Below are 288358 nucleotides of genomic sequence, written 5' to 3'. Positions count from 1 at the left end.
TCATATCCTGTCTGTAGAAGGTAAGAGGTTAACTTTACGCTGGACTTACTTGGGCTGGACCTCATCAAGGTGGGTGAGAGATATTGGGTATATTAATCCCATTTGTAGGTTAGTGGTTCTCAACCCTGTCCTCGGGACCCCCTTGTCCTGCTTGTTTTAGATGTTTCCCTGCTCCAACACACCTGATTCAAATGCATGTTCGTTACCAGGCTTCTAAAGAGCGAGATAACGCCCCCTCTATTTGAATCAGGTGTGTTGGAGCAGGGAAACATCTAAAACATGCAGGACAGGGGGTCTCTGAGGACAGGGTTGAGAGCGTACAGTACAACATTGCATTTGCCCCCTATGTGCCTATTTACATCACATCATACTACTCTCTTTTCCCCTATGTATATTTATTAGTGCTCTCAGTTTAACGCGTTATTAACGGCGTTAACGCAAACCCAAATTAACGGCGTCAATTTTGTTTATCGCGCGATTAACGCTCTTTTTGGCCTAGCAAACTTCGTAGTTTTTTTCACATGCTGTTGCAACAACTACCGACGTTAGAAAAACTACAACACCACACCGGATCTAGCTAGACTGGAAACAAAACAACAGGCACGCCACACACACTTGTTTGGCTTGCGAGCCGGCTAAAGAGTAGTAGCAGAGGCCGTTTACGGATATTAGACATTCTCTGGTAGTAGGCCAACGTTAAGTTGAGTGGGTGGCGAGCGCAAGACGCCGAAATGGATGCCAATAAGATTCTGAATGGAAAGTTTACTTTTAAAAAGTTGCCAAATGGTTCCATTGACAAGACCAAAGTGATCTGTGTGTTTTGTGGTTGTAAACTGAGCTATCATCGCAGCACGTCCAGTCTGAAATACCACTTGATGGCCAAGCACACAGCTGATGCGAATTCTCCGCCCCCTCATCAAAGCCAGGCATTTGCAATGTTGTTTTCAATAAAAAAAATATTTACATGAAGCAATCCGAACCACTTTTCCAAAAAGAACAAAAAGAAATCAATGGACAAAAAGAAATCAAGGGACATTTAGAATAGATAAAAATGTGTGATTAATTGATTAATCGCGAGTTAACAATGACATTAATGCGAGTAATTGCAATATTTTAATCGTTTGACAGCAATACTTAGATATCGTTTCCTATCAGCTTAACGCGCTAGCTACCTTGGAGACATATGCTACATGTGTTTGGTGATGTTCTCTAAATTAAGTTGGGAGTGGGGTCTCCCACAGTGTTTTATCCACCGCCGGCACCTTCCCTGTTGAGTCTTTGGCTTTGCGAATGGAAAAAATACCACACCTCCCTCTAAACTTTTGGGATATTTAGTGTCAGATCGAGTCAAAGCTTGACGGACCTTCTTCTCTTAGTAGCGGTTGCTAAGGTACGATTGGACAAGGGCCGTTCTTGGAAGGAGTTTCGGGAACGGTCAATTGCTAAGACACATTTCTTGAATGTGTACTGTGTTTTCCCCAAACTCTAAACACACATCTTCATACCTACACTGTTTTGGCCAAACCCTTGACTTTTGACCCAAAACACTGTAGTCAACACCATAGTATCCGTCGTATAAACCTAACTTTGCATTCAAAAGACACACAAAGCCCTCAAATAAATTCAACGTTCTGAATACCCTTTACACACTGCTGGGAGGAATTGAAAACACTATTATAAAAAGGTTTTCAAGAACCATTGACTATAACATGTACCTGAATTTTTGAATGTTTCACCTCATGAGTTTGACATGATGTAAATCATAAAACTCACAATTACTGCAATTGTCCTTACAGGCTGTTTTTTTGTTTGTTTTTTTTTTCTATTTTATTTACAGCAATTGCATTTTGAGCTCTTGTTACTGTAGTGGTCACAAGATGCAGATAGTAGTACTGCACAAATGTATTGCTGTAAATTGTAATTTGGGGAACAAAGGCTAAGAAAACAAGGAAACAAACAAATAATTTTTACCTGGGTGAGAGCTTGAGTACGCAACAGTACTGTTCTTTCTGGGTCAGCATCCTATCTCTGACCAGGGTCAGGCCAGAGATTTTCCTCAACATCACAGGCAATGTTTTCTCAAGTCAAACAGCAGGGAAAAGGCACTTGAATGCCTGAGCCATCCCTGACAAGACTCCATAGCACTGTCCCACAAGCTTCTTCCATGGCTTGGAGAAGGTTGTTCTGTCATAGGGATTTCTGTCATAATGTGGCATGGATCTCATTTGAGATTATTGTTCCTCTTCATCTCCCTTGTCCACCTCCTCTCATTCTGACAATTCTGCCTCTTCCTCTGATATTTGCATCCATGATTTCAAAGGACAGATGCGTTACCTTTGTATTCATTCCAAACCCCTGATTGCTTGTTGAGTATATTTGCTTGTTAGTGGTTACACATGGATTTGTATGTGACACCGGCTTACTAGTTTTTCGACTCACCATGCTGCCTGCCTTTTGCCATAGGGCAACTTCAACTTCATCGAATGACAACAAGAGGGGCATTTAATTGATTTTGAAAGAAGGCCTTCTTTCATTAACCACCTGTTGAACTTTTGGTTTTCTTGGGAGCACTTTCTAAAATGTATTCGGCTCAAAAACTTGTTATGTGACATCCTCATTTTTAGATTCAAAGCTACCTTGCCTGAGCGCATAAACTGTTGCTATGCTATTATGTTACATTATCATCCAATAATAAAAAAGGAGTAATGTGCTCCTTCATAGTCTTCCGGCTTTGCTTTGGCGCTTTGGAAGTGATGAAAAGCACGTTGGAAACACGTTGAAAAGTTTGTGCATCAAAAATGGTGAGTTAAGTGCAAGCCGTTGTTAACTAACTGATATTGTAGCTTAAAGTTAACACACTTTTTACAGCCCAAAGCTAAGAAGAAGGTTACTAAAGATGAGACAATTGAGTTGACCAAAAATAATCAAGATGGTAAAGTTTAGTTTCTGTCCATTTTTTTTATCATAACCGAAATAATTCATTCGATTATCCTACTTGATTTAAACATATCCTCTGTTCATGTGTTTTGAGTTTGCTGTGATTGTCCTGTTAGGTCATGAAGATAAAGGAAGCTTGACCCCAAGTTGCAGTGGTGGCAGCAGCAGACTAGGATCAGGTAATACTTGTTCTTGATGTGTTGCTTTGTGGTAGTAGTTTTTAAGGATCGTGAGCAAAAACTGGCATTCTTACTTGAGCAAATCATGGGGGGAAAGAAGAAATCAAGTGAGTAATTAGCATTTGCAAAATGTAACCTTGTTTATTTGTAAGGATGTGTCTCTTCATAACTTCTTAAATGTATCATCTGTCCTCTATTTAATTAAAGCTTGGCCAAAAATATTTACCGTGGATAAGGAGTAAGGACAGTGAGTTAGATGGCAACATGGATATAGGTGACATTTCCCCAAGTTCTCCAAACATCACTGAGTCCTCAGACAGTGATGTTCCCATGCAAAGACCAAAGAAGCCACATCACGCAGGGTCACCTGCAACTGTGGCTGTTCCTGTGCTAGAGGTAGGTAAAAGAATTGGCACAGTTGTTTAAACTAAACTCTGAAGAAAGGATAAAGTAGTCTAATTGTCAGTTCTTGATTGTGAAAATAGAAGTGATGGTAACAAATTTTTATGTGACAAAATGTGTCTTGGGTCAGAAAAAAAGAATGACGAAATGAGCTCCATTTGGTCCTGATGTAGTAATCACTAGCTCCATCCAAATATTATATTATGTTATTTGCACTTTGATTACATGTTTTACTTAAGGTTTTAAGTAAGTGGTATTGCGAGAAAGCATGAGAATGTAGGTACCAAAGCCACTTTGAAGAACTGGCATCACCAGCTGCATCACAGGCAATTCACTATCTATCTATATTCAATCTATGGCGCAATTACTGAACTTGTGAAATGGATTTGGATTAACTAAAGTTCAGGAGGAAGATAGCGCACCAAGACTCCTTCTTCACTCCAATCAACTAATACGTATCAGCCCAGCGTAAGCACGGAGGAATGCAACCAAACTCCCCGTTTTCAATTACGATTTCTGTATAAAGTCTGTAGTGGACCGTACTTTTGTACAGGATGGGGGAGAGGTGAATCGGACAATGCACACACTGGCTCGTAAGAAATATATATTTTTATTAATTTAAATATAATTGTAGTAAACACCAACCCGACAGCCTAGCGCTGTCCTTCGAAGAACCCAACGCCCTATGCGCCCAGCCCCGTATTAAAATAATGTCCACAGCCCAATGAACCCAGTCCCCAAAGTTGCTGGCTCCAAACGTGGAGTAGTAGTGCGTACTGGTGACCACTTAACTTGCAGCGAGCGACAGGAAGGTCCGAAATAGCAGCGTGCACGAGTAGCGTCACGCTGGGGTACGCCGTACTCAGTATTCCACTCCGTCCGTCGAGGTAACGTGAAACTGGTCCCGTTGTTGGCCACTGTTCGTCCCTGGATCCGTGTTCTCCGACTCCGCGCACCCCTGGCTCCCGCTCGCATCAGAGTCTGGTTCTGACTCTGGTCACCCCGATCGGCCACACACAGCCTGCTCTTTCTCTGGCCCACACACAGTCCTGTCCTTCTCTCCCTTCCTCACGCTCTTTATATACACCATAACCAGTTTTTTTCCAAGTCAGGAAGCCATGCCCTTCCCTGCAGCACACTATTTGTCACGGAATCAGGACATGTCGCTTCCCGTTTCTGGTTCCACCTCATCCTCGTAAAATCAAGTATCGACCCTTCACTTTACTCGGCACATTCTTTCAGGATCAGTGCGGCCTCCTCGGCTTCCAGTCAAGGTGTCGCCGACTACACATCTCGCTCCCGGGTCGCTGGTTCTCCCAGGAATACCGCTTGTACATCAGGACCAACCTCCCTGACCTTCACCACACTCAGGCTCGCATCAGCCTCACCGCAGCCCATAGTTGAGTCTGTTCTTTTTTGGGATCTGCTCGAGCTGCTGCTCGGCCGTGACCCACAAGGACTCTCCGCCACACCCCGAGTTTATGCCGGGTAACTATGCATGCACCCTTCACATCACCACCACCATTAATTCTGTGCATCCCGTAATCACATTCTTGTCCTCCCAGGACCGGCTCTGCTATCAGCCTCCTCCATCTGCTACAGGCTTGGCTCTGCTACCAGCCTCGACCAACCGCATCAGGTTTGGCTCTGCTACCAGCCTCCACCAAACTGCATTAGGCTTGGCTCTGCTACCAGTCTCTACCAAACTGCATCATGCTTGGCTCTGCTACCAGCCCTGCTTCAATAAAAGCATATCTATTCAATCACTGGTGTGTTACTGAACTCGTGAAAAGAGCATACATGAGTGCATATGTATTCCTATATTTACCTCTCTGTCTGCTTCATCTTATCCCCTTCTTTCCTTCTAATGCTTCTGAATAATGGAGAGGTAGCACACAGTAGTACTGCTGTCACTCAACCAGTGAGGAGCAGGAACAGCAGTGAAAATATATGTGTGTGGCTCATCTCCATCGTAATACTTCTCTCCTACTCTTTCGTACACACAATACATGCGCACACACACCCTAGGGATATGGAATCAGCCATAATACCAGCTTTGGCTATGTTCAATATCTGACTGCAGGCCACATTTGACAATAAACATTTGCTTCATATGCCTCTTTCACCTGCTTTTATACAGTGCCATCTTGACAAACACAAAATGTACCCATGAGTACATTAACAGACAGCATAAAGAGCCGAGGCAGAAATGAAATGAACATAAAAATAGGCGGTAGTAGTGGTAGAGTGAGCAAACAGACAGAGAGAGAGACAAAATAAACAGGATATCGAGGCAGGCATGCAATTACGTTGGATCCTGTAAACCCCCATCGTGGCTTGCCTAGGTCCCCCCTACTGTGAGAAAGAGCTACATAAGCAGGCCAATGGTGTCCAATCGCTGTATTTAAATTGACAGACTGGTGCGAATGCACATGTCAAAAAGGATGCAGCTCCCGGATAGCTCTCTCAATTAGAACACGCAAATCACAAAGTGGAAGATTTTCTCTCCAGACATCACTTTAATTCATCCAATGAAGCACCAGCAACATCTGGGATTTCTTTGACAGAGGTGATAAAAAGAAAGAAAAAAGGAATGGACAGAAGGTTGAAGGGGGGATACAAATGGTATTGATCCGACTCATGCAATGGATGGATGGGAAAGAGAATTTCTTTTTCCGCTCTCGTTCCCTTCTCTCGCTCCAGTTCAGTGCTCATCTCAGCTGGGGAAGAGATTTTGCTCGCCCCTGGCCCAATTAGTCAGAGCTTAAGAGCAAAAGTGTGTTAGGCAGGGCAGGCTTGGTTCACTAAAGTTCAGCTTGGCTTGGCTCAACTTGTGCTCTTTACTTTGTGCGGCAGAAGTCTAATTAATGTGGTCTACTGACAGACACACAAGGGCCTGCGGATGTGCACATTATATCTCACCACACACATATGCTATATAAAGCTCATACTTCTACAAAGATTGAGGGAACACAGAGGGGTAGATACTATTAAGTACACACTTACACAAAGACTAAGGTACTCACAGAGGGTCAAAAGCTTGTGAGCTCACACATACAGACACGCTCTCTCACAACCCAGATTCACAAACAGTCCATGATTTGGCTGAGTAGTATACTGGCATATCTTTGCAAAGGGACAAAAAAATTCCCACAAGGACAGGGAACAATAGCATTTTATCATTCTCTTTAATAACCCTTGCCTTTGCCTCTTTTTTTCTCACTCTTTCTCTTGCCTCTTTTTAACCACTTTTTCTAATCTTCGTTGTTTGTTCTGTGCATTTACATTTACATATATAAATATGTACAGCAAGTACAGTAGTTTTAAGTCAGTTACAACTAACCAACAAGAGCAACAAGTCTCTCAATAAGTCCAGTGATCCTGGAGGAAACATCAAGTCCAGCCAATCATTCCCTAAGTACCGCATTCCTTAAACCTATTTTTCTCAGCTAGTGTAATGGATCACTGGTGGCCATCAGTTCCATTTCCCAACATTCATTGTCCCATGTGGCCATTTCCATAAGATGACTACACTCCCCTCATCAAAACACTAAACTAAATCTTAAGCACATTATAAACACTGTTGACTGATTACATCCCTAATGTAATCAGTTACATTAATTTACCATTAAAGAACCAATCACAGTTGAATTGCAGGTGTTTTGGTATAAACACAGCTTTAGGGGGCAACTACTGTTAATCATTTGTAAAATGTCTTCACATTTGACACTCACCCGGTTCCACAACGGCTTTGTTTAAAATCAAACTGCCGGAGGTGTCACAGAAGAGTAGGATTCTTCAGGGGTAGTCTCTGTAAGAATCTTCATATCACAAACTGAATAAAACAAAAAAAGTAAGTAAGTGACCATTTGAATCATAGCACACTGGTACAACACATTTTAAAAGCTATCATTTTATGTAATAAATAGACCCTGCTCACTCATACAATAAGCCTATGTGAAAACTGTTCAATATCTCCTCAGATATGAGCAGTACAAACAGATAGGTGAGAATACCGGGTAGCGATTAGAAAAACAGCTTGTGAATGCATGAATAGCCACGGACAGGTCATCATTTGTGCTTGAGGTGAGATGAACAACAAATTGGTCTCTGTCTTTGCATCTCCACTCATCACTACGCCACACAAACATGCACACACTTCTCCTTTCATCTACTCATTGTTGTACACACACTTCACACATGGGTCAGATAATTGGTAATAAAAGGAAAAAAGTATAGATTTAAATTCAGCCCAGTTATCCAAAGCATGTCATGTATAATGAAAAATGGTCAAGGAAAACAAAAAACGCCTTGATGACTAATCGCCAGAGCTCCGGCCAAGGAGAGAGAAATATTTGCCGGGGAAGCGACGTGGTGCCTAATGAAAATAGATGCCTGTGCAGTGGGAGTACGGGCTTTCAGGGCATGCTGTTGGTCTCCATTTAAAATCGATTCCAAGTGTCGTACGTTATTTTGACAGGGAGCTAGAGGTACTTCAGGAAACACTAGTATTTTACCTGCCGGTAATTGACCTCTGAATCGACAGCAAAAAAAGTAAGAAAAGTCCGGGGAAGACGATTCTTAATTATTTTAAATTGTGGCTGTTCCCATATATCATCTCGGATCAGACCCAGGTCAGCACAAACTGAAACATTTTTCTTTGGATAAAAAATTTAAAGCAGCGTCACAGTAGTTGTAGATTGAGCGCAGGACTGAGAAAAAGATGTGCATGGTTGGATTTATTTAGAGCGAATATTGCTGCCTTGTCTTTTTATGCTTTACAAGGCTAATGTTAAAAAGACACACTTTCCAATGTTACCAACAGAATAAGAAGGGGAAAAAGAGGGCTCGACTGTATGACTACATTTGTGGTAATATTTACTCTACAGACATGGATAGTTCTACTACTATAAAAGCCTCTGGATCCAGGAGCTCTCCGGCAACTACAGGCCAATTTAAATCTTCCCTTTCATTCTCAAAAACTGTGGCCCAACAGCTCCCTGGACACCTCTCCTGAAGTCAACTGTTTGAATCCCTCCAATCTGGATTTTGTTCTCACCACAGTAATGAAACAACACTCACCAAGACCTGCAGCAAGGCTTTGACGCAAGTTCCATCTCTGTCCTGGTTCTTCTGGACCTGAGTGCAGTATTTGACAGTGTTGATCAACACATGTAAGCATATTGACATCTCTGCCATGGTACTCCAATGGTTTAACTTGTATTTATTTGACAGATTACAATTTGTGCACTATGATGGTCATCCTCCAGTATGCTCTATTGTCATCACTTTCTCTGCTATATGGAGTGGTACAAAAACAACATAATTATTCATGAGTATGCAGTGGCATAGCTACATCTCTGACGTATATAACAAACCAAACCGTAAAAAAATCGGTTGAAAATTGAGCAAGTTATGGTCATTGAAAAAGTACATGTAGCACCAACCCAATGTTATGGGTGAGCAAGATGGAAGCCATGTGCTGACGTTCTAGACTCCGCCGTAAGACATCTAGGGCCCTATTTTGACAATCTGAAATTCAAGTATCAAAATGCAAAGCGCAAGTAACTTTGTGGGTGTGACTTCAGCTTGGTTGTTATTTTGCCGGCGGGAAAAATGACTTTGCGCGTGGCGCAAATCTAAAAAGGATTGGTCTGAAGTAGCGACATTACTAATGGGTGTGGTTTGGGCATAACGTGCAATAAACCAATCAGAGCATCATCTCACATTCTCTTAAGAGCAGCACTTGTTCCATGGCAAATTGCTATTATAACGGAGGATTTGCCAGACGCAGGACAGCGTTCACAGCCGAGGAGACCGACGTTCTCGTCAGGGCTGTAAAAGATAGAGAAGTGACAGTGTATGGGAAAGGCAGAGCAGTTTTCTCATTGCACTAAGTTGCCCACTCATGCTGCTCATTCAAATTATTATTCTTATTTTTACATATATTGTATTTTTTTAATTGTTATATTTTTTAAATTGTTTAGTTTTTTGAATTAGTTTAATTAATGTACTATTGTACTTAATTTATACCCGTATATGTTTATTGTTTGCTTTGATATTGTTTGCTATTGTTTACTTTTGACGGCTAAAACTCTAGTCAGCTGCGATAGAGGGTTTTCACCAACGTCACGTTCTGGGCGGTAACCCGGATGCGCGGCCTTTGTGGAGGCACTCGGTGTAAAAAACTGAACGGAGTACAATGGAGTATTGTGTGCTTTGGATACTTTAAGTGAATGTAGCCATGTCTAAACAACCGAAAAGCTCATCAAAATGCATCCAAGATGCAAAGGCATATAGGAAAGGTCTTGGACCACAAGAAAAGGCACGATATTTTGAGAAATTATGATTTATTGGCGGTGCAGATCCCCACAAGTTAGTTCCCTCTTCTTGGATTAGTGACGACCCGGTGATTCTTCCTTCAGTTGCATATTCCGATATAGTCAACTACCTGGTTTTCTCGCCGAGCCCATACACAACTGAAGACCTTAAATCCTACAAAGGTTTGGAGGCCTATAACCAGATAGTGTGTGGATCGGTGAGGGAGATGCAGTACCAAGTTATCAACGACTGTTGTGTTGTGAAGGCCAAAGTAAGTAATGCAATAACTTCTTTAACCAACCTAACCTTAACTGTATGATATAATTAGTCTCTACGAAGACAATAAGCATATTATCATGGCTTAAACACCGCTACCGCAGTGACCCTGCCAGAGCAAGACAGTCAGCATGGCAAAAAATTGTCGATAAGCTAAATGCGTATCTTGGTAAATGTAGGCTATAGGCTCATCTTAAGTGCCTTATTACCCCAATCAATCAGATCACATTTCTTTAAATGTGCCTGCTGGCAGTAGGCTTAGTGGAAATTAATCATCGAATGAGATCTTGCTAGCGAAAATAATGATATAAACTCTTTCAGAATACGTAGGCCTAGTATAAAATTAAGGCCAAAGAGTATCTAATTGATATGAATTCATAGACACTTATGAGTATATATGTAGGCCTACTTAAAGCACTTATATCATGTACTATATATGTGTAGGCTATATGCATGTAGGTCTATGTTAAATCAATCTTTGATTTCATTGACTGGGACATGGCCAGGGAATATGATGAATTGATGCATCTGCTGGTTAAGCGCCAATAGTCTACATGTTTTCTGTAGGTTATAAAAATGTACCTGACGCAAAAAACCTCAAGGCTATGCAGAGTCTGAAGCACAGTAAAAGTTTCAAGTAGCTTTATTGTCAATTTCTTCACGTCAAGACATAAAAAGGAATCAATATAATGTTTCCCACTCTCCCACAGTGAAACAAAAAGCACAGGCACAATAGACAAGACAACACATTTCTTAAAACATAGCTTTACATATTCACATACATAAGCTTGCTTCATAAGCATAAGCTCATAAAGCATAAAGCTTGCTGCGGCGCGTGATATTTGCAATGTACGGCCCGAGAAGGTCTTGCAAATAAATGAGTCATTTTCGGCTGAATCGATATCGCTCAAACAAGAAATAAAGTGTGAAATAAAGGATCTTGGCTATTACGAAGAACTCTATTGGTATGGAAAGTTAATCGAACTAGAATATATCTCGTTGGTCGACTGGGTCTCTCAAAAGGGAGCTGCCAATTATTTTCCGGGGGTGTGGCAAGCTTATCCAGCTACACTTACGTTAGACTGCTCTGGAGCAGGTTAATGCTAATTGATATGTTACTATGGTGATATATCGAAAGTTGCTTCCACAAAACAAAAAGAGGGGCGTTGTTTATCTTAGCCTGAAAATTAGCTTGCTAAACCACTTAGCGAGCTACAATGAATACCCCCCCGGGGCAGAATAGGACAAGTCTTCACAGAATGTGGGTGGGATGATTTGCATGGGATGCTGCATTGAAGACAACTCGGAAAATACGGGACAAATCCCGTCCCCTATTGATCAAAACGGGATGCGCCATTTTATTCTCAAATCCGTATTTTAAGGGACGGGTGGCAACTAGGGTTGCCACCTCCAATGTGGTCAAATAAGGGACACCTTGGCAGTGGCCAGTGTTGGGGGGAAATATTTTAGCGGGGGTCTGGGGGTTGTCCTCCAGAAGATTTTGGGTGTTAAATACTTCATTTCCTGCATTCTGGTGATTGATTTCTTAACCAAATTGTGCTTTTTATGCAACTTAAATTCCTCTGCCACTCTAAACATAAAATTAATGCAGAGCTGCATCTATTATATTAAAGATGCTAAATAGATATTAAATATTCGCTAACAAATGTCAACATAAAACGCCGATGCAGTTTTAAATGAAAGTCATAAATATACGTTATTGCAACAAACGTGCTCACAAACTTACCTTTAACCATCCGTAAAATAATTAGTGATTTAGTAGTTTTGACCCTCTGAATTTACCATTGGACAGCTTGGGCATGAGACGGGAGGGCTTGAGACGGGAGCCTGCAGGCTGCAGCCATACCCATCTCCCCGAGTAGGCCTAAGTAAGGTGAAGTGCTTTGCCTAAGGACACAATGTCAATTTGCACGGCCTGGAATCGAACCAACGACCTTCTGAAAAATAGCCCAACGCCCTAATCGCTCAGCCATCTAAACTGGCATCTGTGCAGTTTGAAGAGTTTTCTTTCACAATCCTATACTGAATCCTATACTGGAAGTCTACTGTTGAACAAAATATGAATCAGAGTAAAGTATTTTGTCGATTTTTGTGGGGACTTTAAGGATTAAAACATCAGATCCTGGACATGTGCAATATGTTTGGTATGTCAAAATTAACTATTTAGTTTGGAAGAAGCAAGAAACCATTGATAAACTCATTGATAAATAGCAAATGACCTATACCACTATAATGGTTATTTGATTTATTTGTGAAATTAAATTAACAATACAATTAGTTGTGAAGATAAATGCATTAAGTTCAGAATATGTTTTGCTGTCAAGCTGATCATAACAACTGTTAAATGAGCAGGGCTCCTTTAAGAGATCGGGGCAGGAACTTGATTATTAGAATTAGGCCATAAGGTGAACCCTGTTTTCGCTTCATCACGTGTCGAACCGTGCCACCAAAATCCTATTACGATCTTAAGAAACTAGTTCTATATAAAACATAGACGCATCGACTGGAATTTCAGCGGCAAACTTTTTTTGGTAGGTTAGCACGACTCGTTCTTTTTTATGAGCTAAAGATTGTGTACATGCCAGACTGCAGAGCGGGAATCATTTTCTAAAACACTTTTCGTGGTTCACCTTGTGGCCTAGTAAAGGCCAAGTCATTATAATCATCATCGACCGTGCTACACATGGTTTACCGTATTCAAATGTGTTTCGTTTAGTTAAATGTTTGCGTGCCTCCAATCAGTAAGTTAAATGTTATGTAGATTAAGTTTTCTTAGTAGCTATATGCCACATTGACTTTTAAAAATACTGTGTTGCATACTGTTGGAATTAATGGTTAGCTAGTTATCTGATTCATCAGATGGGGTTTGTAACTGCACTGGACGTTTACGTTCGCGTTAAATATGGGTTTATATACGAATGCCAAGTTGTAATAGTGCAAGTATGTTTCGTTTTTTGTACAGAAACACAAGAACACATTTTTGTACATTACATATCAGTAGGCTATGTAAGTATTGTAGTGTGCGGGGGAAACAGACAGAACTCAGGACAAAAGAGGCAAGGGATCACATTGTCAGTTTGATAGCTCAAGAGCCGAGATATATTTCCTTGTGCGGACAGGACAGCTACCCTGGGGTTGAGATGTCCGCCAAAACAAATAACCAGGTTGGTGAGACCCGTTCAGAACCAAACCCAACTGTCTACCTACTCGTCAGGTTCAAAGGCCTGCGTAGTTTAACCCTCCCCTCCCTTTCCTATCCCTTGGTCCCGCCCCTTTCAATATTTCCACCTATTCCCAAACCAGGCTAGACATCTCCCCCAATTAACCAATAACACTCGAACTTCTGTAAATCATTCCCGTTCTACCCCCAGCGTTTCTGTATCATTATGTTGGTGTAAATACTAGTTCTAACCATAATCTACCCTATCCCCCACCCTCTCTACCTTTTCTTCCATGCGTACTTGTTGTTGCTCCTTGCTGCCTGAAGCAATGCCTTGTCCTTTAAAACCACTGTGTGGAATTTGTTGCAGGACAGGTCGAAGTTCACTGAGACGAGTAGCTCACACTTCATGAGATCCACCGAGCACCGGTTCCGTGCGTCACTCCACTTGCTGTTCATCTTGGAAAATATTTTCTCCACAAACCCTGTGGAGGCTGGTATGCTCAGAACATATGAGACTATTTTGAGCATATTTGGGAGATCAGCTGCCTGAAATACAGCCATCCACTTGCCTACCAAACATTTATTGTTCCATTGATCCCCCTCAAGGAACTTCTCCACAACGATGTTCAGTGTGGTGCACTCATCGTAGAGGTCGTCCATGTTCACTCTGGCCAAGAGTCGAAGCTTCTCACAGATCTTCTCAAGGTCATTGAAGGTGAGCTTGCCATGGAGAGAGAGGGGTAGAAGACAGTGAAGCCAATTGCTGTCAGAGAAGTCAAACCATTTCTCGATGTAGCTGAGGGCAGTGTTGATGAATGCAGTGAACTCCTCCCTTGCCTTGCCTGCATCAACTGGAGAGAGACGTTGCATCTTTGTTTTAGTGAGGTAACCGTAGAACTGGTCATCCCGCCTCTGCCTTAGTTTGGCATTGAATGAATGCATAATTGGATACAGCTCTACACATGTAGTAGCACTGGTCTCAAGCTTCTTGACAACCTCTTCAAAGAGAGAGAGAATGTTGTTGCAGAAGAGGAGATATACCTCCACAACATCGCCATCATTCTCCTGTACTCCGGACTCAGTGGTGAGCTTCAACAAAGTCCTGATTTGTTTGGGGCACTTATCTCCAAGGCTCATGAAGAAGGACTTCAATGCCGACCAGCTTTGCAGGAGTCGTGAGATGGCAGGGTTGAGGGACAGCCATCTGGTAGTGACATGCCGCAGGACTTCTCTGAACTCAAGGTCACAGAACTCACAAAACTCCTTTAAAGTCTCCCTTCTTTTTGCAGATATGGAGAAGAAGCTGTAAACTTTAAGAACCACATTTTCTACATCTAGACTTAGGTTGTCAAGAGCATGCTTGAGCATATTGTGGACAATGTGTGCATGGCAGTTACCCTGAAGTAAGTGGTTATTTTGTTGTTTCAACATTGTATAGACAGAGTTGTGGACCCCAAAGTTCCCATTCGCGTTGTCTGCGCTGAAAGCAGAAACTTGCTCTATTTTCAAGCCAACAACTTCCAACGAGTCCAGCAGACACCCCACGATCCCCACTGCTGATTCATCTGGATTTTCGACAAAGTCGATCATCTTATTCACCACACCACATTCTGGTGTGAAGAATTGGACTGCCACTGGGAACATCTTTCTGTTGCCTTTGTTGGAGGCATCTGTCTGGATGGAGAAAGGTATAGGTGTTTCATCCTTCTTCAACATCCTGACTATGTCTTCCACTGCCTTTGGTGCCAGCACATCCTTTACCAATGACTCTGCCTTGATTCTCCCACAGGAGATTTTTTTGGCAACCTTTGAGTCTGGCAAAATCTTTGAAGTGAGCTTCTGTGCACAATCACTACTATTGTAGCTCAGGTTGTGCTTTACAGTGTGGTAAACCTGAGTCAGCTCTGCAGCTGTTACCTGGGAGGAAGGAAGTATGAAAGAAACAATTAAATATAAAATATATATATATTTTTATAATTGTTTGTACTTATATATGATCATATTAAGGCACAGACTGGAAATTAGGCCATCCTATACTTTAAAATCCTCAAAGTTGACAGCATTAAAAAGTGAATGTACAAAAAATGTATGCTCATAATATTCAGAGATGTATGGCTATTGCTGTAACAATATAGGCTTTATTCTAAGACTTAAATATACAGCCAGTTTTAATAAATAGCTAATAATGGCCGGGTTTCCCAGATTCGTTAAGAAGCTCTTAACGCTAAGAGCTTCTTAAGAACGTTCTAAGAGCGCTCTAGAACGCTCTTAGAACGCTCTTAAGAAGCTCTTAGCGTTAAGAGCTTCTTAACGAATCTGGGAAACCCGGACAATAACTGTTTGTGACTCCTCTCCATCGTCTGCTATCCTCTGCTTTCCTTGTTCTCTTGTTGCAGAATTGTGGGTAGAGGTGAGGAGGACGGTGTTACTCTTAAGAGAATGCTGGTCACAGACATCTGACAGACCCTTCTCCACACAACATGTTTTTAGTTGTTATGTTGCTGTACTTTCTTCAGTTGTGATTTAATAAATTATTTTTGTCAAGTGTTGACTCACCATCCTTCAAATATGAACAACTTTAGGTCCAGCCAGGTGCCCTCTGCTAGCTAGGCCAGTATACTAAAGTAATCGTGTTATTTGTATGCTAGCTTTACAAATTAAATAGAATTTAACTAATGTTATTACATGATGACTAACTAATGTATCTAATAACAGTACACACATTTGCCCACAACTTACCATATCCATCTCTGGGGAAGTCTGAGGTATCATAAATTGAGCGATTCCACTCTGCATCCTTCGTCCTTGCGCTGCCCTAACGTGATAGTCCCCTTCTGAGTGCTGTTTCAGGACTGACAGGCCACCATGGGCGACAGAAAATATCCTGTGGCAAACTTTACAGTTTGCTTTGAATTTGTTTCCCATGACGGGACTCACCCACTCATTCTCTGTCTGCCATTCGCTTCTATATTTTGAAAGCCTCTTTCGTTTGACAGGCGGACATGGGCCGAAGGTAGGGTTATTACCTGACATTTTTAAAAGCCCCGCGTCCGAGTCTACGTAACCATGGTAACAATGACGTTTTGCGTGACTGACTGCCTGTCATTCTGATTCAAGAGTTTCACGAGACAGACGTATCAGAATGACAGGCAGTCACTGTCACTTAACGTCATTGTAAACATGTCTCGTGAAACTCATAGTTTTATAATTTCTCATGTAGGAGCATGTGAAAACGTAACGTAAGCATTAGAGTAGGTTTAGCACGAAAATACGGGACATATTGCATATTGTACAATACAATTTACCGTCCCGTACTGAGTCAATACGGGACGGTAAATTGTATTGTTCAATACGGGACGGTCCCGTATTATACGGGATGGGTGGCAACCCTAGTGGCAACCCTACACAGAGGTTAGGACCATTTTTACACCGGATTGCCCAATATCTTCGTTTGATCCAACATTTCAACTGAGGTTGCTATAGCTTACATCAACCGTTTCATTCTACACTTCACTTTTTGTATTTGAATTGTAAATTAGCACCCACAAATGTATGCTTTTAAATCTATGCAATCTACATAAATAATAAGTATGAATTTTTATATGAAAAAAATAGAAATATCAGTTGTAAAAATTACAGTTAATAAAAGGACCCATCTGCAAGCAAGCACACCCTACAATTTCCCCCAAAATTGTACCTTCTTTAGTTACACTGGCGAGTCTATCCACTCTGTGGATTAGCCCCATTTCAACTAATGGATCTCCTCACAACCTATTACCCTATAAAGAAAAACCACAATTCTAAGACAATGAATACCTGTTTAATCTCATCATCAAGGTGAAAACGGCGGGGGACGGTGCGTTTTCAGAACTCCTCGACTCTGGAACAGACTTCCTGTTTCAATCAGGGATGCTGACACCATCTCGACATTCAAGGCCACATTAATAACCTTTCATTTTAGTCAGTCTTATAGCTGTTGAAATGTGTGTATGTGTGCAGCATGGTTGGGTAGCATCAAGTGCCTGTGGGGCACAACATGTATTACTGATTGTATTGTACTGCATACGTTGAAAGGACAAATAAAGCACATTTTAAATTGAGGTGTGTATGTGTGTATTCCTCTATAGGGTATTCCTCTACAGAGCGTGTCTCCCCTGGAACAAACTTCCTGGGCAACATTAATAACCTTTTCTTTCAGTCAATCTTAAGACTGAACCGCCTCAAAAAAGCTTAAAAAATATGAAATGTGCCTTTTTTGTATTCCAGTATTCTATAAAAACATGTGAAAACATTTTCCTCAAATACTGAACCAGCAAACTTTTCAAAACACAACATTTCTCATTGCCAAAACTTATGGCCACGACTGTAATTTATTATCCCCCCCCACTGGTGTCAACATCAACATCTGCCAGGTCACCAGTGTGCATGTTGGACCTAGTTGACAGCATGGTCATTGTCTCCTATATTGGACTATGCAGAGTTCCTGGTTCCTTCCTGTCCATCTACCCGTTCGTCCTGTGGTGTTGTGCTTCCAAGCCATGTGACTGATCATTGCCAGATGCTCTCCTGATTCGTAACTCTGAAAATCTGTGTTTCACCATCCATCTTGCACCAAGCTTACTACCAGACAATCAGCCAGCAAAGCAGCTAACCCCCTCCCAAATTCCCCAAGTCTCCTAACCCCACATTATTGTTCTACCCTGGCCAGGATAAAAGAGGCAGCCATAATATATATGACAACGTGTCATTGACTTTTAATATAACACAGGGGAGGAGGAGGAGGTACAGGGCTGTATTGGTGTATAGCAAAAGGTGTTTGCATAACATCATCATGCTAGTGCGTGGAGCTGTCTAAAGGAATTACAGGAGTGGGGAGAGGTGGAAGACGGGGAACGGAAGAATATGGAAGAGGAGGAGATGAGCCAGTGCCCATACGCTTCTGGGATGGAGAAAAGTCCAAATTGAATTTTCACCTTGGCAAAGTGGGTGTAGTCACAGGATGACAGCCAAGGTTGCAGGTTGGTGAGTTGTGTTATGGGTGCGGAGGCATGGGAGAGATGGGGAAAAGAGAAACGGCGATGGAGATAAAGATATAATGAAAGAGGAATGGAGAGAGATCAAAAAACAGACAGAAGAAAATACAGACAAACATACAGAAAAAGAATGACCGAGAAATTAAAAGAGATCATTATTTACTTACCACAATGTGGACCATAATGTACTGTATATATATATTTCACACTATTCTGTGGTAATGTACTGTTCTTTGTGGTGGTTCATGGCATCTTGTATATATAAACTTATGACTTAATATGTCAACTAAAATGACATTTAGATGCACGAGGTACTGGCTTCTTAAACCTCCTGACATTCACACAAACACACTTGACATTTTCCCCTACAGTACGTGTGCATACCCCTTACACAAACAGCATTGTTGTTGTTCAACAACTCAGTAAGGGTCGAAGTAAGCTTTTGACCCTATCTGAGATGAGGTCCAGTAGATGATGAAAATACGGATGAAAAGAGGCACTTCAAAAGATAAATAAAAACATATCAATACCGTCAGCACAACAACATAGGTCCTGTCTGTATGGACAAACAGATCAGAGCCAGACAAAGGTCTAAAATTCATGTCAACATTTACTTCATTTTGAGGGAAAGTCCAAATTTATACATAACTCTAAAAATCGAAACCATTTGTGAGAACAAAAAAATGCTCCCCTTTTTGTCACTTCAATAGGCTGGTTGTATTACAGTGTGGTATGGAAGCTGCACAGACCGGGACCGCAAGGCCCTACGAAGTGTGATCCGTTCTGCTGAGTTCATCATCGGCAGGAAGCTCCCAGCCCTACAGGACACCTAAGAGACTGTTCCCACCCATCCTTCAATCTTTTTACCCCGTTGCCTTCTGGCAGGCGTTACCGCAGGATCCGGTCGCGCACACGCAGACTGGACAACAATTTCTACCCAAGGGCCATCAGGCTTCTGAATGGACACTGATATGGACATTGATTTACTGCACACTAGTCACTTATACATTGTCACTTTCAGCTACTGGTTGCTCTTCAGTTACATTGCACTACTGTACCTCACTGTACCTCGCCACCAGGCTCCAGTATGGTCATTGACATAGTCACTGATCTGCAAATTTGCACTATTGCACTGTACTCCACTTAGGTTAGAATAGGTTATAGGGTTGAAACAAGTTTTTTGTGCATTTAGGGTTAGCATAGTGTACTATTTATAGTTATCTGTAATTTAGGAAGTTTTAGTATTAGGGTTAGTATAGTTGATTATTTATTGTTCTGTATATTTAGGAAGTTTCACTTATTTAAGCTCAGCATAGATGTAAATTATGTTCCGTGTACTTATATGTTATGTTATGCCAGGTGCTTGCGTTGTCTTGTCTTAAGAATTTCAGTGCCCAGTCTAACCTTGTGTTGTTCTGTGTACCTGACAAAAGACTTGAACCTGGTTTCATGTCATGGAGTTTTATCCCATAGGGGTCGCTTTGTCCCTCGTGGTATACCAATTTGGTCAAGGCTACTCAGCATGATAACTTTTATGAACTGTAAGCTTCCAGTCAACCAAGGGGGACCCTATCCAATATGAGGAAGATGTCCAATATGGCCCCTCACTCTCCCCTTAGACAGTAAGGGGTTGCAGTGACTAAAGGGGTAGGGGCTTTGCCGCACTCATGTAAATGGAGTGGTATAACTCCAAAGTTAATGACAGGCATACAATGTTGGGACACTGCTCCAATATAATTTGTTATATTTATGAACAATATTCACATTGCAATGAATTCACATTCTATCTGCCCTGCTTTTGTGGTCATCACTTATTTAACTTGCAAGAAAGTGAAAACCTTGGTCAGGGAAGAAAGTGTAAATAAAGGACACATTCTTTGTGTTTGCAAACATATATAGCATAGATTGGATGGATGGGGGAGGGATAGGTTTTATGGAATGTACAAGGCCGCACACCCAAATTCCAAATGCAAATGCTCCTCCTAACAACCATTGTGTCCGACTGCAACGTAACGCACCGCCTGGCATAGTATAAACACAGTTGTCCTGTCAAACGCTGTCCAGAAGGGATAACACAAGACAGGTGGCAGCTACATGTGATTCATTGTCCTTGTAAGAAAGCACAAGTCCCTCTCGTCGCCAATCACTCCTCTTCTGTCCTCACTCTGTTTCTCAGATTAGGTGCGAAGAATAATTAGTGGGTAGTGAGGAAGCCCCCTTGTGGACTGAAACACTCGCAGGAGTACAGTCACTCTCCATCAGCACCAAATGTCCCTGGCAAGAGTGGTCCACACTGCATTAATGTGCATGGTGTATGTTTGTATCTGGTCACTAAAAAGAAACAGGTTTTTGTCCAGACTCTGGGGTGTTCCCTACACTACCGTGGGGGAAAACAACATGCAAAAGTAAAATTACAATGGGGTATTTAACACACACACCCTTTGAAGTAAAACATCTATTGGATTTGATCACCTCGTCCTCAGAGGAAAAGCAGTTGATAAGTAGAGACAATTAGCACTATGAAAAAGGACAGACATCATGATACAGTCAATTAGCTTGTACTTAATGTTGAAGGCCTCTAACAAACTTCATGATGTTGGAAGTAATTAATTATGATGCCTGAGTCAAAGCAAAGGACTGATTAATACGTCATATTCAAGATGGCTTCAAGGAGTTTAAAGCATCTGGTTTAAGCATCTGGTTAAAGCATCTGTGGTCTCACCTCAGGAATACCCAAACTGAGCATTGTTGGTGCTAGTGTCAGAAGACGATTCAATGTTGCAGTGCAGCATTGCAGCAAAAATGCTGATGGATACACATTAACACAATCATTAAGTATATTTGCTCATACAATTAATCCGGAAGTCGGAGAGATGGCCATCATGATGTGGGTGGATTAATTGCATTATTGAATAAGGGGCTAGTACTAATAACCAATCAGTTGTCCAACAGTTCAAAATGTGGGATTGTTTGTGGAAAGATGTGAGTAGACAAGTAGCAGAGATTTAAGACCAAATTCACAAGGCTTAGATGGAAGTTATATTTCCTTGAGATGTGTCTGAACTTGATTGGAGTCCACTTATTGGCACCTAGTGTGCCCCTGCTCAGTGGCGCCTTAATGCACGGGCTTACCTGGGCTTAAGCCCGGGGCCTCGACCAATCAGGGGCCTCTTAATAATAATACAAAAATATAGCTGCAAGCAGCGATGCGGGTTCCTCCGCAAAATGGCAAAATATGATAAAAATGTACAATGTAGAAGTAAAACAACTTAATGTTTGGCCAACAACAATAGGCTGAATGGGGATTTGAACTCATGAGCGTAAGGTTACAAGTCAGTCTCAGAATCCTCTCTGCTACACACCAACTGTTGAGGTTTTATGAATAGAAAGGGCAGAGTATTAGCTTTGGTCAGCTTTGGGACAAAGGTTAAGAAACTGTCTAAATTTCAATGTCAAATTGCATGAAATTGCACATGGTACTACTTCAGAATGATGTCATCTCAAAGCCAATAAGGTTTGAAAAGCCATCAGTCAAAATGACATTTGACTTATTGACACAAAGATATTGAGGCAATGTGGACATTTACATAAATACAACCCTTTCAGACATTTTGTATTGCATTTCTTATTCCATTTCACCCTATTTTAAGACACATCTGCCCACACACAACTTCCATCCATGCTGTTTCCCTCTCTCCCAGCACAGGTCATGCCAAAGGAGAAATGCTGCGGCGGCCACATGAGCTTTAAGGGTAGTCCAAAAACATGCCTCCCACAATTGACACATTTTACTCAAGATGGCTGAAAAACAGCAGATATTTTTTAACTCTTCTTGAGTTGATCTCTTTCCAGAATCTCACTCAATGCACATTTAACAATAGTCATGTGGGCAACCGGGCTAGGGCAGAGCTCATGTTCAGCTCCTAGCGAGAATAGGTTATGGCAGTACAGTAGCCGACTGTCTGGTCCATTTAAAATACACAACATGCACATCAGGGTGACCAACAAGATTATATTAACTGATAAACAATAACAGTACAAACATCTAACTGAACAAACACAACAACTAAAATCCCTTGCACGGCTGTTGTAACCGCTCAATTTTTCACAAGTCTTTGCCTATTTTACATACCACACTGCATGCTGGGTACCCAAGGGGCGCTGACGCTGATTGACTGATTAGGGTTCCTCCGGTAGGAAGGAACCTATTGTTTTTGTTAGTATTCTTACTATTATTATTAGGGTTACTCCGGTAGAAGGAATCCTATTGTTTTTGTTAGTATTCTTATGATTAGGGTTCCTCCAGTAGGAGGAAACCTATTGTTTTTGTTAGTATTCTTATTATTATATTTCTCCGCTAAATGGCCCAATAGCTCAAAAAGTCCTGGACCCGATTTTTCCTATTTGGCCCAATGATTCAACAGGTCACTCATTACTCCCAGACGGCTAGTGGCCCATGTACGCCCATAGGTGGCCCTATAAAACACGCCCAAAGTCTACGTGATTTCCCCAGCGCCTTATTACTCCAAAATGCCTGAAAATTGGTATACATGCCTCATTTCTCATGGGGAACATAAAAGCCTCAAGGACCCATATTGTCAGACTTTTGAATTTTCTTGTGCTGTCCCAATTTGGTACAACCTTCAAAACCCTTCTACTCATAAACCATAGACCCAATCGACTTGAATTTAGTTACAGATGTGTAGAATACATGCCTTTACATAGGGTGACATGTAATAAGAAATGCAATACAAAATGGCTGAAAGAAGTGTATTTATGTAAATGTCCAAATTGCCTCAATAATTTTGTTAATAAATCAAATATAATTTTGACTGATTGTTTTTCAAAACTAATAGGGTTCAAGACGACATCAATCTCTAGTACCATAAACAATTTCACCTTGGTATGTCAATATATGATTGAATTCAACTGAATTGCTCCACAGTGCGCGCGCTCCAAATTCTCACAGACTCAACCTGCCCCTTGACACTAGGGTGACCACCTGTCCCGCTTTGCATTGTGTCGCACAGCATTTTCACCCCTTGTTCCGCACGTCGCATATTGAAAATGCTGTGCTATACAACTCAAAGAGGGACAGGTGGTCAACGTACTTGACACACGCGCGAGCTTGGCGAGACGCACACACATCCTTTCTGGAAATGGTGTGCTGACCAAGCCCCACCCTCACCCTCATTTTGCTTCCAATCGCAGCTCGCCGTTGGGAATATAAATTATTTTTTGGCGGCCATTGTTGTTTTCAACTGGAATCACCTGAAAGCCATGTTGGAGGCAGCCACGTTCGGTAAGTCCTATTTTTACAAATTTTAAGCTAGAATCAATGATTGGGTTCGTGAAAGTACACTACTCTTAAATTATTGTGAAGGTTTGAGCACCTTGAGACCTTTAGATCGTGAGTTTGAAGTGACGGAAAACCGAACTCGAAAAGTAGCTAGCTTTTTCCCTCTGTGTAATTACAGTGCTGAATCATGTAGGTTAGCATCTCGGCGAATTCATCAAAAAGCTAGAGGAGGGCAGCTTTTAGGAGAACAAGCGATTCCCCACAGACCCGTCGGCTCAGAATTTTGATTAGGCTTGTGAAAGTCTTTGTAATAAGCCTATGCGCCAGGGAGACCGCATATGCTTAGGCGCCAGCCATGTTTTGGTCGCGTCATGTTCATAAGTTCACCATTTCACAGTTCGGTCAACACCAAAAATGTCGTGGAGGGCAGCCTTTAGGAGTGGGAATTGTGCTTTTAGCCAGATGCTCCGATTATTTTTGTGATTTGTGGAACGTGAGACTGCGTCCCGGGGGTACATTGTTTTGACTTGGCCTCAGTGACAGACTCGGCTCGCTCACTCACTCACTCACTGGCAGTGTAAACAATATCGTAATTCACTCAATTCTAGTCCTAAAACGTCAGGGAGGGCTGCTATTTGTAGACAATAGTCTGCTAAAGATAGCCAGTATATAGGATCTTTCAAAACAAGCCTATTTCATTTGTCATTTTCCTGAGAAAGCAACCTATGTTAGCCAGGCTAGTTTCACTTGGTCTGTGTATTTAAAGGTCTCTGTCAGAATCACTGTTAACAGGCAAAGGGCGAGTTGTTGGTCTTTGGTCAGATGTGTATATTGACCAGTTTAGAGCTAAATACTCTTGCCAGAGCCTGGAATCGAGCCAAATGTTTGGAGTGACTTTGCATGGCCGGGTCTCCATCAGTTCAACACATTTGGATTTAAGTTCAAGTAATGCCATTGCATTTCACAGTCAAAACTGTAGTTTATGTCAAGTGTAGATGTAAAAAGCTTCATTTTTCACAACTGACATGGATCTTTTCTTCACTTTTACAGGTCTGGAGGGTCATGCAGAGGCCTGTTCAACAAAAAATACGGAGTGTAACAGAGATGCCCCGCAGCCTTCACCCCCACCAGTTTGCCTACAGAGCGAACAGATCCACAGGAGACGCAGTGGCGGCAGCACTCCATGCCGCTCTGTCACACCTGGAGCAGCAGGGGAGCTATGTGCGAATGCTCTTTGTGGATTACAGCTCTGCATTCAACACCATCCTCCCACACAAGCTAGTGATTAAGCTGGGGGACCTCGGGCTCCCTTATACCACATGCAGGTGGATCAGCGGCTTCCTCTCTGGCCGCAGACAGTCAGAGTGGGCCATCACACATCCACAGCCCTTAGCCTCAGCACTGGCTCCCCCCAGGGCTGTGTGCTCAGTCCCCTGCTCTACTTCCTCTACACACACGACTGCACCCCTGTCCATCACAGTAACACCATTGTAAAGTTTGCAGATGACACCACAGTGGCGGGGTTTATCTCTGGGGGGGATGAGCCCGCCTACAGAGAAGAAGTGGAGCGGCTATTGAATTGGAGCACGGCCAACAACCTTCTCCTTAACACTGCAAAGTCAAAATAACTCTTAATAGACTACAGGAGAAAGAAGACCTAGATCACACCATTGACCATCAGCCGGATCAGTGTGGAGAGGGTGGCAGACTTTTGCTTCCTGGGGGTCCACATACAGGACAGCCTATCCTGGAGTGTGGACACCTCTGAGCTGCTGAAAAAGGCCCAACAGTGACTGTCCTTCCTGAGAATACTCAGGAATTGAGGAGTAACATCACACAAAGACTGCTGGTGTTCTTTTGCCGAGCCTCCATTGAAAGTATACTCACATACTGCATAGGCATTTGGTATACCAGCTGTACAGTGGCTCAGAGGAAAATGCTCCAGAGGGTCATCAACACCGCTCAAAAGATTGTTGGCTGCCCTCTCCCCGCACTGGGAGACCTACACAGATCCCGTTGTCTCAAAACAGCCCAGAACATCATAAAAGACACTTCACATCCTTCGGCACTCCCTGTTTGAAATGTTGCCGTCAGGCAGACGGTACAGATCAATCAAGGCAAGGACAAACAGACTCAAACTAAGTTTTTATCCAACTGCAATAACCACTGTCAATGCTGCCAAAAAATAATGTGCACAATTTCATGTTATGTTTTATGTGATGACTGTGGATGTATGACATGGGTGTGTTGTTTATGGTACTGTCTCAGGTATATTTATTCTGATTTATTAGTTTTTGTTGTTTATTTTAGTACTTAGTAATTTGATCCTTTTATTGATTTTTAGGCCAATGAATGTTGCACTGACTGGAAGCACTTTAATTGCGTTGTACCTGTGACAATGACAAATAAAGATCTATCTTCAGGATGCAACAGAGGATGCTGTGAGCAACACAGACCCCTTGCTGGACTACCGCTCTCTAGATGGACAGCTTCTCTTCAGCCCTGACCCCAGGATGGCTTCATCCAGCTGGCCTGCTCTGCCTGCAGGCTCTGCTTACCACTGCCTGCCAGCCCTCCAGAGACAGACAGTACAATACAAAATGGCTGAAAGGGTTGTATTTATGTAAATGTCCACATTGCCTCAAATCTTTGTGATACTGATTATTTATTTAGTTAAACAGGTGTCCAGGTACACCACAGTATGACTAGCTGTATAGTCAAAATAGTAACGGTAATGTTTCATTCTGAAGAGATTCCTACACAATAGCTAAATCTGGCTCTTTTTTCATTTAACTGGCAAGTTTTCCTTTTACATGGTAGTTGCTATGGCTCAGGGGTATTGACAATGCGGTGGACATTTGAGAATGAATACACCCAAAGCTGCTAGAATGTATTAAGTATTTATTGAATATAGCTTTTTGCAGAAAGGACCTGACACACAGCGTACATTGGGTAGTCTGTCGGCATCTGATGAAACATTCTCCAGAGACAGGGTTTTTATACATGGAGATACAGCTGTAGCCACCTGCACACATCAGTGTCTTGTTCATATTATTAGCACAAAGTATCAAAACACAAGGCTACAGTTTTCTCAGAAACTTTCTAGAAAGTCACTAAATTATATATATTCACTACAACAGCTTGATTGATGGAAAGATTAACATTTCTTGTTTAGAACAGACAATAAGTCAGTCTTTTCAAAGGTATGCAATTTACTTAAATGTTTAGTTTAATTGTTTATTTTATAGTTAATATAAAGGTGAATTGCCTTTAGTAATTAACAACTATAAAAGTCATGATTTGCTTGCTCTATAGAAAGTCAACACAATTGATCGTTGGTTTCACTTGTTGCTTGTCTACCCTTTTGGTTTGCCATTTACTATATAGTCTACTGTTGGTATTATAGGCTTGTGTGCTGTCAGTTATGTGTTTACTGCCTTTTTTCTTACTGTGCTGCCACATGCCAAAGACAAATTTAATGTATGCATTTGATGAATAATAAAGTTTTGTTGTTTTATCATGTCTGGCCATTAAATCCATAGACATAATAAAGAATGTCTATGATTAAATCATTAAGTGACCTAAAAACAGGTGTGAAGCCTGGTAATTTCCGGTTATTTTCTGCCACGAGGTATGAAGGCAAACAAGCATCTAAGAGAAGCAACTACTAAATCAAAGTAAGTCATCACAAATTATGCATACAACTTAAATATATTATATATATATAGTCAACAGTGAATGAGTTTGTTAGGCTACTAGCGTAAAATTAAGTTTGGTAATAATTTCAGTAGACCCTAACCGTTGTTTGACGAGAACGAGAACTGAACGTTATGAGCTAGCCTAGCTGTTGTTAGGTTCAGTTTTTCATGTTTTTTTCCGAAAGATAATACAATCTCAACGTTTCATATGTTAAAGATATAATTGAAAGAGGCACATAGAAGTACTATACAAATGTATTCGAAGGGTAGTGAGTGAGGTAGTCTGCGTTAGTCATTAAACTGAGTAGGATACCTGTTTAGTAGGCTTTGCATACACATGTGCCATCAAAACCTTGAAACCACAGAGCCCCCCGATATATCAAACCCCAATTTACCCCCTGATTGTAACTTATGTCATAGAGTTATATCCGTGATTCAGACTGTAGCCTGTTGCAACATTTCTTAAACGGTCTTGACAGCAGAGGCATTGTAGTCGAAAGGGAATGGGTCTCAATTGTTGCGTTACCTGGGCTTGCATGATTAAGTTAATGACTCGTGTATTATATAGCGTTAGCTAGCTTGTAGCCGTGGAGTGCATTTCATTAACACAGTGAATGAACTAGTTAGTACTGTTTAACCAACACGGTTGAATATAGTAAGTTTAGTTTGATTTGTTGCCAATGTGGGACAACTGCACAAGAATTCTCAGACATCACTCATGGTTCCCACCAGTTGATGTGTAGCAGAGAGGATAGAGAGACTGACTTGTAACCTAACGCTCATGAGTTCAAATCCCCATTCAGCCTATTGTTGTTGGCCAAACATGAAATCGTTTTGCTTCTGCATTGTACATATTTATAATATTTTGCCATTTTGAGGAGGAACCCGCATCGCTGCTTGCAGCTATATTTATTATTATTATTATATTTCTCCGCTAAATGGCCCAATAGCTCAAAAAGTCCTGGACCCGATTTTTTCCAATTTGGCCCAATGATTCAACAGGTCACTTGTTACTCCCAGACGGCTAGTGGCCCATGTACGCCCATAGGTGGCGCTATAAAACACGCCCAAAGTCTACGTGATTTCCCCAGCGCCCCATTATTCCAAAATGCCTGAAAATTGGTATACATGCCTTATTTCTCATGGGGAACAAAAAAGCCTCAAGGACCCATATTGTCAGATTGTCAGATCAATTTTCTTGTACTATTCAGATTTGGTACAAACTTCAAAACCCTTCTTCTCATGAACCATAGATCCAATCGACTTGAAATTTGTTCCAGATGTGTAGAATACATGTTTTTATAAATGGTCAAATTGAATAAGAAATGCAATACCAAATGGCTGAAAGGGGTATATTTATGTAAATGTCCACATTGCCTCAATATCTTTGTGTCAATAAATCTAATATAATTTTGACTCATGGTTTTCCAACCTAATAGGGTTCAAGATGACATTACTCTGAAGTACCATAAACAATTTCACCTTGGTATGTCTATATATGATGGAATTCAATTGAATTGCTCCACAGCGCGCGCTCCAAATTCTCACAGGCTCATCCAGCTCCTTGACACTAGGGTGACCACCTGTCTCGCTTTGCATTGCACAGTATTTTCACCCCTTGTTCCGCATGTTGCATATTGAAAATACAACCCAAAGAGGGACAGGTTGTCAACTTACTTGACACACGAGCGAGCTTGTCGAGACAGACACGCATTCTTTCTGGAAATGGTGTGCTGACCAAGCCCCCACTCTTTAGCTCCTGTTTCATTTCGCTTCCAATCGCAGCTCGCCGTTACGAATATAAATTCTTTTTCGGCGGCCATTGTTGTTTTCAACTGGAATCGCATGATAGCCGGTTTGGAGGCAGCCACGTTCTGTAAGTCCTATTTTTATACATTTTAACCTAGAATAAATGATTGGGTTCGTGAAAGTACACTACTCTAGAATTATGGTGAAGGTTTGAGCACTTTGAGACCTTTAGATTGTGAGTTTGAAGTGACAGAAAACTGAACTCGAAAAATAGCTAGCTTTTCCCCTCTGTGTAATTACTGAATCATGCAAAGTCATCAAAAAGGTAGAGGAGGGCAGCTTTTAGGAGAACAAGCGATTCCCCACAGACCTGTCGGCTCAGAATTGACTCATGAAAGTCGACTCATTGACTCATGAAAGTCTTTGTAATAAGCCTATGCGCGAGGGAGACCGCATAAGCTTAGGCGGCATCCATGTTTTGGTCGTGTCATGTTCTTAAGTTCACCATTTTACAGTTCGGTCGACACCAAAAATGTGTTTGTTACCAAACCTCGAGGAGGGAAGCCTTTAGGAGATGTAGGAATTGTGCTTGTAGCCAGATGCTCCGATTATTTTTGTGATTTGTGGAAAACTTGCAAGTGGAGTGAGACTGTGTCCCGAGGGTACATTGTTCATTGTTCATACACTTAGCCTCAATGACAGACTCGCCTCGCTCACTCACTGGCAGTGTGTAAACAATATCGTAATTCACTAAATTCTAGTCCTAAAATGTCAGCTTTTTGTAGACAAGTGTCTACTGAAGATAGCTAGTTTCACTCGGTCAGCCGATTCAAAAGTCTCTGACAGTCAGAATCACTGTTTACAGGCAAAGGTCGAGCTGGTCTTTGGTCAGATGTGTATATTGACCAGTTTAGAGCTAAATACTCTTGCCAGAGCCTGGAATCGAGCCAAATGTTTTGAGTGACTTTGCATGGCCGGGTCTCCATCAGTTCAACACATTTGGATTCAAGCTCAAGTAATGCCACTGCATTTCACAGTCAAAACTGTAGTTTATGTCAAGTGTAGATGTAAAAAGCTTCATTTTTCACAACTGACATGGATCCTTTCTTCACTTTTACAGGTCTGGAGGATCATGCAGAGGCCTGCTCAACCGAGGATGCTGAGAGAGAAACTGATCCCTTGCTGGACTACCCCTCTCTAGCTGGACAGCTTTTCGTCAGCCCTGACCCCAGGACAGCTTCATCTAGCTGGCCTGCCCTGACTGCCTGCCTGCAGGCCCTGCTTGCCCCTTCCTGCCAGCCCTCCAGAGACAGTCACCCCACAGACAGACTGCTTTTTTGAGGACATTGATGAAAAAGGAAAAAACAGCATTTTTTACTTTGATGAAAGTCTAAATGTTTAAGCCTTTCCATGTCCCAGCATGCCAAGCTGCTGACTTTTAGTGTCTTAAGTAATTAAACTAGTTTGAGTTATAGACTTTTGACCTGAATCCAATGATTACATTGACTTGTTAGATTCAGCCAAAGTTTAAACTACTCAAATTCAATAATATTTGACATACCAAGGTGAAATTGTTTATGGTACTTCAGAGTGATGTCGTCTTGAACCCTATTAGGTTTGAAAAACCAGTCAAAATTATATTAGATTTGTTGACACAAAGATATTGAGGCAATGTAGACATTTACATAAATACACCCCTTTCAGCCATTTTGTATTACATTTCTTATTCAATTTTAACCTTCATAAAAACATGTATTCTACACATTTCAAGTCAATTGGATCTATGGTTCATGAGGAGAAGGGTTTTGAAGGTTGTACCAAATTTGGACAGTACAATACAATTCTGTCAATATGGGTCCTGGAGGCCTTTTTGTTCCCCATGAGGAATAAGGCATGTATACCAATTTTCAGGCATTTTGGAGTAATGGGTCGCTGAGGAAATCACAGACTTTGGGCGTGTTTTATAGCGCCACCTATGGGCGCACATGGGCCACTAGGCGTCTGGGAGTAATGAGCAAACCCAAATGGAATCTGCTGAGTTTTTTCACTTTTTCTTTTTCTGCGGTAATTCAGACCGAAGATCTGCGGAATTAGTATAACTTTAGAGATTCAACTTTTTTGATATTTTTATTGAAAGATTCCTCATGGGGAAATAAACAGTTAATAAATATGTAATACAACTCTACACCTACTGAGGTAGTGAGGAGGCAAAGATGGATGGCTGCTATGTTTGCTAAGACAGCTCACTGCAGGTCAGCCTGTCTTCCTCTGGCAGCTCCTGCAGCAGCTCTTTGGTATGAGGGTGCCAGTCGTCTGCTCCTGCTGTTCTGCCATATTCTAACTGCATTTGCAGGTCCTCCAGCTTGCTGGCGATGGTTTGTGCCATGGGGACAGAGGTCTTCTGCAGCTTGGTCAGCAGAGAAATGATTTCACTGCTGTGTTCCACAATGAACACTTCCTGGGCCTTCAGCTGGGCCTTTTGTTCCTCCAGCAGTTTGCAAAGGTCCTCTACACACTTCGCTGTTTTTGGTAGCGTAGCAGTGAAGTCGCTGAGCACATCCATGTACTCAGCCAAGTACTCTACAGCATGTACCCAGGAGCCCCACCTTGTCTGGACAGCATAAACAGGCATTACAGAAGAGTGTCCCTTCTCTAGCATGAATGCTCTAAGCTGCAGACGACACTGAGGTGCCTGACAGAACACCTTCTTCACCAGAGCACAGAGCCTGTTTACCTCACCAAACACATCCGGAAAAACCTCCAGCACCAGGTTAATGAGGTGGGCAAAGCAGGTTATATGTCTGGAGTTTGGAAAGAGACCTTCGAGGATGCAAGTTAAGGCCTTCTTCATGTAGCTAGCTGAGTCACTCACAAAAGTCCAAAGTCGACTGCAAAGTTGTTGAGACAGGAAATGACAGCCTGGGACACAGTGGTGAAGTTAACTTTAAAAAAAAAAAAACAGGTCTGCTACAACAGCTCACTCACCCACTGGATCAAGCAGGATGGCCAGTGCACATCTACCACAAGCATCTGTGGTCTCATCATGGACAATGTAGATGTCCTTTCCTGTTACGGCATCTTTGATGTCCTGCTCATATTGCGGATAAAGCTCTGGCAGGTACTCTGTGCGCAGGTGGGAGGGTGGTGGAATAGACCCACCCTGCTTGCAGTGTTTTTGCAGAAACGTTGACAATTTTGGGGCCTTTTCAAGTGGTATGTCTGCCTCAATTAAGGTTCTGGTAAGGTCCAAGATGAATTATTTTCTCTCTGCTGTAGAGGGGGCCTTAGCCAGACAAGAAGCCAGTGTTTGTGTTCTTGTTTGAACTAAAAAATTAAAGAGAAAATCAAAGTTATTAGAATGTCCATAATTTGAGCTCATCAACATGCTTATGAAGTCTCTGAGCAGTGAGGACCCAAAAACACACACACACACACACACACACACACACAGGCTACTAGTCTACAGACCTTTATATATGGGGTGGCCAAGGTGTGGCCAGGGCTACTTCAGGGGATCCACAGACCAAGACCGGAACATGTGCGTGTAACCTTAGCCTGGCATCTAAGCAGTTATTATTAGGAATTATTCATATGATCACATCGGAGTTCCCTGTGTCCATCTCTGTGAAAACGGAGTAATATAATTCGGCCTAAATTCGGCCTTTATACTACTCCGTTTTCACGGAGACGGAGTGTGGTTAATAAACGTCAATTCGGGAACTTCATCTTATGCCTGGACGATTGTTCCTCTCTGACCTAGTCAGGCCATTACAATAGATTTCAAATGGCTAAATGATAATGTCCATGGTGCTGAAATAATGCGGAGCCCATCGTTGTATTTATGATAAGTTCAGTTCAGTGTCAGTCAGACAATTTTTCTTCTTTGCTTTTGTTAAATAATTCAAGTTGAGGGACTGTTTTCTAGCCAATATAATAGATCAATAGTGAATACATTAAATCTGTAAGACACCACACTGAATTGTAAAAAAAAAAAAATACTTTAGTACTGTATAGCTACATCCATTATTTAGTTGCAGCCTACATACTCTTGACGTTCTCTTAAATAGGCCTACATTTTTGGGACTTGTAGGATGCTCTTAATGAACTCCGCTAAATCAAATAAAATAAAAAGCTGATTTAATAGATATACAGTAGCCTAGGCTACTACTCAAATAAATAGTTATGCTTACCTGGTCCGCTAGCCTTCTTGTTTTTGTGTCGGAGCGACCGAAGATGTTCCACAATTATATTCCATTGAGTGCTGACAGTAGGGTTGCCAACTTCCTCAACCCCAAATGCGGGACACTTTCCCTCCTACCGGAGGAACCCTAATAATGATTATAAACGTCCGTATTCGCTGTGTCATTACTCTGCTCTACAGCACATCTGGTGGTGGATTTGGAGGGAGGCCCCCCTCCCCCTCATCTAAACAAAAAGAAAAACTAGAGAGGGTACAATTTTGGTGTGCTTGCTTGCATTGGTTGCAGATTTAATATGAAACAAGTTGAACCCCCTTTGAGACAAGCTATTCTAACAACTTTGTCACTGGCAGTATTTTTCAGATGGAATCGCGATTCTAAAAGTAGCTACCATTTGCTAACTGAAAATATTACCCCAAACGCGACTTTTTGGTCTCAGTCAAGAGCCCTGTGTGGAGAAGCTGAATTGTATGGAGCTAGAAAGCTGACAAAAGTATCTGAATTTGAATATGAAAGATCTGAAATATTTGTGTGTCGAATTTCATAAAACTGAAATATTTTGCTGTTGAATATATAATATCTGAATTATTTGTATGCCGAATTTAATAAAACTTAATTATTTTGATCCAAAAATACAAATTTCTAAAATTCAGATTGCAGGAATTCAGATTCTTGAAATTCAGATTGCTGAAATTCAGATTGCGGAAATTCAGATTGCGGAAATTCAGATTTTGTCTGAACTAGGCCATCTGAAATAGTATATGCTGGTGCACATGTCATGCACTAACCTACATGAGAATATGATACATGTTTGCAGTGGACGTTTACACCCCCCCCCCCCCCCCCCCCCCCCGTTGAAATGAACGAATGACTCGAAAAAGATTCGTTCATTTTATTGAACGAGATTCAAAGAACCGAATCAGTAAAATGAACCAAACTTCCCATCACTACTGGCTGCCAGCCTAACTTAGCCCCGCCCACACAAAAATGTGGTTGGGAAGTTGGGTCTGGGGGTGCACGTTTGGGGGAAAGTATGTCCAAACAGGAGCCGTTCGGACCGATGAAATTGTCAGGGCAGGCATTATACGAGGATGGACAGATGATAAACAGTAACGTAATCAACCACGTCACCAAAGAGCGAAACATATTACGTTGCTCTGATTGGTTGTAGGTCTATCCAATTGAGCAAAGAGGCATTTGTTTTACGAGTTTGGTTGAAACTGTGGAAGAAATTTAGATTTCCTGTGTGCTTACATTATTCACTAATCAAGAGAACTAGTCATTGGATACTAGTTAGTATGTTCTCATGTAAGCTTGCTATTAATAAGAGTAGATTGTGTCTATGTGTCAGGGTTAATAGATGTTTGAGATCAGGAGAAAGTACTGGCTAAATGGTCCTTGTCATGACTACAAGGAGAGCTCCAACTATGTGTTGGGAGCTGTGAATCTCTTTCTCTGAGACTGTTGTAACGTCATTTCTGCCTGACTGTCACTATCTATGTTTACATTCTTGTGCCCTATAAAAGATGGTCCTCTGTCCTTCAGAGCGGAGAGAGACTTGATTGAGACCTAAGCCTGGTGTTGTGTTGTCATTTATTGTCAGCGGTCTGGTTTTCTCTCCCAATCTGCAGATTTATAAATACTTATTAAAATCCAGAACTCAACTGAACTTAGTCACTCCGTTTATGAAAAGACGGACAAAACACTTTCTTCATCAAAACACGCCCCATACTCACAGCCCAACGGAGAGTTCTCAGACTCATATTCTGACTAGAATTATGAGTATGACAACGTCAGGCTACATGTTCGTAGGTACCTAGTAAAAGTAGCCTCAACTTTACTAGACTTTTAGCTATGGTAATAATGCTGAGGGCTCGTGGATATCGCTGTCTGTCTTACTAGACCAGCGTATCTATGCGTCGTTGCTAACATGTGATGACGTTGTGACATTAAGCTAGCACTGAGTTCCCTTGTGCCACACAAGGCACTTTTTGTCTCAAAAACTTAAGCCTAAACCGTCAAATGTAACGTTTGTGTTTATACAAGAAACTCAATCGGGACCAAGACAAAAATTTGGACAAAAAGTTTGGGAAGCCAACACCAAACTGTTGATAAAACTTGAGAGCCCTGGTAGAGGTATTGTGCAAAACTCATTGGACAGATTTGGACACAGATTTTGTATTAAAATAACCAAAACTGCAGACATACTCTTAGTCTTTCTCTTTCTCTCATGCCAAAGCCGGAGCTAAGATTCAAGAAATTAGGTAGGCCTACGTTGTACCTTGCAACCAAAAGAACAACTTTTTAACTGATAAACCAAATGTAATGGTAAGTGTTAAAGAAGTGAGACAGATGATAGTCATTTAAATGAATACAGGGATTTAAGTATGTTGTCATGTTCAAGTTCATTACATTTGAATATATTATTTTTTACCAGTTACAATGTAGGAACGCATCACATTTTCAATTAGTTATAACTTTATCGGCTTCCACAATCTAGCCATCCGCCTCCTCTGAGGGGCTCAGGCCCTTTTCATTTCCCAGGGTGTCCTCTGGAAGACGCCTGTCATGCTGCCCGACAAGGCCATGAATTACAGAGGAGCGTTATCTGTTACGACTGCAGCAAGGAAATAAATATGGATGTGGACAAGCATCAATAAAAGACTGAAAGACTTTTGGGAAGTGACAGAGGTGAAACAAGCTCTTAAACAGTAGAGAATCAGAAGATAGAATCACTGAGGGTTTAAAACTATGGTCATGGTCATCATGCACAACCACAATGTAAAATATGAGCTTTAGTGCAGAAGTACTCATCCATCAGTACAATAGTGTAACTTGATTGAGGATGGATGTAAAACATATTTGCAAATGATACAAGTCACAACAAAGTCCAATTGTTATTGAAGCCCAATTGCTATAGTGATACAAGCATGTGCATAGCCAGCTCATCCATCCTGAATGAGGTTATTCTGTCAGGCCTCTCTTCTTAATGAACCGTATGGGGACTGTGACTCAACTGGTCGGCAGAGACTTCCATTACTGTTGAGCAAGTGCCCTGACTCTTACTGCTATGTCCCCAGCTAAAGATGACACTGTACACACAAACACATTGACCGCATGACGGTCTGTGTACTTAGAGCGGAACATGCCTAGAACAGATGTGTGTGCCAACTTGCACCCCCCCTCCTCCACACACACACACAGAGGTAATTGCCCATCCAGTGACACCAGAATCCCTCAACACTCATGGTGATCAATCTTAAAGAAGAAGGTAAACAAAAATGTCCTTCTGTCCTTTATAGCAGTCTATCTGCCATTGTTTAAAAAGGTCCTTTAAATGGGGTAGGAGGAAAACAAGGCAAACATATTGGGTATTATCTACTATTGATCAAAGAGATAACTTTTTCCCCTTCCTTTTTACTGCAGAGTCGACATACACAATTACAACAACACATGGTAGATCAAGCCTATCATATTATACTCTGCTGATTGCTTGTTACAGATATGATGAAGAGCTGAAGTGTACTGAGATTAATTAGGCCCTCATCACTGGCAAATGCTGCAGAGAAAATCAGTTATCTGCTAGTGTGAGCATGTGTGTGTGTGCTTACGTTTCCGTTCATGGAATAATTTGCATCTTTTTATGCACGAATGTATGTGTGTTGTCTATATGGGATGGATGAATGTTCAGTCTATATTTCTGTGTGTGTGTGTGGAAGGAGGGAGAACCAGCTATGTAAACACACCATTGAGAGCTCATTAGAGCCGTCCTCCTCTCTCCCTCATTGCACTACTCAAGTGATGCGGCTTTCGCTTCGACCCAAATCTGGCAACAAGCTACAAGCTAATTAACGCCTCAAGCTCATTACAGCCAGGGAACCTAGCAGGGCCCATTTCCAAACACGCTAGATAGCACATCATCTGCAGCATGACAGAAACACAGCATGTGTATAAAGAGCAAATGCCACTGACACATACAGTATTTGTAGAGGCTAAGCAAAGCATTTAACAAAATTTGCAACATTGGTCTCTGATTACTAGAACTGGAAGATTGATGTGTTTAGATTTGTTATGTTGAAGTTTAAAAATTAGAGCTTAATAAGAAATTGGTTTGGCGAGTATGGGGCCTGGGGGTGTTGGCGAGTATGGGGCCTGGGGGTGTTAGGTTGGCCTTGCATCATTTGGAAAAAACATAGAATACAGTAATCTTTGCAGATCATTCACATCCCTTTCTCACTTTCCCTTCATCTCATTCCTATTCAGTTTTTAGAGTTTTTTTCTAAATCGTGTGTGTATAGTTAGCAGCCTTGTGTTTTATATACACTTTTGTACCTCGCAGAGCTTTGACCGGACACAGGTCATGGATTGAACACCTAGCTTCAGTCAAACCTTAAGTAAGAAGAATGGGATGCAAAGTCATTGAGAACATAAGCCCTCATTCTCCTAATCCAAACATAGGTTTGCCATAATTGGGTATTTTATGTCAAATGTTTCACAAAGGACCTCGAAGCCCACATAAGATCTTTGAGAGACAGATGGGAAGGCTTCACTTATTTGTCAGACACACATGGCTCCAAGATGCTGTTAACATAAATTCTTTATCAAGTAATGCACAGAGTCGTCGGGTTCAAACAAAGTACAATAGTTAAATGCTTGCCAGCAAGGAGACAAAGTCTGATCGCAATACAAAGTGTCTGGTTCACAAATTGTCATGTAAGACCATTTAATGGAAAGAAGTCCCCTCCTCTGCATATCAGCTGTCAATATGATCGATCCCAGAGGTAGAGTGCGCGTGCACGTACAAACTTACAGAGTTCTCTGACCCTAGGCTTCATCATATGATTCACTCAACACAGATAAGGTTAACACATTTATTACACCTCTAGTATGATAATGAAACATTGTCTCAGTGAAGGATGAGCTGGAATGAAGCACTTGATGGCTTTCTCGGTCTCCTACAATAGGTTGAAGAGTGATAAGTATGAGTAAATACTTCAGATTTCACATAAACGTTTTTGTGTTACTTACTGTACCACCTAGTTTCGTTTTTTCTAAAGTAATTTACCTCTACCAATCATAAACCGCTGTTGGTGTAAGTAGTCAACTGAACTGTTACTTGGTACTAGTCATTTATTCCTGTTGGTGTTGAGGGAAAAGACACACGTTCCCAAGATAATTTGATCTTGGAGAGTGGACTTATTAAATCTTAAAGATTTTCCATTGCATTTCAATGTTCCGACACTTTTAGAATAATGGAATACCGTGACTTAAAACCTATGTCCATTACCAAACATACAATTGTTCATGATCTTTGCATTTCAAAAGAGTGTTAAATATGGCCTTCAAACTGTTATGACTCGGGGTGCATGTGGGGGCAGGTAATGACTAATACATTACTTTTCAAATCATTTTTGTTTCTATGCCTACATCCAGTCTTGAGATTATAAAAAAATGAATAATACTTTTCCTTATTTTTCTTACCATTTAAACCTCTAACTTTGTTATTGTATAATGGTCCACTGTGCTTAGAACTGTACATAACCTGTTTAAACACAACATTATTGGTGCTTGGTATCAACACAAATAAATAATGCTGTCTATTTTAGTCTAAGGAGAATACTACACAAAACTAAAAGGTGAACAAAGCAGTAAATCAAATCAAATTAAAAGTGAACTTTCTTGCCAATCAGACCATGCAACATGTAATTACACAGATGATCGAAATTGCATTTCCCCATACTCCAAATGTGCATATAACATAAAACGCACATTGCTATCAGGAGCTGAAGTAGCTGCTGCCATACATTGCGCTGCCATGACCGGGCTACTACACCACAATGATACCAAAGTGCCTATCCATACGTTGAGCAAAACTCATGCATGTTAGATCAAAAAAGCTATTTATCACACACCTATATATACAATAACAATGTGCATAGATTGGCAGATAATAAGGTAAATGAGAAGGAGAGTCTAAATGATACGGTGGCTTGCATGGTTCACGCACATGTGATGAATGATATAGGGGTTTCTCTCCCCCCTCCTTTTTATCCTATTGTCTTGTATGTCCTCTTTGCCATGTTGTCTCTGTGTGGTTATTTTATCTTCTGTTAGACCTGAATAAGAAAACTCGTAAAATTGTGAAATGCAGGCCTTTGGACACAATTTTAGACGCATGAAAATAAAGCAAATTCCATGATTTGCTTCTCAGTACATTATATTTGTGTGAAATGAGTTGCTGAAAGCATGTGCAAAGTGCATAAACTTTGCACTGAAATGTGGAGTTAGACCTTTGAACAATTTCTCACCCGTTTTCAGCTCAGGTTTTGTATAGGCGGGCCAAAACCCAAATTATCTACGTCACAGCCACCTAGCTAAGTCAGCTCACAGACGGTTTATATAGAGTGCATTCTGTTACTCAGCTGGTACGTTGCAAAGACAAAGTAATTCACACATAAAACACTCACAGACTTCAGGTAGGTCTGTTCTGAAATCTGCAATTGATTTGGCTAGTGTTTTTGATAAATTCAATCAATTTGAGGGGGTGGACACGCTCCCCCCCTCCCCCCCAGTATCAAGCTGAGAAGACTGCAGATTTTCTCACGACTTCAAAGCCTAATTTAACATACTTGTCTGGGTTTTTTTCATTCAAATTTGTATGGGTAGTTAACAACACATTCTTCTGTCATGTGATGATCCTAAAACTCATTTTCAGTTCTGCTTTACAGCCACTTTAATCTTTGCTACTGATCACATTAACAGTGTCAACAGTGTCATAATTTCTGTCAAAATCATGCATAACTAGTAGTAAACTAATTTAAACTAATGATTTAAACTAAACAATGTTCGTAGGGCTGCTCCTACAGCTGGTTGTGGGGCTGCTCCTATGGTTGGTTGTGGGGCTGTTTGTCATGGCTGGCTGTGGAGCTGCTTTTATGGCTAGCAGTGGGGCTGTGCCTCACTCTCTTCCTATATTAGCTCCAAGGCCCTCTGAGCAGTGAATATTTTGCTCAAATTGCTGGCGGAGGATTGTGGTGTAAGTGAGCTATACACTGATATAGAGTTATTTATCTGTCTTGTCACTCCCCCAATGTGCAGGTGTAAGGCATACAGTGCTAATTTTTTTTAGAATATTATAATATATAATTAGAAAAACATTGTTCAGGTTCCCTACACTACAAAGGGTAAAGAAAGCGGTTAGTGGGAGACAGCTTCTTGGCGCTTGGATTTTAACAATGTAGCAAGTGTATGTACGTGTACATCTCTCTCTCACTGTGTGTGGGTGTGCGTGTGTGCATGTTTCAGTGTGTCGGTCTGTGTGTATGCGGATCAAATTGACCCGAACATCAAATGAAGGACATAAATGTGTTGAGGAAATCTAGCATGTGTACTCTTTTCTTTCATATGTTCTTCACATAAAATAAGCCAAGGCCATGGAATTTCAGGTTGGAAATGTTATCCTTGAATATTTTTTCTTTAAGTAAAAAATTTGAAATGGGTCAATTTGACCCAAACACTAGCCTGGGTGCCAGCCAAACTTAGTCACGCCCACACAAAAATCTGGTCGGGAAGTTGGGTCTGTGGTCGTTCGGTTAGGGAAAAACTATGTCCAAACAAGAGCTGTTTGGACCAATCAAATTGTCAGGGCAGGCTTTATACAATGATGGACAGATGATCAACAGTAACGTAATCAACCACGTCACCAAAGAGCGCTTGGGTTTAATTCGTTTTCAACAAACAATATACTACGTTGCTCTGATTGGTTGTAGGTCTATCCAATTGAGCGAAGAGGCATTTTTTTTACGGGTTCGGTTGAAACACCCCCCATACTCACAGCCCAACGGAACGGACTAGAATTATGAGTATGACAACGTCAGGCTACCCAAACACCACACAAAGGTTAATCGCATATGATAAATGAAATAATTGAATGCTTTTTGGCATGTACGTCTCCGGTGTTTTGCATACCTATCAAAGTTTCACCAAATAAACAGGTCTGTGCATGTACTGTATGGCATGACATTATCAAAGCCCTTGAACAAGATAAATAGCTAATGTAGATTGCCCATCTGCCCAATTTTAAGGGTGACCTAAAAGAAAAAATCATGGCCTTTAAAATGTTATTTTGATGACATATGTATTACCCATTACACAGTAATTTCATTAACTAGCCTTCATAACACTGCTGTGTTTTTAATAATTGCTGTAGTGTAGCCTGTAAACAGTAATATATTATTTAGTTGTTATTTGGTTGCACAAAAAAATTGTAAAGGGGAGTCAGATGGCTGAGCGGTGAGGGAGTCAGGCTAGTAATCAGAAGGTTGCCGAATCGATTCCCTACTGAGCCAAAATGACTTTGTGTCCTTGGGCAAGGCACTTCACCCTACTTGCCTCGGGGGGAATGCCCCTGTACTTACTGTAAGTCGCTCTGGATAAGAGCGTCTGCTAAATGACTAACTGTAAATGTAAAGTTTAAAGATTTTACACAGAACACTTTAAAAAATGCACATGAAGTGTAGTTGCGGTAGAATACTTTTAATGTATTAGCTATTCAGAATTGTGATGTAATTTCCTATAATTTAAATGAATCAATTTTTCCAGAAATAATTTGTAAAAATACTTACAAGAGAGTATGGCATGAATGCTTGTCAATTTGTCCATGCATGGCATTGTATAGGTTATTCTGAATTCTCCAAGGTACCGCACAGAATAACTTTTACATTTCGTTGATAAAATGAGTTTGACATGAAGTTCAGGTAGCCTAAGTGATGAAGTTTTCTCGTCCCAAAAACATGGATTGCACCAAGAAAGAAATACAGATGACATTCAGATGTCATTTTACCATCTGAAATTAAGCTCAGTGCAGATGGTACTTTTTCTGCAGACAAAGTGAGAAAAATATAACAGCCAATTAGAACTGATTGTGAATCTGAGTGTCAAGACAGTTCATGGACACTTTTAGGTTATTAGGGGTTCCACAGGTGTGTGCTTCTTTACCTGCCTCTTTTGATTTGGCCTTGACTGGAAATGTTTTTAGATTTTGATCTGCAGCAAGTTAATCCATTAAATTGCTAGGCACACACATCTACCACGTGAAGAATCATACAGGCTAATATCACATGCTAATTTCACACGGCAAAAGAAGAAAGGAAGCAAGGAAGTAACACGCATGACACACTGTAACCTCCTGACATGCCTAATTAGACATGGTCTGTGTCTCATTACCTCACACACACACACACACACACAAATCAACCTCATTGCTTGAGGCAGACTAGATTCAGCACTCAAACATATTGTATGAGACACATCTTACCAAAATGAGAAGAGTATAAATTTTTTATGATTTTCCTGGTTGGAACCGTTACACATTCACATAAATGACGCTCAACACAAAGTCCGAACTATGCACTGTTGTAGAAAAAACATCACATTGTTGTAATTATGAAGATTGAGAATGATTATGGATTATATGATTGAAAATGAAACTCTTAATCACCTTTTTTACTTTTATATGCTATATTACTGAAAACCAGATGCAAAGCTGTTGACTCAGTAGTATTGCCACTAATATGTAGAAGATATTAAGCCCAAAGTGCAAATCTGGATAATTAGGGGCTGGCTGCGAGAAAAGGCTATGTGTATAGGCTTCTTCCATAAGAAAACTACAAAGCCCAGCTATCATGAGGCAAATTTATGGCCCTATGCCAAAGAACCCAATGCACCTGGCCTTCAAGGTCGGAGCAGGCCTAAAAAATTGTTTTTATGCATCTGTAACCTGAAGCACCTAGGGTGAGAGACCAATAGTATGGGAAATGCATAATGCATCTGTGACAAACAATATTGTACCAATAGCAAAATTACAGAAATGATAAGGTTTTGATATATAAGAGGAATGTCCGGAGAAAAATTCCAGTCTGATCCCGGGGTCTGCTCACGTTTGTTGGAATCACTCTGTTGCCTTGGATTCTAACACTTTGCATCAAACTCTGCTGAAGTTCCAGTGCTGTCTGTAAATTTTGATATTGGTTGGTATCAACTTAAACTTTATAAACCTTGAATAATATTCTTCATCAGCGTATATAGTAAAAGAACAACACACACCATTATGATCGCTGAAACATGTGGGTGCATACACACAAAACCCATTCCTCATGTTGGATTTAAAGAGCTGTCCTGCCCTTCTTCATGACCTTAAGCTTAAGTCAAGTGTTACCTTACCAAGGCACAACACACAATCTCTCTTTCATACATACACACCTTAGTCCAAAGCAAGACCTTCAAACTCACTGTATCCGGGCACACACACATGCATACTAACCAAGCTCACACAGGCAATTAGAGATTTGAGCCCATCATGTTGGCTGTACATCAAAGGTGCTTTCTTTGCCCCCTGTTTGCCCATTTCTCTTTATGGGTGCTTCTCTCACACATTCTTTCCTTTTGTTCTCTCCTTTGGACATTTTGTTCCATTGTTTTGCTTACGGCAATGTGTGTGTGTGTCTACTAGTTTGTGTGTACGCAGGGATTCAGATTCTAATGGTGCAAAAGTGCACGTGAACTTGTAAAGAATGTCATCTGTGTAGGAACTATTTGCACAACGGCACATCTCTGCATGCATAAATGTGTAGGCTTGTGTGTGTGCATGCTGGAAAGAAAGTGAAAGACAGCTAGAAAAAGACTATGAGAGCACAGAGACCAATTAAACATACGAGTGGCGTTTGATTTTGAGGGAGCGCGGGTGTGTGCCGCTGCAAGCATTTGATCTACACATTAGGTGGTATTCACATTCTCCTTTTAAAGTGATCATAACAAATATTGTGCCCCCCTTTCTCTCTAATGTTTCCTTTCATCATTGAGTAGCAGACTTCATAATCATTACTTACCACTTGTTTGCTTGGTATCATCCTCATTACAACTGATTAGTTCATAACATGATGTGCTGGATACAATATCAGAATATGCCATCGGGTGAAAAGAGTTCTTCTGAACGTTTAAGAGAAAATCCAGTAAACCTTTCCCTGATAGCCACAAGTGCGTAAAATCTATGTAAAATCCAGTAAACCTTTGCCTGATAGCCACAAGTGCGTAAAATCTATGTACTAAATGCATTAACAACATAGTAAGTACTACTATATAATTACTATGTAGTTACATGGTAAAATGGGTTGGGCAGCATTGGTAACTAGATGGGTTATGTATATCTGAGTCCACACATTTGTAGATTTAGCCCTACATTTCAACTATATGGAAACAGAGTATGAGATTGAACGGAATAAATGAGCGAAAAACGAGACACAACAATCTATCCATATGAGAAATGCCTATGGCAAGCTAACTATAGTGCTAGCGCAGGGCATGTTAGCTGTTTTCACAAACAGATAGACATAAAGTTTAGGCTGTGGCATTGAAGACAGCGACGCACCACACAAACTTGAGTTCAAATACATTATTTAATGTGACATTACTTACTGTACATGCAAGTCTTGAATTGCTTAAAGGTGACATGAAATGCTGTTTTTGGAAGAATTTATTATTTTTTATTTATCTTTACGTTAGCAACAGTAACTCAGCTGTTAGCTACAGAGCTAATGTTACAACCACATTCTAAGGGTAGCAAGCTAGGTAACCATATACAGTAAAGCAACAAAATGATATAGCTATAGTTAACTTACTTGTCCAAGGTTTGTAGCTTGACCAGTTTTGTGTTGGCTCAAGTTGAGGAAACAGTAGTGGCTGAAATGTTTGGCGCAGACATGCAAAACTTTGGGAAGTTGTGTCGGCGCATTTCCAGCGAAAATAAAATTGAGATATTGGTTGTGCAGAGGCTCGGATAAAGGAATTAAATAAAGATTTGTGCTTGCATTTGTACATCCAAGCACTGAGCAACTGTTGTGCTTCGTTTGTTTGCTCGCCATGATGTCTCTCCAGGAAAAAACAATATCGCACTTGCCCTTGCACGGTGTAGCTCAGTTTCTCATGGGCGGACCAGATGATCTGGGCGGGCAAAGCAGAGAGAGGAGAGGTAACCTTTCTCGTATCTACGTCACTTGAAGGAGATTTTCAAACAGAGCGTTTGAGCCTTCATTTTGTCAAAGGCGGAGAATAACACCCAGGGCTTTGTTTAGACCTTTCAAAAATTCTAGCCACTGGGGGACCAAAGGCAGGCTAGGGGAACTCATGTTAATGTTAAATAACCTCATAAAATGAAGTTTTCATGTCATGTCACCTTTAAATGTATAATGCTGCTAATACCACGGCACAATACGATACTTGCTGTGCAACAGTCTTACTAGCATATCTATGCGCATCGTATCTATGCGTCGTTGGAGAACTTTCTTTTCTTTCGCGAAGCCCAAAATTGGTGAGAGGTGTGCAGCGTTGCGTACCCCCCCCCCCCCCGCAAAGTCGGAGATCGAGGCCCCTCCCCTAAATCCACTCAAAATGTATCTCCATCTATTATCTTATACCACTGCTACTGGCAATATACTGATTGCTGTCTACCTTTAACTATAGCCTATATTCAGCAATGTGAGAGAAGAAAAAAAAAAGCATATTTGCCATCTGATGTTGAGCACCAGGATATTAGCACCGCGAAGTAACACACAATCAATGGTGGGAAAGGAAAACATGTATTCTTGACAATAAGTAAGCAAGTAGGGCCTATATTTATTGTAGACAAAAAGAATAGGCTAATGCTAGCAACTTATTGGTCCTTCACTCAGTGAACATTGTAATCTGCTTAAAAGTAAGGGCAAAACGTGCCAAATTATAATAATTATATTAAATAAATAATAAATAACAAAATTGGGTCATCTTGCTTAACAAAGACCCCGTAATTACATCTGATTAGTTCATATTTGAAATTAGGCTAACACAAAATACAACTACTGTAGCATCATTCCGGGAGTGTTATTTTAAAATGTTAAGCGATCACCGTGCATTTTCTTGTGCAAACTGTTTAACCACACCTTTTAGATCGAGGTTGCGGGCCCGTCTGTTTTTGATGCTGAGTAGGCTACTGCCAACCCTGACAGTCTTTCTTGAAACATATTGCTTCTTCGATAGTTCTTAATTATTTTCAGCTTAGAAAATGACCTCTCGGCAGAAGCCGCCGTCACAGGTACGGTCAAAAAGATATTTAGTGCTGTAGCAACTTCGGGGAAACTAGAAAGAAGAGAGTGGTGTTTCACATAAAGCAACTGAGTGATAGACGTGCTTGTGCTGCGTGTTTCGTCTGTGGAGATTCCAATAGCTTCCTCTTTGGCTGGTCTAAATAATTGTGTGATTTTCGGGTGTTTAGCTCAAGCTTTTTTTTTGCAATTTTTGCCATGAAATCTGTTACGTTGCCTACATTACCGTATTCCTTTACCTGGAAGTTGAAACTTTGGGGCTCTCAATGAGTGCCCTCAAAGTTTTTTCAATTTTCATAAATATACATATACATTTTATACAGGCCTACTTTGTTTTTTTTTTTCTATGCAGGGCGGGGCCCCTGGGGCGTGCCCCCCCACCTCGCTGGGGCTGCGAGGGCTTCCGAGCCGCCACTGGCTAAGCCCTGAATGTTTACAACGCCTGGCTCCGCGCCTGATTTACACTCGGATCGATAAGCAGTCTCAAAAATGGTAGCAATATAAAAAATAATACGATCCCTTTCCGTAATCATAATACCCCCCCAGGCATGTTCACTGCACCCCGAGTCAAAGCAGGCTGCATCCGTGCCAGCTAACATCACAAACCTCACCAAAGAGAAGCAGTTCCAGCCATCTCATTAGGGGTGAGTTAATTAAATGTTTGACCAAATAAAGCAGGCACATTTTTAAGTTGATCATTCTGTACAGCCCCCGAATGATTTTATAAATATCCAAATGGCCCTTTGCAGAAAAAAGGTTCCCCACCCCTGGCATAAGGGGATCCATTATTGACTGGCTAACTGTAGACACTTGTAGGAACATTACAAAAATATGGATATAATACCAGTAAAAAATTGTTTGGATGTCAAAACCCTGGACTTCAATATGTAGATACCCAATATTATGGGCACAACTATTCCGTATGTCTGTCTGTGTCCTTGCAGTTGGGTGTTGTGTCCATTTATACCTGTGTTCCCCTCTGTTTACCCCTTCACTCTCATTGCAACATTCAACTGTCCATCTGTAATTGGCTATCAACTAAATTTGTTGTCACAAATTAGCTGTTGTGGCAGTAAAGGAGGGAGACAAGGCTGGGGAACAAAAACAAGTCAGTGTGGAGGTGTTCCTCCTTTTACCATCCTCTCTTGGTGGAACCCTGGTTGGCTGTGTCAATAATGTGTGTGTGTGTGTGTGTGTGTGTGCTCAAGCTGCTATCATGTTAGTTGCATTGGATCTATCCATACTAGTTACCAGTCAGTTACATTTATGCATTTAGCAGACACTTTTATCCAAAGCGACTTCTAAGACAGCATACTTAGTCAGCTTTGTTCTCCCTACTGTCTTAATGCTGTTGCTCACAGTATAGTGGTGGGACTGATTGAATATTGAAGCAATATAATGACCATGAAAGGGGCATCAAATTATGATCATCAGTCATTGAGAGCAATCAATGTCATGGAATAGCACATATTTGTAATGGAACTTGTCATGGAAAGTATCTGAACGGTTGCTTCTAGTTAACAGACTACCCATAGATACAAGGTGCTAGTATACCATAGCGACAGAAAGCGAGGTCATAGTAACATAAAATCTCGGAGAGTTCACTTCTCGCTAGGTACCTTGGCATGAGTAAACTTGTTCAGTTCTTAGTTATTGTAATAGGCGACTTTAGCAAACGAAATCTCACCCAAAACTCCCCAAATACAGACAATTCATTAAATGCCCAACCAGAGAAGGGAACACTGCTACTCTACAATCAGTAAAACCTACCATGCGGTCGCCCGAGCAGCACTGGGTCACTCTGACCACGCCATGGTCCACCTGATTCCTGCATACAGGCAGAAGCTAAAGCGCTGTAAGCCTGCTGTGAGGACATCGAAACAGTGGAGGAGTGAGGCTATGGAGGATTTGTGGGCGTGCTTGGACTGTACTGCCTGGGATATGTTCACGACTGCCACCAGTAGTCTGGCTGAGCTCATGGAGATTGTGACATCATACATCAGCTTCTGTGAGGACTACTGTATACCAACACGCACCAGGGTGAGCTTCAACAACGACAAACCCTGTTTACAGCTAAACTCAGAATGCTGAGACTAGACAAAGAGGCCGTGTTTAGAAGTGGGTACAGAGACAGAAGGAGCAGACGTGGACGCTCTGGAAGGACGACATGGAGCAAGTCCTAGCATTGAAGCTGTTGCAAATCATCCCATCAATCGGCCCTTCTGCAGCAGGATGGGGAGGCCCCGGCGGTTTGTGCCTGCAGGGCCAGACATGAGGGGATGCGGAGTGAAGTCCATTTGTACTTAATTTTTGCAAATCTATTAAAGATACCAACCAAACTTTTCCACTTTGCTATTATGGGGTATTTTTTGTAGCATTTTTAGGGAAAGATAAATTGAATCAATTTGGGAATAATGCTGTAACAGCAAAATGTAGAAAAAGTGAAGCACTGTGAATACTTTCTGGATGCACTGTATGCTAAAGACTTTGCTTGATGGGTCTCACACCTCATTGTGTGACTTACTGTTACATTTGTAGAGGGTTGGAACGGTACAATTCTTCACCATGTATTCGTACCGAACAGTACGGTACGGGCGTCACAGTGCGGTGCATGAAATTACACTGAGAATACGCGGTATAAAAATAAATAAAACTTGCGTGCAAATTAATTAATGTAATGCGGAACTACTGTTAGATACTCGTGTTCTTTAGGGACATATAATCTGTAGCTCTGAAGCTCCAATCGGCGCCGCCGTGAGTCAGAGATAGGCTAGCTAGCAGCACTAAGGACGAGTATGGCGAGTGGTGGCGACCCACGAGAGATAGAGGACCCGCCGGCCTTTTTAAGATTGCAAGTTTGGGAAAACTTAGGTTTCCCATTCAGTTACAGTAGTACAGGCGAGCGAGTGGTGGATAAGACAAGCACTGCGTTGTTCAGAAGTTGTGGGCAGTGACGTGCAGTCTGGGTAGGCAAGGAAGGCACTGCCTACCTGCCAAAATTCAAACGTCAACATTTTGATTTACTCATTTTATTTAATAAACTTGTATTTGTATTTAGGGTTCCTCCGGTAGGAGGAAACCTATTGTTTTTGTTAGTATTCTTATTATTATTAGGGTTCCTCCGGTAGGAGGAATACAATATCATTTTGACTGATGGTTTTTCAGACCTTATTGGCTTTGAGATGACATAATTCTGAAGTAGTACCAAGTGCAATTTCATGCAATTTGACATTGAAATTTAGACAGTTTCTTAACCTTTGTCCCAAAGCTGACCAAAGGTAATACTCTGCCCTTTCTATTCATAAAATCTCAACAGTTGGTGTGTAGCAGAGAGGATAGAGAGACTGACTTGCAACCGTTTGCTCATGAGTTCAAATCCCCATTCAGCCTGTTGTTGTTGGACAAACTTCTACATTGTACATTTTTTAAGTATTTTGCCATTTTGCAGAGGAACCCGCATTGCTGCTTGCAGCTATATTTTTACAGTTTATTCTTGTTATTTATACATGCAATATGTGTGTTATTCCAATTGTTTAGACGTTACGATGATGTAACATCATGAATGTAGCAGTTACGCATAATCAAATACAAAAATGAATGTAGAATAAGTAGTGCTTTTACTGTCCGTTCACTGTGGACGACAAGCGAAAAACTTATTTGCGCACTTCGATCCTGTTTTCTTCAACATGTACAGTACCAGTCAAATGTTTGGACACATTTTCCCATTCAAGTGCCTAGCCTCTTACTGACATCACCGCACGTCACTGGTTGTGGGGTATGTGGGTGTAAATACATCTAACATGTTAACGCATATAACGCGTCTGGCGTGTGCTAAATGACTAAAAATATCCGACGCCATCACCCAGGTGTGCCAATCACTGGAATAAGACAAAAAGTTCAACTTCTCCCTACAGTGTTTAACCAGCCATTAGACACATACAAATTGGGCCCAAAAAATTACTGATGCAATCGGAATTTACATGTCATCTTCAATGCACCGTATTCACTCGTAAAGGGAACCTGGTTTGTTTTGCTTTTCCCTCCGAACTCGTACCGAACCGTGATGTCTGAACCGCGGTATGAATCGAGCCGTGACTTCAGTGTACCGTTCCACTACTAATTTGTAGTCATATGTTGATAAAAAAAGATGTTCAACAAGGGTCAGTAATGATTGGTAGATCTCCAGATAATAGTGAATTGTTAAGCATTGTTCTCTAGATTATTGATCTCCTGAGGGCTTCTCCTACTGCTTCTCCTTGCTCACATCTTTCTCTTTGATTTACAATAATCATGGTAGAGTAGGAAAAAACCTTCATTTTGAAACATGTTTGCCTTGACATTTATTTAACTTATTTGCAATGTTATTAAAAGAGACAGACACAGAAATTATTGCATCTCTGCACAGCCCTACTAACTTCAAAATGTTAACCAATGACAACATGTCAGACATGTCAAGTGAAACCAATAATCATTATCAACAACTTATCTGACATATTCTACCAGATTTATAAATAGATACTTTCTCTAGGTTATTTGGTGAATAGGGACACAAGAAATAAGGATAATTGAAAAATAATCTTCAAAAGCAATAAAAAGAAAAGTCATAATTATTCAGGACAACGTGTGTGAATTCTCAAGTGACCAAACTGATTAAGACCTGATTAACAATTAGCAAAACACCAAGCAAGGAATCTTGGGCCAATATATAATTGAAACGAACCTAGTGCCATTACAAAGGAAATTAGCAATTGGTAATGGGAAAAAAAAGTATATAAAGCATCTGTGTGGATTGGGGTGGTTATGCATTGAGGGAGAAAGTGATGATTGTTCTTCCCTCCCTGAATTCAGGCTGCATGCCTCAACATCTGCGCAGTGATGTTGTAATGGTACTGTAATACTAGGGGCTGATAGAGGAAATGATAGATTACAGTCATTGCACAAGTATTCATGCAAAACTAATGTGTATATAAGCAGGTGTTAACAGCTGCAGAGGGAGAAAGGAAATATGTTTTGTGTATATGTGGCAGTCTTATGTGGAAATTGTCACTCACAAAACTTGAGTTGGTTAAGTCTGAAAACAAATGGCAACAATTTGAAGAAAGTAGGACATATGTAGTTCACATATTACACTTGCAGGATAGATATGGTAGAATTAAGTGCCTTTCTAGAAGACTTAATAAATGGTCCAGCCCATGACACACACAAGATCAGTGAAAGGCAGGTCAAAGTTTGCACACTAAATTCTGTTGATGAAGATGAGGAGTCGCTTATCACGGAAAATGTATCTTGTTATAATGTCCTTGTGGTGTACATTTTTCTGAGAGTCGACCGTAAAATTGTTAAATGTCTTTCAAACACATATTTAGTGGTATAAGATAATAAATTAACAAATCCATAACATGTCAGGCTGATTGGGGTTAATGACCCTACAAGGACAGGTTGGGTGTTTTGGGACAGTTGGTCTAGAGTTAATGATTGTTGTATTCTGATTGTACTGTGGGATTGTTGCTTTAAAGGAGTCCTCCCAATGATTGATTGTATAAGATTGTATCTTATACATAATACATTTTTATCCAGTTTTCAATCTATCCAAATATATTCATTGTCACATGGAAGTGCCCAAATACAAGGTAGGCAGGATCAAAACTAAACAATATTTATTTACAAAACTCTAGAATACAGAAGGAATACTGATACGTAGACAAAGATGCAACAAGGACTGACAAAGAGAGCAAGCAAATATACACACACAAAGGACCAAACTAGACAGGTGAACCTAACCACAATAAACGTGCAAACTGAAAACTTCACACAGACCACAACGCAGGTACAAGTAATCCAGGAAGACAGACTGGAAAACACTAAGGACAGGAGAAAACATGTAGAACACACTAAGGAAAACCTGGGGCACGGCCGTGGCCATCTATACATATATACTGTAAACACTGTATATTTTATATAGTTTTATGAAGATGGTGAGATACCTGCTACATTTAAGGCCCTGTCTGTTTTCTATAATCATGTTTCCTTGCCATTAATATCTTCTGCGGAAAACACTGCATTGCATGTAATAAAAAAAAGTATCTTATTTGCTCAATCCCTCACCCTGGTGTAGGAGGAGAGGAATGTGGTTAGAAAACAAGAACCTCTCAGGCCTATGTTAATAGGACGGGAGGATATCTTAGCAAAATGGGACGTGAGTGGAGAACTAAAATGCCACTTCATTAGGCTAGTTCATCAGGGTATTGTTGGGGTGTTCAGGGTGTTCTTTTAAAACTTCCAGTTTGACTAGAGAATGAGATCAATCGTAAAGCAATGTGCTCAAACGTCCTCATCCCTTTCCACTTGATGTACAGTAAAGTGCTTTGCAGGGTTCTACAGAGCACAATGGATGGTGCCTACACATGAAGACATGTTCCTGATGCTAGTATCATTTCTCTACAGTACACTCAATCTTAAAAGTGATCCAGTGTTAGAGAATGTTGAATGAGGACAGCCTTTCATGAATTGTGTAATTCATCTTCTGTTCTCATCCTAGCCACAATCTGATTTGAAACCCCATGCTTTGTTTAAACTAGTACCAACCCTAATTTGGTTAGAGTAGTCAAACAGGGTGTTACGGCCTTGCAGTGGCGACTGCTGGTGTTGCAGTTTGTGTTGTCTCCCCCTGTTGTGTTTGCTCCTCCCTCTCGTTATCCTCCCTCTCATGTCTGTCTGCGATTGGCCTGGATCGTCATGCCCGCTTCGGCTCCCACCCAATCGTTCTCCCATCTGTCTACCCGCTGCCCTTCATTAGCCGGGCCTGTCTTCAGTTCGGGAGATGACTGTGTTCTGTATTGGCATGCTAGTATTGGCGTGTCAGTGTTTGTGTCGGCACGATAGTGTTTCTCATAAATAGTTACGATTTACAATCTTGTCTTTTGACTTTGTTTGTTTTCCTTCATCCGTGTTTTATTGTTTATTTTGTTTAACCCAATCATTCACAGGAGAGAGGGGACAGGTAAGCTGCCCATGGGCATACACCTACATCACGTAGCTTACTCCTTGTTACTACACTAGGCAAGGAATGGTGTCACCCCATATATTTTGGATGGAGAGGCATTATTTGGGGTTATGCAGGGTATGTAGCACTTTTGTTGTTTTCTTTTCTTTTAAGCTGTTCACAGTTCCCTTGTTCTCCTGTGACAACTTTTTGTTAAGAATAAAACACTTGGTTATGGACACACTTTCGTTTGTGTTGGTTGTGGCTGTGACACCCGGCCCTACAGTTGTTAGACCCTCATGTCCCCTAGACATCGACCGTAAACGTGCAAGTTCAGAGAGGGTCGAAACAAGGAAGCGTGGTGCTCGTCTTGACTTGAAGTTAATGTCCAATTTTGTGTTATTCTATAGCAGTGTTACTCGTTGCGCGGCCCGCGAGCCTCCTGAGGCTCGCCAAGCTTTAATTTGTGGCTCGCATGGCACTTAATAATATGGTCATTTGACCTAACGTGAAAATAGGCGGGGCAGCCAGATGGCTCTGAGAGCACGCTGCAGTTCAATTTTTCACCATGGATTGGGAAAGTTGTGAGGCGCTGTAGAGCTAGGGCTCAGAGACCAGCTCAACCTGGCACTTCATACGCACAGCAAACAACAACGCAAGCTTAGCTATGGTTATTTCCATCTTATATATATATAGTGTTATATACGCCTCACCAATGAACATCTTGCATGCCTCACAAGGATTGCAACGAAAAGCTACAAATATAACATGAAGAAAGTAAAGGAAATGCATGCATGCTTCCGCTCATCCCAGCAATAAGGTGATCCTGCTTTAAATTACAAGTCAGTTACACATTTGACTGGTAAATGGTAAAGAATGATACCGCCCCCCCTCCCGTTGTTCAGGGATTATAAGCAGACAGATATTCTATTCATGACTGGATGTAACTTTTGATACTTTGCAGAAAAATCTCTCCCATTGACTTTGTCCTATCATTGTGGCTGTCATGAAAAAATAGTGAAGACCACTGGTGTGTAAGGATACACAAAAAACATAGCTTCAAGGCTCCCATAAGCCTATGATTGCCTTATCATTCCACACTGCAAATTGTTATATTGCTATATTCTGCTTCAATTGTTGAGAGATCCGTAGGATCTTACCTTTGGTCTGTAATTAGGAAATGTGAATCAATCAATTATTCTCAGTGCCCACATAAAATATCAAAAGGACAAGGGCAACATTTTGAACAATGTTCAAGGGCCCTCAATTTCATTTGATCTTTAGACCTTTAACAATAACATAAATTGTTGGTATTGCAGGTACTTTTTTGTTCTGAGGCACTATGTTAATGAAGCAGAACAAACAACCAAAGTTCTTTGTCTATATCTGCCTTTTGATCTAACCAAGGCCACCAATTTCATTGATGGCAACAGCAGATGCACTGTAATCTGCTGTGAAGGGTGTTGCCGGTGGGTTAAAAGGGATTTAAAAGCCCCTTATTTTACCTTTGACCATAATTTACAGTAGATTAAAGACAAAGATTTCCAATTGGAGTTTGGAGAACAAACATCCTGAGGTACTAGGGACATGAAGACAAATTTTGACATAAAATGACAAGTAAATATGATACGTTAAAGAGAGAAAGCACCTGATATTTGTATTTAAAAAAACAATCCTGATTTACAGGTTAAAAAATGTTGACATCTTAAAGGGGTTCCACTGAACAGAGCAAGCTTGTCAATGCTGTTCTGTATTATAGAAGATGGATTGTAGGAATACATTATTTCAGCTAATCTTTTAAGAGAGTACACCAAAAACAAAAAAAGCAGAAATGACACTGTCGTCGTTGATCTTCCAAATTACACATTTGCATCCACAGATATTTGACACAATCCTCATCCTCTTATCTTAGAAAAAGGATGATCGTTTGCTACTAATTGCCTTGTCTGCCTGGTCCATTTGAGAGAGCAAAATAGAGAGAGCAGTCTTTCACAAGCTTGACACCAACCAGGGTTAAAATAATATGGAAAAAACATGGTCTCATACTAGCCACCTCTCTCTATCTCTTACTCCCTCACTCTCTGTTTCCCGTGGCTTTTATCCATCCTCAAACGTGTGAACAGACATCTTTTACACATCTAATTCTTTCACCCTTTGCCATCCTATCTTTTCCGTACTCATAGTTTGTCTCTCCTCTCATATTTTCTTGCCAACTCTCAATATCTTCCTCCATCTCAATCACCCACCTCTATCCCCCTACCTCTTACATCTGTTTGCAGTATTCCCCCAGGTTCCTGGGTGGCCAGAAGGGGCCATGAATAAGTCATAAACAATGCGCCAACACTGTGTGATCATCGCCAACCTGTTCAAAAGCTTGTCGCTTCACAACCTCCCCCCTTTCTTTCCGCATTCATAAGCAATGAAAATATGATAATAACACTTTAATCTTTAGGAACACTGCATGAGTTACCCCTAAAGTCTGACTAAAGTGTGACAAAATCCAATTGATATGGATCTCTATTGTGACATAATGGATAGGAGACATACTGTAGTTGCTACACAGTAATTTGCACACAAATTACAACTGAATTCTTATGTTTGTTCCACGGGTTGTACAGTATTACTTGACGACAAAGAGTAAGAAAGTTTTTACAAAGAAACTACATCATATATGTTTAATTTCTTATGTTAAACTTCCGAAGTCCGTAAGAACACATTTCAGAAGACACGTCAGAATTTCTTTTTGAAAAATCGGCATCATGAGTGTGAATACAGATCACGAGGAGCAGTATAAAGCTCAGTCAGTGATTCTAGACTACAAAAGGTCTTAGAGCAATTTATACGTGTTCAAGCTGTGACGTAAAATAATATAAGATGCTGGCGATGTCAGAGGGCCGGTTGGTAATGGAAGCGGGCCGGTATTTTGGACCATCCCAACTCCGTCGGCCCACCGGGGATTCTCCCGGTATCTTCAATGGACAATCCGCCCCTGCTTGACATCAGTAGGCCATGTGGCACCACAAGCACAAGCGCAAACCATACCCCCATTTTATCACTGGACCCCTTCTGCCTGCAAATTGTGGACACTTAATCACTTCTGTGGATATCAACTTCCTGCTGGACTGACCAATCACAATAATACAGTCTGCCATATGAATTGACAAAGGGGTTTGAGAGATTGAATCATCTTTATGTCAAATATGCCCTGACCAATCACTATTTAGGATATTACAAGCTAGGGCTTGTGGGAGATTGAGTCCTACAAATGTCACATTTCCCTGATGCCTTGGCCAGTCACCATTACAGCAGTCTAATAGAATGGGTAGAGCTGGGTTGTTTCTGCTGTCCATCTCTGTCAAACCACAATGGAACTAAAATGAGCTGATAAAACTAGGGCTGGATAGGTCCATTTCTCTTGAGTGACTTAGTGGGAAATTTATAGGGCTGACCATTCGGGCTGGGCTATTTCAAATCCTTCTTCAGGTCCTGACTGATTTGTGTTCAGTGCTAACCCTTTCTGGTAGAGAGACTGAGGTTTCATTTGAATTAAATTTATTCAGGGCCTCCGATAAAATAAGTTAAAAGCTATTCATCTTTTATCCGGTGAATATTAAAACAATTAAAATGACAGGACCTAAGGTCACTTGAAAGACTAAATAACCAAAACATTTCTCTCGCAGGAAGACTCTAAATAAATGTGATCAACACAACCTTTGTCATGAGTGCTTAGTGTTAATGAAGTAAACAGAACTGTTAAGGACATTTGTGTCAACAAGCTGTCTTGCTGTGTGGGAGGAATGTTATTGTGCCTTATTTAGAATGCAATAATCAGGGTATCCAAAAAATCCCTTGCTCAGCAAGCAGCCAAAGTACTCATGTTGCTGTTTAAATTGTTAATAATTAATTAGAAAAAGTTTAACTGAATCAATGTGCCAAGGTTAGTGTGGATTGCAATGATCAGTTTAAACTCAAAACTGTTGGTCCAGTCAGTGTCAGATTCTGTATCCCCAAAGTGTAAGAGAACTAGGGCTCCCATTGATGACTCCAAACCCTCTGATCCCACATTTCTCCTCCAGCATGTTTCATGCAGAGGTAACCATGTCACACGTACAGTATGTTAAACAGGGCCTGACATTACAATTTTTGCTTACCAGCGACTGTGGCTAGTGGTTTTCCAAAGTTACTAGCCACTCAGCAATTTCACAAGCCACAATTTTGTTGTTGGGAAATTAAGTTTCATTTGATTAAAGTTGACTACAGTTTTCTACAATTTTCTTGAAGAACTAGATTTACAATCCGTTCAAATGTAAATGACCATTGTAAACACCCAAAATGAAGACAACATAAAATGTATGTGTCGCCAGATCTTCAGCTCTTATAAGTGTGTAAAGCTCCTTTTGTATGAAAATATGCAAACGATTAAGACAAAGACAAAAAGAGTAGCTCATTGCATATAACGGGGTGTAAAGATGTATTGAAAATATATGAACTAAACAGAATTTATTTTTTGCCAGTTAAATATTTATAAACAACACAATTATTTTAGTCTCTTTACTTTCAATTATTTTAGTCTCTTTATTTTTGGTTTCACTTTCATCACCAGTTTTGTTATTTTTTTGTCTGCCCCCTGGCTTTTCCTAAACCTGTCTTGTAGCCTACCGCCACGCCCTTGCCTTGTACCAGAGCCTGTTTAAGGAGAGCCTTGCCACTCCCTATTAAACCCCATTGTACCGAATTTGGCTGCAGTTCCACCACAGTTCCACTAGGGGTGATCGCGAGCGAGTGCATGTTGAATGGGAGTCTATGGAGCTAAACGGCTAAATTTGTCTCTTTTGCCTGATTGCCGTTGAAAAATCTCCGATTTGATTGTAGTTTGTGCATGTTCAACATGGATTATAGGTCGAAAATTGAATGAACGAGTACTTATGTCCTTTTGATTTCTTACATGGTGAGTCGTTGTTGCCCATAACACGCTAGCATTCTGCTACTGAATGCTGATTGGTTAGTAAAGGACTGATACGACCAGAGCTCCCACTTGATGACATCCGAAGCGGAATCAGAATGTCGGAGCATTAGCAACATTAGCAACAACATTAGCAAGCCAAAACTCTTTCGAGCATGTGTATTGACAGAGAGAGCCTAACCTGTCAGCTGTGTTGTCGATGTTGAGAGAAAAAAGTAAGTGACCAGAGCTTGCCGTCAAGCAGTAGCTCTGGTCGTACGATGTGTATGACGTCAATGACATTTTCTAAAGCTTTTTAGAACAGAAAGGCGACTTTCAAAAAATCTAAGACCCGGCATTGTGTATTTTTTTGGCCTACCCTTTCGAATTCAGAATTCAAATTACTGGACAAAAAATTATATCCTGAGAAAAGTGGATTTTGAGGGGTACCGCTCCATAGACCTCCATTCATTCTGCACTCGCTCGTTAGCGCCCTCACATGGAATTTCAACCAGTTCAGAACCCGGAAGTTTCCTGAGAGTGGCAGTTCTCTCTATATTAGACATTCTCTGCTTGTACTGAGCAGGGTCCTCAAGTTTGATAAAAAGCCCCACAAGACGAGCTTTCGCATGTGTTTTTCTATGTTGCTTAGCAACGAAAGTACAATGGCCGAGACTTTAACACGGGGGTAAACGATACGTGCTGGTTGAAATGCGTTTCCCACTAAGTGACAAATGACGGCCGGGTTTCCCAGATTCGTTAAGAAGCTCTTAACGCTAAGAGCTTCTTAACAAATCTGGGAAACCCAGCCAACGTCAGTAGCAAGTAACACAAAAGGAAACATTTTGATAATCTATTTAAAACTAGAGACGGTACAATTTCTGGGGAAATTGTAGGGTGTGCTTGCTTGCGTTAAAATGCATAGCCTACTTATTATTTATAAAGATTACATAGATTTAAAAGCATATTTTTTCTGCTCATTTACAACTCAAAATACTAAGAGTGAAGAGTAGAATTAAATAGTCGTCTTCTAATTTCCCCTGCAAGAGGTGATCAGCAACCTCATAGTTGAACCTCATCTAAACTAATACATTTGGCAGACCTGTGTAAAAATTGACCTAATCTCTATGACTTAAACGTAATTGTAAGTTTTTCCCTTCTAGTGATATTTTCAGGCATTAAACGTAATTGTAAGTTTTTCCTTTCTAGTGATATTTTCAGGCATTTAGCCTACTCATATTGCATTCATTCATTAATAAAGAACCCTCTTTGAAGCTTATTTTAACAAGACGTTACCAGCAGTAGAGCTAGCTATCTCAGATGGAATCGCGAAAATAGTACGAAATTCAAATAGTATCATCTGCTAACTGAAAATATGCCCCCAAAAACGTAACATTTATCTAGGGTGGTAGCGATCATTGTCAGTAACAAGACAAAATAGCCATGCTGTGTGGAGAAGCTGCCCAGGTAAATTGAAGGCTACAACTACTACTAGACTGTCTTGGTAGCGATTGCGTTGGTTGAATTCGATTTAACGTTACTTCAGTTGTACGGTCTAGGCTGAAATGAATTATTTTCATGAACCGATTGAAGTTTAGGCTGTGGCAATGGAGTTCAGGTTAGTAGTCACTGGTCAGATAATTTCACTTATTGAAAGACTTTTGATTTAAGTAAGACCTTTACTAAGGATAGTGCCGCCGTATGACTTCCTACATAGGCTACTGTAAACAGTTGTCGAGATGTTTTTTTTAGCTACTATGCTACAGTACAGCGTTGCAGTTACCTACACTGGTTTGAAACCACAGGTAATGATAATTTCACCAACAAATCGTTTACTTGTAATCTAATGTCATAATAAATCCTACAACGAAAATTTATTTGTGAGGAATGTTTATTTTAACGGGCAACAGAGGCTAATGTCATGATGCTAATGCTTCAGTGAAATAGTAGACTACTGTTTCCGAAAGTAGATGTAACTACTTCCTTATATCAGCTTATATTGTACATTACACTTCACAATTGTGTTTCATATCACAAAGTAAAATGAGTAAATAGTTATCACCCTGGCCTCTTTGCTTGTGGTGTTTCTGCAGCTCCCTTGCAGTAAAGCAGTTAGCCTAGCCTAGCTATCTCCCAGAAGTTAACGAGCTGCTGAACTAATGTTCTGCTAGAGGTAGTCACGCGATATTTCGTGACGTCAGTAGCGTCAGTGACTGTGGCTAGCAAGTTAGCCACCGTTAGCTTCACTTTTGCCACAAAAACTTAATTAAAACCTAAACCGTGCAACGGAACATAAATCCCAATAGAACCAAAGCAATCGTGACCAAGTCGAACCTTTTGACATCGACGTTGTCTATGTAGTCAAAATATTGACTGAGCCTTAGGGGCGCGAAAATAAACAATAATAATAAACTAGAAAAGGCTGTTCCTGCGAAACAGCAGTGAGAATGCTGAAAACCTGAATGGGGATAGCTGACCATGCTAAAAAAGCTGAAAATAGTGAACATTTAGTAGAAAGTTATAAGCTGAATGTCTTGTGAACATTTTAAAGGTTGAATGGTGTCTCTATCTGAAAGTATGCTGAAGTAGTTAAGTTTGAAAGAGGAGGACTGAAAGTATGCTGAAATAGTTAAGTTTGAAAGAGGAAGCTTTTTTAATGATTTGAAAGGATTTACCATTACTTTTAAAGAGGCAATTGACTGCAAAACCAATTTTTACCTTGTCATAGTTGAATAACGACAGTTCGGTGGGTAAACTGAACATACCGTGAATATCAAAGTCCATTGACACCTCTTTCCTATTCAAATCTCAAAAAGAAAAAATGTGGCTGTAAAACGCTAGCTTTTCAACAAAGCTACCGGTCCTACGTAGGACCGGTGATCGCCCTCTTATTGGCTCTGGTCTGTATCTTTGTCACGCCCCAGAATTGACATCCAGACCAATCCCGAGGTAGCGTCTATCTCCGATACTAGTTTAGCTGCGCGCTGCTCTGTGCAGGCTACTTATAAGGAATTACAAAGAAGAACTTTTTGAATTATAACAAGGATATTGAATATCCATTGCAACCGCAAGCTATAAGGACAGTATGATGTTGTGCTAACAGTTATTAGCAATGCTAACGTTTCCTGTATATAGCATACTAGGTAGAATGCTAAATACGTTTCTACACACATCAAATGACTCTAGCTAGACTAGCTGTAGTCGGCATGAGAAGGCAAGCTTCCGAAAAATAGCCAGAAAACGAACAGCAGTCTGGCTTATTGCTAACGCCTGTCTAGATAATCTATTTGAAAGAACTGGAGAAAGGCAGGTTCTAGATACAGGATACGTTAGCATTGCTAGTAATTGTTACTAGTAACACCTAGACTGAAGGCATGTAAACAAGTTTAGCTTGCTAGTTAACACAAGAGCATAGGTAGAATGTGTGATAATTTAGCCTAGTTTATTGGCAATGGGGCTAACGTTGATTCATGTTCCTGACTGTGTTTCATTCAAATAAATAACCTGTGTCATTAAAATCTACAATTCACAATGCATGTTTGTTCAGATCTTTGTCATGTTATTTTACAGCAAGATATCTAGAGTTAGCCGAGCTAGCTAACTGAAGCCGAGTAGAATCACGATATGGTTTGGTTGCTAAGCTGTAGCCTAACGTTCTACCCACCTAAGTCAATCCAGTTTTCTTCAACAACAGAAGTGGAAACAAGTAATGTTATCATTTCAAATGATATATAGTCAATCTGTTGAAAACAGTGTTGTGTAGACACATTAGATTTATTTGCGCGTTTTTATTTCAAGTCTCCAACTTCGGTGTTTCAGCGAGTTCTGCTGTTGGCCGTGTTGCGTTTTTGCTCCCAGCTTCACTCGTTGATAACCAACCAATCAGCGCGCAGCTTATCTAAATATTAATGAGCATACCATAAAAGGAGAAAAGCTAGTGTTTTTTCCCGGGAACATTTCAGAGGATCTGTCAGTGGGCATAAAACAGCACCCGGGCCATTTTCAACCCAACCAATGTTACATACCCTATTCGGAGACCTTAAGGAACAGTGTGAAATACCCAAAAAACCCAGTCAATTGCTCCTTTAAAGGGAGAATAATTTGCACAAAAACCTTAAAAAAAAATTAAGTATAAAAGGGAGAAATACCAAAACACAGCACACATCTCCTGAAGGAGCTGAACGTTTTTTTGTATATATTTTTTTTATTATTGCTGAAAATACAGAAATGAGAATACCCGCAAGCTGAAATGAATTTCAAAAATGTGTGAGTCACACAAAAGAGGCAGTGTGGAAGCTGAACTGCATGATCTAACAAAGCTAAGAGCTAAAATAGCCTACAATGCGGGAGAAGCTGAAAGCTGAACTGTTAATCAGAGAAGAAGTAGGCTAGCTAGTCATAACAAGAATATTATCATTTTAACAGCTAAAATTATAGTTGGGATAGTAATAGCAGTCGCAGATGTAGCCTACCATTGAGTGCATTTACTCGGCTTTCTTAGTAGGATTCAAACATACAGCAGTAGGATACAAGAAGACACGGCGACACTTTGTTGCAGAAGGATGATGGTGCAAGTTTCGTCCGTGAAGCATACAACGATTAATAAAAAAGAATCATGTAGACGTGTTTATTGAGTAATCGCATAACTAATTACACATGTAAACGGAGTAATTGTATTATTGGCATAAACCGACAATTGCTAGTAATCGGGTTTGATGAATGATTAACTTTATTGGTTCGTCGAGAATAACAGAAATTTGCCTAGCGTCCATACCTCAAACAAGTTAACCTAGACGCAAAACTACACGTCCAATACAAAAAATACGGATATTTTCCGAGACCCAAGACTCCAAAACCATTGATATCCTTAATGTGTCTGTGCGGTCAGAAATACAACTCTTTTTGCAGTTTCCAAAACGTTACCCAATTCTGTTTTCATGGTGCGTGTCTGTTTGGTTGCCACTGCAATGGAGCAGCTGTACTCGCTAACGAGCTGGGCAGAGAGAATGACACATTTAGCTAGCATCCACACCTCAAACAAGTTAACCTAGACGCAAAACTATACGTCCAATCCAAAAAATGAGGATATTTTCCGAGACCCAAGACTCTCCCGAAACCAGACATGTCCTTTATATGTCTGTGCGGTCAGAAATACGACTCTACCGGCAGTTTAAAAACACGTCTACTTTCGAAATTCTTTGACGAATTTTACCCACCTCTCCATTGAAGTTAGTGAGAGAATTTGAAAGGCTGCTCTCGCTTCAAGGCTGAAAGCTGAAAATCTGTAAATGTGAGCTCTTTAGTAATTACATTGGCTGAAAGAGGACAAGTTTTCCTACATTTTAAGGTATAACTTGTTTCTGTAAGTTAAACTATATGAACGTCAGAGGAATTTGTTTGTAAATTTAGTTGAATATCAGAAAAAGAGCAGCCAGCAGTGTGCCACTCACAATCATAAAAATCAAGAAGGAGCTACATTTTTTATTTGCACAAAAACCTTAATTATTTAAAAAGTATAAAAGTGAGAAATACCAGAAGTCATAGCCATCATCTCCTGAAGGAGCTGAACGTTTTGATACAAAAATTGTAGGAATCGGTGAAAGTATACAGGACTAGTTAAAGGCCAAAAAAACGGCGGAAGAACTGAGAAGTTGAAAAACAATTGTGAGAATGCTGAACATAATGGTTTGTGCTTGCCTTCGGCGACTACAATCTAGTTATTCTCACTATTGCTTTTCAACTTCTCAGTTCTTCCGCTGTTGTTTGGCCTTTAACTAGTCCTGCATACTTTCACCGATTCATACAATTTTTGTATCAAAACGTTCAGCTCCTTCAGGAGATGATGGCTATTACTTTTGGTATTTCTCACTTTTATACTTTTTAAAGAATTAAGGTTTTTGTGCAAATTAAACATTTAGCTCCTTCTTGATTTTTATGATTGAGCAGCCAGCAGAGTGGCACACTGCTGGCTGCTCTTTTTCTGGTATTCAACTCAATTGTCAAACAAATTCCTCTGACGTTCATATAGTTTAACTTACAGAAACAAGTTATACCTTAAAATGTAGGAAAACGTGTCCTCTTTCAGCCAATGTAACTACTAAAGAGCTCACATGTACAGATTTTCAGCTTTGAGCCTTGAAGCGAGAGCAGCCTTTCAAATTCTCTCACTAACTTCAATGGAGAGGTGGGTAAAATTCGAATTTCGAAAGTAGACGTGTTTTTAAACTGCCGGTAGAGTCGTATTTCTGACCGCACAGACATATAAAGGACATGTCTGGTTTCGGGAGAGTCTTGGGTCTCGGAAAATATCCTAATCTTTTGGATTGGACGTATAGTTTTGCGTCTAGGTTAACTTGTTTGAGGTGTGGATTCCAGCTAAATTTGTGATTCTCTGCCCAGCTTGTTAGCGATCACAGCTGCGCCATCACCGTGGCAACCAAACAGACACGCACCATGAAAGCAGAATTGGGTGACGTTTTGGAAACTGCACAAAGAGTTGTATTTATGACCGCACAGACACATAAAGGATATCAATGGTTTCGGCAGAGTCTTGGGTCTCAGAATATATCCTTATTTTTGGGATTGGACGTACAGTTTTGCTCCCAGGTTAACTTGTTTGAGGTGTGGATGCTAGGTAAATGTTAGTTTTTCTCTTTTAATCGAGCTAGCGCGATATGGCTCTCCGTTCGACTTTTTCTTCAACTACAGTATCGACCAAATTGGCCAAACAAGGTATGTACATTGATCTTAAAGTGTACATAATCTAGCTATATCGTTTTTATTTTAGCAAGTTTTAGAGAAATATGCAAAAATCGAGGCGCGACTGTCATAGCTGACCGTCACGAACAGCCAAATCAGGGCTGGGGTAGCTTAGTGTTTGCTGCAGCTGGCGTTACTGTAATCCTACGAACAAACGCTTCGTAACTGGAAAGCTTTTACTTTTAATTGACGATATTGAACACAGATGTAAAGTAACTTGTCTTTACTCTAAATATCTTCTCCGTTTTCAATTTGAAGTTGTACATCTAGCTTATGTAGGAAATCTTCCATTGCATCCTCTAGCTTCACGCCTTCGGTTATTATTCAAGCCTACGGTGTTAAAACATACCACTTTGACACACTTGCAAGAACTGATCCGCTGGTTAGATGTAGCATGATCTTATTATTTACGTTTAAAAAACTCACCAGGGACAACGACAACATCGGCAACCCTGCACTATGAATTATCATTTTGATTTCATCTTAAATTAAGTCTGAACAGGACTGGGTGTGCAGGCACGCATGATTAGTTTCTCCTCCGTCTTGAACCTGAAACCTAGATTCTAGGTTAGAAATGTTGCCAGTCTGTTGCCAATGACCAACAGTTGCTACGTTTTTCCAGCAAGTTCAAGTCATTCCAGTGTTGTCCTTTTACCTTCAAATTCGTTCACCCAGACTTCAGCAACTGGTTTTCTGCTAAATTTTCACATTTTCCTGCATCTCATCTTTCTGAATTTTTCCCTTTTTTGTTTTTCTTTTTCTTTTCTTCCTTTTTCTGCTTTCATCTTGCACCAGGTCCTTTCAAAAATAACTTTCACAGTGGTACCTTCTAACTGCCAGTACTTTTGCATTTTTCTTATCTTTTCTGTATTTCTGCCGTCATCTTCCTGCAGGTCCTTTCTAACATACATTTCAGGCCTTTTGAAACTCCAGCAAATATTGTTTTGCTAAATGTTCACATTTTTATGCATTGTTTCTCTTCTTTCTGATTTGTTTCACTTTGTTTAGCGTTTTTCTTCTCTTTTCTGTCGTTTTATGCCTTCGTCCAGCTCCAGCCCCTATTTAAAATACCTTTCGGTCGCTTTGAAGCTTCAGCTTATAACTTTCTGAAAATGTTTAGAATTTTCAGCTTTTTTATCATGGTCAGCTATCCCCATTCAGGTTTTCAGCATTCTCGCTGCTGTTTCGCAGGAACAGCCTTTTCTAGTTCTGTTTCATTTTGTCCAGCAAATGCTATTTTTCCTGTCTTCACAACAACCTCACCACAACAAAAGCAGGTTAAAATGACATTAGCTGCATCCAATTGTTGCTAAATTGCTGAGAATTGATCAAGAGTAGGCTACCACTACAACCTATTCCTACACAACATTTGGCATCTAACAATGTTTCTATCGATTTTCAGTGTTAGTTTTTTACTGTAAAATGTAACATGACATTTCAATTAACCATTTGTAATTGAGTATCAGTGAAATTTACCTTTTAGTTTTTTTGAGATGTCTTGTACTACAGATTGCACCAGCAGAATTATATTTTGTAGTTGTACTAACTGTAGGCGATTTGAAATACTGTATGTTGTTATTGTACTATAAAGAGTAGGCCTAATGAAACAGACTGCTAATGCAAAACTATGCAATATTAATACATATGATGAATGTACGGTTTTACAAAAGTGCATAAGTCAACAACGAGATATCCCCAAACATTGTGGGTAGCCAAAACATGAAGCATACATTGTGAAAACGAAATAAGTAATACATAATAATAATAAGAAACATAAGAGCATGTAGTTGAACAAGTTACAATTTAACAACACAAACCTCAAAAGTGCATTTTAAACCTCTAACACCTAGCCTGGCTCTGCCCTCCTACGTACTTCCGCTCAATTTTGATTTTGCTTCTGTACTCCGTCTGGGAATGAGGTACGCAAGTCAGATGTCTCAGGTTAACTTTCTACCTGTCCAATCAGCGAACCGAGGGACCGGCTGAGAAGGAGGACGTTGATGTTGTGCGCTTGTTAGTGTTGTAGGTCTGTAATGGCGAAGGAGAAAGATGCGAGCGAAGCCATTCGGTCCGTTGTGGCAACGCTGCCAAATATCCATAAGCTAAAGCCAGAGCAAGAACAAGTTTTGCAGAGTTTTGTTGGTGGCCATGATGTTGTGGCCTTCCTCCCCACGGGGTTCGGGAACAGTTTGATTTTCCAGCTACGGGAGCTAGCTCTGTTACAGTAGTGGTGAAGGAATAGGCTAAGGCGAACGCTGGCAATCTGTTATGGCAGATCAGAGTGGCTCGAGGCACATCCAATAGTTTTAAACTTCACAGAGTATACGCCTACAAGGAAGTCAACACTTGTCAATGGAGCGAGCCCAGACTCTGTACAAATGAAATGTACGAGAGTCTGGTTAGGACCAGGCTATCTTACACCCGGAGTAAAGTGCAATCATTTAATAACTGACGTTTGAGGCCCATCAAGAGTTTCTCCTGGTAAACTCTTTGAGCCCCACCAAAATGGGGTTCCAGTTGTGAAACAAAGATGCTTGGTGGAGCAAGGCTGTTTGAGGATTTCGTTTCCCCAATGTCCCTTTGCAGCCTACCAGTAGAATACAATGACCATTTGGTTGATAATGAAGCAACACATTAAAGCAATAATTATGTCCAGTTCTCCAGCAATGCTCCATCTCTCACTGTCTAACATCTCTTTGCTATAATCTACCAATGAGAATGGAGAACTCCTATGCTGCCCTCTCAGTTGTTGGTCGATGGGCCTGCTGAGGTTTAGGAATACGCCCAAGAAAGCTGGTTAATTGGATGAGCCTCCAATGCGTCAACAACAATATAGCAATACTTACAGTATCAACATGGAAGGTATTTGTATATAAAAACTGTGATTTAAGTGTTAGGACTAAAGTGGGGAGGGCAGGGGTAAGCGGATGTTGTAAAGGGGCAGTTGAAGATTGTGTTATCAAAACATGATTCATGTAAACAAACCCCATTGGAAAGCCCAACCTCCCCAATATCAAGTTTGATTTGAGAATTAATTTGTACTGTTGAACTGTAATGAAGTTCCCAAGTAACTACAAAGTTCTTACTAAATGTATTGCTATACAGTTACATGGTAGACAATGTGACCATTTACATGTAAAGAAGTGGTCGTTTGTTACATTCCAAACTAGATTTTTTTTTCTTTCAAAATAACCCTCACCATTATGTGGCATCTGAAATATGATTTAGATCTGATTCAGTTGGAATGCATACTTTTCTTTTTTTGACTGGGCTAGGTGGCGCATTGATTTGGCGAGTATTTATTTGGTGATTCTGGCATCTTAGAAGACATGTTCTAATGGATGAGGCATGTTGCGCCAGCTGAGCCACAGACAAGTGTGTGTGCATGAGTCTTTGTAGAAAGGCAGCTGCCAGAAGGCTTGGCTGGACATCAAAAAGGTGGTGCTATAGAACGTCCATCATCCTATCCTACGTAATCAGTCTAATTTCTCTGCCATGTTTTCTCTTTCTTACTCACATCCTCATGATCACGCTATTCTATGTTCTTCCCACTTGCTGTCTCTTGCCTCTCGTGCATGATATACTGTATATGTATATGCTGCAGTATTCCCACCACTATCCTTAGGTCCCTGTTTTTTGTCCCGTCCTCCATCCTTTATAGCACAACCTTCAGCCTTCCATAATTATTATTTTAAACAATGTATAAAGGAGATGTCTGGCTCTAGTTTTGCTTAGATGACCTATGTATCAACATGTTGCCATACCATAGGTGTAATCTGAACAATGCATATCCTTCTTTTTATCTGAATGTTGAAATGCAGACCCAACCTCTTTCATAGTGAGAGTGCATACGTTTATAAACTATTTCCTTATCCTGTACATTACCTGTAAACATTGTTGTTGACACTATCTTTTCACACTCTCTCTTATTTAAACATCTTGTAGCATCTATACATATGTTGGCAACATGTTGCGTAGGTGGGTACATAAACATACCATCACATTCTTCATCTTTTCTGTGTGGTGTTGATTTTGTGCACCACTAAGAATAGCATAGAGTGCAAAAAGGACTCAAGAAGATTCAAATACTCATAGATGATGGCACACACCATGATGCATGAGGCATAATTTCCACATGGTAGAGATCCTAAAGACAACTAAGAGAGAGTAAATGATAGTCATGATTACGAAATGTAGTTTGCAAAGGTAGCTGCCGCAGGTAGATTGATTTGTGTAAGTGGAGGAAATTAGAAAGCAAGACAGAAAAAGGAGTAGTGGATGTGACGACCAAAAATGGACAGCAACACAGACAAAGAGGAACAGAGATGAAGAGAGAACGATGACAAATGAAAAGAAATGGAAAAGGTAAATACAAAGAGAGAGATGGAGAAAGAAACGAGAAGAGAGTTTTGACTTGAAAGCTGACGACCTGACCCCCCTCCTTTTGACACGTACAGGCCTCGGTGTCCGTCTTTCCTGCAGCGGATAGCGACAGAGGTGTTCTGGTTGTAGGAACAACCTATTTACTGAGTAAAAACACCCTATAATAGAACATTTACTGATGGAAGGAAATCCAATGACAAACACACAAAACATACATACTGTAGACACACACATGCACAAACGCTTGCACAGACATACCGGTACACAATAGAATGCATTCTATCAATAACCATCACAAATTTGAAGTTCTACAGAGAAATGTAATAATCAAAAAATTATATGGAGTTAACAAATTATGGTAACCTGTTACCTCTTCGATCCTATAAGATTTCATTTGAGAGTCCTTTTTACATTCTTGAGTAAATCCATGATCCCAGACCTACAACCCCCCCCACCCCCCACACACAAACACATTTCACCCCTTACGACTGCACGCCACGTCCCTCACTTCCCCCACACCATGGTAGACCCAAGATCCGCATCATGACAGTGGCACGGTGGTGTGGGTTGCCGTGACAACCTTTTTCTGACAGAGTGTCAATACAAAGCAATTTACAAACACATGAAAAATCGACCACTGATAACAGGCAATTGCTCTGCTTCGTTGGTTCGGGACGTGGCGATCCCCCTGAAAGATCCTACTGAAAAAGAAAGAGGGGAAAACAACAAAAGAAGATGAGGAGGGAAAGGGGGTAGAGGGGGATCAATGGTGGGATGACTGTGCTTACAGAGAAAGAGAGTGAGAGCAAGCGGAGGGGAGAGAAAGGGGGGAGGGGGCTGAAAGCAAAAGAGACAGAGACATTTAGAGAAAGAAACTAGGGGTAAGAGTTGACTGATTGGGCAACAGAGAGTCAGCAGGTGGAATAGAAATAGCAATGGGAGGAAGAGAGCAAACACAAGGGGGAGAAGGGGTTTGAACAAAGGCTTTATGAAAAAAATAGATCTTAACACAAAAGTGTAGCTTCTTAAATGAAATAATAAGGTTGTCCAGTTGAGACCAACATTTATTCATGAGTGGCAGAGTGGATATGTCTACAAACTATGGGATGCTCTAAAGCAAAGCAATGTGTGTATACAGAAAATCTTTCTTAAATTCCATAAAGGAACTTAAGTTTTGCTAACCATTCTATTTACAAGAATGTACAGTTATTCTAAAGACATTGCCTTCATCTCTTAGAATTGTGTCAATTACATCTTACTATAAAGGCAAGAATTTCTGTGTGAAGTTGAAAATCAGCTGGTGTATTGCTCAGGACCCAAGGTTGTGCAGTATTTTATGTGAAGTTGCTTGGATGAGTGATTTGCAACACAAAATAAACAAATATATACACCCAATTGCTGCTGGAGCCATGGAACTCATGAGCCACCAACGAACATTGCACAAGCATTCGCGGCCAATAGGTGCCACCAATGGGCACTGCACTAGTTTATTCCTGAAGGGAGTGAATAATCCTGACAACCCCATACCGCCCATCAATCATTTTCTGGGTAGGAGCAACAATCTTTGCAAAACAAGTCGCCCAAACTTTAGCGACTTGATCCAGATTTTCAAATATTACAATACGAATGATTGGATTTCATTGTATTGTGTGCTGATGATGCTCTTCTGATTCTGCTGAGCAACACTACCAATACAATAAAAATTGCAGGATGGCTAGTATTTCTTTCAGTATCTACCGTATCTGCAGGATACCAACTGTAGGTCGTCTGCATGTATAGTTGTAATGACTAAATGACTAAATGTCTCCCCATGGTACAGTTCTTACACTGTACCATGATGTACACTGTAGATGAAGATTACTTATTACTGTACAATTTCTTAACATTCATTTGGAATATCAAATAGGCTAAAATAAAGTCATCCAAGTTGAAACTGGGTTATAAATGTGTAGCCTATTGGTTAAGAATTTTAATATTGGTTATGATTATGCATCCACGAAATGAGTCAGACACAAGATATACAAAACACCTAGGAACAACAGTGGACCATCTAACATAACTTAGGCATCCCCTACACCTCTACCCAGTATAATTGTTATCTAAATTCTACTTATCTCTGAATGGATATATAAAAGACAAATGGAGAAGAGACAAGAAAGGGGTCTTGATAGAATGTTAGACAGTGTTTGTTTCCATCAAGGGGTTGTGGTGTGTGTGTGTGTGGACATGAGGCCAAAGGTGAGGGCACAGATAATGACCTCGTTGAAAAATAAACTTTTTATTGTTGCCACAACCCTCTTGTCCCCCTCCCTCCCCAAATCAACACACTGACAGGTGTTGGTAAGTAAGTGTTAAGAAGCAAGATGTGTTTTTTGAATGTTTTAGTTTAATGTTGTTTACTGTGGGAGATAGTGGGACTATGGGGTTAATCTGTGAAGTTAGGACACTTGTAGTTTTAACTGTGTAAAACTAGGGGGCACTGGACACTGGGAGAAAAAGAGGGAGAGAACAAAACCACAATTCTCCTCTAAGGAATTGTTATTCTATGAAGATAAATAGGAAAGGTCTGAGACCCTTCAGAGAGCTCTGTAAACAGAATACTTTTTTATGTTAACACTCTACACCTAGCGACCATATTACAGTTCACTTTAACGGCTGTTTCTGTATATCGTATCATTAGGCTTAGTAGATTGGAAACACACTTTGAATCAGTCAAATTATTTGATTAAAAACCCCAAAACATTTATTGAGTGCTATTATTAAGAAGCCAAAGTAAGATATAATTTGTGATTTCCATGAAAGTATAACCTGACTTTAAGATGGTTTGTTAAACATATCCAACTGGGAAGGTGTCCTTGGAAACTGTTTGTAAAGGGCACTTAAAAAAACTTGCCTGGTGATTGGATGAACCATGTGTCTATCACCATCTATCATGGGCTAACTCAAACCGTCCCCCTACCTGACGGTAGTTTCTCATAGGACGCTGACTGGTTAGAACCACTTGTTCGGGCACAAACAAATAGCTGTCTCAGAAGGTTATTGAAATGTTGTGCCATGGTACAGGTACTTATGTAGATGTTTTAATATAAGTAAGCCATGTATACTCTACCTTGTGCCCTACCTCGTAAGAATCATGTCTGTCCTGTAAAACTTTATTCAGAGCAAAGAATCAAGTTGGGACACATCTTTAAAAACACTTGGAGTAAGTATTTCCAAAGGTAATAGTATTTACATACAGCAAAACGGATGTGAAAAATAACGTTTTTTTCATTCAAAAAGCTACAAATCACTAATCTTACATAAAGTATACTGTAGAAAGAAGTGAGTATTAAATTATTAGAACCTAGAGGATAGTGTTGCCATTCTCAGTCATCTACATCTGCCATCTCACCTTTGTCCATTATTTATTTCTTACTCTGTCTTACTGGCTAATCTTTCTTTCTCTTGTCATTCTCTCTTCACGTCAATTGCCATCTTGCTCTCCGTTCCAACTCCCCTCTTGCTTCTGCATTTTGCATGTGCTTTCTCTCTTTTTTCCAGTTCCCCCTTTCTCTTCCCGTATCAAATGTTTCCTTGCCATTTCCCTCTTCCTCTTTTTCTCCATGTCAATATCTTGCACAACCACTGTGCTCCTTTCCTAGTTCTTTCTATTCTGTATTTCTGACAAATTATCATGTTCTCCATCTTTTCTTTCTCAGTCTCCCTCTTCATGCCCTTTCACATTTTCTTTGGTCTCCCTTTCTCTGTCATCTCTCTTCTTCCTCTCAGCACTCTCTGTGTGTCATTTCCATCCCCCTTTCTTTCTCTCATCTCTCTGTTTCCTTCCCTTCCCTCTCTCCCTCCAGTACATCTAAACAGTGTAACATGCAGCATCTTCTCCCTCTCCTAACATATTCATACCAGCTGTAAGTGACTGACCTGAATCTGTCTCCTTGTATTACAGCTCCTCCCTTCTTTAGCCGTGGCACACCATGGCAAGTGAATGACTGCCACATCACTTCAGATTCGAGTACGTACTAGTTTGAGTATATAAGTATGAGGTTTTCCCAGTCCCAGGTACTAGTTGTACCTGTGTGTAAGGATGCATTAGGGTACAAAGAAACAAGTGGCCACAAGTTCCACAAGTTGAACAATGGCATTATATAACTATATTGGAATGAGTTGAATCAATGTTCTGTGTCTCTGTTTCCAAAGCAGAACTTACAGTACATTAGCTGAAAAAATTGTGTGTGAGTTATATTTCTGATGTTCAAGATGCCTAGCCTGTCATATTATAATTGCTTAGGCCTGCCATTATATCTCAAGTTTGTTCTATTTTATTTAGTCTTTTATGTAGTTGTCAACTTTTCCTAGGAGGAGAAAAGCTAAAATTTTCAAAACAGCTCTGACACGAGTCCTGAATGAACGTGTGATAAACTTTTCAGTGACGGAGTGCGTGGGGATAAAACGCAAATAAATCTGTCAAATCAAAGCTACCAAGGTGGGTATTGTAGCTAGTGTCATGTTACCAACAATCCAAACGTTCCTAAAACACTGACATCTCAGCCAGAAAGAATGAGTTACATTCTCTACACACAAAACACAACACCTCCATATCCTTAGAAAACCTTAGTATTATATTTCCTTTTCAGACTACCTCTAACCCTAGGTACAAATGTCACCTTAATTTGCAATTGTTAGCCCTGTGGGATGCAGTTGTGCAAACTTTCTAGTAAATTATCTGTGTTCTTGCTATCTAATTGCTTTGCTCACTTCAAGTTTTAATGTGGTGCTACTGTTGGAATACTAAGCAGGAATGAAGGACAGCAAAACAGGAGGCAAAGTGAAACCAGCATAGCTGATTATCCACCTTTTAAAGGCTAACATTATCCATTTGAAAGCAATGAGCCTACCTTGTAACACCAAACTAAAACTGAATTGTGTGAACTCTGGACCATGTGCTGAATCAATGTCCAAAACAAAGATGGTCTAACTGGTATTCAGGAAATTTAATAGGATAACATTTCAAATTTGAGTGAACAACATGGACCATTCAAAATGGTTGCAAAAATGGCACACCAAAAAAGGCAAACAAAACATTATTAATGCATAATTATTTATAACATCTCACAATCAACATGGATAGTCTATATAACAGGACAGTTACATTTCTTAAAGTGAAATCATTAAAATGCATAACAGCTGTTGCTGTCTTGGGGTGGCAACAACTTGACTCACATAGGGATTAGTGAGTCCAAGTAAATTGGGGGTCAGCGATGCAAAGACTGCAAACTCATTTTCAAGAGCCAAAATGGCCAGAGCCCTAAATGTAATTCTAATGCCTGTCACAGGCCTAGATCCAGTTTTTACTTGTAATCATGATAAATTACCTTTCCACTCAGAGGCACAAATCTACTTTCCTTCTATTATATCAGCTTTGCACCTGCACATCACCTTCACATGGGTGTCAGAAGGGCCCCATTTTCTTTCCGTCTCCCTCTAACCATCATTAGACATTTGACTAGAAAAGGTGGTAAAGGTTGGATAAGGGTTGGTTGGTGTCCTAGTTGTAGGCTGGATGATGTATGACCCTTATCAAGGAAGCTGATGGTCGGGCCTCCACCTTGTGTTGCTAGTTTTCTCTGGACTCTGGTCTTCTCTGGTCAGTTGTCTTTAGCAGCGTACAATGCTCAGATATCTCATGTTATAGAGCACATCAGTTTTTAAAGAATTGTCCTGTACTGTACCATTTTGTAGTGCTACAATCAAATTCTAAACATGGACAATGTTAAAGAACTTGATTTAACCATTACATTTAATTCAAAAGACTATAATGTGTTACGTATCAGATATAAGATGAGAAGAAAGATGAAAAAAAGGAAAATCAAACTACCTACACTTCAGCCATGTAAACTGATTAATTTATAACAGTCACAGGCTGCAGAATGTCAAAGGCAATAGGAGATATTTTTTGTTCAATTTTCGTTCCCCAACGATCTATTAGCAATAGGTCTTTCCCAGGCTTCATCATCAGAAGTTTAATGCTTATTATTAATAATTAATTGGGCAGGTTAGGAATTAAATGATCACGTTATACACCACATCAATATAATCCCATTTTGGTGTGTTAGCATCGGAGGGTGTGAGTTGGTGAGGTGTCTGAAGGTCAGCTTGAATCCATTTAGCAGTTGGTCAGGGTCTTTTCTCCACCAATCAAATAATTCTTTGATGCCGTCTTTGATCCAGTTTTTGCTTGTGGCTATGTCCAGGATTGTTTTCTCCAGTGCCATAGGTCTTAAACATAATAATATTACCTACAATGAAAACAGGAAGATTACAATTTTGTGTCCGAACTCATGAGACAGTTGCATTATTTTACTGCTTATTGTGGTCCCACAGTGATATGAAACATTTTTTCAAATTCTCAGTCTGTGACTTTTTTTACTGCACCTACCCACCTATGAGTTCCAGAGTAAATCACTTGCCTGAAAGGTATAGTTGATGTTCCAAAAGAAACATCAACTATACCATTTGCATGACTATTGCCTCATATGTCAAGTCTAGTTATATTCAATTTTTTAAATGTCCTTCCAAATTTGACACCTGCTCTACCTACAAGAGTTATGTTTCAAGTTTCTGCTTGGCAGAACAAATTCTTATTGCTATAGCTATATAATTATTAAGGTAACTATTTACAAATACTATTGTAATTTCTTGTAGCTCAGGTAGTCCTGATAAGAGTCTTTCTTATTTGGAATGAAAAGAATAAGGCATTTGATGGCAGATTAAATTAGTTCCAAAACAGTTAAACTCTTTTTGGTCTGGGGTCCATACAGTAGGGTTACCTGCTGCAGAAATAACCATATAGAGCAGGGGTTCCCAATCCTGGTCCTCGGACCTCCCCGCCCTGCATGTTTTAGATGTTTCCCTGCTCCAACACACCTGATTCCAATGAATGGGTTGTTATCTAGTTATGCAGAAACATGCTAACGACCACTCATTTGAATCAGGTGTGTTGGAACAAGGAAACATCTAAAACATGCATGGCAGGGAGGCCCGAGGACCAGGATTGGGAACCCCTGATATAGAGTAGATGTAAATCCGCAATTCAAAGTAAGTCATTGGCTATATGATAATTTAGTTCCTGAGGTCTCATTTGAACGTTAAAACCTTCATTTTCTCACCCATTTTTTAAGTAACTGATTCTACAGTATGCATCTGAGTGATTAGATTTTTTTTATACCATTATGACACAATTTCTTCAAAGAATGAGTGGGTTGGTCCCCAAGTGAATTCTCAGTTCCATTCAGTTGCAGCACTCTGGGATTGCCCGAGGATCCCCACTGTGCCACAGATCAGACGCTGGCCCAGAGTTTGGGTTGGATGCCACAGTAATGTTGTTTATTATTGATCAGTCCGTCTCGTTGACGTACATATTACAAGCTTCCTAGCTTTTATCTTGGTGGATGATGCAGGCTCCAAATGCTAAAATATTTATAGGAGTTTCTTTAACAATTCCTTTTGAGTCAGTGCTGCTAAGTGTAGTTCTGGCAGTAGCCAGGGCACTGGCTGGCTGGCACAATTTTGGTCAACATGAATGTCTATCGTTGAGATGGACGGGAACCAGCAAGGTCTCTCCATAGGGAATAATGTATACTTAGTCAAGACATATGCCCCTTCCTACCAATAAAGAGCCTCTGCAGACACAGACTAACAGAAAGACACAAAGCATGAAAGATATAGTGGCAGATAAGAGTAATGAAGATATATAGGGAAAGTAAAAAATATGGTCAAATATGCACTATAGAAATATTATCAAAACATGACAGAAACATAAAACTACATCTGAGTTTTGATCAGCAAACTTGATTAAACTATTAATTGCTGACCATTAAATTGGTGACCAAAATACATTATCTATAGGATGGAAAACAAATACATATAACAACAAACAGAAGGTTCACCACAGGAGAAACAGTATGAAAGTGTGAGATTGGATACCTGACTAATGCATGTGCACACTGTATGTCAGTTTCCCTTACAGACACACATGCTTGCAAGCCACGATTCTAGAATCAGACCTTTAAGGGGTGCTCAGCCCCCATTGACATGTGACATGAATACAGGGCCGGCCCAAATTATATATATATATATATATATATATATATATATATATATATATATATATATATATATATATATATATATATAAAAACATTAAACTGTAATTTAAAGTGCTCTTGGGGGCCCTGTGGTGGCCACGGGGGCCGTAAGCAGTCGCTTAGCTTGCTTATGCCTTGGGCCGGCCCTGCTTGAGAGCCCTGTGTAACTTTAGTACTAAATTTAGTGGACACTATTTAGACTGTATGCATATGTACCGTATATTTCGAAAAATAACCGCACCCCACCAGAATAGGAGCTTTGTGTTCGTAAATCTGAGTATAAACCGCACTGGAAAATATGCCGCACTTGATAGGGGAACAATGCGCCTCATTCTCGAACATTTTCTGACGTTTCTTCTAAAATGTTTCTTCCGGGCTTCGGAAAAACAACATACAAAAAAGACATCCACTAAATTCATGAACGCTTGAAAATGTGTTCCTACGCAGCAGAAGTTTTCTGAGCTGTGCTCCCGTCGAAAAGTGTTCTTAAATTGAAAGCGTGTCCTCGTGCTCCTGAATTTGCATACATACACGCCCCGACAGCTCCTTATAAGGGCACCCGGCAGCAATGACGTATGCAGTCAGAATTGACACTAGTGATGGGAAGTTCGGATCATTTTACTGATTCGGTTCTTTGAATCTCATTCAGTAAAATGAACGAATCTTTTTTCGAATAATTTGTTCATTTCAATGAGGGGGGGGGCATTAAAATAATGTATCATGACAGTTTGTATAATTTGGTAATTTATTATCACACTAGCATTTAATTATCACAGCAAACAATTACACTGCACTAAACTAAGTGTAAATGTAAAGTTAAAATAACAAAACCAGTCAGTATGATGACTTGAGCGAATATCATTCACGTCTTAATAAACCAGCTGCCACGCAAAAGGGAATGAGGAAACTGTTTCCTCTACAAAAAAATACAATAAAGGTCATGTGAAAAATGATTCAAAGACTCGTAGAGTCGGGAAAAATGAACGAATCGTACGTTTCCTCTAGCTACCAGTACAGAGCCTATGCAGGTCACATGAAAAATGATCAAAACTTGTAGAAAGACCGAGCCTGGAAATGAACAAATCGTTCGTTTCCTCTAGTTACCAGTACAGAGCCTATGCAAGTCACGTGAAAAATGATCCAAAGACTCGTAGAAAGACAGAGTCGGGAAATGAACGAATCGTTTGTCAACTCTAGCTACCAGTACAGAACCTATGCAGGTCATGTGAAAAAATGATCCCAAGACTCGTAGAAAGACAGAGTCGGGAAATGAACAAATCGTTCGTTTCCTCTAGCTACCAGTACAGAGCGTGCACAGGTGCATCATCATGATCATACCAGTAAGATGAGCAGTGGAATTGTTCTCCACTGGATCTAACAGTGTGCACACTAAGCAAGGTAAATTATTATAATTATTTTAATACGAGGATGTCTGTAGAGTTGATGTGAACGCAATCACCAACAATTTCTCATAAATTAATTAACACTTCTAACACGAGTGAATGAATGGGTCGTTATCTAGTTATGCAGGAACATGCTAACGACCATTCATTTTAATCAGGTGTGTTGGAACAAGGAAACATCTAAAACATGAAAGGCAGGGAGGCCCGAGGACCAGGATTGGGAACCCCTGGATTACAGCAATGCAAGCACAAGAATCATAGCTTTCCAATGATGTATGGAATGTGTAGCAGTCTAAAAACATTTTATAACTTGGGCAGGAGGGGGAATTGGTTCTGGCCTGCGGGCGCGTTTGGACCGGAAACAGGCTTTAAATGGCATTTTAAAAAAAGTGTTTTCTACTGTTGTTTTGTTATCAAAACGGTATATAAGTCACTTCAAAATATAAACCGCGCCACAAGAAAAATATAAAATCGGGTTATAAACCGTGGTTCTTTTTCCCAAAAATACGGTACATGTTGTCTACATATCTTGGTGTTGTTTATGGGTAACTGCCAGCTCTGCTATCATTTGTTGTCTTTTGAGTCAGATGGATGGCCAGCATTAGTACATAGAGTGGATGAATTTGTGGGGAGATGAGGAATGCCTTGCGTATTTAGCAGGGGTGGTTCTACATGGGGGCCTTCAGGGGCCAGTGCCCCTGTAAAAATATCCTGGCCCCCATGAGCTGAGTAATAAAAAAAGTGAGAGAAACATATCAAGGTATTGAGAAGGCTGGAAGAGGGAGAGCCAAAGTCGTTTGTATGATTTTAATGTAAAGCAAAATTAAAGTATTTAATGTTTAAATATCATTTGTTTCCATTTTTTTTTTAAGTCCATTGAGATGGATATGCTACCCTTAAGTATTATTGAGGGCAAAGGTTTTTATGAAGCTTTGTTAATTAGCCGGGAAAAAAAACGAGGGTCAGTTGTGTTTGAGCACCGGCTTCTAGCTGTCGGATCCGCTTCTAGGAGTTACAGAAATAGTTGTTCTTCTTGTAATACAGATCTCAATGTGGAAACACGTTGTTTTTTTCTATTTTCACTGCATTTTGATATAGCCTATAAATAGTGAATATTAATGTAAAAATGTTAATGATTAATCGAAAATCAATCGTTAATTCTACCGACGATCGATTAAGACAATTTAATCAAATGCCCATCCCTAGTTTATTTATATATTTATATATATATATATATAAACATTAAACTGTAATTTAATTTGCTCTTGGGGGTCCTGTGGTGGCCACGGGGGCCCTTAGCAGTCGTTTAGTTCGCTTATGCCTTGGCCATTAGGAATAAGGCATGTATAACACACTTCTGAAAATGTTGACTCGTGGTGGAAATGCTATCACTTTGAAAATGGATAAACTGGGGCGATGCCTATAGTGCCACCTATGTGTGAATGTGGCCAATTTTTGGTTAGGGAGTCATGAGTGACCTGTTGTTTATGTGGGCAACATTTGGGAAATAATTTGAACAAGGACCTTTTGAGCTATTGGGCCGAGTCATGGAGAAGCTTTTTATAAATTACACAACTCACCATAACAATCTAGGCCAGAGAAATGGGTATTAGAAACACATGCAATCAACCTGGTCAGAGTGACTGCCACCACCACACTTGACTGATCAGGGGGCAGACCCCAAAGGTGAAAACAATGCTGCACGTTGGTGGGAAAAAAAATGCAGACTGCGCCTCAGTCAATCATGTTAAATACTGTCATACACTCTCTTACATGGCTGTATAATGGAAAACCTACGTTTAACCATGTGCTGATCTTGACTATGCCGCATCCAACTAGGGATGGAGATTTTAACTGATTTCACTATTCGAATAGTATCCGAAATTATTTTCAAATATCCGGATAATCTATTTTGTTAATGTGGTTCCGTTATGTAATTAGCCTGACGTGACGCAAAGCATACAGTAAACACATGAACCACCACACATTCTGGCAATAATTGGGACTGTTAAGCTATTAGATTAAATAAGGGTTGAATAAAGAAAACAAATGAAAGAACAATTTATTAACATGACGAAAAGACAATGAACTTGAAAAAACGCTGCGCCTTCAGACGTAGGCTCTTAATTTGGCGATGAAGCGATTAGCCTATTATTATGTGAAATAAAAAGTTGGCTACATTGGACTGAATTAAACACATTGGGTAGGCTATTCTCGATAAAAACAAAAGACACACATGGAGAACTATTGCATATTAACTTGGAACCGAATCCTATAGGATACGGTGTGCCACCACACAATGCAAACATAAAACAGCCGATTACGCTAGCTCTACATGGCTACTGGTAAGAAAAAAAATAAGCCACAACTGCATTAGCCATACGCATTTTTATTCAGGAGAATTAGCATGTAAACATGCTCAGGGGAGAGGCGAGTACGGAGTCGATTTACGAGCAGGCCGGCGTAGAAAAGACTGCAGGACCTGAGGTTGCTGCGAGGTACTGCTTAGCCAGGACACTATGCTTCTTGTAGCGCCAAATGAAATGAAAGGAGACTCGCAGCAGAACACCTTTTTTGATGGTTTTCATCATTTTCTTACGTCACAACTATTAGAATTCACAACACGACGGTTTTTCAATAAAATGTTTTTTTAAATTAAACTACGCTCATAAGTATTCGAAAAAAGTATTCAAATACTAACTTACTTTAGGATATCCGGATATTCGATTAACCACGCCCACCCCTACATCCAACACAAAAATTCAAGGTCTGTCCATGTTTCTGAAGCTATTAGTTCTATGGAGTCATAATACTGGCTCATGGTTGGAGCTCAGGTGGATAGGGTGATGGATGTTGATGGTGTTTGGGAGGGCGAAAAAATAGAGGAGGAGGGGGAATGTCTAGACTTGTTTTTTTCTCCTCTGTCTCTTTGCCTCCCTTTTCTGCTTGTGGTAGAAAGAGAGATGGAGGGAGACAAAGCACAACCGTCTCCACCAGGTATCGTCCACACACCTGGTTCCACTTTAACTCTTCCTCTCTCACTCCCTGTCCTCCCTTGTTCCATGTCTTGGCCATATCAAGTTCCATATCCTCACCAGACCTTCACAAAGAGGTATTTGTTTACATTGTGTGTGCTATGCAGATACAATACCAATTGCTTCAGACTATGACTTGAACCAGAGTCAAACTGCTCCAAACAACGTGGTGTTCCTGACTGAAATATGTTGCCATGACGACTGACTGTTTCTCCATCTAGTTCACTGCAGTGCAGTACTCAAAGCAACCTAGCCTTGTTCTCACCCTCTTTCTTGCCCTCTATCTCCTCCCACTCTGCAGAAATGCTATTCACTGAGTGAGAGAGAAGGTCAAGGCTGCTTGTGTTTTTTTTTTTTTGTAGGCTCGGCAGAGAAATGCCTGCTCCACAAAGAGAGGAAGGCAGCAAGCAACAGGCGCAATAAAAAATTCATGGCCAGTCAAAGAGAGATGAGCCAGGCGGCTATGTAGGAGAAGTACAAAGTGTGCTGTGAGGGGCCGAAAGGGAGTCTTCAGAACACACACACTTGTGCTGGAGCACTTTTATTACACTAGCTTTCCTAACTCCGTGGCCTTCAGAAACATATTGGTTTTTATTGTACAGGGTGGCCCTTCACAAAGCACTGAGGTTTATTTAACATCGCTTTTACAGAAGTGTATTTAGTATAGGGTATTTTCTAAATGTAGGATATGGTAATTCCACAGTAGATTTGAGCAAATTTTGAATTATGAGGCTTTCAACAGTCTTTAAGAGACAGAAAGTTTGACTTTAACATTAAGGGAAACAAAATCAGTAATTTAGTTGGCATGGTGTTGCCCTCAGGCAACAAACTGCTTTTTTGGACCTCACACTCACACCGCCCCAAAGATGTATATAATATAACCTGACATGCGTTCTGAACCTGTTTGTGTTCAATGAAATAAGGGGCTGAAGTGGGTGTGGCCTTTTGGACACAGTGCCACCAATTAGTAAGTATCACTTTTCAACGTGTTTAAATTGAAATAACATATTTCAAAAAATATGCATGTTTATGATTATCTAAAGCGGTATGTTTGATTATTTATAGACTTTTTGCCTAAGGGCAACATTGTGCAATACACAGTAACACACTACTGTCTATCTAATGTCAATACTGTATAATATGCTGTACAGTGCAGGTTCATACATCCAACTGCAATCTTCAATTATGAGTTCCCACTAGGAAATCTCATATATTTCCAAAGGGGAAAACAAAGGTGTCCGTTTTTCCAGTTGTCAGCAAATGTTGCATTGATTGCTGCAGGGTTGTTCATATAGTAAACCTTTATTTGGTCTCACCACTAGCTGAGGAGCCTGATGATAACCAGTAAATTGACAGTGCACGTTAAATGTTGGAGTCAGATATTGTTGACTACTTTTTTTCTGCCATCCTCCTATTAACAATGACAATTACTAACATTACTAACCAATAAGCTTCTGACATAACATTAGTTATTGCATAGTATGGTAGGTTTCTTCTGTGACTTAAAGACATAGGCTAAGTGTTTGATACTCCACATCCATGACCCCCACCTCACCAACTCCTGCGCCTCGTTAAGCAACCAATTAATTAAAGGCCAGTATGATGGTTACATTGCCAAGTCATGTCCACGGCTTATATCCTGTGCCACTTTAAACTTGATCACAAACTCCCATATGCAAAAAGGAAACTAAGACCTGATTAATTAATTAATGTGTGTGTATGACAAGCTCCCCTGTTGCTCTGGCATCAAAGTAACAGCTGGGGCAAACTGTCTCTTTAGGGAATCATTGTTGTGCCTGTATTCTGAAAGTGCTTATTCAGAATTATTTGTGTGTACCTATTTTTGCATACATTTGAAATTATATAGATTTGAAGTATTTGTATCAAGATCTTATAAAGTTTGCACTTCAGAAGATTGTCTGGTAACCATGTTTCATAGGGAAGTTGATTTTCGTGGTAATGATAATTGGTTGGGAACAGTATTTAAAGGTCACATGATATGCTGTTTTTGGATGCTTTTATATAGGCCTTAGTGGTCCCCTAATACTGTTTCTGAAGTCTCTTTTCCGAAATTCAGCCTAGGTGCATAACTACAGCCACTACGAGCAGTCCCACAATGAGCTTTCCTCAAGACGCCCTGTTTCTGTGTCTGTAGCTTTAAATGCTAATGAGGAGGAGAGAGGCAAGCACCATGCGCTAATGTTTACAATGGATGTATCCAGTGTTGGGTGTAACACGTTACTAAGTAACGCGTTACTGTAATTAAATTACTTATCCACTGAAAGTAAAGGGATTACTGTTCATTTTTAGGTAATTTAATTACAGTTACTTGTAATGTATTTGCGTTACATACTGTAAATTAGTCAAACAGTTCTGTATAAATCAATATTGAATTAAAATCTAAATGTATCGTATTAGGGTGCCTCTTTAAAATCGTTAGCTGTAGTGCAGTTGCACGGGAGACGCAAGTTTTTGCTGATTAAGCGCGGGCTGTTTGAAGTGGAAGATTTCGGACTTGGCTGCAGCAAGGTAGCTCTAGCTGTTTCACCAAATTAAATATTCCAAGTACTTTACCTTTTTGTCACAGGTTAACAAGAACATTAATGTAAAGTGCAAGCTATGTCCTGAGGAGAAAAAACGATATGCGGCTGCGGCTAGCACAAGTAACCTACTTAAGCACCTCACAAGGCAGCATTGACGAACAGTTTTGAGTGATCCATGTTCATCATGAAAGTTTGCACAGACTAGGAATTTACTTTGGCATCGACAGATAACACCTCAGCAACACCTGTTAAGCAGGCAAAACTTTATTTTACATCGCCAGTGCAGAAAGTGTCTGAAGGTGAGCTTAAAAAAAATATTGCAAACTAGATTGCAGGAAGAGATGCTACTGCTGCGTACTGTAGAATCTTGTGATGTCATGCATTGTGTTATGCACATATTGTTTGGTAACTAAAGATGAAAGAAGGTTACACGTGTTACTAGTATTAGTATTACTAGTATTACAAGTATAAGTAGGCTATGTTTTAAAAAGTTAAAAGGCTAAACTGTTCCAAGTTTGACTTGTATTTAATTATTGAAAGACTTTCCTTTCTGTTGTCTATCCAGCCAAGGTTTTTAGGGATTGTAAGAAGTAATGCATTACATTACTTATTGAGTAATTAAATTACTTTTCAGACAGTAATTACAAAAGTAATTTAACTACAATATTGATGAAGTAATTAGTAATGAATTACTTTTTTGAAGTAACTTACCCAACACTGGATGTATCGCAATGGCTTGTAGCCCCGTTGCTGTGAGATGCCTCTTGTTTGCAGAGGTGCACATTCAGTCATTTCAATGAGGGGAAAGGCGGGTTTCGCGCGCGCCTTAACAACAGCAGAATGGTTATCCAAATAACAAAGAAGTGTACAACACTGTGTGTATTCACACACATACTTGATGCTATCTACCTTTCCTTTACATTAGTGACAGTAACTCAGCTGTTAGCTGCAGAGCTAATGTTACAGCCACATTCTAAGGGTAGCATGCTCGGGAACCATATACAGCAAAGCAACAAAATTATATAGCGTTAGTTAACTTACTTGTCCGAGGTTTGTAGCTGGACCAAGGAGTTACTACTGATCCAGAATTTACTTTCAGCAAGGCCAACTTTGTATTAGCTCAAGTTGAGGAATCACTCGTTGCTGAAATGTTTGGCGCAGACGTACAAAACTTTGGGAAGTTGTGTCGCGAATTTCCAGAGAAAATAAAATTAAGACACTGGGTCTTCAGAGGCTCGGATGAAGGAACTGTAAAAATACTTTTGTTTTCCTTTGTAAATCAAAAATGAGTAAATGCAATGCTTCGTTTGTTTGCAAGCCATGATGTCTCTCGAGGATAAAACACTTGCACGGTCATAGCTCAGTTTCTCATGGGCGGACCAGATAATCTGGGTGGGCAAAGCAGAGAGAGGGGAGGTAACCTTCTGTCACAAGGAGAAGATTTTCAAACTAACGCTACTTCTACACCAAGTACGGACATTTTGCCGTGCGGAAATAAAACGTTGACGGAGCGGATGTTTTATTTAGCCGGCTACACTGGACGCGTCAAAGATTTACATTTAAGATGAACAGACTGTCCGTAAAAAGGGCCACGCAAACCTTGCGGAAAATAATAAAAATAGAAGCCAGTCTATTTATACATTTTCCGTACGGACATTTCCGTACGGAAATTTCGTTTCTGCGTCTGGTGTATCCACGCTCATTGCTTACAATGTATTAGAACTCTGCTAAGTCCACACCGCGTCCGCAAGGCAACATTTCCGTACTTGGTGTAGCCACGGTGTAAGCGTTTGAGCTTTCATTTTCTCAAAGACGGAGAAGAATACCTGGGGCTTGGTTACACCTACCAACATTTCCTACCTGGGGAACTCATATTAATGTTAAATAACCTCCTAAAGTAAAGTTTTCATGTCATGCGATCTTTAAGTGAAGTAAAAAAAATAGGATGTAGTTACATATGTTTTCAGAGAACAAGACTAAGAAAACTTTGCCAAACATTTGGAAATAATTTCCTTTGAGGGTTAATTTCAGTTTGACTTATTTGTTTAACAAAGACTAAGTTTAATTCAGGACTGTGCCAGATAAACATATTATTTTCTCTTTTGAGAAGCAACGTATTTTAAGTTCCTTGTCATTGTAGTTCAGAGTTGCACATAAACACTGCACACCAAGACACACAACTGGAGATCAAAGGAAGCTGTATTTTTATTTTTGACAAGGTGGAATTTAGCCTTTAGCAGTGATTCTATAACATCTGGGCCAGCCATCTAAAGATGAATTCAACCATAAAGGTCAGAGGATTGACCCCATGACACTTCCTCCCAAACATATACACTCACACAGACACACACACAGTTCCCTTGTCCTCACCAACCTGGAGTGGCAACGTGATGACTGTTTGGGGTAATTGGACTGACACCTCTTGTTCTGCAGGGAGCTGACCTCAACACCTGAAAAGGGAAGACAGACTTATACGAGAGCTTGGAAAAAAACAGACCACCATTGAGGAGCTGCAGTAGGTCTTCACAGAGAAGAACGGTGTGTGCGTGTTTACATGTGGATCTGGGGAGTATAGTGGTCTACAGAAGGGCTCAAGGTGAAATAAGAGGTGGTTACAGGTCAAGTGATTGCTGTACATCTCTATTAGTGTTTTCAGTGTCTGCCCAAACAGACTTGATAAACTGTTGAGGGACTGAAATAAGATGACAGAATTCACACTGAATGAGCAGATATGGACGCCCCTCCAGATTTATTTGTTGGTCTGTATTTTCAGGAACAACTCAATATATAGAACAAACAATCAAAAAAACAATACTCCATTAGGGATTTTTATGAATAACATTGCAATTGTAATTGTGTGGAGCAGACTTGGAAAGTTATTTTTTGACCACAATTCAAACTAATTTAATAGAGATTGCTAATCCAAGTGTATTCATGTGAAATACGGAAGGTTTAGGTCAGTGAAGCAGAGAATGGATTTTCTGTGGGCCTCCAATGGAGAAGTTGTCTTTTACGATAAGAGAACTACAGAGCAGAAGGAAATGTGTTAACAAGGCTTCACTTCAGATGTGATGAAAAGATAAGTGTGTCTTGTACTTCCTGGACTTTTACAAACAAAACTATTCCTAGACCCTTCTAGAATCAGAGTCAATATTGTACATAGTTAAAAGACATGCAGGCATGTGAAGTGCATTTGTAGATCTCCGGGACCATTTAATTATAATGCAACATATTGGCAAACTGACTTTGAAAGTAACTTTGAAAGAAGCCCTTTTTTGTACCCTTACTTGTACAACCTTACCCTTACCTTATTACCCTTGTGAATACAATAATTTTGATCAAATGATCTTTGAAGTTAGCCCTATAAATGTTTCCTGCTCCTATTGAGTTATTGGCCAAGGTTTACAGTATTGTATACTCTCACTGTCCCTCAATGAATGGACGAGGGACAGGAGAACAGATGAAACTGTAACTACTGTATTGTTCACTGAATACCTAATTGTTTCTTGAAGCCTTGCACAATCAAGACAGTTGATATAAATACAGTTCACCATCATTTACTGAATGGTAGATGAGGCTAAAATGATATATTCTTTAAACCTAATGTACTTTTTGATCTTTCTCATGACGAGTAAACCCCGGACATACCATACTTTGAAATTACTAAAGTATATTGTACTTTCATAAATGCCTCTTCTCAATGTAAACCTGAATACAAAATATTTGTATGTAATACAAATAGTGACTAAATGAATGAGTGTTTTCTTTGTTCTAACATCAGACTACAAAAGGCTTCAGAACGACATATGCTGGAGGGAACTTTTAAATAAAATCTAGGCTTTACTTACACAACAAAATGCAGACAGGATTACAGCCAGCCTGAAACTGCTTTTTGTTTTACTATAACTTTCTTAATTTAATATTTTCTCCAGCAACCAAAAGTAAATTGTTATTGTGGCTTAATGGTTCTATGTAGAACTACACTATGACTGCCTAGAGACATATTCACTGCCTGAGTACTTATGTACAAGCACATTGAAGGCAACATTCAGGATAGTTTGATGCAAAATAACACTTCCAGTAAAATATATAATTAAAGACAGTCTTTGTTTCACTACACTGCAGACAAACAGTAATTAAGAAACCAATTAATGTGCCTTGTCTAGATAAACATTACAAAAAACATGCAGATTTGATACAATCCAGTGAGGGTTTTCAAAAATTGGATTAGTTGTGTTTTCAATCGTTTGTAAATCCTAGTTCTTTAATATTTTGTTAGTGTATAAAACACATTAACTCATTCTTTTGATTTTCAATAAATTCTTCCCATGCTTATTTAGGCATAATTCCTACTTATAGAAAACACAGTAGACTGGTTATGAGGGTTACAATGTCTCAGTTTCCATAACATAAAATTGAGCAATTACTCCTGGTAGGGATTCAAGTGTGGGAAGGTAGGAGGAAGAAGATAAACTGAAGCCTAAGACAACCTGTTCTGTTAGCCACACACTACAATATACAGACACAGAAACATACATGATCACCCCTACTTTCTACACCTATGAGAACATTGACAGTAATCCTGCTTGTGGCACCCCCCGACTGGTCATGGCTGTCACCTTAGTCTCACACCGAACAACTGAACCATGCACAGGATTTAAGAGCCCCAGATACCAACGCTGGTGAGGGTTTTTTTGTTCCGCCTCTTCCTGTGCCTGACACAATCCACTTTGACAGATACCGAAAGACTCCTCAGCGAAAATAGAATTCCAATTTCATTTGGTTCAGTGTGATAAAACGGTGCTTGTAACTAAACAAGATTAGAAAAAAAGGAGAAAATGGATCATGGCTTTATTAACCAAAGGAACAGCATTTAATATGTAAGGAGGAGGTAGGGGGTGGGGGGTTCAATGAACATCTTGTGCTTTTCGGAGGAATTCATCATAATGTTAGCGCAGTGAAATGATTTGCCTCTTGACAGGATCATTACGAGATTCAGTGCTCCCATGACCATTACGCAATTTCAGCGTTCCTGCCTCGGATGGAATTTTAATTGAATTAGCCCGGCTGGTTACACATGGTGCAAACGATAACATTTTCTGTCTATCTGGGCTCATTGAATCCACTGGGAGAAAAGTGCTGACGTTTAAACTGGAGCATGTTAAGAAAAAAAAGTATGAGTACATGGTGGCTTTGGGTTGTTCCTAAATGCTAGTGCAGCACCTTACAGGATGCTTGCATTCAGAGATCTTCTCTTTATAAACTGGGCATTTAACACACTCCTCTAGAGCTACTCTTCCATGTGGCTGCCTATGTAACAGAAGGTATGAACACTGTTAGGAAGATGTATTGTTAGAGGGGAAACATGTGAGTGTATAAGTAATTCCAGGGAGCAAACGAGTAATGACTACACTGTGTGCTCATAAGAATGATTAATGACTGGTTATTCTGTAGGAGCAGCAAGAAGATAGAGTAAAGGGGGAGCTTTGTTAAGGCCAGAACAGACCCAGCCCATGTTGGGTTCAGTAAACAGCAGAGCAGCAATGGGAGGTTGGCGCTGGATTTTTGTGTCAACCAGGCCTTGCCCCTGTATTGTGCAAAACCACATATTTGGTGGTAGTATGGTGTATGGTGCAAGTATGGTGTTGACTCGACCAATCAAGGACATTCAGAGACTTTACACAGGGGTTATTTATGGGAAGTGTATTGGAGGAATATTGTACTTTGTATTGCACTTTTTTACGTCAAACTATGCAGTGTTTGAATGCTGTAAACAGAATTGTGTTGTTTTCTATGACAATGACAAATAAATATATAGAATTGAATTGCCAGGATCGTCTTGTCTAAGTGGGTCGGCTCACTGTCATGCTGGACAACTCAAAAGTGCTAACCCCCCTTGCTAATAAATCCCTAATTTCACTGGATAACAATTAATTCATTTATGTATTATTATGCAAAATATTGAATGAATGAATGAATGAAAAAACGAAGGATGTCCCTTTCTTCATGACTTACCAGCATGAAATGATAATAAACAATAATATATATATATATTTTTGAATTATTATTTTTAGGGGTGCTGAGATGAAATTTAGGGGCACCACTGCTACAGCATTATGTTTAAATCACAGTGCCTCGCTGTATGGACGGTATTTCAGATGCAGTTCTTGGCCAATAAGTGAAATTTGTCTCATTACACTAGATAACCTTTTTTTATTTACTCATACAAGAGCTGTTTGGTTGTCGTATTCAAAAGTGGCTTCCATCTAACCCCTGTAACGTAAGGTGTTACAGGGGTTAGCAGAGCGCTGCTGAGATGATTGTTGTTTTCGCAGCAGATTCTTTCAACTCTGAAGAAGAGCCCAGGAGCGGCTCTTGAGTTCATGGTCACCTTCCACACAGACTTCCTTGCTTGATTTCAACTTGGAAATGCACTGAACTATGGGACCTTAAACAAAAAGGTGTGTCTTTCAAAGTCATGCAAACTAAATATTTCTGTGGGGTGGGGATATTATTTGTTTTGTTATGTAAATAAGATATGTTGTTTGTTGTTGACGCATTTGATATAAAGTTCCATAGTTCAAAATACTAAAAACGATTTCAATTTAACATTATGGGGTGTTGGGTGTTGATGAAACCATTGTTTAATACATTTTAAAATGACCCAATTAAATGTTTAAAACGGTAAAGGGTCTGAATACTTACCGGCTACATTACTGTGTCCAACTGACTGATGTTCAATTAGAAACTTTGCCACAATCTGAGACTCAAAAGTTATCAGAATTTGAATGCACCATATTTGTGTCTTAAAAAAACAAAACATTTTACCTTGCCTGACACTCACATATGTTATGTTTTGTATTGGGATATCCTTGTTTCATTGTATGTGCTTTCATTAGGGTATTCTTTACTATTACAATACCTAAGGGACTTGAATGAATGTATAATCACCAGAACCTGTCTATCCACAAGCTATAATGAATATCTCCTGTTACACCATACTATTGTCAGTGTTTATTACTTTGTATATGGCTACTAGAATGAATACCTTTTGGATAACCTCTCAAATGTCTCAAATGTCTTTGTTGCATCAGACCTAAAATAAAGTCAGAAATACAGGTGATATTTAGCAAAAAATGTTTTATCTCCATGATGAGTGTTTATTTACAAGTAGTAAATCTGTAAAATAGTAAATAACTGAATATTTACACAATGAACGTTTCTCAAAACATGTGACGGTTGTTTCAAGTTGGAAACTATTTAAAAACGTATCAGAATTGTTGTACTATATTAAAACGTATTTGCTATTTTTGTTGGAAAATGATTAGTTTTTACTTTCTTGGATCCGCTGCAGTTTAATGGAGAAAAGCTACTAAATCTTCCATAACTGAAAGACATAACAGAATAATGCTAGAACTAAAACAGATTAAAAAAAGGGCTTGTATGATTCAGCAGGATTGGATATTCTATTTTAATTTGGGGGGGATTTGGCACCCTAATATGGAAGATAGAGATGATATGTAGTGGACTAGAAAAGACACAAAGAGGATATCTGCTCTTTTCTCCTCTGGCAGACACATTTCAGCATGTTTGACAGGGGATTGTCCACCAAATTTAAATATTTTTAAAAAAGTCTTCATAACAGTGTGCGGTTGAAATTTGAACAGACACTAACCAATTTTGAACGGGTACTATGCTGTTCCTTTGATGGACTAGGCTAAATGTTCATGTTTTCCTGATCACAACAAATGGCTGTCATGACACCCAATTTGACATGCTGTACATTGTACCACTTCAAACACAATAAACACAAGTCAATCACTATATATTAAACGTGACAAATCAAAAGATATTGGGGGGGAAGGAAACCAGGGAAGTCTTGCTACGGAGGATTGCCAAGCAGACTGATCGAAAACATAAGCAGTCATGCAAAAAGTAAAACAAGCCAAGCCTCCCCTCCCCCCCTTACCTCACCCACCCCAATCAGTTAAAAACAGCTGCAAGTAATCAGAACATGAGACTGAAAACTCTTAAGAGTCATGAGAAAGCAGTCAATGGTGTCATAAACTAAAAGACTGAGGAGTAGAATCCCAAAGGACCTTCCACTTGAGGTGTGACTGGCAAACTTCACACAAATCAATACATGACTAATGTTAAAGTCACAATTTGGCCTCAAGCTGATGAAGGAACTACACAATTTGACACAGTCGTACAGTTTATACTATGATTAATGTGTTTTGGCCCCAAACACATAGGGCAAATACTTTTTTTTACCAACTATTAATAAAACCACTATGCTTTAGTAGCCATCTATCTTTTTCATCTAAGAGCACCAGAAGAAATAGGGTTCAGCAAAATCCCAGAAGCCATCAACTAAGAGGAAAAAAAACCTACAAAGCAGTTCAAGCTTATTTTGTATAGTTAAATATGGAGATGACATCAACACTCAAGCAATTTGTAATGGCCTCTCACCAATAGGTCACACCCAATGTTGCTGAAGAAGTAACCCTATTCAAAGTGTTTTGGCCACCCAAGCAGGCCAGCAGAAGAGTGGTCCCTGACTCGTTTCTTCTGAAATGCCCAAAAGGAAGCTATGAGGGCTGTGTTAGTTGAATGCAACAATATCACGCCTTAAACACAATGTGAACAACTTGAGGAAAATGAGACTACTCAGGGGCATTCTGCTTTTATGTGCAGTGGTTTGTTTCAAGAGTATGGCACATCATGAATAAAAACAGCATTAATGATTAGCGCAAATTGACAGCCCTAAAGTTCGACTGAAACAAGGTACAGAATAAAAGCAGCAAGTCACGTTTTCACAAAAGACAAAAGATGATTATTTGATGCAACATTTTCATTGATCCTCAAGATTTCAAAATAAACTTTTAAATCGGTCAAGTACTTCAACTTCAGACAACCAAAGAAAATTCATCTTCTGTGTACCATATTGTACAATTTACAACATTGAAAGAGAAAGAGACAAACAAAATCTAATTAAAAAATCAACCTGAATACAAAACAATGGCAAATAGCTTGTTCATCATGGAAAAAAAATAACCAAGTATACAATTTACAAATAAAACATCAACAAAAACTATATGCAGACCACAGTTTGGTTTTCGGCAAGCAGAGACAAATAATAATAATAATAAAAGAAAACGTTTCTCACCTCAAAAGTCCAACACTTCAACAAAAAAAAAAGAAAAAAAAAAAGAGTAATCCACGTAGGAGAGAAGTAATAAAAATATTAAGCCACACATGGCAATAGGCTTGTTGTGAAACAGTGGGTAGAGGCTAAGGGGGATTATTTAGCCTTGTGTTGCTAATGAATTTAGATGCCTAACCCTCACTTTTCCCTACTTTTACCCACCCTATGGGTTAAAGCTTTCTCGTATCACCAGGTTAAGGGGGTTGAGAGAAGCCCTTGGTGTATCATCGTCACCTTGCCTTGCTATCTACATAATAGCATTGCCAGAGCTGGGAAAGAAGACCCTAGAGCCAAAAACGGCTTTCCCTACTTTATTTCACACAGAGAGGCTTAGCAAAGCCCCACCTGACCCCATTAGTGAACTACTATGAGGAGCTGAGACGAATCTGAAACTGTTGAGACTTTGGCTTGGGTTGTTGCAGGCTCTGGAGATAAGTTGGTGTGGAACCAGAGAAGAGTTAGGGTTAGATAGGGCAATGTGTGGCAAATCAAAGGTTCAAGGTAAGTGACTTTAAGGTCATCTTACGGTTTTGGGGAAAAGAAACGTGTTCATTCATGACCCTCTTCGACACTGGTCCAAGGTAGGCCAATCAGGTGTAGCTAACAGGTGGGGATCATACCGGTGGATATTGCTTCAAGTAAGTGTTGTGGGCTCTATTGGTCAGCCACCATTCCCCACAGACAAACTGTCAAAATCTGAAGTCATCAAATCATCAAGCCTTGATGCCAGATTGAAGTGGCTACAAAAAAAACGACAATCTTGTAAATGTCAGTTTGGTTCTCTTGAATGAAAAAACGATAACAGCAACTATATGATTAGAATGACAGAAATTATGTTTTGCCTCCTGGATATTTTGATGTGTAATTATTCAAAACAATTATTTTCAGTCACTAGGCATGTTCATATTTTAAATCATATGGTAGCACATTCCATCTAACAAAAGGTCTTTGCACTAAACAACATTTAAATTAAACATGGCACAGGACAACTTTTTTATTAGAATTTTCATCATTTTTTTTCCTTCCTACGGTCAGTTTTTGCTTGAAATATCAAATCAAGTTCTGTGTAAATGTTTTCTTCATTGTGTTGGTTGGTTAAAATTGATGACACAATTTAACCCTATTATTTGTTTCTTAAAAAAATGTAGTAGTATTTATATATAATATCTATATAGTCTTCCTTTTTAACGTTTTTCTGTAAATTGTGCAAATTCAGCAGTAACACAAGTGGTGATAGATCAGAGAGTTAGGGCAGTTGATTACATAAAACAAAACAAAAAAACATCAAGTTTATTTAACGTTGACCCCTTACAGAGTCAGGTAACCCGAAGAAACTCGCTCTATTGGCTCAAAGCTGATGGTCGAATGTCCTGACACGTTCCATCCAGTTCATGATGCCAAAAATGCGAGTTCCTTTTGTGTTATAATCCCAGAAATCCAGGACACACTAGTGTCAACACAGTAATAATTGGCTAACCAAAAAAATAGAAAAGAAAAGAAGACTACAGCGTCGATAATCGAAATGGTTTCCAGTGCTGCGGTGTCATGTGCGTGTGTATTATAATGTCCAGTGTCTCCAGTCCTTGACACAGATACACACATTTTAAGAGCCCGCACACACAACAATACACAAACACACATATAGGTCCGCCCAACTCTGCCGAATCCCCCAGGTTGCAGTATACTGCTTTAGTCCTCTTGCAGTTTATTCATCGTGTTTGTTGAGGGGGAGGGTGGTTTAGAGAGTTAATCTTTATCTCTGGGTGAGGAAAACACGGGGATGGAGAGTAATGGAGAGGGGAAAGGTGGCAGAGGAGGAAGAAGATGAGGAGGAAGTGGTGGTCTTTACTCAGCTGGCAAGGGCCATTGTGTCAATGACCTGCTCCAGCTTGCTCCTCAGTCTCTGCCGCCGTGCCTGCTCATCTCGTTCTAGAGCGGACAGGATCTGGAGAAGAAGACCGCATCAAGAGAATAAGACCGATAATTAGCTTGTCAAACAGAGTATGTTAAATGTCAATAAAATAGTAGCATAATATCACAAGGAGGAAGTCTTCCATAAGATCCTTTTTTTTTTTGTCCCTATGACATTACTCTTTTAGCATGTTTCCTTTGCATAAAATCTACAGCAAGGCATTAAACACACAAACTCATTATTTGAAGATGAGCATGGACCAAAACTAGACGTTAATATCATGCTTATAGCAACGCTTTATGGTATCAAACCTATGATTTGGAGCCATTTCATGTAGTCTGTTAAGTTACAACAGCTATGAAGTTACCTCATCCTTGTACTTGACAATGTAGGAGTAGATCTCGTGGAGGGCGCTCATGCTGTTGAACTGGCTGAGGTGCAAACGAGACTGCTCGGCCAGGTAGGCGCTCATGTCCTGGTCACTGATGGCCTGCATCCGTGAGATGTCTGAGTAGTACCTGCAGAAGGTAGGGAAGGTAGGGAGAGATGGGGAAAAGGAGAATGCAGGGGAAGATGGATGGAGATGAAAACAATAAAACAAAAGAATAGTTGAGAGCCGCAGCAATGAGAAAGTGGTATGGAGGGAATGGGAAAGACAGACGTTTGACAAGGGAGAAAAGAAGGGAGAATGGGTGTTTAGAGAGAGGAAAGCGAGCAAAAAAGAATTATCATTATTTATATATTCATATCATTAATATAATATCATTAATATATCATCATTATCACATTACAAAACTCGAAGTAGTTGAAAATTAAGATCCTAAGAATTTAACTTCAATACAGAGAGAACAGTCTTTCAATGTTATGCGAGGCAACCTACCTCTCCACCCAGTTCTTGTAGTTGGGAATGTCTTTAGCGTAGAGCAGCTTGTTGGATGGTGAGTCCTTCCCCAGCTTGTGCTCTGAGGTGGAGCAGGAGTCCATGAAGGTCTGGGCCACCACAGACAGGCAGGCATCTGTGATGCTGTTCTTGTGGATGTCAAATACAAACTGGGGGTTCTTGATCACGTTCACCCAGAACCTCAGAGGAAGACTTTGGGTAGAAGGGGGTGAGGGGGAGTGAAGAGCAAGGTAAAAAGGTTTTTGTATTTCCAGCACCTGCCTGCATTTATCAAAGAGCAACTGCAACCTTTCCTTGTAAGAGTCCCCAATCATGCCGTGTCAGAAACAGATTTGATCAGTCCACTACCCAAAACTCTTCCTCACACGCATAGTTAACATAGTCGGACACAAAGACGGATTCACACACACATTTAGTCATTTACCAGACGCTCACACACACACTCACCAGTTGCTCTTCCATGTGTGCCTCACGTCAGCGTCCGTTATGCTGTGTTTGTCCGCCTGTTCATCCAGGAAGTCAAACATGTACTTGATGGCAAGGGGCAGGGCGCTCCCCCTGTGCGCCGTGCTGAAGATGGTCTCGAAGAGGTCATCTACAAACTTCTGTAGTGTACCCTGAGTATAGAAGACAGAAGGTTGGAAAGACATCCAGCCAGTGTTGGGACCTGGACATTTTCAGCCAGGTGGCTTTGATGCCTTCCTCATCTCCTGTCTCATCTATGGTAACGATGAATTTGGTTACTAGCTGTGGAGAGTTGAGCAGCCAATTGCTGAAAGAAAAAAAACCCAAAGCACAAGCCCTAGGTTGTAGCTGAGGGGTAGCAGACGGTTGAGCCGGTAAAGCTGAAGGCGATTGTGAGATGTCAATTATTTGAAATGAAAATGTGTACCTTACAGTTCCAACATATAACACTACACTACCTCTATAAAAAAGGAAACAAGACAGTGACTGACTGGCAAAACAAACAAATTCTAAACTGCATTTGCACTCCATTATCCTCTTCAACTTCAAGCGTTTTTCATTTAAATACCCTTACCCAAGCGGGAAATGAGTATGGAAAAATGTTGTTTAAATTATTAAAAGAGAACTTAATACATTTTCATTATATTCATAGTATTTTAAAACACTGATTGTGTATATTCACATACTTACTGACAACTTTAACTTACAGAATGCAAGTATGTTTGTACTTATACTATTAAGTATACTTTATACTTTAGTATTAAAAAATGTGGTTGCATTATATGGTAGGGTCTTCTGCTACTTGTCCTATTAATTTCAACGTCTCCCGGCCTGTAGACCTGACATCAGGCTCTTCTGTCACCTACAGGTAACAATGGATATCGGGTACTAATGAGAAAAGCATCAGTACAGGGAAATTTGCCAGGACAAGCAGAATCCCCAGGGAAGATAGCACAGGCAGATAATACAGTGTCAACTAGGTGGGTTTATGTGTACACATTGTAAAATGGTGTCATGCTCTGAACTGCCATTCACTCACTTATGCAAACTCACACATGCTCCCTGTAACTCACACTCTCTCAGTCATGTGCTCTCTCTCTCTAACTCACACTCTCTCATGCTCTGACTAATACTCTCATCATACTTTCATTCATATTCTCTCACTCATACTCTTTCACTCTCGCTCGATTTCTCTCGCTCTCTCACTCATACTCTTTCACTCTCGCTCAATTTCTCTCGCTCTCTCACTCATGCTATCTCATTCATGCTCTCTCGCTCATACTTTTATTCCTATTCTCTCTCATACTCTTTCCCTCTACCTCGATCTCTCTCTCACTCATGCTCTTTCACTCCTGCACTCATTTATTATGTTCTCACTTTCTCACTCTCAGAAACCCAACACTTCAAATTAAAAAACTTCAGGGACAGTCATAGGAGAGAAGACTAAGCCCATAAGCCTTCTTCAGGAACCAATAGAAGGTCTTGGAAAGTAATGTAGGGGAGGGGGAGGAGGGGGTGGGATTGTCCAACCGTACAGCTTGATCAGACAAAGGTCAGCCTCCTAATTAAGACACACGAGTCTGTTTGGGGATGGAAAGGGAGGGACGGCCCCCTTCATGCAAAAGGTTATGAAAAATGTTAATGGACTCCGAAGCAGCCGCAAAACAAAGGTCAACGAGGGCTGTCGGAGAGATCGTTCAGGGAGAGGACAGGGGTGAAAGATGGGGTGGCCTCTGTAAGTGTGGCTCTTATCTACAGGAAGTGAGTGAGAGCATGTTTACTAGAGAACAGAGAGAGATTGTGTGTGTGCCTGCATGAGTGTGTGTTCTGAAGATAGATGTTTATGGGATGTAAAAATGTGTGTGTGAGAGTTCTGTCTGAAACACAACTCTGCCAATCAGGCTTTCTCTTTGATTCACCTTGGTGGCCAGCAGGCGTGTCAGGTAGATCTCAGAGACCATCTTGCTGCCGCGGTCGCCCTCGCGTGGGTCTGTGTGGTCGTGGTTCTTGACCAGGTGCCACAGCTTAGTGCCACTCTCCAGGTCTGGCGTGATCATGGGCGTGCGAGATCGAAGGCTGTCTGGACTGCTGGCAGTTCGCAACATGCTCTCTATATAAGGATGGGTGGGTGGGAGGAGGAGTGGGTAGGTGGGAGAGGGGGTGGATAAAAATTATGAAAAGCATTAGACTGAGGTCAAATGAAATGTTACTCGTTGCTATTCAGTTGAGTTCAATATCGCACTGTATCCAATGGCTCCTAAGCAAACTTTTGGCTGTTAGCTGTATATGTTTTTTGCCTTTAATAAAGTGCAGATAAAAAATAAATGACATGTTCAAACTCAAGATTACTGTACAGTAAAGAGAAAGAGAAAACAGAGAGAGAGAGGAGAATAAAAGGGAGCACATCAACATGTTTTGAGGTGTTTGGAGAGATGACAGTGTCATCATTGAGCTGGTACATAATAGCAGGGATACATGCCATTTGTCGGTCCTCCACCCCCAACCCTTCCCTCGTACCAAACACACAAGTACTATGCCTACTGTCCTTTCCACCCTATTCTTCAGTTCTTTCTGTCCTCTGTCCCTCCCCCCTCCCCTCATCAGTCTCTTTCTTCCCATGATTTTTTTTACTTGTGTCCAACAGTGTTTCCCTTTCTATAACACAGTGCATTTGACTTCAAAAATGTATGCCTGTCACCAGGACTGAGTCGAGGCAGAGCTATCATGAGAGAGAGGGAGAGAGAGAGAGAAAGGGAGAAGACAGTGTTGTAATTATCTTGTAGAGATATAGCAGAAAGGAGGAAGTAAAAGTAAGGAGGAGTAACAAAACACATGAGTAGGCTAGAGAAGGAGAGGAGACACAGAGAAAAACGGGAGAAGAGAAAAACAGAGGACAGACAGGACATGACACTAAGCCAGTGGGGGGGGGGGAGGTCTCCCTGACAAGTGACAGATGTGAGTGGCTCTGACTGGGGCACAGGCTTTACTTGGACAACCTTGGCTTGCACCGTGGGTCAAATGCCCCTAAAATAACCCATCTTGGACGATCACTGTGGCTGACAGTCACACCAAACTGTCACTCAGCTGACATCTGTCCTGCATGTATAGCTCGATTAACATTGCTACTGCTACAAAATTGTCTTTCAATTAGAGAGTTTAGTAGTGTTGAATTAATCTAAAAGACAAACAGTATACTGTGCAAACACACTCGCACTGACCGTATCTGCTGAGGGACTTTGTAAACGTTGAGGAGTTGGAAATGTTGTAGGCAGAGTTCTGTTTAGGCACCAGAGCGATCACTGAGCCGTCCGTCACCTGGATGAGATGGAGTTCACATGTTAGCATTGGATTAGCATTGCCTAATCACACATCTGAACTGTCGTCAAAAGTGATCAATAAAGTGATATTATACTCTCAAATGTACTGTTGATGTAAACTGTAAAGGTAAATTGAAAAGGTAAACTGAAGGCGAGTGTCAAGGGGAAGTACAACTCAAAGCTAAGGTGTAGGAGAGGTAGTGTGAGAGGCTCGCCTGGTAGTGAGCGAGGGTGTTGAGTCTCTTCCAGTCGTTGTCTATCTTGGTGGTGACGTCCTCGTCCTGCAGGATGATACGTGCCATTCGGCCCTGGCGCCACTCTGTAACGCAAGAGACACACGCTGTTATCTAGATCATGATATCAAAAGAATTGGGCCTCTGGATTTCATGGTTGTCTGTATAGGTGTATGTGTGTGTGTGTATAACCCCAGTGTGTGCACTTTTTCCATGTAATAATCATTATGTTTCAGGGAGTAACAGCCATGTAATAATCATTATGTTTCAGGGAGTAACAGCCTGTGTGTGGGTGTGTGTTTAAACCCCATGCGTGCTCTTTTCACAAAGTCCATATAATAAGCCAAGTGTCTTTGGGAATAGAGATTGCCTGTGTGTGTGTTACACAATCCCTTACCCAGGTCCATGTCTGCAGCCTTGGGTCTCTGGGAGTAAGGGCTGCCTTTGTAGACGGCATCGAGTAGCTTCTCCTTCACCTGGGTGATGGTGTCACAGTTCAGGCCCTTGACTGTCACTTCTGGGGCGTTCTCATTCTCCGGGTTCACACAGTGGAGGGTCTGTAGGGACGGGGGGGTTAAAGGTAATATATTATAGATAATATATTACATAAGATTTAGTTATTTCTGTCAATGTAATCTATTGGGGATTCTTGCATTAAATATTGTGTGCACGTCATGGAGTTTGAGGACCTGTGGACATCTTGCCACTGACTGTAAAATTGGACAAAGTCCCTTTGTAAAATGACAGGACACAACATGGCTCAACATATACTTGAAATAACTCTAGAAGCTGGAATACCAACTTCTATCCCCATATTTTTCAAAACCTTCATATCCGACCATGTCTACTGTGCATATTTTATTGTTATTGTGCATACTGTGTCTCTCCTTGGCATAGTTTCACTCTTTGCAACTTAAGTTGCATAATAGAGATGTTGGTTAAGATGCAGACTGTTGCTGAATTGACAGTTTGTAGGGGTGCCCAGTGCGATGCATTCAACTACTCAGTGCTTTCTCGACAACATAAATGCCTTGCTGGGTCTAGATGCCCACTTCCTGTTGAATATGATTGGGCTTAGTACCAACCAACTGCTCCCAGAAAGCTGTCATCGGTACTGACCAGGGTCTTGTAGTCGATCTGTTGCCTGATGAGCTTGTCCTCGCTGAGGGAGTAGCGGGCCTCTCCGGTGATGGCGTCTATAGGACCCTTCTCCATCTGCTGCTTCATGGCACAGTAGAGCATGAACAGAGGCTCCCCGGCACACTCCTATTGGGAGGCGAGAGGAAAGAGAAATAGAAACCGAGACAAAGAGAGAGAAAGAGAAGGTCAAGGGTTAAAGATGAAACAAGTGAACGTCAGCCAAAATGAGTGACCGTTGATGTTCTCTACAATGTCCATCTCACAAGTGTTACAGAGAAAAGGGATACAGACACCACAACAATAGCAGTCCCTTTGAAACGTTTTGGTACAACTTCAGCATTGCACTCTAACCCGTTTACTCACTAGCGAAATCATAATGACAAGGTCATAGCCTTTTTCTGGCTTGTTGCCGCGTTGACAGTTGAAATGCTAAGTCTAGCACTCTTCCCCTTTGAATCTGAGTAAAAAAAACACCCTTTAATAAGGTGGGCAGGGGTTTGAGAATGTACACACCAAGACCTCTTGGCACTATAAAGGGGCAAAAACATTGGTGGCAATTGATGTTGAAGTTAATCGAAAGGTTAATGACTCCAGAGTGAAAAGTGCTTGAGAAGCAGTTTGGTGTGAGAAATGTGTCAACGAGGCGAGGAGATGGTGGCTGTCAGGGTTCTCTCAGCTTTTCAATAAATTTTTCTTGTTACCTCAATTGACCAGCTGTTGCACAAACCCCTCATTCTTTGCTCCGTCACATCCCTCCATATTTCTTTAGGCTGACAGTTTCTGTAGCTCTGCAAAGAGGTTGGAATGTGGGACTGATCGGTTCCCTCTCTTTCTCTACTTTCATCTAATATACATCATCATCTACCTCCTAATTCAATTCTGCTTCCTGTCTTCGACTGTACCAGTATGATTCAGTACGCTCTCAGTACACACTTGATCCCTTGCTCAATTCTTGCCATGTCACATTGTACTACGTCCTTCAGGTCAAAAGAGAGTGCATTGGAAAGTACCAAGTACCAAGCTTTCTTTAGTCTTTGATGAATATTCATACTCTAAGGCCCCCCAATCCTTTCATTTCTCTCTGTTACTTCCCCTCTTTCTCCCTCAAAATACTGTTGTCATTAGAACGACAGCTGTTAACGAGACAAAAACAGACAGGCGAGCTCGCCCAAACACCCTCTTTGATAGGCCTGGCTCAGATTAGACACTTTTGAAGCTAAAATTGAAACCACACACGTTCTGTGGGACACCCATCCCCCTTCTCCCTGGGTGAGGGGGTGGGTGATTGCTGTCCAGCAAGATACTCGCTGTTGTTTTACAACCAATGAGCTGCAGGTGAACAGCAAAATTGTTTTGTTCTTCCCATTTTGAGCAGCATAATATTCCTATGGATAACTTAAATATACGATAACTATGGAGTAGAGGGAGAGAGAGAGGAAGCGAGAAGTACATGGAGAACTACACAGAGAATAGTGTCTTTGATGCTTGTGGCATCACTTCTAAACGCACACATGCCATATATGTCCTCACACACACACACACACACACACTTTTTAGCCTGCGTTCTTCACACACTCCCACCCTGTCAGAAAAAGGACCACCAAGGGAGAAAAGAGAGGTTTGTACAACAGGCTACACTGATGCAAACTGCAGTTGTAACAAACCATGGCTGAAGACCAATTCCTGAAACATCGGTGCAGCTATAAAACCTCCAGAAGCGACTTAAGATACATGAAAGAGGGAAGAAGACGAGGGATGGGTAGTCGCCTACCTTGGCGTTATCTGTTTGTGCAGCTGGGAGCCTGCGATATTTAGCCGAGTGTGTGTGTGTGAGTCTCATTTCATCCGCGACGTCCCGATACACCAATGGCATTAGCGCAGCTTGCTTCAAAAGCTTGTGTTGGACGGCAGGTGTGTGCTTGCATGTGTTTGTTGCGGAGAAGGACTTACCTTGAGGAACTTGTACAGGAGGAAGGTGAACCAGTTGGTGAGCATCTTCTCAGCCACTGACTCAGTCCTAGGAGAGTATTGACCGAAAGGGAGATAGAGATAGGTTGGAAGATGGTAAGAAAGGTGGAGAAAGAAATAAAAAGAATTAAAAAAAGGAAACATTTGGGAGATACAATAAAAGTCAGGCAGCAGGACCATCAAGACTGTAGGAGGAAAATAAATCATCTAAAGCCAACAGGCCTTGACTAAAAAAACAGCATTCAGGCTCATGGTGCTAAGAAACTTCAGGTTTCAAATGGCTTGCTGCTATCTCCTCAAGGGAGACAAGAATAAACCAAGGCACCTTCAGCAGCAAGAACCATGCAAACTTTTGGTGGGAAACAGTATTTAACATGCCCGCAACTTCAAAGAGCATACATGAAATAATTCAACATTGCACAGTTACCCTGCAAACACTCTCCTCCTACACAAACAAATTGACTTGAATAACAAACCCCCTCATTTAGATTCTTTCTCTGTGTTTCCATGTCTCTCTCTCACTCCTTCTCAAAGCAAAACCCACCAATCTTAATTATAAAAAATATATATATTTATGGCAATTAGTATGCTTTGCTACCTTCTCTCGTTAATCAAAAACCTGAAGCACAATAAAGGAAACCTCACAAAAGGTTCGCCCCCACCACCACCAGAAAACAGACGAATTTAAACCCATTGTAATTAACAGACTTTATTACATCTAATTTGTTAAACAGCTACAAAAAAAGGTCGGTGCTGAGACAATGTGACGAAAGGGACGTTGGGGAAATACATTTTTTTTCTCTCTGTCTCGCACGCACGCACGCACGCACGCACGCACGCACGCACGCACGCACGCACGCACGCACGCACGCACGCACACACACACACACACACACACACACACACACACACACACACACACACACACACACACACACACACACACACACACACACACACACACACACACACACACACACACACACACACACACAATCCCTCTCCTTCTTCATCAATCCTTTTTTAGTATTGAAGCTCCAGAGCCTAGTTAATTATACATTCCCTTAGACTGTGTTTACTCTTCAGAAGAAGATGAATCCAATGATGGCTTTGCTAGACTTGCGTTGAGGTCGGGCTAGTGGGTTAGTGGGTTGGTTGAAAGTGGGCCGTGTCCCTACAGCTTCAGCTCGTTCCCTTTCCCCCCTCTCTCTATCTAGACAATTAACAACATGGGGCAAAGTGAAGTCACTTATTGGTGTATTGAAAGAGGGGCATGACGTATTTTTATAGTGGTCTGACAGCAAAACGTGTATTAAGTAAAATATTTACAAAGACTTAACGATTAGGAATTTATAAGAAATGTCTTTCATGGCTTGTCACTGTTAGCCAGTGGAATAAGAGGAACGAGAACAGGAACATGCACCTGAATATAACACAACATTGAGTGTGTTTGCCTTTTGTAGCTGCTCCGGGCTAGTTAGCATAGTAGGGAAGCATGTGTGTCGTGTCTGAACGCCTTAGGGGGGAGATTTGTAGCGATGTGCAGACATCTTGCTGCAGACGGTCTAAAAGTAATTTATTTGATTAGATTTTAATTCATTATCTCTGAAGAGGAGGGGGATAACTTTTTTATTGTTTATGTATAAATTCCCATGTATTTAGACATATCCATTTTATCAGAGTTCCTTTTTTGCATTTTGCTGTTTCAGTTACCTTATGTATGTAGCCATCTCCCTCCTCTGTCCCATATCCCTCCCTGTCTCTCTCTCCGTCTACCTTCCTGTGTCCCTCCCGGTCTGCCTTTATGTCTAACTACCTGTCTAACTATCAGTCTACCTACTAGTCTACCTACCAGTCTACCTACCAGTCTACCTACCAGTCTACCTACCAGTCTACCTACCAGTCTATCTACCAGTTTAACTACCAGTCTAACTACCAGTCTAACTACCAGTCTACCTACCAGTCTACCTACCTGTCTCTCTCCCTATGCAAACAAAAGGTCACTCTTGGGGTTCTTCAAAGAATCTTACCCTACATATCTGTCTCTCCCTCAACCTACCCACCCCCCCGTCTCAAGCTCACTCTCTTCATCCCTACATCTTTCTCTCCTCGTCATGTCTCTCTTGCCTGTCTACTGTTCCTATGGGGGCACATGTGTGCTCAAGGGTATAATATGCTTTGACACAGACAGCCCTGAAAGGGAGGAGAGAAATGAGGAAGGAGATGGGGACACTGAGGAGGGCGGTAAAGGTTTGCGCTCACCCCACGCCTCCGCCAGATCCCAAGAACAGCCACTATCCTCTACAGCCAAGCCCCTATGGGCCACATCCCAAAAATGTTCTTTCTTTTCTTCATTCATCCATCCCCTCACAGCTTTTTTCTTTTTTTTGGTTAGCCGGCTTCAAAACCATACAAAGAAATTATTCAAATTGGTCACCGGCTGCCAAATAGCTGTTAATCTCATGGTACTTCACACAACACCATGGACGAACAACATCACACCCACCTTCTAAGGAGTAGCTTGGGGTGGTTCTTGCTCTCCAGGTTCTTGTCGATGAGGTCGGAGAGCAGCTGTTTGAGGACACCCGTGGCGTACTCCATCTCGCCCTGCAGTGCTGTCATGATGAGGGACGCCACGTTGCCGCGGTCACGCATGGAGAAGGAGCGCTGGGCCTCCAGCGTGCGGATGAAGGTGAGAAGGAAGTGCTTCTTGGTGAGGAGTTGGCCGAACAGCGTTAGTGCCTTCTCCACATTGGCCTGGACCTGGGGAGCGGACGGAGGGAAGGCATAGGGAGGGAAACAGAGGGAAAAGGAGGGAATGGAAGGAGGGGATTGATAGGTCAATACAGTTGTGAGGGTGGCAAACGAGCACGGTGAGCGTTGAGAACGTAAGTGAAAGATGAATTCCGAACGCATGCACCAAACACGGTGTCTAATAGTTCTGGTAGCATGTATGAACCAGCAGCGGGACTTGAGTAGTCTCTCAAATGTACATGCAAATACATTTCCCCACTCTCTCTCCCGCTAACTTTTCCCTCTCACATTTCTCTCTTTTCTATCCCCCTCTAGTCAAACGGAGAGCCTGGCTCCTTTGAGAGAAGCGAGGGGTGACAGCACAGTAGGAAGGTGAACCTTAGAGTCTAATAAGAAATTGATCCGACTGCTACAGAAGCAAAGCTCCTCTGATTGCATAGGAGGTACAAATAAAAATCCAATGCTGTGTGTGGTCTCCGTATCTATCTATCTTTCCCTTTCTCCTTCCCTCTCCATCTCTCCCCCACACACAGAAATACTGTTCATACTGGTACTGTAGATATATCTTCATGCAGTACACATGTTCCTTAACAATGGAAAGTCACCAATCACTGACAACATACATGCACCAAAAAAGATAATACATCCCGTGTGTCTATGTGTGAAAGCAAGCCTGTAAGCTTGAGCCACATGCATGAGTGTGTATGCCACGTGTGTACGCATGTGTATAATAGTATTTTCATGTTCATTGCTACATAGGGAGTATATTGCTTGCTATCCTGTCGTCGCTCTGCGCAGATCTATCATTCCTCTTGAGGGATGAAGAGGGTGGAATGGAGGAGAGGAGTGTTTCATTGGAACGTGTAAGTGTTTTATTTTTTCAGGCCTTGAACCTGCTAGCTGTTGTAGAAGCAATCTATCAGTTCTACGGAGTGTTACTGTAGAAGTATTTTTTTGTTCGGACAAGACAAGACGAGGGAGTGTTGGCCCCAGGTGGTATTACCTGACCATGTCAATGAAAACACTGGTCATGGTCCTAAATACAATTTGAAATCATTTATTTTCTTGATTTAGCATTGCTTGAGACTGCTTGGTGTGCAAGTTCTGGGGTATACAGCTCTAGGGAACTATCTTTTGGTTCCACAGTGCCATTAATAAACAATTATGCACTGCATAATGCAATTAATTGTAAATATTGAAAACCGAACATGTATAAAATAGAGCATAGCAGACACATAAGCCACCTATGTGATCTGTGGAAAAGAGATTCTCCTTGGCCTCAGTAACTAATCTTCACTAACCTAAAACCTTTAGAACTGGCCACTCCTGAACCCAACCTCATTGTCAAACCCAGCTGTCAAAGACCATAGCGTGTGTGTGTGCTACTGACCCGTACCTCCATCTCCTTGAGCACGGGGTGGTCCTCGATGCCAGGGAAGAGGACCCTCATGGCGTAGGTGCGGTAGTCCAGGAACGGGATGCCAGCTCCGTCTAACTCCTGGGTCAGCTCGTGAATATCTGTCTGCAGCTCGGCAAATGCTGTCAGGGACAAAAAATAATAATTAGAACAGTGAAAAATTAGGTAAACAGTAAATGAACAGTAGAAGAAAACAATGAATGAAGATTTACATGAGTGTGATTTCCAATATAAGAAAATCCTTTACAGGTCAGAAAGCTCCATTAACAGTACCTTGCAAAGCTGAACATTGATCTACATAGGGTTATATTTGCTTCTCCTCTAAAGCTCTGATAGCATAGTCTGGTATAGGCTGACAAGACCTGTCGGGCCCATCAGATGCAACTCAGTTTCAATGTTGCACAAGCCTTGACACGCATAGACACGCCCACTGCACTCAAGAGCACAGCGGACCCAGTAGTGCCAACACCATGCATTCGACTGTGAATCATGCATTTTTTTCCCTGTCAACAAGTTTGTAATACGACGCAATGCATGTGTGGTAGAACCCCTGTACCATATTCCCTTTCCATATTTTCCTTTTTTTTTATAACTTTTTATACTTACAGACTAAACATCACCTTTATAGTTAGTAAAGAACAGGTTAACACTCTTTACTTCAGAGAAAAGTGTGTGTGTATGCCTGCATGTATAATTTAGAATAGCGAGACCCCCATGAACAAATAATGAAATTAACTCTGACTAACAGATGGTTTGTGTCACATCATCTCTCTTTCTTTGCCTCTCTCCCCACAAGGAGCTTTCTCTGAGGTCACACTCCTCTACCTTTCTCTCCCTCTCCCTCCCTCGACCTCTCTCGATCCATCTCTCTCCTTGACTTCCGTCTTGCCCTCTATCCATCTCTCCCCTAGGTGTGTATCTTTAATCGGTTTCTCCCTATTTCTCTTTTTTTCCTGCCCCTCTATACATTTATTTCCAATACCCCTATCCATCTCTCCTCTCTCCCTCTATCCCTCTATCCCTTTATCCATCTCTCCTTGAATCCTCTCTTCTCTCCCATGAATCCACCTCTACTCATTCACCTTCATCTATTCCCCCTCCTTTTTGCAGAGCTATCTCTCTGCTCTTATACCTTTACACATCTCTCCATCTGTTTATCTTGTGCTCTTTCCCCTTGCCCTTTCATCAGCCCCCCCAACCCACTGCCACCTCGCCCTCCTCTCCTCCATCTAAGCGTCCAGACTGTGTTGACAGTGGGGGACAGACAAGGCTGTGACCCTCCAGACTGAGCAACACTAGACTCAGTGACCAAATGGTCCTGTCTGTGTGTGTGCATGTGCAGTGTGTGTTTGTATGTGTGTGCTCATGAATCTTGTGTGTCCATGGAACAGACAACAGTAGCATGCGCAAAACACATAGATGGAGTTACTTGAAAACAACACTGAAAAGGTACTTTAAACAAAGCCCTCTCCATTGAGAAAGAACAAAATATACCAGCGATATTACATTTACATTTAGCAGACGCTCTTATCCAGAGCGACTTATAGTAAGTACAGGGACATTCCCCGGAGGGGGGTAGGGTAAAGTGCCTTGCCCAAAGACACAACGTCATTTAGCACGACCAGGAATCGAACTGGCAACCTTGAAATTACTAGCCCGATTCCCTAACCGCTCAGCCACCTGACGCCCGATATTAGTATTGTTTGTTGCTGATCAGGTTGGTGGTGTTAATAGTATAGGTTAAGGCTTAGTGCTGCGGAGAAGGAGGATGAATGTCGATAAAAAGCATAACATATGGCTTTCTAAATCAACCCAGCCACTTTCTTTCACTCTGTATTTTTCCAAGTCGACTGGGCTCCCTCGTTCTTTTGCTGTCTAGCTCTCTATTTTTCTCTCTCTACACCAACAAACAACTGACAGCTTCACTATACTCCCTCTGGATAGAGCACGTCTGCTAAACATATAAATGTTAATGTGAGGCAATGCAGCTGCTCCCTCCCTCCCTCCCTCCCTCCCTCCCTCCCTCCCTCCCTCCCTCCCTCCCTCCCTCCCTCCCTCCCTCCCTCCCTCCCTCCCTCCCTCCCTCCCTCCCTCCCTCCCTCCCTCCCTCCCTCCCTCCCTCCCTCCCTCCCTCCCTCCCTCCCTCCCTCCCTCCCTACCTACCTACCTACCTACCTACCTACCTACCTACCTACCTACCCACCCCTTGCTGGCTATGTCTCACTATGCAGCTCTTCCCACCTTATTCTCTCTTCTGCCCACTCTCCCCCGCAGACCCATCCCTCCATCCCTATCTGTCTCTATTCCTCCCTTTCTCCCTCCATCCCTCCCTGAGGAGCAGAAAGGCCAGCCAGGCAGACCTCGCACAGGGAGAAACCCAACATCTGGTGGCGGGCCCTGATCAAAGTGTTCATCTGGAAACCCACCAAGAGGAACCAGAGAACAGCAGGGGGGAGGCAGCTCATAGAGGGAGAGGGAGAGAGCTAGAGAGACATCCGTGAAAGAATGAGGTACAGAGAGAAGGGGGAGAGTTTCGCAAAGGAGGACAGCGAGACAAAGAGGAGAAAAGACAGCAGAGGGTAATATAGAAGGAGGGAGGGTGGGTGAAAGGGGGAAAGAAAGAGAGAGAACTAAAGATGGGGAGCAATAAGGAAGTCACAGGAAGGGAGGACGCCAGATGAAGAGAGAGAGAGATACCCTAGATAAACTTCAGAGAGAGAGACCAGGCACAGCAACACATTCCGTAAAAGGTTCTCCCTGTGTTGAGACTGCAGCGTTCCAAAAACACCCTTACCCTCCTTGCACTCCAGGGCCACCCTGGACTCCAGGTTGTCCATCTGAAGCTGCAGGCGCTTGAGGGTGCGGTCGGCATCCCGTGACTTCCTCTTATAGGCTATGAGCACCACAATAATGACCAGTAGGAGAAGGCCGCCACCACCTCCAATGCCAATGATGGCGGGTAGGGTGAGGAGACTGTCGGAGTAGATCTGGAGTGTCCCGGGAGAGTGCTCAAAGCCCCCCACTTTTACCTGGAGTGGAAAACACACACACCAGAATCAGAATCAGAAGGGATTTTATTCGCCAAGAATGTTTGCACAGACAAGGAATTTACTTTGGCAGGAAGGTGCATACATTAAACATATAGGAATCTTGAAACTTAAATATGTGGTCTAACTATACAAAAGGAGCAAAGTCTAGCTAATACTAAGGGGATTTAGAAAAAAAAATGTAATTGACTAAACACACGTGTTTAGTCAGTATAGTAAGTAAGTTGTATCATATGGTCAATGTCAATTTAGATAAGAATGTTCACACTATCGTTTTCACATGTATGGATAGTAGGATAGATACCCTCTACTTTTTCACATGACATTAATTTATTCCCCCAGCAGGAGCAGCAACACAGCACCAACAAACAAGCTGTCAACAGTTCATGCTAACACTAGCTGCTAGCTAGCGGGCTTGTTTGCTACATTATAGATAGATGGTGTGTGTAGCAGCAAGGATACCCTGCTGGCCATTAAACACGCACACATTTATTAGCGTAGCTGATTACACTGTACACAGGTTTCTAAATGAACACCCGCCAACCCGCCAAATGCGGGTTAAAATTCATTTTGGCGGGTGTTAATAAAAACTCACTAGCCAGTTTGGCCGGTGACACATGAATGATACATAAGGCTCTGTTCTCTACATGGTTTTCGGTCATTTATCCCCCTGGCAGTACTTCCCAAAGTTAAGTTTCCCATGAACACTGTGCCGTAATGCTACATAATAACGTTTTATACGCCCATTGGCTGCGCGCAGTTTGAAGTGAAATCAGTGCGAGAAACCGTGGAAACGAACAGAGCGTCCACGAGAAAACACAAGGAAGAAGTAAAACGAAGCTAAGAGGATCATTCATAGGAGGTCATAAGCTAGCTAAAGTGGTAAGGTAAAAAGTTAACTTAATGCAGCGGTGAACACACTTCTGGGTTGAGAAGAGGAACGAGGCAGGGGATTAGGATATTGATAGCACTAGAGAAACGAAGAAAATAAAATGTAATGCCAAATGACTGACGGGTTGGGAATGGCTTGTGTTTGACAATGAAAATGTTTTCATGTTTTGTAAGGATTGCCGCATGTAGTCTACGCGAAATAAACATTATGTTGCTTACTGACAGTCTTCTGTAATGTAAATACACTGTTCTTATAAAGAGTATATTAGGTCGATTTCATTAATGCCTGCTTAGGACAAAAACGTTACTGTAAATGTATGGGCAGGAGTCAGGGTTGCCAGCTCTGTGTGACAAAACCAGCCCAATGGCCAATCAAAACCAGCCCAAAATCAGAACTCAAAATATTCCCCTGCCAAACCATATACAGTGCTTTTAAAGTCCAACAGCATTGCTATCATTGCCAAATCTATTGTAATATCTACAAAGTAACACCAAATGTTTAGTATGCCAGCATTAAAACCAGTTTTCAGGAGATTTGCTCAGGAGACTGAGAGCATTAGGCACATGTAAATGCGCACAGGGCATGTGTGTATGTAGGCGTGCCCCATGTCCATGTGTGTATGTGCTGATCTGGAGTCAGTTTGGTAGGATTTGGTGAAACTCATAATTGTTCTTATTTTCGCCAGAATAAATTTGGCTAGTGGAAATTCAGAATGGCTGGTAAATTTAGAAAGTTACCAGCCACATTGGCTGGTGATCAAAAACGTTCATTTCAAACCCTGCCCACGATACAAACACTGTGTAGAATCATAAGACAATTAAGTGATCCACAAAATATACACATTGTTTTATTTAAAAATGTTTGCACAAAACATTAACAAAATAAATGGCACCTCAAAACTAGCACACAAGGGGTAAACTGTGCCAGGTTCACCCTTGATATGTAGGTCACACAAACTAACATCTGTGCCCTCAAGCTCCACCTCCAGTTTGGGGCTTCCGTAACACCACAACAACAGAAGGCTTATATTATATCAATTCAAACCAGCACCAGATCCCCTGACATATAGAAAATTAGGCTATATGGCCACAAATGCACTGTGATGTCTTTTTTGTTGTTGTCTTTTTTACCGGCCTATATCTATAAAGCGCATACGTATAACCGAGGGACTGTAAAAATTGATATGGGGGCCTTTTTCACCCACAGGCCATTCTGGCCTGCACTGAATACCAATACCATTCAAATCCCTGCAGAGAGGGAAGGCAAGGAGAATGCTAATTTTTCAATAGGTTCGCAGTGCCGAAGCAAGGAACGCAGCCAACATAGTGATAGAAGACGAATCCTTGTACGTGTGTGTGTGAGCCCCATATGTGGCTTTGTATGTGAATGGCAAGCGAATATAGTGCACTGGGGAAAAGTGGCTTAGTCCATGACAAAAAGGGTGCGTACGCCAAAGAGGGAGAAGTGTCAGAGGATGAATGAACTGCTGGATAAAAAGAAGAGATGACAAAAGAAAGGACTGAAAAATGGAAAGGGGGAAAGAGAACGTGGAGAGAAGGAGGAGTAAAAGGGAACATAGCGACAAATACATATACATCCAGTACAGGAAATAAATTACACCTGAACATGAAGAGCTTCAGAGGAGGATAAGTAACAAACAGAAAACAGGTAGAGTAGTAAAGGAAAGTAACTGGAATTGTATGCAGCCATGGGGGGGGGGGATTATTCTGTAACTATAAATTAAAAGTGATATGATCTGCTATAACAGCATAAAAACTTGGCGTTTATTCTATGATGTTTGTATGTTCATAAGTGTAAGTATAGTAAATTTACAAATTTGTGCGACTCTGGACTCACAAGTGTATGTGTATACGCACGTAGACTGTGCCTATATACGCAAGTGTAGGCACATATTCTTTACATGCACAAGTATAAGCACATGTTCATAAGGGTAGGAATAAGTGCAAGCTTCAAGTGCAGGACCACAAACAAAGTAAGAAGAGTAGGGGTTTTACTCACCGTGACTTTATGTTCTCCAGTCAGGTTGGGCCACTCACAGAGCAGCTGGCTTTCAGACAGGGTGAGGGCACAGGGTGTGTCCCCGATCAACACGGTGTAGTTCAGCCTGGAGTTCCCCGGAGCCGCCGGGATCAAGTTCTTTCCCTGGAGAGAGAAGTTCCACACAGCTTTAACCCTTGTGCCAAACCATAAAAATACAACGACACACACATTTGTACACACACATACGCAACAAGCAGACTATTGCAAGCATATCTTCCCGACCGTGTTTGTAGACTCCCTGAGGGATTTGGGTTTGGTGTCATCTAGTTCAGCCTAAAACGGACGCATACCTCCACACACACACACACATTCTGTCTTGTTGGTTGAGGTGGAACCAATTAGGAAGGGAGGGGAGGAGGTTAAATAGAAAGCCTCTAAACATCCCAACCACCCACAACAGTTCCCTTTACCCATAAGGCTTCGCAGGGGGGAGGGAATTAATTGCTTGGAAAAATCTGATGCACGTCTACTTTAGCTGTAATTATTTAAGATGCTGAATATTTTCCCTGCTTTCAGCTTCATTCCTGTGCCTTTTGAGCTTCTCTGCACATGGAAAATGCCAGAATCAAAGGTTCAATTATGGAATTTTTATTTAATGTTTTGCGAGTCACGATTTCTCATTTCCCTAGACCCTTTTTATAGGCTGATGAAAAAAAAAAGTTTAATTTCCATGAAATAGCGGTGTGATTCTCTTTTTTCTCTCACTCTCTGAAGTTCAAGAAAAAGGGTGCCATTGCAAAAAAAAGTGAGCAGTGAGGCAATGTGTGTTTAAATAAATACATATATATATATATACACACACACACACAGCACTCTGGTTTCAAAAGCATTTGGAAGTGTCTATATTGCAAAAGTAAACATTTGTTCGCATACTCCTTATCTGGATATAAGGAACAGTACAGGTAAAATATCTGTGGGTGCTTTTTACCAACACCACTTTCCAACCCTTATTTGGCTCTTAAAATACACTTTTGAAGTTCTATCAGTTCCTATCACTGGCTGAGATTAGGCTGAACCGGGTAGGGCATTTTATGGATACATTGACTCAAAGTGTTTGGAGGTGGAAAGAAATAGCTCCACCTGCAACAATTGTTGATGGAATCCTTTGAGAGTGAGGGGACAAAGTCATTTGATACATTCCAGACAGTCTACTGATGGGTAGGTGGAACACACCATTTGGAGAATGGCTTTTGAAGGTGATGCACAACAGGAATGTTGATCTTCTGCTCCAAAAATGACTCAATCATCATTTTGATCATTCTGCCTCGATCCTGGAGAGTACAGTATGCATCCCATTCTTCAGGTGTCCATAGTGGACATATGCTCTATCTTAGAGCTCTCATTCTCTCAAGAGGATTCCTCCAACTTCGGGCTTCCTACTGTAAAATAAACCCTATCTAAAAGAAACCATATCACAGTCCTTTATTCTTCTCTTGTTCTCCGTCACATCCTTCCTCCACACTGGGGCCCACCCTACAATGTCAGCTTTAGACGTTCACCTATATCCTTTTTCCCCCATATGCCCCACCATCAATTATGGCCTGTATATTCTTTACTATAACCTTTATTTCCACACTTAGTCCATATTCCTCCATGGTGGGCCCCTTCAGTATGTGTTCCACTATAGCCCTCCAACGGCTCCATCGTGGGGCCTATCTCTCATCTCCATATCGGCCTCTTACCTTGAGGATAAGTGGAGAGCCAGGTTTTAGCTCCATTATACCGGAGAGGCTGAGGGGCTCAAACACGGGGTCGGGGTAGAAGCTGAAGGTCTCGTTGACCACCAGAGTGGAGCGCACGTCGTCCATGATGAAGCCAATCTCGTCAGGGCTGCTGCCTGCCTCGTAGAAGCCCTTCTCTGAGCCAGCCACAGAGGGCGCAAGGCAGACCATGACTGTGTTGTTCAGCACTGTGCAGTTCTGACAGAGAGAGGCATAGAGGGAGCACAAGAGAGACAGAGAAAGAGAGAGAGACAGAGACAGAGAGAGAGAGAGCGAAAGCGAGAGATAGAGAGGATTACAAACCTACAAACCATGCTTTCTGTTTAAGGGGAAAAAAAGATTAAAGTTGATCTTTTAAGGTTATTTGTTGCTAAACTAGTATATAAAATGTATTAGAAACACAGCAACAACATTCTGCTGTGTACTCATGGTAGCTACTGTATAAAAGACGACAAGTCTTAGTAATAAACGCAGGGGCAGATCTACCGGAGTGGCATGGGGTGGCAACTGCCACCCTGTAGCCATCTTCCCCACTCCGCCGACCGAAGTTGCTTTCATTTGAACACAAGGAAGGCGCCAACTGACCATAGAAGGCTCCAACTCAAGGAAGGAATAGTCGGCACGGACAGCAGACCACACCGGAGGAATGAGGTGTTAAGCAATTTTCTATTAATGATTAAGAATAATTAGAAAAGTGCAGGGCTAACAGAGTTGCAACGTTAGTTTTTCTGTTGAATTAATGTTAATAACGTTAACTCGTGAATGCTTTGGGAAAGCAACAACTAAGATGACCATGGTAAGATTAGTTTGAAGTTCGATATTCAACAGATATTTGGACGCCCAGTATTGTGTTATTTTAACCAGTGTTAAGCACCGCTATGACCGTCCGCTTAGCCAATACTTTTGGCTGCCTAAACAACGCGTATGTTTAGGGATTATCAACAAACTACAAATTTCAAAAGTCAATAGCTTTTCAACAACATAAACTAGGAGCGTCAAAATAATGTTAAACTGTTGAAGACATATGCATTCATGCTGCACAGCTTTTATTCTGTTAATTTTCATCTCAGGTTATAATTTCTTTTTTTTTTTATTCAAAATAAATCTTCAAACTTCAATAGCTTTTTGGTCATGGAACCTATAATCCTCAAATTCATTTCAGAGTGTTCACTGACTATGCATACATGTTGCACAGCCTTTAGTTTTTTCATTTTTATCTCACACACTTCTGCCACGGGGTGCCACACCTCAAATCTCCTGCCACCCTCTTGCCACCCATGAATATTTTTCTAGATCCACCCCTGAATAATCATGGCTGATATCATGACCTTAGTCCCTGTAGAACCCAAAAAACTCAGGTTCGCATCTGCAACAAACACACGATACAAACAGCACCATACGGAATCTGTTGGATATGTTTGAGCTTTTTCATGAATAAGCCTTCAACCTCCCTCCGGCATGTTACTTATCACCGTGTGTTAGCGCCCGCATGCTAACAAGGTTTGAAACCGCACAATGAAACACGGAAAGAAACTATGTTTATAGGTCAAAGAAAATACACATTTAACTGAGGGGACAATGGAAATGAAGGGAATGTTTTCCTCAAGTACAGGGGAAGGGACGACTAGGAGAAAGGTTAGCCCAGCCCTGTGGTGCAAGGTGAGACAGGGATTTGCCAGCACTGGTTTATTGCTGGTTGACATTTCAAAGGTTAACCCGCTAAAAAGAGATTCAACATCAAAAACACACATAAACAGGCCTTAAGGTGAGTGACCGTTAAGTTGTATTTGGGTGTGTCTTTGTGTGTATGTTTATGCTTCCCCATTTTATCAATAACTATTTGTGCAGGTCAAACACTTACATTGGCAGACTTGGCTCCCCCATACTTAGCTCTCATCTTTGGCTCTTTGATGGTTGCCAGGTTGGTGCCAGTGATGGTCAAGAGAGTTCCACCACTGGAAGAGAGGAAAATAGCCACAACCAAATTACAAAACTGATCACGGATGAACAGCTCAGTAATGATCTGACACCTGCAAAATGGGCCCATTTGTGTGATATCTTACAGGTTTACGAAAGATCTCCTCAGAAAATGCACCAGATAACACATACGTTAATATATCTCCTTATTCCAAGGGAAAAAAAGTACCCTCCAGTCAAAGCATGAATGTTAATGCTACTCTCGCCGTAGAATTTGGTACCAATTCATTTTGCTCATTCTCAGGTAATGATAGAAATACAAGGACCCCTACTTGAATGTTAAAAGCTCATTTTGGCTTCAGGGGAGTGTCAAATGTAATTTTTATCCCTGAAATATCTTGCAAAAAGTAATTTCCCTCTTCACTTCCTTTTTAATGTCAATGTAGTTGGTCTACAGAAACGTCTGCTGTATATCACCTTGACATCGTTCTGTGGTGTTATTAAGTTATCACTGATACGTAGCGAGGAAACGTATCTCCCTTCCCAATTTATTTGTGGACTAATTGTATTTATTTATTTCAATTACATTACATTTACATATAGTCATTTAGCAGACGCTCTTATCCAGAGCGACTTACAGTAAGTACAGGGACATTCTCCCCGAGGAAAGTAGGGAGAAGTGCCTTGCCCAACATCATGTGCACCGGCCGGGATTCAAACTGGCAACCTTCAGATTACTAGCCCGATGCTCTACCCGCTCAGCCACCTGACTCCCTTTCAACAGACAAAAGGGAGAGACCAGCCAGGCAGAACATCTAGAAATGTGGTGCTATTTCAAAGGGACCAGATGGAGCATGTATCTAGGGAGAAGCGTCTAGGCCAACCCCAGGCCTTGTCTGGAGTTCTGGATGGTGTATTTAGGATGTTGAGGTGGTGCTCTAGAAGAACTTAAACTGCATAATATGCGCTCTCTATGCTGCACTGTGGATGTTTACAAGGAAGCTTTAAGTGTCTTATGAAGATTCAGGATGTAGGCAGATGCTGGTTTTTGAAACCATGTATGAAATAAGGTCACTAATGAGTGCACAAACAAAATTGCCGCGGAGATGTAAGTAGAGCTTTCAACTGGCCTAGAGTAGCACTTCCTTCGAGACTAGTGAGCCACCAAACAGGAGGGCAGCAATTAGGCAAAAACTTAATTGTTAGACAATACAAATACACTATGGATCGGAAGTTTCCAGAACAGATAATACTTGAGTAAAGGCCCCGTCACACCATAACGTTCTGGTCAACGTTCTAATCGTTAAATTTTGAGCGATCTAGGGCGAGGTGGACACATCTGGCGTGTGACTAACGCGTGACTAGCGTGGGACTGACGCATGAGGAGCGTGTGACAGCGACCAAGTAAGACCTCCCTGAAAACTATTAGCATGTGATAACATGTCACTGGCTCGCGACAACGTGGGCCTGGCGCACGACGAGCAATTAGTCTACATTAGACAAGTGTGTTGAGGTGTGACTGAGTTGTTCACTGCAAAGCAAAAGAAAAATAACAACCAAGTAACCCTAGGGTAATGCCAGTCACAGTAAAACGTTCCACAAATGTTTTTCAGCGTTATCCAGCGCTTAAAATTAAATGTTGAAGAACGCTGGTCTCCATGAAAACTTTTGTGCATGTTCCAAACTTTTTTGGGGGACCAGCGGTCTCCGCCAATCACCGCCGATTACCGGCGTCACCAGCATCCAACACTCTTCTGGCGCTATACCAGCGACCATGGATGATAACCAACGTTTCCTCTAACGTCATAGAACGTTGACCAGAACATCATGGTGTGACGGGGCCTTAAGGAAGCATTTACGGTACTCCAGTTTCTTGGTCATGCTAGTGAGTCTATTAACATCTCAATACATTTCCTGCTCTGTACACAACTTGCTGTGTGCTTCCTTGCTCTGTACATTATAGATTCCAGCCTTGTGCTCCATTTCTTTTGAATAAGCTAAACAATATTTACAGGCATATCTACCATATCTACAGCACACACAATAAACTGTAAAAAAATTTTTTTGCAATATAATGACTGTCTCAAGCAGAGGCATTTTAAAAGGAAACTAGACAGATGTGAAAATGGAAAAAGTTTAAACTCAGACAAGGGATGTGAAGTAACTTGCATTGCACAGGTCTGCCCTTGAAGATGGCCACCTCCATTTTACACACATAAATGCCTAAAAAAGAAGCAGCACACCCCTTATTTTTACTATTCAATTGATTTGAGCTGGAGGGAAGTCAACAGTGTCATTAAGCAGGTAGCAGAAAGGCTAAGATACCCCAAACACTGGGATTCGTAACAAGTCTCGATGGGCATGAACATGTATTAAAGGTCAGCAAGCCATTCGGCTTCCAGGCGCAGTCTTCGTGCCATCATGTGTCTTCCTACCTAGCAATGCTCCAGTCAGGTTCAATCTTGAGGATGGTGGGGTCATCTGTGTAGTTGAACTTGACCTCGGGGTTACGCAGCTCGGCGGCATTGATGTCAACCATGACCGGGGTGTTGCCTGTGGTCTGGCCTGCAGGCGTCACACACACTATCTCCCTGGCGGTCCGTCTGAAAGATAAGAGGGTTGATGTGCCATATCAGTGATGCGAGGAGCATGTCATGCACACACATAAAACACAACCACACAGGAGTGCACCTACCCACAAACTGACACGCATGCAGAAACACACACTATGTGTAAAACCGGAGAGCGTGCCAGCATCTTTCTGGGCAAGCCAACTATGGTTTCATCAGCCCAAATTACAGAGGGCTGCTTCAAAGACCTGCTCCCTCCCGCTCTCTCCATCTCTCTTTGACGGATTTGGAGAGGCAGAGCACGCCGGTCATCACTATGTGATGCAACTCCCCGCACATACACTCAGCCAGATGTGTGGTGCTGTGAAGGTTTCTGCTGCTGGCAAAAAAACTTTCCACTTTTCTACGGCTCCTTAGATCATCGCTCCTTTGAGGAAATTTGTTTTTTGTTGATGGCAGAGCAGAGACAGCAAAGACTGGCTGATTCATATCATAATCTATGTGTGTGAGTGCATGTGTGTATGTATATGTTAACATTTGTAAGTACATGTTTGTTGCATGGACAGATGAATAGGCCTGCGTTTATGTCAGCAAGTACACAGAGAGATTGCACGTTGGCATATATGCCGTGATATTACAGAGACTCAATTCACTCTGCGTATATCTAGACAATACACAATGCGTGTCCACTACTTTCCACATAAATTATTTGTCTGTGGTGAAAATCAAGCTTTGGGAGAGACATAAGAGGGATGGGAATAGAGGGAGGGATGGTAATAGAGGGAGGGATGGAGAGGGCGAGGGATGGATGGAGACAAACATTCTATTGATACACCTGCATCTCTGGAGGAACTAAGTGGAAGGCAAACAGGGATAGTTTTATCTGTAATTTTTTTGCCCAACGTGTCCCTGTTGTCTCATAAGAAGCTATTTTGATGCCCAGTCTTTCACTGGGCCTTTGCTGAAAAGGTGTGCACAGAGAAGCAAGACGGGGGAAAAAGAGAAAAAAAAGAAAAACAAGCAGAGGTTTTTGGCATTCCGCTGTCACGTTGCCACGGAAACAGTTCTCACAGCACTCGGGTGGCGCTCATTCCTACTGCATGCCGTATATATTTTGACAAGGTTGTTGTCCACCACCACAAAGAATACAAAGAGAATAGGAGAGAGGGAGAAAGAGAGAAATTGAGGTAAAGAGAGAACAAGAGAAAGAGAGAAACTGAAGTAAGGAGCGAAAGAGAAAAAGAAAGAAAAGTGGTTGCAGAGGGAGATAAGGGGATGAATGACTTGGGTAAATAGGCTTTGATTAAAGCGGTGGCCTGCCTGAATGCTAAGACAAAAAATCAAAAAAAAAATCATCAGTGGGATGTTTCTCCTACACTGTGAGGTACGTATGTCCATGGTCCATGGTGATGCTGTGAGAGACTGCTGCCAGCGGGTACGCCAGGCAGAAGAAGAGGTCCTTTGTTTGCCATGGGTACATCTCAATAATCAAACGTAGCACCCTTTTCTTGAGGCTTTTCCATTGATAAACAAAAACATGCCAACAAAAGATTCTGCTTGAGGGCTGTGATCACGGGTTGTGTGAACAATCTGTGCACCTGAAGAACGCAGAGGGATCTTAGCTCGCCATGCAGCGGTGCCACACATCCGGTGACTCATACCGTACACATGCTGGGTGAATTCACACATGGCTTTTCAAACAAACCCGATTGTAAGAAACCTTGACTGAATATGACAGTAGTTCGATTTGTAGGACAACCGGTACACTGGTACACTTCTAAAAGGGCTTTCTATTCACTGCTTTCACTCTCTATTCGGAGAACAAAATCCCTGAAAGGGGATATGTTGTTTTTGGGGGGGATGTTGACATATTCTAAGCAGTGAGTCATACCCACCGCCATCCGAGAGCACGTGTTGACATTTGTGATGAGACCAAACTGTAAGGCTGGCAACTCAATGACAGTCCAGCAGTCTTTCCCACTACATAAACCGATGACTGGCAGTATTGCAAATAATGTTTAAATTTAGTTTAACACTAAAATGTAGATTTTACTTATCAAGAAACCAATAGATATCCAGTATATACCTGCAGAACCAATCAAATGATCTATATCTGTGTCCGGCTGTTTACGCCTATTATCCATATCCACCAAACAAAGACCCCCCCCAAATAAAATGTCACCTCTTACCTCTCAAAGTGGCAAGGGTGGAGTCCTATTTTGACCATCACAGCACTTCCTGCGTTGAGGTGGCTCCCCTCAATGGTGATCCTGGTGCCCCCGGAGAGGGGGCCGTTGGAGGGCTGCACGCGCATGAAATATGGAGACTGAGGAGAGACCCAGACAAGACAGAACAAGTAAGTTTGCTTTTTGTCATGTTGTATTCAGGCAATAATGATGTATTCAGATACATATAAAGATTTAGGCAAACTTAAGATGCTTATAATATTGTTTTTTGGAAGGCAATACATTTGTTGTGGTATTGGTGAGATGGATGCAGTACCATAATCAGGAACCTTAGCTAGCTCAGACACTCGAACATAGACAGACACAAACAGATAGACACTTACCACAAATGTGAAAGCTTTCGGGGAGATGGCTTTGTAGTCCAGGTGTGTGCAGTCCCTCACACACACCTCAACATGAGCTTCCTGAACTCTGTAACCTGTTGCGTCATTCAGCTTACACACAATCCTGATGAAAGGGGAATAGAGGGAAAGAGAGAGGTACAGTTATACAGAAATTTAGGATAGCAGTCTTTTTTACAAAACAAGAAAAGAAGATAAGGGAGGAAAAAAATTAAGAGGGGGGGGCATTTCTAAAAGTCAAAACCACTAAATACTAGCCATTTGAAACACCTTTGACATTACTTATTATTAGGGTATTAGGAATCACTTGAGAGAGAGAGAGAGAGAGAGAGAAATAGAGAGAGGACGCAAGAGCAAAATTGAGAAAAAGATAAAACAAAGTGAGGTGACAGCGAGAACAACTGCATGCCCATAGCCAACCGAATTATCAGCCCTGTCCTTGCCCCAGACCATACTACTCCTGATAATCACCCCTTGCGCTGCCAGTCACAGTCACATAGCTGTACCCTAATGAGAGCATTTGTGTCCATATCCACTTCACCTGGAGTGCGAGGGAGTGGGCGGCTTGATCTTGTCCCTGCATAGGTGCATTAGTGGATATTATAAAACCATAAGCCTTGTACTTGGCCCTGGGCAGTAGGCAGGCCAAACGAAAATCCATTTGAGGAGTGATTGACGATGAGGGGGAGTGTCAGCGGAGGTGGTGGGTAGCCCCCTAGGGGCGAGAGCACACTCGCGGAGAACAGACGGGAGCATGCGCGCACACTCACGAACGCACATAGAGGAATGCACACGCACACCTCATGTTTCACTTGCCACAAACACACGGGACTGTTACTTAGCCAGAGAGAACGAATGACAGAGAGAGAGAGAGTGTGTGAGAGAGAGAGAGAGAGAGAGAGAGAGAGAGAGAGAGAGAGAGAGAGAGAGAGAGAGAGAAAGAAACAGAGAGAGAGAGAGAGAGAGAGAGAGAGAGAGAGAGAGAAAGCGCCACAGCATGAGCGAGGAAAGAGCTGGGTTTAAGTGAGAGCGGCTGATGAATTGAACAAGCTCATATCCTACCCATCTATACGCTCGCCACGTCGATGAGTTATTAACTCGCCCCCTCGCGCCCCCCCCCCCACCTCTCATTTTTGTCCTCCCTGCAGGTGGCCACGGCAACCGCTCTGTTCACTGAAGAAACGGCACACACTTGTTATCATTTTGTTTACCTGGCTGTATATGAGCCATGACAAGGGAGGTTAGGACATATCTGGAGATCCAATTGAACAAATGGAGCATTTCTTGCTAGCATCATTAGCACTAAGCTAACACAGTTTAACTGTATGAGGGAAAGAAGCTAGTGTGCGTGTACATTTAGGAAGAGATAGAATCTCTGTCAGGTTTTGAAGTGACTGCCAGTATCTGTATGAATACTACATTTGCTGCTACTTGAACGTGGGTGCGTGCATGCACTGCCACAGTGCATACGCCTGTATTATACCCACACACCTGTCTCCATAAAGAAACAAGTGCATGTATGTACATTGGACTGCGTGTGAATACAAAGCCTAAGCTCCACCCAACTCCCCCTCTCAAAACCTGCTCAAACTGCTCTCTTAGAGACAAGAACGCATGCCCTCCCCTGACCTACAACCCTGCCTGTCAGATAAGTGGTCTCTGGCCCGCCTCCTTCATTACAGCTCACAGCTGGGGGCGTGGACAGCCATGATGAGACCCAGGCCATCGCTAATCGCTACCTACAGCTTACACCACAGAAAGCATGCCATCGCACCATGGCAACAAGCGAGTGCCGATATGGGGTCGGCAGGGTCAAACGGCAGGAAGTGACGAGCAGTGTGGTTGAGAGGGAGATATTTGAAGATTTGTTTAAATATATTGCATTTCTAAGATATGTTTTTTCATATTTTAGGATGAGATCATTCGTAGATACTGCAGCGCTTGGTGAGTGATTGACGCGGTTCTCCTTTCTATGAAAGCTAGACAGCAGTTTACTTTAACAAGCTGCAGTTGTCCAGGGAAGTTTGAAGCACCTTGGGCGGCGAGTTTGAACCATTTGCAGACTTTCTTTTCCTTTACTGACTACTCGGATTTTGGGTTACGCTGTTGGATAGAAGTTGTCAGTCTGGAGGTTTGGGAAGGATAAGAAGAGAGTTTGGGGAGTGTTCGCAGTTGAGAAATATTTTTTAAATATGTGTATGTGAAATAGAAATTGAAAAAGAGAGACTAAGAGAGAGAGAAACGGTATAGAAAAAGAGACGGATACAGCAAAAAAGAAAACATGATCAATGAGAAAGATGAAAGACAAGAAATCAGAAAGATAGAGAGATTAGATGGAGCGAAACAAAAAGACAGACACAGTGAAGAGAAAGACACTCACTGCTCAGCACTTATGTACTGCTCCTCTACAGGATTGCAGGCGACCTTGCCGATGCGAACCCCCGTCTGGATGTCCTTGAACTGCAGGCCCAGGTTCTCTCCTGTGATGGTCAACATGGTACCTCCCTGTCTGGGCCCTGTCTCTGGGAACAGCTGTAGAGTGGAAGAGAGAGAGACAGAGGAGAAGGGTGAGGAAAAAGCCACGCCACTGTGATTAAATAGAAGGGTCAGCAGTCAATTTCTTTGCAGCCTGAAGCGCTCGATACCTGTCATTGGGAATCTGAACATAATCCAGTTTGATCCTGAAACACAAATTTAACAAAAACAAATCCCCCCCCCCCCTGCTGCACCCCAATTTAAAATTATGTTAGTGGGGTTCTTTTGGTGAACTTTCAACATTCATTACTGTGCCTAAAGGGGCACGTTAATGGACTCCCCACATCTGCCTCTGCCTGTCGCCTCCCCCCACCGCCAAGTTTTCTCCGCCCCTTCTCTGCTAATCACGGTACCATTCATTTGGCCCAAGCGTAGACAATGGCCCTGTCCTCATAATTCATCACTATCATGATTAAGGCCCCAGTTAATTGGATTAGTAATGGAGGGGAGGGAAGGGGGGAGGGGAAGGTCTGTTTGTCTCTGACCCCTCCCCTTGCCGTGTTCGTGTGTAAGGTGGCTTTTTGACCTCACCGTGTACGGTGAAATATGGACTGGGAGAAAAATTGCACATATTTCTTTTTGTCTTTTAAACACATGCACGTGCACACACACACACACACACACACACGTACGCACGTGCATACACATAGCTTCAGCTGCTTACCTCTCAATAACCTTATCAGCCCCCCACCAAGCAGATGAAGAATAATCACTGTTGCTCAGCCCTGGCCCCTTTCAAACACAAACACACAGGAAATATACCCATCCCGCTGCCCTTCTTGACTGCTCTTGTGTGTGCGTGAGACAGACAGAAGAAGCGCGCGTGCCTACGCACAGCAGGGTCATTCTAATGTAATTAGTGCCGAGGAACGGACTACCAGTCCGGGCGACAGGTGTGCCGTGACTCAGCACTAAAACAAACACTGGTGACTGAGGCCTCGGAGTTGGGTGGTCTGTGCTAGAACGACATAATGCTAAAATGACAGGTCATTTTCTCTAAGAGCCCGACAGCGGTTGTGGCCCAATCTGTCCCTTCTGCCCCCTCGCACACAAGAGAAACTGTTGCTTTGCAGTCAAGCAACAAAGTTCCTGAAGGCAGTCACATGCAGTTTGCCATAGCTGTGGTATGCCACACAAAGAAGTCAAAATGGATGCTCTGTCGGAGAAAAAAAAGATGTCTGTGAAGAAAGAAAAAATGGATTCTCTGTCTGAGGATTTCTTTTTTTCTCCAAAGAACAACAGCGAGCACGGACGAGGCGTCAAATGAAACACTCCTGCTGTTATCATCAAGCGCACTGCTGTCAGGAAACAAAGACTCAATGCTTTTGCGCACATGCAAGAAATGAGACACTTTTAAATTGCAGTTTCAGCTTGGCACAATTCTGTCTTTGTGTGAATGTGTGTGTGTGTTTGTGTGTGTTTTTGTGTGTGTTTCAATGTGCAGGGCCTATTGTGCTGGATCAGTGTGCAGGCAGCGTGTGTGGAGAGATAAGATCTTGGTAACAACTGGAGAGGCTGATGCTGAGATGGAACACACTAGCCAGCTCTCTCTTATCAGTGATATGAAAGAGAGTGACTCAAAACAGAGGCAAAGAGAGGCCACTCAGAGAATGGAGAGGGAAAGAGAGAGAGGGAGGAAGTGAGAGAAAGATAGAACAAGAGCAAGAAAAAGATTGAGAACTAGAGAGCCCAAGAAAGCAAACAGGAGAAAGAATGAGCAAAAGAAAGAAAGAGCAAAAGAAATAGCTAAGAAAGAACAGATAAAAAGAAAGTGGGCAGGGGGTAGGGGATCTGAGAGGGAGGAAGATGGGTGCCAACAATTCTGGATGTGTGAAGGTTGGGCACAGAATCAAACTGGTGGTTACACGCAGTCTTTAAATAATGTTGTTCGACAGTTGCAGTCAGGAATGCATTTTGAAATGTTAACGGAGAAAACAGACTAAATTCCATTAGAGCATTAGTAGAGAAAAACTATGAATAAAAATTTAACACAATTTACTTCATCTAACACAAGCAACATTTCAATTTGTAGCTGTTGTAATTGGGACTGTTTTTCTGGGCCTGTACCACATTGGTGGATGGGGCAGTGCTGGAACAAGTGTCCAATCACTAGGGCCAGATCAATACACCATCTAACAGAAGGGACATCTTTTTTCCCTCTCCAAGCATCGGCAGTGGTAGGAGAAAAAGGTGTAAGGAGAGGGAGAGAGAGGGAAAACATGGAGAATGGAAGAGAAACATGGAGAGAGGGACTTAGGGAGAGAGGGACTTAGGGAGATAGGTAAAATGAGAGATAGACGAGAGAAAAGAGAGGGAAGAGATGGGTGGGAGAGAGAGCTAGAGAGAGAGAGAGAGAGAGAGAGAGAGAGAGAGAGAGAGAGAGAGAGAGAGAGAGAGAGAGACAGAGAGAGAAAGGGAGAAAGGGAGAAAGGGAGAAAAAGGAAGAGAGAGTGGGTGAGAAAGAGTCAGAGAGGGAAAGAGAGATGGAGAGGGAAGAGATGGGTGGGAGAGAGAGCTAGAGAGAGAGAGAGAGAGAGAAAGGGAGAAAAAGGAAGAGAGAGTGGGTGAGAAAGAGTCAGAGAGGGAAAGAGAGATGGAGAGGGAGAGGGGTAGGGAGTGAGATTGAGAAAGAAGGAGATGGGAGAGTGTGAGTGGAGGAGAAAGGTAGCGATTGACTGAGATTAAGGGAAAGCAATGGGGAGGCTTTGAAAGGAAGATGGAAGCTTCTCTTAGTCTCTGCAGATGGAGGAGAGATGTAAAGAAAAGATAAATGGCAAAGCAAAGCAGGGAGAGTGAGGCTAACCCAGCCATGTTAAACAAAAAGCTAACATTTCAACATAACATGTGAGGCTGGGGCAGTGAAAATCAGACGTCTGTCACTGCAGTAGTTCCAGACCAATCAGTCACACATACACAAAAAACACACACAGGCATTTTGCTCCCCCCCACGCAGCTCTGATGTTCATACAATCATATACACAGGCATGCACATACATACACACAATAACAAAGTTTTAATTGGTTTCCAAGGGGTGGTCTTGATGTTCCTCTGTATCCTCCTGGCGAACTGGGCAGCTAGATGATGGATGATGGTGGCCGAGCAGAAGCATAGGCCAACACTGTGACAGTGGAGGCAGTGCACTGAAAGTGACACTAGGTGCATACTTCAGACAAACACACACACACACACACAGTACTGTACTGTATGTGTTGAGCTAGAGTTGGGTGTGAGTCTGTGTGTATTTATTCCAAGGTTTAGCATGTGCTTGTGTGTTGACGGTATGTGGATGTATTTTACAATGAATACAAGTCTCAGGGGAGAACGTTGTTTTCTTTTTGTTTTCCTTTTTAGAATGGGAGACCAATTAATCTATAGTAGAATGTTGGGGGTATATGAAAATATTGCTGGCCATCTAAAAATACCACTTTCTCTCGGGACCAGGCATGAAAAACCACAAATTAACCAATACTTGCTCAGTGCCCGTCAGCGGTAGTTGCACCCTAGAGCAGTGCCCATTAGAGGCAAATAATATTGCAGTGTCTGTTGGTGGCTTGAGATCCATGGCTCAATCATTTAGTGAAGTGAAACATGGCGGTGATTGTGTTTAAACATTTGTAGGTCTTTACCAAACAGCAGCACATACATGTTCTTTGGTCCCGATCAAGACACCTGACGACTTCCAACTTTATACAATGTCCTGTTCTCCAGAATATCATGGCACAGACGGACATGAAGAGATTCCAGAAATTATAGTTAGATATTCGGTTAAAGTCAACAGACATTTGCTGTGGATGTGTTGTTCACTTGATAGGGGTTTAGCATTAGAATTTCTAGTACAGTTCTTGCTAAACCAGGACACAATAAAACCAGAAATGTTTAATGCAGCCCACAGATAGACAAAGGGCCAAACCTCTTCAGTCTGGAACCAAATTTGTGTTTTTTGACAAATAAGGTTAGGAGGCATGGTAATATTAATACAAAAGGGGGGGGGGTTGCTTGAGTATTAGTAAGTTCCAAAGGGGAAGTGAAAAAAGGAGGTAATTTTTTTTTGTTGTTTTTTTGTTTTTTACATTACATTTTCTACATTGAAATACGTCAAAGGTGGAATGATGAGGATCACTTCCACAAAATGAAGTGGACGGTGTCGCCCAAGTTCATTGACCTTGTCTTCTTGCCGTCTTGGCTTTGTTCCCTCCGTTTGCCTATCCTCCTGTCACTCACTTTCTCGTCTGCTTTACCCTCTTCCTACAATCTCACTCCTGTTTTTTGGACTCTGCGACCACATTTTGCCCTTAGGCCAGGATTTACCCCGCAACACCCCCACAAAACAGACAAGCACAGTCCTACTGCCTTACCTACACACAAACACACCCCGGCTTTTACCTAAAACACATGCACACACACAACCCAATTGCCTCTGCTCGTTTGTTTCAAAGAGATAACCGAAGCGTGAGCAAGACTAGCGGATTTATCTATGTGGCAGTGACCCAATTATCCAATATCTCCATTAAGCATTCAGAAACAGGGGCTCTGTGTCAGACATGAGACACATTGAGAGGCAGATGAGGAGAGACGCTCCTTTCCAACGCAGCGAGCAGGCTAACAATAACATAGCACATATATTTTACGCATATTTAAATATGCATTTCATTCTCAAGACTCTGAAAAAGAAGGCTCCGCTTCATCCGAGTGCGACAACCAGAATGAGAAAATGGAATGAAAAGACCAGAGGGAGGGAGTGGAAGGAAGGGAGGTAGAGTCTCTAAGTCTAACAATGATTGTGAGACAGGGCACGATTCTGTATTGGGGGAAAAAAATCGGGAGCTCACTGCTTTTGAAGGGCTATGGAAAACCTAAATATTTAAATAAAAGAGTTCTAAGACTGAAAGAAAGACAGTTGTTTCCAGAACACATCCCTTGGTTCGAACACAGGGTGCGCGTGTGTCTACTCTGCGCTCTGACGAGCACAGCGGGCCACAGTGGGGACAATGACCCGGGTCACAGTGAGACGAGGACCACCGCTATGGTTAACCAGATGGGCACGCCACGGTGTTTAGACACCTCGACACGCAGAGCCTGTCAGACACTCTGACACGGCACACGCACGCACAATCACAGACACACACAGAGAATAAAAGTAAATTAACAGACACAGACGGCTACTCACACATACAGCTACCTTCTCACCCGCATGCATGCGCACACACACAAGCTTGCGCGCATGCACACACATTCGCCCACATGCACACACAGACGGGGAGGGTGTCTGAGTCCTTCCCTTCATCCCTCATCATGTCAGTGTGTTCAGTGAAGTCGTGGCGTCTCCCCCCTCTGTCCAGCCCATCTGTGACATGATGTCTCTGCGGTGCCTTCCTCCTCCTCCATCTTCTTCTCCTCCTCCTCACCCTCTGTCTCAGTGTCCACTCCCATCCCCTACTCTACACTTTTTGATCAAGGTCAGGACTATACGTCCATACCTCTACACAAACACAGCTGCTGTTTGGGTGAGGGGGGGTAAAGTATTGTTTGACTCGCTCAATCATTTTCACATCTTTTATTTGTATTGTTTGAGGCTCACCTGTAAATTACCGTATTTTCCAGACTAAAAGTCTCTTTTTTTCATAGTTTGGTTGGTCCTGCGACTTATATATCAAAATATATATAATTTAACATATTTTTAAATATGTTGATATCAACCAAAATTCTATGGATTCAGTGATGTGGAATGAGATCAGGAGCTTGGTGAACTAGCTTACCGGTAACTTGCTTGGACTCGCTAGCTTGTTATATTGATTTAGCCTATTCAGCCTCCCAGGTATGTACTTTATACTATTATGTAGATGAATATCTGTTAATGTGTAACATTAACATACTGGAAACCTATTCAGCATGTTGTTCTGTGATTTTGTGAAATACATTTCTAAATAAATACAGGCCCCTGAAACATTTTGCCTGACATTATTAAAAATATATCTTGCTCATTGGGCAGAATTGGGGGGAAATGTTACCCCTAAATAGAACTAAAGTAGAGCATGATGTCTGAAATCATGGAACCTTGTTTTTGTCAGACTAGTTTGATCTTGCTTTTGTCTTTGCATGACACTGACAGTAAATGCCCATCACGGCTGTGTATTTCCAACAGGTAGCTACTCTCTTTAGACACAGTTGATAGTTGTCTTCATACTAAATAAATTTCACCCACAATGCACAGCAGTTGAGGTCACTTCCTATACCTGGGTTGAGTTATGTTCACACAAGAAACAAACCGCGTCAGGGATGCACTCGAGAGCCAGACAGAGTTCCCAGAGAAGTGTTTGGCTCACCAAACAAACCCGACTAGACAATAAGAAAGCTCTCCAGGTGTTCTAGTCAAACAGACGGAGTAAAGAATCAACTTTTAGGTTCTGAAAGTCAGGGGTGTCATCCTACCTTGGTGATCTTGGGGTGGGCACAGCGGCTGTTGCCGGCGGTGGCGTGCATCCAGCTGGTTTCGGGGGGCGTGCACTCCTGGCGCAGCGAGCACTTCTTCTCTTGGACGCACCAGCCGCACTCAAAACGGGGGTCAGCCTTCAGGCACATACCGCAGCTGTCCCGCAGGGCGTAGCACTTGTAGAGGTGAGCTGGGGGGGCAATGGGTGGAGAAGGGGGAGAAGGTGGAGGGGGGGGAATGAGTGGAGTGTAAATTGGTAGAAGGGAGTGGAGGAAATGGAAGATGGAGAGGCGGAGGGAGAGAGGGAGTTGAAGGAAGAGGTTGGAGGGTGGAAAGAGGGAGACAGAGAGGGAAAGGGAGAGGGGTTTATAGAGCGCAAACGAGAGCGGGAAGAGAGGCAGAACAAAAAAGGGACAGAGGTCGGAAAGCGTGAGAGAGGGACAAAGAAGAGGAGAAGGTAGGAAATACAGAAAAATCATTAATGTTATTCTTTTACACAACACACGGTAGGGTTGAGGCTTAAAGGCAGGGCAGATAAGCACTATACATGCACTGACTATCATATCATTTGTGATGAAGAGCATTCTTTAAGAAAAACCAATAAACTCCAAAGTTACCAAAGTGCCCTAGCCCCTTAACTAAAAACATGAGAATTTTGTTTTCTCTTTTTTATCCTTATCCCTCATCCCAAAACTAAAACAGGGCTTGGGGGAATTCTGAGGAGAATAGTTATATCCCTTCTCCAAAATCCTATTGGTCACGCTGCTGCTTTTAAAGTTAACCCAGTGCAAATGATTGCGGCCCTAATTGAGTGATTTAATAACATTAACATATCACCGTTAAAACAAAGGTGCATCACTGTGGTGACACTAGATGTTTATCTTAGAAAAAAAGATAAACAGAAAAAGGAGGATTAGAGAATGACTAAGATATGCTGTGTGTTGGATTTCTTCCTCAGGGCAGCAACACAGATATGGAATGATACAGTATCACACACTGGTGGGACAAAGATGGATATCATTCAGGGGTGCAGTATGGTTGCTTCTTGGTAAATGTTCATAGGAAAGTTAATCAATTAATTTACAAAGTCAACAATATTAAAGGGGGGAATATAATTATTAAATAAAAATAACATTATTTCATTTAAGAGCATATTCTTATTAAAGGCCCCAAGCAAAGGGACTATTTATTCTAGAAAGTCCTAATTATTTACATCCTTACGTCCTCATGCCAACACACCACCCTTTTTGGAATAGTTTTAAAAGGGGGATTGACTTTAAATATTAGACTGATGATTGATAAAGTATTTTTCATGCCGTGGATGTACAGCATTGTATCCCATATATGACTACAATGCTATTTTTATTTATTTGACATTACATGTTATTCTTTTAACAGAGACTTTTATCCAAAGCAACATTAACTAGTGCAAATACACATTTTTGTAGAAGATCAAGGATCAGAAGTGCATATTTCAACAATATGTATTTACTAGCTGCATCACAAAGGAACTATGTCTCTTGCTAACAGATGTGGTGAACAAAGACATACTGTACTGTACTACCTAACAAAAATAATACAACAATAATATTACAGTGACTACAGTGCATTGTAGTAACTATCTCCCTCCCTCTCAATTGTTTAAGTATTATAGCAACAATCTAATCTTGATTACAGTGGCTAGCTCATTAATATATGGTGAACAGAAATAATGGTCCTACTAATTTTCAGTATGACCACGCAAACAAACACATGGTCTGTGTTTTTCTCCGATGTAGGGAATTCTCACACGTCTCTCACACATGCAACGCACCTCTGCCATGTACACAAATCGGAGTGCTCCGTTGCAGTGTGTTTTTGCTCTTTCTCACTCTAGTGATGGCCAGGCTGGTTGAGTAAAGTCTGCAGAAGCTTTTAGATCAAGTATGTAACATGTTGCCTCCAAGGGAGAAAATATCAGTTCTTCACTTGAGGTTCTTCAGAGGGCCCCATACGGTCACCCCATAAATGATTTACTATGCAGCAGTGGCTTACAAAAAATATAAAATAAATAAAGCTACAAACTACACGCCCTCCTTTTCCTAAGTCCAGGCTTACCTCATGTGGCTTGTACGCCGGGTTAAGACTGGAGGAAAGTTCTAAGAATGCGAGCATGTCCAGTTTTTTTTTTTTTTACTGGATTTTAGTGGAGGCAGACAGCTTGTCCAGGAGAGGACATATCTTTAATGGATTGGTAGATGTGACTAAAACTGAGGTTGGTTGAACCGTCATACTGCTCGAGCCGATTTCCTTGAAGCTCCTATTCCCAGGGGTGAAAGCTAATGACGTCTCATAGATAAAACCAAGATGGGATATTTGAAAAGGTGACTACAGTATCCTACAATCTGTATGTGTTGTGAAATATTGAAGTCTGACAGCACATTACATTGGACAGTTTCAGTTTGCACTTAACAATCATACACTTGGAATCATGTGGACAGCACACAAAGGTCTGTTTCCACTCGTCAAAGCACATGAAAAAAAATCAGAAAACAAACAAAAAATCCAAAAGCGCCGATTAACCTTAACTTTGAAAATGACTAAATCATTTGTTGAACATGGTCAACCGGCTTTGAACCTTTGGTAAACCACAAACTTTCACTCCTGGCTTACCTTGGATGTTATAGGGGTTATCAATGACAAAGTTGCCATTCCACACTACGGACAGGTCCACCGGCAGGTCGCTGATGTCGTTGCCCTCGTAGTTATACTGGAATGATAAAAACAAACAGGACACAGTTCATAACACTGTTTACCGATTATGCCAAAGCACCAAGTTGGAATATATGTGGCATTGGATTATCAGGTCCATTGAGAGGTGTACACCATCAGTGAAGTATTCAGTCATGGTTAATTTGTTTTATTCCATTTTCTAAACCAATAGAGAGTTGCAATGTAATTTACTGCAAAGTTGAACTGTATTATGATATCGGTGTGACTCTTTTAAAATGAAATAACGATAGCCTCTTTATATTTCTGTAATTAAGACCAATAAGACAACAGAATTCAGTTGCACTGCATAGATGATGACTGTTATTGTGGTCCCTTAGTTAATCAATCATTTTCCCAATAGATATCTTCAGCATTTCATTTTCAGATAATGACACATTCACACCATCACACGAGCTGACACTCTCAGACACGTACATTGACACATGTCTTTGGCCCTCACTGAGAATACAAACAACTGCATGCACAGCACACACTTCTCCGCGCGCACGCACGCACACACACACACACGCGCGTGCACACACACACACACACACACACACACAGGAAGGTCAGTATCACCATCTTTAGTAACCCTGGGGCATCAGACAGCAGTGTTAACCTCTAATGTACAGATGATAATACAATAATGCAATAAAGTGTCAGACCGGCAGCCCTAGGGGATGATGGAGTATTGCTACTGCTAGGTTGCCAGAAAACAACATAGCCCAGCAGTGTTGCAGGCTCAAAACGTTTGTTTTGTCGATTCATTCTAGTCCTGGCATTGTGCTGGTGTTGTAAATTTTGGTTCTTGCTTATGTTCATGGTTAACGGCAACAAAATTAGTTCCTATTCCTATTAATTCCTGTGTCTCATTATGTTATTCAGATCATAGGAGTATTCTGTTGAAAAATCAACTCTGAGAAGTTGGTACCATTTAGAAAAAGAGACAGAAACACAAGGGAAAAAGAGAACTGTTGATAGTCAAAGAGCGATGGGTGTGGGAGGGCCTCATAAAAGGAGATCATTCATTAACATCCTGAGCTACGTGGCACAGTCGAGGCATGAGGAGCAGTAGGAAGGTGAGGCAAGTAAAATTGCCATTTCCAATTCGTTATTTGACATGTCCGGCTTGACCTCCCTCCGTTTCTACTGCATGTCTCCCACTCTTTTTCATCTTTTCCTTTTCTACTGCTTGGTCCACATTCCTTTCTCTCCATTCTCTCCCTTACCCTTCCACCCTTGGTGGTTTAAGTTCTTGTAGTACCAGATAAGTCTGGACTGTGTCTGGGACAGACAGGCCGCCTCAGCCCTAAACACACACCCATATGGAAGGGGCCAGGTCCAAGAGATCAGTATAACATGTACACACGCGCAGGCACACGTGTGTTTAATGACCACATGCACTTCTTGTTCTACATACTAGCATTATGAATGTTTTTTCTGCCCTAACTCTCTTTTTCTCTCTCCTCCTCCATGCACAATCCCTTTCTCATCCCCTCGCTCCCTTCCTCCCTCTTCTTCCCTTGAGACCCAGTCAGTCTGGGAGTATGTGCCCAGTCAGTCTGGCAGTATGTGCTGATATGAAGAGAGAAAAGATGGCAAGGAAAGGAAGGGGGGGGGTCTAAGAGAAAAGAAAAAAACTAGCGCCAACTAATGGGACTCTTGAAGGGGACTTTAAACAAGGGTCAAATGTCAAATGTAACCAACTCTGATACTATGACCCCCTAAAGATCATAACCAGGAAGACGGGGAACGCTGACCTTATTTTCTTGATTAACAAATTAAAGCGTCACCCCAAAAACACACAAATGGACTGCCAAAACTATCACCTCAGTGGTCGTGTGTTGGGAGGGGATGTAGAGACCTTTTCATCTGAGGGAAGATGCAAACAAAAACAAGACCCCCAGAAGGGGGGCAGAATAGGCCACAACATGCTTTTAATCACAGGGGTAATGATGTGTGTTTGTGTGTTGCAGGAAATGGTGGGGCTGCGAGTTAAGGTCTTAGCCATGACTTGAAACACCAATCCCCCTAAGCTGCTCCAAAAGAGTATAAAACATTTATCAGCCCCATTGCACAATAAGGCCTGGGAAGTAAAAGTCACAAACACATGGTTTATTTACGTTGTAGATTCTGATAGAGCACCGTTTTATAGGGATTGTCTTGTAAGGTCAGAGTGCTTGACTCTCTCATTTCTCTCATACTCACGGCCTGTCTTTCCCTCTCTTACTCTGTCTCCCCTTTTTCAGCCCACACATGTAAGCAAAGTGACAATGACAGGTAGGCCATGTACAGTTGAACTGTCATTGCATTTGCATGTGTGGGGAAAAAAAACCAAACATGAGCAGAGCTCGGTAAAAAAATTATGAAACCAGATGTCAATAACATGTTCAAGGGCCTATCTAAAATAACTACACTAGAAGGCATAGAGACCTAGCCTGGTCCTAAACAGACTCTCGTAAATTTCATTTGTACAGAGAGTCTGGCCGCGCTCGATTGACAAGTGTTGACTTCCTTATAGGTGGGTACTCTGTTGAAGTTTAAAACTATTGGATCTGCCCCAAGCCACTCTGATCTGCCATAACCAATCGCTAGCGTTCCCCCTTAGCCAAATTCCTTTACCACTACTGTAACAGAGCTAGCTGCCATAGCTTGAAAATCAGAATGTTCCCAAACCCCGTGGGGAGGAGGGCCACAACTTCATGGCCACCAACAAAACTCAGCAAAACAGTTGCTTGATATGAAACAGCAGTTACACACACACACACAGAGAGACAATACACACTTCCAAGACAATTCCCCACATCATGAGCGGGTGTGCGTAGATATTATGGGAGGGGCTAATCGAGGATTAAGTCGTAATCCACCATAGGATTACTATGGAGGTCAGCCGCTATGGAATTAGCTCCGACTCATAATGTGAGTCTTTTCTGAGGGCTAATCGGGGCTAATCTAACAGGATTGGTACACGGCTGCAGCAAGTTAAGGGAGGCTTATCATCAGCCCGGTTTATTGATAACAATAACTAAAAGCAATTGAAAAGTGCTTGCTTCAGACCCCCAAAATAGTGCCGCTTTCGCTGTGTGGTGCAGTCTACAGTACGGTAGTCCAGGGCAAAACCATGGCAAAAATGTACTCCTCAATTTACATTCTGGTCAAATTGAAATTAAGCTTATGCAGAGGAAATATATTACCTTGCAAATAATTAGAACATTTGTCAAATTACCCATTAAAAGTCAAATCAGTGCTTGGCGTAAATCATTTTTGCTTTCACCCTTTGTGGAAGTCTTGTTTTGTAGTCTTATGTAGTCAAAATGATAACTACCAATGGATAGTGATTGATATGCCAACAATGACCTAGCATTATTCTAGCATTTTGCTACTAGAACCATGATGGCATGGACATATTTAAATGTGGCTTCCAATTTAAAATAAATGACCCAGGCCTGGCGTGTGTATAAAGCAGTGTGGGCATGGACAGTGTCTCTCAGCCCCCCTCAAATGCTACCTCCCCTAAACGATAACACACTCACACTAACTCCTTCTGACAGGCCTGTCCTTATACTGCCTGGTGGTCTGCATTCTGTTTATTATTGCCGTAGGAGCACACCCAAACTTGTATTGAAGGAGGAATTGAGAGGTAAGGAAGAGATAGGATGAAGTGGGAGCGAGTGGAGAAGGGAAATGGAAAGTGGGGTGAGAGGTGTAATATGGGAGCTCAAGATCAAGAAAGGAGTGAGGGACGGAAGACGGGAGAGTGAAAGAGTGCCAAATGGGTAGAAAGAGAAGAGGACTTGAGGGAGATAGGGAAGAAGGGTGGGAGGGAGAGGAAGCAAAGCTGCCATATGCTGATAGATGGGCAGCAATTAATTCTTATTTACCTAGGACAGGGTGTGGGAGAGGCACTGCTACACCTGTCAATAGTGGGAGAGGGAGAAAACGAGAGGGTAGTGGCGAGGAGAGACGAGGAAAGGCACGGAAAGGAGATGAGTGGCGAGGGGGTGAGTGACGAGAAGAGGAGCGGTGCAGAAATGAGAGGAGTGGGGAGGAGGTGAATGTCAGGGAGAGAAGACATGGGCCATGCCGGCTGAGCCGCAGTAACAGTGGTTGTGAGAAGCGGAGGAGAAAGTTGAAAAGAGAGGGACTGAGAGTTTATGGGAAGTGTTTATTGATATATTTCTATTTGTCTTTATATCTTTCTCATGAAAACAAACACGCTATTTTCTCTGACCAACTATAGCCTACAAATACACACACACAAAAACTTTCATGCACTTTCTCTGGGTTTCGTTCTCTCATGCCTCACACACACCGACATATAAACCATTAAAAGGGTGTGTGTGTGTTTCTGTTTAACAAACATCTCTGGTGTTTATCTCTCATTACCTGGACTGCACCATGTCACACCAGACCACACCATGCTATGATCTGCAGCACCTACTTCAGTTTGTGTGTGTGTGTTTGTGTGAAGGGGATGGGTTGTCACAAATACAGATGTGGATTTCTGAGATCTCATTATCCTGCATGCTACTCTAATGGATATCAGTTTTAATGTGGTGTGTGTCCGTGCATGTACAATAAGTCAGACCTTTCTGAGGCCCCTATAGACGGATACTACCATATATTCCTGTGGTCAAATGCTAAGGCTTAGATAGGCAAAGGTTTACAAGCAAATGATATAATAACATAAATAAGATGCAATGTATTAAAACGTGTTTATGTCTCAAGGGTGCTAGACAAGGCAGTAGGTTATCCTGTAATGGGAAAGCATTTTAAAGAGGTGAAACTGGTCTGACCTAGCCTTCTGGTCTAGATGAATAGGCTCTCCAGTGGGTAAAGCAAACCATAGAAGCTCACACATTCAAGCGCACACAAAGACACGCGCACACAGCAGGGGCGTCTGACACCATTAGACCCATGCAGTGGATAATAACCACTACCCCTGAAGACACTTGGCCTCCTTCGCTTTCCACGGACCTCTTGTTTCCTCCATACATCTATCGCTCTTTCTTCCTCCTCAATGGCTATCCCCTTCTCATTTACAGTTGGAAAGGAATGGTTTGAAATGTATTTTTCTCCTCTAAATGTTATCCTTCTCTCATTCTATACCCACTACACTTTTAGTTTCCTACCTCTCCATTCCTCTATCCCTTCTCCTGGTATCTTCTCAATCACTAGCTCCCATGGTGTTTGTACGTGGCTGTGAGTGTGTGTACCTGTGAGTACATACAGCCACTGATATTCTTCATCTGTGGTTTTAAATGTCCACCACCCTGATAGTATATCATAAAGCTTTCTCCTGGAATTTTTCCTTCTCTCCTCTGTCATCTACCTTTGTAGAGAGATGTGGAGAAAAGAAGAGAAGCCAAGAGGTGGAGAAGAGAGAGAGATAGGTGTGTGAATAAGACAGTGTGGTTTCCTCTCCAGCTGTGTTCACTCAGTCAGCGTGACCCTCCTTCTTCTGGCTGCTTCTGCACTGTTTACCAGCTCCCATGACCTCGGCACTCCCATGAGCTCACCACTAAGCTCAAAGCCTGTTTGGCCCAGGAGAGGAGGACGTCTGGATACCATCAACACATGAAATCAGGAGAGTTTCTGTTGTTTTGGTTCTTGTTACGAGAGGGTTTGCAATGTGTGACAGTGTTTGGATGGTTGTAGAAATGACACAAAATGGAAAATCAATGGGGCTGTGATTTCACTTTCTGTTCTTTTCAACTATGCCAATAGATATTGTATACAAAGTAGAGTACATATAAACATACCTCAAAGAACATTTGTTTTCCAGTCACCATAACCCTTTATCCAGGAAAACTGCAGGTTAACACTTGAATACGATTCAGACTATTATCTATCCCACCAAAGGATTGTTTTCTTTTAGATGGACACCATCTGTAGATTAAACTACTGTATCCAATATCAGTTTAAAATGTAAACTGTTTCTCCAATCTGGGCACACAGTAGATGATTTATTTTATTTGCATGTCTTTTTTGTGTATGAGAAAGATAATTGATATTAATCACTGAAATAGACATGTCATGTCTGAAACCAATATCTTGCGAGGTTAACATGCAGCCGATATGACAAGGTCATGTTAAAGTTCCTTGGAGGGAGGAGGAAATGGTGTTACATTACATGCTGCACTATGTAAAAGATACAGTGGGTAAGGACATTTGATCTAAAGCTGGGATTAGATCCTATTGAAGAACAGTAAATTGGCCTCGTTTGAAGATTAACTGAGGTTATAGCCGAGATGTTTAGGTGTTAACCATCCTGGAACCATAATTCTGCAGTCCTTAAACCGCAGAGGAAACAGTGAGCTAACATAAACGATACAGAAACACACCAAAACAATTATCAGGGCAATCATAGTTCAAACATGGCCGGTGTACACATACACTCACACATACACACCATGCATATTGGTAAATTCACTCATTAACAGCCTGAGATCTGTTCAAATATACATGCTAACACACACACATGCACACAGACCATTCTCTATTTATGTAAAATATGGTTTTATATCTTTCCATGACCCAGGTTACAAGATATAAGCTTCCATTTTCAATGCAATGATTCAAGGAATGCAGCAGTGAAAAGTGTACATTCAAAATAAGAATCAACTTCTTGGCTCATTTTGTTATATTAATATAAAAAGGCCTTCATAACTATAAGGTTGTATCAAGCACAGCAGTTATCTAAATAATTAACAGATTAACTTCATTCATGCGCTCAGACAAGTTTAGGCCAAATAGGTTGCTCTAGAACTTGTCTATTACTGTAAGTCTTCACTACCAACAGCAGTAATAGTACAACTTACATTCCCACCCCAACTGCACCCATATACCTGAGGAAGGAGTCCAAACAGCAACAAAAATAAAAACAGATAACCACTACTTTCTACTGTGTTTCCAGCAGAGCCATCACACAGAGAAATACAGCTTTTGGCCTGAGCTGATGAGTGCTTCTGATTAGTGCTGACTGCTACTGTAAACACTCAATAAAAAGGAGCCACTTTGGAGAGACAGTGCTGTCGCTAGGCTAATTACTCTGCCTTCAGAAATACTGGGTATTGTAATACTGTGCTGGTACTAACGATTAGCCATCGATACCAGAATCAACATCAGAAAGCAACAGAAGCCCCTGCTAATGCTGTCAAAAAATGCTAACGTTGCTTTAGTATAATATACTCATAATGCCTTGTGTTTGTGACTTCTGTTCATCTCAGTAAAAAAATACAGGGCGCAATATGGATTCAGTCATTAGACATGTCTAAAGCACTGACTTTCCTCAGATAGAAGTGATGTATTTAATACAGTAGCCTACCAGCCAGCACCCCTAGGAACTTTCTACAGTTACCTCTACTACTCCTACCTCCTAGTTCTGCAGTTTATTTTGTTAACAGTTCATAAGCTCCTGGTTCTGTTGTTTATTCTGTTAACAGATCATAAACTCCTGGTTTTGTAGTTGTACTCCAGAGGCTTGGATAAACAGCTACCCAGTTACACATTCGTGAACATAGCCCAATGAAAGTCACTTCATCAGCAGGTGTTTGTGACCAACCGTCTACAGAATTCAACATGACTTTGCTACTTCAACGCCTTTATAATGTGTTATAACGTTAATAGATCATTCATAACAGGCAGAAGAGGTGGATTCTCTCTGGCAGTTGCTCATGTGGAGACACTAGCACATTGACTGGAAGGGGCAAGAAACATCATCCAAATCGCATCCCAAGTAACTGGATGTGCTACAATCGACGCAGTTGCACAAGATCACTTCTCAAACTCTAATCTGGACGGGAGATGTGGATTCCCAAAGAGAGGACTTCAGGCTCAATGCTGATGAGATTCTACTTGGGGTGTACCGAGAAGTAAGAGGATTTATCTTCGTCCGTCTGGTGTTGTCCTACTTTAAGAAGCAGCTTCGAGATCAGACAGGGTTTCAAAAGCACTACAAGAGATTGGACTTTCGGACAGACATTGAAATAAATAAGAACACGGGTTCTTCATAAAGGAAGCAGTTCAAAGTGAAACAGTACAGTTTGTGCTTGTGAAAGACAACACACAGTGACCTCATGGTGTTTTAGTTTGAAAAGTTCTTTCTGAGCAAAAAAAAAACAGGCAAAAAAAAATGGGCAACAGTTTATGCATCTTCAGTTTGCCTTGGTAAACTCAATCTCTACATCTCTTTATTGTCTTTGAGATAGATGATGACTGCTTAACCCCCGGGCCCTGTTACGACACCTCATGAGTGACTGCACATGTACATTTGTGCAGTGGATATGTGTGATAGACATCAACGGTAGAAAGTTCTGTGGCTAATTCCTGGTGGCTGGTTGGCAGGTTCCCTTTCTACCTCACCTCTACAGTATCCGAGGAAAAGCAGGTGAGAGACAGGAAGAAACTGGCTTGGATGATAAAGTGATTGGGACAACGGCTAGCCAATGAGAGAGCAACATGGTGAATCATGGTGTGGGATGGAAAAGGAGAGAAATTGTGCGCCTGCAAGAGAGCGAGAGAGAGAGCGCAACTGGTATAGAGAGTGTCTAGGTATAAACATGATCAATCCCATCCCGACTAGGCTCAGACAGACTTCCTCTACACATTTTCAGCCTCAGTGAAGCGGAGCGCCGCTTCTTATCATGCCGCTACTACCCCCCCCCCCCAACACCAAATTTCATTCCAAACCACACACCCCATGAATCCTGCAACTAGAAATCCACTACCAGCACACAAGCACACAATAAAGAAGCACCCACCGTCCAATACTCTCGTGTACACATATGTACACCGCTACATCATCCGCATTTCTCACAACACTACATTCGTCCTCACATATTCCAACTCAGTGTACAAAGGAGTAGTACAAAAGGGAGGTACACTAGAGAGCCCACTGAAGCCACTTCATACCCAATCAATATGAGAAATGACACATTAGAAGGGGATTGCTGCGCTGTATGGATTCAAAGGGGAAAGGCTAGCAATCCGACACATTGTATGGGATTACATTTTTAGATCCTCTCTTTCAGCACAAGTGAAGCATCACCTTGGACACCTGTCACAACAACAACGCAGTAGCATCTACCTGAACCATAACCGTGTCAATGTAGACCATGCGGTCATTTATTTTGACCGTGACCACTTCTATGACCACAGTGTTACGCAGTCATTAATCTCCACTGGATCTCTAGTTGTGGGGGATCTCATAAAAAGAACCTTGACCCCAGAAAGGGCTTTTGCTTCGGTAGTGTTGTCTTTGTTGCATATTTTATATTATATACACACAGTAACATTAGTTACTCCCACAGCATGTGCATACATTTGTAGAATGACTTAAATTGCCAACTTTGACGCAGGGACCACACCAATCCACGGTGCATTTTAATTTATTTTTTACCAAACAGCAACCCCAATGTCCAAGAGGAACATTTACACAGACTAGTATAGACAAAGTAAAGAACTAATTGCCAAATCCCCAACCCTTCTTCCAAACCACCTCTGCAACATCAGCACATATATCCCATGCGCATAACAGGGCTCTCACCGAGGTCTTTTGGCACTGGATGCTGGTGCTGTTGAAACGCAGCGCGGTTACGCTGTACACCTCGCCCTGCACGTGGAACACACACTCGTAGTTCCTCTGGCCAGACTGAGGCTGCGGCAGGTTCTTTGCTGCCAACGTAATGGGCTTGGTCACGCCCACTGGGATGTAGATCTGGGTGGAGGGCAGGATCTGAGGGCAGTCCTGGTAGAGTGAAGATGAGGTGGGAGAGAGAAAGACAGAGAGGTGAGTTAACAGGGTTATACACTTGAGATGCATTAATTAAAAACTCCATTGTGTGGTGACTGTTATGGAAACTGTTCACGAGATTTCTATTCAGTTACATTGAGTAGGGAGGAGATGATTAGATCATATGGACACACTTAATAGATTATCTCACTGGATACAAAAGTCTGTTGGTTGGTAATTATGTGTGTTTTTTGCATCAATATGGTTGACCTAAAACAAGTTTGTGTGTGATGGAAACCTTTTTTCACCATCTCTGACTATGTTCTAAATCTCACATACGCATGCGCTCACACTCACACACAGTGAATAATTGAACACATGGACACATTGGTTAAAAGAATAAGCTGCGTGCAACTAAAAAGGTCCTGATTTAAACCCAAGAAAATCAATTTCTAGCAGAAGACCTCAATACCATATTGAGAAAAACATAATGAAACACATTTTCTTTTGTTAAATGTTTGTACAAGGGCATATGAAACAGCATAAACAAACAAAAAAAATTTCTTCTTTTATAATTGTTTATTGTTCAGAGGAAACAACTTCAACAATGGTCCTCCATCTTTGACAGGGTTTTACATCCTACCCAACAAGCCCCTTTTCCTGCAGTACACCTTAAAAAAGGTATCTGGCAAACATCAGTAAATGTGCCAGCGCACCCCGTAATCACAGGCATGTATATACCCAAGCCTACATTTGTCTAGGCTGCCAGTAAACTGTTAGTCCATTAGCAGTTACAGTTTGTCCCCTGAGCAGCGCAGACAATGGCTTGTTTGTTCATTAGCTTATTAGACATCCGTGTCTGAAGCCGGTCCAAGAGTTTGGCAGTTGGCGAGAGAGGGATTGCACGGGGAAGAGAGCGGGCTGACTGACAACATTGTAAATTATGAATAAGAGAGAGAAGGGGGGGGGGGGGTCACAAAGAAAAGAAAGATGTCAGGATAAGTGGATTGGGCAATTTCTGTTGAAAGTGGGAAGAAAGAGAGATAGATTTGGTGGACCGAAAGGGAGGAAGGGAAAAATATACCTGGATTTACCTGGTGAAATGAAGATTGAATAAAACAAAAATTTTAAAATTGGTAATGAGATGAGATGATAGCGCGAAATACCCTAATGGGGTGCAGCAGTCGAACAGGTCAAAAGAAAGAAAGACAGACAAGAAAGAACTATGTACAAGAAGGAGAGAGGAAGAGGTGCTAAATAAAACAGACTAACAAGCTCATCCACACCTTCTTATGTATGCTGCCTGCATTCTAACTGCTCCCTGGCCCCTCCCAATATCTGACTTTGGTTTAGGGCAAAAAGGGATGGATCCATTCACAGTTTAAAGCAGCTACATTTTGCACGTCTCCAAACCCTTGACAACATTCCCAGTTAATTAATTGCCACGGGCAATGGACGATTGAAAACGAAAGAGAGGGTGAGGGGAGTCTTGGCTTGGCTAGAAAAAAGTGTTAGAAACTTTGGGCTGGCGGCATTCAAGGCGTAAAAAGTAGTGCAAGCTAGAAATGTAACAGCAATCAAAAGTGATGAGCATTGCAGACTAATACTCTGGCAAGGTTTTACTTATATTGTTGCACTTTTGAAATAAAAGAATAATGAGACTTACTCTCGTTGGAAAGTACATTGCCAAATGCTAGTGCAGCCCCTAGCACAGTGGTAAAACCAATGTTTTATTCATTCTGTCTATTGACTTTGCGTCAGTTTGACTGTTTTCTTGTCCTTTCTTCCTGGCACTTACCTTCCTAAACAGCATCTGTTCAGATATTGTCTCTGATGCATCCCTGCACAAACTGGATGTCTGTTTTATCTATGCAGGCCTGTAGGGACTTTTTGTTTATTAGGTTTAAAAACAAGCGATTAAGTGTAGCAAGCACTGTTACTCAACACCATCGCTTCTCATGTCACGTTTGTGATAATTTAGTTAAGGGTCAGAGTGAAAAAATATAGATATAATGTTGTCATGTAGTCAATATACGCATATACGTAAGCCGCCGTTGACTGCTTAAAGAATAGAGATCGGCTACAATCTGTCCAGTTGTTTCGCCAAGGTGGTATTCCTTTGATAACACAAACTGCAAACCACTCGGAACGCTTCTGTATGACTTAACCAGGGAGTAGTCTTGAACAGACCCCTTTTCTCCTGGGAAGTAGTTATCACATTACATATAAACCTGATCTAAGCATTACCAAACCCACAGAGAGAGAGAGAGAAAGGGTGGAATGCTGGGAAATAATGCTCACTAGAGAGATACACTGTTTTGTCGACATTTTACGGCAGGTGCCAAAACAGTTCAAAGCATGCATTAAGGCTACAAAACTGCAGACTACAATGAAACAATGCTTCACCAGGGGGACTCGTTTGATGCTGTTGTTTGTTCTCTCTTTTTGTTTCTGCTCTTTTTCACACCATCTTTTGTGGATTCTTCTGTCTGTTTCAGAAAAAGTGGATCTAGGGTAGTAATGTGTGTGTGTGCGCGCGTGAGTGTGCGCTTTAGGTGGGGGGGTCTAGAGGTGAGACCCAAGGTTTTGCCACAGGGATGTGGGGTCAGTATTTCTGTGTGTGCAAAACATCTTGGATTCATAGTTAAAGTTGGTTATGGTAATATATACTCTCACCCACAGATAGGCTACATACACACAGCAGTATGTTCTAATGTTTTGTGTGGAGGATGGGTGGATTTATTTAGTCCTTATGATTTTTTTGTTGATTCATGACTTTCGTCAGATATACCATGTTGACCATCACACACACACAAACCCTTATACCAGAATAAGAGTATTTTTCCTTGACTTTGCTTCCTGGACTAGTGATGGGAAGTTCGGTTCATTTTACGGATTTGGTTCTTTGAATCTCGTTCAGTAAAATGAACGAATCTTTTTGAGTCATTCGTTCATTTCAACGGGGGGGAGGGGGGGAGCGGGGGGCTATAAGTCCACTGCAAACACGTATGATATTCTCATGTAGGTTAGTGGATGACGTGCACCCGCATATACTATTTCAAAAGAAATTCCTGCAAAAAATAAATAAAAATAAAAATAAAATAATGTATCATGAGTTTGTATGATTTGGTCATGTATTATCACACTAGCATTTAATTATCACGTCAAACAATTACACTGCACTAAACTGTAAGTGTAAATGTAAAGTGAAAATAACAAAACCAGTCAGTATGATGACTTGAGCAAATATCATTCACAGCTTACTAAAACAGCAGCCATGCGAAAGGAATAAGGAAACAGTTTCCTCTACAAAAAAATACAATGCGGGCCACGTGAAAAAAGGATCCAAAGACTCGTAGAAAGACCGAGTCTGGAAATGAACGAATCGTTCGTTTCCTCTAGCTACCAGTACAGAGCCTATGCAGGTCACGTGAAAAATGATCCAAAGACTCGTAGAAAGACCGAGTTGGGAAATGAACGAATTGTTCGTTTCCTCTAGCTACCAGTACAGAGCCTATGCAGGTCACGTGAAAAATGATCCAAAGACTCGTAGAAAAACCAAGTCGGGAAAAGAACGAATCACTCGTTGAGAGGACTCGTTACTCCCGAGTCCTTATAAGGATTCGTTCAAAATGAACGAATCGTTCACGAACTACACATCACTATCCTGGACAAAAAAAACACTCAGCTGATGAGAAGAGCGGGACAGAAAGAAATATAAACACCCACAGCTCAAAGAGTCAAGTCAGCTTAAATACAGTGCGATTTTCTTGGCCAAAACACAAACGTGTGTTGTTCAAGTGGCGGCTGTCCAATTTCTCTACTTCTGCTCCGTGTCCGACAGTTGGTGGGTTCCCCCCATCCTGTATTTACTCTACTTACTGTAAAGCAGCCTTACACTTTTCTGTCTATGAGTAGCTTTGTGGGACATGAAGTTTTTGTTATTTCTTCTTCTTCTTATCTTCTTCTTATTTCTTATGACAATTTAATTATCAATCAATCAATCAATCAAGGTAAATTCGCTCTGGATAAGAACGTCTGCTAAAATGACTAAATGTAAATTCAGTTGTACAAGTACATATAAAGTAAAAATCCTCATAGGTTAATAAAATGTCAATTAAGTTGAATAGTTAATGTATTTAAGATCAAATTTAAATAACATTATCGACAGAATACCTTGGGGACATTTGGTAGTTATGTATGTGCTTTCCTTTATACTGTATGTTCAATCCAATGGTGATCCAACATCAGCCTGTTCAACGGGAATCACAGTTCTGTTTAAAACGTACAAACATGGAATGGGGGGTCATTCAGCATTAAGTGAGTGAGTGAAAGGGTACTCAGAGAGCCAAATCGACATCTGTTAATACGGGAGAGCAGACATATTTATATGCGTCTATCAAACAAAACAAGTGTAGGGCAGCATAGGATAATCATTCCTTGCAGGTGAGCAGAAAACCCACTTTAACACCAGCCAACCATACACAAATGAAGTGTGGTGTGAGAGAGGGAGAGCTAGAAAGATAGAATATTTAAATAAATAAACAATCAAGTTCAGAGGCTCAGAAGCTGACAATATATTAATAAATAAAGCTCCAAAAACATTGCGCATATATAATGAGGAATCTGTCTGGCCACGGTGGATTTTTAAGACCAATCCATCCATAATTAATTACCTCTCTTGATGTGCAGAATATAGATCAGGGGAAAGGAGGAAAAAAATAACATGCTAAATAATTTAAAAAAGACGGAATGCTTGGGAGACCAGACAGGTTAAGACCACAGAGTAGGGATATTACTAACAAACCAGGAACAGTGTGTAAGGTCCATGCACAATGAAAGGTTACTCAATTCTATGAGGTGACAACATATGTGATTGTGTATGAGTCACAGGCCTGACACAGCTTTGATCATTTACATTTTTCCTGAGCCTAGGGCAATGGGCTTTGCAGGACCATAACCCAAGAACACACAGTTATGAAACTGGTGGGATAAAGGCCTGTTTTAGAATTAAATAACCATACAGTTGGGTTTGCCCCAACAGTTTTTAATAGGGTGTCTTCCATTCTGTTGCAGTGTGTGTGCGTATACATGCATGCATGCGTGCGTGCGTGACCCTGTGTAAGTGGACAATTCAATTGGTGAGTATAAGTGTGTGTGCTCTTTATGTAATGCATGCACATATGTTTCAATACTTCTAACTGTGGGTGTGTGTGTATGAGTTTCTCCCCCCCCCCCCCCAGTCCTGGTAGATGTCTTAGGGGGAGCAGCTGAAGTAGTCTCATTAAGCTGCTGCTCTCTGAGGGAAACACACGGATTGGGGTAGAGGGGGACGGGGTGGGAATGGGGGGACGAAACAACTTAATAAGCTAGAAACATGAGTGGAATGGAGCGAGACAGAGACCGAGGGAGCGCATAAAACAAGAGAAACTTTGAGGGATTCCAGGATTGTCCGCCCACTCGCTCGTTTTCCATCCTTGCTACCTCAAACAAGAAAAATAAAAAAGAGAGCAGGATAGAGTGCCGAGAGGGAAAGAGTGTCAGTAAAAGCAGACAGACCCTCATATGTGAACTATGAAGGTATGCTGTGCAAAGGAAATATGATTCAATGCTGTCATTTTGTCTAAGGCGTGGCTCCACCAGCCTATGTTATGATGGTAGCATAGTGGTATTTGAACAGTTGTTGTTTATAGGACACATGAGGTGTGAGTCATTTGAAAGGTTTCATTTTGAACACAGATAGTCAAGCTACTTTAAATATGAACAGTTTTGAGAACTGAGAAAACTGTGAATTTAAGAGAAGATCAACGCTAAAGAAAATGTTACGTTTAAGTGTTTGTCACTTACACAGTATTGTTGTTCCCACATACGAGTAGCCTTTCCCTGTTTCCATTAGGCATTAGTTAGTATCAGCACAGGCTTCATGATAAAATAAACCGGGTTTAGATCCTGAACATGGCAGAGTGGGCTAGAGACAAAATGGTGCCATTACACACCGTCTCCTAATCCATTCCCTTCTCCTTTCAGTTTTCCTTTTCTTTATCCACCCTCTCCTTTTCTGACACTTCTTTTTCTCTCTGAGAATGCAATATTTATATGTACTCTCCATTAGAAGGGCTGACTGGGAGGCTGGTGGAAATGAAGATTTAATACTATCTGAATAATAAAAACGACAGAGATCTGAGACTGACACACACACGCAATATATTTCTCTCTCACACACACATACACAGCCTGGGAACCCTGTTCAATCTCCCTATCACTAAGCCTATGTGCATGTGTCTGTGTGTGTGTGTCTACCATTCATAACATTGCTTTTGACATTCACTTTGACACGCTTTTAATTTGAGTTAGATCAGTTTGTCCACTCGGGCCCTCAAGTTTAGGGATGCTGAAGCTTTTACAGAATGCCAGCAGTCACTTGGCATCGCCCAGGTGGAACATTACGTTCAAAAAGGACTTGAGCCAAGCTTACTACTGCCAATATGGAAGTTGACAGCGACTTTAATGAAAATAAAAAATATTCTCAATGTCATGGACCTAGTGAAACACAAAACCCCAAACATTGGGCTGGTTCTCCGTCTTTGTAGTGTGCGAGAGGTTTGAAAATCTAACCTTGTGTTCTGGACAAGGGCCCTGTTTAAACTTGCTATCCTTCTGGTACCTTATGTTCACTGTATTCAAGCCGGTTGCCAGAAAAAAGCAACCAAAAAAATGCATTAGCGCTTAAGTGTGTGCATTCATCTTTTTTTGAGCTTCTCCACTCTATCATGTGAAAAAGAAAATGCAAGGGGGAGGAGGACGAGAAAGAATAAGATGTGCTAGGGGACAGCAGGACTCAAAATAAACTAGTGTTAACCGGATGCCTTCATGGTACAATGGTAATATGCCGTACATTTGTCAACCAACAATGTGGTCAACCACTAATATTCTTGTGGCCTGGACAAAAAGTGTAGAAAAATTGAAGAAAGAAAAACGTGACAAAACAGGTAGAAATAGGCTAGTATGCCAAACACTCTTCGAAAAGTTTCAAGAAAGTCTGGATGGTTTTTAAAAGTGGTTTGTTAGAGGTTAGTTTTGCAGTGAGGACTGCTATACTGAAAAGAAAGGTTAACAAGGAGGAGGCTGTGTGGTTATGGTCTGGTTGCGGTCCAAGTTGCTACAAAGCATAGCTTGGTTAGCTCGCCATCACCTCTGTTCCCTCCCTCCCTCCCTCTCTCCCTCACTCCATCCACCCCCCACCCCCCCACACTCACTCCAACCCCCCCCCCCACACACACACACACACACATAATCTTTTGAGAACATTTGGAAAATAAATTACGTCATTCAGAAAATGCAATCTGCCTGGCTTGTTATTGCCCTTTCTCCATTACTCTCTCTCTCACTCTCTCTTACTTTCTTTTGTTTTCTCTCCCATTCCCTTTCACGGGCCACATCTGGTCTCAATTAAAGGAACTCTGACCGACTTTGGCTTCACTTTGTCGTGCAGGGCGTTGAAGGAGCTGAATTGTAAGGGATCCCCTAGAGAGGGTGAAGGAGGACTGGAGATGGTCTCTTCCTCTTCCCCACTCATCCCTCCCCTTTTCCTGGGATTATATTTTATTAAACATGGCTCAGGCATGTCTCCTTCCCTTAATGAAAGGCAAGGAAATATAAGAGGGATTGGGGGGGTTGTATGTGTGTGCATGTTTGGGACAGAGACAGACAGAAAGAGAGAGAGAGAGAGACAGACAGACAGACAGACAGACAGACAGACAGACAGACAGACAGACAGACAGACAGACAGACAGACAGACAGACAGACAGACAGACAGACAGACAGACAGACAGACAGACAGACAGACAGACAGACAGACAGACAGACAGACAGACAGACAGACAGACAGACAGACAGACAGACAGACAGACAGACAGAGAGAGAGAGAGAGAGAGAGAGAGAGAGAGAGAGAGAGAGAGAGAGAGAGAGAGAGAGAGAGAGAGAGAGAGAGAGAGAGAGAGAGAGAGAGAGAGAGAGAGAGAGAGAGAGAGAGAGAGAGAGAGAGAGAGAGAGAGAGAGAGAGAGAGAGAGAGAGAGAGAGAGAGAGATGAAGCTAGAAAAGAGAATGATGCAAGGAAGAGGGACATTAAATAAAGAGAAAAACAAGCAAACAGTAGAGATGGGACAGAGGACAATTTTAAGATCTGAAGGGAGAGAGAGCGAGCAATGGAAGGAGAGGATAAAAAAAATAAAAGGGAGTTTAAAGGAAGCGCAAAGAAGAAGGGAAAGAGAGACAGGCCTACACAAACTCCCGACTCAGTGCTTGGAGCTTTGATTCATGATCTAATTAGCGGCGATGAGCTGTGTTCTATCTGCAGATTGTTGTTTTATCATGGAGGCAACGGATACGCCTCTAATGGTTATAAATGACAAATAGGGGTATGGAGACGTAAGAAGTGTCCTGGAAGAATAGACTGGATGGGCAGAGGAAGACAGGATGTACGGCGTGAAGGGGGTGGGGGGATGGAGGGAGAGCGAAGATGGAGTAAGAGAGAGAAAGAAAAAAAACTATGGTAAAAGGTAAAATGGGTAAAATGAGGGAAGGTGAAGGACAAGGACAGTTATCCATGTGTGTGAGAAAGAGAGAGACAGAGGAAGAGAGAAAAAGAGAGACAAAAAGAGAAAAGAGATATTATGGAGTGATATATATGCTCAGAGGAGGGGGGAGAGAGGCGTGCATATTACTCGGTCCCCCTCTGGCTCTCCTGCACTGGTTGTGCTTTGCTCTGATAAGACTCAGAGGCAGGCGTCTGCACACGCACACACACGAGTGGTAAAGAGGGGGGCATCCTCTCTGGATATTATAGGCCAAGGCCAGTGCTGGGGGGGCTCATTGTGTGTGTGTGTGTGTGTCTGGGTTTGAATCTGCTGTACAGTGTCTGGGTGATAGCCAGGTCCAACACAGTGCCAAAATGTCACGCTGTGGAGCCTCCACACTAGAAGTAAATTAGCCAGACAAGCCGTGTGTGTTTGCGTAATTGCAAATCTGAATGTGTACTATGCATGGGATTATTTTACTATCCATGGATTGGAGGACAGTTAGGATGGAGTCCTTTGTTATTGATGATGTCTAGGGAAAATGTGTCACACTGACTTTTCTTTCAGTGGATATTTTCTCTGGACTCTAAACAAGGATTTCAGTGGTATGTGTGCAAATGTAAGTATTTTCTTCTGTCGGAATCTGTATGCAAGTGTACGTATATGTACATGTTTTTGTGTTTGTTTACAGGTATACTTTTTGTGTTCTGTGTGTCAGCCAGCTGTATCCAATTCCCTAAAACATGAGTGCCTCACCAGGCGTAGTCAGAGGAAACTGAGGGATGGAGGGAGGGAAATGAATGGAGTGACACCGATTAACCATATGTGCATCGAGCCATAAGGGTATACCAAGGAGGAAAAACAGAGTGTTGAATTTATGAGAACAAGTAAAATGTTCACCACCAGAGTTATACATTCCATAGCACGGTGAGATTGTGGAAAATCATAAAACATGCTGGCTCTTGGATGAACAGGATGCATATGAAGATGATGACTGAGTCTCAAAAGTCTACCCTTGACTCCTTACTCTCCTTGTTTCCTCTCTCATTGCGACTGTCTTGAAAGGAATTAGGTTAAAGTAGTTAACATCGTTTGGAGAGTGTAACAGGTAATGAGGAATCACCATCAAAAGAGAAATTGTGAAAGAGTAAGTTGGTCACAAAGCCCTTTTTTATTTTCCTTCCTTTCCCTCTTTCCTTCATTCCTCTGCAAAGTAAGACTTACCCAAGCAATTTTCCACCTGGTTGCATCTAATGTGTATCTTTGTTTGCTGCACTGTCGGAGGCCATGTTGATTTATGCATATTTGATTTGTATATGTCAGTCATTACATTTCCCTGGCTTATTCTCTCATAGGTTCTGAACTCAAGTAAAGAAATGAGAGATTTTTTTTTTTAAGGGGTTCCGATCCATTTTAATTTTTTGGTTTGTTTATTTTGTGTTTCATGACAGAGAGCAAAAGAGACAGAAAGAGAAATAGAAGGCAAACAAGTGAAGATGAGTATTTCAACTACATTCCTTTGACCAATTAATGAGCTCATTAACGTCAATGTCAGAAAAAAATGAAAATCTCACTACAAGTCCCTGCAATTTACTTTGATACATTTGTCTACAGACCATTAGAATGATGAAAACTGTATGTTATCCCATGACAGACAAGTGCCATGACATGACAAGTCAATCTTTTTGTTAAGACTTGAGAAATGACACACTAGACTCATGTTTCATAGGAAGGAAAAGTGGACATTTTGAATGGCTCTTCGGACCAGCATCCGCTGAAGGGATTGTTTTCTACAGGGGTAACAGTGTTTGCATGCAAACCTTTCCTTGGTAATAACCATTGTAAAACTGTTATATCTGCACACGTTTTTATAATCTGCTGCACTTACACTGTACAATTCTGTTTGTCTCTTTGGATAAAAATGTCTGCTAGATAAATGTAATGTAAATGTTTTCATCATTGTGGCCACAGAGGGTTGACATGATTCTGCCAATTTAAAGCTAGCTCTGTCACAAGAAAAAAAAAAACAGTGTACACAGACACTCATACACCCCACAAACTTAGACAAAACACCAAGAGTAAAGTAGACAAACAGCCTGGGGCAGCTAGGTAATACAGAAGACAGGGAAATGTATGTAGGCCAGGATCAACACACAAACCAGCAAGGTAAACAACAGCTGGTGTGGCTTGTCTGTACACTTATATATTCAAACAAGGAGACGATAAACCTGGGAAAGCACAAACACACACGTTTGTATTGCTATTCTTGCGAGAACTCACAATTCAGTCCCATTTAAAATACTATCTACTCCTAGCCATAATCCTTACCCTAATCTTAACCCCTTAACAACACCCTACCAAGGAACTGTCCCCACAAGTTCACATTTTTCATGTTTTATTATTCCAGAAGGGAATTCTCTGGCCCACAAGAATCGCTAAAATAGAACACGCACACACGTGCACACACACACACAGAGGATGCCATAAGGTATATGAGGAGGCTTGACCCTTCAACAATAGAAGCCAATCACAGTATAGAAGAAGGGGAGAAAGAAAGAGAGTTTGGTGGGGGTCACAAACACCCAGAACAAATGGAAATGGCATCCAGGACTGTGATGATAAATTACTGTGTGTTTGTGTGTGTGTGTGTGTGTGTGTGTGTGTGCATGCGTGTGTTGAGAATGCACAAGAATCTATGCTGTGGGTGTGATTGAAAAACAGAAAAAGAGTATTTATGAGTGTGTGCGTGTCTGTCACGGTGACGATGATGGATTCCTTCTCGCAGCATGTGGTTGGTGGGCTCTGCGGCAGACATCGTAGCAACCAAAGTCTCTCCTTACCCACATGTCACTCCCAAGTAGGTATCCAAACCACCACCACCACCACTTCCCCCCTCTTCCCCCAAATATATATATATTTGGGGGAAAAAAATAATATATATATATATAAATATATGTGTGTGTGTATTTGTATATATATAATTAAGCATTCTATCATATTTCAATTGCACACTTGTTATTTTGTGGTGGGCACCACAAAATTGATCAAATTAATACAAACATTATTGGCTCTGAACCTTTTCTCAATTCCTCTTTGCCGCTCAACCGCTGCAGGCCTTTCCTGTTTATCAGTCCGTCCCCCCAAGTTCCCCTCGGCTCAAAACATGCTAGCCAGCGTTCTCCCCATGTCTTCCAGATGGGAGCGCTAATCGCTAATCCTTTAGCATTTGCTCTCTGAAGTGTGAATGCTGTCTTTGGTGTGGAGAGCGAAGCTAAGGCTAACCGTGCTAACGGCCACAGTCTGGGGAAGAGTGTAAAGTGCACAATGTGTGTAACTGGATGGAGGTTGGCCAATTAATGAAAGGCCCACATGTGGCGGTAGTTTGTGTATGTGTGTGTACATATGTACATGTGTGCATGTTGTTGCTTGTGCTTGTGCCCACTTGCCTTTCCACTGTACATTGGTCAATCCCTGATCTATTCGTTTTTATGCTAATGTAGCATTTGGCTATGTCGAACAAGCAGGCATTTCCGTAGCACTTAATTCATTCAGCTCCCTGATGAACAGGGGGGAAAAGAGTGATGGTGGTATACAAGGCACTGTCCTGGTGACAACACAATGCCACACCAGTGACAAGCAATAGAACCGGAGTGACACAAAAGAGTTTGTGTTGTACACGATGTGAACAGTGAAATGAAGCATGCCAGCTAACCCAATCCCTGAACACCACCACGCTAAGGCAGGAGGTACAAAAGGGACAGTAGACTGCTCTGGAAGGGGACAGGAAGCGACACTCACCTCAGACACGTTAACTCGGCCTTCCTGGAAGGAGCAGTCATTGGCGTTCTGGGTGCACATGTGGCGGTACTTGCACCAGTGACACGGGAATGAGCCGTTCACGCATGAGAGGCACCTGGAGGGGATGGGGAGAGTGAGAGATTTATAAAATGAGATTCAGGAGTTACAGTATTATTATACTTTTTCATTATAGAATACACATGTACAGACAAACTTGTTTCTTTCACTTCAGTCACTTTTCATTATACATTTTTGACCATTCCTTATAGCTCCTGGCATAGTCCAAGGGTACACACACACACACTGGACCCTGACATTATAAACGTACCCATTCTTCTCTTTGCGCTATTCTCCACTCTTCTGTACCTGTGCTAGCTTTGCCTTGTTTTCTCTGTGACTCTCTTAACATCCCTCTCTCCATTCCAAAACCTTTTTATTCTCTCTCACTCTTTTTAAATATTTTGTCACTCCCTTTAGTTCCTTAAAAAAAAAAAAAAAGGCATGTCTTTGTCTAAAGCCCCTTTCATCTTCTGGATAAGAGCGCCCCTCCATTTAAATTCACCTGCTTTATCCCCGTTTGCAAAGGTGTTGAGTGAAGAGGGAAACGGGGAGCGGGAGAGTAGAGACAGAGAGAAAGGGGGAGATCTAAAGCAGAGGGAGGTCCCAGTGAGAGGTGGAGGCGCCAGGTATTATGGGAGAGAACGTGGGAGAGGTGGTGAGAGAAACAGAGTAGGGGAGACGTAGCCGTGGGGGTCTCACTGTAGATGTCTCATGGGGGAAAGATAATGAGGGAGAGTATGGGTTTGTCAGGTGTGTGTGTGTGTGTGATGGGATGGTGTGCGTGTGTGAGAGAGGGAAAGAAAGAAATATAGCTAGATATACAGTACAGTCAGATATAGATAGACGTGTCGTGGCCATTACATATTGGATATATTAAAACTGATTACACAAATGCTTTGGAAGAGTAAGCGCCTATTAGCAGTCTGTCAGTCTCTTCATACAGTATAGTATGGTACCGACAATATCCTTACTACCGTATCAATGTATACATGTTTATATCTAATCACATTTTGGCTAAAGCATGCGATTAGAACTCAGCTTAGTGGTTTAGCATACACTTTCTAATTAGCATCAACATGATGATTGGGCAACACAAACCCACGACCATTGCAGAATCAAAGACCAGGTAATTTCCCGCAACATCTGTAAAGTCTTAATTGACCACTCTCCAAACCAAATATCTCCCAATGGGCACCACATAGCGTTTGACTGTGCAAATGGTATTTCAAATTCTTCTTCACGTCACCCCACCCCCTCGAGATCTGCATGAAAAAGGAGGAGGGATCTGTGATCCAAATCCATCAAGCCAGACACAGATTTATTTGGATCAATTAGGAGCACTCATTAGTTAGGTGCGCTCTTTAAGTGATCGTTTTCAGCCAAGACCCCCTTCCTCTTGCCTTTTGCTAAGATCAGAGGCTCTGGTTTAATTCAATCCCTCCACCACTTTAATTGACCAATTTAGCATTGTGCTGAGAGAAGCTGTCCATTTAGAATGAGCGATGGGCAGCTAAGGAAATAACGGGCCTCTTAATCCTGATGTAAAGACCAAGTGGGAGATTTGTCTGTGTGGAAAACAAAGGAGTGGGTGATAAAGCTAGGCTAGGCTAGGATGCGTTGCATCTACAATTCATTGAGAGTGCTTTTTTGAAAAATTCTGTTGGGTGGGGAAAAAAAAGCAATATCTAAACAGTATTAAGGCATAAAACATTGATAATGCTCTTCATGCCAGCGCTAGAAGGGGATAGCTAACTAGACTGAGACGAGACATTAAATTGTAGATTCGTATTTCAAGTAAAAATATTGACGTTCCCTTTCATTGTTTGGGTTGGGGAACTTGACGATGACCCGTTTTGGAATAACAAACACTGTCCTTTGTGTAGAGCCAAGATAAGAAGCTTCAAGAATACAAGACAGAAATCCACTCTGCACAGTTGGGTGCCTGATCAAGCACAAGCTAGTCCTTGATTTCCTGGAGGCCCGAAAAACCTGAACACCGGTCAGATGTACACGTTTACTAGGCGTTAATCCCATTTCTCCGTCTCATATTTATGTAAAATCAGTGTCTCATCTTTGATATAATGAGCAAAACATCAGCATGGAAGGACCCCCTACTACCCACTCCCACAAGGAAGACATAAGCAAATCCATAGATAATTAGCTGGGGATGGGGATACCTGCTACTGTCCCATGCACCAAAGGCCATTTTGGGACCCACATTTGGAGACCGCCTACCACTAACTCGTTTGGTCTTTTGAAGGTCTCCTTCTGTGTAGCCCCTGGTGACACTGGGACTGTTTGGGGAAATCCACAGTTCCTTTTATTCTGCTAGAAGTAGGGCCTCTTTCTATGGACCCCCTGGTAGCTTCTCTGAAGAAACCCCCCACCCCTTAATATCTGATACTACACCCACCACTGTTACTACATCCAGCATGCCCCATAGCTGCTCAAAGATCATCACCACTTGTGTAGCCATATTCCCCACGCTTAGAATGCTACTGCTAATTTAATCCTTTCACATTGAAATGCTAATTGCGCTATATCTAACCATAGCGGCTGTGGGTTTTTTGCCGGTCGGCACACAATAGAGTGTGATTTATCTTCTTTCTTTGGCCTTTGTGGGTGTTTAGAATCTCCTTCAGAGGTGTGTATGATGGGATTAGTTGGTTAAATACTGCCTACTCAATTTCAACTGAGTGGCACTTGAAGGTGTAAATATTGGCTAAACTGTACCATTATGCAAACCTATCATTTGGGAAGCTGTTGTCCACTTGGAAGCATGGATCAAGGTCTGGAAGTGTGTGTCGACCCTAACATAAAGGCCAAGAATGACAGACCTTTTTAGGAAACTGGCATAGAAGAGAGCCAAAAGAGGAAAATTGAAAAAACGTGTTCATACTCTGGCACACCACTATTTTATGTCAGGAATGGCACTTCAAAACCTCTCTGCTTTTTTGTCTCCTGTTCGTTCTTTCCCTCTGAATTCCTTGCAAGTGTTCTCCTCCTTCGTCATACCACACTTCTGCTCCATGCATCACCAAAAAAATGAACGACACAATCTCTTTTCCGCTGTGTCTGCGGACTGAATTAAATGCGAAGGGCCCTCAATCACACAATAAATTACGCCGTCAGTACCTGGTCAAAATTAACCGCAGTGGGCAAAAAAGTGCAGAAAGCACTTCAAACTGGCCCACAGAGATATCAAACCCCACTTCACTGCAAGACTATCCACTAGTTTTAACAAATTGCAAATGGGGATAGAGGGTAAGAAGGGGGGATATGGAAATATTTAATTAAGAAGTAATCATGGCCGTGGGTGATTTTCTATTTCAATCTCCCCACCCTTAACTGAAACAGCGGGATTTCTAATTAGATTAATATTGCTATGCAAATGTATGGTATTTAAATAAATAAATACAATAGTTTAAAAGATGTGAGGCAAGACATAATCAGTTAAGTAAATATGAGGGGAGGGCTTTGTGTGTTTTTGGATGTGCAGGGGTGTGGGGGCGTACGTGTGGGTGTATGGTGTATGTAGATACAATATCCATATGGCTTTTCGACACTGAGCTCTCTTTTGAATACTGCATGGGGGAATTGCAATTGCCATATGCAGATAACTGGGAGAGTTATACACGAGAGGACGAATACAAAAGTTATAACAATGTCAGTGGTGTCTTGTGATTTGTTTGCAAATCAATGTGTGTGTGTGTGTGTTTTGTATTACTACTTCTTGTAAGCTAGAACAGAACTCCCCATTATGTTATAACAAATCTTTGTAAACTATGACCAAGCAGTCTCACAAGTCCAGATGAGTCAGTACCCGATATAACATTAGCAGTCTGATCTCATCAGAAACTGCAGCTCAAAGATGCCCGTGGCAGCGTGGTTCAGGGAAGGTGTGAGTGCCAGTCTGCTGGGATCCTGCTCTTTTCCCCTCCTTCGTTTCCCTCGACTTGTGGAACTGTGGTAACCTTCCCAAGTATTTTTGATTCTGTGTTTTCTGGTATCCTTCATTACATAAGGGGTTTTGTTCAGCCTTAATGCACCCACCATGCAGACACTTGTCATTGAAGAACAAGTGTCTCCAGTCCCTACCCTCCTCCGATGACAATTCCCCACCTATCACCCCCACACCATAGTGCAACAACTCAAACAAGTTCAAGTGAGAACCAAATCGACAATCTTAACATGTAACCGCACCCCTTGGACACCAACTAAATAAATCAGTATGGGTGAGGTGGGGCAGGGGATTTGTCAGTGGGGGATAGGTTTGGGCTCGGAATAGAGGATTAGGTGTCTACCGAGATGAAGGGGGGGGGGGGCAATTTGCAGAGGAGGCTCATCTGAAGGGGTGGGGGGAAACACTGGATGCGGCCTCGCGTATCATTAGGGGCCCCCTCGCCATCTGGTGACCGGAGGCTAATACCCCAGCTGACATCACGTGTGGGCGGGGGGGGGGGGGGGGTCCGACTGCCCCAGGAGAGGGTGGGGACTGGAGAGTGGGGTTAAATCATGAAGAATCAACACTGAGTGTTAAGGGGTGGCAAGAACTTTGGTCAAGCCAGGGGTATGTGTGTGTGACGTCCACTTGTTTTCTCATTTTCTAGACACTTCTTTAGATTTTTTAAGAAGAGCATTATGGGTCCAGATACACATATTACTCCCATTGTGTGCTGAAACAAATTAATCTTAGAGTACAATGATGACTAGATTTTTTCATATAATGTTTTGTTATACTGAACAAGTGCTAGAACTTGGATTTGTTTGAGAATGCTGACCAAATTGTCATTTTGTAATTAATTAATCATAATGGTACTATCACCCTGTACATTGGATTATGATGATAGGAATAGTATTACCATCTCATGTTGAAATGGTTCCTTCTATATGGGGAATTCAATTTCACAGGGAAGGTAACATTATCTGTGTGTGTAACCTCACTGTCTCTGTTATGTTCAGTAACATAAGACCCACAGAGGAAAAACAAAAAGAAAGACCATCACTCAGGATCAGAAAAAGGGAGAGACAGAGACCTCAAAACCCTTCGACAAAAAACCACATCCTCATAAAATGAAAGTAAATAATACACAGATACGAATTGAAGTTACTGAAAAGAAGAAAAAAAATCTTACGAGGCGTGCACACTGCAGTTATAGAAGACAAAGTCCACGCTGGCAAATTTCTTCCCTGTCTCTTTGGACTTTAGGTACAGCTTCACCGCCCTCTTGTCTCCTGTAGACACACACACAAGGCTTAGTGACATGCCACTTATACTGCAAAACACAAACATAGAGGTAAAAACAGCACTTCACCCCCAGTCACGGGAACATGATTTTTTTAGACCTGATAATCTGACATTGTGAGATAAAACACCTGGCTTGAGATCTCTTTAGATTTCACTTCTGGAGGGATACATTTTTATGTATTTTGCAGCTTTTTAGAGAAGTTACCAAGCAAACAATACCAATGTCAGTGAAACAACATGATCAATGCATTTTGGGTAATGTAATCTCCAGTTGACGCTTTTGAGGATGAAAGCACTAACAATAGACTAAAATGTACAGATGTACAATATAATGCTAAACCGAGATCTAGATTTACCTGTGAAAACGTTTCAGTCTATAAATAAACATTTAGAGAATACATTTCTTTTGAAAAAGCAGTTACTGTATAAAAAAGATTGGTATCTTTGTAGCAAGAGCACATTGAAACTGACACCAATGCATAATTCAAAACTGCGGAAATGGAAAACATGTCACTGTTTTCGGAGTATAATTGTGGAATTGTGTGGGTGCTTTGAAAAGTAACTTCCTTGTGACGTTGGAAGTGACAGCACATTCTCAACATAGATATCTATGTAAAGCATCTTGAGATTGCGATATCTGAAACTCTACACCACATCTGTTCTTTCAAATATTCCCCTAAGACGAGAAATGCCATCCGACCAACGGATTTATACATATGAATGAGATGTGGGATAGGCCGGAAGGGAAAGAGATGGGTGAATATCGATAATTAAAATGGGCTTGAACAAGACTTCTGTTCAAGTTCAGAACTGGTCCTGTACAATGATCTTGGTCCACCAAGGCAGATTACTTCACTTTCTAACCAACCGCAGAACCGCAAAAATGGGCGTTAGGGGAGGGGCCTGCCACTGACCTTTATTGCGCGTGATGGGGATGACATCGCGGGCGGAAGGCGAGAGGCAGTAGACATGGCCCCCCTGGATGTGGCCCTCCGTCTCCACGTAATCCTCAAAGGAGCAGTTGACGCCAGCCGCTAGGTCGGGCACGTTGCGTGCTTGCAGCACCAGCTGGGGGACATTGGTGACACGCAGGGGTCAGTGTATGGGAGGGAAGAGGGTTGTGTTGTACAAGTGATTAAAAAGAGCTGGACATGTGAGGCGGGAGGTTCATGTATGGCAAAGGGGTGGGTGGAAAGTTGTAATGGAGGTGGTGACTTAGCAAGGTTAATGTGTGTATGGAGAGGGAACAGTCAAATGATGGCAAAGGGTGATATATCCTCTTGTGCACATCCATGCATACGCACACATGCCCGCACAGCCACGCTGTGGCATGGAGCGTGCGCAGCAAATGTGTGTTAATTCGAGTTATCAAAGTACCCATACACTCACACACACACAAACGCTGATGTCCCTGGACAAAACCATACACACAACCATACATGCACTCACCTGGACTTCGGACATGGTGACGGAGATGTTCTGGGGCTGTACACTGAGTTCCACACACTGGCGCTGGTCTAAAGCAAACCGCTGGGGCTCGCTAGCTCTCTCACAGCTATCCTTTCGGGAACAACTGGGGGTGAGGACAGAGAAGAAGACAGGAAGAGAAAAAGAGGACAGGAAATGGGCATTAGCATACTTGCAGGTCCCAAAGAGTGAAATCACAAACAAGACGGACTAAAGACACTCAATCTACACTAAAATCCTCCAAGCACACAGTAAGCACTTTGCCCACCAACACCAGCCACCTGAGAGAAGTTGGCCTGCCGTGGCACTCTGGTGTATGAGTGGCCATCATTCCGCCTCTTTAACAAACAAACAGGTCTCAGTGGTAATGGCAAACGTGCTGAGCGGTGCAACTCATTTGGACCTTGACAATAAAAAGGCGGGAGCAAAAGGAAAAATGCAAACTGCCTGTTCTCGGCCCCTTGTTTACTGAGCCCTCGCACTCAGCAGGAAAAACCTGCCTTCGACTGCTCCCCAGTGAGTCAGACACACACACACGATGTAGTGCACACACATACACAGCACACACGCACAAGACCATGCATGTGTGATCAGACCTTTAGAAACTGAAATAGGCCGGATCTTCTCTTCAGCCTGACATAGGCGTAGTGCTGTGTGAGTGTGATTTATGTCACTCCTAACAGTTGACAGAACAACCAAATAAAGCCAACGAGCTAACTGCGTTAATGAAATACTTAGTATTGTCTATACTGAATGGACAGTCTATAAATAGTGACACTCATCCAATAAGGAAGGAGCGAGCTGCATTTGAGAGAGGCAAGGTCAAACACCACAGGAATGGCTTCAGTCTTGATTGCGTTTTCGCCAATGCTGCTTCAGGTTTTTCACTTAAATTAGAATACCCTTGTGAGTGTCTACTTTTTATTTTTTATTTTATTATCACCCTGAGAAAGGGCACGCTGCCAAACACTGGAGGCCTTCAGTCTGTGTAGTGTTCTCCTAATAGGTCTCCAAGGAGTATACAATGGTCACCTCTGCCACAGATAATAACTGAAAATGGACACGCACAACGCATGCACCCACAGTCTTTTCTTATGTAAACAATACACACTATGCCATGTGAACTACACTATTGCCATTGTGTACAAAACGTGCAATACAGATAAACTTTCCTTGACTGTGTGTATAGATATGGAAGTGAGGTGGGTTGACCCATTTAAGAACAGGAACTAAGGGGCTTTGAGACACCAAATGTCGAGAGGTGATGGAGGTTTTGGGTTAGATTCCTGCGTACTTACATGTTGTGGAGGACACACCAGCCGCAGTGGGGATCCCGGGAACCCAGGCACTCCCCACAGGTGGTGTACTGCTCACAACTCTCCACTGGTACCATGGTCACCTGGCGGGTGGCGGGGGGTGAGGGAGAAGGAGGGGGGGGATGGGTGGTAGAAGAGAAAAGAAAACATGTTTTAATATGCTGGAGCAGCAGGAAGACGTGATGCAATCAGACAGAACTGACACGCTTATCAAATGGTTGGGTTTCACATTGTATCCAGGGGTGGCAAGTGCGTGTCCTTATTTGTCCCTGACAGAACCAGTTGCCGTGTGTGATTTTCAAGGGTGTGTGTATGTCTTGTTGTGTCATTTGAGGTGTGTGTTGGTATGTTTGTGGGTGTGTATTGGCAAGTGAGCTTGTAATCAAGCCTGCGTGTTTGCATCAGCCTAGCATCAGCCTGTTTGTGGATGTAAGAGCGTGTGTGTGTGTATATGTGTGACCACACAGATCACTGACTCAAAGCGCAGTGATGAGCTGCAGATGTTGCTTAAAGTACAGGATCAAGTGTGTAAGTTAACCCCCTCCCCAAGAGTTATGTGTGCTGACAGATGGTTAGCCTAATGGTTCTTACGAGCCTGAGTGTGTGTGTGTGTAATAATAATGTATAAGAAAAAGATGGAGCACATGTGAACATGTGGTCCTGCGAATGGGTTTGAGCTTGAGAGAGTAAAGCCTTAACTCCTCTATGGTTGTATGTGTGCATATTTGTGTGTATGAATGCATGCACGCAGCTGGTTGTGTTTTACATCGTCTGTGTGTATGAGTGGTAAATGTGAGCCAAAAGTTCAGACCACCATGCACCTTTGCACAAGCTTTGGAGTGTGCGTGTATGTATGTGTGTGTGTGTGTGTGTGTGTGTATGCTGCCTGTAAATCATGTGGAGGGGGAGAGATCTGTTGGATGGGTAAGCAAGAACATTAAACAGCTTTCCCCTAAGGACCGTAATTACAGCTGAAGTTTGACACAGAATCTCACAAGCACAAACACACATATAGCCATGCTTGTGTGTGTGCACACACACACACACACACACACACACACACACACACACTGTGGTAATACCAGCACACCTGGTACGAGACAAACAAGCTGGAGGTGGGCCAAGTGGTGGGCTCACTTCCAGGAGAGAGAATAAGGGGAGGAGTGAAGCAAGGGGGGAGGGGGCAAGGAGGAGAGGGAGTAGGAGGAGGACAGGGAGAACATATGGTTGTCTGTAGAGGGCCGAGGGGTTGTGAAGGGGCATGTGCAGTTTGAGGGAATAGCATGTGCGTTCCTTTTCATGTGAGTATGAAGTGTGTGCAAGTGTGTGACCTCTTTGTGTGTGTGTGTACAATTAGGAGCCCAACAAGTATGTTTTTGTGTGTAAAGAAACAGCAGGACCGGACTGGGGCGGGGAGTGTTGGGTTCCAATAAATTAAAGTTGCATTGCATTTTTTGCGTTGCGGGTTAAGAACATACAGCTGCGGGCAAATAAAGTTGTCTACACACTGTAAGAAAGTGTTGAAATGGTGTGTGTTTGAGGTATGTTTGAGTTAGTGTGTGGGGTGTGTGTGTATGTGTGTGTGTGGGGGTTGTCAATGTCGAGCTCAGGAATTAGACTTATGAGAGCCTGTGTGCACCCATGTATACATCTGTCTGTGTCCACCAATGTCTGCCTCTCAACAGAAAAAGGCATTCCAGTAAGCTCATTACATTACTCGTCTGGGTGACCTTATAAATTCCACCATCTTGTCTTCGCTCTGCTCCTATTCACAATTGAAACCAGAGTTGTAACTGTATCCCTCTCCCCCTGCCTTGTCCAAGATGACAAGAGCCCCCCATCCTGCCCTGCCCATCCATTTTGCCTGGACTTTTCCACCCTTCTCTTTCAGTTTTTACAGTATTGCCATCACATCCTTTTAAATGCCGAGCTAAGGGGCTTCGAGGCGGTCGCCTCTATGGCCAAAGGACTTGTAAAGCTTTCAATACAAGGTTTCATTGGCAATGAAATCAAAGGAGATAAAAGGGCCGCTTGTTGTATTTAGGGGCCTGTGGTAGACCTTTCCAGAAGGTAAAGAAGGTGAACCATCAAGCTGAAGTGAACAAAGAAGGGGGGGTTCCTATAAAAGTGAGAAGCTTTCTTTTAGGGGCCATGGGAGCTTAGGGGTATCTAATCTAGGCCTGGTGGTCTGTAGCTCATTTCAGTCTGTTCCCTCTTTGTTAGACATTGTCGCAACAAAGTACCATGGAAGCTTTTAAGAGGAAATGATTGTGACACACTGTACGTTGTCTTATCTTAACATCCAGTGTGGCCGATCAATGATGTTAAATAATCTATTTGGAGGAGGAAAAAAAACAGTGGCCCCACGTTTTCTTGAAGAAGTACTGGACCAAAGTTCAGCTCTTTCACTTGGAAGACGAGACTAGAAAGTTGATACTACCTTGACCGGGCTCTGATGTAAAAATGCATCTGTCCTGTAACCAGATGTTCACGGCAGGGGATTTTTATTACGCATCATCAACACTCCATCTCCCCGGTTTAGCTACCACTCCACCTAGCATTAGCCAACGCACCCCTATTTCAATAAATGTCTATCATCTTCCATCAGGCACGTTTTAATCTGCCCTCGTATCGAGCCGCAAGCGGCTACAGAATCAATACTACCCGGGCGTTGAAGAACTTTCCATGTGCGTGCATGTCTTTTCATGTGTGCGTGTGTCTGAGTGTGTGTGAGGAGAGCAGGAAGCTAGATTCTGTTTTGAGATGGATGTAATAGATAAGAGTGCCATGACAGCAAGTGTTGTGCTTGAGGCTAGTGCTTTTCAGGCGGTGTATGACCAAATGTCACTTATTGACTGATTAGACTGAAGGAAGGCAAACGGGACAAAGAAAGAGAGCGTAAGAAAGAACGGAATGTGTGTCCCATCACTGTCAGTCATCTGCTGGATTCAATACAATTTCATAATGAAAATTAGAGAAATATTGAATTTGGCCTGTGGGGACTTGATGCTGGTGAGACGGGATGATCTTTGGAGACTCCTAAAAGTTCATCAAACACTTATTATAATGGTCCATTTATTTGCCTTTGTGCTTATTTCTTCACATCTCTGCCCTTCTCTTCCCACTCTTTCCTCACCATCTTCATCTCTCTCTCAACTATTTTCTTTCTCCATCCATACATACGTTTCTCCCATCCAAGTTTCCTTAATTCAACATCCAAATTCCAATTCTCTTCTCCTCTTCTTCTTGGTCCTGGCCTCCATCTGCTCTATCACTTCCTCCAATAATTGTTAATTCCTGAGGTGATTTTCCTATCACCCCTCCTACATGCAATAACAGCACCTGTCAAACCCAGGATGGGCCTGGGCAACTCAAGACCACAACTTTGACACATACATACACTAGAGCTAATCATATTACACCAGCTCAATAGGAGTTCTTCCTCTGCTTTCGTCTCTACTGCACAGTGTCAACACAGCAGGGGTTTGTATATTACAGAACTCATCTCGCCTTGGCACCTACTGTATGTGTCAGTGCATTTATTCAAGTGTCCTATGTTCCACCTGTTGGCAATGAACACAAGTGGGTGGAAGTTTGTGTTAGCTTTAACCTTACATCTTATTTTGTATACACGTTTTCAACTCAATATTGATAGCTGACTTGACAGGAATGGGGAGCGCTACGAGAAGACAAAGTGACAGAGTGACCTAGAGACAGACAGGGCTGGAAAAACAACGAGAGAGCAGTGAGTGGACTGAAAGCGGACGGAAGGAAAGAGAACAAAACAGGGAGAAAAAGAAATCAGGGATCACGCTGGTTACTTTTCATCAGCCGTCTCATCAATGGAGGTTGACTTCTCTGCTTTATCTTGACATGGCCTAATCCATGTCTTTATCCTCCACCATCCCAGAGACAGGGAGACAGAGTGAAAGAGAGACAGAAAGAGAGAGGTGGGAGTTAAGAAAAAAGGAGGGAAGGTGAGAGACAGTAGGGAGAGAGAGACACGGTAGATAAAGAGATAGTGAGGGAGGGAGAAAAAGATGGAGAGAATGAGAGAAAAAAGAGAAAGGGCTATAAGGACAAGACAGGCCATCGGGCCTTTTTAATTAACTGCAGGGGGAGAAACAGCGGCCATGGTAAATTACTCTGTCACTTTAGTAAATGGAGTTTTTGAAGACTAAAGCACAACACGCCTTTTGCCCGCCCTGGCATTTCCATTATCAGCGGCAATGAGAGAGAAAGAAAACCAGAAAGGAGAGAAAGAGAAGGAAAGAAAGAAAATGACAAATTGGGTCTTTCTTTTCCTTTTACTTTGTCCCCCACATCCCCTTTCCTTTTGAAAAGTCATCCTTTGTAGACAGTGCCTTGTAGGTATGCACAGGGCTCGATGTAGAAGCTTGGTTGGTCTTGTGGAATGCTAAAGTTAAACTGAATTATATCATTTTCAAAGAAAAATATACGTTTAGAGAGGCGATTTTCCAACTGTGTACAATATGTTGAGACAAGTGAAGCTAACTCAAGTTAGTCATTTGACTTGCAATGTGCAAACAGCGATGCCATCTCTACTGGTTAGGCTAGGTGTGGTATGTATTTTACTATTAGACCTCATTTTGCATAGGGATGGAATAACTGATGATCACTTCTTTCACTGTAATAAGGACCACCGAGGTAAAAAAAAAAAAAATGCTAAGTATACTAAATCTTAGCATACTTGAAGACTGATTAATCATCAGTATACTTCAAATTATTGAATGATTAGTTAATTTGAAGTGTGCTATTTTGGAACAACTTATTTTGTACTAAGTATATTTTAGTTGTAATAAAATAGTACTAAAGCACACTTTAAGGTGTAATAAGTATACTTTTATGTGCTAAAGTGGAACAATTTCAAGTATACCTAGTACACTTTAAGTATATGGACATAGCCGTATACTTAAAGTGTACTAAGTATACTTGAAGTTGTTCCAAGTGTTGAGCAATAGAGAAATAAGTCACTTTTTTGTTCTAAAACCGGACTATAAGCCGCTTGGAAATAGAAGCCGCACAAGCACAAGAAAACTGTAAAAAAGAAAAAGGTAATTACTCTACTACACACTACAGTACAGCAAATGTATACCAGTACACTGAAGGCTGAATTAATGAAGGGACTTTGAAAGGAACTTAAAATATCAAAACATTTCAGCAAATGTTTATTTTTAAAGTAAGCTTTAAGTGCATTGTTACAAAGATTTTTTTAGCATGCATTTTAAAATATACAAATAATATGTTTAAAAACAAAGTTCCAGTAGTACACTTTAGAAATTACATATACGTTTTACTTAAAGTATATATCTTTAATAAAATATTTACTAAAAGTGTACTGTAGTAAAAACATTTTTTAAAGTGTGTTCAAAGTATTAATGTTAGAATTGGTTAAAGCATGATGGTAGTATACTTTTTATATATTCACAGATAGTACACTTTTTCTTAGTATATTTAAAATGTATTGAAAATGTGAATATGCTTGAAGTACTCTAAAGTATGCTTTTTTTCACCTGGGCAATAAGAGGATTTCCACAAAAATAATAATTATATGTTAAAGGATACTTGGTCTGCAGAATGTACAGAATTAGATTGTTGACTGTTCTTGACTGAAAAAAGTGAGTTACTCTCTCCGAAACACAATTTTTACAATAATGAGAAAAAGGATCACGGCTATGCCCAGTCCTATGAAGGAAATGTTCTTGTATGTTTTGTTATTAACTCAGCTCAAACCCCCCATTTTCTAAAATGTTTTGTGTCATCTATGAACAAACCAGATCAAAGATTAAGCTGCCAGACCACAAACTATGTACAGCTTACGCGGCAATTATAGACTGAGTTTATAGCTATTGTGAACTTTTAACTGCCTGAATGATTTGTTCATACTTACAGTTTTTGTTTATCAGCACAGCAGCAAATGGCTTTACTTTTTGGATTTTATAAAGCATTCAGTCTTATTCTGTGATTGTCATTTAATGTTTTTGTACAATGCAACAAATTGGACCTAACCCATCTGTAGCAAACACTACGGACACTAACCTACAATAAAATGTCTTGGTCATAAGATTGTGACTCCTTTCATAGCAAGTAATAGTGTAATCTGTCTGAAGATCAACCTATTTTTTCAATTAAAATAAACAAAATTACTAGAATGGATCTTGGACAAAATGGTAGCAAGTGAAACATTAGTTTCGGACAGGTATTTCAAAGCGTTAGACATTAAGTTAACATGAAAAGGGGTTTGGGTGTCTCATTGTATTGTCATTGCAGGGGGGGGCAAGGGGGAACCGGTTGTATTTGTTTTCTACTGGAGTTTTAAGATAAAGACATCTTGTGACCGAAATAGTTTATGGTTGGCTCTGACTGGCCTCAGTGCCTATCAAGCTGGAACATTAGTGTGCTCCTCATCCAATCAGAACTGAGCACAACTATAGATATGGCCTACACTTCAATTAAAGATGACCTGACTGACAACAGATCTATTCCATGGGAGGGGGAAAATGGAAAAGAAACATGGCTTCCCTTTCAATCACAGAATTATGAGAGTCTCAAAAAACAGGTGTGTGGGGGGGGGGGTCTGTGTGAGCCATCCTCCATTAGGATAGATAGCATCAGGCCCAAGACGCTTTCTGAACACTCATCTTTGCTGTTATCTTTGAAAGCATTACGGTAGAAATAGAGAGAAAAGGTTAAAGGAATACAGAAAGAAAAGAAAGAAAGAGGAGATGAAAAGCGAGAAAGGAGAGCTATTTTGAAGAAAAAAAAGGGCGAGAAAAAAAACACAGATAGAGAGTAGGACAGAGAGAAATAGTGGATATATCCAGCGCAAGATTCCCAAGATTAAGACACATCTAAACCGCTCCTTGCCGCCAAATGATCCCATCTTACCATATCTCCTGCCGCAGCTGCCACTTTCAAAAGGGATTGTGATCTTTCACTCTCACTTTCATTCCTTCGTCTTAGGAGTGGGGGAACCAGGGCAGGAGCAAAAAAAAAAAAAAAAAAGGACAGGGCGAGGAAAAAACCCTCACATCATTGCTGAACGGATGACCCGAGGATTAGACCCCATTAACTTGCGGAGGGGTAGAGAGTAGAGGGGGATGGTTGATATGCAACAGGGAGCAGCAAGCCCTCATTCATTGTAAAGCCGGTTTATTTTTTTCATTTCTTTCCCATGTTTTTTTTCCCAAGCATGCTGGTCTTTAGCTTTCCATTTCCCTTGACTTACCTGCAGCTACTCTAAAGTTTGGCCTGTAGTCTGACACGCTGACACAATCGGGATTCAAACTTATGTTGCAACATCAAAGCCACAACTTAACAAAGCTGTTGCCAAGAAAGTCCTCTTGAAATTGTTTTAAATTTGAGAACATGGAATACACATCTTCTGTTTCAAACATTCAGTCCTAGCTAAACAGACAAGACACTAGGGCTGCACGATTAATCGCATTTTAATCACGATCACGATTTCGGCTTCCCGCGATCAAATTCGCGTGATCGAGCGATGTTTAAAATGCGTCATTCCGTTCATAGAACGCTCCCTATCAAAGTTTTTTTTGCAAAGCCAATCTAGCGCTCCGTAAACCAATAGATGCATTCGACATCGGCTGTGGCTGCATGAAACGACCAGCGAGAGTTGCCGCTTGTTGTCGGGGAGGAGTTATAAACGGCTCCTTAAGTCGGAAAATGTGTCATTTTATGTATTGGGCTATGGTAAACTCTTTCTCCAATCTGCAGTCTGCAGCCGGCTGCAGCGCTGCGTGGAGTCGAATACACCTAATGTCTGTTCACGTGCCTCCATGAGCCAGTCAGAGTTGTTCCCTGCACCATACAGCTCAATTTCTAGATGTAGACGGTTACAGACAGAGTAACGTGAGGAAAATTCCGCATCAGATAGAAGTCGGTCATAAGGCTGCTATCTTAACAAAGAAAACAAAAAAAAACTACCTGTGACCTGCCTTCGCTAATCCCTAAAGCCTTATTTTAGATACAGTATAAGTTTAGATAGCTTGCAAATACAGAGGATAGCCTACCGAAGTTGAGTTAGCCAATGTCGTTAGCGATGCTAGCTAACGTTTAATAGCTGCATAACCTTTAACTGGGTCTTGCAGCGCTGCTTGATTTACTGAAATTATTCTGAAATGTTATGTTCTACTAGCCATTAGCCTATTTGAGCTTGGCACAGTTTTCCAAAGCCCTAGTGTAACTGAGACGACACAGTAAATAATTCCTCTTTCAAGTAATAAGCCCCCGTTCAATTGTTGAGCATTAAATTAGCTGCAAGGTCTGTAGAGATCTTGGGACTATGCCACTCGAGCAAACACAGATCTGTGTTTTGCTGATGCAGAATTCGGTTAAATAAAATCGGTAAAATAAACGTAATGAGTGGAACAAAAGATGAAGTAACGTGGCATTTTATTTTGTGTGAGTTTTAACTTGTCCAGTGGGGCAAGTACATTTCTCTTCCACTTGTCCCGGACAAGCGGACAAGCCTAAATGCTGAGCCCTGCCGTATTTGTTTTTTATTTATTATATATTATGATTTTTATACACATCCATTATGCAAGTACAATGTATTGTGTCAATAACATTTGAGTAGGTTATAATCAATAAATAATCCTGATAATTAATCGTGATCTCAATATTGATCAAAAAAATCGTGATTATCATTTTGGCCTTAATCGTGCAGCCCTACAAGACACCACTCGACATACACGATGACCCTGCCTCACACACACTATATCCGTATCTATTTTGACACATTCCAGGACAGTACAAAAAACTCAGCATAGAGAGGGATGGTCGCCCAGCTGTCTAGGAGTGAGATGTGGGAGACAATGTGGAATGCCTTGGGCAACGGTCTGTTTTGTTTATGTAGAATAGTGAGAGGTTATGGTGAAGTTATACAGTAGACCGGACATACAGTCATGGCTTGGAGCAGGAACGATGCAGTGAGAAAGCTTGCATTGACATGGAAACAAAAGGTGTCTTTGTGTTTTTGCATGTGTAAATATTTCTGACCATGCCTGTGTATGCCTGTGTGTGTGTGTGTGTGTGTGTGTGTGCGTGCATGTGCATGTGTTTCCACGCAGTGAGAAGGCTTCATTGTTGACCATGAGTTAATTATGGCAAGAGGTCAGGAGAGCCAGGGGTGCTAGAGGCTTATCAGCCACACAGACAACTGTGTTTGTTCAACACTTATCCTTATCACACAACACTACAGAGAGGAGAGTGTTTGAGAGGGAGAAATAAGAGAGATACAAAGAGAGAGACTGGATGGACAGGGGAATTGGAGAAGACGGAATGAAAGTAGATTGGGAATTGGAAGGGGAGAGAATGGGAAACAATGCAAGTGACTGAGGAATTGAGTCAGAGATTACGGTGGAGATCAATGTCGACAAAGAGAGATAGGCAGAAAGGTAGGAGCGAGATGAACAGAAAGAATGGAAGTCTTCACCGGCACATTTGTGCAAAGTACACTTTGGTGCAATTTGAAATGTCTTTGTCTCTAAAAGTGGCCAAAGACAATCGACAGTCCACATATTCACGAGTGTGCATTTGCACACACGAGTATACACACAAAGACTAAAAGAGACATGAAATATCAAGATGCATACAAAACACAAAGAACACACACATGCACATCCATGCACTTGCACATTCAGAAAGACTTGACAACACACACACACACAGTGGGGGACATTTGATATCTAATTTATCGCAATTGTATCCTGGCCATACAAATGACACTCATATTCACATTTCACTTTCCGGTAAGATGCCAGGGTTCAATATTGGGGGATGAAAGACAAAAAACCTGGAGCCCCGTATTCACAAGGGAGGAAATGAATATTTATGCTTTGCAATTAGCTTGCGCTGGGGATTGTGCCATGATGATATGCATGAATGGCGTCAAAAGGGACCAGCCTCAACTGTGTGAAGAGAGCACCGAAGCGCGGGGACGCGAGAAAACAAAGACTTACCAGAGATAAGCTACCATAGCCCACTGACTTGACTGAACAAAGATTAGAAAATGAAACGCCACACTACACGGTCCAGTGTAGTTACAGTGAAAGGAAATCAGTCCAAAACGAGATTTGAGTTTACTGTTATGACTAAGCAAAGACAAAATGAGGCAATGTTTTAAAGCACAAAAGCTTGAAAGCAGGCAATATGTCTGAGCAGAACCATTTTAGCAAATGGTTGACAAATGGAGCTAAATAGTAGCCCTTTCTTTCCAATTGACATATAACTCTGGGGCAGCTGCTGATATTTAGCCACGCTTGCGCCGGTCTAAAGTCTCAGGGTGTTTGACTAGCGCTGTGTCCTTATCGCTCATGCATAACCCAACTCCTATTCCACAAATGTCAGGGAGTCAAAAACCTTTTATCTATGCCAATTCCTATTGCCACAGCACTGCGCTGGTGTTGAGGAGTAGAATACCACACACACACACACACACACACACACACACACACACAGTAGGCATACATGCAACATGAAGACAGACTAGTGAGCCACACGGGAACCCAATCTGAAAACTATTATGCATATGTACTTCTCCCTACATACACATGTCAAATTCCTTCCTTTAATAAAAATGACAATGATAAAGAACAAGGACCCAAACTACCCATAAATCACAGCACTTTAGCGACACTCCCCTCAGACTGATTCAGAGTGGGATTTTACTACTACTAACTACAGACTGTCACCCATAGCCCTGACTGTATGTGTGTGTGTGGGGGGGGAAAGAGGTGAAGGTGGGGGAGGACTCCACACAGGTTACGTATCAGTGGATATGTCCAGTGACACCTTAATGTGCTTGGCTTGTCTCTGGACCCCCGCATGGCATCCTGCACAGTGGTTGGGGTCTCCCTCTCTGCATCCTCACACACACACACACACACACACACAGTAAAACCGTATGTGTCAGTCTAAAAGAAAAAAAGGTGTGTGCATGGGGAGGTGGTCCTCAATTTCCCCATACCAGATCAAATTCCCGAATTTTCCACAGCTATCTTCAGGCAGGAGCAGTGGAAGTGTAAGAGGATGGAGCACGCATGTGTGGGTTGAGGTGGGGGATCATTAAAAATGGGAATGGGATCATCGAAAGCCCGTTCACGAGGGAGGCCCTCAATTTCAGCTTAGACGAAAGCAGGCAAGACAGCCCAGACATGGATTTAAAAATAGGGGTGGCTGGAGGTAACACAGAGGGGATGGGGGAGGGTGTTACCCCTCTATCATTAATACCAGGGTGGGATTTTAAGCCCCCCCATTCCCCATATGCTTAACCCGGCCTGTTCTCTATTAATGGGGATCACAGACAGACATGAAGATGTGTGTGTGTGTGTGTGTGTATGTTGCATTCATGGAACTTAAAGCAGAGGAAGTGTCCTCCTTGTGTCTTTGTGATGCATGAATTATACAGAGTCTGTATGATCCCCAGCAAACACAGTCCACATGTGTGCATACCAGTGATTATCTATACAGGGCTGTGTGCATCTGATACGTGTGTGTGTGTGTGTGTGTTGGCATCTGGGTCCTCAAAACAGAGGGTGTGTCGCCTACTTACCTCGTTTGGCAGGCTGTAAAACCAGGCCATGTCACAGAGTCACCTAGCTTCATACAACCAGGGAGTCTGTGTGTGAGTCTTGCTGAGTGGGACAGTCAGCACTAGCTACCAGGCTACTAACGTTAATGTGGGCTCTACAACTGCAGCTGTAACCATGACAACTTGACTCTGCGAGCTGGGCAAAGGTGATGTCACAGCCACAGCACAAGGAACAACGAGACTCGAAGCCAATTACAAAACCAAACAACATCGAGCAATACTTCACACATCTGGCTTCTTTAAAAAAAAGTGTCCAGTTGCAAGCCATTGGACGACACCATGACATTCAAACTCTTTCTCTTCTTCCCCTCTTTCTTTACATCCCTCTATCATTCTCTAATGAGGAGGAAGAAAACAGGGAATGGCCTTGGCGGGGGACAGCGCCACAATCACACCCACACAACACACCTCCTCCTCCTTGCAGGCTTCTAAAAGTGGACACAGCAGAGCCAGCGGCGGAGCTGCTAATGACCTGGTCCCCGCAAGGAATACACACAACCTTTCGACTTGTCTTGTTTTTTTCCGTGTAAGATAGGGATAGTGATCATGGGGTGGGGGGAAGGAGTGGGGGGGGGGGGGGGGTTAGACAGATGGACAGATGTAATTGGAGATGTGTGGGGTATCTGGTAATGAGGCATCATTGACATCTCCTGGAGCTTTTACACGGGCATGCTGGATTGGGGGGTGGGGTGGTGAAGGTATAAAGGTGTGTGTGTGTGTGTGTGTGTGTGTGCACACCATGGTGTCAGAGAAATTGCAGGAGGGGGTCATTTATGCTGTGCTATGCTGCAAGAGTGGGTGTCATGACTGGGAGTACACATGTTCTAATGGTGAATAGTATGCGGGTGTATTGGTGTGTCTGTGTACACTCGAGCCATCTTACCTGCTTTTCCGTGAGCGTGTAGATGTGCTGCTGGTCGGGGCTAAAGAGCATGTCTCGGAGGATGGGGCTTCCGTCACTGACCGACACGTTCTCGTACAGCAGGGCGGGCCGATTGGGACTCACCGAATTCACCAGGATCTGTAGGAAAAACGGGCAAGAAAAGAACCATTTGAGAACAGTGGTCACACGCTACACTTGTAGAACCGTGTATTCACCGAGCCTCATCAGATATCTCTGTGATGCGACTGGATAATCAGCTCACATAAGGGAAGATGTGGTGCATATACGATATGCGAATTTTGAGTTATGTAATAGTTTGGAGCCCAAACCCATTTTTGAGGCAAATGAAAAGAGGTGGAGGCCGATATTAAGTTGCAGTTGTGGAGTTCTCTTATATTTTTCATTATTTTCCCAAACACAGTGTTTAGAATGTCACCCTAATTGACAGAAAGATGAGTCACACAGACATATTAGACACAGCCAAAGACTAACAGACAGACATACAAACATGTACACTCACACAACCACCTCACAGAAGGATCCTCAGCAAAACAATCACATTAACAGGGAGACAGGCGCTGGCAAATCATAGGGGCATTATAAAGCAACACAGATCAGAGAAAACACAAACATTATTATCCGGATAATGGAAGTATAAACAAAAGATACATATCACTCGGTGTAGTGTAGCATCTCATCTTGTACAAAAATGATTACACAGACTATACCCACACACACACCACACACACACACAAAACCTACGTGGACAAATGGAGACGGCAAATAATAGAGGTAGGCTAACGCACATACACAACAAAACACACACGCCAGGAGAGAATGAAGACAGAGTGCCGAGAGGAGGTGCATGGAAATTGTTTGTTTCTCTCGATCGGCTCAAAGCGTGATGGGGGAGAAGGGGGTCATCTCTCTCTTTCTTTCTCCCTCCTTCACTAACATTTCTGGGGGGCTGCATCATCTATCTCTTCCCTGTGCTCAGTCCCATAACTTCGGTGCTGCTAATAGCCATTCTCGCACTGATTGTCTTTTTGATTGGTTAAGATACCGGGGACTGAAAGACAGATGAAGGCCGGGACAGATACTAGAGCGGACAGACATCACGACCTGTATTTATCACGTCTCTCAAGTCACTGGCCTCAGTCTGTCCATCTTATTCAGAATACATCATCTGGTACGAGATGAGATAAGATATTCTAGTCTGGGATTGTCTAACTTTAAAGGCAGAAATCTCTGCCTGTGTCTGGTGTCTTGCTCAAGTCCGAAGGACATGCAGTGCCACATGTGAAGTTGTTTTGACGAGCGGTTCACATTCGCAAGAAATAAATATAAATACACTGTATACAGCATTCAATGCCCTGCTGCACTAAGAGATGGAGCCATGGATCTTGCAAGAGGCCAGAGGGCACTGCACTAGTGTGTCACCAACGGGCATTGCATTGTATGAGCCCAATGAAGAAACAAGTGCCTTGCTCAACTTTAGAAACCAGTGTGGTACAATAAAAGAATGCTGTCAAACATCCCAGCATAAAATACTTTTCAGCTTCATGAGTTTGGAACTGTAAATGGTTGTTTTCTAATCAAACAAGACAATAGACAACATGTTTTTCAGAGTGTTCATCCATTGTTAAAGGTTCTCAGTAGTTCTCGGTGTAGCCAGTAGAACATCAAAAAAAGTCGGATTTTTGTGATTGATCTTACTCATAACTAAATCCCTGCTTCATTTGAAAAATATTAAACTCACATTCCAGAAGATTAAAGAGAAACTAAAGTTTTTCTTCCTATTACCAACAATTGGCTGAACCTGCACTGCCAACATCACTGATGTTGCATCTCAAAACTGAAATGACAACTGATTACATCTGGCACAATAAATATATTATTTATTGGCAAAAACAATTGTATTAATCCTGTCACTTTGTCTCTCTCACCCTGTTTTTCTCCTTTTTTGTCTTTGAAACAAATTGCATTGCTTCATCGGTTTAAGCATGACTCCGGCAGGTATCCTGGAGCTTTGACACTTTGACATTGTACAAGAGGATAAACATGAAGGTGTATGGAGTGTGTGTGTATGTAAGCAAGTGACTAAATGTATGCACTGGTCCAAAAACTCTCAGTCTGGGAAAGATTCTGTCCTTCCTTCTGCCCTTGGTGTCTGGTTTGACATCATACAGTAGCATAATATGAGAGGCAGCATCTTATGATCTAAGCAACATTAGGCTAACTCAATCAACCATCTACTTTCCCTGAGCAGACAGAGGTGGAATCGAATTAGCATGTGTTAGTAAAGAGGGAGAGAAACACAATGGGGGGGGGGGGGGGGGCAGGCAAAGAAGTCCAATATCCGCCTTGACTGTCACCATTTTTGTGAGGAGCGTCTGGTTGACGGTGAACTTAAATGTCGGAGGGGTTTTCTGGAGCAACATCCGTTTGCACTTTATGTAAATTATCCTTTCACCAAGGCTTTCCTCAAGTGATGGTGGCTTAATGTGTTATAATTCAGTCATTCAAGTGCATTCAAAGAAGAATATTCTGTAGACGAGAGACAAAGGACAATCAGGAGAGAGTAGAAAAAGAGTGAAGGAAGCCATAAGAGTAAGAGTAGAGGGAGGACAAAGTCATAGAAAAAAAAAATTTTCTTAACAAAAACAAAGAAATGAAAACAATGTCCACCAATAACATATTTCACAAACTCCCCCTGTGCAAAAGCCTAGTTTGTTAAAATGTAATATGTTAGTTGCCTGTAGTGGCTTGTAGCTAGTATCCGGCTTCCATCTCAGCCCTGTGGCTTCTTTATCTACCGCCGCACAGGTCTGCTCAGAAAACACAGCCACACAGGATTGTGTAACTGATAGCAAGCTGGATGGGGTAGGGTTAGGTATGGGAAGATAACAAGCTACTGGCATACAATCTGAATGACAGCTGCCATATAAGGGTGGGAGACATAGTGGCTGCGTCTCAAACATGGTTATGATAATAGAGATAGACAGGAAGGACAGATCTGGATATTGTGATGTTGTTTCCTTGTCTGCTGTACAAACAGGGACCGGAGACTTGGTCTAGTTCTGTAAGATAAAGCAAAATCTCCCCTGAAAATTATGTATTATTTACAATACATTGTTATCCAAAAGCAGACACCATTATTCCAAAGCAACATGTTGTGCAAATAATGCATATAGTAAGTACAGTAGAAAACACAGGCCATCAGTACACAGTTCTGACAGTGGAGACTGAGCATATTGCATCAAATGTCCGTTAAATGGTGGATTCTTAATTCAAGCCAGTGACATGGAAGAGCACTACATCCCTAAAACAAATGGTTCTCATTCAAACACACTCTTCTAGTGTGGAGTGTGACACTTGGCTCGCTCATTATGTATGCCTGGAACGGCTAGGATTAGGTTTGTGTGACAGCAAGGGAATTATCTTGAAGTTCTTTGATGTTTCAGTGGGGTTTAGAAATAGTGGTAGTGTGAGAAACAGTGTAGGTGTGACAGGTAAGGATTGTGTCGTACAGGCAAACGTTTCTCCCCAATTAAATACAGGCAGTACTAGACATAGCAAGTACATTGGGGCACACACACATGTGCACACAAGTCGGCATATACATGCATATGCACACAGACAGACTGTAACTTCTCAAATCCCCTCTACTCTATTCAGACTAGACCTTTTTGGACCACTTGACATAACTAGTTCTGCCCATGCATAATGGCAGCATGCAGATTTCAGCCTTTGATGTGGAGAGGATCCTCTTTGTGTGTGTGTTCTGGTGTGGGTGTGTGTGTGTGGGTGGGTGTATTTGAGTGTGAGTGTCTCCATGTGTGTGTCTCCATGTATGAGTTTGTCTATGTGGGCTCATAGGCTTCATTTGGGGTCTGCAGATGCAGTAAAGATTTGGCGCAACCTGCTTGAGAACAATGCAGTGAAGGAGGAGGGTGGGAATGGGAGAGGGGTCAGGAGGGGTGGCCCCTGAGTCTCCTCCCGGAGAGCGAGACAGTTGGACTTACAACTGAAGCATAAAGACATCTATTTGAGGATCCCAGCCACAGAAAGAAAAGTGGTCGATGCAAACTCTTCCTAGTGTGTACGACGTGAGTTGAAGTCACACACTTTGTTACTGAGCCCTCATTTCATCCCATCATGCCATATTCCATGAGTTTTGATTTGGGTAGAAAGACAGACAGAGAGAGATAGAGAGAGGGGGGAGTGAGGGAGAGGAAGGAGGGTGGGTGGGAGAGAGAGAATGAAAGACCACGAGAGCGGAAAAGAGAGAGTGGGAGAGACAGAGAAAGAGCACCAACGAGCGAGAGAGTGGTTGAATTCCTCCCAACCATGTGTACTTAAGCACAGCCAGGACTCAGAAGATGCATCAGTCACTTAAATAGCTTGTGATTGCTGCTGCCATGAAAGCTCCCATTTAAAAGACCCTTCTGCTGCTGTGTTCGATGATTCAATAGAACACACAAATGTGTGTGCGTGTGTGCTACTCAAGTGAAAGGTGACAGAGAAAGTCCGAGTGAGTTTATTTGTCTTTATCTACCAGTGTACACATACATTTGTTTGTGTGTGTGTGTGTGTGTTCATTGCTTTCCTCTTGACCTTTAAAGACTGCACTCAAACTAAAATCAGAGTAAATGCTCAGTTTCTTACAGGTTTTCTGAAAGGCAAAAGCACAAACATCAGAGTACATTTAGAAAGAAGCACTATGATGAACACAAACACACAAACATACACACATACAGCTGAAGTATGGTCAACTTCAAATGGTGTGTCAGCCTTTGTAGAATCTCACATTTATGATTAGTCCATTTGTTAATTTGCACATTGACCTTTCTAAGAAGAATCCCTGGTTTGAAAACGACGAGAGCACATATTTCCATCCATTTCTCTCCCTCCATCTCGCTCCATCTCCATCTTTTCCAGCAGATGCAGCATAATGCCCGACTGACCTTACTGTTCCCTATCTGGTCCCCGCACATCCAAAGCACACACAAAGGATTACACACACACGTTGTGTATGTGCACTATGGAAAGGCCACGCACACTTCACTCCAGGTAGCTCAGACAGACACCTTGAAAATAACTGCTTTCCTACCAAGACACCTCAGACACAAACAACTTTACCAACAACAAGTGCACTATACAGTACATACACACACGCACAGGCAACACCAGACACAGACACAGAAAGGTCTCCACTGACATCCGTCTGCTCTGTTGGTCTGGAACATTTGCACATCCACTGCAAAAACAAAGGGTTTGGCCAGAGTTATTTTGGGTCTGTGAAGCGATTAAATCACAACCTTTTTCTCTCTTGGTTCTGATGCTGGATTGGGGGGTTTCCCCCTGTTTTGACTGGAGTTAAGACAGAAGACGCTGTGAAGCTGCCATCATATACACGGTCAGGCATACCGCAGTACGGCATGTCATGCACACATGGATAAGACAGTCCAATAAAGCTGAACAAGGGCTAAGAAAAATTGGTGAATCTAGTGGCACATGCAAATCCAAGACAGGGTAGTTTTTGACATCTTAGAGGACATGTTTTTGTCCATAATTTGTGCGAGGATAGGCGTGAATGTGTGTACATCTTAAAATGGTGATTAATGTTGATGGTACTACGGGACAGGGACAAAAGGGACAGAGAGGCAGAGGGTGAGAGAGAAAGTGAAAGAGGGAAAGACAGGTTAATGATGGGTTTATAGTTGTACATCAAGGAGTGGCATACTTATCTACATCCAACACCGGGCTGGAGAGGCTGTTTATCAACATGTACACACTCTCACACAGACGCAAACACACACAAAGACAAAACCCCATATCCTCAACCTCACAGATGCACAAGTTCCTTTCACCTTTTATTTTTTTGCTCAAAATGTTTGTGTGTAGAGTCTTCATTGTTATTAAAGTTCACGTTTTTTATGTCTGAGGAGCTAAGTGAAAAGGAAGGAAATGATTATCGGTGGTGACAGGGAGATATGGTGGTCTCTCACTTACTGCCTGAAGAATCTTTATTCCATTCTACGACCCTAACCTTTATCTGCTCTCTCCCCTGGCTGGAAAGGTCGACTCTGGTGTGCAGGGAGTCCCTGTAGTACGGAAGGGTGGGTGTGGGGGGGTAAAGCTAAAAACTCAGGCTTGGTGAGGAGAGTAAAATGTGCACAGCAAGGTGATGAGAGATGAAAAAGGAAATACACAGAAAGAGAGGAGGGAGATGAGGGAAAGGACAGGGCAGGAGAAAACGAAGAGGGGAGGGAGAGAACAATACAGGGGAGGGGCGAGGTGAGAGAACAAAACAAAATAGGACAGAAGAGAAGAGAAGAGGAGAGAAGAGGAAAGGAAAATTTGACTCAATCAAAACAGATATTGTTACCATTCACAGAGCAGGGAAAGAGAAGAAAGGTGTGGTGTGCATGCGTAATGGTGTACAGATTTTACACACACCCTCAAGTTTCTTTCTTCTCCACACTGCCAAGCTGCCTGTGACAGCTGACACACAGTAATATGTAGCCAGCTGTCTTCACTTGGTATGCCCACAATCTGCAAACCCTCACACCCCCAAAAACCCAAAGTCAGCCTGTTGAACATGTCACAAGTAGCTAAATAGCAGTCCCACAAAATCAGCACCTGTAGTATGCACATACATAGCTGCCATATTTGTGCAATTGCTGTAAAAAATCTGTCATATTGGCAGTCTACTTCCAGCACATATAGTACACCCCTCTTATACAATTCCTGATCCCCAAGTCATTGGCACCAAGCATTTGAAGTGGCACAGGATGTATGAGGGAGGTAGAGGGAAAAGGATAGAAGAGGAGGGAGGGATGAGATGAATTAACTGAATGAATATTCATGCATAGCCATTGAAATAGTCTGGGATTGTGTGCATTCAAGGTGGATTGAGGCTAGCACATGTAATAGACGTGTCCAAAATGTTCTACAATGTTCATTAGCAGTTATGGGCTAGATTTGAGACTGCCATCGAAGGGATAGAGCTGCAGCAGGTGCACGCAGACACACACACATACCTTTCTTCTGTCACCACCAGCCCCCTGGTGGCCCAACTCTAATGGCTTCACCGCAAATGAAAACTATCCATCAACGTTACAGCTTTTAATCTGCATGTATCCCCCCCCTCCCCCCCTTAAACACTTCTTCACGCCTCCCTTCATCCTTTCTGTCTCTTTCTCTCTCTTTCCTTCTCCTTCCTTCCCAGCACCCTTCCTGCATCACTTCAAATTAAATGCTTGGCGCCGATGATGGTAAGTGTGTGTGGCGGGTCGCTCGACGCCGGCATTTCATCTTCCAATGATTGCTAAATTGCGCTAACTCAATCATCTACATGCAGATACAGGCCTGGCGCGTAACACACACACACACACACACTGGAGAAAAAGAGAACACGCAAGATATGATTCTGAATATTTTTTGAAGCTGACATTCCAGCACATTATAATTTGAAGCCTAGTATTTGATGGGCATCCTAGTTACTTGCTATTTTAATACGAGTAAATATAATTGAAAATGTATTTCTTGGTACATACAAATCTTCAATAAAAAAATTGAATTGTAACTAAATGTTACAGTAGTTGTTAAAATGAAAATTTGCCGATGTACAAACCTGGTAACCTGGTAAACTAACAAATTCTCCATCTGTGCCTTTGCCTGCTAAGTTAGCATTTAGCCTAAAAAAGCAACCAGATGGCATACAATTGTATGTGCTAAGCTAACATCTAAACAATGTAGCCAGGTAATGACATCATGTGCCTGTTGCTTTTTTTTTTCTTCTATTGTAGCATTAAACCCATAGCAGCTCACAAGCAAACTTAAGGCTGAGCACTGTGCTACTCTTGTTCCGCCATTACCTAAATATATTACCTATTCAAAACAGGGGCTCTAAATGTGAACGTGAAGCAGCGATGGATCTAATCTAGATCAAGTAATTACAGGGAGAGGGGGGTGAGAGGAGAGAGGGAGAAGTGGGGTGAGGAGGGGTATTTTGTCATCCTCTGGGAAAGGCAGAGCGATTATATGGCCACTGGTGCCTCTAATAGGCATTTTGAGAAAAAACAGAGACGAAAGAGACATATGTTATTAGTGAATACAGTAAAATGTGATTGTGTAAGAGAAAGAGAGGAACATGCAGGACTGGTCCTGGTCAATACCCTGCCCAGATTGATAAACTATCACTGCCTGCCCTCCCTCCCTCCCTCCCGACACTGAGGCTAGACAGCTTGAAGTAGGCACAAAATGGTCGCTGATCACCACAAAAAAAAAAAAAGTTTTTTAAAGTATTATTGGAGGATTGCACACAGTGGGAAGCCTATAATTACAGAGTTGCTAAAAATATTAGTTGGCTGTTGCTAAAATGAAAATGGAGCACCCACAAACCAGAGTCTAAGAAAACAAACAGTTCAGTCGTTAAACAATATGGAATGTAGAAGCAATTTATACAGGGGTTTTGAGAAACGTAATAATGTGGTTTACCAGTGATTTGCCTCACAGCTTCCTTTGTGCAAGTGAGAGGTTGTGTGCGTGTGTGTGTCTACCAAAATGTTGGGTAGTACCTACACACATGATCTACTACTGTACATGTCCCTCTTATATCACAAAACACACAGAGACACTCACATAAAGATGTAATCAATCAATCACTCCAGTCAGTGGCATCCATTTCATTTGGCCTGGAGAGAGAACTTGATAGCAACAGTATTTGAAAAGCTAGTCCCTCTCTGCCCATCCCTTTACCTCGGGGGGACAAATTCTTCCCTTGTTTCCTTTCTCATCCCCTGTGCTCGCTTTCCTCTTGTTTTGCATACCTTCTCTATGACTAAATCTCTGTTTCTCTTTCCCTCTTTCTCTTTTTTATCACACCTTGTGAAGGCTGATGGGATGTGGGAGGAGTGGTAGAGTGAAAGAAGAAAAAAAGAGTTCGAGCAAAGAGAAAGTGAGGAAGGGAGACAGTGAGTGTCAGTAGGGGTGGAGAGAGAGAGAGAGAGAGAGAGAGAGAGAGAGAGAGAGAGAGAGAGAAAGAGAAAGAGAAAGAGAAAGAGAAAGAGAAAGAGAAAGAGAAAGAGAAAGAGAAAGAGAAAGAGAAAGAGAAAGAGAGGGAGAGGGAGAGGGAGAGGGAGAGGGAGAGGGAGAGGGAGAGGGAGAGGGAGAGGGAGAGGGAGAGGGAGAGGGAGAGGGAGAGAGAGAGAGAGAGAGAGAGAGAGAGGTTCTAAAAAGTCAAACACACAAATACACAATGTTCGAGCAAAGAGAAAGTGAGGAAGGGAGACAGTGAGTGTCAGTAGGGGTGGAGGTGAAAAGTGCAGATTATGTGTGTGTGTGTGTATGTGTGAGCGAGAGAGAGAGAGAGAGAGAGAGAGGGGGGGGGGGAGAGAGAAAAAAAAAGTTATGAGAAAATAAACATTATTTCTCATTTGTAAGATGTGAAGCCAAAGCAAGGACAGATAAGTGTAGGATATCGTTCTTTGAATCTAGAGGCTGTAGAAAGATACTCAGAAAGTACTCAAAATATGTCATAAGTTCAAATCATTCATTGGGATAGACACACAGAGTGGGAGAAAGAGAGATCTATTACCATGTATTTCATTAGTTCCAGTAACGAGGCCTTGGTTATGACAGCCACTTCCTCTCTGAATGAGTTTGACTATCGGTCTGTAAATCAGTCAGTCAGATGACTGTCACTCCAGCTAGATAATAGCTGTGGTAACAAGGCAAGTCAATCCTGCTGCGTGTGTATATGTAAGTGTGTGTGTGTGTGTGTGTGTGTGGGTGGGTGTGTGTGCGTGCGTGTGCGTATGTGAATATATACTTACATTTGTACAGAGAAAGACCCAGAGATTTCTAGGTAAGAGCTTGCGTACAAGTTAGTTTACTTGCATCTATGGTTCCCATTGTGGAAATGTGTGTTCTGTAAACTGAATTTTCCATCAAGTAGCTCAATTAACCTTGACCACTTTGTCCAACTTTGCCAGACAGAGGGTAGTTAAAGGCTAATTGTTCCTAATAGCCTATGCGTGTCCCCAGTTTTAAGCGTGAAATTGGGACGTATGGCCACTTTACACTTCCATCCAGACTCTCATGAACCCAGCTCTCCCCAGGTGAGCCCAACCCCTTTGCCCAGCCTTGGCAGCCCTTCTTGGGAAACAGCTGGGAGAGAGTCCCTGGCTTGGGTCCGGGCCTAGTCCTGGTAATCCTATCCAGTACTGGCAGTGAAACAAAACCGGGATGGCTGCCATTTCGAGGAATAGAGAGGGAGAGAAGCATAGATGGAGAGTGTAAGCGAGCAAAAGAGAGAGCAGGAGTTACTTTCCTCTTCTTTCCCCCCAAATTCTCAGTATTTTTTTATTCTGTCTATTTCTTCATTCACTCAGTCTCTCTCACCACCCACTCTCTCTGTCTCTGCAGCTCCCCACGTGTCCTTTCCTCCCTACCCTTCTCTCAGACTCTCTCCAACTCACCATCTCGTCTCCTCCCCTTCCCCCCTCACGCAAACAGCCCTGGGGAAGACCCTTGGCAGCTGCCCCACAAATAAAGTTACTGCTGCAGAGCACTGAGCCAAAGAACAGGACGGGAGAGGGAACAGGGGAAGATGTGGAGGGAATCAGGGCTGAGGAAACGTCCAGAGGAATAGGAGATAGAGAAAGAAAAGGAAAATTGTATGCATGTAACAAACCCACATTTTCACTGCTACAAAACGTGCTGACTCACACTCCACAAATTCAGACAAACCATGCCTAACATTAGTCCACCAAACTCCTCCTTTCAAAACCTTCTCCCCATACTCTGAACTACGAAATACTCCCAATACTGAGTAATATTTCACGAGGAACGCATGTACTTTAGGTCAAAAACACAAGTCAAACCAGATAGGAGGATATCTATCTGTCCTTTCCTTTCCTTAACCCAAGAGAGAAAATCTCTAAAATATATTTCTCTATCCTACAATCTTCTCTTAATCGACCAGGTTGAAGAGAAACAACAACCATACAAAGCAACATTTTGCTCTTTATCAAACTGGAAAAACAGATGAATTTGAGGAATGATTTCTGGACGATTGAGACAGGAAGTGAACATCGTCTTTCAGACAAGAGAGGGGGGCAGAGTAGACAGAAGTTATTCCTAGACAGTTGGCACGCACCCATAAGGCGTTATTTATGAAGGCTCTCAGACTTCTGGTAATATTTAAACTGGTTATGTAAGGCGAGGGGAGGGCAAAGGTGCTTTTTCTCCTTTAATCTTGTTTGTTCGGATTTGTTAAGGTCATCATTTGACAATGAACGGATAAGAATGCTGATATACTAAGTTGGAATTTGTTTTTGTGCAGCTCATGGGAGCAAGGGCCGAGTGAATTGCTTTAAGCAGACGTACACATACACACACTCTACAGGCATGCGAGGGGGAGCAGCTGGACTAGAAGGGACAAGGATACCAGGTGGGACGCACATGCCTCGCCTCTGGTTTGGCCTGTAGCCACGGCAACACCACAGGTTTTGACCACAGATTTAGCCTAGTAAGGCTACCGGGGGAAGGGGTGGGTACCACGGTCCGGACGGCATAGTTGCCATTGTTCAGCTGTCTAGGGCCTCACTGTCCCCCTACACTCCTTGTTTTCCCTCCCTCCCCCTCAACTTCTTGTTTTCCCTCCCTCCCCCTCACTCTTCTGCTCTCTCTCCCCCTGTCCCGATTGCATTGTTCTAGTGGTGTGCTCAGAGTGCACCTCCTTTCCCCAGGCTCAACATGTAGCCTAGTCTTGAGAAGAAGGAACAAAAGAGAAGAGGGGGGTGTGCACACTGTGCAAGTTAGAAAGGGAGAGGTGACCAAGAAGAGGAGACAAGTTCCATAAAGAAGAGACAAGAAGCAAGAGGAAGACAGCGACAGAGAGAGGGAACAACGAGAATAAAAGAGGGCATTGTTGGAACGAGAGCTGTGAATGAGACAGAAGAGAGGGCAGGATTAAGGGGGGGGGGGGGGGGAGGCGGGCAGCCAATTATTTGAGCGGCGAGCATGTATTGACGCCCGAGTGTCTCCATAGACCAACTATGTTTGAGAGGGCAACATGCCGTCTAAAGAGAAGGCAGCCAAGGTCAGTCATCATACCACTCCTCTCCTGGCGTGGAGAGAGAGAAATGGAGGAGGGGATGATAGAGAGTGGGTGAGGGAGAGAGTGGTGAGGCAAAGGGAGAGAGGGAGAGACGGAGGGGTGGGGGAGAGAGAGGAGCCTTAAAAGCCAAAGCTTTCTGTCCCACCTCCTCAGAGGCAAAAACTGAAGTGACAGCACTTGAAAGGGTTGAGGGGGACATGGTCAAGAGTATCCTCCATGTCGCCTTCTCTTGAGGCTGTATCAACACTACCATGACTCCCTGTAAGTTCTCATCACGGTTCAATGGGGATAACAGGAATGAGAGGGCAAGACACTCAAACATCTTTTTAAATGTTGTGTGCCCGGTGTCCTCATCTATCGCCTGCCGCTGTCCTCGTTGCATCTCGGAAAGGACTTTGTCCGACACCCGTGTCACATCCCCTTAAATTTCTGCCGCCCCCTTCCACCTCCTCCCTCGCATTCTCTCCTGAACCTTCCCCCCCCCCCCCCCCCCCACGCACATTTACAACACTGTGACTGGCCCCTCACTTCCCACAGGAAGTGAGGGGCTGCAACACAGGAAGGAGGTGCCAGCGATGCAGAACACTCAGGAAGTCCCATCTCCTAGATTAGCAGGGAGCTTTACAAGCATACTGCCCACTATCCTTGACCCTGTTGCTCCCTACAGACATGATAAAGGAAGAAAGGAAACAAAGCCAGTTCATAGACTTTGCCCACACAATGAACTTGGTATAGAGGAAGAGATTTCAAAGGCCGCAATGGAAACAGTTTTACAGGAGAAAACGAAAGGTTATGGCTGAGAACTTAAAATGAGTCCCAGCCCAGAACTTTCCACACTCGGTTGAAGCGGTTGACTAGGCCGTTTTAAAGGAGCTTGGGGATGGATAAGAGATGGTGTCATTAGGAGGAACAAAAGGTGTTTTGTAACACCCGAATGCACACACACACACACATATATAAACAAAGAGAATTACAACCATTGATTAAGCTGTGATCCAGCCAAGATCCAGCTGTGCGGTGATTCTCAGCAGCCATCTTTGCAAATGAATGAGAGATGATTGACAATTCCCCCTTGGAATCGGATCATCCGATTATTATACACAATGTCTAATTGATGAGGAGGGGGGTGTTGTTTGATAGTGAATTGATTACATTATGTTTAGATTGAAGTGACTGTAGATTGGAAATTGAATTATTGTGTTTGGCTCATTGATTATGGCTGTGGCTTACAAGAGGAGGCAATGTATTCACGCACTAGGCCGTCAAACAAAGACCCACGAATGCAAAAACACAGTCGCTAAAGCAAATGCATATGCACACACACGCCCTAACCTTGCAACTATGCACACACAGATAACCACATATGCAAGGGGAAAAAAGCTTACTCAAAATTGCACTTAACTTTACTAACTTTTAATTCATCCCCCACCAGTCCTTGAAGGTACTAATACTTAATACAATTAGAAAGTAAATGTGACTTGTGGAAAATTAAGGAATTACAGATGGTCTGGAATTTGAGAGAGTGAAAAGGAGTGAAAAGGAGTGAAAAGGAAAGAGAAAATATTTTTCTCTGCGTTGGATGTTTATCAAGCTGTTCAGGGACAACAGTGGGTGAGGGATATTAAGCTGTTAGAGATGGTGGCAACTGTAAGGAAACATCTTCTTAAGTGGAGATGTTGATGCAGAATAGTGCATCTCGAACTGGTCAAACATGCATATGTGCCCTCACACTCATACACTCAAACACAGCAAACTATTCTCATTCACACATTTTCTAATGTTTCTCTAGCATCAAAACAATGTATCACATCTACTACAGCTTCCCCCTTTAAAACTAAACCCTCTCAGCTACATCTGCGGAGCAAAAGACTGTTTTTTGTGCGTGTGTGTATTTCTACGTTTGTCTCAGGGCAGAAACAAATGCATTGGTCACAAACCTCTGTGTTGTTGTCGAGGCGACTGTAAGGCTGGACCCAGGTTACAGGAGCTTTTGCCACCTGGATGGTGTAACACTGGCTAGCTGTGTGGGGTTTTCAGACTGATAGTTTGAGAGAGCTCGACGGCTCTCTTTTAGCAATGTGAAGGAGACAATGCTATCTGTAACAATGCTATCTGTAAAGAGTCTGTACATCTTTCATGACATTTTTAAATTAAGAGAAAAAAAATCTAAAGTTCTGGGTGTGTGCGCGCGCGCATTATCACACCCTATCAAAATGCCAATGAAAATCCATGAACCCTATGGGCTGCCATGTCAGTCCATCCAACAGTCAGACATTTAGCCCTCAGGAACAGGCCCAAGCGCGTCAACCCCCCTCCCCCCCACCCCCTCCCTTCCTTCCCAACGGCGGCCTTGAAGACCCATGTGCCTAGGTGACAGCCACTTGAATTCTCACATGGAAAGAAATATCCAGAAAAGAGGAGAACGAGTGGCCTAAGCTTCACCCATATCCCTTCCCACCACCCCTGTAACCTAATCGTCTATTTCGCCTGGCAAATTAACGTCTTCGCTTGCTGGAGCCCCTCTCCTTAACCATAATTGGGAGGGCCCGACAAGAAGCTGCCCTCAATTTCAACATGCAGTCTCCCTACCTGCCCTCTATCATTTTCTTCTAGAAGAACACGGATGTATCCGATGGCGTTCTCGGAAATCGCTCGTGCACATACGCACACACACACACACACACACACAGAGGAATGCAAGAACACACAGATGCAGGGACGCCTACACACACCCACACACACACACGTCTGAGAGAATGGCTCCAGTGGGAAAAGGCACTTTCCGGAACGTTTTACCCAATTTGCATTGCTCCAAGCTCTATCGTTCTCTCAGAGGAGCGGGTGGAATGAGAGAAGAGGAAATGAGAAGTGAAAGGAGACAAGAGTTACGGGGTCCCTCACTTGAAATCATGAAAGTAAAACATTGCATTTTGGTCAAGATGGGACAATTGTTAGCTAATGAATTCAAAGTAATGGAGACAGTATTCCCCATGATATGAAGACACATCATCTGGACAAGGATACACAAAATGACTGCAAATGCCGATTGAGGAAAGGATGGACACACACACAAAGACCACACCCTAAGCCTCAGTCAACCGTTGGAAGTCAAACAGAGAAAAAGGTATGTGTAGCACACTGGTCTAAATTTACACGGAGAAGCCTTTCCTCTTTGGAATCTTTTATCCTGTGGTGGACTGGACTTGATGAGCTATTGGCAGAGGTCGGCCTTAAAATCAGTTCAGATAGAAAGAAAAGAGGAAAAAAGAGAGTGAAAGAGGCAGAAACAAGAGATGAAGAGAAAGGGAGTGATATTTAGAGGGGGTAGATGGAGAGAGAGCCAGAGAGAGTGAGACAGAGGTCAGGAGATGGGGAGAGGCAGAGAGAAAGAGATACAAAGAGAAAGTGAGAGAGAAGAATCTTGGCAGCAGAGAGCTATGTAAGAACACCAAGGAGATGTGACAGGATTTAACCTCAGCTGGTGTCAGACATATAAGCTATGCTGGCCAACGTACTTCTTGCACTTCCATCAATATGTTTTATTAAAGAGAGAACGGCTTCACACTGCACCGTTGAGTGAACGTGCATGTGCCTGTGCACGAGTGTGCCTGTGTTTGTGTGCGTGTGTCAGTGAGGTGAGTGAGGCAAGTGAGAGTTTTTGTGTTGTAAGAGGGGTTGCAGAAAAGTGTGTGCCGAACTGTGTGGAATCTAGTCATCAATCCTCAGAAGTGGAATTTAAGGGGGATTTTTTTAAGGAGGATTTTACTCAAGTGAGATATGACTCAAGCAGTCCCAAACTCAGGCAGCAGAAAGGGACACAGGAAAACGAGCACACATGGCACGCATGCACTCACACACACACAAACAAACACAAAACGCACACACACCTACAAACACATACGCACACACACAGCTACAAACACCCTCGCCCATCCTCAAGCTCAAAGACACAAACACCCCTTTTGACATAGGGCCAATGCATTAGAGAGATGATGCAACGGCAGCCACGGCCCAGAGCAATCAGTATGATTAAGAGTGTTGTTGCTCCTCTCATCCTCACTCACCATCACCACCACCACCACTTCCCCCACTCCAGCCTTTCAGGTTCCTTGTGCGTGTATTCCTTGTGTGTCATTTTGGATGGAGAAACGTGACCATCATGACTACATAGCAACATCTTGGGATGGGTGGACTGACAACTCTGATCACAGCGGTTGGAGGTCATTAGCCATTAGAAACACCAGCTCTTTTACTCTGGACTCCAATCGAACACTCGTTAAATCTGGAACTGTCTGGAATCGAGTCAAAGATTACATTCATTAAGGAATGAAATAAAGTCACTTGGGGTGGCATCCCAATAACGTTAAGTGGCTATTTCTCATTGCCGTGCAGTGAAGTACAGTGCATTGCAAGGCTGTAGACAGAATATAGGCAATAGGTTACTTTGAAAAGGGTTGCCATTGCTCCAGTCCACTCTCAGTATAAGGAACAGGAAGCTATGTTTGAGTATTGACCCTCACCCATCCCATGTTCTGAAAGACAATGATCGTGCGAATGAAGCTGTTATCATGGGAGATTCAGTGCCTAGAATGTACTTCAGAGATTTGCAGTTTGAATGTTTTCACTGCATTCGTTTGGAATGTCAAATGAGGCAATCCACTGAAAAGACTCTCACCGTATCTCCGGAAGAGAAGAAGTATAGTTTTCCTTATTTAGTACCTAGTTGGTATTCTTGCTGATTCAGACAAGTTTCCTTTGTAGAAAACCAAACTCTGGGCCATGTAAATTACCCTCACTCTAGAACGTGGTCTGGGACTAGCAATAGTGCTCTTACTGCTAAAAGTTGTGTGTTTGTGTGTGTGTGTGTGCGTGTGTGTATGGAGCCCCTACATTTAATGAGATCCTCAGGGAGAGGTGGTCATACAAGTGACAGTTTACCCTGATGTCAATAAGCACCAGTATAGATTAGGTTAGGGGTAGGATAATAATGTGTGTGTGTATTGCCAGAAAGCACTGAATAATAAGCACAAGTCCATATAAAGCACATAACATTATCGTATGGATATGGTGTGAGAATATACAAAGGTGTGCTTTTGGTCACATGCAAACAGTGTGTACATCAGCAAATGGTGAGAGTTGGCATCAGCACATTTGTGTTTGTTTGTCTTTAAGAGCAGGAGGGTGGGGTGGGGGGGTTTGACACGGGGGGGGGGGGCCCTAGCATGCAGTCCTTGAGGTGAGTGACTAAATTGCTTGTCAGAGTAATCAGCTGCTGTAGCAAGAGGAGTCAAACCTGACTGCTGTTCCCTGTACAATGTACTGCCTGAGCCAGAGGGATGCAGAGGTTAAAGAAGACAAACACACACAGACATGTATGTGTCAAAAGCAGACACACCACATTACAACTGGGAACAACCGAGTAAGTCTGATGTTGCTCCGCACACACACAAAGATCACGCGCACACAAACTGTATGCTGCTATACAAGCCCTTCATTTTCCCCTCAATCCTTGTCTGCTTGTGTCTGTATATCGACTACTCAAAACAGCATAGTTTCGTAACACTTTTTCGGGACTTATCTATTGCCTATGCACTTACAAGAGATTGCTTTAAGGTTGCAAGTTGCAAAAATTGTATTTGAGAGATGAATGTGTGTGAGAACGTTCCACAACGCAGAGTATAACTTGTCTTTGGCCAGCGGTTTAATCAGAAATGCCGACGCGACACGTGATGGATCGCACGGTTCCCCCACCTCTCTTCTCTCCTCTTCGCTGCCCTGGCTACTGTTGCCATGGAAACGCTGGAGCCGACCACTCTGGGGGCCGACGATGACAGGGAGTGAGCCCCTCATAGGCTACTTATTGGAATTGACAGAGTGTATGTGTGTGTGTGTGTTCACACTTTACAATTCAAATATACTGTGAGTTGCATAACACAGTTCTGTAAGTATATGGGCACAAAAAAAGAGAGTATCGGTGCGTGTGTTTTCTCTAGGACTTCTCCCCATCATTTCTCTCAATGCACCACCTATCCTGTTCAGTAAAGTACAGTAGAGCACAGTATAGTTGAACAGGAAGCAGGAGGATGCCGCCCGCAAAGGTTATCAGTAATCCAATATGCTTCGGAGCTGAGTGACAATGTCCCTCTGGGAGAGCATCCGGCTGTAATTCCTGGTGAGTGAGACATGATTCCAGGCCTTTTTCTTTCCCACTCTTTTCCTGGAGAGGAGGAAAGGCTGCCTTGCCTTGCTTACTTCCCGACCTCCTTCCTGCTGAGGACAGTGCTGACTAATAAAGCCATGACATTGGTTTGGCAACTAGACCCAAGGTCGAGGTAGAGACGTGATGACCATGTATGCGCGCTAGCAGACATGCACACCCAGACACAGAAGACGCAAACTTCCTCAGGCAAGCGGTAAAACACTACACACCCACAGATGAGCACGAGCACACAAGCACGCACAACCCAAACTCGCTAAACAGACTAAACAATGAAAAAGGAAAACGAGGCCCCACCTCGTTGGGGAGAGACCATCAGCGGTTCCCACACAGAGCCAACAATGGCAGTAACAGTCAACCTTGGGCAAGTGGCTGAAGAGGGCAAACTGTTTGCTCTGATGCGGTAACTCAGAGCGGTGACCCACCAAAAAAATAAACAAAAACAACCTCTGGAACTCTGCCTTGGCCGTGCAGAGATAAAATAGAAAAGCTATTTTTATCAACTGTTTTTTTTGCATCGTGCTAGCAACTACAATTATGTTGGACTCGATTCACAAGCAGCTTCAGAGTGGGTCAGTTATATATGCATTGTGGTGTTGGGGAAACTTGTTGTTATACATGATTGTCTTGGAATTTGTCTAATTATGTATGCTACAACGGGTACATATTGTTGCTTTGGGTGGGGTAGGTTAAGTGCATGGGTTTGTGTGAGCGTCCCGATCCGTACAAGCAGTTGTGTGTTTGTGCTTGTTTCGTGTGCGTGTGTGGCGTCTCCCCGGGGGGTTCGGCTCGCAGCGCTTTAATTAGCCTAATCCACCCCCAGCACATTGAGAGAAAGATGGAGGGATGTGAAGGAGGGAAGGTACTGGGGGGAATACTAGTCTCCTCCTGCCTTCTGCTACTGCTGCTGCTCCCCCATGTTGGCTCCTCCAGTCGCCGGCCAAATCCCCTAAAACCCTGCTGGGAGGCAGGAAACTGGCTCCAGCATGGCTGGCCTTGCCATTAATGTCGACCCCGGACCCCAGGAGGGGGAGGCGCTGTTGAAAAGGTAGAGGTGGCTAAATGATCCATTTGAAACTGTGGATAGCCGAAGCTTAGTTGACATGGAATGAATTTTGCAGTGGATGATTTAGTTCAGGCCGTGTGTGTGTGTGTCAAGGTGAAATGCTTATTGGAGGAGAGAGAGAATGTGTGTGTGTGTGTGTGTGCGCGCATGCCTTACTCATTGAGCGCAACACAGCGTAAGTAAGCATGGATCATGCATGGTTGGTATATAAATAAATGTGTGTCTGCCCTAGAATGCAAATGCACTGGTCTGAACCAATGTTTGTGACTGGTTTAGCACAAGGGGAACGAGAGGTAATAACAGAGAGTGTACCCGGTAATTGGCTCGCAAAACACCAAGTCTTCCATATGAGAAAGGGAGAAAGAGAAAGGGGGAGTGTGAAAGAGGGAGAGGGTGAGAAACATAGAAAAAGAAAGAGACCGAAAGCAGGAGAGAGAGAAATAAGAGGGGAGGAGGCAAAGAAAGATGCACAAACAAACAGTGGGCCTAGGGAATAGATGCAATCAGCCAGTCAGTCAGCTAATGACTACTCCCATGGACAGAAAGAGAAGGAGGATAACAGAAAAGTGGGGGAAGAGAGGAAGGCATACAGCTTGGAGTGAGCGAGAGGGAGGGAGCAACTATGAGAGAAGCATGGTTGGGTGTCTGGCGTCTGTCTTTAGTCAGAACATTCAGACAAGGAGTGGTATAAATATTTCACTTTTGAGGGAGACATGACAAACAGTCACACAGACACACACAGGACCCACTAACACAATGTACAAGGGGAGCCGCCTACTGCAAAATAAAGATGAGGCTGGTCATGTAGAGAGATAGAGAGAAGGGAGAAAGACAGGTAGAAAAAGAGAGGGGAGAAGGAGGTCCCACAGCCCAAGGCCCCACAACAAGAGGTGCATCCTCTATCATTATTAGGGTTCTATTACAGGAAGATGGCAGGCCTCCAAGGTCAGCTGCACCAATAATGAGGCCAGGAGCTTTGTGCAAAGCTAATGCTAATGCTAGCTGCCTTTGATGCCTTGTGTTACAAAACTGGCTGTCATTGCTCAGTGATAAAAAATAAAATAAAATAAAAAAAATGATGTGTGGCCTTTTTGCCTTGACCCTGTTAGGAGTAAATGTCTTAGGTAAACAGGGTGGTGGCTAGGGCAGCCCTTTGAGGCAAGTATTCCTTAAGTATAACTGTTGTGCTAATAGTGTTCACTTTTGAGGCTGCAGACCAGCATTTGGCCTATGCTCTCCACCCCCCAACAATGACACTAACTCTTATGCTAACAAGATTAGCCCCAGGGTCAGAGAACAGTGCAGACCACGCTAGCAGGCAGTTATTCAGGCATGCCAGAGAGCCAGCTAAAACCAGGCTTCGGGATAAGACTTTCTTCTTTAGGGGAGGAAGATAGAAAAGGAGAAAACATGGGACCAAAGAAAATGTGTGTGCGTGTATGTGGCGAGTCCCTTCTTGTCAGTGTGTGTGTGTGTGACACAGTACTGTCTTTGTGTTGATGCGTGTAAGGAGAAGATCACAAGACCCATGTGAACACTTTTGACCGAAGACGCTCCCCAAGCATATGACAGCCATGTGACGGTTGTCCTGAACTTGACACACAAACACAGTGGGACACAGTATAGTAAGAAAAGACAGGACACAATTCTAAACCCCTGACCGAAATGAACTTCTACCTAACTACAGCGTAGTTTCTTATTTACAACGTCTCAGTGCCCTGCCATGAGCGTGAGCGTGCAGTAAGCATCTGAGAGCTAATCATCTTAAAACTTGCTTAAGAGGAGGAACTAATCAAAAAGAATCTATTAGGAAATCTATTAACCCACCAATGGTTAATCCGATAAACCCAATTCCAAAGATTATCACTGGAACCAATCATTTTCTAATGTCTGCAAAAGTATCATCATCACTCTTTACAGTAGATTAGCAAATACAAACTGTATATATTTAAATATAACAACCACAGTTCAACATTCATTTAGACTAATAATGTTATCTAATAAGGATTTAGGATCTTGTGTTGAACAGCTGGATTGACGGCTAGGATGTTAATGTGATCATGTTAGTTTAGATAGTGTTTGTGTGTGCTCGCACGCACACCTGTTATAAGCAGATCGCAGCAATAGTCACAATCATTAAGGGATGAGCAGAAGTGTACCCGGTGTTGATGAGTGTGCCCTGGCACTCTGACAGACTCTAGGTGTGTCTTTAGCTGCTCCAGTTGGCAGACGAGCAGTCAAGGTATGCCAGGTCAGAAAAGTCACCTTCTGTACCCACTACATACATCCCTTGGCGTTTTTAATACGTTACCATGCCAACTCTGTGCCTGTCCGCTGTGCCAATGATGGAGTAAGGAAAGCTAATAAGATAATATTATTCCACAATAACAGCCAAGTCTGAACTGGCCAACTTGCACGTTGCAGTCGAAGCTAGCCAAGGCCAAACACCACAAGAGCCCAAACCTGAAGGAAACAGACTTGGTAACTTACTGAAGATTGGCGATTACATCCTGTGACAAATCTGAATCTTTTCAGCGTGACATTAACAACAATGCTACTTAGACCATGTTGCCCCACCCGTGGCCTGAGGAGAGAAACTATTCTGGAAATCATGTCTCGGGCCCATGTCTCTGTCTATTCTTCTTTTTATGCTACCAAGCAAACTCTATTCATAATTCATCAGTCTTCCATCCTTCTCTTTCTCTTACCCTTCAATTTGCTCCATTAACCTCTTTGCGGTGTCATTCTTGCAAATGAGCTGCACTTCTAGCAGCCAGGTACATGGAGTTTCACCAGAGGAGTGACACCATTAAACAGAGAGAAAGAGAGATGTGTGAGGGAGGAAAGGTGGTAGGGAAAATTAGGAAAGAAAGGGATGTTGTAGCAATGGACAAAAACTTGAATTCAGATAGTGATTTCCCCACACTGTAGCAGATTGCTACAAACCAGTACATGGGTGAACTAAAGGCTGGTTTTAATAGCTGGTGAGTACTAGCGAGGCTATGAGCTAGAAGCCGCCATGTCTGGTGTAGGACTAAAGCTAGCGTTCTGGCCAGCACGAAGTCTGGAACTGAAAAGGTGATGGGGCAGGATAGCTGCTAGTTGCCAAATAGCTGATTACAATGCTGGTACCATGACAACGGCTTGGTCTAATGACTGGGGTGTTAAGGTTGGGGCTATCTATGATATATGGAATCTTATAGGACTGAGACAGGATGTGGTGAAACATTGGTTTAATGAGGAATTTAACGCCCTGTATGTTGCGCTAAAATGTGTGTGTGCTCTGCGTGCAGTCACTGCATATTCTGCTGGTGTGTTGCAGCTCGTTTATGCAAGTTGTGCAGGGTGTGGGAGAGTGTGTGTGTGTGTGTGTGTGTATGTGTGTGTGTGTGTGTGCATGCGTGTGTGTGTTTGTGTGTAAGAATGTGTGTCAGCCAACCTTATCCTTAATGAGACTAAATGATCACAGGAGAATGGAGGGCATTGCATCTCATTTCTACACCAACACACGAGAGCGGGCCCTGCCTATTATCTAACGAGGGATACCTTTGATCGGAGAGAAGCAGAGAAAGAAAAAAGAGAATGAGAGAACACAGGATACCAAAAGATGACAAGATGACAAGAGATAGAGGGAGTAAGGGGGAGAAAGAGAGAAGAAGAGGGTGGGCTAAAGTGAGAGTTTGAGGGCAAAAAAAGAGGGAGAGAGAGACACGAGAGGAGGGGGAGTGAAAAGTGTGACTTATTTAAAAGAACGCTGGTTCCAGAGACTCAAGGAATGGAAGCCGGAGGAGCCATTGAACAAGGATAACCCTTCTGCTTCTCTTAACGAGTCATATTCAGTTCCAAAGCAGGCAATCAGAGATCCCCCTCAATGGTGTTGTGTAATGCCATGACACTCACATACGTGTGCGCGCACAACACATATGCATCCTCTGCTCTGAAAATGTACACAACTCTCAAATGCCTCTGGGTGTGATAGCATGTGTGTGTGTTTGTATGTGTGTGTTTGTGCATGTGTGTGTATCAATGCTCCTTACTGTGTGAAGTTCAGGTGAAGAAACACTAGAGGACATGGCAACATATTGAGAAACTGTAGCATCGTTGGGTTGGGTTCATTTGAGCTCATTAAAAGATGTATGCTTCAGAGGCACTCTTTCCCACACATTCAGAAACTAACCCTTTCCATTCAACACACACACATACACACAGAGACAAACACACATGGGCGACAAACACAGCACGCTCCTAAACAATTCATGCATCGGTTGGTAAGATAAACCCTCCATGCTTCATGCCATCAGTGTTGTGACTTGCAAGTTATGCGCAAACTATCTTGAAAGCCACTGTAAGTATGCTGTAAAATGTACATTTCACTTAAATGGATCCAAAATGACTTGAATCATCAGGATCAAATGAGTTTGCTTGCTTATACATATATTGTGGGATGAGCTATTGGACTAAGATCAATCATGATCTCTGGAGATAAATATAAAGCTATACAACAGTCCCATCCAACACTATTCCTGGAGAGCCTCTTGTAGTCCTATAAGTTTTTCATTGCGACTAAGTTAGCACAGCTGATTCTAATAATGAGCAGAAGAACAAGCTGAATCAGGTTGGTCACAAATGGGGTTGGAGGGAAAGTCCACAGGACCATTACTTTCTAGGAACAGAGTTGGTCAGCCCTGTTCTAGAACATTGTTCTCTTTGCTGTGATTGAGGTTTGAGTAAAGACGCTTGGTTATGCTTTACACCCCACCCCCATTCAAGGGCGGATCTAGAGATTTTCATTCGGGGTGGCAATGGGGTGGCAGAAGGAAGTTGTTGGGTGGCCTCCTGGAGGTGAATCAAAACCCAAAGTAGGGGGGTACGGTACTCCCTATGGTAAATGATTAGGCTATAACATTGTAGTTTAAGTTAAACAGTAACATTAATATTATTTATTGAAATGTTCTGTAATGCACAAATCATATTTTTCCATGGGAAGATTGAGGTTCATGTTGTTTAATTTTAACTTGTTTAACTATATGCTCTTATCGTTCTTCCCTTTGGGACTTTTTCACAATGCATGCTTCATGTTTTGGCTACCCGCACTGTTTGGGGCTATCTCGTTGTTATGATCAGTGACCTATGCACTTTTGTAAAGATCTCGCTTTTGATAAAAGCTAAATACATTAAAAAAAACAAAAATTAAACACGATTGGGGTGGCAGCTGCCACCCCTTAGATCCGCCACTGCCCCCATCTTTCTGTGCACTAATGACTGGAGGATCAACCAAACCCCCACACCCCCAGACACACTCCTCCCAGCACAATGCCACCCTCTGTGCTCTGCAACAACTCGTGCCTTGCCTCTCACTGCCCAAACGCATGAAGGCGTGTTCTGTACCCACTTGTATATACAAACAGAAAGTATTGTGCACTTGGAGAGATAAAGATACAGAAAGGCCCAAACTTTTTTTAAACTTTATAAAACATACTTGTCTCTTTGGCAGAAGGGAGAAGGACGGATAGAGAGGAAGACGGAGAGGGACAGAAAGGGAAACAAAAAGAGATAGTAAGGGAGATAAATAGAAGGTAAGTGGGCATAGGGAGGGACAGAGGGGAGACTAGGGGTGTGTGTGTGTGTGTGTGTGTGTGTTTGTTGTTCATCCTACAAGGTCTAGTCTCGGGCTCCATCTGTTTTCCAGGCTGTCCAGCAACAGGCCCTTCTCCCCCCTCTGAATGGAAACAGACTGGCCGGGCGCTCGGACCACTGGAGCGGTCTACCCCACACAATTCTGTGTTTTCAAAAGCATTTCAGTAATTGATAAAAAAAGTCACAAAATATTTCTGCCAATGTCTATATTTTGTTGAAACTGGATATATTGTTTATATTTTTCCTTCATTTTTTAGTGTTAAAATAATAAAATAAATGTTCAATTATATTTTGCGGTGTAGAAGACCGCTGTGGCACTTGAAGTATTGGTTCCTGGCCTGGTATTTGATTCCTGGCTGTCCTAGTGTTAACACACCATCCCTCAACACTCATCCTCTTACCTTATTTTCTCTCTCCCTCTTTCAATATCCACCCTTACCGTTACTGACTCGGCTTGCACCTTTTACAGATCCTTTTTACTACTCCCCATTTTCCCCATCTTTTTTATCTCCATGATTTCACCAAAAGCTTCCTGGGTCCCTCTCTCTGCTCAATACCCCCTCACCTCTTTCTCCCTGAATGAACGAAGAGGAGAGAAAAAGAAAAAGGGAGAGAAAGAAACAGAGTGAGAGATAGAGTGAGACAGGGAGAGAGACAGGCATAGAGAGAGAGAGAGAGGCTTAGAGAGAGAGAGGCATAGAGAGAGAGAGGCATAGAGAGTGAGACATAGAGACATAGAGACATAGAGACATAGAGACATAGAGACATAGAGACATAGAGAGAGAGAGAGACAGAGACAGAGAGAGAGAGAGAGAGAGAGAGAGAGAGAGAGAGAGAGACAGAGACAGAGAGAGAGAGAGAGAGAGAGAGAGAGAGAGAGAGAGAGACTGTGTGGGAGGGGTTAAGAGCTTAGTCACGGGGCACGGTCTGTCCCATCATTATCATGCCTCTGGCGAACGGGTGGGGGGCTGCTGTCAGTCTGCCAAGTCTCACACACACCTCCGTTCACTCATCTCTCTTACCCACAACACACTTGAAACACCAGCATTAATGTGCTCGTACAAGAACCATGTAAGTCAATAAGCCTCTGACAAACTGTCCTCATGGCTACATAACTTGTCCCATTGGAATATCAAAACACCTGTGTTGCCTACTCCATGGCCAGAACACACACACTCATAAACACCTATCAATTCAATCCCTTCCACACACCTTCCCCCACTCCACTCCCACCGTGCACACGTACACACAGACACCACCAACCATGTATCTACCCACGCACCGTCACACATCAATTATTATAGATTAACCCTTAAGGGAGTGGGATACAACACCAATCAAGGATTGAAAATCAAGCTTGTGACATTTGTCATAAATGCCCAGAGTGGTCAAATGTCACAGAAGACTAACTGTTTTTGCACAGTGAAGGCATAGTTATGATGAGAATCAAGCCCTAAAAGCTTAGTGGCTAACAGTTGTTACACATTCACAAACTGACCACAGTGTCAAGTACACATGACGTTGTACATTTATTTAAAGAAACATAATTCCACTGAAACTGTCCAAATCTCTTCGGGCAGTTACTAAAAGCCACACGTTCCCAATTTACTTTGTTCTTCTGTTAGCTATGGTTTTGTTTTGTGAATGGGAAACCAACTGAAACCTTTTAAGACCAACCGTGAATAAATGCCTTTTTAATTGATTATACATATTTATATGATTATATATTTATATCTTTTTTGTATGTTATTGTAAGTAGCACCTGTGCAATGCATTGTAGCCACAATGGGCACAGAATGGGAAAGGACCTTCCTTCTGGCACGTGTGGCCAGGGGAGCAGATGGCAGAGTTCTACCCCCACGGGTGAACACAGCTGAAGAATGCTAGCGCTAAAGACGCTAGTCTAGATGGCAGGGTAGGGGGCTATCAGATAATGATGCCAGATTGGGGGGGGGGGGGGGAGAGAGAGAGATCTATAATCAAGCTTTTTGTCGTATGTGTGTGTGTGCATGTGTGTGTGGTTAGTGGGGGGGGGGGGGGGGTGTAAAGCTCCATGAATACACATTGTCTGTGCTTAACAGTCCTTTAACAGACTGGAGAGGCCATACTTGGCAGTGCTGTGTGTACGTTTGTGTGTGGGTGTGTATGTGCGTCTCCCATCTGTGTATTATTCTTTTGCAGCCGACCACACAGATGGACAGACTGACCCACACAAATGCAAACACAGACAAACACACGCACCCACACACTAAGGGTTGAGCTGAAGCCAGACAGCCAAGCGAAGGGCTTGGTTATGGCAAGTTCAGTAGTTTCCCTCAACCAGAGTGGTCGAGTTGGATCTTGGATCACTTTGTTTGTCCTCTTATCTCACCTTGTCTGTTCTCCCTCTCACAGTCTAATCACATTAAAAATAACCAGAACCCTTTGGAGTCTATTCTACCTAGAACTCATCCCCCTCTTCCTCCCTCTATCCCTACAGAATTAGAGCGGAGGGAAACGACTATGCTTTTAAACCTGTTGTCACCTCACAAGGGTTCTGATCCAAGATGGCCGCTCATCTGGCTCACCACCAGTTCATCTCCCCTCTCTATATCTATTTCACAGTTTCTCTTTCTGCATCCCTTGCTACTCCCGGAGTCACATGGGAGAAGGGGCCCTCTTCACAACACAAAGGTAAGACTAAACTGACACATTTAACTGCTCTTTCACTTAAAGAAAAAGCCTGTTTGCGGAAACACAAACACACGTGCACACAAACTCCCATGCCCATATAACCTGCCATACTGTCTATCCTCCTTCACTACAGCACATTACAGGAACTGACACCTTTCCATTCCCCTACCTCATAAAGCCACACTTGAGAGATAGACGCACTCACACACAGTACCAGGGGACATGCCAGAGCCTGTCCTCCAATTCACATCCCCACCAAGCAGTGCTTCCTCCCCATCACATCATACTAAACCAGTTTCTTCATCCCCCCACTTCTTTTTCACTCCACCCCTCGTCTTCCCCTCCATGTTTCCTTTCCATCTTTCTGGGCCCCTTCTTTCAAAGGTAAACAAGGGCTTCCATAAGAGAGTGTTAGGGGAACATGACATGTATTGCATATGGTGTATGAGAGGTTCAAGCATATGTCTCACATTTGGCGGGGCCTGCAATATAAATAGAAGCCCAAGCAATTTTCACATTCAAAGCGGTTTTCGCTTGTTTGTGCTTTGCTCTCGTGCAGGATAAGAAAGCAGCTGACAGTTGTCACAATGATTCTTCTCATGGTGGTACAGCTTTTCTTTTAATAACCTTTGCGGACATGTACAAAGACAGGCACACAGACACTCAAACACCTTGGACTAGTAACAAATAACCCACAAATAAACAAGTATGGTCGTTACTTATATATTACCAGAATATATGAAAACCTGACATTTAACCTTGACATTTTGATGTACAAGGCTGGAATTTATGCAAAATTGCATAGTGTTGTCAAGTAGATAACATACGCACACCATTGTATGACTGCATACACAGACAAAAGTATGGAGTAGCTAGCACAACCAGAAAGACACACATTTACACTAGCATTATATATTCATAACGACAAATCAATGACAGGCCTTGAGTGTAACAGAGGGAAACTGAGTGAATGACAATGAGCTGAGAGCCTAGTCATCCATAGGGAAGAGCTTCACCTTTTATTATCGCAAACACACACATGTCCATGCACCCACGCACAAACACACTCAGACGTGTGATGAATTGGCAATGAATAACCATATGAATAGGCATGTAACTGGTCACTAAAGAGGCTACATGCACCATCTTTCCACGTGAGGACCTAATTTGACACACACACACACACACACACAACACATACTTGCACACACACAGGTAGGTATAAACAAACAAGCACCAAAAAATGATGTAGACAATGCCCAGCAACCTACCAATTAGACTTTAGCCCAAGCCGTAAAACCACAATAAAAATGGCGCACCACCTACACCAACTGGACCACACCAACAACACAAAAACTGGTCATTAAAAGCCCATAGAACGCTTTCAATCCAAGAACCGCATTTGCCTTCAATCCTAGACACAGGGATTACAAGCTGGGCTGTAGAGGCATTGACCAGGCAGGCGACAGGCCTGCGTGGCTGTCCGGGCGACAGGCCTGCGTGGCTGTCCGGAAGGTTCTAAAGGCTCTATGCTCCCTAGCCAGGTGATTTAGAGGAGCCTCTTTGTGCTGCCTCCGCTGAGAACCATAACCAGTGACCTGCTTCAATCAGGGCAGGATCTGGGACTCAAGGCTGCGCAGCCATTTAGGGGGGTGAGGAGTCGTGGAATGAGGGAGGGTGGGTAGTGGGGAGAGGGAGAGGGTGGGCAGAAGGGAGGGGTAGAGAGAAATGTCGATGCGTAGATGGGACAGAGAGAATAACAAGGAAGGAAAAGGGGAAAAGGAGCGAAAGGCAAAACAACAGGAAAAGAGATAGGACCAATTGGAGGGTAAAGGAAGAGTAGGGGAAGAGAGAGATGGCGTAGAGTGTGGTTGAGGAACGAAAAAGATGAGTCGAAAAATAGCAGGGAGAGGGTTTAGAGGGTCTATTGTACATCAATCTCAACACGCTTTCTTTTCCTATCCTCTTTTCAATCTCCCACTCCATCTACACCTCTATCAGTTTAATTTGCCACTTCGGGTGTATACATAAAACATTATTGCCTGAGTAAATGCACCAGCTATCGCCTGAGTAACCATTTAAACCGTCAATAGGAGCTTTTTCGATGGACGACTCGCGTCCTTCATCCCACAGTAACAAGAAGTGGCTTGGTACGTGGACGTGAGGCAGCTGCATCATTTTATTTACAGAACAGGAAACCAGACCCAGTGACTTGCAACTGCACTTTAAAAAGAAGGTCAAGGTGGAGACTTCACACACTAAAGCGAGGTTTGTGTTTTGCATGTGATATCCCCTGCACTCAATGCCAATATATAACATTGAGACATTGTCTGGGTGAAATGGATACAAAACATTGTTGTTTTCCACTGATTGTCAGAACTTGTCAAGTATTCAGCAGAGACGGCTCTCTCACATGGAAGCTAAAACACTGCTAGCGCTCCAAAATGGCGGCAACTTGCCCCCTATAAAGCACCAAGGGAGAACCAAGCCAGGCTCCAAAGTAAGCCTCTGGCAAGTAGCGACACTTGAAGCACAAACTGGATGTAATCCCGTGAAAACAAGCACAATTCCCCTAACATAACAAAGGCAACTTAACAGCTTAGCCCTTAGCAAAAGAGACTGATGGAAAAACAAGAAAGTGACAACAACTTTAATGGACAAAATCGCCCTTACCTTCTTCATTTTGCCATTCCGCGTGCCAACAAAGGCCACAGTGTTGCCACGGTAATTGTAAGCAGCCACTGAGGTCATGCCATCGTCCTTATCGATGAAGAGTGGGATACCCTCGATGGTGCTGGTTCCGCCAAGCGGTTGGTTGAAGTCCTGGCCACAGAAGTTGTCATCAATTTGGAGTGGCTGGTAGAAAGAAAAAAATAAGTGTTTAGAAATCAAAGCTAATCTTTCTGTTAATTACACTGTCATGATTTCTTCACCAAACAACGACCACGGTTAAAGATGTAGGCTATACAACCAATATGTTACACTGAATGTAGCTTGTGCTCTAAACATAAGTATGTAGATTAACATAAAGTGAATGTTGCAAATGTATGTGCTCTATTTGTGCCTGAAGTGAGGTACAGTATGATTGGGGTATGAGAGAACTGTGCTTATACATAAAATACCAGTTAGGTAGAGAATATTTTTTTGTTCATGTTTGTTATTCCTGTTAAATATCTATCTGATACAGCTTTTAAACTACAGACTTATTCACTCCTCAAGTCCCTTTGATTAGGCCAGTGAGGTGGCCATAGTACAAAAGTCTGACAAAATACAAATTCCACAACAGGGATCTAGTCTGTCGTGTTAAGATTTGGCATAATCCACTCAGTTCTGGGTCGGATTCGACAATAAGCTGCAAGTTTGTTGAACAAAGGCAACCCACCGACATTCCACAATGCCATAAGGGTTGCCAGGGGTGAATTGCTAACAATGTTGCATTACACATTCAGGATGAAGGTCAGAGGTTGCTGACCCAATGCGAACGGAACACGGCCATTGTGAGAGGCGTGAGTCACCCGTATGTGTATGTGTATGTACATACGCGTGTGTGTGTGTCCCAGAGACCCAAGAGGTTGTCGGTTTAAGTGCTAAGGCGGAATGTCAGGGATTGGATAGGTGTAAATATGAGGACACGCAAGCGAGGGAGCAACACACACACAGGGAGTGTGTAAATGGCAGTGTAATCCAGTCTTATCACTACATCATCTGATTGATCCAAAGAGAAGAGATAACTCATCCTTCCTCTCTCCATCGCTTGCTCTTTTTCTCACTCCTTTCTTTTTCCTCTCCATCTGCCTAAATTGCCTGCAGCATGGTACAAGTCGATATTCCTTTATTTTCTCGTTTCGACTCTACCTCTGTCTCTCTCTCCTTCCATTATCCGACACTACAGTAACTGGACAGCCATCAATATGCACCACCTTTCTCTATCCCTCCCCCCAACAGTCCCTCTTTTCCCTCGCTTCCCCGCTACCTCTTTTACTCTGTTATTCTTTCCCTCTTAATCTATCCAAAGGGTCTCTACCACACAGCAGGAAGAAAGGCAGGGAGAGAAAGGGAATGGAAGAGAGAGCCAGCTGGGTATCAATTCAGATAACAAAGCCCCCTTTCCCCCTGCGGCTGGTTGAGAGCGACTGTCAACCATGCACGAAGAGTGGGGGAGAATCTGTTTTGAATGGAAAGTTCCATAATTTACTGTGGTGGGCATTTAGGAGAAAAGTTGGGAACTATAAAGGGCGCCGACATGGGGTCAGATGGCTGAATGGTTAGGGAGTTGGGCTATTAATCAGAAGGTTGTTGGTTCAATTCCCGGCCGTGCAAAATGACGTTCTTGGGCAAGGCACTTCACCCTACTTACCTTGGGGAGAATGTCCCTGTACTTACTGTAAGTCGCTCTGGATAAGAGCCCCCCCCCCCCTTCCAAGAGCCCCCCCCCCTCCCCGGTCCATCATCAAATCTCACCCTACCACCTTGACTAACACATTTTCTGCCGGAAACTCTGAGAGCGTCTGCTAAATAAATGACTAAATTACTAAATGTTAGTTAAAGGGGCAATTGACTGGGTTTTGGGGGTATTTCACACTGTTCCTTAAGGTCTCCGAATAGGGTGTGTAACATTGGTTGGGTTGAAAATTGCCCGGGTGCTGTTCTATGCCCCCTGACAGGTCCTTTGAAATGTTCCCGGGAAAAAACACTAGCTTTTCTCCTTTTATGGTGTGTTCATTAATATTTAGATAAGCTGTGCGCTGATTGGTTGGTTTTCAAGAGTGAAGCTGGGGAGCAAAAATGCAACATGGCCAACAGCAGCACTCGCTGAAACACTGAAGTTGGAAACTTGAAATAAAAACGCACAAATACATCTATTGTGTCTACACAACACTGTTTTCAACAGATTGACTATATATATCATTTGAAATTATAACATTACTTGTTTCCACTTCTGTTGATGAAGCAAACTGGATTGACTTGGGTGGGTAGAACGTTAGGCTACAGCTTAGCAAACAAACCATATCCTGATTCTACTCGGCTTCAGTTAGCTAGCTAGCTCTAAATAACTTGCTGAAAAATAACATGACCAAGATCTGGACAAACATGCATCTGAATTGTAAATTTACATTACACAGGTTATTTATTTGAATGAAACACAGTCAGGAACATGAATCAACGTTAGCCCCATTGCCAATAAACTAGGCTAAATTATCACACATTCTACCTATGCTCTTGCGTCAGCAAGCTAAACTTGTTTACATGCCTACAGTCTGGGTGTTACTGGTAACAGTTTCTAGCAATATTAATGTATCCTGTATCAAGCACCTGCCTTTCTCCAGTTCTTTCAAATAGATTATCTAGACAGGCGTTAGCAATAAGCCAGACTGCTGTTCGTTTTCTGGCTATTTTTCGGAAGCTTCCCTTCTAATGCCGACTACAGCTAGTCTAGCTAGAGTCATTTGATGTGTGTAGAAACGTATTTAGCATTCTACCTGGTATTCTATATTATACAGCAAATGTTAGCATTGCTAATAACTGTTAGCACAACATCATACTGTCCTTATAGCTTGCGGTTGTAATGAGCATACGGTTGGAACAGCACCTCTTTCCAGGTTCAGCTTCCTAGCAAATCCTGCTTGCAATTGTCCAAGGTTGTCAAAACTGTCTTGGGTGAAATGTTCAGAGCAAATGAATGATTGAGTCAGTGTCGAACTTGGCCGGGATCTTCTCCTAAAACAACAGCAGCCATGCCTGTTGAATGTTTGGCTCCTTGGGAAGACTGTGAGTGTTAGCCTTCCCTGTACAGCCTGGAACACAGCATTTACGACCGTGGTCCATTTTCAATAACCTTGTTATAATTCAAAACGTTCTTCTTTGTAATTCCTTATAAGTACTAGCTTACACAGAGCAGCGCGCAGCTAAACTAGTATCGGAGAAAGACGCTACCTCGGGCTGGTCTGGATGTAAATTCTGGGGGTGACAAAGATACAGAGCAGAGCCAAAAAGGGCGGTCCCGGTCCTACGTAGGACCGGTAGCTTTGTTGAAAAGCTAGCGTTTTACAGCCACATTTTTTCTTTTTGAGATTTGAATAGGAATGAGGTGTCAATGGACTTTGATATTCACGGTATGTTCATTTTACCCACCAAACTGTCGTTATTCAACTATGACAAGGTAAAATCGGTTTTGCAGTCAATTGCCCCTTTAAGGGAAACATCACCTGAAACAAGTATCTTCTGTATTCACTTATGGCCCTATTTCAGACCAAAACAAAGCCAAAAATGCATAGATTCACTCAAAGAGACACACTGAGCTAGCCATAAATGTGATGACTGGGATTGAGGCCTTAGCACACACCAAAATACTCAAGAGAGAACACACAAACATGTAATCTTTCACATTACATACAGTGATTCCCAAAGCATATATAGAAACCAAACTGTATCTGCTCTTACAATAGGACACAGCATTTCATAGTCATGGGGGGAGACAAAGAGAATACATACATCTCAATTTGACCGACTAACAACCCTCGCACAGTCCCATGACAACCAGAGCCTGATGGACCAGGAAGGTGATCAGGTTAATCAATCTCCTCGTCTGAAGTGAAGGGCTAAGACATGGTTAGACAGGGTACAGTACAAGGGGCTGGATAGTACCTCAGGTCGCTTTCACAGCTAGCTTGTTTGGTCCTTTTGAATGGAAACCCTAAAGTGCTTCTCACCAAGAGCTTCTCACCACTCTCCTGTTTCACTTTGGTTGTTGGATATGGTTGGAGCACTTGGCACCTGGGGGTGTGCACCAAACAACCGCACAGCCGGTTTGGTTCACATATGAGTGGTCCCTGATTGATTCCAAGCGAGAACTTAACTCGATCAAATGACAGTAAGTGACCTGAACAGCTGTTCATTGTGGGTTTAAAATTCCATAGTCTCATCAAATATGTGTAAAGAGGAGCTAACTAGCATTAGTAGTAAATAACTAATCCAGTATCAGCAAAATGACATAGTTTGTCAATACAGTTAAGCAGCAAGCAAGCAGACAAGTCAACCTAAAAGGGTAAAGATAGATAAAGTTCTCAGAGGACATTTTTACAAGTCTAAGTTCCATTTGCTAAGTAAGAGATGCCAGATTCTGTTTGTGTGAGTGAAGAAAGATGTCAGCTGATACTCGAGGTCAGATGAATAATGTGTGCCCTATATATCAAGAATGTGTGTAACACACACACCAACCTCCACCCAATGGCTGGCTCTTGAGGTAAATTGACAAAAGTGGACACGCACACACACCTACACACAAATCTGCGCACACACAGACATCTACACACTCTTGGCTCCTAAAGTAAACCTCTAGAAATATGGTCCCTACTTGCTGAAGTGAAAAGTACTCTGTTGGCTTTCAGCCAAGACTCTGTGGTTTCCACAAGGTAGGCCTTGAATTTGGCACTTCAGGGAAACAACGTATACACTACGGTCATTCATTGACAGAAAACATGTCAGATCACCTCCACAAAACCACGTGGCCAATACAGTCGCTGGCATTCACAGCTGCTCATTAGGCCCTGCACTTTGACATGCAATCGCCATTACATCATGTTTATTGGCGTCAGAAAAAACATGTACAAGCGCATTATCCCAACCTTCGACAAATATAAAATTAATAGATTGTCAAAGGCATGGAGTCAAACTGGACAGTGAAGTACTTTAAAGGAGCCATGTGGTTCAGGAAATTATAAATGGCTTTGGATTATGTCAATATGACAGGCGGAAAAACATGAAGGTTACCTATTCAAAACATGTTTACGGAAATTACACACAGAGTCCAGAATCAATACTCCCTTTGAGTAAAGCATATGCATAAACAGAGAGCATGATAGCAAGAATAGTGTAGGTGCATACATGCTCTCACATACTGTATGTATATTGCAGTGGTGAACACCCCCCCCGACACATACAAAACCTGACCCCCTAACCTAGATTGTGAGATAGAGAGAGAGATAGAGATATATATAGAGAGAGATATATAGAAAGAGAGAGAGGATAAAGGAGAGGACAGTGGGGGAACTACAATGCATACCTACATAAATGTGTGTGTCATATAAATTGCCACCCTGTTCTGTCCTGCATCTGCTCCCCCTCGACCCTCACTCCTGTCTGTTCATTGACTGTCTCCTCATTACAGAAGCATCTGGAGGCCTCAGCTTGCCCTAATCTCACACACACACAGCCTTGGGCATGGGGCAGAGGCGAACACGTAAACAAATGCTGCCACATTCCACACATGCCAAAAAAAGACATTTGACGTGTGTGCATGCTACATTTCACAATACCTTTCCTTAACTGTGAATTTATATGATACTGTTCTCAATCTTGTGTGGGTTCATGCAAATGTGCATATGTGGTTGTGTGTGTGCTTAGGCAGGTGTCGGATACCTGTTTTCCAGCCTGTCTGCTTGACTCTAAATATAGCAGCAGCTCTCTTACACACATAAATTACCCAGAAATCCCAGCAAGGCTCCAACGCCAATCACTTCAGTCTCTTAAATGGGCTCCAGGCAACCCAAGAAACTGTGTGGGTGTTTGAGTGTGTGTTTCATAGTATACAGAGCAGTCGATGAGTATGGACAGAGACACTTTCTGATGTTTTGGTTCTGTAATCTAGCACACTGGATTTGAAATGAACCAAGGACGATTAAGTAGAAGTACAGACTGACAGCTTTCATTTGAGAATATGCATCTATGAATCGTGAAACGTAGGAATTAAGGCCCTTTTAATACACAGCCTACATTTTAGAAGACCTAAAGTTGGACAATCTGTGACCCATCAAATTGTAGTATCACCCAACTACTGGTATATTCTTGGATGTCACCATTTGTGTCTAAAACTACTAATGTTCTGCCTTTAAAGGAGCTGTAAAGCAAATTCCATGATTTGCTTTTCACATTATATACGTGTGAAATGAGTTGCTGAAAGCATGTTCAAAGTGCGAAAACGTTGTCGCACTGAAATGTGGAGTTAGACTGGTGAACAGTTTTTCACCCGTTTTCAACTCAGGTTAATAGGCGGGGCAAAACCCAACCTATCTACGTCACAGCCACCTATCTACTTCAGATCACAGACGGTTGCATTCTGTTACTCAGCTGGTACAATTCAAAGACAAAGTCATTAACACATAAAACACTCAGAGATTGCAGGTAGGTCTGTTCTGATATCTGCAATTGATTTAGCTAGTTGTTGCTAAATTCAATAAATTCGATGGGGCGGAGCCTCCTTCAGGCGACACGCCCCCCCAGTATCAAGCAGAGAAGACTGCAGATTTTTTCAAAGCCTAATTTAACATACTTGTCTGTTTTTTTTCATTTGAATTTGGAGGGGTATTTAACAACCAAATTTTCTGTGGTGTGATGACCTTGAACTAATTTTCAGTTCTGCTTTACAGCCACTTTAAATGTGTCTACTTGACTATGAACCAGACATCTTTAATTTGGGTTTTACTGCTGCACTGTACATTGTTGGTAAAAAAGATATACCAACTATCTGTTTGAATATCCCATACAAAGAATCCCAGACAGATAGTCACTGGCCCATTGGGTGTGGCCAGAAGGGAACTTCCACTGACCTAGAGCCCTGGGTGGAAGCACTGTCATGCATCACTTCCTGCTCACAAGATATCACAAGGTACAGAATGCTTCATGACATTGGCAGCTCTCCTTGCATGGGAACATATAGTGGCCATGACAAACACGCACAAACACAGCTAAAAAGACACACAGCGACACACAAGTACACACTTACCTATATGTTAGCTGTATATACATATAGGTGTGTAGCTGTGTGTAGCAATGTGTCTTTATGGCTGTGTGTGTGTATGTGTGTGTGTGTGTGTTACCCACAGCTCCACACATATGAAATATTAGTACAAGGTTGAATGCAAAACTCCCAGGTGGCAAATGTGAAACGTCAGACATGTCACCATTGCAGTGTAGCCCCGTAAGATACAAGTCTGCTATTGGCTGACTTGTCATCGGGTTGAGTTGCACTCATTAGTTACTCATAGTAGCCAAGTGGCAGGTTTTATTGTAACACTCCGTTTGGGAAGATTGTGTCAGTATGTCCATGTGTACAATGTGACTAAGTGTCACACACACACACACTCTGGATAAATACTACACAAAACAAACAAGAACTCCACCAGCTAACACACAAGTGGCCTTTAATGAGTGTTTGGGTTCTTTTATGACCCCTCACTGTAAACAAAGGTGTGCTGTTCCACAGTCCTAATCCTAACATGTCACTTCAAACTTCTGTCATTCAAATTGCTCTACACTCTACACTCTACACTCTACACTCTACACTCTACACTCTACACTCTACACTCTACACTCTACACTCTACACTCTACACTCTACACTCGTAATGTAGTGAAACCGGGTCGAGACATAACAGGCCCTGGCACCGCTGAAGATACCAGCTTCCCACAGGTGTCAAAACTGTTTAGTGTGTCTCATCCTATTATGGCGATGGTAAACATGGAACATTGGAGTAAAAGGTGTGTGTCTGTGGTGGGGGGGAGGGATGTACACGTCAGCAAGGTCAACATAAGAAAAAAAAAAATAACAGTACAAAACCAGGGTGAGGAAAATAATCATGTAGGGAGATCAAATCAAGAATGTCCACCCAACACAAACACGCACACACAAAGGAGTTAACGCGTGTGTACACCCACAGGTATGTATACAGTATGTATGTGATTTTACACTTATGTACAAGCTGGCACTTACACACGCACACACACACAGCTTCCTTACTGCAGCTTCCTCAGGCTAGATAAATATGAAACAGGCCACTGCACAGTAAATCCATTTCAGAGCACTCTGTGGGAGACAACCAATACAGCTGTAAGCTCTGCACTGCTGTGTGTGTCATAAACAAGTCCTGTATCTACAAAACACACAGACACAGGCATGCATCCTGGATCTTTGGTTGCCGATAATGATGTATGCAACACACACTCTCAAACTAGCAGGCAGGCAGGCAGTTTGACACAGTGGGATCAATACATATTTACATTGACAATTAGTATCATTAGCATGGTGTTGGGGTTAGGGATTTGTGAGCTAAACACTCTTCTGAGAAAAGGATGGAAAGGTCAGACAGAGAGAGAGATACAGAGACGGGGGGACTGTGAGTGGGGAAGAGAGAGTGTAAGGGAAGGCAAGAGATGAGAGGAGAAAGGATGAAAGATTTAGCTTTGGCTGCAGTCTTCCAGGTCCCCCCAGCTCCCACCCATCGAGACCCCCTTCTAACAGGCATATTGATTGTGGGTCAAATTCACTTGGTAAAGAGATTATGGTTCTCTTTCAATAGGCACAGGCGCACTCACACACAAAGTAAATTGTATTGTTTAGTTCTCTGTCGATTGGGATGAGAGGCAACGATATACAGCTTGTGTGTGTTTGTTTAAAAATTCAAAAACTCACATCTTCTATTTCTCTCCGACATCAATTCAATACGCTATAACACACACACGCAACCTGTGTGCCTAGACTGGGCTTCTACTCCATTCTCATATAGAACCAACTCAGGGTTCTACAATAAAAGCAACTAAAACACAACCACCACAAACGCTCACGCCTTTCCTCAGTGCGAGCAAGTGTGTCTATTTGCTCGACCGCCGTCCACCGGCTGACAACGTGGTCCCAATTAATCTTCTTTAATTACCTCAGCACTTTTACCGACACGTTGTCCCAATTAAGGAAAGAGAAATATCCCTTTGTCGAACAATGATTCTAATTACCTTTATGGCATTCGCTCAATGTCATTAGCTCAATGTATTTAGCGAGGTCATTAGTTGGCCTTCAATTAGCAGAACTTTGAAAAGCTTGTGGGATTTATATTTTCCTTCATTGCTTAGGATATACTGTATCCCCTCCCCCCATCATGTATCTTTTATAAGTGTTCTATAATGCCCATTTTCATGCACAGCTACCTAGAAGCAATTGCAGATTTAAAGATTTAATCTTGAAGTGACTTGAAATAAGAAGCGAACGAGGGAAAACGAAATATGCAGAAAAACTTGGTTTAATGGTGCCTTTTTATTGTGCCTGGCGTCATTACAATGGTTCGTGTTTTCTGCGTCTTCTGGTCTATTGTGTTTGGTCTCTGGGGTGGAGGTGGGTGGGGAAGCTTTGGAACAGATACAAATCCTAATCTTCATGCTCCATAGGCTAGGCTAAGTGGAAGATTTCCGCTACCACTTTGAGAGAGGGAGATGTGAATATGTAACAAACACACACACGTTTACGCATGCCCACCAGAGTGACACACACAGTCACATCACACATACAACATCACACAAACACACTGTCACGCACACACACACACAAGAATACACAGCAATGCAAATGCAAAAACATGTATCCAGGGTGAGTTAGCACTAGCACACAAACACACCATCTGTGATACACCCACAGTCATTCCCAAAACAGACTTTTAAGGCTATATCTGCAATTTTATTTAAATATCCTCCATTTCCTGACTTCGAGTGGTGAGTCCCCTAGGAGGGAGGGTTGTGTCTGCGAATGCTATGGGCTGGGTGAGGGGGTCAGGCGCAGGCGTAGCATTCAAAAGCACATCGCTGTGATAATGCGCTGACATGATGGAAAGGCATGGCAGCGAAGGTGACAGCACAGTCCCTGGGTGACCGACACCAATATTATTTGTGTTGAAGCAAGTGTTTAATCATCTCCATCCTTTTGTCCCCTACTTCTCTTGTTTCACTTGCTGTTTTTTGGCAGACACCAAGAGAGGATTACTGAGGTTATCTTTTTCTAGCTCTCACTCTCTGTCTGTGTCTCTCACAAGCACATCAATCTTTCCTCATTCTAACTCTCGTTCTCTGTGGCACGTATTCTTCCCTCCATTCACTTACTTTCTAAATCTCCCTCATCCCCCTTGCTTTCTAGTCACCCACTGCCTCCCTCTTTCCCTTCACCTCTTTTCTTTACTCTGTCAAATTTTCACACCCGACCCTCGATTGCTCTTTCTGACCAACACCCTTGCTTGCCCTCACATCGCTTTCTAGCCGTCTCTTTCCCTCTGTTCATCGGTCTCCCTTGCAACTCACCAACTCTTTCATTTTCTTGCTCGCTAACCCCCTCCCTCATTCCATCCCTCTCTGAGGGGAAATGGTTTCTATCGATCCACTGCCAAAGCAGGGGAAGGTCAGAGGATCACTAATAAACCACATGGACAACTAAGGGTGAAGGAGGCCCCTCAGTCACACACCCAAACGTACATGCACATCACACACACACACACACACACACACATGTGCACACCACATATGTACATAAACATACATATGTACAAGCATGTACACTTACACAAGTACACAGCCTGTGTTTTAGCCTGAGGTCCTAAACTGCGATGACAAGTGTGTGTGTCTGTGTGTGTTCCTATAGTCCCCACAAGGATAATGAACACGAATAGTAAACCAAGAACAAATATATCCTTTGGGGAAATATTCTTTCCCCAAAAGTGATTCTTTTAGTGTTTAGGGTTTGAATAAATGTAAGGATTAAAGCGGTCATTGATTGCAGAACCGAATTTACCTTGTTACAGTTGATTAACGATAGTTCAGTGGGTAAAATGGACGTACAGGGAACCCCAAATTCCATTGACACCTCTTTCCTATGCAAATCTCACAATTAAAACATGTAGCTGTAAAACGGTAGGTTTTGAAAAAGCCTCCACCTTTTTTGGCTGGTCTGTACCTTTGTCACGCCCCAAAATTTGCTGCGTGCTGCACTGTGTACTTCCACGGAATTACAAAGAAGAACGTTTTTCAAGGATATTGAAAATGGACTACGGTCGTAAATGCAGTGTTCCAGCCTGTACAGGGAATGCTGACACTTTTCAGAGTCTTCCCAAGGAACCAAACACTTGACGGGCTGTGATGTTTGTCTTTGAGAAGATCCCTGTGCAGTTCGACCCTCAATTACACATTTGCTCGAACCATTTCACAGAGGACAGTTTTGAAAACCCGGGACAATGTAAAGCAGGATTTGCTATGAAGCTGCTGCTAAAAAGAAGTGCTGTTCCGACCATGTTCATCACAGCCGCAAGCTGTAGTATGATGTTGTCGCTAACAGTTATTAGCAATGCTAACGTATCTTGCCTGTATCTAGTATCAGTAGAATGTGTGATGATTTAGTTCATTAGCAATGGGGCTAACGTTATTTTATGTTCCTGACTGTGTTTCATTCAAATAAATAACCTGTGTTGTCATGTAAATCTACAATTCAAGATGCATGTTTGTCCAGATCTATTTTTCAGCAAGATAGCTAGAGCTAACTGAAGCTGAGTTGAATCACGATAGTTTATTTGCGAAACTGTAGTGCTAACGTTACCCACCTAATTCGATCCTGTTTGCTTTGACAACAGAAGTGGAAACAACTAACGTAATATCTAGTCAATCTGACCTAAAGGAACAGTGTGAAATACCCCAAAAACCCAGTCAATCGCCCCTTAAAGGTTATTAAGGTTGAATGGGAGTGAATTGTCGGTCCTTAGGCTACTAGGATAGTATAGTAAAAAAAAAAAACTATGTCAGTATTTCCTAAATGTCTTCTTTTTGAAGCAAGCAGCTGACATTAGTTCTTTGGTCAAATCACGGAAAAAAGCCACTTCAAAATAATTTCCTTATTGCCATACTCTGGCTCAAAGTTAGGCTACTAAAATAAGTCAAACACTTATACAAAATATAAATAAACACAGTCAATTTCAATGGAGAAAAAAGGTGATTGGTAGTACAAGAACCCATCTATCATAGCCAGCTTGAGTTGACCAGAATATCCTTCCTCCATCTACCCTCTGTTGCGAGTGCCAGATGTTGTACAGCCAGGTCAACTGATCACCTTGTCTGAGACACCAGGCATGGCAGGGTGAGGACATCCAACTGTTCTAAAGTCATATGAGAGGTTCCCACTATTGAACAAGGGCATGATTGGGAACCGGGTTACTGACCCTGAATCAGTGCCTTAGAGGGACATCAGTGACATCCTTAACCTGGCTCTCACCCGAGGGTCACCATGAGGCCATAGGTCAGCAAATAGCTTGATAGAATTACATCACCCACTCACACGCTTTAAGACCAGAGGTAGTCATAGTATGGGTTTATTGGGTGAATATTTTGTATAGGCTGCGAGGAAGGAAACAAGGATGGATACAAGTAAAAGGAAGGGAAGTGAAGGATTCTCATCAAAACAACCCAGCTCCATATGAGATGAGTTGAGCTTCCCATTGTTAAGCCTGTCTTGCTTCCTACTGCACAAACAGGTTGAAAGAGAGAAAGGACAACATAATTGTGTGCACCTGTACGTGACCTACCTTTGTGATCCTCCTTGTAAACGCCTACAACTAACCACAAACGGTATTATGCATGCCCAAAGCAAGCTGGATTGACAGGAATCCAAATCATTATTGCTTAAAGGAAAGCTAAAAAACACAAATGTGAAATCCACAGAATGACAAAGAAATTGTGGCTGAGGAATATGTATTTTTAGCAGAACTTGCAGTGACAAATGTTAAGTTGAAGAAACAGTTTTGGTGCAATGCTAATTGCACAGCTTACTGGACATGTGATGATATCAATCTATTACAATTGGCATTTGGCTATTGTGGTGTGAACTCTTCAGTAGCATAATAAAATAAATGATCTGATACAACGATGGGGACAAAAAAGTGCATCAAAATGCGCGGGACAATTGTAAAGGCTAAGACCCAGTGTAGAGATTAAAGGGTGATTAGAACAAAGTCAATTGTGTTTTCTCTGGCCAAATCATGTCACTCCATCACCCACATAATTTACTCTCTTCAAATAAGTTAGTATGCCCTGGGGGATAGCTTCCTGGAAATTTGCGTAGCGTCTCAATGTCGTTTTTTACTTAATTAATAAAAGCAACTTAAGCATGGAAGGTTAGGTTTTTTGTGTATCACTGTTTATGAACGAAGCACCAGGGTCCAGTGTACACTGCATCAATTCTGGCCAGGTGCACTGGTGTCCCCTTGAAAGCGTGCAGAGCCATGCACCACAGATCAGTGAGAGAAACCCATCCTAGCCTTGATTATCCCTGAGGACCCTGCACTGCAGACAGAATCAGAACTATTCACTCTCAATGAATTAAAGTTGACAGAAAGACACACACACACTCTACTCTATGTATCATTGCATTTCCTTGTATCAGAGCAGCTGTGTGTGTGTGTGTGTGTGTGTGTGTGTGTGAACGCATTTGTGTGTGTGACTGTGGGTATTTATGTGGCAGCCACTCTGATTGACATTTCACAAATCCCGGGGACTCGGCTAATGATGTTCCAGTCTGTCTAAATCAAAGCACTGGGAGGTTCTCAGAAGACAGTGGCACAGGAGAGAGAACCCAGGTTCACATTCACAACACATCGCACTTCCTCCCGTTAATCACCACTGGCCTACAAATGGCCTCCGAGAATACAAGAGGTGGGGGGAGGGGGGGCGGAGGAGGGTTGTGAAATCAGTGACTGATCTTATTGTATAGAAATAAGGTGTCCTTGGGGCTTGGGGGGGGGGGGGGTGGTTATGGTTGGGAAGTAGCAGAGGAGGATTAATCAAATATGTGGCAGAAGTGGACTGGCATTTCCAATAATGTTATTTATTCGTCATTGCAAGCCTAAAATGACCAGCAGAACCATTGTGTACCGTGCAGTACCATATGCAGGTTCCACTGCCCTAGCATGCCACAGTACAAACATATTCATAAAAGCCTCCAGAAATAAGTTTTTGGTGCTTATCTACAAAAGGGTAAACTGCGTTTTAATGATTTCTAAGGCTCTGGGGTCTCATTTATAAAACTGTTCATAGGATTCTTACTAAAAGTGTCTTACCCAAAAGCCTAAAATGGCATACGCCCCTATTTTTTTCTTCAGATTTATAAAACCGTGCATACGCACACCTGTAAGCAATGTTCCCTTTATAAATCACAGATTACCCACAAGTGTGCGTACGTGAATCAGCATTGCATTTTACCCTGCCCTGAACACGCCCGTTTTTAACCATAAATGGTCAATGCAAAGCACCTCATGAATGTTAATCCTAACTAATTATTGACCGAGAGTGAGGTCATGCTGGGACATATCAAACTTCGGCTTTACCGTATCAGGTGTTGCCTATAACAACCAATCTGAAATCTGAGCCACCAAACCTAGCAATCTGCCTAGCGCTTGTCGTTTTTCTTTCTGTGTTCACACTTTTCTGCTCTTTTAGAAAGTTAACAATTTTTTTGTTGCTGTTGATGTCTTTATTGTCATCTGGATAGTAAAACTCAGCGACTCCTCGGTATCGCTAATTTTGAATATGACGTCAGAGCAGGGCAATAAGAATCCTTAATATATGGCAATGACAGTACGAGCGTTGTGATTGGCTAATGGGTAATCACGCCAGCTGCGTATTGACCTCATCGCCGGTCTGCAGTCTGATACAGATTATTATTCACCCCCTCTGACGTCATCTTCAAAATGAGCCGAAGAAATTGTTAACTTTCTAAAAGAGTCGTTATTTGTTTTGGAATTAAAGCCATTTATGCAGAACCGTGTTGTCGGCTTTCTATCAAAAGTAATTGGTATCAGACCGCAGACCGGCGATAAGGTCAATACGCGGCTTGCATGACTACCGATTGGCCAATAAGAATGCTTGTACTGTCGTTGCCATATCATTAAGTATATTACTTAATGGCCCTGGCATGCGATTGCTCTTACGTAACGTTACATTAAATCATGGCGTCAGGAGGGAAAAGAACGAAAAGGCGCAACTTCTCAGACATTGACATTGAAAATACTCGTAGGTGAGGTGGAGGAGCGAAAAAACACACTAAGCATATTTGATGGCCACAGTAGCGGGATCGCCAATAAATACAAAAGCAATGCGAGGTAACAATTTGAAAACAAAAGCATATCCGTAAACACGTTTCTTCATGCCGGTTTTGTTATGAACAGTATTAAAGTTTGGACTGATAACGAGGACATAGCAATTGCACGGGAGCTTAAAGGCTGGATTTTCAGTTTTTGACATATGATATATGCACAGTATGCACAGAATTTTGGGCCCCATAAAAAAAAAGTTTATAATTTCTATTAGTTTTTCCATTTTTGGGGGCCCCGTCAGTCAGGGGCCGTTGGAATTGTCCTAACTTTTCCCCCAATATGGCGCCCCTGGTTATAGCTGCAAAACACAGTGTAGCCTATGTAAATGTAAGATATGTGATTTATCCTGTATTCCATGCAGTCGGGGCATCTCCCCCTCCTGCACTCCCGTAGTGAACAATCTGATGGTGAAACTGCGCTGAATTTTGATTTAAAATTTGAGTTGGATTGTACAAGGTGTTTATGGAACAATTATCACTCAGTACAAGTGCAAATAACACTGCTGGATGTAATCTTCATAATAATGATGGAGTGAAAAAAACGTGTGAGAAAAACAAAATATATTACAAGTAATTATTCTTCCCAGTTTACTTTCTGCAGCCAGACTACAGTACGGTCATCTGTGTCGCTAATTCCCAGTGTCTCCAAAATGTGCGTAGGCCTACGGATGGGTCAGAGTTTGCATGGAAGACTGCACATTCTCCCGTCAAGATTCTTTTTTATAAATCACAACCTTTGCGTGGGTAGTGGCATACGCACATTTTCAGCCCTGTTTTGTGCGTTAGCAACGTTTATTAATTAGACCCCTGGAGCTCCACTGAAAAGCATATTGACAAAAGTCAAGCAACAATGATTCCAAACACACAAGTAAGTTCACACCAGAATGGTTGACTAACAAGATAAATGAAATATAAACAAGATTGAAATGTATTGAAAAGACAAATTAAGTTGAGTTGAAGCTGCTCTGCATGGAGGTGGGACAACATTTCTCCAAGTTTGCTTCACTTTCATTAAGAAATAAAATAAGTACCAGCACCATGTAAGTTCTGAAAATGTATACACATCAACATGGCAAGTGTATTTTTGGCAGTTTTGACTAAACACCAGGGAGTTTGCATGTGTCTGACTATCAGGATTTTTACATGGACTGCCATGAAACGGATAAAGGGCTGTTGGCATTGATCCAGTATTAACTTAATGACACTTGTACCAATCAAACCATCACAAACTGATTCAAAATGATGGTCTGTTTGTGATACAAACAACTGAATGAATGTTGTGAGGGCTTAACAGTACTCTAGACCTTGGACACCTTTAGTGATGTTTGAATATGTTGACTTACCGAATTGATACAGGCCAGTTCCTTGTTGAGCAGCCAGGGCAGTGACAGTTTCCCATCTCCTTTGTAGCAGGACTGAATGCGCTCCTTGATCTTCTCCTTGATCTTGCGCAATGTGAAGAGGCAGAGGGCAGACTCCTTCGGTGGCTTGGCCCGATTTTTCTGCCCCTGGGAGAAAACTGTGAATAGGATGTCTTCATTTTCAGAGATTCCCAAAGAGTTTGCCAACTGCCGGCCTGGTCTGGCCAGATAGGCATCCTGTACCAAGCGGTATTCCACACCATCTTTGGTACAGCCAATGGGGAATTCCACATAGGAATAGAACTTGGGGTCATCCACACACAAGCGTACAATCTTGGAGGTGAAGAACTGTTCACCGCTGGCGTCTGGTGAAGTAAGTTGTGTGTCCAGCTGCATAGTGAGGTAGTATACAAACTGTTCACTGCTGAAGCTGTAGATGTAGTAGATGTCAAAGGCTGGGAATTTGGAAAGTGTGTCAGACGGGATTTTCAGCTGAGAGGAAACAAATTCATCTTGGTAGACAAAGCTGAACATGTCAGCGTTCTCCTCATTTTCCATCAGCTTGCGGCTGGAAAGAGTGGGGAAGTACTCTGACTTGCCATCAATGGGAGTCCCAATGAAAAGCTTGCTGGGAGGGCCATGAGAGGAGGAGATGATGACTCCAGACATGGTTCCTGACTCTGCTACACTTGAAAGGTAGTGCTCCTTGCGGTGGTGCGGTTCCCCAAGCTTAAAGAGGTCATCTAAACGCAAAAACTGGCAGATTCCTTGGGAGGTACTTCCGCAAGCAATAAGACGGTTCTGAGCATAGTCAATGAGCAAGAGCTTGTTGACATTACTGGTCTGGGCCAACTCATGTGGGCAGGACTGGACACTTGGTGGAGGGTAGCATTTCTCGTTGTCCACCACTGGTCCCGTCATGTGGCTACGAAGCTTGGTGAGGTTACTGGACAACTTGAAGATCCAGTTGATGGCGCCCACATAAACTTCTCCTGTCTTGCTGTGGATGGCTAGGTGTGTCAGCCCCCATTCAGTAGGGGAGAATACCTTAAAGGGCTGAGGTTGGCCTCCACTGAGAGATGGGCCTGTCAGGAGTACTAGCATCCCCAGAAGAAGCAGATTCCCCAGGTTAGGGGGGAAAGTGAGTGACCTTGGGAAGTGCCACATATCTGGGTCTGGCTAAAAGCAAGGCTGAGAGGGACAATGGGGGAAAGGAGTCTTTTCCAGCAAGTCCTTAGTCTGGCTTTATTTTTTGTTGTTCTCTCTTCCTCTAAAATAAGGGACAACAAGCTGGGAAAATATAAGGATGGAAATGGCTCCTATTGATCCAATGTCCTTTCCTCCGTTATCGAGGCCGTCATCTACAGCATCATCCACTACTGCACGGATGGGAGCCCTGCAAGGCAAAAAAAAAAACACATTATGAGTTGCCATGAAACATTTCTATTGATTATGCATCAGACCCTGCCCCTAAAAGCTCACGAGACACACAACCAAATTTAGACAGGGGAAAAAATTGAAGTTGCCATTCACCCCAGATAAATAAATGATACAAGCTCAGGCCTGAAGGGCATATCCGTGATGGCATTTAATTATGAAGGGAGATAGCAAAGAGGCACAGGCAGATTATGAAACGCACAGTACATAATGGAAGTCATGCTGGAATACGTTATGGACCCACAACTCTTTAATATATTCAACATTACCAAGGGGGTTTCAAAAAGACCAGTCTGGGGAAACTTGCCAGTAGGCACCCTTATATTGACAGACCATGATTTGTATCCAGGTCTACTCCAAGGCCTCCAGATAGTGCTTTCTGTGGTATCAACAAACTGTCCAGTATAACCCCTTTCCTAATTAGGAAAGACTTTCTGCCAATAGATTTAAAGGCATGGCTCTGCTTCTCACCATGACAGCTCTGTTGATAGCCAAAATAAAAATGTTGCTACCCTGAGGCCTCTGTCAAAACAACTCAGGGCCGCATCATTATGGACAAAACAACATATGCAAAAAAGAACGTGAAGAAAGGGAAATTTATGAATTAAAAGGAAAGAACCTAGTTTTACTTTTTTTTCTATAACGAGAGACTGTTAGGCAGTTAGCAATGGTGTTGTTGAGTGTGTTTCTTAAGTCTTCTACTTGAGCAGGAGCAGTTCTCTGTGCGGCTCAAACCCACCTCATTCCTTCCTATCAGTTATCTAGTCACTAACTGCTTACCCTCATCCCAAACAGTCAATAAATACTAGCAATAAATAATTATTGTGAGCCAACATTCACTCCCACTTTGCTGTTAGTGAGCGTGGGACTGTGGGTTTAGTGGCATTTAGCCCCAATTCCACTTAGAAAGAAGGTCAATTCTGAGATTAAAAAAATAAATAAAAAAAAACAGCTTCTTTATCTAGCACAACTATTTGTTTAAGGAGCCAGAACTCTAGACTGGCTGTCATAGCTCTAACAGCATCTATTACAAACCTGTTAATTGGCTTTAGAATTATAGGAGGTGGGTTACCTTTACACAGGAGGCAGAACATGGAAGGAATTATTGAAGGAAAGAAAGAGGCAGGGAGAATGGTAATGAACAAGTGTGTCTGTGCACGCATGTGTGTAGGGGGAGGGGGCATTAGGTGTCCTCCTGAGACAGATGGCGGAGAACTCCAGCTCCTGCCAAGGCACTGTTTGACAGGCCAATCATGTTCAGGCATCCTAGTTCTCCTGTATGTGCTGATTATGCAAAATGTGAGGAAACTCTTCCAGTCAGACACTTCAATTTCACCTTTACAATGAAAGTGTAAGCGGGAGGGTGTTTTATGTCCCAATAGAATCAGGGAAAGATGGAAGACAAGGGTGAGAAAAATGATGAGGCAGGATGGTAGAAGATAAGTGGTGATTAAAACATGAGATAGAGGATGAGGAATGTATTTCTTAATTTCTTATCTTGTTTTTTTTTTTCTTCCGGAAAGTGATTGAGGGTTTGGTCAATCTGTCCATCAGTCCCACAAGGATGCTGGAGTGTGGAGTGTGGTCAATGTAAAAAAACACAGGTAATGCATGTGTGTCTAGCTCCATGAGTCACTCTAACAATAATTTTTTGATCAATAACAAACACTCATCTCGACACTGAGTGTAGGTTAGGAAAAACATTTATAAAGAGAAAAGTGGAGGGAGGGCAAAGGAAAGAAACATGTCTGCTCCTATGGAATTGTAAAGTATCGCTCTGGGTAAGCAAGCATGGTTCAGGGGAGTGTGTGTCATCCAATTTCCTCCACAAATGAGAGCCTAGGACAAGATGAATGGTCTGCTGGTAGAGGGAGAGGCAGCTGGAGGTGCCGAGTGACAACACAGAGGTGTGTACTGGCATTTCAATAATGCCTTTACCTGCATTTTAAATAAGCAACGGGAAAATCATATGCCGCTCACATCGCTAGTTGCCCAACCACAATAAATGTATGTGGCCAGCACGCCTGGTTATCAGATCAGCTTGGCCATTTGTATTATAATAAAAAACGCCTTGGTGCATATCGTAAACTCTTCAACATAAGTAGACACAGCCTATTAAAGCACTTGCCATTTTGCTCAATGCTACAATCACGTTGAGAATTGAGAGCACAGATGTCAATTTAAAAGCATGCTGAAGAGCAATGGGTCGGACAGCTCATTTTTTTCTGTAATTTCGGAGAGAGAGAGAGAGAGAGAGAGGGAGAAAGAGAGGGAGAGAGAGAGATCTCAGATAAAGTGAGAATAAACAAGGGAGAGAAAGACCTGTAAAAGGTCGCCTCTGCAGTAATTCCTCTTCATTTCACCAGACATGACTTGATGTAACAGAGCGTGAATCTCAAAACAAATTACATCAGGGTCCCAGTTGTTATCTCACAGAGTAATAAGGTAGCACCATCATAGCAGTGTGTCCAATGCAACCTATTGAAAAGACAATGTCGCCTAGCGCGATATCTGATTCTGTAAGGAGGCTAGTGGAATCCAAGGGCCCCTCTCCATCCCTTCTGTGTGTATGTTTACATTACACACATTCTTACAATAACCACACAGACAGATTCCTAACAACTGCAACTCATGGTCGGAGGGAATGAATGACAGCTGGGCATACTGTCAATCACACAAAGAAGTCCCCCCATTTCAAGCCCTTTCTAATAGTGTCCCACCCCCCTTACCTATTTTCTCATCTCTCTCCTTCTCTTTTCCTTGTTATCCCCTATCCAACGTCAAAATGAAATGGGGGGAGGGGGGCTGTAAAACATGGTTTATATCTTAGGGAGGCTGGAAAATGTTTTAATTATTTGGCTTGCCATTGCTGAAATGTGTTATCTTGAAAACAAAGGAAGGACTTGGATCTAAATTGGTTCCCAACAGAGGTTAAATTTAATTGGATTTCATATTAGGGCACCCAATCAATTCTGCTTCATTGACATTCCTATGAGATATCTGTGGGTGGAAAAGGATTGGACATAAGCTTCCATCCCTGTGTTGTTTCCCAAAAGGAGTGTCCTCTGCCTGGTTTCCATTTTGTTTATTCAGGTTTGGTTGAAAATGGTAGGGATGTGAGTCAGTGTGTGTATCAGTGAGTACTTGTGCACATCGGTTATTTATGAGACTACTCCTGGAAACAATACATTTGCCCGCAGTGTTTATGCTTATGCATGTGTGTGTGACTCAACAGGTTGAACCTGCATGTGTACTGAAGGGTCCACACTCCCCTGACACCTCTAGCTGGCAGGTCGGTGCGTACCCCCTAAGAAGAGGGGCAGAATACATAAATCAGCGAGTGAGTGTGAGCGGCGGGGGGTGGGGGTGGGGGGGAGGTAATGCCAGTCAATGCTTTCGTAGACGAAGCCTGCTAAACCTGTCCGTTCTGATAATGGCCCCGGTTGGTCCATGCTCGGCAATGATTTATTGTCAGTGGCATATCAATTACAGCACCCGCCGCTCGGAAAAGAGTGTGCGTGTGTTTATGAATTAGTATTTGTGCGTGTGTGGGATGGGAGGGTGACTGGCACCCAGGCAAATGTTCTTCCCCACACTGTATTTTTTTAACATGTGGGTTGCATCTGGGGCTGACAATGAAAAAAACGGCCACCAGTCTTATGGAATGGAGGGGAGGGAGAGGCTGTGTGTGAAAAAAGAAGCATGGTTCCATGGATGGTGAAGCCTATTACACATACCACACATCCATCAATCATTTATACATACGCTGAGTAATATTATGCAAATTGAAGCAGACCATACTGCCCCAGACATAGTGATTCATATTGTATACACTAAATATAGGCTCAAATCAGCGTGGATCTCCACCAGTTTAAATTTCCAACAAACCTTTACAGACAACACACAACAGATTGTTTAAGAAGGGGAGGGGAAGACACCAAACCCAAACTTCCCCTTAATCTCTTGCCATCATCACAATCAATCAGAATCAGTTCTGATTCTATACCGTTTATACAGTCGACACCTAGTGGTTTAACGAACGATCAATAATCAATCAATAATAATAAGCCACCTTAGATATATTAAGGCTACACAGACAGTACGTTTGCACCACTGTATATTGTAGATTTAATTCTGAATTTTGTGACCCATGCTACTGTAATAGTGAGGCTGTAACAACGAAACTATTAAATCGATTAAAATCGATTATTAAAAGCATTGGCAACTAATTTCATTATCGATTCGTACTTAATATGTCGCAGAGATGTTCAAAGAAAAAGTGTAGAGGACAGGCCATCGGAGAGCTGTTGTTGAGTAACGTTGTTCTGAAACCAGGGGAGAATGTAGGTTCCCACTTTTGGGGGGGCTAAGCCCCTAGATAAAACCTATACTTTTTCCTGTGACCGAGCAAAACTAGGGGTGTCTGGGGGCATGTTCCCCCAGAATACATTTTTGAAAATATCATTTTAAAGTGTCCTCTAGTGGGTTTTAGGAAGATAAATTAACACATTTAGATTTAAAATATGAAATAATCATTTATTTTTTGGGGGGGGGGCTAATGAAACTTTTGGGGGGCTCCAGTAAAAAATTACGTTTAAACAAAACTCAACTAAATTGCTCATCTTGGAAAATAGCATTAAATCAACGCTAATATTAATAACTTTTTCAAAATTGTGTGCCTGTATGTGCACATTCTGAAGATTTTTTTCACAGTGAATTTGCACTGTCAAATCTGTTTTTGAATAAACGGTTGGAAATTAATGCTTTAAAAAAGAAAATCTGATTCATCGATTAATCAAAAAAAGAATCGACAAATTAATCGATTATTAAAATCATTGTTAGTTGCAGCTCTATGTAATAGTCAAATTTCCCCTTGCAAGGGACCAATAGAGCTACCTTACTCTCTCTACTCTTTAATTACAGTGCTTGCTTGAGAAAAACAGAGAAATGCACACCAACACACTTAGGATAGAGTATATACACAAAAGACACACATCCAATGTTATAGAAACACACACACCAAGACAGAAGACAGTGGCAGCGGACTACTTCAAGTGATACTAGATCATGTCATACTGTCAAAATATTGTGGAGATAATAATGAAAAAGCTGATTTATATTGTTTTATGCAACAAAACAAAAAAAAGTATAATGGTTTTCAAATGTTGCAATATATGGCATTCACACATTACAAGACTAGCTATGTTGGTGGTCTACTCCAACATCAAACATGTTTTCGCCACTGGGTAAGTTGTATTCAGTGATGGGCAGTAACAAAAGTACAGTAACAAATTACATGTACTAAGTACCTTTTTCAAGTACCTGCGCTTTGCTCAAGTGTTTCCATTTTGGGAAACTTACTTTCAATTCACTAGATTTCAAGCTAAAGTAGGGGCGTAGGTTTGTTTTCAAATGTGGGTGAGACAGCTTTTTAAAATAACTTGAGGATGCAGCAATTAAATAGTGCCTACACTTTTCTAAATCAAAATTGATTTGTTCTTATAAAAATATGTCAAATACGTATATCCTACTTTTGACTACGCTACTTCTGTGCGATATGTTGTTACTTCTTACTTTGATGTGGAGAAATTAAATCGTCTACCTTAAATAACCTTTAGAATATGACACACTTCCACTCTAAAGCCTAACAATCAGGGTGCAGCCCGTGCTTCGATTGACTCACAGCATTTGCTTGAACCATAGAAGTTAGCAAGCTAAACTTTAAAGAGCCTGAGATGCCTCTTGAAAATGTCAGATGGTCACTTGTCTAAGGAGGTTGGGGCACTGCAACACCCTTAGTGTTTTTTTGAACCTCAGGTAGCAAGCTAACATTGTGATAGGCAAGTTAGCTAATGTTTAAAAAACTATTGTTAGCTTGCACCTGCCAGATCCTTCACTGTGTAGGAATTTGAATAAATCCATGATTAAGCTTCTTTTTTTTGGTAAAAAGATGCATGAAAGAACTATCTCTATTAAACATAACCTGCCCCTTTTGACCACAGTCAGCTGTGTCCTATAACCTTTCACCTGAACTCCAATCTTATAAAAATAAAAATAAACACTTGGTACACTTTCACTCAAGTAAAAGATTTGGGTACTTCATCCACCACCAAACAAACAAAAAAATCCAACAGAGGGCAAAAACAATGTCACTGCATCTCCATGGTGCCAAACATAATCAGAGGCCTAGAGGAATATGATACTATACAATGCTCCACGTCTGGTGGCAAAATTATAAGCTATTTTAATGCCAATGCAAGTCAACTTGGCAGAGGACAAGAAGTATGCCTTTCTATGACAAGTTCCCTGCCAAACGAAACGTGTGCACTGTTGTAGGAAACTCAAGGGCTCCATCAGTTGTTTGGAAATGCATGACTTGAGTGGGATAGTTTGTTTGAAAAAGGCATCAAGTTCAATGGACAAAAGCAAATAAACAACAAGGCCAATCAAGCAACAACTGCTGCTTACTTGATGGCTGTGTGTGTGTGCAGTTAGTGTATGTTTCAGGATGAATAGGCATTTATGTTCAAAGGAGCAGTGACAGCTGCCACTCTAGGACTGTGGACAGACAGTGAGCACTGCACCACAAAGATTCCCCCACCCCCACATACACATGTAAAAGGTAAACAGGATTATGTGGTGACAGACCAGACATCGGACACACCGTCTTCGGGTGTTTAAGTGTGAGACACAAGCACTGCCCCATCCCCCACCAAAATAGCTCACCCCCTGCCAAAGTCAGAACCACTTATAGGGGCCTACAGTAGGAATGTACTGCTTGGAATGTGTTGCTGAGCCCTGCAAGATACAGCCTCCTGTAGCTCTGTAGAACATTTGGAAAACACTGCACCCCCCCATACACTTTTTTCCAGCACATATGCCCACATGACTTAACCCCTTTAGCATTGTGGAAGTGTGTGTGGGGGTTTGAGCATGTGTTGGTGGGGGTGGAGCAGGGTGGCCTGCATCCGACAGGTGTTTAATCAGCCGACTATCGAGAAGCCCTGCCCATCACCACCCCCCATGCACCCCTCCCTCCCTCCCCTTGAGGCGTCTCTCTGGGGCCTGCTGCTTGAGTCACAACGATTACACATTGGCAGGAGACAAACCACCCACCAGTCATGCTCTTTCCCCATCCTCCTCTACTCCCCTCTGTTTCTGTCATCCTCCTTTTTCTCCTCTATCCACCTCTACTCCTCTCTGCCTCCTCTTCAACTTTTACCGTGAGCCTTTTTCTTTCAAAAACTGTACCCTGTGCCTAAGGTATTCATCAAAAATTGCAATTGTGAAATTGACTGCTGACACAGTGACAGAGCTTCTTTTTTTTTTTTGAGCTGAGGCAAAGTACCCAGAGCTAACAACACTTGTGTTTAATTTATGTATTTTTAGTAATCAAATACATAAAAACTTGACCCACATCAAACAGAGAACTTTGCAACTTGGTGAGGAAAACAAACAAGCGTGACAAAAAACGCACAACACTGCACCATCAAATTAAATCCTCCAGTTTAGGGCATAATCTCTGACTGTGCCTGGGTCTTTTCCCCTGACAAATCCTTGGTGGGGGTGGAGGAGGGGGGGTTGTTTACAATATTAGGCATAGACAAAGGTGTATGTAGGCCAAAACAGAAGTGTGTTCTGACATAGACCATAGACATAGTGTATGTTTTGGTAGGGAAGGGTGGTCTAGATAGTACGCCACAGCTGACTATTAGTCTTGTATGCACTCATACACACAAACACAACTTTGTGCATCAATATAGATCACCTCGCTTTCCAATTGCTTGTTTGTGTGCAGCACGGTTAATCAAAACTGACTGACTTTCAAAGGGAGCGTTGCAAGTTCTGACGTAGCCATGTACAAGGAATGGGGACAGTTCATTCCTCCTTGGTTTTACCACTATGGACTTTTCCATAAAGATCCTCATAATGTGATGCCTCTCCCTCCCTCCCTCCCTCCCTCCCTCCCTCCCTCCCTCCCTCCCTCCCTCCCTCCCTCCCTCCCTCCCTCCCTCCCTCCCTCCCTCCCTCCCTCCCTCCCTCCCTCCCTCCCTCCCTCCCTCCCTCCCTCCCTCCCTCCCTCCCTCCCTCCCTCCCTCCCTCCCTCCCTCCCTCCCTCCCTCCCTCCCTCCCTCCCTCCCCCTATTAGAAATTTGTCAAGGGGCCTCAAGAGGAAAAGGTATCACGAGTGTCTTTATTTCTCTTATAAACATGTCCTTCCAGGGAACTTCATATTTCTGCGATGCATACAGGCATACACGGCAGCAAGGCCACAACCATAATCTGTTCAAAGGAAGCCAGATGATGAGCCATCAGTATTTTAACAGTTATGGTATTGGTGTATGCACACCTGTGGTTTTGTGGCTCAATTCAAACTCTACAATTCTCTATCATGTATCTTCCCTTTCTTCATCCTGTATTGAGCTCACACACCTGATCACAAGCCCTAACGGCAAAGCCAATACAAAATGGCCATGCAACTGCTGCTGACGATGATGACAACCCACTGGCACACAGGCACAGATCTGGCTCTGCTCACTATTGATTTGTATGATCTGGTCCTTATCTCTTCCCTCCACTTAGGGGCATGTGGCCTGGATAAGTAGGGCCCAGGTTGGATGCCTTACTATGTAGCAATGACTGTATTGCATTATTTTCCAATGGTTCAGAATTGTTGACAACACTGCGTTGGGGTACGCATTCAAAAGTAAATAAAAGAGTAGCAAATGCGCATGCTTGGGTCTTGGTATTCTTCTGGTATTCTTCTGCATTCTGCAACAAATACTACATATTCAATGATAATAATGGACCTTGTAATGTGGTGTGTGTGGAATTTGCTTCATAAGCTAACAAGACCTATCAGCACAACACTCAGGCTTCCACCAATCTTAAATATATTGATATACAAGTTGTGCACATTTGTCTAAAGGGCCCAGAAAAGAGACAGGAGCTGAAACTAGTAAACTAATCCTGGTCAAATTCCAACGTTTTCTTCCAAAGCCTGGTCCCCGATCCACACACACATTTCCTCATCTAAAAACACACTCCAGGGTAGGCCTATTCAATTAGCCTAAATAACAGTTTTAATTTTAATTACAACTTCATAATTTTATAGGCCAGCTTCAATTATCTCCAGTCTCCAAATGATATGCAATATTTTTTTCTTTGTTGTAGCATTGCCTGAACAGCGTTAAACTGGGCTGGTCATGTGTAGCTTTAGGGCCTGTTTTAAGCTAAATGAATGAATGTAGAGTGTGGTGTGTGTGTGGATGACGCAGTGTTATATGGGAAGAGAACAGAGGCCTATGAGCTCAGACAGTTTCCTGCTTTTCACCAACTCGTCAGCACATATTTCCTGTGAAGCGCATCACGCAGCGTTACATGCTCCAGTGCCCTGCTATGGGGGAGAGAGAGAGGGAGTGGGGAGAAAGAGGGGAGAGAAGAGACAGTGATGAAGAAAGAGGGGGAAGGGAGGGAGTGGGAATAAAGAAGGAGAGAGGGAGGTAAGGAAACAGGGAGAGAGATGCATGTTTGGGTTTCACCTTTAACCATCTCCTCAGAGCAAGTGTGCTTTTCAGCCTGTCATGCCACCAGATCAAAACAATACAAAAACAAGAAACAGGATATTGGAGGAGTCTGAACTGGAGTTTGGATATTGGTGTTTGCCAAAGAGCGCTTCACACAAGGCTGAGTGGCAAACAACCAGTTTTGGAGTGATCCCAAAGGGCAGGGTAACCAGTCAGTCCAGTAGGATAGGCTTGGTGGTAGGTAGATTATTTAGAGGATAACCCAAATAGAGCACATGCTCCTTGAGCATATAACTTACAGCCATGCTTTCCAAACTGCAGTAAAGAGAAAGTAGTAAACCATGTGCCTTGGTTTACAGTCACTGGTTGTTTATGTATTTGTCTAATAGTTACAATAGGCCTTTCAGAGCCTAGTCATTCCAACAGGTAAAAAAAACAAAAGGGAAAGAGCACACATTAGGGGGACAGACATATTGGGGGAGACAAGCTGAAAAGGTAACATAACTTTGACAAGGTAAATAAATAGGGGAGGAGATAGAGCAACACAGAAAAAAAACTGACACAGAGAAAGAAAAACAGAGACAGACATGTTTGAATGAGAGCAATGTGGCCACAGAGGGAGATAAGCAGTGGGTGATCGGCTGAAAGAAAAAGAGGGAGGAGTGGCGATTGCCTGGAATGCAGGAGGTAAAGAAAGAAAAGAAATGGGAGGGCAAGAGGAATAAAAAAATAAAAAATGTTTTAAAAGAATCCTGCTGTAGGAGAACTCTTACAGGAAACGCAAGACTGCGCAAACATTGGATAGATCTTTATGGATAGATCATTCTAGGGACCCAACTGTCCTCCATGTTCCGTGTTGGCACCCATATACCAGACAATTTCATTTAGATTGGAAAGATTATAGCTCCCCCAAATTGTGTCAGAGTTTTTATGTTTTCCTCCAGCTCAAGTTTCATTGACAGTGGGTTCACAAAATAAGCCTTGCTGAAGGCAATTAGTTGAAACAAGGATTGCTGGAACATAATTGTCTGTAAAGTTGCGTGGCTCTGCAAAATTTGAAATTGACATTCCACTGGTACTGAGCTGCTTGTGTTAGAGACAAATCTGAAGGGCTTCATAAGTTAAGGGGGACCTAACTATTTTAAAGTCTAAATGTGTACTAACTAAAATGGTTGAGGGCTGCCGAGTAGGGGAGTAACTTAGACTCATCACTGCCCAAATTGCATTTTTTTTGTGCCTTTTACAGTTCCCACATTTGACTATGAAATGCTATGATGCTATGAAAATTCTGCCATCAAAAGTAGGGTGCTGCTGAGGTGTCCTGCCTCCATGTTGCACAATACACTAACTTAGACCCAATCACTGAAATTACAATAATGAAACATTTGGATTGAACATTGACCAGTTTGATTCATTGGTTGCACAGAAACTTATATATTGCAATTGTAAATTAAAATGTATTAATGTGAGGAACTAGTTTATAAGGATTAACTGTTTTTTGGGTGGAGGATGGTTTTGTGGGCCACGGCCCCATGTGCCCATACGAATGGGCCGTGCCTAACCCCAACAAACATTGTGGCAACACTGTAGTGTTCTAGTCCCTGTAGCAGGGGCGCTTCTACACGGGGGCCTACAGGGGCCAGTGCCCCTGTAAAAATGTCCCTGGCCCCCCCTGAGCTGACTGGGGGAAGAAAAAAAAAGTTTTTTTGTTTTTCTTCTTCTAGTAGTCATCATGAACCGAGGAAGGGACATTGCAGCCTTTTTTGCCCCAGTAAATAAAGAAGTTAGAGAAACATATCAAGGTATTGAGAGAGCTGAGGAGCTGGAAGAGGGAGAGCCAGAGCATTTAGTATGATTTTAATGTAAAGCAAAATTAAATATTTAATGTTTAAATATCATTTGTTTACGTATTTTAATGTGCCCCTCTGAATAAACACTGGCCCCCCCTTGGCCCCCCCAGTAAAATTAGTCTAGAACCGCCACTGCCCTGTAGTAAACTTTCCACGTGACTGTGAATGGAGGAAAGTTAAGCTGGAGTTACAAGAAAAAGAAAGGAGGTGTGCTCAAAAGCGAAAAGATAAATTACAATGGGTAACGGTTTCCAGTTAAATTGTGAGTGAATATTTTTTTTATGGACTATCTTGTACGTGAATGGCTGTTGCAGGGGCGTCACTCCGCAACGTGTGCTGACCTTTCTCGGGAAGGGTATGGTTCCATCACTCCCGGCTGTGTTTTTACGCCAGCAATTACTGGACGGACTAATGAGTAACCCGGACGAGACAAAGTGTGATGTGTTTCCCCTTCGCTTTGCGGAAAAGGGTACATTAGCATCTTAAATGCAAATGAAACTCTTAATTGAATTGCAGATAAGCCGCTCACTAGGTTGCTTTCCAGCAACGTCAAAAGCTTTACATTTGCCACTCGCCACCTTCAAAACACGCTGAACGGCATAAAGCTGGAGTGAGAAGAGGAGAGAGAGGATGTTCATTGGTCCGTCCACGAACAGACTCAGAACAATTTTGATTTGTTTAAAAGAAAGCAGGACGAAAACACATTTTCAGGCTACAGAATCAGACCATGGTTATGTCAAGGACATGATTGTTAAGTCTTCATTCTGATCCAGGGGCGTTGTTAGACCCTTTTTATTGGGGCACGTGCCCCAGTATAAATCTTCTGTGCCCCAGTAAAGTCTAAAGTTTGAGTTTTAACAATTTACTTTGTCAGTGCATTAATTTAGATTGATAATCCCAGAAAAAATTAACGCAGTATCCCAATCAACGCTTGTAAAAGTGTTAAACCGAAAACGCAAACTGATGCATGCAGAATTCCATGTCAGCGCGCTCTTCTGGGCTTGCCAAATAGCCACAGAAGCACGCACACAGAAGTCCAGGTGTCGGACTCCTAACACAAGTCAGAATTGAGGTAGGCTAAGAAAACATTACAAAACACAAGTTTCTAAATGATAGGCCTATCGATCATCTTATTTAGACTAAAATATTAAAACAATATTACATGAAGCTGAAAAAAACATTATTTGCGCTCAAATGAATGCGAAAACAATGTGCACGCCTTAACTATTGATGTCCCTGCCAAAGCTGATATCAAACTTGCATCCCTGAACTGTTGTGTAGTGGGTTAAGCAAGGGGAGTTTCTATAGCCTAGTACTTAGCCTGACGTTGTCATACTCATAATTCTAGTCAGAATATGAGTCTGAAACCGCTCCGTTGGGCTTTGAGTATGGGGCGTTTCAACCGAACCCGGAAAAAATGCCTCTTCGCTAAATTGGATAGACCTACAACCAATCAGAGCAGCGTAATATGTTGTTTGTTGAAAACGAATTCAACCAAAGGCACTCTTTGGTGACGTGGTTGATTAAGTTACTGTTGGTCATCTGTCCATCATCGTATAAAGCCCGCCCTGACAATTGGATTGGTCCGAACAGCTATTGTTCAGGCATTAGTTTTTCCGGACGGAGCAACACCAGACCAAACTTCCCAACCAAATTGTTTTGTGGGCGGGGCCAAGTTCAGCTGGCAGCCAGTCTACCAAGTAATGCACTGTGCGCAGCAAGCTAAAGGGATATGAATAGGGGCTTGTGCCGCAGCAGGGCTTTGTGTCTAACAACGCCTCTGTTCTGATCTTATTTTGTGTGTGGGGGTGGGGGTGGGGGGCGCAGACATTTTATTTGTCACTAAAGAGGGGTTATTGTGTAGCTGCATTTGGGGCTTATCAAAGCCGAGTTTGGGGGGGGGTGGGGGTCAAGAAACTAACACGGCTTTGGCTATGATTGTGTCGCATCATTGAAGGCTCAAAGCAGGGTCTTACTGCTACTGCGCTGTGACAAACCATACTCTATCCTCGTGTTGGCAGCTAAATCCAATCCTGAAATACATGACAAGGCCGTTCAGAAGGGTTGCGTATTACCCATCATGTGCTTTGCGGTGTGTGTGTGCATGAGGTCTAAATGGCCTAATAACAGTAAGGCAGTGGCCACTCACTCTAATCTAGGTGACTTGTTTTCTGGGGGTGAGTCTGAACATTTTTTATGTGGGTATGGCAGTGGCTAGATTGTGTGTTTCAGTTTTGAATGTAAACGTGGGTGGTGCCAGTGTGTGTGTGTGTGTGCATGTGTGTGTTTCTGTTGCCAAATATGCAGCATGTGCGTCTACCAACTAGGAACTGTGTTTTTTTTTTATATGCTTCTCTGCAGCCCAGCTGCGTTTGCGCTTCCTTTGTGTTAGACTGTGCTAGTCTGCTTTTTCTTTCCCTCTCTTTTCCTCTCCAGCCTTCTCTGCCTCACTCCTTCCCCTCTGGAAAGTAGTGCAGCAGGAGAAATGTGGTTTTGATTAGCTGGGCACCGCCAGAGCTATTCCAGCTATGTGTTTTTATTGGGCCTTTGGGGAGATGGTGTTGGGCTGACTTAGTCCAGGGGGCACACAAGCGCATGCACACACAACTGGTAGCCTGACAGAGACAAAAAATAAGTTTGAACATTTTAATCTAATGAGCGTGAGAGATGTACCAGGGACGCACACATATCCACATATATGGGTGCAAACTCAAAAGCTACCAACACACAGCTTGACCCTCTGGTCAGGGAACACGTACAATAAAACAAACACACACACACACCTTTACAGCAGATAGGTGGAACTAGAGAAGACATGACAAAGAAAATAATGTCCTGGCATGAGAAACAAAAACAAGCAATGGCAATCTACAAATTTCAGTATAGAGTCAAATTTAGTATCATATACAAATACAGTATAACCTATATATTCATATTCAGAACCATCATCCCACTGTCCCATCTGATGACACATGGGAAATTTGCTTCACAGAAAAGGATTCACATTTCAATCAAATCGCTCGTAGATCAAATCAACACATCACCTTTCAACAATAAGGTTGGCTAGGTTCACCATAGGGGTAAGGGAAAATAGCAAGACCGTGAGAAAGCAAGTGAACGAGCAAACAAGAGAGAGCAAGATAGAGATGCACGCAATGCCCAACCTGGCACACTGCCGCCAGGCCTCCTGATAAAGAGAGGGGGGGGGGGGGGGGGGGGGGCACGCTGAAGGTTCCCGGGGCGGAAACCCCTGGATCAGCAGGGTTCAGCCTTTGTAAGAGAGAAAGAACGACGCTCAGTCAATTAACGGCGTAGCAGGGCATTTACACAACAAATGGAGCTCTCTACTCCCTCGCCACACGAGTGTCTCCACTCCACGCTCATCAGCACACGCCAACACGGGGTCTAGGAAGGGAGAGAGAATAATACAGAATGAGAGAGAGAAGCACAGGGGCAGCGATCCACTTGAGAGGCACTCCACACATGCTGCTTCGATCAGAAGCATTATAAGCAGATGTACATGAGCACACTGGCAGTGTAGCGAGCAGTTTTTTCTATCCTTCTGCATCAGAGGAACCATTTCCACTCTCTTGTAATCTGGTTGTCTTGAATTACAAAGACTAAAATGCCTGAGCAAATCCTGTACTTGCTCTCCTCTATTACATTACACTTTCACTCTTTAACATTATAGGTAAATGTTCAATAGGCCATAGCCAGTAGGAGACACTTCAGTTTTGTATAATATCTAATATCAGAGTCCAGCTTGATGCCGTAACATAACAGGGGCTGACTACGAAGGAGCGTTATCCATAACTTCACCACCCTCCAGATGCATTAGACGTCTCAGCTCACTCGGCTAACTATTAGCACTTAGCTGAGTCAACCATTCGCCAATATCAATTGGTTATGGAATCCGATGAGGTGCTATTGATCAACTAGCTGCTAAGCTAATGCTACAATTCAGCGTTGTTCAGGCCAGGTGTGGGCGGGGATAGAAATATTGCTTCCACCATTTTCCTGTTCATCAGGTCATACATTGACATGTTATTAGTAGACCAGGCTAGATACCATACAAATACATTAAATTGTGTCTGTGTGTTACACACTAATACCCTACATGTCTCTAACCTTTGATACATGTACAGTAAGTTCCTAACGTCCTTGAACAATTACATTTTGTGTCCTTAAATTCTGTGCCAAGGCACGTAATTTGACAGCAAAGCCTACTGACAATGAGATTAAAGTGGTAGACTGTTGCTTTAAATGAAGAGGTCTTTTTAAGAATCTGGTTAGACTTGTTACTAGCTGTTATTTTTATCAAGCTGTAGTAACAACTTTAGATTTCTGTGTGTCTGAGACTTAAGATGTGGACCAGACTTGATTACTCTGGGACAGATTTGGGTATAGCTGACTTGACTTCTATGGGAAAATCAGTCAGGGGAGAGAGAACTGCTGTGTTTAAAACTTGCCACAAGGCTTAGTAGCAGTGGGATGGTTTTCTACCTCAGAACCTTGACGCCCTGTAGTCATTTAGTCAACTCAAGTGTGTCTGCTTGTGTGCGTCTGAGTGTCAAACTTGCCAGTCTGACACAGTCAACCCATCAAACTCCTGGGGTCTGTCCATTTAGGCTATCTGAGACAATTGTTGGTGGATAGGGCCACCGAGGAAAGGTGAGGTGACCGAAACGCACAGCAATCACAAACCCAGACTCACTCTGAGGAGCTGCAGCTGTGCTTTGAATAGACCCTTCAAATCAGTCCTCTCCTCACCGTTGCTGATTGGTCAGCCTCTTTGCATGATTAAACCTCCATTTTCATTATGGTTGACACCAGGAAGACAGTTTCTCAACGAGTCGGAGACCAATCACATACTCGTGAGCACAATCACTTTAAAGTGTTCGCTATAGATTTCTGATGTGGACTCAAGTCTTGTCCATCTTAGTGGTAAAAGTACTGGAATTGTTTGAATGCCAGTGTGCTATGTGGACCATATATCCACTAGCATAATTTTGTGTATATTTTGTATATATAAAATAAACTTTAAGTGCTTTCTCTCCGAAAAGTTTTTGGTTGGTCCAAGCTTTGCTGCTGGAACACACTTGATAAACTTAATCAACTAATTGGGTCCATGTTTATATGGATGATACCGACACTGTACAAAAAAGCCAACATGATTTGTCCCATAGTGGATATTCCAAAATAGTTTATATATGTAACCAATACCAAACACAAATTCCTTGAATTCATTGGGCTGGGGATGGAAGTGGGATAGGTTTCAATCTCACACTTCCCCGAAATGGGACTTCAACAAATAACAGCATTAAAAAAGAACCTAACATCTGTTTAGCCTCCAAAAAGCCGTAAAGCCAGCAGGGCGATTTGAGGCAGCAGCTGTTCTGATAGCGAGATGAGGGCTTAATTAAAGTTTGAGTCAGCTCTCTTGGTTTGTATCATCCTTTCCCCTGCCCAGCACACACACAAAATGTGTCTTTTCTATCTACAAAAGTCATTGTTCTCCAGTGAGTTTGCTTCATTCTGCATGGCGCCAGTTAGCATTTGCCAAATTCTTCACTATTCTTTCGATTCACCCTTTCATTTGGTTTCCTGGAGGAGGTACATTTTTGGTTGCCATTTTGTGTATATTTCTCCTCTAGGTACTGGGGCTTTCATGTTACTAGGAGTCTCAGAAACTAGACAGAGATGCCAGAGCTGAGGCCAAGTTCTGGCTATGATGTCAGTTCCTCAAGGGCAAAATGAGGTGGGGTTATAGCAGGATCAAGCTGAAACTGTTAGTATTATAATGTGGAAACATAACATGTAAAAGCAAAAGGTCACTGAAAGCCATCAGTTTTTAGTCCTTTAAATAGAGGGTAAAGTATTGACATAAAAAGTATAATGAGTAAAAAATCTCTATATTTATATAAATATCACTCAACTGGAACAGCCACATTCCTCTAAACAGGGAACGGGGGAATCATGGAAATAGGTTTTGTAAGAAGGTGGGAGGAAGACCGAGAGTGTGAGAAAGAATCTCCCCTAGCAGCCATGCATCAGCACATCACAACAGTCACAAGTTACACACCTCATTTGATAGGAATGCGGCATCGAACAATGGAGATGGGTTGCTGAATCATATGTTTGTGCCTGACTTGGTCACTTGTTAGCTTCCCTGTGTCAGAGGTCACCAAGCCCCAACTGAAGCCATCATTGACAGCAATGTATGGCACACAGCCACCCCTCCCCCCCCCTTCCCAGAAGCTTGCCTCAAAGAGTCCCTGCCAATAAAATAGCCACAGCCCCTCCAACTTAAACAAGGGATCCGTGAGTAACCTTTGACCCCCCCCTGCTCCGCACCCCCACCCCATACCTCCATAGTCTTCCAGACATTATCCCCATCTATCTCATAACCCCACCCCATTTCCCGAGCATTCCAGCATTGTCTCACCACAGTCATTTATTCCTTGAGCAGCCTTTCTTCCCAGGGGGTTGAGAAGGGAGTGTTGACTTTAAAGCTCCAGAGCCTCACAGTTGGAACCCTTCTGGTTGAAGTTTATGCAGGCCAGGTCTGGTGAAGGAATTACTCCACCAATGTTCTGCACAACATGGCTGGCTGTTGTGTTCAGTCCCTCTTTAACAAGCAATGGAGCAAGGGGAAAAGAAGGGGTGGGGGGATTTTTCTGTGCCATGTTGGCATTAGTTTGAAGTGTTGATAGATTATATATATATATATATATATATAAATAAAAGAGAGAAATAGGCCTAACTTTATAGAGCTTGTCATTGACTAGAGAAATCAACGTTAGTCTGTATGTGCAAATGTAATTCTGAAATTGTTTTTTAATTCATTTCATTCATTCATTCACAGACCTATGAACTGTATGACTTTTTTGCATCAATTTGCATTAGTACAGGGCTGAATTGCCATGTAGCTTTAGAGGAAGCTTGGAGAGCCATGCATATGGTCGGTTTGCTATGCAATGGCAAAAATTCCAGTGCCCAATGGAGACCAAAATGGCAGGCTACTTGTTATTAACCCTTTCAAAAGATACCTCACATTATCCAGCATAGTTTCAAATCCTCTGTGGCAAGTGGGGCTATCGGTGCCAGGAATCAGATTTTTAAGTCAGAGACATAACAATGAAGATTAGCCCCAAAACTCTCTCGGAGTTTAGTTGAGGTGAGAGGCTGGCAACTGTTCCAAAGTGATTTAAACAAATCCACTCAAACCTAGCTTTCAGAAAGCCAAACAAAGTCTAAACATGATGGACTTAAGATGTACAAATCTTCAATCCCCCCAACACATACAAACAGTTTTTAAGTGAGGGGGGACACTTATAATTCTTCTTAAAAACTAAACGCACACTAGTGATGTGTGGGTCTATAAGTCAGCAACACCTTTCCGCAATTTTTATCAATCGACCCGCACCCATCCAACCTTCATGATTTTAATCAACAACCAGAACCATATCCAATGGGGAGTGCTGCTGCTTTTTTAGATCCCTAAACCCACACACACACACCTTAGAAAGATCAAGCCAAGGCCAAACAAGCCTCAATCTGCAGTCCTTTTCTAAAGAGTGTCCAGCACTTAGGGGAAAAACATGCAGTAAAAAAAATGAATAAATGAACACTTTAGTATATCTGACAAATAAGCGTACTGGTGCTGTGTATGTGTGTGTAAGGCAGGGCAGACGCTGCTCTTCCCTCAAACAAGCATTCAGTCCTTCCTGCTGTCGTAAACTAGAGCCATTTGCACCCTTCTCCATCCATAGCACCTGATATATCAGCTAACCGCCAGTCAGGCTTTCCCTGGGAATGAAGCTTTTTTTTTTTTTTAAGGCTGGTGTTGTACTACGCCTTATTTACAGGCTGCAACTGCAGACTGGTGAATTATTTAAATTTCCCTTGGTAAATACAACAACAAAAAAGGGGGGCCAAGACTTAATCAGGTACTGCACTGCAGTGAGATGTAGAGCAGAGAAGAGACAGCAAGCATTGATGAACCAAGCTAGTCCATCACTAATAATAATCAACATAAAACATGCATGTGAGCTTGTGTAAACTATCCTGTTTAATGTTTCCCACGGTCAAGAGTGTAACATGATATTACAAATGAAGAAGAGGAGCACACACACCTATGGTTGCTTCATGTATGCACATGTGATTGTCTGCATTGTAACAGAATGTGCACACACAGCGATTGTTTCTGCGCTGCCTCTCACAAACAAACGAAAACACACACTCAGTGTGCCTTCTCCTCGCACAGTCCCTCATTAACAAGGCAAACTTGCCTGACGCAGTTGACAGACTCAGCTGAGCACTATTAACAACCACTACTCTGCTGTTATCCATTTAGAGTATATCTGAAAGTAGAGGGGGTACAATTTCTGGGAAAATTTTGAGGTGTGCTTGTGTTGGTTGCAGATGGGTCTGTTTTTTTGCTTATATTTTACAACTAATACTTCTGTATGCAAGTAATATAATTAAATAAGTATGCATACTTATTATTTATGAAGATTGCATAGATTAAAAAGCATACATTCTATGCTGCTCATTTACACTTGTACAATGTGAACGTGAAGTGTACAATGAAACAGGGTTCTCTTCTCATTTCCCTTAATGCAAGGGGAATGGTGATCGGCTATGTGAGGCCTGTGGCGTTTCTGCAGCTGTCTTGCAGTTTTAGTTAGCTAGCTATCTCCCAGGCGTTAACAAGCTGCTAAACTAATGTTCTACTATGGGTAATCACACATGGGTTTGTGACATTGTGACATTTGTAACTGTGGATAGCTAGTTACCGGTAGCCTCACATTTCTCCATAAAAACTTAAATCATGCCTAAACTGTCAAACGGAACATTTGAGCGAATACACGCAACGCAATCGGTACCAAGACGAACATTTTGACACCGACATTCTCTGTGTAGTGCGAACATTTTAATTTTTTTAAGGATGGGAACATAATGAGAGAGAATATAGGTTGTGCCCAATAACTTCAACCAAAATAGAATTCTAACAAAACATTGGCAAGATGTTGGCAATGCATATGAACTGTTTTTGCAAAGACATGAAAATATGACCTACTCCACATTTGCTGTGGTCAAAGTCCAGCACTTCATTTATCACGTTAGCATACTTAAGAAGCACACACATCTATACCCATACTCAAAATAGCTTTGGAATTAGCACAAGAGGAATTTGACAGACTAGAGCGGAGGAGGAAACGGAAGAAGGTGAAGGGATTTGTCTTACAAGGAAACGACAAAAGATGACTTCCTGATCAATGCCAGGACGAACTTCCATTGACTGGTCTACACAGATGAAGGAAGAAAAAAAACGAGGGAAGCCATTCGGGTTGGATGGAATGCTGGGGAAAGGGGGTTTGGGGAGGGCTGAGACAGTCTGGTGAGGTGATGTGTAGAATTGCTGACAGGCACGTTAGCATGCCAAAGAGGAAACTTCATCTGCTGAGGCTGCTTGTGTCGCGTTGGGGACATGGCACGGGCTTGTGTCATGTCTAAGGTCAAGTCAGGGTTAGCTTCTTAACGTATCTGGTCTGAACAGCCTAACCCTTATCTCATAACGGAATCTGATGCTGGGCATTCAGATCACAAGGAATGTCAAGGATGTCGGCCTGTGAGAGTGAACTTGAGACCACTCTCACACAGATATAAAATGGTAGTGGGTTTCTTATGTGGACTGTACACACAGACAAAGCAGTGTGCAATTATGAGACACCCACATACATATTGTCAACCGTACACTGGTGTCACACTAGGCCGTTATCAACAAACTTGTCTTGCTTACTTTGAAGTTTGATTACACTCGCAAACTAGTTACAAACTACTGTAGCTGTTGATCATAAATTAAAGTATATTTTAAGAATGTTTAGTATCATATTTGGCTAAATGTAAAACATTCAGCAAATTACTTAATTGATGACAATTTGTCTCTGCTGGCAAGTTACAAGTTAGCACAAAATTTGCTATGGGAATATTGTTTCCCGAGCTAATTTTTGTATGATCTTATCTTTCAATCTAAAAACACCTGGGAACAAATGTATCAAACTCCTCCGTAAAAAGTATGCATACGGACACTGCCTAATGCGACAGATAGGCCTATCACACGTTTGTCTTTATAGATTCCACTTGTGATTGAGCGCACGTAAACAAGCTTGTTGTCCACACCCCATCAACTCCCATATTTTACCTTATATGTTGTTGAATCGCCCATATTTAGTCAGGTTTCTCAATAAACTTCTCAATGAACCCAGTGTGAACAATGAATAATTCTTAAAGAAAAATGGCTAAGGCATAAAAAAAAAAAACTGTGAAAAACATTAGCTTTACGGAATGTGAAATGGAGATCTTAATTAGCAAAATAGGAGGAGCATATTGTTTGGTGGCCTTTTGAAAGCTGATGGAGTCAAATTGTTTTGCTCCAGGCGGATCATGTCTTCCCACACTTTGGGCATCACACGATTTAGTGTGGATTTGCTTATTCCCGACAGCTCCCGCTGAAAAGTCCCAGTTGCAGAGAACTTTTACAGTCGATGTGCTTGACTTTTGTGGGAATTCCAACACAGGGCCCAGCTCACTCAGTACAGAGATCAAAAAGAATGGCTCTCGGACATCTATAACAATTTAGCAACCATTATTGTGGGCCAATAAATCAGCACAATCCCTCCCCCTGCCCTTAATCTACCAGTGGCGATGTCCTCCAAAAGCGCTAAAGCACTGTGCACCGATAGTACTGACTGGCTGGTACTGTACGTGATGTGAACAACGTGATACTTTGCCAACCTGTGTTTTGCGTGTGTGTGTGTGTGTGCATGTGTATCTGTATGTGTGTATATGTATCTGTGTGTGTGTGTGTATGTATGTGTGTAATATGTGTGTATGTGTATCTGTGTGTGTGTGTGTACCTCATTGGCATAATTCATTTGTGGCCCAAATTCACACAATTTGATTCTGGCTAAATGGGCTAAAACAAGAAAATTGGCAACAACAACAAAAAAGATAACCTATACAATTTACTCCCATTGTAGATCTAGTTTAACTGTCATTTGTTATGCATGCGCTTTCTCTCTGCATTTCAGTCACCACCGTATCACATCTCAAAACATGGCGTACGCATGGGTTCTAAAGTGCGCAGAACATGCAGATTCTCAAGTTTTTTCATAAATCTGAAACTTTGTGTAGAAACACCCGTACATGTTTCTGCGCCCATTTTCATGTATACATGCCTTTGTACATTTGGCCCCTGAACTAGTCTGAACTAGTCAGGAGTCAACAAATGTGGTGGATCCCTAGGCTGAATTTACTGGATCTAACTTTTATTTGACCTCAAGCACAGACATCAGCTAGATGTGCTTAGACAGTTGCCACAAATGTTGTAAACATAGTTTTATCAATGCTTTGTCTCCAGCTTGACTTGTTATTTTACAAGTAATACAGCATTTTGATAAGTGGAGATCAGATTAACTGTATAACCAGTTTAAAGGCCGAAAATTCTTCCAGGAATCAGGTCTGAGCAGATCCACAGAGGCCATCGGCTCCGTAAATTGGGGCGTGGCCATTCCTCAGCAATGGGAAAAGTATCAATAATCATATTGGCATACACTTAAGTGTATGCACATACCAATGCAATACTCTTGTCAGTCCTTTCAGTAGGAGTGCAATATAGGACCTGGGAGTATTTGTGTACAATATTCAGACAGTCTCTCCCAGCTAGTTTACATTTCAACAAAACTAGCCTAATCAACAACCCTTTAAACAAAAGCAAACCATTTAAATAGCGCTACAAACTGTGCCAGTTATAAAAAGTACCTGCGGTTTATTTTCAATTTGCTGGCAGATTAGTGGAAGGCCGTATGATCCAGTGATTTGATGTTTTCAGGACGGCAAAAGGTTTTTCCATTTTGAGTCGTCTTAATGCTTGTGCCCTTTTCAGTGACTGCTTCAAAACAGCACATATCCAGGCAGCTGTCACTTCGACACACACTGACGGAAGCGGGGGAGGGTCCTTTGAAGAATGGTTAAAAGTGGGCGATAAAAATAAACTGGAGGAAAGGAGGGGGAATTAATTATACATAACAGACCATTTGCTTGGATGAGCGTGGTGCAGAAAATCTTGGGATGGATTCTCGAGATAACGGCTCTTCTCTGCAGTAGTAGTATTTATTCTTTGGTTTGGAGTGAGAGACATCTTGGTGCAAATGTTTCTGGTATCATACATATCTGTCGTATCAGATACGTACCCCCCCCCCCCCCCCCCCATAGGAATTATTGCAGTCACGTGAATAACATCCTTACAGCCATGGATGTCCAACAACAGCTACAAGAATTGCTAGTTATCAGTAAGTATTATGAAGTGCTGGCATTAGCTTGTTAAAGAGTAAACAGGTAGCATTACCACTTTTGAGCCCATGTAATATTAATTCAAATTAAAATGCTGGTTTGTACCTGTATTGACATACACTTTTAGCAGAATTGTGCAACATAGGCCTCATCCTAGTGTCAAACACTAAAGTACTTTGCAGTTGCCTACCCTGACACTCCCACACTCCATCCTCTCAGCCAGTTCTGTGTGTAAAGCAGGTAATTCCAATACAGACACCAGTCATTCAAATATGCCTTGGAGGTATTGGAAGTGTGTTAGCACGAGCTTTGCCTTGTAGTGAGGTATTTTCCCCCTAACATTGGTTGGCGAGGAGTGAGCGACTGCGGCGTGAGTGGGGCCTCTGCTCAATTGAGATGGTGCTTTGCTTTAGCTGGTGGTGCTCTCTTTAGTGCTTTTTAATATCGCTGCTGCGCTGAATGGTTCCTAGCTTCAGGGCCAGCAGGGACCCTTACAGAGACAGTCATAACGTTCAAGACTGAAGGGGCATTGCTGAAAGGGGTGTGTATAAGGAAAGGAAGCAACAGAGAGAGCAGGATGGTAGGTAAGACAGGAGGAATAGAGAAATGGGGAGAGCCAAGGTATGACAGAGTAATGGCAGAAAGAGATCACTAGGAGGGGATCGAAGGCGAGAAAGATGGCAAACGCAGAACATAAGAAAACCTGGTGGGTGTTGATGAATGACAGCAAGAACAAAAAAAGACTGTTGAAGCTGGAAAATGAGCCACGTAGCAGCAGGGAGGGAAAAAAGGCAGAAAAGAGAAATGAATACAACAAGTCTCTCCCCCTAACCTCCTTACCGTGACTGACACAAATGAAAACTCATGTAATAAAAACATGTCCATCTCCACCGGGCATGATATGAAAGCAGATCCTCCATTACTGCAGTCTGTCGAGGAAGCCCCTCAATCATTTCAAAAGGAGGGCGAAATTAAACTGGTCGCATGGAGTCCCCCTGCATTCTCCAAAGACACTGACATAACCTCATATTGGCTAGAGGAGGTATCTCCTTACACTGGCGCTAAATACTTCCTACTCTCTGAGGAGAGAGAACCAAGACTGTACGTGGGGCTGGCAAGCAGGCAAGGGGCACTAAGTGTCACGGGTACCGTTGATTTTACAAGAACACCAAAGGATTTGCGTTAATGAGGCAAAACCCACAATTAGGAGATGTTTGATAGGGGTTAGGAGGGGGTGCCTGGTGTATTTCAGAACGTTGGAGGGTTGTGATGATGAAGAACTGGACTGCAGAGGGAGGGAGGAAGTGAAAGATGGAACTGATGGAAGGGGAGTATGTGAGTGTCACAGTTATGGAGGACTAAGACAAAGAAGGAAATGCCAGAGGATAGGGTTGTCACATTGGTTTAAAAGGCTTGCCAGTCAAGTTTGTAAAAGGAGCTGTTTAGTGCCAAGTCCAGTCACATAAGGGACCAACATACAATGAATACACTATATGCATATTGTACAATGAAGGGAAGAAATCACTCAACTATACAGAATGAAAGGTATGCAGACAACTGTACAGAGACACAGAAGTTGCATTGTTCAACAGTGCAAGTAGAATAACCCTATAACTTGTCCATGTGGTATTGCACACGTACTTTTATAGCTTCAACTTGCACCATTTACAGATGGATTTGCCATTCAGCACTGCTGTTAAAGACCAAATTCTGCTCATGGATTTGTGTACCAATTGTGAAAAATAAGTTTTGCAAAAGTAGCAGACTATCACAAATGCATACAATCTCACCAAAACAAATTATGGTCGTCCCAGCTCACGCAAACAGATCCACAAGTCATTCCACACTGGCAACATTGGTAGTCAGTTGTGCATTAATACATTGCGTGGAGATAAAATAAACTACAGCCTTGAAACAGGTCTCCTATACCTCAATGTCGTTTATGCCTACGCAATTTGATTTTCAGATACTAGGTACATTGAATGGCTTGGGACCAGACGACATGCCCTAATTGAAATCGGATGAGATATTACGAATTCAAATCAAGTTCTATTTGAAAAGCCCTTTTTTAATCAATGTGAGACGGGTTCCGAGATGCACATTGAACTGCACCTAAATCAACCTAGAATCAGTCACATTCAACTGGTTACTCCTCTTCCTCAAACATATTAGCCGACACAGGAAATCCACTTCCGTCGTAATTTGATGTTGGTTAGCGTAAATGGGGGATAGTTCGTTCGTAACTCATGAAATGTTAAATGATTCCCATTATATGTAGTATAGACTAAAATGTCTCAAAAAATTAAATATACACGACTTCACAGACATGGGTCTGATGCCTTAATAACACATTCGCTTGTCATGCTAATCAGATTTTTTCAAATAGTTTGGAAATAAAATCCAGCAATAAGACAATTTTCACAAGATGACATCCACTGCGTAACCTACACCAGCACACCCACTGACAACCCTCATCATTCTATTGCTTCTCAATGGGGAATTCAATCGCTGTCGAATAACAAAGCTTACAAATTGCCTCGCAGTCGTTAGCAGATTAACGCCCTTTTCACACTACTACCACAATTTCTAATTATTTTAAACGGTAATCGAGGAATCGATTAATTTTTTTTCAAAGCAGAACACATCCCTTGAGAAATGCATCACTCAATTCTGTCCATTTAGTAACCTAGCTGAGTAATTTAACGACTTTAATTATCGCTACGGACAACTCTAAGGACGCATCCTACGAATTTCAGTCTAAATACATGGATGATCCCAAAAAAAACTCCACTCCACCTCAGACAATTTCCCCTGTGACTGTCTGTCAGAGAATACCTATAATTATGTATGGTGGCATTCCTTCTCCGAGGCAATGCAACAGCCACAATAACTCGTTCTAATGAACCAACCAGCCTTCTGCAATTCCATGCGTTCATGCTAAAAGTCCTTGAAAGTATTTAGTAAGAGAGAAAAAGAAGGCAAACAAAGCGCAAACAATAACATCTGGTTTAAATTTTGCGTAAAGGTGGATCCTGATTTTATGTTCACTTGCTGTGGACAGTTTCTGAGAAATGATCCTTAGCCTTTTGAACACAATTTAGGATTCAACACCCTTAGTTTTAACTGAGACCAAGCAGTCTCCGGCTCTGAAACATTGCCAACTACAAATGCTTGAGTTCACTCATTCACACCGGCATACGCGGGTTGCCATTTATATTTACAAACGACAAATGTAAACGTTTTATTAGCTCGGTTTGGAAACCGTAAGACTCAATAAAGTCGTGGAGAAGCAGGCACCAAATGAACCAAGCAAGCTTCTACCTAGTGTGTAGTCAAAGAAAACCAACGCTAAACTCGCAACATGGAGTGAAATCACCCCTATTAGTGACAAAAACGGATCGCCCGTCCTATTGGAAAACCGTACAAAATCGTCGTAGAACTTACAAATTCAAGTGATCCTTGGATCAGATATCCTTGCCATTGTTAAATTCCAAAACTTAGGGACATTTCCATTCTTCTCACGGACTACTACTGCTCGCTTTCGCGGCTCCCTTCGTGTGAACAGAGAGGAATGCAGCCCCTGGGTTCGAGGCACTGACTAGAGCCTCGATGTGAACGGGAGCGAGCAGCCCATGGAATGCGCTATGTTGCGTCAGTGCCTCATAAAGCCTATGGAGGGCACTGTGTGGTGTATTCTGGTGTGGCGTCAGGTCAACAATTTAATGCCTAATTCACAAGCAAACAAGTAACTTATGATCAACTTTCTTTTTTTGTCATGAACTGTCATATTAATTAGTTTGATGACTGAACTTCGACTGTACAGTATTTCTAATTGATTCGTTTGGTGGGCAGAATTATAGCTAATGTCTTCGAATTCCCAGTTCATGAGTTTAATGAACTGGTGCTGTTGTTATATCATGTTTAACACAAATCAAAATGACTGGTATGTCTCAATAGGTAGACATAACAAAAAATATCACATTCCTAAATGCAAAAAGTTTTAACAAAACATTCATCTTACAGAAACTGAAAGTGACTTTGAAATTATGATTTAGATATTCATCATTTACTGAATAGTATGAGCAAAGTGTGTATTGGGCTTTGTATTTGCATGGCTCCAAATATCACTCCGCAACAAAGCTTTTGGAATAACTTAGTTAGGCAGCTCACATTACAGATTGAACTCTTGTGATCTTGAGAAGAGCTATCAAGGCTGGACAACTACAACTCCTGGCCGTGTGTGTGTGACAGAGAGAGTTAGTTGAGTTGAGTGGTTGAGTGAGTGAGTGAGTGAGTGAGTGAGTGAGTGGAAGAGAGAAATAGTTTGTGTGTGAAACAGAGACAAAGTGCATGTGTATGTGAGTGTGTGGACCTGTTTGTGAGGGGAAAATAGGGTTACTTACTGACAATCACAAGCTTGAATGAAGACAAATTCTAAATCCAATAAACTGTATATTGGCCAACATTTATTTATCTTTGTCCTGAATAAGACAACGTTTATAAAATGTGGTTCAGTGTCTCAAAATGTTATTTTCTGTGTGAATTCTGAATGGATTATTCTGTTGTGAAGGCAAATTTATACTATCAAACGTTGCTTTGGGTACATATACAAACATTTTCAAATGTTTCTATAATTTCCTCTTTAAATAACCGAAAGCCACTGTCCTTGAAATGTCTCATGCTCTCTGAGCACTGCCTTCATGTACGTTAAACAAAAACAAACATTAGAACATCCATAAACAAACTGTGATCCCCATGTGAAACCTCTGCATTCAATATGATTAAATACACATACAGGTATCAAACATCCCAAATTACTTTTCGTAGCAGTTTCCACAAACCTGGGTATTCACTTCCTAAAATAAGATACCTTACCATCCAAAACAGAACAATCCTTATCCAAAAGTTAAACAGACACTCCAAGGCCAGACTGCTCATGACCCCATGAAGCTAAAGTGCCCTGCTACTACTAGCTATACTAGCTAACAAGGTAGCTAACAAGGTAGCTAAAGCCACTAGGTGACTAACAGCTAGCACACTAGCAGGTCATCATCTACCTAAGCCTGTCTGATAACTTGGTGATCACTTCAATCTCATTAAGACCTGCGCAAACAGGAAGCACAGGCAGTTGGGCCATCTGGAAGCTGCTAGTGGTAGCGAAGCATAGGTCTTAACTGACATTTAAATTGTTACTGTACAGAGGCAGCGAGTTGCACAAGTTGTACCGTCACTCTTAATGTTAACATGATGCAATATGGTGACCATATGGTGATGCAATATGTCCAGTCAGAACTGTGACAGCTGTAACTGCTGATTGTTTATCCTGAAATGGGTAATACATGCACGTTTTGTTTAAAGTGTATATCATTTTTATATGAATAAAATAAATGTCTTGCCTTATTTGATATGCGACTGAAACAAACATTTACCTTTTGATTGTGATTTTGTTATTCAGATGAAGAGGATGTGAGATTAACTTGAGGCGTATGTCAAGAGACAAGATGGGTAAAACAAAGTGTGGATGCCGAGTTTTTGAATAAATAATGCTAATGTTAAGTAAGGTAACATGAGTTGAGAATATTTCTATCTTACTTATTAATTCAGAGTGCATTTCAGTTGCGGTAAGCTTTAAAAGGCTCAAGAGACTTGTTCTTTAAATTGCTGCAACCTTATAGGGCATCTCATTGGTTATGATTTAATGTGCATCTTTTCATAGACCTCAGTAATCAATTAACGGTAACTCTACTCCTCGGGGAATATGTTAAGTCATTCTGTTACATTAACATCCAATTATTAGTGGATGATACATCTTCTCAAGATTCAAACTCAAATCGTTTTCCCAGTCAAAATCTAATCGCATATTTGTGAGACGGTATCTGAAAATATGCCAATTAATGTGCTTCTATTCAAAATAGAGAACACCTTGCACATGGAAGATAAACCTTTTTGGTCTGAATTGGTTTAGCCAAGTTTACAGTTTTTTGAAAGATGCTATGCTAGTTAGCTAGAGACTTCAGTTAACCCCCTCTTTTTAGAAGAAGCGGGGAGAAGGGAAGCCACTTATTTCATCTGCAAAACTTGAAGCGCATGATCATAATTAAAATCTGGGGTAAGCGAAAAGAACCTAATTAGTGACAGACTTTTTTGACATTTCTCCTCTGGTTTCAAACTCCTCGTTTGGCCTTTCTTCCACAGTCTCTGATGTTTCTGCCTTAAGGTGTGCGTCACAGGGAGGCTGGCGAACAGGGACACTTTGATTGAACTAGACACACTTCATTATTATCAAGATTACAGGAATTTGTGTTGTGACTTCTGTCTAAGACACATCAGTATGTTGTTAACAGGGACTATGGAGAGAGGTGGGAGTGAAGGAGAGGGTGAAGAGAGCAGCTGTCAGGGTTAGTTTAATGACTGATAATAATGATGATAGGAAAAAGTAGTGTTTTCCACAAACTCAAGATGCTTTTATTGTTGCTACATGTGCATATTTGATACAAATCAACGTAATTATAACCGTGACCCATGGTTTAGGGTCTGAACAACAGGAAACTAATGATGCATCCAGTCTAGGGGATGAGGAGGGGGAAGAGATTCAAACAGACCATATTAAAACAGACCCTTGACGTTTTGCTCACTTAAGTAGGTCAGCTGGCACATCTCAATCTGAATGTCCTTGAATACAGTAACCTGTTTGGATACCACTTTCTGATGAATACCAATACCCTTTCTATCAGCAATTATTTTCATTCCTAGACCTGATGAACTTGCCAAAATAAAACAAAAGGAAAAAACCAAAGAAGACAAATGAATAAATGGCAATGTATGATGGCTATTACATATTAGTATGACTTGCTTAATTGCAAAGTGGGTTTGAAGAACATTTTGGATAGTGTCAACATGTCATTGATAATGGGTAAATATTTCAACCACAAAAAAGCCTGTTAACCTTGTTACCTAAACTAACTTTTATCAACAGAACTTTTATCGAGACTGTTCACATCCTGGTCCACTTAACAAGGTGGTAATGCTTAGAGATCCTGGTCAGGGAGTGTTGGTGTCTTGTGTTCAATGGTTGCAATTACATAATTATTTGTATAGTAGGCTATTAATTTAATAATAAACCTAGGAGAGTTACTGAATTAGAATTATAAGGGGCTCTGAGTAAACAGGTGATAAACATAATGGTTAATTCTTGTCCTTCTACACTAGTAAATGTTGAGACTGATGCAATTCTCAGATAATGCCCGACGAGGTGTAGCCTACATTATCACCTGATAATGATCGATGCGGAGGCGTGAGGGCTGGGCCACACTGGCTGCGAAGCGCCTGGACGCGCCGCGATCGACTACGACTGAGCAAAAGCTGTTCACACGAGACGTGCATTTCTCCGCGCCGGTCACCAAGCCTTTCAGCTACTCTGAGCTTTCCTTTTTCACTGACATGGTACATAAACATGGCATTGGCTATATCCCAGCATTGATCATTATATACGTTGTCCTTGTAAAATTGTTGCTGGGGGTCATACAACTTAGCCTGGCTCTGCCCTCCTACGTACTTCCGCTCAATTTGGATTTTGCTTCTGTACTCGGTCTGGGGTGCGTTTCCTGAAAGCATCGTAAGCCTAAATTGATCGTTGAGTCCATCGTACGATGGATCTTAGTTGTACGGGCCGTTTCCCGAAACCATCGTAGCTAAAGAGGCACTTGAAAATCGTCGTAGATTAACGAGAGCTCCAGACCAGTCGTAGATCGCTAAATGCATCGTAGCACAGAGACTCAGTGGAGACACACGTAGGCCGACCATGAAAACTACATTAGACTAATGTTGAAGTTACTTCAGATACCCTTTCTATCAGCGAGTGAAGTGAGTGAGTGAGTGAAGTGAGTGAAGTCTATCAGCGGGTGAAGTTACTTAAAATAAGATTATTTTGGTCCTATTTTTACACCAGTTACGCTGGAACTGGGATATTTCTTAGTGAGCCATACAAGTTTAAGTGCCGAAAAAATATAAGAATCCAGTTTATTATCAAGTAAATTTAAGTTACACAAAATAATTTGGTGGGTTTGGCATGCAATGAAGGTATTTAAAAACAATGTCAGTCTTATTCGAAATACTATAAAATGGAAATATGGCTGTTGTAATGTGCTATAGTAACTAGAAATGCATTAACATAACGCTTTTACGAGTAGCCTACAATAACACAATAACAATTGAACATTGAAGATGTTTATTAGCTAGCACGCCAAGCCCGGTGGATGAAGAGGCTGGTGGCAGAGCTGAGCCTGATGTTAGGAGATGGTGGCGCCCAGGAAATAGAAAGACTCCACAGGGTTGACTGGGAAGGTACACAGGGTGAAGGGGCCAGGAGGGAGTGAAAACTACTACTAATACAAAAATCATAAAAGCCATTGAGGATAGCCTAAGTCCAGCACCACAGACTTGTCCCCTCTGGTTGTGTGTAATTGGATGTGGTCTGGGATGTGGCAAAGTAATGCAGTTGTGACAGCAACTCTTCAACTCAGCAAGATCTTGAAACGGAGGCCTTGGAGAGCCCATGTCCATCTCCAATAACCTCCAGAAAACTGCCAATGGCATAGAACCTTAACACTGCCAGTAGTTGGGTTGCAGGGGTCAGTGAAAAGGACCTCCTTGTTAAACCTCTGCATGTCTGCTTCTATGTGGATCAGGAGCATCATGATATCATGATGTCATCTGACAGATATTTTACACTCATAATGAGTATAATTGATCAACCATCAATTAAAGTAGAGTTGATTATTCATGTCAGAAACAATTAAATTTTCATTTAGTAGACGCTCTTATCCAGAGCGACTTACAGTAAGTACAGGGACATTCCCCCCATGGCAAGTAGGGTGAAGTGCCTTGCCCAAGGACACAACGTTATTTGGCACGGCGGGGAATCGATCCGGCAACCTTGTGATTGCTAGCCCGACTCCCTCACTTTTCCCTTGAAAACATGGTCTTGGAAAGCTGTTGGCCTATGCAAGATTGTAGATATAGTCAGCACTAGAAAATAAGACAGTAAATATGTTGGATTGAGATGCTTGTATTTGTACATTAGAATTAGAACAAAAGTCTTGTCTTTTGTTCACAAGAACAAAAGATAGCCTACGTTCGCTTAGGTCTCTCGGCCATGAGACAACCTACTTAAACATAAATTCCAGCAAGCATTTTATACAGTTGATAGGCAGTCCTATAATTCGTACATTGAACCACATGCCTGTGTGGGTAATTTTCCATTATCGATCTAAACAATGTATGTCAGTTTGCCCCAGTCCCAGAAGACCCTTTCTATCCACAATGAACGTACAAACGTAAGTCTATCTGCTGTTTAGTTAATATCTTAGGGTACTTATCTGGTGCTAGCTGTGGTCAAAACAGGTCAGCCTGATATGTTTGGAGCAAGCCCCCAAGAGAGCCATGGGCAACTGGGTTAAAACCAGCGTCGGGAATAACGCTTTACAAAGAAAGGCGTTACTGCAACTCCACTACTTTTGGCAGTAACTAGTAATGTAACTAATTACTTTTTTCAATTAAATTAAGCAGTTACATTACAGAAATTGAAATGGGCTTGTTACTCGTTACCTTTTTCTTGCATGAATTCCCCAATTTCCATTTTTTTATCTAACTTAAACAAGTTTACGGCAACGCAGTGTTTGAATGAATTAATCCGCATTTTAGACTTGCCCACACAATGGCCGACACTTCGGACCGTGCAAGCATTTTGTTATGGAAATATCTACATTATTTTTCCCTTGTCCAGATCAAGGATAAAAATATACTGGTTAGTTGTAGTTTGTGTGCAGGTACGAGAACTTTATCCACTGCAAAAATAATAATTATAATCTTCACAAGCACCTAGTAAAACAACACGCTTCCACAAAGATAATCGCGAAAGAACCCAGTGATAGCTCAGCGCTGATCATTCAGTCGGAGCCACTCCATCAAAACTATGGAGGACCAAACCTGCTATATTTACAAATGAATGAATGAATAAATAAATGTCCACATCCATGCATTTAGACAGAAATAAACGAATATAGATATTAATTAATGGACAATTGTCAATCAATAGTTACATATATTTTACATTTATGTATTTATTTATTTTGTATTCATTTATGTATTGATGTATTGATTTATTTGTTTATTTATTCATTCATTCATTTATATATTCATTTATTCATTTATTCATTTATTCATTTATTCATTTATTCATTTATTCATTTATTCATTTATTCATTTATTCATTTATTCATTTATTTATTCATTCGTTCATTCATTCATTGTTCCCAATATGATAATGAGAGGAGGCCAGTATATGGAGGACCAAACCTGCCATATTTTAAAATGAATGAATGAATAAATAAATGTCCACATCCATGCATTTAGACATAAATAAATGAATACATGTACTAATTAATGCACAATTGTCAATCAATATTACCTTATAATTTACATGTATTTATGTATTTATTTGTGTATTCATTTATTTATTCATTTATTTATTCATTCATGTATTCATTCATTTATTAATTCATGTGTTCATTCATTTATTCATTCATTCATTTATTCATTCATTCATTCCTGTATTTCTTCTTCTCAATATGTTAATGAGTTGTGTCAATCAAAATAGGTAGGCGGTATTTGACACACCTTTGGCTAATCGTTTTCCACGCTTTGTATTCGATTATGTAGCCTTACATCCATCCTTGCTGTCATGGACAACATAGCCTACATGGACAGGCTGGCCGACCTTGTTGAAAATAAAGATTTAATTCACCATATATGATATTTGGATAAACAAACATGTTATAAAGATTTTACTACGTTAGTTGTGGGCTATCACTTAACACCCAACTTCACTACGCTGACCGGCCAACCATGTGTTTACCCCGATAAAAACGTAAACATTTTAAAATAAAAAATCCTGATTGTTGATTGTCAAACCAACATACTTGTCCTGTGTGTAAGAGCGAGATAGACAATCTGGCATATAGCCCCCAATCAAGCAGAAGAGAAATTTGTGAAGATTGACGACACAAAGTTAATCATCGAAGATGAAAAGTAGCTTAGTCCTAAATGGAGTTGTATGCCCCATAGCACATATTTTACAAAGACTACGGCAACAAAAGCCAAACGTTGCCACGTTATGTTGGGAATGGGATGCCGTTGCGACGGTTATTGTTGGAGCAACAAGTTGCCTAAATAGCCTGTAGCCTATGCCATGTTTATGTACATGTCAGCTTTACATGTAGAAAAGAAAATCTCAGAGAAGGTGAAAGGCTTGGTGACCGGCGTGGAGAAATGCGCGTCTAGTGTGAACAGCATCGCGCCATTCGTAGTATATTGTGGCGCTCCAGGGCGCTTCGCAGCCAGTGTGTCCCAGGCGTTACCTAGATTGAATCTATGGCTCTGGATTGATTGCAATGTCTGAACATCAGTTTCCACGCCTACTGGCCTCCTCTCATTATCATATTGGGAACAATGAATGAATGAATGAATGAATGAATAAATAAATAAATGAATGAATAAATGAATAAATAAATGAATGAATAAATGAATAAATAAATGAATAAATAAATGAATATATAAATGAATGAATGAATAAATAAATCAATAAATCAATACATAAATCAATACAAAATAAATAAATACATAAATGTAAAATATATGTAACTATTGATTGACAATTGTGCATTAATTAATATATATATTCGTTTATTTCTGTCTAAATGCATGGATGTGGACATTTATTTATTCATTCATTTGTAAATATGGCAGGTTTGGTCCTCCATAATAGGCTACAGGCTATTTAGGCAACTTGTTGCTCCAACAATAACCGTTGCAACGGCATCCCATTCCCAACATAACGTGGCAACGTTGGGCTTTTGTTGCCGTAGTCTTTGTAAAATATGTGCTATGGGGCATACAACTCCATTTAGGACTAAGCTACTTTTCATCTTCGATGATTAACTTTGTGTCGTCAATCTTCACAAATTTCTCTTCTGCGTGATTGGGGGCTATACGCCAGATTGTCTATCTCGCTCTTACACACAGGACAAATATGTTGGTTTGACAATCAACAATCAGGATTTTTTATTTTAAAATGTTTACGTTTTTATCGGGGTAAACACATGGTTGGCCGGTCAGCGTAGTGAAGTTGGGTGTTAAGTGATAGCCCACAACTAACGTAGTAAAATCTTTATAACATGTTTGTTTATCCAAATATCATATATGGTGAATTAAATCTTTATTTTCAACAAGGTCGGCCAGCCTGTCCATGTAGGCTATATTGTCCGTGACAGCAAGGATGGATGTAAGGCTACATAATCGAATACAAAGCGTGGAAAACGATTAGCCAATGGTGTGTCAAATACCGCCTACCTATTTTGATTGACACATCTCATTAACATATTGAGAAGAAGAAATACAGGAATGAATGAATGAATAAATGAATGAATAAATGAATGAATAAATGAATGAATAAATGAATGAACACATGAATTAATAAATGAATGAATACATGAATGAATAAATAAATGAATAAATAAATGAATACACAAATAAATACATAAATACATGTAAATTATAAGGTAATATTGATTGACAATTGTGCATTAATTAGTACATGTATTCATTTATTTATGTCTAAATGCATGGATGTGGACATTTATTTATTCATTCATTCATTTTTAAATATGGCAGGTTTGGTCCTCCATACAAAACAGCCAAGGCTTACAGTGCGTGTCCACTGCAGCGAAGCGATGCGAGCGACAACATGTTTTCCATTCATTTTCTATGGAGCCAGGCGAATCGCTTGCGTGGTGCATTGTGGGTAGCGACGCGACGCGATTCAAGCGATTCGAGTTTAGATTTTCTCAACTTTATGCTAATGAGGAGCGATTTTCGCTAGCGATGGCCAATCGGAGTGTTTTCTTGTTTCTCGTAACGTAGAAACCATGGTAAACATTTCTAGCTTTCTAGGTTTCAAGCTGGAGGAGAAACTAATCGTTTGTGTGGCTGCTTACCCAGTCCTGTACGATACATATCTGTATTCGTACAGAGATGTTAATACAAAAAAACGATGCATGGCGCAAGGTTTGCCGAAGTTGTGGGTGCTTGTACTTTCAAATTCAGTTTAGTCACATAACGTAACTTCGTTCTGTCCTAACTAGTTAGCTAGCCGGGCTGGAACTCCCTATTGTATCGGCAGATTAGCAGAGATTGAGGAATATAGTAAAACGTTTTTTTACACATGTCAACGTGTATGTCTACAGTATTAAACAGTTATATATTTTGTAAACAAGTTGTATTTTGATCGATGTTGCAACTACGTAAACCCAAGTCTGCACACTTGGCCATGACAACTACAACAGTGACTTTAGAGAACTACATTCTACATTAATCTGTTTGAAACGCCCCCGAGCGTGGTGAACTGTGGGAAGGCAAGCGATGGCAAGCGATTCGCGTCGTTGCAGTGGACACGCACTGTTACGGTGCGTTCACACTGCAGCGACGCGATGCGAGCGACAACATGTTTCCCATTCATTTTCATTGGAGCCAGGCGAATCGCTTGCGTGGTGCATTGTGGGTAGAGACGCGACGCGACAGAGTTGAGATTTTCTCAACTTTATGCAAATGAGGAGCGATTTTCGCTAGTGATGGCCAATCGGAGTTATTTCTTGTTTCTCGTAACAACCATGGCAAACATTTCCAGCTGTCTAGGTTTCAAGGTGAAGGAGAAACTAATCGTTTGTGTGGCCGCTTACCCAGTCCTGTACGATACATAGCTGTATTTGTACAGAGATATACATTTTTTTTAAAACGAGGCATGGTGCAAGGTTGCCGAAGTTGTTGATGCTTGTACTTTCTAATTCAGTCTAGTGACATTACGTAACTTCGTTCTGTGGTAACTAGCTAGCTAGCCCAGTTGGAACTCCCTATCGTATCGACAGATTAGAAGAGACTTTGAGTAATATAATAAAACGTTTTTTACACATGTCAACGTGTATGTCTATTAAACAGTTTTGTATTTCGTATACAAGTTTTATTTTGATCGATGTTGCGAGTACGTAAACCCAAGTCTGCACACTTGGCCATTACAACTACAACAGTGACTTTAGAGAACTACATTCTACATGAATCTGTTTCAAACGCACCCGGGCGTGGTGAACTGTGGGAAGGCGAGTGATGGCAAGCGATTCGCGTTGCTGCAGTGTGAACGCACCGTTAGTATTTCCAGTCTGTAAGCCAGGCAGAAACTGACTGATTGCCAGGTATGTTGTCGAAGACATGCGACCTATGTCAACAGTTGAGTCTGTTGCTAACTAATTAGCAACATACAATGATATAACATTCTACAGTTGTCTTGTCCCACACTGTGGAACTGCAACACTAAAATATTATAACTAGGCCTATCTGTGTGAGTAAATTTGATAAAAGAAGCAGGAATTTAAAAGTAACGCACGTTACTTTCGCACTCACGTTATTTTCCCTTGAAACTAATTACTTTTCTATGCAGTAACTAGTAAAGTAATGCAGGTACTTCTGAAATAAGTAACAAGTAACTGTAACTAATGACTAATCTTTGGTAACGTTCCCAACACTGGTTAAAATCCAATGAGTGAGTAGTTGAGGAATTAGTTCTCATTGTGTTGTAGGGAGACAGTAGGCTATACAACCCAATGTGTCATTAGCTGCAGTTCAGGGAACATCTCAGTCTGACACTTACTGTAACTAAGTGTGCCAGTCGACTGAATCTCTTACACATGTTCTTGGGGTATGTTACAATTTGTTAAATAACTTGAGGGAAAGGAAAGATCGGTGAGTATTCAAATAGGTCCAAAATAAGTTGTAAAAATAATCTCTTCGTCTGCATCTTCAACATCAATAAATGACAAGACTAGTACTCACTTCTAAAATAGGTGTTGTCCTAGAGTCAAGAAACTTGGACATTTTAGTTTTTTATAGTCATAAGCAGGACATTTGTGGAATTGCAATCTCTCCAGACTTGTGGTCTCACCACCACTAAGTGGGATAACAGGACAATTATTGTTGTTCAGTATTGTAGTTTGGACACCTTTCCAATTCAATTGAGGAAATTTTGTGTCTGTTTGCTATTGGGAAGCATCCCTTTGTCCTTAAAATTCTCATATTTTGTAATGTAGCATATACTGTAGTAACTGTGGTCCTCCAGCAGAAATACAATTCATGAGATTCCAGATAGCTTGGCTAACCATACAAGTTTAGACACGTACCTCTTTGTAAAAGTCACATTGCATCTGAAGCCTGAGATTTCAAGGCTGGCCAAATGCAATAGCTATATAACTGTATTATATAAAACATTCGGGCAGTTCATACAACTTGAGCAGGCGACTATAATCTTGCTGTCCAATTCTAGCCCTTTAGTTACATGACATAGATGGTGTCTTTGCATTTATTTATTTTTCTATCCCCACAGCACTGTTAGGCCTTGTACCATCTTGTCCTTGACAGAAGACCCTGTCGCCCGCACACTGGTAATTATACCAGAGCTGACATCTCCTCGAACCACTGAATTATTGAGGAGCTGAGGAGGCCACAAGAGACAGACAGCCTCACTGTCCACAAAGGGCCTTGTGGCCAAATCAGAGATGGCCACCTTGCTGAGATTTTGAAAGTGTCATTAAATATGCAGCTTTTTTCTTTTTTTCACAATTTCTTCCACAACTTCAATAGACATCAAATAAAATGATCAGAGAAAAAGATCTGAGAAAATACAACAGGATTTGAACCTGTGTGCCTTGTGCCATTTGTGCCAACATTACTATAGCTTTTTAAGACCAAATATGCCTGGTTTGATGAAAAGCTTACTCGTGACAGAAATTTGCCTAGAATTACTAGGTAAGCTTGATGAATCCAAAACAAGAACTGTGAGGTACTGGAGGTACCCAAATGATACCTACTTTTTTTTTCTTTCGAGGTATTGTTTTAGGATTCCCTCATTACTTGCTGCTATCATTGACACAGTGACAGTGACAATTAGCTTCTAGACCGCTTCAGTTTGGCGATCCCTCTATCTGGTAGAGACCCATCAGACACTATCCCATCATGAGTCACGAAAGTACCACCTGGCAAAAGATTAAGACACGCCAGTATGGTAAAGTGTGACTTCAGACAGCTTCCAGATTATTTCCTGATCTGGCACAGGCATACAGAATGTCATACGTGACGCTATGGCTACACCAAGCGCAGAAATTCTGCCGTGCTGAAATAGAACGTTCACGGAGCGGATCTTTTATTTAACCGGCTACACTGGACGCGTTGAAGATGAAGCCGTTATCTATTTTCCTGTCTTTGTTTATTTATTTTATAAACAAACGTTCATCTGCACCCGTTCATCTGGATCACAGTAACATGGCTAAGTATGAAGTCTACAGTAGCCCGTAAATCAAACAAGATTTGTGTAACATTAAATTTAAGGCAGACATAGTTACCAAGCAACCATCAACGGACATGTACCATAAACCATTTGATACAAACGTACGTTGGTGTGAGACAAACTAATTCGATACAAACTAACTAGTTGCAAATGAAATAGTGAGGGTTTTCAGCTTCCACATCTAAGATCAAGATATAGAAGTCTGACTAAGTAGGTTTGATAAATTGCAAGTTATGTTAAACTTCTGAATAGCAGAGAGGCTAGCATAGATTAAAGCTGTGCGTTGTTGAATAATCTAACCTCAACAGTTGTTTTATTACAGTGCCTGCAGTGAATATCTGCAGTGAATTATTGCAGTGAATCTGCAGTGAATGATCACTGACTTAACCTCTGTAACCCCACTGCACATATCTGATCACTACTTTATCAAATTCTCTGTCTCTCTCCCTCCAACTCCTCCTACCTCCCCTCCCCTCGTAACTTTCCGGCGCAACCTCCGCTCCCTATCCCCCTCCCATTTCTCCTCTGTTGTAACATCCTCCATCCCTCCCATTGACGAGTTCTCGTCCCACCCCACTAACACTGCCACCGACACCCTGTTAACCACGTTAACTGCATCACTTGACTCTCTGTCCCCTGTCAACCAGGCCTGCACGATCTTCTCCCTCCTGCCCGTGGCTTACGGATGTTATTCGTGAAAAGCGGTCCACCCTTCGAGCAGCTGAGAGGAGATGGCGCAAGTCCAAAGACGGTCTGGACCTTGATAAGTATCACTCCCTCCTTAAATCCTTCTCTTCTCACATAACTGGTGCTAAAACCCTCTACTTTCTTAACAAAATCAACTCTGCTTCTAACCCCCACAAACTTTTCTCTACCTTCTCCACCCTTCTTAACCCACCTCCCCCACCCCCCCCCCTCCACTCTGACAGCAGACGACTTCTCCTCCTTCTTTGAGGAAAAAGTCTCCGACATTAGCAGTCGGTTCCCTAAACCCACCTTTCCTACCCCCTCACCTTTCATGACTGACCCAACTAAATGTCTAAACTCTTTCTCTCCCCTGTCCGAGTCAGAGCTCTCTGACCTCATTCTCTCTCATCGCCCCACCTCCTGCCCCCTTGATCCTGTCCCCTCCCCTTTCTTTCAAACTATCTCCCCCTCTATCATAACTTTTCTGCTCCATGTCCTAAACTCCTCTCTTACCTCTGGCACCTTCCCCTCTGCCTTCAAACAGGCCAGAGTTGTTCCTCTACTCAAAAAACCCTCCCTTAACCCTGCCGTCCTCCAGAACTACAGACCGGTATCACTGCTACCCTTCTTTTCTAAAACAATTGAACGTGCTGTATCTAACCAACTGTCTAACTTTCTCTCTCAGAACAACCTGCTTGACCCCAACCAATCGGGCTTCAAGACCGGCCACTCCATAGAGACTGCCCTCCTTTCAGTCACCACTGCCCTCCAGTCTGCCAGAGCGGCTTCAAGGTCATCCGTCATCATTCTGCTGGACCTTTCTGCAGCGTTTGACACGGTTAACCACCAGATCCTGCTCTACAGACTTGGAGAGATGGGCATCACTGGCACTGCACTCCAGTGGATCTCATCCTACCTCTCGGGAAGATCCTACCAGGTCTCCTGGGGAGGCAAACTGTCAGACCCCCGCCAGCTCTCCACCGGTGTCCCACAGGGCTCCGTCCTTGGACCCCTCCTCTTCTCTCTGTACACCACCTCACTTGGACCAATCATCACCTCCCATGGCTTCTCCTACCACTGCTACGCTGATGACACCCAGCTGTACCTGTCGTTCCCCCCGACCGATTCGGGGATCTCTGCTAGGATTGAGGCCTGCCTCGCAGACATCTCCGCCTGGATGACCGAGCACCACCTCCAGCTGAACCTCGCCAAAACAGAACTTCTCATCATCCCGGCTAAACCCTCCATCTCCCACGACCTGTCAATCACCCTGGGATCTGCGACGGTGACCCCCTCATCCTCTGCCAGGAACCTTGGGGTTACAATGGATGACGAGCTCTCCTTCACGGCCCACATCGCCGCAGTCTCCCGGTCTTGTAGATTCACCCTCTACAACATCCGAAAGATCAGGAGATACCTGTCTGAGCACTCCACCCAGCTGCTAGTCCAAGCACTGGTCCTCTCCAAGTTGGACTACTGCAACTCGCTGCTCGCTGGTCTCCCAGCATGTGCAACCCGCCCTCTTCAGAGGATTCAGAATGCAGCGGCCCGCCTGGTCTACAATCTACCCAGACGCTCCCATGTTACCCCGCTCCTCATCTCCCTCCACTGGCTACCCATCAACGCCCGTATCAGATTCAAGACCCTGGTACTGACCTTCCGAGCAGTAAACGGGACTGCACCCATCTACATCAAGTCTCTCCTGCAACCTTACACCCCCACCCGTCACCTACGGTCTTCTTCAGACAACCGCCTGGTGGTCCCACCGCTCAAGACTGCCCGGTCCCAACACAAGCTCTTCTCCTGCCTGGCGCCCCAATGGTGGAACCAGCTCCCCACCTCCATCAGGGACACTGACTGTCTCCCCACCTTCAAGAAAAGGCTCAAGACGCACTTGTTCCGGGAGTACAACGGCACTTAAGAATGCTTGGCTGGACTTGTTAGTTTCCTCCAGGATCACTATGACTCTTATTGAGTGACTTGTTGCTATTGTAGGTTAGATATAACGAAGTTAAGTCTTGTACTTGCTGTGTAATATTTTACTGTTGATTGTTCTTTTACAGGTACAGTCCTGCACTTTTGTGGTTCATGTTGTTTTAATTTGTAACTTGTATAACTACATGCTCTTATGGGTCTTCCCTTTTGGCACTTGTTTAGCTTTTTCACAATGTATGCTTCATGTTTTGGCTGCTTGCAATGTTTGGGACTATCTCGTTGTTATGATCAGTGACCTATGCTCTTTTGTAAAGCTCTCTCTTGGAAGTTGCTTTGGATAAAAGCGTCTGCTAAATGAATAAATGTAAATATAAATGAATAGGCCGAAGGCACTTGCCTCACTTCTAATCCTCCAGTGAATAAAGAAGAGGAAATGAATTTGGGTGACTGCAATCAACCAGCATAGGCAAGAGCAAGGGGCTTTCTACCACCTAGTGGACAAGTTGCATTTTAATGCCGAATATCGTTGAGCGTACCTGAAAATGACACCATTGAAGATGGACCACATCCTGTCACTGATTGGTGCAGATCTCCAGCGATAGGACACCAATTACAAACTGGCAGTCAAACCAAAGCAAAGACTTTTGGTTACACTGAGGTAGGCCAATACACCAGCCTTTGCCATGATTATTACATCAACATTATATTTACAGCTCTTGGGAGCATGTTTGTTGATGTCACAACTAAGTGACAAAATACACTGTTAAAGGGGTTTTGGGGAGAGAGCTGGGTGGTCCTCAATGGGCTTCTATTTTGGAGGCTCAAGGCCCAGGGGGCATTGCACCGCTTTTACTTACTCCATCAATTTCAAACAAACTGCATGGGCTTAGGTGTTGACAAGTTACAGAGAAATACAAAGGAAATACTGATTTACGTGTATCACAATGTATTGGACTATAAGTCTGTAAAGTGAGGGATGGGTGAGGTCACAGTACTTTCACCACATTCCCCCCAAGTCTCCTCTCTTCTTGGTCTGTACCTCATCTGTACCTGTGCATGCAAGGGTGGTGCCTACAATGGTTGGCTCCGGTGGCTCTGGTGGGATGGCTGGTATGTCTGATCCCATGGCCTCATTAGACCAGGGCCCTGCATCTGTGCCTGCCGGTGCCCTTGGTCCAGATCATGGACACCCTGGAGACCTTCTAACAGGGCAATTTTTGCCATTAATTTACTCCAGCCACTTAATTTGTTCAGCAATGGCACCACACTGAGGGCAAAATGTAACATCCTGTGGCACACAATGAAACATCGGTTGTGTAGACCCCTGGACCATAGCCAGCAGCCTATCCTCCAATGACACTGCAGGTGCTGAGGCCCTTTTGCGCGTGGCAAATCAGTTGTAGGGCTGCTTGATTATGGAAAAGAAAAAATCACGATTATTTTAATCAACATTTAAATTACAATTATTTAACATAATTATTTATTAGATTTAGAAAACAATTGCACAGCCCTGCCCTGCTGGTTGAAGAAGCTGGTTGAAAATGTTGATCTGATTGGGACAGTTGGTCGTTTTCATCCCGCTCAGGTTCAATGCCTCCCAATCTTCAACATCAACCTGGTCTAGGCTGCTTCTAGAGCTAAAACATAAATTAAATGCACAATCATGTATAGTCTAGGTAAATGTATGCTGATTCATGAAATGAGAAAAACATTTCAGTTATTTAGAACTTGTGCCACATGTAAAATTGTGTGCTGGGTATTACTTTCAGTGTTTGCACTGCACCTCCTGGGTTGAAGGTGGGAAACAAGAAAAGAAAGGGCTTGGGAGTATTTCCACTCCTTTTGGGGTCCTGCTGCCGATCCACTCTGTGGTTGAACGTTTTTTTTTTTTATTGGCGACCTTGGCACTTCACAACTGTTGACATAAATTGCCAGATAATTGAATAACTGTCATTTTTACACAAGTAACAATAACTCAGGTATGTTGTACACCAGTTAACAAATTATCTATTTTCCTACAGATTATTTGCCACTGGAGATAGGAGTCTGGCTTTTGCGTACAAGCTAGGATGCAAAACAGTGGCAGACTGTCTATATGACATGTAGGGCAATTGTCATCAAGATGATGGAGACACAAATGCCGAGACCAACAGAGGCAGCATGGACAGAGATTGCAGAGGGCTTTTGGGGAAGATGGCAATTCCCAAATTGCATCGGAGCCATAGACGGGAAAAAATAAAGTCATCCAAGCTCCCAAAAAATCATGTAGACAGTTTTTTAATGCAATGTTAAGGTTCCTCCTCAACATTAGCCTGGCTGCCAGCCCAACTTCTCCCGCCCACAAAAAAATGTGTTCGGGAAGTTGGGTCTGGAGGGTCTCGTATTGGGGACAACTACAGAAAACCCAGAATCGGGACGGACCAATGAAATTGCCAGGGTGGGCTTTATACGATGATGGACAGATGATCAACAGTAACGTAATCAACAATGTCACGAAAGAGCCCTTGGGTTGAATTCGTTTTCAACAAACAACATAATACGTTGCTCTGATTGGTTGTAGGTCTATCCAATTGAGCGTAAAGGCATTTGTTTTACGAGTTTGGTTGAAACACGCTCCGTACTCAAAGCCCAACGGAGAGTTTTCAGACTCATATTCTGACTAGAATTATGAGTATAACAACGTCAGGCTACCTCAACATTGCAAAACATTACAAAATTGACATGACACAGACAAGTATTTCATACATGCACACAACATAAAGACAATTGGATCAAAGTCTGGTTTTAAGGCATTTTTTAAAATTCTTCACAAATTGTCACTGTAGAGACAAATCCATGCTGTCGACATTATGGGTTCTTGAGACTTTTTTGTTCCCCATGAGCTATAAGGCATGCGTACTAACTTTCAGACATCTTGGCCAGACGGGATCAAAAATTTTGTTTTTGAAAGTGACAACTTTGAAGTGTCTTCTGTAAGCCACCTGTGCTCTGTTCAGGCTCGTCATGCAGAGATCCATTCTTTAAAAGCTTTGACTCAGGACTGGGAATGACATAACACCTGAGTTCAGGGTTGCCAGGTCCGGCAAAGATTTCCAGCCCAATGAGTGCTCAAAACCAACCCAAAATGCCTGAAAAGTAGCCCAACATTTGTTGGGTGTACAATAGAGGAGTTACCTCATTTATCCAATAGATGCTTCCATAGTTCAAATGTAAAAATGACTGGTGGATTATTATGTAGCGCCTCTCTAGTTTGGTGGATTTGTAATGAGAGGTGGCTAACCTGAGTTCGTTAGTAATTGTTACTAACTTAAAACCAATTTAACATATGAAAAAATAATACCCCCAACTGTTTAACAAAACAGGAAATATTTACTTCAGACAAAAATCAGTTCTTCAGTTATTGGTTCACATTTACATGACATCGTAATGCACATTGACACACAATACAAACTAGCCGGCAATGCTAACTACACGAATACCTTAATTCAGTACAGTTCCACGGTGCAGGCCTGAGTGTAGCTTGTGTGCGTTGTAGCCGTACAAAAACTGGCTGTTTCGCCACGATGGCACAAAATAACAGTGAGCTGGTACCTCGGGTCAGCAGTGCGGTAGCCACACGCACTGCGGCAGAAAGGCGGCAGCAGGTAGAAGAGAGACCGACCAAATCCTCTCGTGGATGTACGAGACGAACCACTCCGGAAGACAACTGAGGACGACAACAATCCGACCTCCACCGGCTCCAACACGGGCACTTCTGTAGCTAGCCTCGCGACAAAGTCTGTGCGTAATCCAAAACCACCAACAGCCAAACTCCTCTTTCTTGGTTAATGTTGTTGGTTGAGATATTCAACACCACTAACTACAATACTGAATCTCCACTCTTGGTATTTTTCCGTACACTACAATTCTCGTCTCACTTCAACTCCTCCGCTCGCTCTCGCTTCCACTCCTCTCCTTCCCGCGTTACCCTCCCCCCTTTTCCTCAACCCGGATTGGCTCAACATCATAATCAAAATTAAAACAACAACATAGATTCACAAAACATTCATCCTACTCTCTTCATATTTGTAACCGGTACATTTTAACATTTGTTTTTTAAACAACAGATATACATTTCCAAATGCTGTATTCAGTAAAATATGAACAATGCATTTCTCATCAAATCAAAATCATACTCTCAAACCTTAAAGTCTATTTATTGAACTATGAACTTAAGTATTATTTATTCAAACTTTTATATTTATGTAATAGGATTGTTTAAACAGAAATGTTTACCACCCGGGCTACACCCTCCCCCCTCTAAAATGATTGATGTCCCCATCAAACCCCAGAGGATCAAACTACCTGCACTTTAGCTGTTCTACTGGAGGTTTTTACTTGACAACAGTCAGTGCACAATGCCATCGGATGACACCACAATGTGTTGCATAGGCGGCGACTTCCAGCTAGGTAAGTTCCACTCCCAATGAGTACTCCTCGACTCAGGATACCCAATGGCTGGTCAGACGGTTTGCCAAGTTCATCATAACTTAACCGCAGGACAGGCTTCCTCTCCCTTCTGGATCTTTGCGGTAACAGGTCCTCATCCTCAGATGCTCCACTTGCTAACTCCAGTTCTGCAACAGCTTCCTGGTTAGGCAATGGACCTGCATCTGGAACCGTCTCCACATCGCTGACACGGGTCGGCTCTTCTGCATACTCGTCTGGTTCCTTAGCGGGGAAAATCACTTGTTCACGGTCAGTGCCTACATCATGCCTTGCAGGGCGCAAGTCTGGCGGCAATAAAACTTCTCCCCAGTTCTGACTCCTGGTGAAAACTAGTGGTTGAGACACTTCAAGATCCGAATCCTCTGTGAAGGTCAGATCATCCTCTGGTTCCGAGCTTGCACTCTGAACTGCCTGTTTCTCTTGATGCTTTCGCTGAGACCTGGTCTCACGCCTCTGCGGTGGATCCGGGTCATCTGTACCTTCTGGCATCCTTACTAAATAACCAATCGGCAACAGGTGGTTTCTATGTACCGTTTTAACAGGTCCAGTACCTTTCTCTGGCTTGACCTGATAGACGGGTAGATTCTGCATTTTGTTAATGACAAGGTAAGGAGCTGGCCTCCATTTATCTTGCAGCTTGTGCTTGCCGGTGAGACCAAAATTTCTCAGCAAAACTCTGTCTCCTACTTGCAGGACCTGTTCCTTGACTAGTTTGTCATGTGCTTTCTTGTTTCGTTGATGCTTCTTATCAGCAGCTTCAGTAGCTAACTGATAGGCTCTGTGAAGATCCGATTTCAACTTTGTCACATATTGTTGGTATTTGATTTCTCTCTCACCCTCAGGAGATACGCCAAAACAGAGGTCCACTGGTAGACGAGCTTCTCTACCAAACATCAGCAGGTAAGGAGAGTAGCCAGTAGATTCGTTGCGGGTGCAGTTGTATGCGTGCACTAACTGACTGATGTTCTGGCTCCACTTTTGTTTTTGTCTGGGATCCAAGGTTCCAAGCATAGACAGCAGTGTACGATTAAACCGCTCGGGTTGTGGGTCTCCCTGGGGATGATAAGGGGTCGTTCTGGACTTCCGGATTTCCAACATTCGCAGGAGGTCTCGGATCAGTGTGCTCTCAAAGTCACGCCCCTGATCCGAATGAATTCGGGCTGGGAGTCCGTAGTGTACAAAGTATTTTTCACACAGGATTTTTTCGACTGTTGACGCCTTCTGATCTTTCGCTGGGAAAGCTTGTGCGTAACGTGTGAAGTGATCAGTCACAACGAGTATGTTGGCAACTCCCTGAGAATCAGGTTCCAGTGACAGGAAATCGATACACACAAGATCAAGGGGTCCCTTGCTCGAGATCTGATTCAAAGGAGCAGCTCTCTGGGGTGCGGTCTTTCGTGCGATACATCTGCCACAATTCTTTATGTACTTTTCGATCTCTGCACCCATTTTGGGCCAGTAGAATCGATCTCGAATGAGTTCTGTCGTTTTGTCCACTCCTAAGTGACCACACTCATCATGAAGAGACTTGAGAATCATCGGAATGTACATTCTAGGCAGGACAAGCTGGTGTACTCCAATGCCAGATGGTCTCTGACTCACTCGGGTAAGTACTTGCTCTACAATCTGTAGCTTGGGTGTTTCCCGTCGTAGCAGCATAGTCTCGAGACTCTCACCTTTAACAGCTATAGGCAAGCGTCTTTCTCTGACTGCCTGCTTGATGGATGATATGCTGGTGTCTTCTTCTTGAGCTTTAGCAAGGTCTTTTTTGCTGATTTGTTCCAGACATCCCACATCCAAATGTGTTGGATAAGCATAACACTCAGGAATGGCATCTGGAGAAACCCCTAATTGCTCTGCACAAGTGGATAGTGTTTCCTGAGACTTTCCGCATCGGACTTGTTTACACAGGGCTTTGATGCTCTCCGGTGGGATATCTTGCCACTCACCATCATCAGTGGTAGAAAATAGGTTACGAGACAAGGAGTCGGCGTCGATGTTACTACTTCCAGGTCTGTACTGCAGAGTAAAATTGTATGTGGCTAGTGCAGCAAGCCAACGGTGTCCCGTAGCGTTTAGCTTGGCAGTTGTCAAAATGTATGTGAGCGGGTTATTATCAGTTCTTACTGTAAAGCTGGCTCCATACAAATAGTCGTGAAATTTGTCCACCACTGCCCATTTCAATGCCAAAAATTCAAGTTGGTGGACTGGATAGTTCTTTTCTGACTTGCTGAGTCTTCGGCTAGCGAAAGCCACAGGTCTCAAACCCTCATTGTGCTCTTGGTTTAAAACTGCTCCCAAACCTTGCAAACTGGCATCTATGTGTAAGACATAGGGCTGGGTTGGTCAGCGAATGCCAAGACAGGAGCGTGAGTGAGACATTGTATGACTTTCATGAAAGCATCACTACATGATTGGTCCCATCGATCACCGAAGGATTCATCCACCTTGTAGTAGGACTGTCTTCCCAGCTTAGCAGTCTTCCGTCCTTTCTGTGTTGGAGGGTAACCCTTGGTTAGATCAGTGAGAGGTCTAACAATGGTTGCAAAGTTTTTTATAAACCGACGGTAGTACCCACAAAAACCCAAAAATGACTGCAGGGATTGTAGGTCAGTGGGTTGCTTCCAGTGGGCTACTGCTTCCACTTTAGATGGATCCGTTGCAATCCCATGCTCTGACACAATGTGTCCCACATACGTCACTTGTGGCTGGCAGAATTGACATTTGTCAATGGACAACTTCAACCCACATTCTTCTAGCCTGTCGAGAACTTTCAGGAGGCGTTCTTCATGCTCCTCCAAGGTCTTCCCGAAGACGATGAGGTCATCCAAGTACACAATCACTTCCAGGAGGTGCATATCTCCAACTGCCTTCTCCATTAGCCTTTGAAAGGTCGCAGGAGCACCTGTGATCCCCTGTGGCATTCTCTCAAACTGAAAAAATCCAAGTGGGCAAATGAAAGCAGTTTTCTCCTTGTCCTCTTCAGCCATTGGGATCTGGTAATATCCGCTGCGTAGGTCCAACACAGAAAACCACTTACTCCCAGTGAGACAGTCCAATGCATCATCAATGCGTGGTACAGCATACTGGTCTGGAATGGTCCGGCGGTTCAGTGTTCTGTAGTCTATACACATGCGCAGCTGGCCAGATTTTTTCCTCGCTAGGACAATAGGTGAAGCATAGGGGCTTCTAGACTCTTTGATTATACCTGTCGCTAAGAGACCTTGCAGGTGGCGACGCAGGTCATCCAGATCACCCGGTGCTATGCGTCGTGATCTTTCTCTGAATGGTGTGTCATCTGTAAGACGTATATGGTGTTCGACATCCTTAGCAAGACCGACATCCCACTCCTCTGTTGAGAACACATTAGCTCGGTCGGACAACTTCTGTACTAGTCTGTCCCTCCATTCTTTTGGGATTATTGCGTCTCCAAAATCAAACAATTTTGGGTCAATCTTGTTGTGGGTCTGGCTCTCCGGGCTCTGGACAACAGTCGCAGTGTCAGCTACATGCAGTTGTGCAATCACAGTGCCAGCGGGGATGGAAGTTTCCTTAAATGACTCATTTTGCAACATCACTAGAAACTTGTTCTTGTCAAGAGCAGATGAGAATAACACAGTGGGTTGTACTAGCACACCAGTGGGGATAGCTAGAGTAGGTGCCCGCTCCGTAATGAGGATACTTTTCTCAATTTTTTGTCTCTCTTTTACTTTGCAAACAGCCATGCGCTCACCTGTGGCTGGAATAACCAGAGGGCCAGGCCCCACCCACTTCACATCAGCAACAATGTTGTCACAAAAAACGGTTGTTGGTGCTTTGCTGGATTGTAGGGGCAACTTCTGAGTACTCACTCTTTGTGACCAGATGGGTTTGTCTCTGGGATGAATGAACTGACGTAGCTTGCCTACATTGGTGCCGACCATCACAGGAATGTTATCTGAACAACGGGGATCAGGGCACACCAGGGCAAGGACAGGAACGGCTTTGGTCTTACTGGATACTTTGTCAGGAAGCTCTAAATCCACCTGGATATATCCTCGATATGGATAACTGTCATCCGAGTCACTTAAACCCCAGATGGCTAATCCACTCACTGGATGCATTGGTATATGGGCAAGGTGCTTTTCATACCAACTGTCGAAAATTATGGTCACTTGTGAACCACTGTCAAGGAGGGCAGTACAAGGTTTTCCATCAACTTTTACAGGAACGGTAGAGGGTGGCCCCACCAGTCCTTCTGGTAGACCCATAGTTTGCACATTCACTGCGCTTCTCTTTGCATGGACATTATGTGCACCTGCCTCTGTACTGTAGCATTGTTCTTGCTGATGGGTTCGGGCTGCTCGCTGCGCTCGAATCAGCTTCTGGATAACCTTTGATTGATTTTCAGGGGCTGTACATCTGGTGGCGATATGCCCATCCTCACCGCATCTGTAGCAGAAAAAATCTCCCGATCCCTTGCGTTGATTCATGTTCTGTCGAGTAGCGGGGACTGAGGGCTCTCTGTCAGTTGACTTCTCAACCATTGCATCAGGTTTAATGGCCATAACTGTAATCTGTTTTCTAAGCTTTGTTACCTCTTTCTTCAAGGCTTGAACATTTTTGTTTTCTAATGGCTCAGTGTCATAACTGACAGTTTGTCTTGGTTCAACAACTGGTGTGGTTTTTACTGAAAGCGAACCTGTGAGTATGTGCACTTCAGACTTCAGTTCTTTGATTTGTGCTCTAAGCTCAACCAGTTCTTTATCGGTATTTACCACAACGCTCCTAACATGGGCTGACTTCTTTGTTGGATTCAGTTTATGTCTGGATATTTCGTACTCCTCTTCCCCCCGTATCTCATTTAGTAACTGCAGAAAGGTAGGAGGGCTATCCTTGCGTTCTCTAAGTCGGAGGTTAAGGAGCATCATGTCTGATCCAGTGGCTCCTTTGATAAGCTGATCAAGACGTGATCGATTTATTATAGTAGGTGGTAGGCCTCCTTTCTGCACAACTTTATTTAAAACCTTCTCCATTCTTCTCAGGAATTCAGACAGTTTTTCTCCAGGATGCTGACTGAGGAGTCGGAAAGCAAAATAGAGCTCTTCCCCAGTTTCAGGTGTTCCAAAAGTGTTCTCAATTACATCAATGTAATCTTCTGGAGTCGCTTCAGGATTATTAAATCGGATTGCTTGGATTATTTCCAGGGCTGGTCCCTTTAAACTTTCCAATATCCTCATTCTCTTCTCTCGGTCAGATTTACCACATTCCTCAACCATGAAACGTGCTTGTTCGATCCAATTGTCTAGTTGCTCTTCTCCAGCAGGTATAGGAATGATTCCAGAGAACGTTCTCAATCTCCTATAGCCACTACTTTCAGTGGAAGACTTTTTTGTTTTCTCCATCAGATCACCAACCGCTCTAATGATGGCTTCAGGAGAGCATGCTTGAAGTGGGCTAGCTGCATTCTCCCTTTGTCCATCCTGAGATGGCCTCTGATGTTCCTCCGCAACTTCATTTGCCTCAGCTGAAGATCCGATAATTCTCCATGCTTCTCCACCTCCCTCAGGCATAACGTCCAAAGGAATGGTCTGGGTATTCACCTTTTCACGACACTCACATAATACGGTTAAACACTGATGTTGAGGGTCATACATCCTTCCTCTCACTCTTATGCGTCCAAGAGCTTTGATGGATTCCAATGCCCCTTCTATAACATTTACTTCCGTATCTTCAGGAATGCCTGTAACTAGTATGGCGTGATCCGGGTCAACGCCCTCTCCTTTGCACCAGTGGAGAAGCTGTGCCATATTTTCTGCGTATTAAACAACTGTAGAGAAATATTTATTTTGCTGAAACCTATATAAAACTGAAATAATCTTATCTGTTGTGTACTAGTTTTTAGAGTTCAACTCTATAATTGTATTTATTCATAACTTTTTCTCTAACTTATCAGAGTCTGGTTTTCACTTTGTTAAATTGTCCTATTTTATATCATGTTTGATCTCAGCGGAGCCTCCATTTTATGTAGCGCCTCTCTAGTTTGGTGGATTTGTAATGAGAGGTGGCTAACCTGAGTTTGTTAGTAATTGTTACTAACTTAAAACCAATTTAACATATTAAAAAAATAATACCCCCAACTGTTAAACAAAACAGGAAATATTTACTTCAGACAAAAATCAGTTCTTCAGTTATTGGTTCACATTTACATGACATCGTAATGCACATTGACACACAATACAAACTAGCCGGCAATGCTAACTACACGAATACCTTAATTCAGTACAGTTCCACGGTGCAGGCCTGAGTGTAGCTTGTGTGCGTTGTAGCCGTACAAAAACTGGCTGTTTCGCCACGATGGCACAAAATAACAGTGAGCTGGTACCTCGGGTCAGCAGTGCGGTAGCCACACGCACTGCGGCAGAAAGGCGGCAGCAGGTAGAAGAGAGACCGACCAAATCCTCTCGTGGATGTACGAGACGAACCACTCCGGAAGACAACTGAGGACGACAACAATCCGACCTCCACCGGCTCCAACACGGGCACTTCTGTAGCTAGCCTCGCGACAAAGTCTGTGCGTAATCCAAAACCACCAACAGCCAAACTCCTCTTTCTTGGTTAATGTTGTTGGTTGAGATATTCAACACCACTAACTACAATACTGAATCTCCACTCTTGGTATTTTTCCGTACACTACAATTCTCGTCTCACTTCAACTCCTCCGCTCGCTCTCGCTTCCACTCCTCTCCTTCCCGCGTTACCCTCCCCCCTTTTCCTCAACCCGGATTGGCTCAACATCATAATCAAAATTAAAACAACAACATAGATTCACAAAACATTCATCCTACTCTCTTCATATTTGTAACCGGTACATTTTAACATTTGTTTTTTAAACAACAGATATACATTTCCAAATGCTGTATTCAGTAAAATATGAACAATGCATTTCTCATCAAATCAAAATCATACTCTCAAACCTTAAAGTCTATTTATTGAACTATGAACTTAAGTATTATTTATTCAAACTTTTATATTTATGTAATAGGATTGTTTAAACAGAAATGTTTACCACCCGGGCTACAATTATTTTCCTTGTTTTTTTTGCTATCCTTGCGTTTAATTGGTTCATTACAAAAAATTACTTAATCATGCGGCTTCCTATCACCACCGAACAGAGACACGGAGCAACAATAACTTTATGAAACTGAGGATACACTTTACTTGAGGAAATGTGTGTAGGTTATGAAATACTACTGCCTGCTCTGCCCACACAGTTTCCCCATCCATGCTGTTTTCCTCTCCCAGCACAGGTCAAGCCAAGGCAGAAATGCGGCAGCCGTATAAGGTTTAGAAGTAGCCCAAAAACATGCCACCAGCAATCAATACATTACACTGCAACACTGTTTTCAAAGTTGCCAAAAATGCTTAACAACCATGGATATTGAAACTCTTCTTGAGTTGATCTCTTTCTAGCATCTCAGTCAATTCACAATTGACGAGTCATGTGGGCAACTGTGCTTGGGCAGAGCTCATGCACAACAGTTAGCGAGTGTAACTTGAGTGTGCAGCAGACTGAGTATATTTTAACAGAGTCAGACTCTCTGGTCCCATTAAACTACACAACATGCACAATCAGAGTGACCAACAGGATTATCTTAACAAACAATAACATTACACACATTTAACTGAACGAACACAACAACTACCACTGCCTAACTGACATGCAGAGCAATAGCCATTAGCCATTAGCACCTTTACTCTCTATTTTTTTTCTCTACTCTTAGTCTGTTTAAGTTATTATCTGAAATTATCTGTCACCAACTGTTTATGGAGGAACACTCTCACCAAATTGCTTTGGTCATGCTTTCTTAAAAGTCTAGTCCTTAGTTTAATTGTGGCAAAGAAGATGATAAAATGACCAAGTTGTGTTTGGTTATTCAACTTTATAGTTCTGAAGAAGAAGACCTTCTGTTTCTTTTAACAGTAGAAATAGCTGTGGTCAAACTAGCACAGAATGGCTACTAGTCTAGAATGGCTACTAGGCCAAGGAGTGAAGATGGGTGCTTGGTCAGCCCACTCTTTAAAAAAAAACTCAAATGTGTGTGCGTCTCCCCAAACTTGCGCGTGTGTGAAGGGCTCTGGCTCCTTGGTGTGTGAGAATTTGGAGCACGAGCAGTGAGGAGCAGAGGTAGACAGGATTTGGGGAAAAAGCCCAAGCAATTTAGCCAGGCTGCCAGCCCAACTTAGCCCCGCCCACCCAAAAATGTGGTCGGGAAGTTGAGTTTGCTAGTTTTGGGAAAAAGTATGTCCGATCAAGAGGTGTTCCAATATTTTTGGAAATATTGGGAATCAGATGGCTGAGCGGTGAGGGAGTTGGGCTTGTAATCAGAAGGTTGCCGGATCGATTCCCCGCCGTGCCAAATGACGTTTGTGGGCAAGGCACTTCACCCTACCTGCCTTGGGGGTAATGTCCCTGTACTTACTGTAAGTCTCTCTGGATAAGAGCGTCTGCTTAATGACTAAATGTAAATGTAGATATGAAGTTGCCTTTGCACATGGTAACATGTTGTAGTGTCTTCCCCGGGACATGCCAACTTTGGTTTTGATATCTCAAAGATTTCCAACTTCCTGTTTGGTTGCCGGACAAACGCCTTGGAAAATCACAATTCCAGTGATGATTGGATTGAGGGTTGCTCTGATGATACCTGCTAATTCTGTAAAAGATAGTTTAAGAATTGTAGGAGGAGGAACAAAAAACGTGTTTCCTAAATCTTTATTGTACAGAAAAATTCAATATGTCGGCTGTTATAGATTCTTGATGCTTTTTTTGTTCCTCATGAGCTGTAAAGCATATGTACAAAATTTCTGGATTTGGAGAATTATGACCCATATATACCGTGCGATGGTAGTAATGTGTCTACCAGGAGAGATTTGGCTATACCGTTTCAACTGCGGTATACTTTGATACAATAATTTTGTATTACATGTGTCAATTAAATGTCTGGTTGTTGTATTGTATATCAGCCATCATATAAATCGCATTCTTGCGATATTTAGAAGTATAGTTTAACTTGTAATTGATTTGCTATTTTCGTTTGATCTTGAAGCACATTTGCGTTGGTCTGACAGAATTTTTTATGTGGAGTGTATTTTGTCTAAGTGGATCACATTAATGCCCATGCTAATTAATTATATATTTGAGGTCCCATTCTGCAGATAACCAATTCGATTTCTTCAAATGTTATGTCTCTTGCTGTTAAATTATTGTTGTAAAATTACTCGGCGTTGCTAGCATTCTTGATCTAGGATGACAAGTGAAGGCAAACTACTTACTAACTGAGAGTGAAGTCATGCCGGGAAATATCCAACTGAGGCTGTAACATATCGACCGACCTTTAACGAGGTTGATACGCCAAAACCAAAGTTAGATATGGAGAGTAAAACTAAGACTGATTGTTTTCGCTCATTTTGAATTTTTTGGCGGAGAGCATTACGGATCCTTATTGAGCTGTGAGTAGGTCACCACGCGGATGGCATGACTGCGCATTAGCCAGTTGGAACGCTCATACTTGTAACTGTTTTGAGTGTTGTCTCATGTGAGGCAGTTGTTTTTGTTTGTAATAAATAATTGAGTGTGATCGAGTACCATTTCTTAATTGAATTTACAGAACAATTACTATACCGTGATATATACCGTAACCGCGATATAAAATTACTCATACTGTGTCAGAAGATTTTGGCCATATCGCCCACCCTTATGGCCTGCAAATGGCATCACTTTGAAAATGGGCAAATTGGGCTGTGGCCTGTAGCGCCAACTTTTGTCTGAAGTGGCCCATGTTTGGTATGGTTGTTGCTAATGCTCTGCAGTTTCAACATGCCAAATTTCACAACTTTTTACGCTACTGGTCTAGGGGCTGCCATTGACTCCCATTGCACAAGAAAAAAGCCAACAATAAAAATAGGGTTGCCTCCTATCGGAGGAACCCTAATAATGTTGTTGGAACTAGTTCATGCAGATTCAAGATTAAGAATTGTTCAAGTTGGCAATTTTGGCCGTGCTAGTGATGGTGGGGTGTTCAGCACTGGGGAGGGGAATGAATGAAAAAAGTTTAAATGTGCCAGAAGACGCCCCCTGCCTGGATATGGTCAGCACGGTGATGTGCCTTTCATGATGATAGGCGATGGTGCGTTTCTTTAAAATGCTACCTTATGAGACCCTTCACCGGGCAGCAACCTTTCAAGGCCAAAGAATAACTTTAACTAGGTACAATTTTTGGGGAAATTGTAGGGTGTGCTTGCTTGCGTCGGTTGCAGAGGGGTCAGTTTTTAATGAAATTTTTACAACTGATATTTCTGTATAATTTATATAAAAAATGTATAGCCTACTTATTATTTATAAAGATTACATAGATTTAAAAGCATTTTTTTCTCCTAATTTACAACTCAAAATACTAAGAGTGAAGAGTAGATTGAAATAGTTGTCTTATCATTTCCCCTGCAAGAGGAACGCAGCAGCCTCATAGTTGAATCAAAACGAATACATTTGGGAGACCGGTGTAAAACTATGGAGGATTATAGGGGCCAAAACTAAATAAATAAATACTTGGATGAATAAATAATTATACAAAACAATAATTATACAAAACAAAGCTTAAATAAATAACTTATTATATAATGTAATGCCTAGTTGACATACAAAATATATAAATTACAAATTAAATTAAATGAAAATACACTAAATATATAAATGTTACATGTATTTGTGTGTATATATATTTACGTTTTAATGTGTTCACATGTATTTATTTATACTTTCATTTATTTATTCATCCTTAATTGTATTTATTTATCCTTTCATTTATCCACGGTGTAACTTGCTGCAGCAAAATAAATCCGTCGTCCCCCGTCACCAAGTCAAGGGGTGGATTAAAGTCTCTTATTGGTGGTTCAACTTGAATCGACTGCTTTTGACTAATCCAAGACGGCAGCACCTAGTGCGGATTCAATGAATGAAATATTGCATGCTACAGTGGTCAAAATGTTGGCGGCAGCTGAAGAGATGGAGGCAACTGCCTCTGTTCTCTACATTCAGTACACAACTCCCTTTACATCATAGTGGTTGTGCAAACACCGTCTAACGCCTGGGACACACTGGCTGCGATGTCACTGACATGGTAGGCCTACATAAACATGGCATAGGCTAGGTTATATTTAGGAAACGTGTTATTCCAACAGCCGCCCCAACAGCATCGATCCTTCTCTATGTTGTCATTGTAAAATTGGTGCTGGGGGTCATAAAACTCACTGCTTTTCAACTTCGAGAATTAATTTGATGTCGTCCATCTCCTTGAATTTCTCACTGATCAACTTGAGGGTTCTCTCTTGGTAAACTATGCAAGTGTGTTTGTTGTGTGCAAAGCATGACAACTTGTTTCTTTCAAACAAACAAAACAACTACGGGCATGCTGGCTTAACAGATCAATCCGTTTATTTTCATTTGTTTTTATCAGGGTAACCACATCGGCCGTTCGTTACCAACATTGTGTCGTTTTTAGGTCTATAGGGTGAATATTGGCAAAGTAGCCCACACAGTCAAATTTTTTCGCGAGACGCTTGCGAAATCGTCTGCAGGATTTGTACAGTCCCATACCCCTTCAGACATTCAATCTCCATCGATGTACCCCCCCGTTTTTTTAATGTTAGTAACCGCCGCAGCCGCCCTGGGCCTCGATCCAGGGGGGTCTCAGGTTGCCAGATGCCGAGTGGGTCAACGGCACCGCGCATAACATTAGAAACATTCAGAGTGAAAACAAAAATAATGTGCGAAAATGTCCGGTCAAAGAAAGGAGAGTGGGGCCAAAATCCGCGATAGGACTGAGCTCAAATGGCTTTGGCGATTTTTTAGAGTACTAAATGGCTGTCAATCAAAAGGAGATGCAGTGTTTCGACAGACCCTCCAATCATCAAGCAGAAGCCCAGCGTCCAGGCTAGCCCACTCCTCCACTCCTCCACTCCCCCAAAGACGCTGAGCGTCCGTAGGCGGGACATAATCGCAGCATTTATCCAATTACTGTATAGTTTCGAAGCACTGTAAAAAACTGTTCAAAGCAGCCCATTGAAGCTGGGCTTCAACAGGGAAATGCATTGTGATGCTACTGGACTGTATGAGAAGGAAATCAGTCAGTCGACCTGCAACGCATGCGCGCAGATGGCACGGGGTGGGGGGGGGGACATGTCCCCCCCAGATTCCTAGTGACCCCGATCTGTCCCCACCACTCTCCCTACGTAAAGCCACAAGCATCAGTTAATAACTGCGCAGCTGATTAGGCAATTTTAGCAATGTATCAACGTGTGTAACGTTAGCAGGTAGAGGCACTAGTAAGGTTTCTGATGGTGCCCATATCGTCTGCAGAGGCAGAGCGCAGTTTCAGTGCGTTACGCAGATTGAAAACATGGTTGCGATCAAACATGACACAAAAAAAGCTCAATGCCATTGCTGTGTGCCATATTCACCAAGGCGTAGCCTATTTGACAAACTGGACAGACGTGTGTAAATTTCATTTCACATTTCATGGTTTGTAGGCTATACTTATTTTTATTTATGTAAATCTGTTAGTGTTTTACTTCCGTTTTACTTCCGTGAGGGCATGAAGTTTTGGTGGGTGATTGACATACTAATGTTTATTGCAGCTTCAGTATATATATATATATATATATATATATATATATATATATACTACACTAAATAACTAATTGAGTTGGAATCATTTGCTGGCAGCTTGGTCCCCCCCAGTTCAAAAATTCCATCTGCACCCCTGCTGCTACGTACAGGGGCGGTGCCAGATAATTTTTAATGCAGGTGCTGAGGGGGTGCTAGATCATTGACAGTGGGAGCTGTGCAATTTAATATATATATAAAATAAATACTATCGGGGCCGGAGTGGAACCATTTTCAGCCAGGGAGTTTCGAACCGGCCCATCCCCACCAGGGGCTGAGCCATAGGCTACAACATTTGGGGCTTAACCCGAACCTAAGACCTAGTCAAGGTTTTGATGCGCGGTGAAATCGGAATGTCACATAAATGCGAGTGCGCATGGCGCCCAAGCAAAAGTTTTTGCATTAATTTCAGTGCAAAATAGTTTTTTTTTGCTTTATGAAGCCTAATATGAACATTACGTTGAACTCATATTCTTATATTTTCCGTTTCAACCCAAATGTTTACCTGAAAGATTCAGGGTTTTTGAGAACATGTTTTTCCCACCCTTGCAGGAACCTAGATTTATGAAGACCAGACAACCCTTCTACATCCCTGGCCGTACCTGGAAGAATTTTTTTTAAATGGTTGGATGAAAAAACAACTTTCGAATGCGCTGCAAGCTCTGCGCACCCAAGTACCACAGCTAATGGCTTTCAAAAACTCGCTGTCTAATTTGATTAAGGGCTATTGATAAAATGCCTCTGAAGTTTGACCTTTTGCACCATTACAATACTTTTTTTTGGTGCGGCCTAAGCTTGTCATTAATGGCATTTTTTTCCTCTTACACTATTTTTTTTTGTACTACTTGAGTAATGAATGTGAATACTTTTGACACCTCTGATTATAAAGCGCACTGTCAATGAATGGTCTATTCTCTATCTTTTTTCATATAAAGCGCACCGGACTATAAGGTGCATTAAGTGAAACAAAACAGTCAGATAAGTCAGTCAATGTTGAATTCTCTCACAGCTGCTCTATTCCCATGTTCTACTGCGTGACTAATAGCCTTGAGTTTGAAGTCCGCGTCGTAAGCGTGTTTCTTGACAGGTGCCATTTTGGGGTCCTTATGCACACACACTGTAATATTATGGTGAAGCACAATATGTAGTACTTCGCGATTACGCGCCGTGTACCACACATAATCGTAAGTGAAAAACTTGACCGGGGCGCCAAATGTGCTAGGACCGCCACTGACCAGAAGTAATCCATATATAAGGCGCTCCAGATTATAAGGTGCACTGTCGAGAAAATTAAAGGCTTTTAAAGGCGCCTTATAGTCCGGAAAATACAATACCAATTTTTTTTTTATCACTTCAAAAACGCAACGGCCGTTCCATGTAGTTACCCTAATAAAAACAAAAATAAACGGATTGATCTGTTGAGCCAGCATGCGCGTAGTTGTTTTGTTTGTTTGAAAGAAACAAGTTGTCATGCCTTGCACACAGCAACACACGCGTACAGACATAGCCCACCAGGAGAGAACCCCCAAGTCGATTCCTTTGTTGTGTGACCCCCAGCAACAATTTTACAAGGACAACAGAGAAGGATCAATATTGCGATGCTGTTGGGGCGGCTGTTGGAATAACACGTTTCCTAAATATAAGCCTATGCCATGTTTATGTACCATGTCAGTGAAAAAGGAAAGCTTAGTAGCTGAAAGGTTTGGTGACCGGCGCGTTTGGTGTGAATAGCTATTGCTCAGTCGTAGCCGATCACGGCGCTTTGCGGCTCGTCCAGGCGTTTCGCAGCCAGTGTGTCCCTGGCATCAGGCTGAACTTATTTATTTTCATGAACAGATTGAAAAAGTTTAGGCTGTGAGTTCAGGTTAATAGTCACTAGTCAGATAGTTTCACCAATTGAAAGACTTTTGATTTAAGTAAGGGTAGTGCCGAACATGTTCTGTCGCCGTTTTCCTTCCTAAACAGCTGTGGAGAGATGTTTTTGTTAGCTACTAGACTATCCTAGACTAGTAGTGTGCCTCGCGTAGGCAACAGCGTTGCAGTGAACTACACTGGTTTGAAACCACAGGTAATGATAATTTCACCCACAAATCGTTCACTAATCTAATGTCATAATAAATCCTACAACAAAAATGTATTTGTGAGGAATGTTTATTTTAACGATTGAAAACAGATGCATCATAGACAGCTGTAGTATGTGTTCCCCCGGCAACAGAGGTTAATGTCATGATGCTAATGCTTCAGTGAAATAGTAGACTACTGTTTCCGAAAGTAGATGTACTTCTTTAATAATATCAGCTTATATTGTACATTATACATCACAATTGTGTGTCATATCACAAAGTAACATGAGCAAATAGTTATCACCCTGGCCTCTTTGCTTGTGGCCTTTCTGCAGCTGCCTTGCAGTAAAGCAGTTAGCATAGCTATTTCCCAGAAGTTAACAAGCTGCTAAACTAATGTTCTGGTAGAGGTAGTCACGCGAGTTTTTGTGACGTTAGTGATGTTAGTAGTGTCAGTAACTGTGGCTAGCAAGTTAGCCACCATTAGCTTCACTTTTTGCATTGGACCAGATTTGCATTGGACTTTATGGGGCGAGAGTTGGACTTTGTTTCGCTTTCGTGGGGCTCTGAACAAATGTGTAATTTGTTGGATTCCACAGACAACTGTCTACCATCCGCACAAAATTAGCTATCAATTGATCCAAAAACAAAGCATGAAGAGCGAAAATTGTGGCAAAGCTGGCAAACTATAAATATTTTTTCAACA

General features: G+C 42.2%; 1 protein-coding gene and 1 long non-coding RNA gene across 3 annotated transcripts; both read right to left on the bottom strand.

Moving 5' to 3' along the window:
- Window positions 1–74454: 74454 nt before the first annotated feature.
- Window positions 74455–86102, bottom strand: LOC146273439 (uncharacterized). Its single transcript, XR_014766625.1, has 3 exons — window positions 85640–86102; window positions 85310–85423; window positions 74455–75769 (listed from the first exon to the last, which is right to left on the bottom strand). It is a non-coding gene; the product is annotated as an uncharacterized LOC146273439 (long non-coding RNA).
- A 7332-nt stretch (window positions 86103–93434) lies between these two features.
- LOC146273438 (plexin-A1-like) lies at window positions 93435–252925 on the bottom strand. 2 transcript variants are annotated; one of them, XM_084704296.1, is made up of 32 exons: window positions 252780–252925; window positions 224147–225560; window positions 207537–207719; window positions 177141–177278; window positions 164608–164708; window positions 163292–163415; window positions 162757–162910; window positions 161730–161829; window positions 156535–156649; window positions 143973–144173; window positions 134327–134423; window positions 131674–131864; window positions 125089–125240; window positions 122691–122814; window positions 122311–122447; window positions 119987–120154; window positions 117496–117589; window positions 115596–115832; window positions 113872–114015; window positions 110708–110942; window positions 107887–108035; window positions 106249–106505; window positions 103725–103791; window positions 101754–101900; window positions 101032–101191; window positions 100617–100720; window positions 100303–100399; window positions 99004–99194; window positions 97067–97236; window positions 96599–96811; window positions 96086–96236; window positions 93435–95751 (listed from the first exon to the last, which is right to left on the bottom strand). In XM_084704296.1, exons 2-32 carry the CDS (start codon window positions 225329–225331, stop codon window positions 95656–95658), a joined length of 5682 nt encoding a protein of 1893 aa, XP_084560422.1. In that variant the 5' UTR covers window positions 225332–225560; window positions 252780–252925; the 3' UTR covers window positions 93435–95655. The 2 variants fall into 2 exon arrangements, with proteins under 2 accessions (XP_084560422.1, XP_084560423.1); XM_084704297.1 differs by having other exon boundaries at window positions 107893–108035.
- Between the last annotated feature and the right edge of the window lie 35433 nt (window positions 252926–288358).

The sequence above is a fragment of the Hypomesus nipponensis genome, chromosome 9 (assembly GCF_054491055.1).
Source record: "Hypomesus nipponensis isolate SF chromosome 9, ASM5449105v1, whole genome shotgun sequence".
Taxonomy (NCBI): domain Eukaryota; kingdom Metazoa; phylum Chordata; class Actinopteri; order Osmeriformes; family Osmeridae; genus Hypomesus; species Hypomesus nipponensis.
This window is presented reverse-complemented; position numbering and strand designations above follow the sequence as displayed.

What these genes read in the sequence shown, in the direction of transcription:
- LOC146273438 (XM_084704296.1), bottom strand. Translation starts at nt 225,331, where the DNA reads ATGTGGCACTTCCCAAGGTCACTCACTTTCCCCCCTAACCTGGGGAAT. An exon ending in TCCTGTACAAGTTCCTCAAG is followed by an intron (nt 101,901 to 103,724) that starts GTAAGTCCTTCT and finishes GCCTCCCAATAG; the next exon opens with GAGTGTGCCGGGGAGCCTCT. An exon ending in TACAAGAACTGGGTGGAGAG is followed by an intron (nt 96,237 to 96,598) that starts GTAGGTTGCCTC and finishes TACCTTCTGCAG; the next exon opens with GTACTACTCAGACATCTCAC.